General features: G+C 41.9%; 2 protein-coding genes and 1 long non-coding RNA gene across 4 annotated transcripts; 2 read left to right on the top strand and 1 right to left on the bottom strand.

The window, feature by feature from the left end:
* The first annotated feature begins 26,425 nt into the window (after positions 1 to 26,425).
* Positions 26,426 to 27,247, top strand: LOC134209224 (uncharacterized). Its single transcript, XM_062685216.1, has one exon. It carries the CDS (start codon positions 26,426 to 26,428, stop codon positions 27,245 to 27,247), a length of 822 nt encoding a protein of 273 aa, XP_062541200.1.
* An 8,941-nt stretch (positions 27,248 to 36,188) lies between these two features.
* Positions 36,189 to 37,081, top strand: LOC134211292 (uncharacterized). Its single transcript, XR_009978993.1, has 3 exons — positions 36,189 to 36,289; positions 36,950 to 36,980; positions 37,043 to 37,081. It is a non-coding gene; the product is annotated as an uncharacterized LOC134211292 (long non-coding RNA).
* A 2,015-nt stretch (positions 37,082 to 39,096) lies between these two features.
* On the bottom strand, positions 39,097 to 233,752 carry LOC134210799 (bromodomain-containing protein 4-like). Of its 2 annotated transcripts, XM_062687077.1 has the most exons (4): positions 232,725 to 233,749; positions 61,912 to 62,236; positions 58,881 to 61,821; positions 39,097 to 40,389 (listed from the first exon to the last, which is right to left on the bottom strand). In XM_062687077.1, the coding sequence occupies exons 1-4, from the start codon at positions 232,740 to 232,742 to the stop codon at positions 40,035 to 40,037; spliced, it is 3,639 nt and encodes a 1,212-aa protein (XP_062543061.1). In that variant the 5' UTR covers positions 232,743 to 233,749; the 3' UTR covers positions 39,097 to 40,034. The 2 variants fall into 2 exon arrangements, with proteins under 2 accessions (XP_062543061.1, XP_062543060.1); XM_062687076.1 differs by having other exon boundaries at positions 58,881 to 62,236; positions 232,725 to 233,752.
* Between the last annotated feature and the right edge of the window lie 22,438 nt (positions 233,753 to 256,190).

Raw genomic sequence — 256,190 nt, 5'->3', positions numbered from 1 at the left:
TCCGCTGCATTTTCAGCTATACTCTGATGGAATTTTTGGTTTGTTTACATTCTACCGGGATCGCCGCAGCGGTAGCCATCTTTTGTTTCGGTTCACATAATTTCATGTAAACTTGAGGTCTGAGGGTCTGAGCACGTGGTAGCACTCTCTGAGAGAGAGAAAATTGCCCAATTCAGCCCGCCAGAATGACACTGTCAGTTTCGCCAAAATAATTTCATCATTATGCAGTTTACAATTGCTTTAGAATTTGCTGTAAACGGGGAACAAAAGGAATTGGCAACAATGGGGAAGAAATTTACCACTCATGCAGTGGTTCGGCGAGACAACAGCAGCAGCACCGACCAAACGCGCAATGATGAGATCAAAATAAACAAACTCCAGCTGGTTTTGGGAAATGAAAACATGAGCCGTTTCTAGAGCAACATTAGAAAATATCGTGATAGGATTTCTGAACCCCTTGGCCGATTTCAACCAAATTTGAAACACAAATTCTTTATCTTGAGGAGACGAAGATAGGGGGATTAGGGATGATTTTTAAAAGGAGGAGGGTGTAGGGGGAGGGGTATTGCTTAGTTATCGATCAACTCAGTTTAACTTCTGAACCCCTTGGCCGATTTCAACCAAATATGGAACACAAATTCTTTATCTCAAGGAGACGAAGATAGGGGGATTAGGGATGCTCTTTGGAAAAGGGGGAGTGTATAGGGGGAGGGATATTGCTTAGTTATCGATCAAGTCAGTTCAACTTTTGAACCCCTTTGCAGATTTCAACCAAATTTGGAACACAAATTCTCTATCTTAAGGAGACGAAGATAGGGGGTTAGGGATGCTCTTTGGAAAAGGGGGAGGGTGTGGGGGGTGGGGTATTGCTTAGTTTAGTAACATATGAACCCTTTGGCCGATTTCAAACAAATTTAGGGTGGAAGGAGTATTGTTCAGCAATCTTTCAACTCAATGTAAGTCTTGAACCCCTTGACCGATTTGAACCAACTTTGTGTTAAATATTGTCTTTCCTAAGGAATCGATTTTAGTGGATGTGGGTAGGTCATTTTAAAAAGGGAAGGGTGTGAGAGAGGGGTATTGTTTAATTATTGATCTCAGTGAAACTTCTGAACCCATTTACCGATGTTTACCAAATATGGAACCCATATTCTTTGTCTAAGGAAGAATATATCAGACTGGGAGGCTGAATGCTGAATGAGAGAGGGTGTATTTATTACACGAACAGTTTAGTATACCTTTTTATCGCATGAGTAAATTCAAACCAAATTTATAAACACGTATTCTCTACCCGATAGAAACTATATTATGGAGAGTCTGGGAGGGACTTTTGCAATGCGGGAGGTTATTGGGGTTGGGTATTGTTTAGCGAACGACTTAATTTAAAATCCCTCTTATTTAGTTAATCCGAGGTTCTTTGACATTCTACAATGCTCCGAAAACAAATTGCCCATATCTTTGAATCCCAAGTAAAATTTTAAGTTTTATAACGCTCTTGAAGACCATAGTTTACTCTTCAAGAGTTTTTTAAAACCAACCCAAAACCAACATGTTACTGGGGATAACACCATTTGGCCTAAGGTCATTCGACATGAAGGGCATTTCGGATAATTATGAACAGCATCAGAAAAATCTTTCATAGAAATCATGCATTTGCTGGGTATAAAGCAATGTAATTGTTACTCTTCATCGGAATCATGGTTTGCCCAGTGAAAAGCAATTAAGAATTTGTTACCCTCTGTATGGTGGATGTGATTGTTTCTTTCAAAGTAGGCATTTGCCCGGAATAATGCAATGGGGGGGTGTTGTTCCTTTCTTCAAAAAAATAGACGTTTGCCCGGAATAAGGCGAGGATTAAGGCTATTCAAATCTACGATCCCTTCAAAATAAGTCAATGTTCCCAAAAGCCTTATTTTAATCAAATGATGAAGCATCAATAAGTAAACACAATTACCCTGTTGACCAATTGGTTTTATCATTTTCCGATTGTGAAAAAACCGCGAACCAAACTGGCAATTTCGAGCAAGGTCGGGTCCATAAAGCTAGTAAGATAGATAAGACAAAGAAGACAAATAAAGTATGATCCTCCAGGAATTCCTTCGGAAGTTCCACTAGAACTTCCTCTAGGAATTCCTGCGGAAGTTCCTCCAAGAATTCCTGGAAGAACTTCTGGAGGAAGTCCTGGAAGAACTTCCGGAGGAATTCCTGGAGGAACTTCCGGAGGAATTCCTGGAGGAACTTCTGGAGGAATCCCTGAAAGAGCTTCCGGAGGAATACCTGGAAGAACTTCCGGAGGAATACCTGCGGGAACTTCCGGAGAAATTCCCGGATGAACTGCCGGATCTTCTTGTCTTATTTACCATCAATTATTTATCTCGTCCCATTCCTACATTTGATTTCAATTTATTTATTTGGTATCTCCGTGTTAATAAATGGGAATACGCTTTTTTCAAGTGTCACGCTACATACAAAGTTGACGGACTTTTTATCGCTCTCATCGTCTTTTTCAAGACACAATTCCCGTGTCGAAACGTCGGGTAAATAATAAACTCGTTGTGAAAATTGTAAGACTGAGTAGCCGTTCAATAAATAGAAGTAAAAAAGTAGAAAATTATATCACTTGACAACTTTCCCTTAAAACTACTACAGATTTTCATAATTGATGAATTCGTTTGACGATAATTCGAAATACGGACAAACTTGCCCCAAAAGTCTATTCACAGTTGCATATGAGGAGCCAGTGGTAGTTTCGGTTAAAGCAGAACTCGTAATCTTGCAGCCAACACTCTAATTTGTTTCAAAAAAGTCGACTAAGAATCGCTTACACTGATTTACGTACAATTAGTCCTATAAACGGTTTTAAAATTCCACCATCCGAGCTACCGGAATTTGGCTTTTTGTTAATTTGCGATGCCTGGTTATGATTAGAGAGAACAATCGATTGGTTAAATAAACAAAAGACCGGAGTGGCCTGTGCAGTACACAACAATCTTCCCCATTCTGCTTGATCCATGGCTGCAGGCCGCCATCCACGCGGTCTGCGAAGGATACGCAAATATTTTTTTTATTATCTTTATTAGCGAGCTTTCAGCTCAAGGCTGGCTCGTCTCGTATCCGCAATTCGTCCTCCACCTGATCGATCCACCTTGCCCGCTGTGCACCACGCCTTTTTGCTCCCGTCGGATCGTTATCGAGAACCATTTTCACCGGATTACTGTCCGACATTTTGGCTACGTGTCCTACCCACCGCAGTCTACCGATTTTCACGGTGTGAACGATGGATGGTTCTCCCAGCAGCTCATGCAATTCGTGGTTCATTCGCCTCCTCCGCATACCGACCGCCATCTGCACCCCACCATAGATGGTACGCAGCACTTTCCTTTCGAAAACTCCCAGTGCGCGTTGGTCCTCCACGAGCATCGTCCAGGTCTCGTGTACGTAGAGAACTACCGGTTTAATAAGCGTTTTGTAGATAGTCAGTTTGGTACGGCGGCGAACTCTATTCGATCGGAGCGTTTTGCGGAGTCCAAAGTACGTACGATTTCCTGCCACTATGCGTCTCTGAATTTCTCTGCTGGTATCGTTATCGGTGGTCACCAGTGAGTCCTCTTAAACCACCTCGATTTCGTCACCACCAATACAAACTCGTAGTGTGTGGCTTACATTGTTCTCTCTTGAGCCTCTTCCTATCATGTACTTCGTCTTCGACGTGTTGATGCCTAGTCCAATCCGTTTAGCTTCGCTTTTCAGTCTGATGTAGGCTTCCTCCATCCTATCAAAGTTACGTGCCATAATATCAATGTCGTCGGCGAAACCAAATAACTGGACGGACTTCGTGAACCCTGCCACTCGTGTCAATCCCTGCCCTTCGTATTACTCCCACCAAGGCGATGTTGAATAGCACACATGAAAGACCATCACCTTGCCGTAACCCTCTGCGCGTTTCGAAGGGACTTGAGAATGTCCCTGAAACTCAAACTACGCACATCACCCGATCCATCGTCGCCTTGATCAACCGTCTCAGTTTATCCGGAAATCCGTTTTCGTGCATTAGCTGTCATAGCTGGTTCCGATCGATTGTATCATATATGCGGCTTTGAAGTCGATAAATAGATGATGTGTGGGCACGTTGTATTCGCGGCATTTCTGCAATATCTGACGTACGGCGAACACCTGGTCTGTGGTAGAGCGTTCACCCATAAATCCCGCCTGGTTCTGCCCCACGAACTCTTTTGCAATTGGTGTTAGTCAGTGGCATAAAATTTGGGAGAGTACCTTGTAGTCGTTATTCCGCATTGTGATTGCGCGGTAGTTGCTACAATCCTGCTTATCGCCCTTTTTATAGATTTGACACACGACACCTTCCATCCACTCCTGCGGTAGAACCTCATCTTTCGAAATCTTGGTAATTGCCAAGTGCAGTGCTCTAGCCAGTGCCTCACCACCATATTTAAACAGTTCTCCTGGTAGTTGGTCAACTCCAGGGGCTTTGTTGTTTTTCAGCCAGCCGATCTCTCTCTCGATTTCCTGGAGATTCGGAGCCGGAAGCCGTATGTCCGGCGCACGTGCTCCTAGGTTCATTACCATATCGCCACCGTTGTCGGCCACATCGTCATTCAGGTGTTCTTCGTAGTACTGCCACCTTTGGATCACCTCACGCTCGTTCCTAGAAAGTTATGTCCTTACACATATCGGGCTGTGGAACGGTGTATCTTCTCATAGAACTTTCGTGCGTTATTAGCGCGATACAGTTGCTCTGTCACTTCATGGTCTCGATCTTCTTGCTGGCACTTTTTCCTCTGAAAATCAAGTTTTGTCTGTTTCGCACCCGTTTGCACCGTGCCTCGTTCGCCCTCGTGCGGTGTTGCAGCAATCTCGCCCATGCTGCATTCTTCTCCTCAACTAACAACACACATTCACCGTCATACCAGTCGTTTCTTTGATCCGGGGGCACTGTGCTTAGTGCTGCCGTTGCGGTGCTTCACAAGGCGGACCGAATATCTCTCCAGCCATCTTCAAGAGACGCTGCACCTAGCTGCTCTTCCGTTGGGAGTGCCACTTCCATCTGCTGCGCGTAGTCTTGGGCTAGTTTACCGTTTTGATTAGCCACCCAATGTTTAACCGCGGCGGACGACTCCAACGCGTGTTGTACACCGTCGAGAGTTTTGAGCGCAGACATACTGCAACGAGGTAGTGGTCAGATTCAGTATTCGCACTGCGGTAAGTGTGTACGTTCGTGATGTCGGAGAAGAATTTACCGTCGATTAGAAAGTCGTCGATTTGGTTTTCCGTTACTTGATTAGGTGATTTTCTTGTGGCCTCGTGCATATTTTTGCGGGGAAAGAAGGTGCTTCGGACTACCATTCCGCGGGAGGCTGCGAAGTTTATGCATCGTTGGCCGTTGTCATTCGATACGGTGTGCAGACTATCCGGTCCGATGACCGGTCTATACATTTCCTCCCTTCCTACCTGCGCGTTCATGTCACCGATGGCGATTTTGACGTCCCGCAGTGGGCATCCATCGTATGTCTGCTCCAGCTGTGCGTAGAACGCTTCTTTCTCGTCGTCGGGTCCCCGACGGTGTCGGTGTGGACAGTGCACGTTGATGATGCTATAGTTGAAGAAACGGCCTTTTATCCTCAGCTTCCACATCCTTGCGTTGATTGGCTGCCACCCAATCACGCGTTGGCGCATCTTGCCCAGCACTATGAAGCCGATTCCCAGCTCGTTGGTGGTGTCACAATTTTGGTAGAAGGTAGCCGCTCGATGCCCGCTTCTCCACACTTTCTGTCCTGTCCAGCAGATTTCCTGCAGCGCTACGACGTCGAAGTTGCGGGCATGTAATTCATCGCAGCTCCATGTTCCTAGCTTCCAATATTTATTCGTCACCTAGGTCGTTGCCGATTGTATCGAGTCGTATTATCTTCTATGAGCTGGAGCAATATAGAGGTGCGAAGAGAAGTCAAAGCCACGATAGAGCGATCAAAAACCAGAGGAGCCAAAGTCTTAGCCAGTCAACGATACTCGGCTCTTGAGAAGGAAGTAAAACGCTTATGTTGACGGAAATAGCGAGCGTGGACGGACTCTCTGGCCGACGAAGGAGAGAGTCGCAGCAAACGGAGACATCCACCTCCTCTACGATATCTCACAACGCTTAAGCGGGGCGAAGATGAATGCATCGATACCTGTGAAAGACGCGAATGATCAGTTATTGACCTACCCAACTGACCAGCTGAAACGCTGATTCGAGCACTTCGAAGTGCCAGTCAGGCCACCACCACCTCGGCATGATCTGCCTAGGGTCCGACGTATAACACGCGTCAATACCGAAGCTCCATCACTGCAAGAGATTCAAACAGCCATCGCAAAGCTGGCCCCATGAAATCCGCTCAACTACTGCATCGTTTATTTCGTAATATTTGGGACACCGCAACTTTCCTGGTCGACTGGATGCATGGTATCTTAGTGAAGTTGGCTATGGCTTGAGAAATAGCTCTCCAGCTCGTTCAGAAGCCGCTAGGTTGCGAAGGCTGACGGAGGTCCTTCGTAGCTTTGCTGGTTAAAGCACCAGTCTAGCGTACTGTAGGGTCATGGGTTCGAGTCCCATCGAAGGGAAAGTGGTTACCTCCAATACATTTTCCAAATCAATATCTTCCACATAACGTACATATTCACATAAGTTTTCACAACATTGTAAAAAAATATTGTTTTCCCAAAAAAATCAGATTTTATCAATTAGTAAATTTATCATCTCAATTATTCAAAGTTCTTGCCTAAATTCCTTAAAACATCTCCACTAATCCTGTTATTCTTAAGATGGATTGAAAAATAAAAACGTCATTTTATTATTGATTTAATATTGATGCACAAACATGATCTGTCATAATAAATCAACAATTTTATCAACATGTTATGAAAATAATTTATTGCTTGATTGTTTTGGAACAATTTTAACTATTCACCGATATTCACGTTTCATGATTCTATATGACCCGCAGCTCTTCTGCGGGTATTGTTTGATTTGGAATTCCCTCCTCCCACGGAAAAGTGAGTTGCTACCGCTTGCCAAAAATTCAAGCAGGTATGGCTTTGAACCGTGTGATTAACGTCGATGATTTTCTTCTGCGGAGTGTTAACCAGTAGACAACAATAAATTCATGAATTTATTCCGCGAACGACGACAGCCATTTGCTAATTGAAACTGTTGTAAAACCTTTCTAAGCCGTCTTCGTGGGAATGCCTTATTGTTGTTTTCGGGGACTCAATTTGCTTTAAAAGAGCTACGTAAAGAGTCTCATCGACCAACATGTGCGGTGGGTGATAATGGAAAGCAGTTGTTAACAGATCGTTGTTTCCTCCTTCGTAGAACCAAACATTAAGCATTAAAAGCGAAAAGGTGATTATTGTTTGTATCCCATTCGACTAGCTCGATTCAAATTCTATCAGAGCAAAACTATTCCCACTTATCATTTCAGACTACTCCACAAATAACACCTTAAGATGTAGTGTGTTGAATTACATAACCGTGATTGTGCTTCTAGTCCCTCAATAAATCATCTGGTTATTGTTGAGCTTTGAAATTATGTGTCTGACAGCTGTGGGAATCGGATGGTTCGTTACACAGAATTAATAATCCGATTTATCCCGGATCTAATTCAAAATATAGGCACCTAGTGTTTGTTAAAACTCCATTCCATCCTTTTCTAATTGACATTCTTGCTTCTGTTTGTCTATCATGCCTATTATAATGGAGACTAGTAGCACCAGCCGATATTCCCCAGCTCTATTATTTGGCATTATTAAATATTTTAAGCAAGCACGGCAGCCATTTATAAGCATATTCTAACTCTCTGAGTTGAAACTCATTTGGTGGCTGGACTCAATTATCATAATTAAATTTATTTACATTGCTGCCACGATTGTGAAACAGTAATCTATATACTTTATGTGTTAGATCAAGAAAGCGACCAAATTCAGGTGCTAAATTTAGTCAATACTGTTCGATTATTCGTTCCTGTGACCTATTAAGATTCGATGGGGATCAAAAATCTCTACCATGAATACAATTTGTTAATATTTGTTGGTCGTTTTCAACAATCACTTTGATCGTAATGTTCAAATTGTCCATATAAAAACGTCAATAATGTTAACAAGTGTTCCATAATCGCGGGGCAAGTTTAGAGCGCCACTCATTCATGGGCAGAGCTGTTGGAAGTAAACTGCCGAATTAGCCCAAAGTGACCTCCCGTCACTACCGTGGCGACCGTTGCGTGGATGGTCTCAAGATTTGCAACAAGAAGCCGCTGGAAGTTGCACTGTCACTATTCTGTCAGTTGCACCACCCACACTTTTCAAGTTGCCGACCACTCGACGGCCTCTCGTCTGCATCGAACGGGCTGGTATATGTACGTCGCCAAGGTGCAAACTGCTGCACCACACTATTTGTCAAATTAAACAAATTTCAAAGCATTACTATTCGCTCCTCTGCTATGACACCTCCTGGTCTACATGTTCGAGATTAGATCGCATTGTTTAGCATACACAGCGCCGGCCGTCGTCGCGTCCGTTGGATCGAGTTGAGATGTTTGCCGATTGCCTGGACCGACCGGTCGCTTTACATTTTGTTTCAACCAATTGTCAAGAATTTATCATCCAAATCATTCATTGTTTGAGCTATGAGAGTGTGAAGCCGAAGTAGTTTTGCAAGTTTGCTCCCCAAACACTCAATTAGCTTAATTGGGTGGTCTGTTTGAAGAGGTATTCGAATTAGAGTGCATGCTAAAATAAGTGGAGTAATTAAATTATTTTGTTATTTTTATAGTGAAATAAGTAGTGTCCGTTTAACTATCTCGCGTCTTGCTAATGCCTCGTATTTGTTTGAGCGTCACTACTCACTATCATCCAATTTGAACGTTAGTTCCTAACCATATTGCACACTTTGTCAAACTGATGTATTTTAGGACAAGCTTTTTCAAATGTAAGCTTATGCAAAACATAACCAGAACAAATTTTGTATATTGGATGCACGTTCACACGTAATTATTTCTATTGAGAAATCTCACATGCAGTGCAATCTTTACCGCAAACGTCTACATTTTAGCTCCTAAAATTCATGCGCCACTGGTTCTATTCAGATCCAATAAAAATATTACTCAAATTTTCAAACAAATTGCAATAAGCCTTGGTACACTATTATTTTCTAATGTACAATGATCGAAAAAACAAAGAACGAAAAAGACAACCAAATTACTGCCAATTCATATTGTTTTCTTCTTCCATTTGTTTTCCAATTTCGTTTATTTGGTAGGCTCAGGCGTGTATAACACTTTACGGAGCCATGGTTCTTTGTGATATATACAATCACTATCATTTTATTATACAGTTAATAAGAGAGGGGTAGGAGCCAGCGTACTCGTGGTGACTCGAGGTTAGTTTACAATGTTCAAGGATAAACGGGGCTTAGGATTTGGGATAAGGAAATTTCAGCTTCTCATCCGGGCATCCGACGATATGGCGTGTCGTCGTGCTCGAGGAATGGTTCGACTGGGAGCATCTTCCGGATGGCAAGAGCTATGGCGCTCTACGGAACAAAAAGGCAGAGACTAAACAATAACTTTGAAGAAACAGAAAAAAACAAAATATTAAATTTTGATGTCAGAAACACAAAGAAAACTATAAATGGCCTGCATATAGACAACATCAAGATCTCTCAAAACACCTCGAACTTCCCTAAAGGGTTGATTACCTCGGGCCACAAGGGTATCCAATAATTGCTCTCTGGATGCGTCATTTTCCGAGCAGGACCAAACTACGTGATCGATGTCATCATCACCGGCTCCGCACCTACATAAGTTGCTATCGACAAGGTTTATTCTGTACAGATGTGCGTTTAGTGAATAGTGATTAGACATAAGTCTCGACATCACACGAATGAAGCCTCGACTTAAGTCCTCACCTCTGAACCACGCTCTCCCAGAAACTTTTGGAACTATGGAAAATAGCCACCGTCCAAGTTTCATGTGTGTCCAATTTCTTTGCCAACTTTGAAGAGTACTCTGAGTGACTAATGGGAAAAACTCGTTGCTCGAGTATTGTCTATCATAAACTTCACCTTCCTGTGCGCCCACCTTTGCCAGCGAGTCTGCCTTCTCATTGCCGTACATTGAGCAGTGAGATGGGACCCAAACAAAGGTAATCTTGAATGATCTTTCGACCAAAACACGCATCTGCTCTCTTATGTTTGTAAGAAAGTAAGATGCGTGCTTAACAGGTTTCATCGACCGGAGTGCCTCGATTTCTTCTTCCATTTACGAGTTATGATGAATGATGAAACTGCAATACCTTGAAATTTTTGCATGGAATTTTCAAATTTTGACGATTCCATCTATCTTCTATATATAAAACAAATTTGGCATTTGTATGACCATACATCACTCAAGAATAGACAGTCAAATTGTACCAATTTGTATTCGTTTTCTTCTTCTATTCACGAGGAAAATTGAATGCTTTGAAAATCAAAACTCAATCTTTTTGATGAAATTGTGTCAGAATATTGATCAATTTTTGACGAGACAAAGTTCGCCGGGTCAGCTAGTTTATGATATTTTTGGACATTTGAAGTAAATAATGGCCAGATATACGAAAAGTATGTAAAACAGTGATTGAAATGTTAAGGAACAATGTTAAAATACATACAGAATAGTTAAAAAGGATTTTTTCTTCTAATTGCTCTAACGAAATGTGCAAAAACTTTCGACGCTATCTGAAAGGTCTGATGGTACTCTAAAATGTGGCATATGCAAAGTAGTGGGAACGTGCGGCGACAAAAGACTTTTTTTCACTGTCAAAAATGCCAAATTTTCAGAAATTTTCAATCGCGTGGCTAAAAAAATAAACGCAAGGTTATTAATGTAAAATTTGCCTTGGGAAAGTTTAAGGTCACTCCTGACGGAATCCAATTTTCAAAGTACTCGCGTTTTCAAGGGCACACCATTAGATACGGAAGCAACGCACAACTGTCATTTTTATTTTTTTCAGCTTTGCTGCGTCGCAACATGCGTGAAAAAATTAAAATGACAGTTGTGCGCTGCTTCTGTATCGAATGGTGTGCCCTTGAAAACGCGATTACTTTGAAAATTGGATTCCGTCAGGAGTGACCTTAAGTATGAGTATTAAAGTAAGGTACACCGGGGCAAGTTGAAACGGTTTTTTCAAAGTTGAAATTCGAAGTGCTGTAAAAAAACGAGCAATGGGTAATGTTTTTAACATAACCGCGAGTAGACGTAGGACTTGTATAAACGTAACGTATTTACATTTAACTATTAACTTTTGGATTTATGGAATTTGATTAAAAGTATTGATATTGGAAACGACAACTTCCATGCTGTGTAGAATTATTAGCAACTTGTTTATTCAAAACTTCTGGAAATAAAACTAATAATTAAATACATAATTAGAATTGCTTTGTTTTTAACTATTGAGCCCTTATTTACTTAAGCAAATGTAGGGCATTCATAGATTCCTTATTGACGATAGTATTTAAAGTTTAAAAATTCTATTAATAAAATGTTTAGACTTATGCAAAATGTGCTATTTTAAGGGAACTGTCCCGTTTTCCAAACAAAGAAATACAGCACCAATTTCTATGCTTCTTTTTACTAACATACGTGCTTATTGCTGAAAAAATCACAACATTAAGAAACAAGTCAAGGAGCAGTAACCCTATTTAAATATAGGAGGTACTGCTAAAACGGCAACGAAAAATTGTTTGTTTGGCTGGCTTTGTTTTGGCTCCAAACTTTCTAATCTAAAGTGGATATTATCACTATTGCTTATTGTGCATCTTTAATTGTTAATGCCTTCTGCGGATGAATGAAAGTAATTATTTTGATCAAATTTTTATTTTCATCAGTGTAGTTGTTTTTTTTGCTGCAGAATCACCAAACTGTTAAATATGTTTAACCATGTTTAAATGTACGTCCTGTTTAGTACCAAGCACAACTTAACATATGGTCAGTCATATGCCATGACTCGTACCCATCCCGGTATCATGTGGTGTGGAGTATGAAACCAATCAGTTTCCGTGGATGAGCAGACCAAATCTCTCTGTGCTAATTTTATTCTTCTTCATCCGCCACCGCTGCCATCTCTGCCTCAGCCATCATCGGCCTCTAGCCGTGAACTCCGAGCGATGCGATGGGCGATTGCATCCATCGCAACCGATACCACTACATCCGTCTATCATCAAGCACAGCATAACAAGACGCCCTCTTCTTTCATGCATATTCGCAGACCCACCACCCACTGGCAGTTCTCCCGCTAGCGACAACATGCTGTGTAGGTAAACACAGCGAACGAGCCAACGAAACGAAAAATGCCCGTCAGTACATGCTGCTGTCACGAATTGTAATGACTCGCAAACATGGCACGCACTGCTTCTTTTAGACACAAAGAAAATCTTGCGGTGGACCCGAAGGCCCGTGACTCAGCGCATTCTGATGTCCGTGTTAGGAATGCACGAGATGGTTACATATGAAATTTTTACTGGCTTTGACAAGAATTGAAAGTTTCAATAGCTTATCGTTTACAACCTTACACACTTATTTCTTTTTACCGGGATCTCAGCAAAATGCTGAACTTTTACCGAGAATCGCACAGCCGTGCCCCAGTAAACATGTTTTTTGCCGAGATTTCTGTCAAAATTGCTTATAATCAGCAAATAATTTGCCGAAAATCAGCTAACAAACACTATTTTTGCCGGAATATCAGTTATCTATGTTCCTGGCATTGGCGTAAATAAGGGGGGGCCGGGGGGGGGCCTGGCCCCCTCCAGACCTACTTGTGGCCCCCCCCAGAAAATTTTGAAAAGTAATTCCAACTTAGTCAGTTTTTATTTCATTTACATATTTCCTACATATTTCTTAATTTTGATTATGAATTATATAAACTTTTTTTTTGTTGCGTTATCACATCTATGACCATTTGTTTAGCAAAGCATCGAAATATTTAAGTTGGACCCCCGGGAACATTTTCTCGATTTTTAATCTAAAATCAAATTTGTTCTGCATTTGTTTGACTAGTATCCTGGTCGCAGAAACATAAAAACATAATTGTATTAAGATATAAATATTTCTGTTCTATTAAACTACCATCCACTTCAAAAAAGACTACATCAAAATGAGCACATGTACACAAATCCGGTCAATGAAATTTTGAACGACCATTCTTTCGAAAATCTTCGAGTTAATCGCAAGGTATGCCGCAAAACAGTTGATCAAATTCCTATGGAGCTTTTTGCTCTCGCTATATAATTCTGGCACAGAAATATATAAAATTATAAAACTTAAGAATCTTTGTTACAATGACAGAAAAATCAACAACGTATTCCATTGAAAGTATTAGGACAAAACTTAGGCAACCTTCGCACTCACAACAGAGATTGCATTAAAGAAATATTTTTATAATCCTCAAAAGATCTTGTTCCATTTAATTTTTTGGCGATTTCATAAGGATCATCGGAAAACTCTTTTGTGCCTGCTTTAGTTAGAATTTGTTTTTTAGGATAAAAAAAAATAGATTTAGAAACCAGTTCGTATCAGAAAACATTTCTTTTGCAGCACAATTCAGATCGATTTGGTTGCTTCTCAAGTCTCTTTGATTTTTTCAGAGAAATCTCTCACCTATTCAGAAAACCATAATAAAGCCTCTTCCTAACGTCAGTAACTACAAAAACCCTATGTTATTCTGGAATTTGATTTATGACTCATAATTTTATGCCTCATGGAATTTATGACTCATAAAAATCAACTTTAGGATTCCAAATTTGTGTTCATCGGTACTTAACTATTTCAGCACATAGCATACATTTTGGAATTGCATGAATACTTATATTGATTATGACAAAATTTCGTGGAATTTATTCCACATCTAAAAAGTTTCAAAAATTTCAAGTTTCAAAAAAATCGAGATCTTTATGCATTAAGTAATCATGGAAATGCTTGAAAACTTTCAGAAATATACTCATATCGAATTTCATTTATAGATAGTTCGAAGAAGATTCTTGAATCTTAGATTAAACACTTATCCACATTTAGTAACATGGAGAAGACAAGTTGACACAGACACAGCTTTTTGAAGCAATCATAGCATCATTGGAAATCAATTGTATTATTCGCGATTTTTTTATGTTAGTTCTAGGACGAATGAGCGATAAACTTAGTCAAACAATTTCTATTGCAATCCATGCGCACAGTGCTTTAAATCGCCTTTAAAAATTACATCCCACCAGCTGATGCCATGGCCCCCCCTAGACCGAGACTCTAGTTACGCCTATGGTTGCTGGCGCACGGCTGTGCGGATTTTTGCCGAGCTGCAGAAATAAAAACTGAGTGTGTAAGTTTCAATGAAATTGACAAATTGCTGGAGAGTGTCAGAGTCGATTGATATATAAATCTTCAAAATCCATCAAAAGATAAAGGCGCTAGTAACGTTAGAAATCTTCCCTTTCAGCGTAACGCTCTCGATTTCCAAAAATCTAAATGACACCCAGTATAGTAAAGAAAGACGTAAGTCCTACGTCAAAATCACCCTTTGATATATTTTGAATCCGTTTGTGGTGTTTGCTAGTTCGGGCCAAAGATTATACATAAAAAATAAGCAACCTTAACAAACTTTTTTATAAATATTTTGTATAATTAAATTATTTTTTATATGCATTGTTTCAAGTTGCCCCGCGTATCGGGGCAAGTTGAAACACTGCGTTATATTCAGACATAAGCTAATTTTGCCGTATCAATAACAAAATGTATGTACTCAATGAGACTCAAGAAGCAAGAGGTTGTAATGGTGACTATAATACTGCCAGGATTCGCATAAGAGTCCCATGTAAGTTTTTGACGCTTCTGATTTTATTTCAGAAATTAGTTAAAAATTGTCTCCTGTTAAAAAAAACTGATAAAATAGTACTCTGTGTACTAGAAATTTGAAAACAAATCCCACTTCTGTTGTCTCATCTTGATATTTACTTGCATAAAAATCGTATTCCAGATTTTGAAAGGTACTCTTTTACAGAAAAAAAATAAACTTAAGTATAGTACATTTAATTGTATCACAGCATTAAATATAGATAAAGAATATTATGAAATATTTTTGAAAAGATTTTTTTCAATTCATTAGATTTTTTTTTATTTTTTCATATAAAACAAGTTTGATAAATTCAACGGTAAATTAATCACGTCGGAGGAAATGACATGGGACTCTTATGCGTATGAGGGCAGTGTACAACAAAGTCACAAGCGTATTTTCAAAGACCAAATTCTGGAGAACGCACTACGCTGAAAATTTATCGAATCGATTTCCTCCTACTGCTGGTGACCACTCGGATTACTATTCAGGATGGTTCATTATTTGTTTCACTTGTATATTGGGCACTTGATTAATTCGGTTGTGGCTTTTTCACATGAATTAACCAACCATCATATCTGTCATTAACTCTTCGATTGGAGAAATAGTCAGCTGGGTGCAGCTGGGGAAATAAAAGGTGGAGTAAACTAAATGTGTACATACTTTATGTTTTATTTTTCTGAGAGTCAGTGCCCAGTAGATTAAGAATCTCAAACTTGCAGTATCATAAAAATAAAATAATAATCAGGGCATTCGGTCATTTCCTAGCTAAATTACAGCTTCCGTTTCAACTTGCCCCGGTGTACCTTAGCCAATAACATAGTTGTAACGACCCCTTGGTCGGCGCGTCGATAAATACGGTGTACAGGGGTTAGACAAAAAGGTTGAGATAGGCAAAATTTTGGCGAAGTTCAAATAAGCATAAGCATATTAGTTCTAGTTTTTGGACAAAGCATAAAACATGATAAAAGGGAACTTCATATAAAATGACAAGCAGTAGAAAAAATGCATCTTGAACGTACCATCAGAAAACCCGGAACATCTCCGGTGGCCAAGAACCAATCTCAAGTTCCGCATGAGGATAGATACTAGAGGAGTTTCCGCGTCCGATGGTCCCAATTTTATCAAAATTGGATCATTGTACGCAAAGTTATGCTGACTTGAACTTCGGCAAAATTTTGCCTATCTCAACCTTTTTGCCTAACCCCTGTAGATACCGAACGATGTCATGCAGCTACAACCAACTCACGGACGTACGATTTGACAATCAGCTCTTTGGAACAAACACACATCGAAGGCAAGCTAAAACTGTTTGATGGTACATGCGAACAATTGTTTTAATTATTTAACGAGGATTTTTTATAAAATGAACTATTTTGCTAATAAGTATACTAGATATTATACAGCTAGCGTGTAGACTCAGGTTCGATGAAATTGAATAGGGTAAGATAAATGAAAAGTGAATTTATGCCTAAAATTAATTTTCATAATGTTGAGATAGACCAACCAACCCACTGCATAGACTGCATTAGAGGTCTGTTAGGTGCCGGAATATTAAAAGTCAGTTCTCTATATTCACGGTAAGCCGAATTTATCAAATCCATGAATTTCTACTAAAATATATAATTGGGTTGTTTAGGGGTATGTATGTTTTTACATATTCTGAATCTGCATAAAAAACTGAGCCTAACCTCAATTTTTCAGAATTTTTGGAGCCCCGGAACTATTTTTAATTTGCATTTTAAATTTGTATGGGACTAAAAATTTGTTCTTATGCTGCATGGGCCAACTGTCATTCTATGAATGTTAGTGTCATTCTATCGATTGAAATGGCTTATTGTTTGCTGTATAAAAATGTAAATAAAAGGTTTATAAACAAAATAAAAATATGTTGGAGATCAGGAAAGCATGCTCTTTATGTTAAACTATAAAAAACCTCATATTTTTCTTTGCTAAACAACCCAATTGGCAGGCGAGGTCAGCTCGGTACTGGAAGCTAGCTACGAGTCGTGGCTGTAGTGCGTTCTCACGAGTCATAATCCCTCAACTACGGTTTGCAATCACAATAATAATTTGACAAACTAAGAAACAAAAAAAGGAATATAAATACAGTGTCAACCCGATTTTGTCACTCCCCGATTTCGTCTACCTCCGATTTTATCACCTTTTCGACCCGATTTTATCACGTTTTCGACCCGATTTTGTCACCCCAAAAAATTTTGAAATTTTTAGTCGTTCTTTTTATTTCCGCAAATAATACCGCAAACAACATTGATTTTCATGATATAACTTTCACCGCCTGTAGTTTAAAATAAATGACTTCTGGGTACCTGTGAAGAATTCGGTAAGCATTTTCGACAAGAAATAACGGGTACCGTTCACGCATTTGGCCTTTCCAAGGCATAAAATGATTCAAATTTGTGAAATGAATTAAAAAATTGAAAAAAAATTTCCGATTTTGTCACATACCCTTTTTTATCACCCCAAAATTCACCATGGGGGTGATAAAATCGGGATATTACTGTACTACACGTAAGTGTAGGTAAGGTAAGACGCGCGGCTACAAAGCAAGACCATGCTGAGGGTGGCTGGGTTCGATTCCCGGTGTCGGTCTAGGCAATTTTCGGATTGGAAATTGTCTCGACTTCCCTGGGCATAAAAGTATCATCGTGTTAGCCTCATGATATACGAATGCAAAAATGGTAACCTGGCTTAGAAACCTCGCAGTTAATAACTGTGGAAGTGCTTAATGTACACTAAGCTGCGAGGCGGCTCTGTCCCAGTGTGGGGATATAATGCCAATAAGAAGAAGAAGAACGTAAGTGAAAACAATTTATAACTGACAGTTATCTAATGAACTATGTTATTTCCAGAAAGTTTTTAATATACGATCTTTTAATAAACTTGGAATCTCTTATTCCCTGTTGGTGCATGCCAACAATAGCACTTATAATATGGTGTAGATGTGTTGTTTAAAGCATTTTTGGAATATTTTTTTTCACATTTTCTATTAGGGCCTTCCTGTAGAGCCGCTATCATGCAACCACTTTAGCATTTGACGGTTGAAATATCAATCACCTACGGCGACGCTTTAATGTTGTATCACAGAATGCCCCGATGAAATGTAAACGAAAAAAATCGAATGACATTTCATCAATTTAAGAAGGAGAGCGCTTTAGAAGTTCACCCCTGTGAAAGTCGTGTCAAAAAATAGTTTAATCGAAGTTCACCTAAGGACCCACATTTGAGAAATTAAGATTCAAGATATGTACATATTTTATATTAGGGGCAGCAAGGACTATGTCCAAGGGCTTGACGATCCCTCCCCAGGCCATCTGCGAGTTGTGGCGCCTGCCTAGGATGTGGTGGGTTTGACTATAAAAAGCTGCATGTATCCGGAAGTAGGGTCCGCCAAAGCGACCGTGTGCCGCTCAAAGCACACAAGCCCAAGTCCTGGTGTTAGGTGGGACGCTAAACAGCCCTGACACGACGGCCCTCCGACGAGACAGGAGGTTTGCACAGGCCCAATAAGCCGCCTTTAAAAACAACTATTACGAACGACATAGAAGATAATACGACTCGATACAATCGGCAACGACCTAGGCGACGAATAAAGGATCATCTACGATGAATTACATCCCCGCAGCTTCGACGTCGTAGCGCTGCAGGAAATCGGACCGGATAGTCTGCATACCGTATCGAACGACAACGGCGAACGATGCATAAACTTTGCAGCCTCGCGCGGAATGGTAGTCCGAAGCACTTTCTTCCCCCGCAACAATATCCACAAGGCCACATGGAAATCCCCTAATCAAGTAAAGAAAAACCAAATCGACCACGTTATAATCGACGATAAATTCTTCTCCGACATCACGAACGTACGCACTTACCGCAGTACGAATATTGAATCCGACCACTACCTCGTTGCAGTATGTCTACGCTCAAAACTCTCGACGGTGTACAACAAGCGCCGGAGTCGTCCGCCGCGGCTAAACATTGGGGGGCTACAAGACTACATACGACTAGCCCAAGACTATGCGCAGCAGCTGGAAGTGGCACTCCCAACGGAAGAGCAGCTATGCGCAGCATCTCTTAAAGATGGCTGGATAGATATTCGATCCGCCATTGGAAGCACCGCAACCGCTGCACTAGGCACGGTGGCTCCGGATCAGAGAAACGACTGGTATGACGGCGAATGTGAGCAGTTAGTTGAGGAGAAGAATGCAGCATGGGTGAGATTGCTGCAACACCGCACGAGGGTGAACGAGGCACGATACAAACGGGCGCGGAACAGACCGAAGGAAAAAGCGCCAGCAGGAAGATCGAGACCGTGAAGAGACGGAGGAACTGTGCCGCGCTAATAACGCATGAAAGTTCTATGAGAAGTTGAATCGTTCACCTGAGGGCCACGTGCCACAGCCCGATATGTGTAAGGACATAAACGGGAACCTTCTTACAAACGAGCGTGAGGTGATCCAAAAGTGGCGGCAGCACTACGAAGAACACCTGACTGGCGAAATGGCAGACAACGGTGGCGGTATGGTAATGAACCTAGGAGCACGCGCGCAGGACATGCGACTTCCGGCTCCGAATTTCCAGGAAATCCAGGAGGAGATCGGCCGGCTGAAAAACAACAAAGCCCCTGGAGTTGACCAACTACCAGGAGAGCTGTTTAAACTCGGTGGTGAGGCACTGGCTAGAGCGTTGCACTGGGTAATTACCAAGGTTTACCCAGTTACCAATTGCAAGAGAGTTCGTGGGGCAGTACCAGGCGGGATTAATGAGTGAACGCGCTACCACAGACCAGGTGTTCGCCATACGTCAGGTATTGCAGAAATGCCGCAAATACAACGTGCCCACACATCATCTATTTATCGACTTCAAAGCCGCATATGATACAATCGATCGAGACCAGCTATGGCAGCTAATGCACGAAAACGGATTTCCGGATAAACTGATACGGTTGATCAAGGTGACGATGGATCGGGTGATGTGCGTAGTTCGAGTTTCAGGGGCATTCTAGAGTCCCTTCGAAACGCGTAGAGGGTTACGGCAAGGTGATGTTCTTTCGTGTCTGCCATTCAACATCGCTTTGGAGGGAGTAATACGAAGGGCAGGGATTGACACGAGTGGTACGATTTTCACGAAGTCCGTACATTTATTTGGTTTCGCCGACGACATTGATATCATGGCACGTAACTTTGAGAGGATGGAGGAAGCCTACATCAGACTGAAAAGCGAAGCTAAACGGATTGGACTAGTCATCAATACGTCGAAGACGAAGTACATGATAGGAAGAGGCTCAAGAGAGGTCAATGTAAGCCACCCACCACGAGTTTCTATCGGTGGTGACGAAATCGAGGTGGTAGAAGAATTTGTGTACTTGGGCTCACTGGTGACCGCCGATAACGATACCAGCAGAGAAATTCGGAGGCGCATAGTGGCTGGAAATCGTACGTACTTTGGACTCCGTAAGACGCTCCGATCGAATAGAGTTCGCCGCCGTACCAAACGGACTATCTACAAAACGCTTATAAGACCGGTAGTTCTCTACGGACACGAGACCTGGACGATGCTCGTGGAGGACCAACGCGCACTGGGAGTTTTTAAAAGGAAAGTGTTGCGTACCATCTATGGTGGGGTGCAGATGGCGGACGGTACGTGGAGGAGGCGAATGAACCACGAGTTGCATCAGCTGTTGGGAGAACCATCCATCGTTCACGTAGCCAGAATGTCGGACAGTAATCCGGTGGAAATGGTTCGTACATTTTTAAGTAAGTACATTTGGTAAGTACATTTTTATGTTCATTATTATGTTCATTATTATGTTCACAGGTACGTGACTATGTCTATATATTTGCTTAATGGTGTAAACTACTGGAAATCAAATTATTCTCTGTACCAACTATATTTTTTTAAAGAAATTATGTTGAGCTTTTTATTTGAATGTCTTTACTTGTCATAAGACGAGTTTGTACTGTAGTATCATGAACCATTAAGTTACAACAGTGCAATATACGACAACATTTGAATGCTTGAAGAAGATTGTTATCGTAGTAGGCATGAAAATAATAAAAGAATATTGACAATTTAGATTCATTGAAACGAACGTGTTTTTATTTGCGTCCTCCGACACTACAATTTGGCGACGAGGAGCAAAATATTATTAGTGTTATTGCAGGAATAGTGTTTTAGTGAGTGGAGTTTTGTGTTAATTTATTCGTGTATTGTAGTGGTTGAAGCGGAGACATTTCGTTTGGGGGATTGATATAGTTGATAAAATCTGCTTAGAAGGAATATATGCAGGTAGGTGGTTCTTCACAGAGGTTTGTCTTTCAAGGCCTTATAGATGCTTTATTCCACACGAGACCGTATTTTTCATGCTTGTTGTTAAGATAGTCTGATTGACTAAAATCTGGTTGATGTGGTACATTGAAAGTGGTAAATTCAGTAGACGGAACATTGTATTTTTATTATTTTTCGAACTATCGTTGGAAGAAAACGTTTGTTTGGCAGATGGAAGATTTTGAGGTGTTGCTTAGCAATATGTAATTTGGCCGTGGCGTGCTGTGATTGTATGGAAAGTTATCAATGGGAGCACGGTGGTCAAAGTCAAGTAGATTGGTATTAAAATTATAGTTCTGATACGACATGTACACCATACAGATATATTTGCAAAAGCTTTGCAATAGTTCACATAAACTACGGTTTTGGTTGGGTTTGGAACATGAGTACTAAGTAAAATTTTCAATGCTCCTGCATTATTTCATACATAGTATATGCATAGTAGATTTTTGAATTTGAATGGAACAGCGTCGTCAAGTGCAGCATATATGATTGCATCGTTTACAGATATTGGCATTCAAAACTATTGTATATTTCGTGTTGTATTAATTCTAGACATTTTTAATAGCATATTAAAAAAACTGTGCTTCAAGAAGAATAGTTACTGAGTGTAGTGCTATGGTAAGCGAGTGTTTTTACTTGTAACTTCAAACGATGCATTTGACAGCAATGATGACCGGAATATGAGTGCCATTGGATTTTTGACTGGTCATAAAAATTTGCCTTTTGCTGTATGATTTGAAATAATTCTATTTGATTTTGCTACACGTAATGGAAGGAAACTACAAAAATGAGAATGAAATATAGGCTTGACATAATAATTGAATATTGATTGATTGATCGCGTGCTGTAACTGGAGATAAGTGGCAATTGTGTGCCAGTGAATAAATGTGTGCTATCTTTTCTACTTTAATGGTTCTACATTCCAACTGAAACTCGGCCTACATTTTTCCATCACTTTTTTTTTTCAATTACATGTCTTTACTATGAATCTTGTATTCAATCGTACAATAAAAAGTTGGAAGTAAAATAAGAGACAATTAAATACAATAATATAAGTTTAAATATTTTCATAGCGTGTAGTTTTTAGAATGTTAGATCGAGAACCAAACTCGCCATCTCCAGATTGGCAAGGAAAAATGCGAATTCTAATTGTGTGATATAAGAGAATAAAACATTTGCTATGAAGAGCAACTGTATTGTACGGGTCATTCAGAGCAACTGTGTCACATGTGAGAAGTAACTATGTACCATTGAGAGCAGCTGTGTGCTATTGAATGAAAGGCAACTTATGCTATGAATAGCAACTGTGTGCTTCGGTAAAAGCAACTGTTCGCCCTGAAGAGCAACTGTGTGCTATGTGAGAGGCAACTGTGTGCCATGGAGAGCAACTGTGTGCTATGTAAGAGGCAACTGTGTGCCACGGAGAGCAACTGTGTGCTGTGTGAGAGGCAACTGTATGCCATGGAGAGTAACTGTGTGCTCTGTGAAAGGCAACTGAGTGCCATGGAGATCAACTGTGTGCTAAAGAAAGGCAATTTAGTGCTGATGCGAGTAACTATGTAGAGAGTAATTGTGTTAGCTAAAAGGTATGCCATATATTACTTATCATTACTGTGTATTATACATTTAGGTGAATCACGTTGGATTCCAATTTCAAAATACTTGGCTAATTGGCGTTTACAAAAGTAAACGACAGATAATGGCGAAAAGTAGTTTTTACCTTTGCTCACTTGCAGTAAAGGTCTCGGAATGGTTTAAAGATGTGATAATCGCTTACAAATTGACATTAGTGCGAAGAAAAACGCGAGTTTTGGCTACAACAGACATTGTGGTAGCCATTTTTGGACTCTGTCGTGATTGTCTTGAAGAATATGATACATATAACAATCTATTGAGATACTGCATGTTACAAATTTATCAAGCCATATAGAAAAACCCAACTTAATTCACCGAGTGGTGATACTGCCTTTCTCGCATTTAGCCAGGACAACAACCTTATATGGCGCTTATATAGTTCGATTCCATTTTCTTAATTACTTTTAAACGCAATGGTTTATCGTTATCAAATTCAATAGTGATCAACAAGGCTTTATCCCCTGTCGAATGAAACTTATTGCGAGGAAATCGGTCAAGAATTACTATGTGAAAACGTGGCTAATGTTTTTCAGTTTTCGTGTGCACACACACACATACACACGGGCAGACAGACATTTGTTCAGCTCGACGAGCTGAGTCGATTGGTATATAACATCATGGGTCTCCGAGACTTCTATAAAAAGTTCGATTTTGGAGTGAAATGATAGCCTTTCGGTACAACTTTGTTGTACGAGAAAGGCAAAAGGTAAAAAAATCAAACATAAATCACTTGTCTGAATTAAATTATAAGTATAAATAGAAAGAGATGCAAAATTCATTTGGGATATGATGGGAACAAACACTATTTGCATCCCTGGTACTAAATGTAATCTGAGTTTAATATTGTTACAGCAACATATCTGATAACAACGATTCGAACGAGTTTTGGGTTTACGTTGATGTTTATAAAATCAAAGATTTTGAAACTTAAGATTCATAAAAATTCGTAGTCTATAAAATAAATAAAAAGTGATTTTATTTTTTAGAAAATGAACATTTTATAAGTAAATTGTCTTTCATGCGTGCCTACAACACAATATGAATAGTAATACTTATATTTTTGTATCAACATCTTCTCGGCACTTTTTCCGTAAGAAAGAAAACAATAAGAGTGCTTGTATTAGTTTGCTTAAGAGAAGGTGCTATGCACTGCAGCTCACGCATTGCAATGCCGGGCTGGAGTTTTGAATAAACAGAATCTTCGCTAGCGGGGCTAGCGTTTCCATACTTTAGGTTTATGTTATGGTTGATATAATATATTATTATTGCACATTGTTTAGATCTAAAGCAAATATATTCCAAAACTTATTCGAACAACGTATATAGTTTTTTTTGTACATAAGTTGTACATAAGTTCGAAAAACAATGTAAGTGGTATATTTTAAATTTCATCCAGTAGTGTAGTTATTGTATAGTAGCTTAAATGTTACATTTTGAAAGCTTGTTTGAAAATAGGTTTATTCTATACTTCAACCTGATCATGGACGGCAGTTACGACATTTCATAGTGCTAAATGGAAATTGAATGCAATTGAACTCAAATCACTCAATCTATTTTCAAGCTAAAAGGCTCTCGAGTCTTGGAGCAATTGAAACTAGTATAGTGAGACACATTTCAAAATGTTTAAGTCCTTATAAGCAAACTATTGAAAAATATTGACTTCTCCAGATGCATAGCCATGTAAATGTTTATATATCTTAATTCTGATTTAAATGCTCATCAACTTGGAGAACTAATTCTCATCACCAGTGCAGCGTTTATCAAAAAAGGGTAAATTAAAAAAATGCTATGACTTGGGCTCTTGGACGGATTTCAAAAAGTTAGATTCAAGGAGCCATGCTTTTTTTCACCATAGATTTGAATATTTTGAATTTGTGAATTAGTTTAGTATGGCATATGTTCGTCTTGGTTAAGGCGTTACCAATGTGATCGGAAAAAGCAATTGATGGAAATCTAATTAGATGTAAAAAAAGATTTAGATAAGTCTAGTTCAAGGTGTAGGACAGAAATGGAAACGGTGTGGAGGTCCATTCCCAGTTCTAGCTATTGCTAGAACATGAGAAGTGTATGGAGGAGAATGGAGTTGGCCTGGGATTGAGCCCACGACCTCCTGCTTATGAGGCGAAAGCGATAGCCATTTGACTAACAAGCCTGTTATCAAAAAAACTTCGTACATGCTACAGATACAAAATGATTTCGCTTATCAACATACATAAATTGGAAGAATTAATTCTGCATTTGAATACATCGTATCAAGAGAAGAAGTACAGCCAATAGGATGAAAGCTAAGTGTTCGATCACGAACGGCTGGCATCGTCGTAGCTGCTGCTTGATCGAAACAGTGCAGCGTGTGTGCAATTGAATTGTTATTTCTTGTTCTCTGTTTTCGCGCCAACTGCTAGCGTTATGTGCGTAGCAGTTGGCGCGCTGTTGGCGCGCTGCCTCTCGGAGGTAATAAATCAACAGTTGAAGTTCAGTCTGCATTTGTTTTTACTTGATCGCCGCCCGGAATCCCAATAGAAGTGAAACACAACGTAGGGTCGTCCCACCCTGGACGAAACACTAAGTATTTTGTAATAGAGCATAGAACTAATTGTAAATGAAATTCTGATAATTCCAGGAAAATCCAACTTGGAAAGCATAAAAGATTCGATAGCATTACTATGTTTAACGATGTGCACATCCATGGTTCAGCAGTTCAAAATAGAAATAATGAAAAGGAGGAGTTGTAGTATCATGAACCATTAAATTACAACAGAGCAATATACGACAACATTTGAATGCTTGAAGAAGATTGTTATCGTAGTAGGCATGAAAATAATAAAAGAGTTTTGACAATTTAGATTCATTGAAACGAACGTGTTTTTATTTGCGTCCTCCGACACAACATGTACCATCCCTTTAAATTCAACCACTTGATTGTACCTTGACAGATACGTAATTCGACCTCAACAGAAAAATCGTTCTCAGTGTCCCGTACTTGACTCGTACTTGACGTACTTAACGCTCATGTGAAATGCAACAGACGCAGCACTTTGGACTCAAACAATCAAACATATTCCTATTTTCCCTGATTTAAAAGTGTATTTTTCCGTATGAAATTAGGTATTTTTCCGTGGTGAAAAAATCATTTGTTGCCACTAATCGCACAACTATATGTGTTCGTGGATATGCAACTAAATCGATATTTTTCATTACAATTCAAACTATACATTGTAGAATGTAAACCATCAAAAAGTTCAAAAAGAAATTTGCATTCAACCATTCAAATCTATGCCTACCAACGATGTTCCCCAGTTTTGTAGGTGTGATTATTTGTTTCCGTAAAGCTGTGGAGGTTATCAGTTTCGACAGAAACGAACGTGGGCACGCATCGAATTTGGATTTTGCGATGATGCGATCGCCGCAAATATGTGCGTGGTCTTCGTATAAAATCTAACGTTTTGACCTCAAACAGATTTAGTTCGATTCAGTTCTTATTCTTAGTGATGAGCTTTCGGTAGTGTTTTCAAATCGATCAGTATTTGCTTATATTGCCACAATGGAATCATTAATCGTAGTTTTCCTTCTACTCGTGTATCAAATTATGGGTTCACCACTAGAAAATCCATTTGAGGGATATGGTTATCTGCCACCCTCGTGTCCCTTGATGTACCCAACAACGGTAACATCAACAGTTCGCCAAACGAATACGGAAAGAATAACCAAAACTGAGACAATAGTGACAATCCTCAAACCGATAACAGTCACCTCAATAGTTCCAACAACAACCACAGAGATAGAAACCGCTACCAGCTACCGAACCGATTTCCAAACTTTGATCAGCACGCTTGTGAAAACTTTACCAGCGGAAACTGTAACGACTACCGTGTGCACCCTGAACAACGCTTACCTGCCCGCGGAAAATGATCCAACGAGCGTTCCTCCACCAGCCAGTTTATATCTACCAGTGGATGTTCTTCCACCATTCGCGCCTCCACCAACTAATTTAAATCTAGCAGTGGACATTCTACCGCCTCTCGCGCCCTCTACCGTTGATGCAACGTCACCCACCGCTGAGTGCCCACGTCCCAGTACTGTTACAATTACCCACGGTACCCAGGTGCCAACTACAACGAGGACCATCTTCATCCAACCGAGCACAGATGCCATCTTTGCCAGAACCAGCACCAAAACCGCCATACAGAACGTGAAAACGGTGACAAAATCGCTCACCCGAACAAAATCGGTAATTCAGTACGACCAGTTGGTCACCAAAATTGTCTCCGTTACACCCACGCTGACCAGTTATGTCTACTTCGAGCCAATCACGAAAACGATAACCGACCGGAGGAGTCCCACCGCTGCAGTTAGCGGTGGATGAACTTCGAAGGTGAGATGAGTCAAAGTGCTGTTCGGCATGAAAGGAAACGAACGCATTCTGTTGGAGGACACACGCCTAGATGTAGCCTGTGGTGTGATGAATAAACGAATCATGCGTTTGCTACAAGTGGAACGAGACGATCGAATAGTGTATCAATGATTATTTATTAGAATTTAACTTAATTAATTATTAAAAGAATTTAACTGTTGTAAAAAAGAATATAAATAAAAATGAGTTATCGTCTCCTTTGTCACGATTTAACTCACAAACGATTGATCGATGTAACAGATTTTTGTTCAATTCCCCATGGACTTCATACACAAAAACTAACGTTAATCGAATTAAAAAAAATCCGTTGGTTACAGTATTTATATCCCTGAAGCTCTGACGTCGCACAGTGGCGAAAATCCGGACAAAACTCTTTTTTTTAGTTTTTGTTTTTTTTTGGTGCTGTTGTGGCACCACCAACGAGCTTGGAACCGTCTTCATAGTGCTGGGCAAGATGCGCCAATGCGTGATTGGGTGGCGGACAATTAACGCAAAGATTTGCAAACTGATGATAAAAGGCCATTTCTTCAACTGTAGCATCATTGTTAGCGTGCACTGCTCACACAATGAGTAACCGGACGACGAGAAAGAACAATTCCATGCACAATTAGAGCAGACATACGAAGGATGCCCACTACGGGACGTCATCGGCGGCATGAGCGCTTAGGTAAAAAGAAAAAAAAAATACAGATCGGCGAGGCTAGGGTGACCATATGAAATTTTCCCAAAGGAGGACAATTCACCCGAATCGTAGCGAAAAAGGAGGACATTTGATCAAAAAGGAGGACATAAAAAACATCGATCGGTTTTTGTTTTTAATATGATTTGTTAGACTTATGCACATTAAAGTTTATTGGAAGTAGTTTTTGTAAGTCGAGGCAAATACGGCACCTTCTTCTACTTAACATTACATCTCCAGATGGAACATTTCCAACCCTCATTACTCAAGTGCTTTCCAATTATAAACTGCAACCACCATCTTTATAATAGGAAAATGGTAGCTTCAACTAATTTTAAGATCAACAATGAACAAATGTTGAATATCCTTATGCTGGCCTTTTCGGCGATATTACACAGAATTTTAACAGGAAAAGCTCATCGCATTGTGAACATTCAGCAATAGATAACATGTCAACATTAGGTTATAATAGAAACAAACACAAGATGTCTAGTAGACCAGTAAAGATTTTTTTTCAATGCCATTGAGAATCACAATTTAAGGTTTCAATCCCAGGTCCATTCCATTCTCCTACTTTGTATCTTTCTCTATATTTCTCATGTTCTAGCAATCACTAGAACTGGAAATGGACTTCTATACCGTTTCCATTATTATTCCTATACCTTCAACTTGAGTATTCTAACAGTAATCTGCTAGAATTGGAAATGAACTATAGAGCTCGTTCCTACATCCAATTAGAAATTCCATCAGTTGCTTTCTCCTATCTATCACATTGGCAGCTATCACATTGGCAGCTTCTGAGATCACCAGTACTTGTACATTGAAGATGTGTGCTAGTCCCAAGTGTGCAAGAACAGCTGATCTGGTCATAATGGAGTAGCAACTACGAGCAGTCAATCAAGCTCAAGCTCAAGCTCAAGCCATTGAGAATCACAATTGGTCGGGGTTCAGCCAAACCGCACCAAGCGGCTTTTTGACTGACTTGTGATATTTTGTTCGCAAATGGAAAACGGAAAGTACGTCATGTCAATTCATGCGTACATTTTTTGTTCTGGCGTTGAGCGTTGTCCGATGCGGTTCGTGAATAATTGAATCTGTTACGCGCAATCTTTGGCCAAAAAATTGAAAATTTTTCGTTGGCGCTTGGTGCGATTTGGCAGAACCCCGACCAATTTAAGGTATGTGAATGGGTATGATACCGTTAACTGTACGACCATTCCACAAACATCTCAACTAAATAAATTAAAAACTGTTTGCATTTAAACAGAAGAAACCCAAACTGTTTTGATAAGTTCAGATTTCCATTTCATTCTAGGCATAATTTAGTGACTGCCCTTTGCGTCACATATTCAAGAAACATACCGTGCGATGCGTTCAAAGGGAAATTCGATGGGTGAGAAGTATAATATACTATACATATTATGCATTTTTTCCTAATCCTTTTTTTACAATTCCGATTCTTTTCTATATCTGCGATACCTGTATTACAGTAAATCACTGATTTATTTAGGATATTTACATTAAATTTATTCGAAAACTTATGAGGGAAAATATGTCTGATTAGAAACCAAAGAAGCATAAACGTGTGCAACGTTTTTTTGCTCCGGATGGATCTCTGTTGTAGTATTGTTTATTAATTTAATAATATTAAACTAGAATTTCTTCAGAAAAGGTTATTCATGCAACTGTTTTCTCAAAATATCTAAAAAGGAGGACATTTTTGTGCAAAAGGAGGACATCTGATTTTTAATGAAAAAGGAGGACATGTCCTCCTTTAGGATACCATATGGTCACCCTAGGCGAGGCGCTTTCTTCCACCGCAAAAATATACACAAGACTCCATGAAGATCACCTAATCAATATACGAAAATGTCAGCCTACTGAGATTGAATTTCAAATTTCAAGCTTCTCAGTATTCTGACATTTCAAATGCCTACTTCGATTTAATTTCAAATTCGTTATTATTTTTTTTCTATTATTGTCATTTTTAAATATTTTAGTTTATTTCATTATTTTTATCATAAAACGTTCCACTTTATCCACCAATGTAACCAACAAATGCAACTGCTTTTTTCAGACTCACTTTATTCTCCACAATATTCACCGTCTCTACTTTCTTTTTTTCCCTTTTAGCAAATTATTTGGAGCTGTTTATATGAAAACATGACTTTAATTATATTCTTTATTTCATACCGGCGCAGTTGATCAATAATAGAGCTATGAATTTATTATTTGTAGTTCTAAAGAATTTGTGTATCTTGGAACATTAGTGACGTGAGATAATGATGTTATCCGCGAGGTGAAAAGGCGTATTGCATCTGCAAATAGGGCTTATATTGCCTGATTTTCTCAAAATTGCACGCGGCGAACCCTTCATGAAAGGTACCACCGCACTTCCTGCACGCCGTTTACTTGATTCTTATGGGTGAATAGCATTGCGGTGTATCGTTTGGCGCGGCCGTACCTTTCGACAGTCATTCGCCGCGTGAAGTTTTGTGCAAGTACCCATTTGGGAACATTACAAACGCCGCGCAGTGTATCATATCCAGAAAATCTGACAATATTAATATTTAGAAGAGAACCTGGAAGAGGCCGCAGGCTTCGTGGAAGGCCGCGTACACGATGGCTTTTTGCAATTGAAGAGAACCTGAGGGCGCTCAATCCAAATCCAATCCAAATAAAATCCAAATTCAATCCAAATCCAATCTAAATCCAATCCAAATCCAATCCAAATTTAAATCCAAATCCAATCCAATCCAAATCCAACTCAAATCCAATCCAAATTCAGTCCAAATCCAATCCAAATCAAATTCAAATCCACTCCAAATCCAATCAAAATCATATCCAATTCAATTAAAATCCAATCCAATCCGAATCTAATCCAATTCCAATCTAAATCCAATCCAATCCGAAAACAATCCAAATCCAATCCAAATCAAATCCAAATATAATCCAAATCCAATTAAAATCCAATCCTATCCGAATTCAATCCGAATCCAATTTGAATATAATCCAAGTGCAATCTAAATCCAATCCAAATCCAATCCAAATCCAATCCAAATCCAATCCAAATCCAATCCAAATCCAATCCAAATCCAATCCAAATCCAATCCAAATCCAATCCAAATCCAATCCAAATCCAATCCAATCAATCCAAATCCAATCCAATCAATCCAAATCCAATCCAAATCAATCCAAACCAATCCAAATCAATCCAAACCAATCCAAACCAATCCAAACCAATCCAAACCAATCCAAATCAATCCAAACCAATCCAAATCAATCCAAATCAATCCAAACCAATCCAAACCAATCCAAATCAATCCAAATCCAATCCAAACCAATCCAAACCAATCCAAATCAATCCAAACCAATCCAAACCAATCCAAACCAATCCAAATCAATCCAAATCCAATCCAAACCAATCCAAACCAATCCAAACCAATCCAAATCAATCCAAACCAATCCAAACCAATCCAAATCAATCCAAACCAATCCAAATCCAATCCAAACCAATCCAAACCAATCCAAATCAATCCAAACCAATCCAAATCAATCCAAACCAATCCAAATCCAATCCAAACCAATCCAAATCAATCCAAATCCAATCCAAACCAATCCAAATCAATCCAAATCCAATCCAAATCAATCCAAACCAATCCAAATCAATCCAAACCAATCAAATCAATCCAAACCAATCCAAACCAATCCAAACCAATCCAAACCAATCCAAACCAATCCAAACCAATCCAAACCAATCCAAACCAATCCAAACCAATCCAAACCAATCCAATTCAATCCAATCCAACCAATCCAAATCCAATCCAAACCAACCAATCCAAATCAATCCAAATCAATCCAAACCAATCCAAACCAATCCAAACCAATCCAAACCAATCCAAACCAATCCAAATCAATCCAAACCAATCCAAACCAATCCAATCCAAACCAATCCAAATCAATCCAGATCCAATCCAAATCCAATCCAGATCCAATCCAAATCAATCCAAATCAATCCAGATCCAATCCAAACCAATCCAAATCCATTCCAAATCCAATCAATCCAATCCAACCCAAATCCAATCCAAATCAATCCAAATCCAATCCAAACCAATCCAAACCAATCCAAACCAATCCAAATCCAATCCAAACCAATCCAAACCAATCCAAATCAATCCAAATCCAATCCAAACCAATCCAAATCAATCCAAATCAATCCAAACCAATCCAAATCAATCCAAATCAATCCAAATCAATCCAAACCAATCCAATCCAAACCAATCCAAATCAATCCAAATCAATCCAAACCAATCCAAATCCAATCAAATCAATCCAAACCAATCCAAATCAATCCAAACCAATCAAACCAATCCAAACCAATCCAAACCAATCCAAACCAATCCAAACCAATCCAAATCAATCAAATCCAATCCAAATCAATCAAATCAATCCAAATCAATCCAAATCAATCTAAATCCAATCCAAATCCAATCCAAATCCAATCCAAATTCAATCCAAATCCAATCCAAATCCAATCCAAATTCAATCCAAATCAAATCCAATCCAAATCCAATTCAAATCCAATCCAAATCCAATCCAAATCCAATCCAAATCCAATCCAAATCCATTCCAAATCTAATCCAAATCCAATCCAAACCCAATCCAAATCAAATTCAAATCCAATCAAAATCATATCCAAATCCAATTAATATCCAATCCAATCCGAATCCAATCCAAATTCAATTCAAATCTAATCTAAATCCAATCCAAATAAAATCTAATCCAAATAAAATCTAAATCCAATCCAGATCCGAATCCAAGATTTTGAAATACTAAACCGAATTGGCAAACTTATGCAATTTGATGCCTCCAAGCAAATGAATTGCAAACAAAATCATCTTTAATTCTTCTTTTTTTGTTTTTTGATTTTTTTTTCCACAACTTTTTAGATTTCGAAAACTTTCCAAATCTCACCGACGAAAAGCTCCGCCAATCAGATGAATGTAAGGCTTAACAAATATTCTTCGCATTGATTTTGGTTTTCTCAACCACTCTGTAGAAGACAACTTTCCAAATCTCAAAGATGTCAAGATATTCAATCGTACTGCCAATGTAACTGTCAATCTAACGCGCCGCCTAGCGGATGAGTTCCAAACATAACTGATAACTGATCTTGAAATGGTAGACCACCTTTGTTTTATTTTATATTTCTCAATATTGCTTATTTTGCTCATTGAAACACAATCTATTTTTTTTTTCTTGTATCACTATTCTATCAAAATTCTCGTTTTTTTCTCTGGCCTATTGTCACTCCTTTTTTTTATATGTGTGTGTATTTTTTTACATGGCTTTTCTTATTTTTTTGCCATATTATTTTCTCGTGTGCGGCTTACCTTTTTAATTGCCCTTAGCATATGATGGCTTATCTTTATTTTTTTGCCGTTCTCTTTTCCAACTTAGGCTTACTATTTTTTTTGCCTTTCATATAGCATGGCTTACCATTATTGTTTTTGCCATTTTTTCAGACTGAGGCTTACCATTTTTTTTTTGCCATATCTCGTCTGGGGTTTACCTTTTTTTTACCCTTCACCATATTTTTCACATCGGAAGCTTACCATATTTGTTTGCCTCATTCAGCTTTTCTTCTACTGCTGAACTTTCTTATGGGCCAAACACAATTGATACGTTTGCGTGCGTTTTGACAGTTTTCCCATGAGAAAACTGTCAAAACGCACGCAAACGTATCAATTGTGTTTGGCCCATTACCTTGTAGGACTACGTCATTGTCGTAGCCAAGCAAATCCGTCTTCCGATTTGCCTTTTACCAACGAAAACAAGCGCAGAACACCGAAGGATAATTCGCATGTTCACGCCTCAAAAACAGAACACTGAATGATGATCGTTTATTTTCACCGTTCGAATAATCTAGAATTCCCTATCAGCCTACTGATATTGAATTTCAGTATTCTGACATTTCCTGACATTGCCTACTACGATTGAATTTCAAATTCGTTATCATTTTTTCTATTATTGTCATTTTAAAATATTTTTGTTTATTTCATTATTTTTATCATAAAACGTTCCACTATCAATGTAATCAACAAATGCAACTGGTTTTTTCAGACTCACTTTATTCCCCACACAGGTATGAATCGATGGTAACTTCATCCGACATCACGAACGTCCGCACCAACCAATATGGCAAAAGAGCAAATATAGAATCCAACCACTACCTCGGTGTCGTATGCCTGCGTTCAAATCTCTCGACGGTGAACAACAGGCGTGGAAGTCAAACGCCGCAAACTATTGGGCGGCTACAAGACGGTAGACTAGCCCAAAACTGCGCCCAGCAGCTGGAAGTGGCAGTCCTAACGGAAGACCAGCCTGGCGCAGCTTCTTTTGGAAATAGCTCTTGGAAATTCGATCCGCCATTGGTAGCATCGCAACCACTGCACTAGACATGGTTTCCGCGGATCAGAGAAACGATTGGTATGACGGCAGCTAGTGGAGAGGAATGCAGAATTAGCAAGATTGCTGGAACATCGCACGAGGGCGAACAAAGCATGATACAAGCGGGAGCGGAACAAATAAAACTCGACTTTCCGGAAGAAAAGCGCCAGCAGGGAGATTAAGACTGATAAGAGACAAAGCTACAGTACCCCGCAAATAACGCACGAAAGTTCAATGAGAAGGCCACATGCCGCAGGAGTGAATGGAAAGTGTCATGCTTCCTGTCTAGTACACGAACATGGATTTCCGGATAAACTGAGAAGTTTGATCAAGGTGACCATGGCTCGTTCGGATGGAGCATCTTGACGGACGAACGTGTAGTGATCGAAAGGTGGAAGCAGCACTACGAGGAACATTTGAATGGCGCTGAGAGTACAGGCAGCGAAAGTCAAGGCAGCGAAAGTCAAGGCAGCGGAGGAGATGACTACGTCAGTTCAGTGGACAATGGAAGCTAACCAGCCCCCACCTTGAGGGAAGTTAAGGATGCCATCCATAGCTACTGGTGTAAAGCCATAAAGCTACTGGTAAGGATGGTTTCGGAGCTGAGCTCATCAAGATGGGCCCGGAAAAGCTAGCCACTTGCCTGCACACATTGATAGTCAGAATCTGGGAAACTGAACAGCTACCGAAGGAGTGGAAGAAACACACTTATATGCCCCATCTAAAGAAAGGCGACAAGCTGAAGCTTGAGAACTTCGTTGACAACGGACCAGATCTTTACTGTACGGCAAGTCCTTCAAAAATGCCGTGAATACCAGGTCCCAACGCACCATCTGTTCGTTGATTCCAAGGTGGCATTCGACAGTATAGATCGCGTACAGCTATGGAAAATTATAGACAAGAAGAGCTTCCCTGGGAAGCTTACCAGACTGATCAAAGCAACGGTGGATGGTGTGCAAAGCTGTGTTTTCGGGCGAACACTCCAGTTCGTTCGAATCGCGTCGGGGACTATAAGACAAGGTGATGGACTTTCGTGCCTGTTGTTCAACATTGCGCTAGAAGGTGTCATGCGGAGAGCCGGGTGTAACAGCCGGGGTACGATTTTCTACAGATCCATTCAATTTATTTGTTTCGCGGATGGCATGAACATTGTCGGCCGAACATTTGCAAAGGTGGCAGAACTGCACACCCGTCTGAAACGTGAAGCAGCAAAAGTTAGACTGGTTGTAAATGCATCGAAGACAAAGTACATGCTTTTGGACGGAACCGAGCTCAACAGGGCCCACCTGGGAAGCAGTGTTACGATAGACGGGGATACCTCCGAGGTGGTCGAAGAATTCGTCTACCTCGGATCCTTGCTAACGGCTGATAACAATGTTGGTCGTGAAATACGAAGACGCATCATCTGTGGAAGTCGGGCCTACTACGGCCTACAGCAGAAACTGCGGTCAAAAAAGATTCGCCACCGTACCAAATGTGTCATGTACAAGACGCTTATAAGACCGGTTCACAGTGGCTAAAACCGTGTTTTAAGCGCGTTTAATTAATATTACCTTTATTATGTAAGAGACCATTAACTCTTCGAGACATTTGATTAGTAAGTAAATGCGCTTCTTTGAAGGTATTTAGCTTACTGATCAATCCCCCTAAAAGTGAGATAAAAATTTTCTTTTTTCTGCTTTACAATGAACAAGGTTAATGTCCTCACAAAAGTTGTAGTAAAAGTTCTCCTGAAAAACTTTGTCGAAGACACCGAGTTCGTAATTTCATTACTTTTGAAGATTTGTTACGTTTTATTCCGACAACCCCCTAAAAATGGTTTTTCCATCATAGCTTTTTTATTTTCAATTCTACATTTTTTGCATGTTCTAGAAAGTTATAGATAATAACAAAATACGTCGTTTGGTGGTAATTGCACCTTAAGAACTTGAAAAATAAAAAAGTTATAACAGTTTTAATGGATTTTTTAGTCATATTTGATGTAGTTGTAACTAAGTATAGGGCAAATTGTGGCAAACAATCTCATACGCATATCAAAGTACAAGTAATGGACTTTAATTTAATACTTAAATTGTCGAGTTGTAAGCGAATGTAAGACATGTTTGATCAAATAACTTTTATTGCTTTATTAGAAGTGTATTAATGAAAATGCATTCAAGAAGTTGCTTTGCTTTTTTAAGATACTACACAAAATAATTTTAAAGCATTAAATTCGCTAATCGATGTAGCTATTTTCACTGTCACTATTGTCTTTGTTTATGCTGCTATATGAAAAGTTCTCCTTTTCAGAAGAGTTTTTGCGTCCTCTGAAAACGAATATATCGCTTTTTTATGGGCCATCCACGAGTTCTATTTATAAACGGTTAAGATGAAACGAGTAGCATATCCAAAACATCACGGTCCATTGCTTGTCTTGAAATTTTTCTGGTGCTGAGTTCTCGATATCTGCTTACCGGATAAAATATGTAAATAATATGCCATAATCAGCCATTGTTTGGTGCCGATTGGTCAGCTGTCTGAAGAAGTGCAGGAAGCCAGAAACAAAGATTGGAAAAGGTAATTTTCTTACAATTTCTTCGATATGAGCATATTATTTACATAGTTCATCCGGTAAGCAGATATCGAGAACTCAACAAGCAACAGACAAGCAACGAACCATCATGTTTTGAATATGCTACTCGTTTCATCTGATCCGTTAATAAGTAGTATTCGCGGATGGCCCAAAAAAGCGAAATATTCGTTTTCGGAGGACGCAAAAACTCTTCTGAAGAACTTTTCAAATAGCAGCATAAACAGTGACAACAGTGGCAGTGGAAATAGCGACAGCAATTAGCGAATTGAATGCTTTAAAATGATTTTGTGCAGTATCTTAAATAAGCAAAGCAACTTCTTGAATGCATTTTCATTAATACACTTCTAATATTACAATAAAAATTATTTGTTCAAACATGTCTTACATTCGCTTACAACTCGACAATTTAAGTATTAAATTAAAGTCCATTACTTGTACTTTGATATGCGTATGAGATTGTTTGCCACAATTTGCCCTATACTTAGTTACAACTACATCAAATATGACTAAAAAATCCATTAAAACTGTTATAAATTTTTAATTTTCAAGTTTTTAAGGTGCAATTACCACCAAACGACGTATTTTGTTATTATCTATAACTTTCTAGAACATGCAAAAAATGTAGAATTGAAAATAAAAAAGCTATGATGGAAAAACCATTTTTAGGGGGTTGTCGGAATAAAACGTAACAAATCTTCAAAAGTAATGAAATTACGAACTCGGTGTCTTCGACAAAGTTTTTCAGGAGAACTTTTACTACAACTTTTGTGAAAACATTAACCTTGTCCATTGTAAAGAAGAAAAAACAAATTTTTTATCTCACTTATAGGGGGATTGATCAGTAAGCTAAATACCTTCAAAGAAGCGCATTTACTTACTGATCAAATGTCTCAAAGAGACCGTTACGCTAAATTGCATAATAAAGGTGATATTAATTAAACGCGCTTAAAACACGGTTTTAGCCACTGTGCGGTTGTCCTCTACGGACATTAAACATGGACATGGAGGACTTGCAAGCACTTGGAGTATTCGAGAGACGGGTGCTTAGGACCATCTTTGGCGGTATGTAAGAAGACGGTGTGTGGCGGCGAAGAATGAGCCACGAGCTCGCCCAGCTCTAAGGCAAACCCAGTATCCAGAAGGTAACTAAAGCCGAAAGCGTACGATGGGCAGGGCAAGAATGCGGACAGCAACTCTGCAAAAATGGTGTTCGCTTCCGATCCGGCAGGTACGAGACGGCGTAGAGCGCAGCGAGCGAGGTGGGCAGATGCAAAACGACTTGGCGAGCGTAGGGCGCATTCGAAGATGGAGAGATGCGGCCTCGATCCGTGTATTGTGGCGTCAAATTGTTGATTCAGTTTTATCTGTTTAGATGAAAACTAAATAAATGAAATAAACATGAAAGGGACAGCCGACAAACTAGATATTATGGCACGCATCAGCAGACAAAGACGAAGTACATGATAAGCAGATGCTTGAGAGAAGACAAGGTAGGCCACTCACCATAAGTTTGTATAGGTGGTGACGAAATCACGGTGGTTGAAGAATTCGTGTACTTTTGGCTCTCTTGTGACCGCCAAAAACGATGCCAGCAGAGAAATTCGAAGACAGGCCGTACTTTAGACTTCGCCGGACACTCCGATCAAATAGAATTCGCCGCCGTACCAACCTGACTATCTATAAAACGCTCATTAGACCGGGGTAGTCCTCTACGAACACGATAGCTGGACGATGCTCGTGGAGGACCAACGCACACTTGGACTTATCGAAAGAAAAGTCTCCAAAATCGGTCGACTACGGTGTCATAATGTTGTACAATAAATCGGTGAAAACGATTCTAGATAGCGATGGGTACAAGATTCGAGGTGCGCAGCGAGAAAAGTCAATCGATACAGTACAGACGTCAATTTGCTGACCCTTCGTAGACTGCGTGGTTGGCGACGGACAGAGCTGAATAGAGATGACTTTTTTGCACGAAGAAGTTATCATTATAGTGACAAATCTGTGCAAAATCTGTTGTCGAAACAATGATAGTCATTATTCAAAATAGGATCGTTGTGATAGTTCTACAGATTACCTACACCTAATAAAAACATCATATTTGTATTCATATATTTATTAAGAATAGTTTCAGCAGTTACAGGGCATCTTGGTAAAGAGCTTAGAGTATATGTGTCATTTTGTATCTCGTGTAGCATCATTGCAAGCAAGTTTGAACAGCTTGAAACCTTAATGGAATACTGTGGTAACCGAATTCAATTTGAAGTTCTTTCCTAGAATGAAATATGGAATTCCTGTAGATATTTGTGTTAGTACTTTTTACAAAACATGCCATAATTTAATTAAATACGTTCTCTCACTCATAACAATTTTGATTTCATTCCCGAAATTTGTAACTTTACAGCTGAGCTTTTTCTTTGTTGACCAAAAGAAAACTTCACTAATCCTACTGACTGTCAATGTCATTTTGCGGTCCCTAGCTAACAGCTCGAGTTTGAAACTCTCCTTCTATTGCTTCTATGGTGATTGAGGCTTAACAAAGAGTAAAACTACGTCCTAGCCATACACTTTATTGGGCAAAATACCCGGGTTCCCAGATAAGGGCTCTATTTGTCTAATTTTCTATGTGTGGCAACTTTCGAACTGTTTGGCTTCCCTCAAGGAAAACCTGTATCTTATCATAGGCACTATTTACAATAGATGTGCTAACCAACAGAAAAAAAAACAATTTGCTCACTTCAAGCAAAGATGTTTTCTGCGGTTGCAACTTCTTCTAGCGGTGTCGAAATCATTGATTGTATTTCATGTGTTTTTGAAAAATACTACAATATCCTAAACAGCTTTCATACGCTCTAGCATTCAACGGTCAGCGGTATTATGCAACTTGTTTCTCTCTACTTGCTAGCGATTAGCTCTAAAGAAGAAGAAATTTGAACTATTTATAAAGTTTGTTTGGCTCTCGCATTCACTCTCTCACGCATCCATGTTATCCAACGCTTCCACGCATCAACAATCTCATTTGGCACGTGTTGGGCCGCCTAGTTCTTGATACTGCTGTACCCGGAGTTGATCTGTATTCTTCGGTGCTTGCTGTTGATCGGATACACGTAGATGGGCTTATGCTCCGAAGCGTCCGCCTGTTCGTCCGACTCGGCCTCCTGGTCAACGTCCTGGTCTTCGTAGGATGATTCCTCCCCACCCCGTAGGTCCTTCTCGGAGGCTTCCATCTGCTCCACAATTCCACTGTCGACGACGGGCAGCTCTTCCAGGTTTTGCGTTTGGGCGTTTTCTTCGGCTACCTTGACGAAGGCCTGCGACAGTTCACCGTTCAGATGTGTGACACCCTTGGTGGCGATGTCGTACATGAAGATTTCCTGGACGTCGTTCTCGTTGCTGGGGATTGGGAAAGTGAGAACATTATGAATTGGCAAGATGTATTTATTTAGTGTTATGTTTGACTATATAAACTCAATACAGTATATCTAAATCATACGAATGACGTAATATTCATTGTCAACGTAGGAACAGTCGCTGGGCGTTAGCACGTGGATTCTTCCCAACAAATTTTTCGTTCTCGCATTACAGGAAGTTGTGGGCACCACTTAGAAGGACCTCAAGTGTGGAAAACAGGAGTAAACCAGAAACACTGCAAAATCGAAGAATAAGCTATCTATAAGTGCTTACGTATAGGACTACATTCAAAAAAACCCTGATTGATCCACCTAGCAGTGTTTGTGCCTTTCTCGTACATATACTAAAAAAAAAAGTGAGAATTTCTTAGCGTGTTTTTTTTTGTATATAAATCGTATTTTGGCCATAACTTTTGATCCCACAGTCCGATCTGGCCAATTTTCAATGGGAAACAATGGGATGGGATTCCCCGACTTATTGCAAACAAATCGGATCAAGATAAGTTTCTAAAAGATGAGTGAGTTTTATTTTGCGCACATACATACACACACGCACAATGCACATACATACACACAGACAGACATCATCTCAACTCGTCGAGCTCGTTGAACTCGTCGATTTGTATATAACACTATGGGTCTTCGGACCTTCTATCACAAAACCGTCTTGGAAGTGAATATTAGAGTGAGGCGCAGCTGTATGGAAAAACGCAAACTTCATCCAATCAAGTGAGATCAAGGTTTTTCTGAAACGTTTTGGGACCCCAATCAACTGTGCAAAACATGGGCTCGATTGGTTGCGTCCTCGCTTCCCGCATCGCGTTTTAAATTAATATGGAGATTAGTATGGGAAAGCGTAGTTTTTTTTTACATTTTTGCTCTTAGCAGCTTCAATTTATCGTCAATCACGTGACTCAATTCGTTGGCATATGGTCTGAAGGATGCCGAAAGACTTTGCCGAAGGAGGTGCGTAGGTGTAAGGTCTACAAAAAATGTTATTACGCTTCGAAAACTTATTGTTCAAACCATACGCAAGAAATCAATGCTTCTGCCAGGACTACTGGGCAGCCAATAGTTGTTAGAATGCAAAACCCTTCTTCCTTTTTGTCGGAATTTTACTTCGTGAAATGAAAAGCCGTATAAGATAAAAAAATTTGAAATAACACTCAGTTAAATTATTAGTCCACGTAGTTCGGCAGTGCTGGCAGAATGAAAAAATTTTTGCATATGGTTTGAACAATCAATCTTCGAAGCGTTATAACTTTTTTCGTGCACGCTCCAGCAACGTACCTTTTTACAGCAAAGCTTTTCGGCATCCTTAGGGTTACACTTTAACGCATTGTGCCACTTAGTTTAGCGGAAAGCGAAGAAAAAATAAATCGGGCCAAATTTCTGCACAGTTGTTTGGGACCCAACATAGTTTCAAAAAACCATTGATTTGAGAAAAATGACCATGACGCTCCACTCTAATGAATATATTTCCAGAAATTAGTTTTCATTATAAAAAAAAATCACAAAGCTATCTCAAAGATAAATTAGTAAAGGGGATTTTTTAATTTATTCCAAAGCTTTTCGAAAGTTCGCCAAATTGGGTACTTTAGTACTAGAGTTTGGATAATATCATATATTTTTGCGTTCCCTTTCTACTTGGATTCTATTCAAAGAGGAATTTAAACTATTTGTTATTGAAAAAAAATATCAGTTCATTTTTCACAATAAGTCTTCGGCTTGTTATCACGCACCAAGAAACCAGCCACGTTGGCGGTAGTGCGCAAACGTCAAACACAAAACAAAATCGATGGAGGTGCCATCGGCTGCTGATTGACCACCCACAAGCTGTTTCTCTGCTTTAGCTTAGCTTTAGCTTAGCTTTAGCTTAGCTTTAGCTTAGCTTTAGCTTAGCTTTAGCTTAGCTTTAAACAACTTTAAACAAGCTTTAACTAGCTTAGCTTTAAGCAAACAACTGGCAAGCTTTAAAGCTTAGCTGAGCTTAACAAGCTTTAAGCTTTAAACAGCTTTAGCTGAGCAGGCTTTAAACAGGCTTTAGCTTAGCTTTGACAGGCTGAGCAACAGGCAGGCTGAGCAGCAGGCTTTCAGGCAAGCTGAGCAGGCTTTGAGCAGGCTGGGCTGGGCTGAGCAAGGCTTTGACAGGCTGAGCTGCTTTGAGCAGGCTGAGCTGAGCAGGCTGAGACTGAGCCAGGCTGAGCAGGCTTTGGGCGGGCTGGGCAGGCACAGGCAGGCAGGCAGGCTGAGCCCAGGCTGGGCAGGCTGAGCAGGCTGGGCAGGCTGGGGCGGGCTGGGCGGGCTGAGCCAGGCTGGAGCTGGGCGGAGCTGGAGGCTGGGGCAGGCTGGACTGGCAGGCTGAGCTGGGCAGGCTGGCGGCGGGCTGGGCAGGCTGGGACTGAGGGCTGGCACAGGCTGGGGCGGCAGGCTGACGGCGGGCAGGCTGGGGCAGGCTGAGCGGCTGGCTGAGGGGGCAGGGGCTGGGGCTGGGGCAGGCAGGCTGAGCGGGCTGGGGCTTTGAGCAGCTGAGCTGGGCTGGCAGGCTGAGGGGCTTTGAGCAGGCTTGAGCTGCTTTAGCTGAGGCCAGCTGGCTTTGACTTTAAGCGGGCTGAGCTTCATGGGCAGGAACAGCTTTAGGCTGGAGCTGAGCTGAGCAGGCTGAGCCAGGCTTTAACAGCTTTAGCAGGCAACAGGCTTTAAGCAAGGCTTTAGCACTGGGCAACAGCCCAGGCTGACAACAGCTGAACTTTAGCTGGGCTTTAACAACTAGCTTAACTTTAACAGGCTTTAAGCTTACAGCTTTGGGCTTTAACAACTTTAGCTTAACTTTAACAGCTTAGCTTTAAACAGCTGGGGCTTAGCTTAAGCAAGCTTTAACAGCTTTAACAGCTTTAACAACTCTTAAGCTTTAAGCTTAGCTTTAACAAGCTTTAGCTTAGCTTTAGCTTAGCTTTAGCTTAGCTTTAGCTTAGCTTTAGCATACTCTGATTCCAAATTCATAAAAAAAGCGGCCTCGGAAGAAGTAATCATTTTCTTTATAATTTTTAAGAAATATATGACACGTCACTATTCAGCTGCTATCAAACTTTGGCATATAGATTTACTTATTAGTTATTACTCGTACTTATCTTTATTATAAAAGTTCATTGTGCACATACCATGATATCTAAATAACTTAGATGTTTTGGAATGTTGGATGGTACCGATGGGTCAACAATAATTACTTCTTCAATGGAACTCAATCCAACAAAAATGAGGATGCATATTCAAGCTGGGCTTTCCTATAGTTTTAACATTATTTTACTCTCTGGAAAGTGGAGCTGGAGACACATAATTATTATAATTATTCCAATTCCATAAAAAAATCTTATTGAATGTCTCCCATGAAAACCTCTAAGAAATTAAAAGTCTCGTTTTCTTTTTATTTATCAAAAAAAAAAATTCGTCGGAATTTCAAAATAGAAAAAAAACTTACCTACTAACATGGTGAATTAGGTTGGTTGTCTGTTTTCTATGTTCATTTCTTAGAATTTCATCAGTTAACTTAATTTCAATCGCCACGTCAATTAAGCTTGCGAGAAGGCATTTCAAATTCAGTTCATTTCAAATAGTTCTGCTATGGTCCAAATTGGCTTGTAAAATGTCATCTGCATGTCATTTGACTAATTTGTTCATAACTTTCTTTAGAAGCAAAATTTCTTCCATAATTTTGAATGTACTCATAACGTTTGAGTAGGGTTATATTTTTGTCCAAGGGTACATTGCTCTAAGTATAACATCAAAGGCTGGAGAGTGAAAACTCTCCAAAATGTCACGTGTCATTTGACATAATGTCATTTGAATGACATTTTGCCTCCCACGCCCCAGATTACATATTTACAACAAAGTCTCGTTAGACAAAGTTGTAGGCCCATTTAACCGCTATAAGTTCGTCATACAACATGAATTGACAGCTACCTTCTGAAAAAAGTTCTGGGAAAATTATACAAACGAATGCAAATGACATTTTACAACACTGGTCCAATGCACCGAGTTCATCATTGACGTTTGAGCGGTGCGCTGTTTACTAAGAATGAATACTTTTTCATTCATCGAGTTCATGCAAGTGTTCATTTTTAGTAAACATCGCCCGTCTCAAACGTCATTGTGTTCATTCGGTGCATTGGACCATTAGTAGCAGTAAGAGGATACTCTTGGCCAGCGTATCTACGTCAGAACATATGAAGTCCCCATTTGAACGGTTCCTGGGTTAATCACTAGGAAAAACCTGACACGTCTCATAAGCGGTTTGGGCCATGGAATGTATGATTCCCAGAAAAAATCTTTTGGAGAAAGACTGATTACTGTAAACCAGCGGTTCTCAACCTGGGGTACATGTACCCCTGGGGGTACATGTACCCCTGGGGGTACTTTCGATGGCCAGGAAGTACCTCGGACAAAAATGCTTAATGACGGATGTATTACAATTCCAATGAAAATTTCTTTTATAATTTTCTATAACTTTCTTTCTAGGTGATCTTATGCTGGCATTTGTATTGCAATGGAAAGCTAGACGAATGACCCTACTATTAGCCAAGAAATTATATTAATTTCGTCAATTTGGGAAATTTTATTGACAGTTTCGCAAATTCGACATTTTTGGACTTTTCATTTTGTGATTCGGTTGTGGGCACCCTTGAAAACTTGGCTGAAAATAAAGAAGGAGGAATGAAAACCACCTAATTTAAAGAAAAGGAATAATTTGATTATCCTAGTAGAGAGAAGGTACTAAAAAACTCAGATCAATCCACATAGCAGTTATCAAGCCTTTCTCGCGCATTAGGGAGAATATTGAAAACAATCACATAAGAAAAGTTTAACATTGTACTTCAGGTAAATGGATTTCATTTTTTCCATTGATTTGCGTTTATTGCATTAAAAAAAACCCTGAATTATCACCCTAGCGGTAATGGTGCCTTTCTCGTTCAATATTAAAAAAAATATTGAAGTATAAACTAAATTTGAATGACATAGTTTCACGGAATAACATGAATCTCAGACAACTTTTTGGAGAGCTAATATCTTGTTAGTTTTCAGGTCCATTTTGCATATATTTCATGAGTTATTCTTATTTTCATCCACAGCGAAAAAAATAGGGAGTACCTCAATGAATGTTAAACTTTTAAGGGGTAACTTTTATGAAAAAGGTTGGAAACCGCTGCTGTTGACTACGAGTAGCGATTAATGCTTGCAAGATTGCGAGAGCCGATTTGATAAGGAAGAAGCAGCTGATTTGAGGCAGTAGTGCGAAGGAAGGCAGCACATACCGGCTTATTTCGAACCTGTCTTCGAGGTAGAACAAAAATCCCATTAACCTCTACCTGACACTATTCCATTCAGGCCAAGAATGCTGCAGAAAGTATCTGGACATAGTAGTACACGCAGAGTCTCCAGTCTCCACTTTACCCTACCTTTCCGAACAAAGCCGGAGACACCGGAACACGGCATATTATACTGTCCGCCATGGATAGAATAGCACGAGATAGGATTTTATAGGGCAGCGCTCGTAACTTCGTACAGAAAATGTGCAAAAAACAGCATACATGAAAATAGGTGGGCAGAGCGGTAACATAGATCATATTTTCGCTGTAGCGAAAAATGATTCATAGACCAGCGGTCATTACACACTTACTTTACACAGCGACCATAGAAAAAGTATTACGACACGATACGTTATGGAGGAAATTCCGCCACCATAGAATTTTTTGTCGGAGTAGACTAGGTCCTGGGACACGGCAAAGTAGATCGTGTCGTGGAGTAGTACTGGTTTCGGGTTATCGGAGCACCATTGATTCAGTTGATCTGGAAAACACCTAAGAGATGTTAAGAGTGGTAAAGGTTACGTAACAGCATTCCACGAAAGTAAATGGACGGTTACAAGGAAAATTCTACCGCTGCGGAACTTCCTGTCGAAGTCCTGTCCGCTGTCGGGGATCTTCTAAGTATCCCAAGATAAATCCGGGAGATAAATGGCTCAACGATAAAGTGTTTTGTTACGGCATGAGAAGAAAGCGAGAAGACTTGCAATCAAATTGGAAGCTAAGTTTTGGTAGTTTCCGCCGCTCGGATATCTTCTAGGTGGCTAGGTAGGCTAGATCCATCACCGGGCACAAGACCGAGTAGATCGTGAAATCGGATTGGATACTTTGTACCGGCTTCGACACTCAATCGGTTACCTGATTAACCCTTATGTGAGTGACGATTTTTCCCACCGTAAACGGGTGACGGGGTACCCGGGTACCCAACCGCCTTACAATGGGCATTTATGTGTCTGTGGGTGTTTGTATGTGTGTATGTTGGTGTGCATCGCTGTGTCTATGTATGCGCTTGTGTGTGAGTGTGGTTTCAAAAAACAGGTTGAATTCAGAGGCCACCGGGTGGTCCCCTGGAAGATCCGGAACACCCGTAAAAATGGTCAATTCGTAAATTCCATCGTAAAGCGACGGGATTTTTTTAGAACAATTTTCTGCTGAACCCTGAGTATGGAATCGATGCTTTGACCTACATACGGACCATTGTGTCCACTGGGTGGTCTCCTGGAAGATCCGGAACATCCGTAAAAATGGTCAATTCGTAAATTCCATCGTAGAGCGACGGGATTTTTTTAGGATTGTTTTTTTGCCCAACCCTGAGTATGGAATTGATGCCTCGACCTGCATACGGACCATTGTGTCCACTGGGTGGTCTCCTGGAAGATCCGGAACATCCGTAAAAATGGTCAATTCGTAAATTCCATCGTACAGCGACGGGATTTTTTTAGAATTATTTTTTGCTGAACCCTGAGTAGGAAATTGATGCTTTGACCCACTTCCGGCCTTTGTGTCCACTGGGTGGTCCCCTGGAAGATCCGGGACATCCGTAAAAATGGTCAATTCGTAAATTCCATCGTAGAGCGACGGGACTTTTTTAAAAGGTTTTTTTGCTGAACCCTGAGTATGGAATTGATGCTTCGACCTACATACGGACCATTGTGTCCACTGGGTGGTCCCCTGGAAGATCCGGAACATCCGTGAAAATGGTCAATTCGTAAATTCCATCGTAGAGTGACGGGATTTTTTTGCCTTTCTCGTACAACTAAGTTGTACCGAAAGGCTATCATTTCACTCCGAAAACGAACTTTTGATAGAAGCCTCTGAGACCCATAGTATTATATACCAATCGACTCAGTTCGACGAGCTGAGCACATGTCTTTCTGTCCGTGTGTATGTATGTGTGTATGTGTGTGTGTGTGTATGTGTGTGCGTATGTGTGTGCACAAAAGCTATGAAAAACATTAGACAACTTTTCGTATAGTAATCCTTAACCGATTTTCTCGCAACAAGTTTCATTCGACAGGGGACAAAGCCTTGTTGATCACTATTGAATTTGATAACGATCGGTCATTGCGTTTGAAAGTTATGAAGAAAATGGTACATCGGACCATATATACTCCATATAAGGTTGGTGTCTCAACTAAATGCGAGAAAGGCACCACCAACGCTAGGTGGATTAATCTGGGTTTTTGAATTATTTTTTGCCCAACCCTGAGTATGGAATTGATGCTTCAACCTGCATACGGACCATTGTGTCCACTAGGTGGTCCCCTGGAAGATCCAAAACATCCGTAAAAATGGTCAATTCGTAAATTCCATCATACAGCGACGGGATTTTTTTTAGAATTATTTTTTGACGAACTGAGTATGGAATTGATACTTCGACCTTCATACAGACCATTGTGCCCACTGGGTGGTCCCCTGGAAGATTCGGAACATCCGTAAAAATGGTCAATTCGTAAATTCCATCGAACAGTGACGGGATTTTTTTAGAATTATTTTTTGATGAACCCTGAGTATGGAATTGATGCTTTGACCTGCATACGGACCGTTGAGTTCACTGGGTGATCCCCTGGAAGTTCCAGAACATCCGTAAAAATGGTCAATTCGTAAATTCCATCGTAGAGCGACGGGATTTTTTTAGAATTATTTTTTGCCCAACCCTGAGTATGCATACGGACCATTCGACCTGCATACGTTCCATTGTGCCCACTAGGTGGTCCCCTGGAAGATCCGGAACATCCGTAAAAATGGTTAATTCGTAAATGCCATCGTACAGCGGCGGGACTTTCTTAGAACCATTTTGCTGAACCCTGAGTAGGGAAATGATGCTTTGACCCACTTCCGGCCTTTGTGTCCACTTGGTGGTCCCCTGGAAGATCCGAAACATCCGTAAAAATGGTCAATTCGTAAATTCCATCGTATAGCGACGGGACTTTTTTCGAAGGTTTTTTTTTGCTGAACCCTGAGTATGGAATTGATGCTTCGACCTACATACGGACCATTGTGTCCACTGGGTGGTCCCCTGGAAGATCCAAAACATCCGTAAAAATGGTCAATTCGTAAATTCCATCATACAGCGACGGGATTTTTTTTAGAATTATTTTTTGACGAACTGAGTATGGAATTGATACTTCGACCTTCATACAGACCATTGTGCCCACTGGGTGGTCCCCTGGAAGATTCGGAACATCCGTAAAAATGGTCAATTCGTAAATTCCATCGAACAGTGACGGGATTTTTTTAGAATTATTTTTTGATGAACTGAGTATGGAATTGATACTTAGCCCTTCATACAGACCATTGTGCCAACTGGGTGGTCCCTGGAAGATTCGGAACATCCGTAAAATGGTCAATTCGTAAATTCCATCGAACAGTGACGGGATTTTTTTAGAATTATTTTTTGATGAACCCTGAGTATGGAATTGATGCTTTGACCTGCATACGGACCGTTGAGTTCACTGGGTGATCCCCTGGAAGTTCCAGAACATCCGTAAAAATGGTCAATTCGTAAATTCCATCGTAGAGCGACGGGATTTTTTTAGAATTATTTTTTGCCCAACCCTGAGTATGCATACGGACCATTCGACCTGCATACGTTCCATTGTGTCCACTAGGTGGTCCCCTGGAAGATCCGGAACATCCGTAAAAATGGTTAATTCGTGAATTCCATCGTACAGCGACGGGATTTTCTTAGAACCATTTTTTGCTGAACCCTGAGTAGGGAAATGATGCTTTGACCCACTTCCGGCCTTTGTGTCCACTTGGTGGTCCCCTGGAAGATCCGAAACATCCGTAAAAATGGTCAATTCGTAAATTCCATCGTATAGCGACGGGACTTTTTTCGAAGGTTTTTTTTTGCTGAACCCTGAGTATGGAATTGATGCTTCGACCTACATACGGACCATTGTGTCCACTGGGTGGTCCCCTGGAAGATCCAAAACATCCGTAAAAATGGTCAATTCGTAAATTCCATCATACAGCGACGGGATTTTTTTTAGAATTATTTTTTGACGAACTGAGTATGGAATTGATACTTCGACCTTCATACAGACCATTGTGCCCACTGGGTGGTCCCCTGGAAGATTCGGAACATCCGTAAAAATGGTCAATTCGTAAATTCCATCGAACAGTGACGGGATTTTTTTAGAATTATTTTTTGACGAACTGAGTATGGAATTGATACTTCGACCTTCATACAGACCATTGTGCCCACTGGGTGATCCCCTGGAAGTTCCGGAACATCCGTAAAAATGGTCAATTCGTAAATTCCATCGTAGAGCGACGGGATTTTTTTAGAATTATTTTTTGCCCAACCCTGAGTATGCATACGGACCATTCGACCTGCATACGTTCCATTGTGTCCACTAGGTGGTCCCCTGGAAGATCCGGAACATCCGTAAAAATGGTTAATTCGTGAATTCCATCGTACAGCGACGGGATTTTCTTAGAACCATTTTTTGCTGAACCCTGAGTAGGGAAATGATGCTTTGACCCACTTCCGGCCTTTGTGTCCACTGGGTGGTCCCCTGGAAGATCCGAAACATCCGTAAAAATGGTCAATTCGTAAATTCCATCGTAGAGCGACGGGATTTTTATAGAATTATGTTTTGCCCAACCCTGAGTATGGAATTGATGCTTCGACCTGCATACGGACCATTGTGTCCACTGGGTGGTCCCCTGGAAGATCCAAAACATCCGTAAAATGGTCAATTCGTAAATTCCATCATACAGCGACGGGATTTTTTTTAGAATTATTTTTTGATGAACTGAGTATGGAATTGATACTTCGACCTTCATACAGACCATTGTGCCCACTGGGTGGTCCCCTGGAAGATTCGGAACATCCGTAAAAATGGTCAATTCGTAAATTCCATCGAACAGCGACGGGATTTTTTAGAATTATTTTTGATGAACCCTGAGTATGGAATTGATGCTTTGACCTGCATACGGACCGTTGAGTTCACTGGGTGATCCCCTGGAAGTTCCAGAACATCCGTAAAATGGTCAATTCGTAAAATTCCATCGTAGAGCGACAGGATTTTTTAGAATTATTTTGCCCAACCCTGAGTATGCATACGGACCATTCGACCTTTATACGTTCCATTGTGTCCACTAGGTGGTCCCCTGGAAGATCCGGAACATCCGTAAAAATGGTTAATTCGTGAATTCCATCGTACAGCGACGGGATTTTCTTAGAACCATTTTTTGCTGAACCCTGAGTAGGGAAATGATGCTTTGACCCACTTCCGGCCTTTGTGTCCACTGGGTGGTCCCCTGGAAGATCCGAAACATCCGTAAAAATGGTCAATTCGTAAATTCCATCATACAGCGACGGGATTTTTTTTAGAATTATTTTTTGATGAACTGAGTATGGAATTGATGCTTTGACCTGCATACGGACCGTTGAGTCCACTGGGTGATCCCCTGGAAGTTCCGGAACATCCGTAAAAATGGTCAATTCGTAAATTCCATCGTAGAGCGACGGGATTTTTTTAGAATTATGTTATTGATACTTCGACCTTCATACAGACCATTGTGCCCACTGGGTGGTCCCCTGGAAGATTCGGAACATCCGTAAAAATGGTCAATTCGTAAATTCCATCGAACAGCGACGGGATTTTTTTAGAATTATTTTTTGATGAACCCTGAGTATGGAATTGATGCTTTGACCTGCATACGGACCGTTGAGTCCACTGGGTGATCCCCTGGAAGTTCCGGAACATCCGTAAAAATGGTCAATTCGTAAATTCCATCGTAGAGCGACGGGATTTTTTTAGAATTATGTTTTGCCCAACCCTGAGTATGGAATTGATGCTTCGACCTGCATACGGACCATTGTGTCCACTGGGTGGTCCCCTGGAAGATCCGGAACATCCGTAAAAATGGTCAATTCGAAAATTCCATCGTACAGCGACGGGACTTTTTAAGAAGGTTTTTTTTGCTGAACCCTGAGTATGGAATTGATGCTTCGACCTACATACGGACCATTGTGTCTACTAAGTGGTCCCCAGAAAGGTCCGGAACATCCGTAAAAATGGTCAATCATGATGAAATTTACGAATTGACCATTTTACGGATGTTCCGGATCTTCCAGGAGACCACCTAGTGGACACAATGATCCGCATGTGGCTCAAAGCATCAATTCCATACTCAGGTTTTGGCAGAAAATGGTTTTAAAAAAATCGCGTCGATTTACGATGTAATTACGAATTGACCATTTTTACGGATGTTTCGGATCTTCCAGGGGACCACCCAGTGGACACAATGGCCCGTATGAAGGTCGAAGCATCAATTCCATACTCAGGGTTCAGCAAAAAATAATTGAAATATTTTGGCTTTTTCAGTCTGATATATTCAAACGGGTTTATATTTGCATTGCCCGACGTTTCGGCCCGTCGTCACGTCGGGCAATGCAAATATAAACCCGTTTGAATGTATCAGACTGAAAAAGCCAAAATATTTCAATAAACACCCCAGTCGAACTGTAAGCAAAAAATAATTCTAAAAAAAATCCCGTCGCTGTACGATGTAATTACGAATTGACCATTTTTACGGATGTTCCGAATTTTCCAGGGGACCACCCAGTGGACACAATGGTCCGTATGTAGGTCGAAGCATCAATTCCAGACTCAGGGTTGGGCAAAAAATTATTCTAAAAAAGTCCCGTCGCTGTACGATGGAATTTACGAATTGACTATTTTTACGGATGTTCCGGATCTTCCAGGGGACCACCCAGTGGACATAATGGTCCGTGTTTAGGTCAAAGCATTAATTTCATACTCAGGACTCGGCAAAAAATAATTCAAAAAAATCCCGTCGCTGTACGATGGAATTTACGAATTGACCATTTTTACGTATGTTCCGGATCATCCAGGGGACCACCCAGTGGACACAATGGTCCGTATGAAGGTCGAAGTATCAATTCCATACTCAGGGTTCAGCAGAAAATTATTCTAGAAGAAATCCCGTCGCTGTGACCACCCAGTGGACACAATGGTCCGTATGTAGGTCGAAGTATCAATTCCATACTCAGGGTTCAGCAAAAAAACCTTCTAAAAAAGTCCCGTCGCTCTACGATGGAATTTACGAATTGACCATTTTTACGTATGTTCCGGATCTTCCAGAAGACCACCCAGTGGACACAATGGTCCGCATGTGGCTCAAAGCATCAATTCCATACTCAGGTTTTGGCAGAAAATGGTTCTCAAAAAATCCCGTCGCTGTACGATGGAATTTACGAATTGACCATTTTTACGGATGTTCCGGATCTTCCAGGGGACAACCCAGTGGACACAATGGTCCGTATGTAGGTCGAAGCATCAATTCCATACTCAAGGTTCAGCAAAAAAAATAATTCTAAAAAAGTCCCGTCGCTGTACGATGGAATTTACGAATTGACCATTTTTACGGATGTTCCGGATCTTCCAGAGGACCACTCAGTGGACAAAATGGTCCGTATGTAGGTCGAAGCATCAATTCCATACTCAGGGTTGGGCAAAACATAATTCTAAAAAATCCCGTCGCTGTACGATGGAATTTACGAATTGACCATTTTTACGGATGTTCCAGATCTTCCAGGGGACCACCCAGTGGACATGAAGGCCGGAAGTGGGTCAAAGCATCAATTCCATACTCAGGGTTCGGCAGAAAATGGTTCTAAAAAAATCCCGTCGCTGTACGATGGAATTTACGAATTGACCATTTTTACGGATGTTCCGGATCTTCCAGGGGACCACCCAGTGGACATAAAGGCCGGAAGTGGGTCAAAGCATCAATTCCATACTCAGGGTTCGGCAGAAAATGGTTCTAAAAAAATCCCGTCGCTGTACGATGGAATTTACGAATTGACCATTTTTACGGATGTTCCGGATCTTCCAGGGGACCATCCAGTGGACATAAAGGCCGGAAGTGGGTCAAAGCATCAATTACCTACTCAGGTTCGTCAGAAAATGGTTCTAAAAATCCCGTCGCTGTACGATGGAATTTACGAATTGACCATTTTTACGGATGTTCCGGATCTTCCAGGGGACCACCCAGTGGACACAAAGGCCGGAAGTGGGTCAAAGCATCAATTCCATACTCAGGCTTCGGCAGAAAATGGTTCTAAAAAAATCCCGTCGCTGTACGATGGAATTTACGAATTGACCATTTTTACGGATGTTCCGGATCTTCCAGGGGACCACCCAGTGGACACAAAGGCCGGAAGTGGGTCAAAGCATCAATTCCATACTCAGGCTTCGGCAGAAAATGGTTCTACAAAAATCCCGTCGCTGTACGATGGAATTTACGAATTGACCATTTTTACGGATGTTCCGGATATTCCAGGTGGCCACCCGTTGGCCTCTAGAACACACACACCTCCAAAAATATGTACATGCACTTGAGCAGCCTTTGTCCCAGTGACATACGCAATGATTCATATAATCAAACACTCATATAACTATACAGGCCCTCTGTTATATTATTGGGTACCCGGGTACCCCGTCACTCGTTTAAGGGGTATAAATAGTTTTCGACCCCTAATAAGCGCTCTAATCGCAACCTGGACCTCAAACTTTGCCCATCGCTTCGTCTCAACATTCTACGAGATGTCAGAAAGTTTCAAAGTATTTGAACTTATCTACAACAAGTTATTTAACTTTCAATATCAGAATGGGTACCCGGGTACCCCGTCACTCACATAAGGGTTAAGAGTTTGAAAAAGCTTCGGGTTCGCGTTGGTCTATAAATATGACCTTCTTCTTATTGGCATGACATCCCCACACTGGGACAAAGCCGCCTCGCAGCTTAGTGTTCATTAAGCACTTCCACAGTTATTAACTGCGAGGTTTCTAAGCCAAGTTACCATTTTTGCATTCGTATATCATGAGGCTAACACGATGATACTTTTATGCCCAGGGAAGTCGAGACAATTTCCAAGCCGAAAATTGCCTAGACCGGCATCGGGAATCGAACCCAGCCACCCTCAGCATGGTCTTGCTTTGTAGCCGCGCGTCTTACCGCACGGCTAAGGAGGGCCCCCTTATAAATATGACTACCAAGTAAAAGTATTGTGCCGGTTTCTGGAGAGCTTCCGCTGTCGGAAGACTCCTTTTCAATACAGGAGAAATCCGCTGCCGAGGATCATCTGAGTAGGTTGCGACCAGGTCTAGACCTAATGATTCTTTAGTAATGACTCAAAAATGTAGTGGCTCTTGATAGCACGAGAAGAAGAGCCAAAGAGCTCAATGGATTGGTGTTGCTTACTAGCACAAACATGAGATCCTCAGGGCTCAACAGTTCCAAAACTAGGGAGGGCACCCAACAGCTTGTAGGGAATACTTCATTAAGTACAGCCTGTCTCCCTGAAGTAATGCCGTAAAGTAGTTTTTAGTGGATATTAGATTGAAGTCCAAGGAAAATTTAATGGATGGAATCAATCACGACTCTCTAGCACAATGCCGTGTGATAGTTTGGCATCTACCAAAACACTTGTGCTGGGACAGTGCTGGGATTACTGCTTGTAAAATACACATTCACACATGTACATATGAACGGGCAGACATTTGCTCACTTCGTTGGGCTGATTGAAAGTCACTGAGTCCTATAAAAAGTTCGGACCATCATCAATAAATATTTGGAACTCAATGCATACAAAAAACAGGGAGTACGCGAGAGCCATATTGTCCCTGCAAGCATACCTGTTATGAAATCGAATAATAGTTTCTCGAAAAAAAAAACAAATCATTTGTGGCTTATTTTTTGCAGCTTTTCCGCTGGAAATGCTCTGAAGTTTCTAAGAGAAATTGTGTAGTCTTTCCAAAATAAAAATGTTTAGGATCTTATCTGACAATTGTTCGGAATTTTCACGCGTAGTTCAATAAGTATTCTTCGGAATTCCACTGCAAATCCTTCAGAAAATGTTCAAAATTTGGACATCAGTAAAAAAATCAAAATATCAAAATATCTAAGAATAATTTTTCAGAATTTCCATAAGAAAATCTTTAGATTAGGCCCGGGATATTATTTTTTGAAGCCTCGTATTTTAAAAATCAAAAACAAAAACCGAAAAAACGCGTTTGAACCGGCCAATATTCACCCGATGTTCGTTCAAAACCGGTCAAATGTTAGGCCAATCTTGAACAACAGCAATTTTTCGATTTTCTGTTTAAAATTTTGAAAATACTTAGAGGCGTCAAAAAATGTGGATGCTTTGGGAAAGTTGACCTTAAATAAAATAAAGAATCGATTGAGCGAATATTTTTTTTGACGGGAAAGGTCAATTGACCAAATTAACGTTTTTGCCAAAACAGTATTATGCCGAAACGGTTTGGCTGGAAGCGACAAACGACCGAACATGAAATTTCGCCGAAAGACCGTTTGCTTCAATGACCATTCGGCTAAAAATGCCTTTGGTCGAAATGTTCGTGTCATGTCAGAAAGACATTTGACCGAAAAAGTCGTTTGGCCGAATAGGTCATTTGTCCGAAAATACTGTTTGGTTGAAATAATCGTTTGACAAAAAGCGGCATTTGACCGGGTCATATGAATGGGTCACATTGCCAACAATAGTGAATGTTAAAAGTGAGAATTTATTAATGATCATTGAGAAGAGAGAAGTAAGAAACGAGAAGCGTTGAACGATAAGAAGCAAGAAATATGAAGTGAGGCAAATCACTTCTAACTTCTCTCTCCTCTTTTCTTACATCTCTCTGAAATGCGAAAAGCGCGTAGCGAGAAATAACAAATGAGAAGCAAGAAATGAGGAGTAAAAAGTGAATCGACTTACTATTATTATTATACATATACTACACTTATTATACCTCATATCTCACTTCTCATCGTAAAACGTGAGAACTGAGATGTAAGAAATGAGAACCAAGAAATGCGGAGTGAGAAGTGAGACGTTTCTTTTTTCTTGTTTCTTTTCAATTTTCATTTCTCGCTCCTCTCAGATATAAAAAGTGTAAAGTCAGATTATAGTTAGAAGAGAGAAATGATAAGTGAGAAGTGAGAGAAGAAGTATTCACCCCTCATTTCCCGCTTCTGAATTCCCGTTTAACATTTCTTACTTCCCACCTCTTAATTATCAATAATCCCTTCACACTTTTCCCATTCACTGTTGTTCGGTCAAACGTCATTTTCGGTCGTATGACCCGTTGGTCAATTAGCTTTTTCTGCCAAAGGTCATTTTCATAAAAATGATTATTTCGATTAAACGGCATTTTGGCCAGCTCGGACGAACGTGATATGTCGCTAAACAATCCTTCCCCGTTGAATAATTTGATTTCAAAACATTAAGAAATTATTTAGAGTGTGCATAGGAAGTTGTTCGAATTCTGAACAGATTTTGTTTAAAATCTCCATGGAAGATTGTCCGGTATGTCCACTTGAAGATTTCAGACAAATTTTAGCAGAAATTTACTCGGTATCAGTGTTGGTAAAATCTCAAATTTTCAAATCTAATGAGTGATGCAAATCAGGTCCGAGTCAAATCTTATCAGAATCATGGCCCAGTTAAACGCTCATGATTCTACACGCGGTTTGCACTATTGCATGATTTAGACGATTTATGCTTTGTCAAATACTTAAAATTATCATTTTCTGCCTAAGGTGAACTGCGTTCAAATTTAATTCCTAAACTACGTCACGCTTACAGACGCACATACCTTAAAAAGCAAGCGACAGGCAATAGCAAAAATCAGTTGTTCATCGTTAATAAGTTGCAGCACGCATGAAAAACGTTTTTTTTTTATTTTTGATGCTAATCACCTATAAATTGACATTTGTGTCGCAAAAACGCAAAGTGAGAGCTAGGACGGCCATTGTGGCAGCCAATTTTGAGCTCTGACGTGTTTGTCCTTAAAGTAATGGATTATAAGTCCATATGTAAAAACTACGCTCGAGATAGTTTTCGACGCATTTGGAGCGAAATCATTTTTCGGTGAATACTTAAGAGTCATGCTCTCCCTGCAGAAATGCAACCAAGTTTGCTCGTGCATGAAGCTTCGATAATTGAAATATGAGTATGATTCTACCAACACTGCTCGGAATTTCGAAAGGAATATTTTTGTAATTTTCACTGGGATTTTTTTTGGAAAACTCCTCGTAATTTCAAATGAAACGTATTCAGAATTTTCAAGAAAATCATTGGTACATATTTTCACGAAAAATTCTCTGGAGTTTCAACGGAATGTTTTGGGCAAAATTCCACGAAAAAATCTGCAGACTCCCGTAAATAAGAATCATCGTGGTAAATTAAAGATCAGCGTCGCGCCGATACAAAAACTGTCGGCAGCTGTGGCGCACACCTTTACACCTCCCCGACCCCAAAAAGCATACAAATATTCACGCCGATCGGTTCAGTGCACTGGTTTCCGAGTCTATAAGTGTCAGACATTAGTTCATTTTCATGTATATAGCTTTCAAGTGTATCATCTTAGCAGTGTCAGACTGTATTTCGGTAAATTTCTTATGGATTGCCAATGGAAAGGAAAGTTTGTTGGAGTACAAATAAAAAGTTTTAGCGTTATAAATCGGGAATCTCTACGGAATTTTCATACGGAAAATTCTTTGGTATTTCAACTTGATATTCTTCAAACTTGCTTTCCACTTGCATGTCTTCGTAATTTGCATTGAAAATTTACAGATTTCTGCGAATTTGAACTGGCGTGGATAAGGCGCGCCTGTACAAAAATGTCAGCGATAACGCGATGTTAAAAATTGTCGGCAGCAGTGGTGCACAGGAAGAATGGAATCCATCAGCAATTCCACTAGTTGACTTCAAGATCTGGTTTCAGCAGCCGTGGACAGAGTACTATTTTGAAATTTTTTTAAATTGATTTTTGTTTTGTTCGATTTTGATTACCTAATTTGATTTTGTGTTGTTTGGAATTTGATTTTGTTTTGATATTTTCAGAATAAAATGGATTAGAATAACTGAATCACTTTGAACTTGATTGATCTCCACATTATTTCGAAATATGGAAAAGTCTACTCTAGTTCAAGGGGATGGGATTCGGTTAAATATACAAAAGTACTGTGAGGGGAAGGGTCAAGGTATATGTGAAAATTTGGTCCACGTGGTTTATGGACAGCCCCAAAAGAAATTTTCCACCCAAGAAAACCCAACACTCACCGAGTAACAAGAAGAACAACGCTCTGCAGGTCGACATCGGTTTTGCCCTCGCGCTCCAACCACCGCTTGAAGTTCTCCGTCGATGGTTTCTTGATCAGCTGCTTCAACGCTTCGCCGGCAATGAATTTGATTTTCTGCGAGTCCAGTAGCGTATCCCGCTCGAATCGTGACTGTTCGGATTCTTCCTCGTTGGAGGCAAAAGACGACGACTGCTCCGCCTCGGCGTTGATCACGAAGTTCCGATTCGGCATGATGTTGTCCACCGGGGCCAGTACGACCACACTGGAGATACGTCGACCCCGCAGTTCGACCGCATCCGGAATCGGGAATTGGGCTCCGTTAATTTTCAACGGCAGGTACCGGTTGTAGGCTTGTTCGTTCTGCTCGGGATTCGCTGCTCCAGCAGTGATGTCAACCGATGGCAAAATGGTCGAGTCCTGTTTGATGTACCGATCGGTGACGTTCTTCTGGCTGGACGAGTCGAATCGTACGACCTTCAAGTCAACGTTCTGCTTCTCCGGCATCGTAGCTGACAGTTGCTCTTCGTAGTTTGATTTACTGCGCTTGTCCTTGGTGTCGTAATTTTTGGAGATAAACTTTTCGGCTACCTTTTCGCCGTTTGGCTTAACGACGGAGACCACATTGCTGGAACCGGCCAGCTGCGATGCACCTCCCGAGCTGAAGAAGTTGGCCAAATGCTCTGGCGGTAGGTTTTCCAAGGCAGTCTCTCCAAGCTTATCGTAGTCCAGGACGCTGATATCGGCATTGTCGAGAATGCCGGACGAGAGCAAATGTTGACGGATGTCATCAGGGACTTCGTCGGGAAGGTCTAGGATGGCTTTCTGCTTCTTTTCTGAGCTAACTGCGGATGCTGGGGTGGTGGTCGTGGGGCGCTGGGTAGTGGTGGTTGTGGGAAGGAGTGGAGTCGTTTTGGAATAGGTAGCAGATGAGCGAGTGCCAAATGTGGGCTGGGATTGTGGCTGGTATTGTTGTTGGGGTTTGGGGGACGATGAGAAGGTGGGACCTCCGTTCCAAACGAAGTTCGTTTGCTGGGCGGGTTGATGCCGTTGCGGTTGAGGCTGAGGTTGTGGTTGAGATTGCTGCGATTGGAAGTTGCTACGAGGAGAGACGTTGATGAGTTGTGTGACCTGATTGGCCACCCGAAGACTTTGGTTGATTGGTTCGGAGTTCGGGATGATCTGAGGCGTTGGGAGGGGTTTGCTGATGTACTGCTGAGGAGTTGGAAGTGGAGGAGCTGAACTAGATTGTGCATAGTTCTTCGGAAGGGTGTTTTCCAATTGTGGGGCTACTGAGTGACTGATCAGTTCTTGGGAAGGTTGGATGTTGTATGTGTCAGTGGACAAGAAGCTTTGTTTCCGTCCGTCGGGTTTGATGTGTTCGGTGATGTGGGATTCATATTTGGGCACACTTTGGACAAGCTCGCCTCCAGCGGGCAGAATGTTACGAAGGTTGTTTTGGTGATCGGAGCTGGAAGCTTGGTAGTCAGGCGTCCGAGTGGGGCCAAGATTTGGAGCAGCTTGTTGGACGAGTCCTCCTTGGACGGGCCGTGGAATTTCCACAAAGTTTCCGCGATATGCTGGGCGATTGTTTTCTTGGAATCGAGTTTGTTGTGGTGGTTGAGGTGGAGATTGTGGTGCAGGAGGAGGAGGAGGAGGTAGGTTGTGATGGGGAGGCTTGGGTGGTTGAAGAGTTTGTTGATGCTTGTGGAAATTGTTGAAAGGTTGATTGAATTGATTTTGCTGAGGAGCTTGAGTGTATTGGTGCCTTAGCGGAGGTTGGTTATTGATGTTGTGCAGTGGGATTGGAATGGGTTTGGGTTGAGCGGGCTGTTGTTGGAAGTCTTGAGGCTGAGGATGACGAAGCTGCTGAGGCTGTGGGAAAAAATGTGGCTGGGGTTGTGGCTGAGGTTGCGGCTGAGGTTGAGGCTGAGGTTGCTGCTGAGGCTGTGGCACAACTGGGGCGCTGAAATGTACTTGCTGACGAGGTGGCTGTACGTATTGCTGAGGTTGAGAAATTGAACCCCTAAATTGCGGTTGAGGTTGGTGTTGAACGTAATTTCTACCCTGATCAAAGCTTTGGAATCGGTGAGATTGGGGTGGAAACTGCTGGAATTGATATTGTGGTTGAGGACGGAATTGAGGGGCAGGGCTCGAGGGACCGAAGCTCTGTACAAAATTTTGATGAAGCTGAGAAGATTGTTGATGGTATTGGGGTTGGCCAGAAAATGGAGCAGCAGTTGGGAAGGACCTCTGTTGGACGAATTGCTGATGCTGTTGATAGAACTGATCAGCCTTATGTTGACTAGAAAGGTGCTGATGGTAAGGTTGCGGTGCCTGTTGCAGGTGGGCTTGTTGATGAACAGTTTGATGCTGCGGTTGCGTCAGTGCTTGTGGTTGGGGCAAGGCATGACCTTGGGGAAGAGCAACGACTGGTTGAGCAACACTTTCACTCTCAGTTTCTGAAATCTGATGTCCAGCCTGATGCTTGTCCTCAATGCCAAATGAGATACGGATGCCACTGTTGCTGTGATATTTCTCTGAATCTGGATTTATGATGGCTCTCAGGGTAGTCGTCTTCAATGGTGGGCTTGGTGTAACTATAATAGGCTGATCGTGCAGTGAACTTGCGTCACCTTCTTCTTCGCTCTCGTCAGGCAATGGCTTCAAAGCAGGAACCGGGGAATCCAGCACGATTCCATGCTTGTCGTCTTTATGATACTTCACGTAGAATACTTGCACTTCTTCCTTCTTCTTTTTCTGAGAAGGGTAAACTGGCTGAGGTTCGTAAGGGGCCGATTCGTTGCTCTCCTTGATGATAATTTCAATGATCGGCTCTGGAGCTTCTAAGTAGACTGGTTGATGGTGATGTGGTCCCGACGGCTGATAATTGTGAACGGAGTTGGAGATGTCACTCTCGAAACCTGTGGGATGAACATGAGAAGGATAAAGAGGATCGTGTTCGGAGTGCTTCAAGAGCGGTTCCATCTGGACCGCATAAGGAGGAGGTTTACCGTGATATTGGTGGGACGGCGGAGGACCGACTAGCGATTGTGGATGATGGACATAGTTATTGGGATGATAGTAGGGTGGACGGGAGTCTTGGTAGGCATTCGAGATTCGACGATCCGCTCGAAATGGAACAGTCTGGTAGTAGTTGTAGCCATGGTTCCCCAACTCCAAGTTTCGCTTTCCGCGAGCATCTGGGTTGGTGGTCTCTTTTGTCTTCTCTTCGGTGACTTTTTCCTTTTTGTCGGAAGCACTGCTGTCTGCGTCTGTCGCTTTTGAAGTTGCATTTTGCGCCTCAACGCGTTGATACAATGCCAACACGGCTATCAGCTGGAAAAACAAAAGAAAATAAAATCTGATTAGAGAAAGGTGATTAGGCGGAATTCAAAACACAAAGGAGATAAACAAATTAGCCGCTATAATGACAAACAGCAACTATCGCTTCATCTCGTTCCCTGATACGGTCTCAAGTGTGGCCGTGTGCAGGTTTTTATTACCAAACACGTGCTTCTATCTCTCAAACCTGCAGAATAATGGAAAAAGACATAAAACCATATTACTTTTAATTAGAAGAAATTTGAATTTATCTTCCACACACCAGTAGCATGGATGGTGATTAAGCAGACCACCACGTCGGGTGCCAACCAACGATTATTGTCATGATCTAAAAGGTGTGTGATATGAGATTAATGATTATAAATGCGGGAATTTTACATACTGATGACAATGTTCAACACAATGCCGAAACCAAGACAGACAAGGTAAATTTTCACGGCTGAAAAGCTGAGGTTGCAAAATTCAGCTTCGTAGTTGAGTATAATACAACAATTTCAATTATGTATTATGGTCAAATGGAGTTAATTGATTAGCAATGCTAAGCATTTTAGGGAACATATCAACCCAAAGAAGAATAACCACACACAATCAATTTACCAGAAGTTGAACGGAACTCGCAATAGCGCATACTCTTATGATCGTGATCTCCGTCAACCACATTCGTCACAGCTGCCAATTAAACAAGGAAAAGAGCAGATCTTCGCTAGCTGCTCTATTACCGGGCTACCTATTGTCGTCAAATCACTGAGGCAGGGAAGACGAAAGCGAAAAGGTTTGGCCTGTCTTTCAGCGAACAATATTCAGATTTCAGCCGAAAAAGATCCGAAACACCTCAAAAGTTATAAAGTCTGAAGACATTCGACACGGTGCGCTACGCTGCCATCACGGATGCGATAAATCGCAGATGAATGGATCCCATATCGCCCGCGGCATGATCCAACGGACGTGATCGGACTGAAGACCGGACCATGATCATAATGATGGACCATTTTGGGCGGGTTGTGTGGCATAATTGGCTATGCGTGTTAGATGGTTATTTAATTATGAGTACAAGCCTTGACAACATAAATTTACTGCTCTTGGTTTTGAAATAAGAACGTGACTTTGAAGAAGAAAATTGTATTTTGTTGTGTACACATTTTAAATGGATTTATTGATTTAAGGTGACTCGGGAAGGCACTAAACAACGTGTTATTTCTCCTATCTTTCGTCTCTTTCTAGCATTATCACCTCGCAACTTTGGAGCGGCGTATTTCGGTGTTCAGTTGTTTGATATAACTGTAAATGTATCAGCATGTAGATTGCGAGTAAGCACGCGCCGGTGATACTTTTTCAAAATCATATTTGTTGTAGAAAAAAGTTAAGCATTCAATGATGGAAATGATGACGATTTGATGATTGTTAGTGCTTCCCGTGTCACCTTAACCTGTAAAAATTATAAATGCTTTGGGCACGTTTGCAGTCCAGCACTTCTTTTTGTACAAGAAACAATTCACATATTGGCCGAAATATTGAAACATTATTTAAAGGAGAATACCAATTGTTGGCTATCTAAGCATTTCGCCAAATTGGAAATATTCAATAGGTACTAGGTAGTCGAATCTGCTCGATCTTGCTCGGATTCTTTTTGTTTTAGTTTCGACCCTATCGTCAATCGTTTAGTTCAGCGGTTCTCAACCTGGGGTACATGTACCCCTGGGGGTACCTCGGGAAAAATGCGCAATGGCGGATGTAATAAAATTCCTTGATTGATAAAGTTTTGATAATTGTTTAATTTTTTATTCAAAAACTTTGCATTGTACATAAAATACACGCAAATCCAATCAGCAAACTAAATCCTAGTTGATCTTGCCTACCACAACCAGCACAGTACATGAAGGGCTGTAGCACAAAAAGGTTAAAGACCAAACGAAGAAGGAACAAATTTTGAAAATCTGATTGAAACAAAAAATAAGTATATGTTAGAAAAATATTTATATGTCAAGAATATGCTTCTGAACTAAAATCCATCCCCATTTGAGAAGCTTAAAAGACTTTTTTCCTAAAAGCTAATAAGCTTTAAAGCCCCCTCAAAGCGACTCGAAAGCCTCCTTTCAAACGGCTTTTTAAGAGGCTCGGAAGCCTCCTTTTAAGAGCCTCGGTAAACTCCTTTCAAAAGACACGGAAGCCTCATTTCAAGTATTTCAGAAGCCTTCTTTCAAGAGGCTTGAACACCCCTTTCAAAAGGCTCGGAACCCTTCTTTTAAGAGGCTTGATCTCCTTTCAAAAGGTTCGGAAGCCTCTTTCAAAATGGACGGAAGCCTTCTTTCAAGAAGCTCGAAAATCCCATCCAAATGTCTCAGAGGCCTCTTTTTAAGAGACTCGGAAGCCACCTTTCAAAATGCTCAGAAGTCTTCTTTCAAAAGGCTCGGAAATCTTCTTTCAAGAGGCTCGGAAGCCTCCTTTCAAGAGGCTCGGAAGCCTCCTTTCAAGAGGCTCGGAAGCCTCCTTTCAAGAGGCTCGGAAGCCTCCTTTCAAGAGGCTCGGAAGCCTTCTTTCAAGAGGCTCGTAAGCCTCTTTTTAAGAGGCTCGGAAGCCTCCTTTCAAGAGGCTCGGAAGCCTCCTTTCAAAAGACTCGGAAGCCTCCTTTCAAGAGGCTCGGAAGCCTCCTTTCAAGAGGCTCGGAAGCCTCCTTTCAAGAGGCTCAGGCCTCCTTTCAAGAGGCTCAGGCCTCCTTTCAAGAGGCTGGAAGCCTCCTTTCAAGAGGCTCGAAAGCCTCCTTTCAAGAGGCTCAGAAGCCTCCTTTCAAGAGGCTCAGCCTCCTTTCAAGAGGCTCAAGCCTCCTTTCAAGAGGCTCAGAAGCCTCCTTTCAAGAGGCCCAGAAACCTCCTTTCAAGAGGCTCAGAGCCTCCTTTCAAGAGACCTCAGCCACCTTTCAAAATGCTCAGAAGTCTTCTTTCAAAGGCTCCAGAAGCCTCCTTTCAAGAGGCTCAGAGCCTCCTTTCAAGAGGCTCAGAAGCCTCCTTTCAAGAGGCTCAGGCCTCCTTTCAAGAGGCTCAGGCCTCCTTTCAAGAGGCTCAGGAAGCCTCCTTTCAAGAGGCCTCAGAAGCCTCCTTTCAAGAGGCTCAGAAGCCTCCTTTCAAGAGGCTCAGAAGCCTCCTTTCAAGAGGCTCAGGCCCCTTTCAAGAGGCTCAGAAGCCTCCTTTTAAGAGGCTCAGAAGCCTCTTTCAAGAAGCTCAGTAGCCTCCTTCCAAGAGGCTCAGAAGCCTCCTTTCAAGAAGCTCAGAAACCTCCTTTCAAGAGTCTCAGAAGCCTCCTTTCAAGAGGCTCAGGAGCCTCCTCTCAAGAGGCTCAGAAGCCTCCTTTCAACAGGCTCAGAAGCCTCCTTTCAAGAGGCTCAGAAGCCTCATTTCGAGAGGCCCGGAAGCCTCCTTTCAAGAGGCTCGGAAGCCTCCTTTCAAGAGGCTCAGCCTCCTTTCAAGAGGCTCAGCCTCCTTTCAAGAGGCTCAGAGCCTCCTTTCAAGAGGCTCGGAAGCCTCCTTTCAAGAGGCTCAAGCCTCCTTTCAAGAGGCTCAGGCCTCCTTTCAAGAGGCTCAAGCCTCTTTTCAAGAGTCTCAGAAGCCTCCTTTCAAGAGGCTCAGGAGCCTCCTCTCAAGAGGCTCAGAAGCCTCCTTTCAACAGGCTCAGAAGCCTCCTTTCAAGAGGCTCAGAAACTTCCTTTCAAGAAGGTCAGAAGCCTGCTTTCAAGAGGCTCATAAGCCTCCTTTCAAGAGGCCCAGAAGCCTCATTTCGAGAGGCCCAGAAGCCTCCTTTCAAGAGGCTCTAAAGCCTCCTTTCAAGAGGCTCAGAAGCCTCCTTTCAAGAGGCTCGGAAGCCTCCTTTCAAGAGGCTCGGAAGCCTCCTTTCAAGAGGCTCGGAAGCCTCCTTTCAAGAGGCTCGGAAGCCTCCTTTCAAGAGGCTCGGAAGCCTCCTTTCAAGAGGCTCGGAAGCCTCCTTTTAAGAGGCTCGGATCTTTAAAGTCTTGATGTATAAACATTATTTGATTTTGAAAGCTTCACGTTTTAAAAAAATCTTTGGATAGAACTATGTGAATAATAGAGAGTCACATATCCCGTTAGTCAGGACCGTTTATCATATATATTAGTTACGCTTATTTTCATTAGGGCGATAAAAAGAGGGGGTACCTCAATGAACGCAAAAGATCAAAGGGGTACCTCCCAAGAAAAAGGTTGAGAACCGCTGGTTTAGTTGATTGCACCATTGCACCATGGGTTTCTCCCAACTCGTATTTTGACAATTTTTCAAACTTACTCGTCAAATTTTCAAACTTTTTGTTCATATAAACACAGCTGACCTCAAGACGAATCGATTGATGAGAAAATCTTTCACATCGGTCCATGCATTCGTGAGTTCACCTCAATGGAAATGTTAACTCATTTTTATATTGAGAGATATCTCATTGCGCACTTCTCCGTTTTTGTAGTTATCCGTTGTCGTTCCCTGAAGACTGGTTGGACCACGGAAGCAAGGAAATTCCGGTAATATATTGCATCACTATTTCTGATCTTTATGCCACTAAAAATTGTATACATTTTAGTGGAACTGTTCCGATCTCCATCTCATTGAACATATATTCATCTCATCGCGAAACAAAGTAATACGGCTTTACTTTCATTGCTTCTTTTTGTCAACATGCGTGCTCACTGCTGAAAAAAATCGCTAAAATCAGATACAAATCACATTGCTTTCCACTGCAGTGCGCACTGCTTTGTTTTTCATGGAATAAATATCGGAGCCATGCGATAAATTCCAGGAGAAGTTTCCCTATAACATATTTCTCAATAAATAAAGTTATACGAATGAACGGATTTGGCGAAATGTTAGACCAGGCAATGTCCGCATCTTTCAAACCGAAAAGAATAATGAATGAAATCATATGTCGAATTCGTTTTTAAAAAGTTCTAACTGCTGTCAAAACGTTCTTTTATTCACTCAGGTTGGAACTAGATTCGCACTAGTTCAAAAAAATCAAAACAGAAGTTCTTCAAAGAATTCTTACAATTCTTCCAGGTTTTCCTCCTTGAAGTCTTGTATGCATTCCATTGCAAATTCTTCCAGGGATGCATTAGAGCAATATTTCAGGCATTCCTTCATACTTTTTCCCAGAAATTCATCTGGAAATTCCTCCAAGAGATCCTACGAAATTTCTTCCAAGAATTTCTCTGGAAGTTCTTTGAAAGTTCCTCCATAAGTTTATCCGGAAGTCCCTCGAAAGATTTCTCCGGAAATTCCTACAGAAATTCCACCCGAAGTCTATCCAGGAATTCCTCCGGTAGTCCCTTTAAGAATTCCTTCGGAAATGGAAGTTTTCCGAAAGCTCGTCCTAGAATTCCTCTGAAAGTTCTTCCAGAAATTCCTTGGGAAGTACCGGAGTTCCGGAAGTCTCTCAAAAAATTCCTCCGGAAGTCCCTTCAAAACTTCAAAACAAAACAAAAGTTTCTTCAGAAATTCTTCCGAAAGTTTCTCCGGAATTTCCTCCAGAATTCTTCTAGAAGTTCGTCCAGAAATACCTCCGGAAGTCCCTCCAGAAATTCTTCCAAGTTTCGGAAGTTCATCCAGAAATTCGTCCGAAAGTTCTTCAAGAAATTCCTCCGGAAGTTCCTCCAGGAATTCCTCCGGAAGTTCCTACAGAGATTCCTCCGGAAGTTCTTCCAGAAATTCCTCCGGAAGTTCTGCCAGGAATTCCTCCGCAAGTTCCTCCAGGAATTCCTCCGAAAATTCCTACAGGAATTCCTGTGGAAGTTCCTCCAGGAATTTCTGGAGGAACCACAGGAGGAATTCTTGGAGGAACAGCCGGAGGAATTCCTGGAGGAACTTCCGGATAAATTTATGGAAGAACTTCCGGAGATTTCTGGAGGAACTTCCGGACGAGCTCCTGGAGGAGCTTCTAGGCGAATTCCTGGAGGAACTTCCGGACGAATTGTATTAGGGAACAATACTGTAGAAAGACACGAAAGAGTTAGGGATTTAGGAGTGATTTTAGATTCGAAACTAACTCTTGTTGATCACTATAATACAATCATCCACAAAGCTAATAATATGCTAGGCTTTATCAAGCGTTTTTGCTTCAACTTTCAGGATCCCTACACAATCAAAACACTATATATTTCATATGTACGATCTATACTGGAATATTTTAGCATTGTATGGTCGCCTTATACAACCACACATGAAGAAAGAATAGAGTCAGTACAAAAACAATTTCTATTATACGCTCTTCGTAAATTAGGTTGGACGTCATTTCCTCTTCCATCTTATGAAGCACGTTGCATGCTTATAAATATACAAACTTTGAAAGAGCGTCGAGAATGTGCAACGGTTTCATTTGTTAACGATATAGTTTCTCAACGTGTTGATTCAACTGAAATTTTATCGAAATTTAACTTTTACATACCTTCTCGGCTACTTCGACATAGAACATTATTTTTAACCAACCACTACCGAACAAATTACGCCAAATTTGGGCCTCTCAACCGAATGATGGCCGTTTACAATCAACACTGCGAAACTATTGACTTAACAATGTCTCGGCATAACATTAGACAGTATTTCCAAAGAACAAACATTACAAATTCAGCAATATAAATTCAAAATCAAAATTATACATCACTTTACTAAAAAAAACCTATTATTTAATTATACTATAGCATTACAAAAACAAACATGTATATGTATATGTACTAGTCTACGTTGGTTGACGAAATAAAATAAAATAAAATTTTCGGAGGAACTTCCGGACGAATTTCTGGAGGAACATCCGGAAGAATTTCTGGAGGAACTTCCGGAGTAATTTCTGGAGGAACCACCGTAGGAATTCCTGGAGGAATAGCCGGAGGAAATTCTGGAGGAACTTCCTGAGAAATTCCTGGAAGAACTTCCAGAGGAATTTCTGGAGGAACTTCCGGAAGAATTTTTGGAGGAACACCCGGAGGAATTTCTGGAGGAACTTCCGGAGGTATTTCTGGAGGAACTTCCGAAGGAATTTCTGGAGGAACTCCTGGAGGATTTCATGGAGAAACTTCCGGAGGAGTTTTTGGAGGAACTTCCGGAGGAATTCCAGGAGGAACTTCGGGAGGAATTCCTGAAAGAACCACCGGAGGAATTCCTGGAGGAATTCCTGGAGGAACTTCCTGAGAAATTCCTGGAGGAAGTTCTATAGGAATTCCTGGAGAAACTTCCAGAGGAATCTTTGGAGAAACCACCGAAGGAATTCCTGGAGGAACTTTCAGAGGAAATTCTAGAGGAACTTCCGGAGAAATTTCTGACGGTACTTCTGGAGGAATTCCTGAAGGAATATGAGTAGGATTTCGTGAATGAATTTCCAAATGATTTACTGAAGAAACTTCCGGAAGATTTTTTGTTAAATTAATTTTCAAAGGAATTCCTGAAGGAATGTTCCAAGTATTTTCTGAAGGAAGTTCCGAAAGACTTTTTGAAGGAACTTCCGAACTTTTCTAACGAACTCCCGGGCTCCTAACTTAACTTCGGGAAAAAAGAGGAACTTGTGAATGGATTCTTGAAAGAACTTCCAGAGCAATTCCTGAAGAAATTTCCCAAGAAACTTTCGGGAGAATTCCGGAAAGAAACTTTGAGTAAATGCCTGCAAGAACTTGCAAAGGAATTCCACAAGGAAACTTCGAGTAAAAGCCTGAATGAACTAGTGGAGGAATTCCTGAAGGAGCAGAAAGGAATAGAGAATCCGGGGTAGATATATCCATTTCGTAATTCGCGAAAATCCCTCCTTAGCCGTGCGGTAAGATGCGCGGCTACAAAGCAAGACCATGCTGAGGGTGGCTGGGTTCGATTCCCGGTGCCGGTCTAGGCAATTTTCGGATTGGAAATTGTCTCGACTTCCCTGGGCATAAAAGTATCATCGTGTTAGCCTCATATATATGAGGTAAAAGTATCATCGTGTTAGCCTCATGATTAGGGTGGCTCAAATTAGTATGGGGAAAACTTTTTCAATTTTTTTGATGGGCCGCCCGCCCTTTTGTCGGTTCTATTTGATGCCCTGATGCTCTGGACAAAATTTCAGCCAAATCGGTCAACGTTTGGGCAGTGCTAAACTCGTTGGAAGTTTATATGCAAAAATGTATGCAGAAACATCCCAAAACAGTGAATTGCAGTTGGACGGCACAACTTAAGATGAAGAACTATGATACTCAGTCAGATCTTGAAGAATTTAATACAGAATGCTATGCAGAAAACCGCGAGAAGATTAGAGTTTGCCCGGCTAAGTTATTAGCATTTCTCTGAAGTGGGGTTTGAGCAAATTTCGTTTCTTTTACCTTTGAAAAGAAATAAATTCACCCCTACATCACTCCAGTAAAATGCTAATATCTTTTCCTAAAAAACTCTAATCTTCTCGCGGTTTTCAGCATAACATTCTGTATTTAATTCTACAAGAACTGAAAGAGTATCATGGTTCTTGATCGTAAATTGTACCGTCCAACTGCAAATCACTGTTTTTGGATATTTCTGCATACATTTTTCCATATAAACTTCCAACGAGTTTAGCATCGCCCAAACGTCGACCGATTTGGCTGAAATTTTGTCCAGAGCATCAGGGCATCAAATAGAACCGAATAAGAGGGCGGCCCATCAAAAAATTTGAAAAAGTGTTTTTTGAGCCACCCTACTCATGATATACGAATGCAAAAATGGTAACCTGGCTTAGAAAAAAAGATATTTTAGTTACTAGATAAAGATTGTCGCTTCTGTTCCCTTTGTTCTGCTGTCCGAAACATGTGTGGTACATACCTGTCAAATCGTATGGATTTTTCTTCTTTGACATTTAGCTCCCCTATCCTCGCCAGCAAAAGATGTTCCGGACAGCGACGACAGCGACAATCTTTATCTAGTAACTAAAATATCTTTTCTTAGAAACCTCGCAGTTAATAACTGTGGAAGTGCTTAATGAACACTAAGCTTCGAGGCGGCTCTGTCCCAGTGTGGGGATGTAATGCCAATAAGAAGAAGAAGAAGAATTCCAGATAATCATAGCGCGTAGGTACTTGATCGTTTTTATCTTGCTCTGGTTCGTTGTGGCCCACAAACTGCAAGTGCACTGGTAAAGTCCGGTATGGTGATCATTGTTTCGAATCAAAACAAACACGATGCCACGCACACCACCATATCCAATGACAGATGGAACTGAAAACGTTTTTTTATTCAGGGTTCGGGTTGGCACTGATCCAGGTTTAAAAACGAATTCGACAATAGTTTGTGGACTTTTCCCGTTCGATGAAAACGCTGCCGACTTTTCGAAGAGTAAAGCAGGAAAGTCAGATCCGGAAATTGAAATACCTTCAGAATCTAATGAAACTATTTTTTTTCTCGTAATTTGCTCGAGGAAATAATTAAAGAAACTAGTCCAGTGCAAGCTGCTCTTTTTTTCGCGAGGGATTCGAATTATTTTGAAGAAGGGTCGAAACGAATACCTAGTATGTTAACTGTACCCAAACAACCAGAAGTTCAGATTGTACTTATACCGTGGGGCATCGAAATCCGTACACTTAGGCACCTCAGTATATGAAAAAGTATCCAGAAAATAGGAATTGAATGCAAATGAAACGTTGATACAGGAGCACTAAGGCTTCTACTTTTGAAGTGTTACACATTAGAAATTAGAAACTACTAATAACATGATAAAACAATGAATTAAATCAATACTTCTTGAACTGAAAACCGTCCACCGTGTCAAAGGATCAAAATCAAAATCAAAGGATCAAAATCCGTACAGCTAAGGCAGTTCTCAATTCTCTCAATCAACTTGCGCTTAGCGGTGAAACAGGCGAACCTCTAGGTTAATGAGGTTTCTGAAGAACTCGATGAAAACGTATACTCAGCTATCAAGAACTGGATCGAGATACGGTAGCAAAGGAGGATTTCCTTAGTGGTTATGAGCTCACACGCGTGGATCTCGAGCAGGAGCTAACTCAAAATGAATCTAATAATAGGGGAAACTGGACACACATGATGATCCCCATTTTTTGTTTCGGATATTTCTCATTATGTAACATGCATAAAGTAATACTACAGGTAATACGCTTCCCCCTTAGTTACGTTAATATCTGAAAGATGGAAAATTTGGCATTTTCAAAACTTGCGGGAGACTTGATGCCCCTATTGACTTGATCTTCCAAGTCTAATGCGAAAGGCCAAATTGGTTTGTATTCAAATCCTTACAATTATTTATAGTCTATCGTAAAAGAGTTGTGCAAAAATAAAATATTGTTGATATTAGATAAGGCAAGCATTTTGATTCTCGAATAGAGTAACAGTGACATATAGAGTGTATGCTTTATCAACGAAGTTGGCAAGCTGATTTCATTTTTTATTTTCATTTTACAGCGTTTGGTGGGGCAATGAGAGCGCAAGTCAGCCCAAGGCCGATATTAGAGAGGGTAATTGCAGAAATGTCCACTTGAACGCCATGGCGTATGATAAGGATGGGTTAAAGTGAGGTTCGACCCGAAACTAATGCAAAACTATCAAACTCAATGTAAAATATATCATGAATGTGTTAAAGAATTTATTTTAGTTTATTATCAATTCTTTGTCAAGGTTGCCTACAACTTTAAACTGTTCTAACAAGTAAAGTAGCCTTATCATTGTTTAACTACGGTGATTATCTAAAAAATCTAATTATGTATAGGTCAGCTATAGGATTCACTTTTCGGTGGCAAAGTAAAGCTTCATCACGCATATTCCCAATCTATTAGTAAAATTTATCTAGAATGAAGCTGTCATAAGATAGTTCTTATACCATTATTATAATGTGTGGAATTTTTTATTATGGCTCTTCGTAGTGAGACATAACAAGACTGGCGGCACGTTCCCAGTTTTGAAAAAAAAAAGACTTCTACTCGGTGATTCCAGTCGATTCCCTAAGAATATCTTGAATACATCGTTTATCAATAAATGGCCAGCTAGCAAAATATGAGCGTAGCTACGACTCATCGTCACAGGGAACGCATCAGAAAAGTATTGCCAAAAAGAAGTGATCTCACATCATTATCACAGATGAAAAAGGCCTCTGCTTGACTGCACTACCATTCAAGGCTCCAAGACACAATGTCTGTTGTATCACTTGCACATGCGTAAAATCAGTGCGTCAATGCCAGATATGTAACGCGGCACCAAACAAAAATAGTCAACATGTGATACCACCACGACAGGATATGTCTTTGGTTGCCATCTCAGTGCTAATGACGTAAGCCCACCAATCGCATCAAAATCACATATCCGAGCTGTCGGCCCCGGGCCCCCTTCCGGTTAAACCCGGCCCTGATTACACAAATGCGATTGCTATTAAAATACTGAGCCTATTATTTAAAAATCTTCAAGAAAACAGGACAAGACAGTTTAGGATTGAATGGTGTACGAAATCGCCAACGAATCTAATCGTATCAAGGAAAATCCGACTCCGGGGTGGGTCTGACAGGGGTCGACGATAGGAGGAGGAAAAGAAGAAAATTCCGCGATAAACATCCTTTACCCAACAATTCTTACTTACTTATGGATCCTGTACACCTCCGGTGGTGCAAAGGGCCGACTTGAAAGATCTCCATCCTGAGCGATGCCCGGCTATCGCTTTAACCTGTTGCCAGGTTAGATTTCGGTCGACTTCTTTTATTTCTTTATTGAGGCTTCGCCGCCATGAGCCTCTGGGTCTGCCTCTGCTGCGATGTCCCGCTGGGTTCCAGTCTAATGCTTGCTTACAGATTTCGTTTCCGCCCCTACGTAGAGTGTGGCCGACCCAGCCCCACTTCCGATCCCGAATTTCTGTTGCTATCGGCCTCTGGTGACAACGACGATGGAGCTCGTTGTTTGAGATCCAGTTGTGAGGCCACCAGGCCCGAATTATATACCGCAGGCATCTGTTAATGAACACCTGCAGCCGTTGAGTGTTCTCCACTGATACACACCATGTTTCGCTAGCGTATAACAGCACAGATTTCACGTTAGAGTTGAAAATTCGTATTTTGGTGCGTTCGCTTATCTGCCTGTTTTTCCAGATATTTCTTAAACTCGCAAAGGCAGCCCTTGCTTTCTTGATCCGTGCGCCTATGTCGATCTTGGTACCGCCGTCTGACGCCATTTGGTTACCAAGATATTGGAAGCTTTCAACATTCTCCACTGGTTGCCCGGTTACTGTGAAACTGGAAGGAGTCACCGTGTTTACATCCAACGATTTGGTTTTGTTGACGTTGATGACTAAACCTGCCGAGGAGGAGCGATCGGCAAGGTCGTTGAGCTTACTCTGCATATCAGAGCGCCGTTGCGCGAGTAGTGCAACGTCATCCGCCAATTCGAAGTCGTTTAGGTGCTCCATGGTTATAGGCTGCCATAACAGCCCGCGGTTTGGTTCACGGTCAATCGCATCTACCAGAATCTCATCGATTACAATGAGGAACAGTAACGGTGATAGAATACATCCTTGCCTCACACCAGCTACGACCCGGATAGGGTCGGACAGGACCCCATTGTGCAGCACTCTACACGAAAAGGCCTCGTACTGTGCTTCGATGAGGCCGATGATTTTCTCATGAACCTCCTTGCGTTTCGTGATTGAGACGGTCGAAAGCATTTTCGTGGTCGATGAATTCCAAGTAAAGGGACTCTTGGAATTCGTTGACCTGCTCCAAAATGATGCGGAGCGTGACAATATGGTCCACACAGGATCTTCCGGCACGGAATCCGGCTTGCTGCCGCCGGAGAGTCGCATCGATCTTCTCCTGAATCCGGGCTAGGATAATTTTGCACAGAACTTTGAGAACGGTACACAGCAACATAATGCCTCGCCAGTTATCGCATACAGTCAGGTCACCCTTTTTGGGCACCTTCACTAAGATACCTTGCATCCAGTCGACCGGGAAAGTTGCGGTGTCCCAGATATTACGAAATAAACGATGCAGTAGTTGAGCGGATGTCATGGGGTCAGCTTTGAGCATCTCGGCTGATATGCGGTCGACCCCTGGAGCTTTATTCGATTTCATGCTTTGGATGGCTGTTTTAATCTCTAGCAGTGATGGAGCTTCGGTATTGACACGTGTTATACGTCGGATCCTAGGCAGATCATGCCGAGGTGGTGATGGCCTGGTTGGCACTTGAAAAAGTTGTTCGAAGTGCTCGAACCAGCGTTTCAGCTGGTCAGTTGGGTCGGTCAATAACTGATCATTCGCGTCTTTCACAGGCATCGTTGCATTCATCTTCGCCCCGCTTAAGCGTCGTGAGATATCGTAGAGGAGGCGAATGTCCCCGGTTGCGGCGGCTCTCTCTCCTTCGTCGGCCAGAGAGTCTGCCCACGCTCGCTTGTCCCGTCGACATGAGCGTTTTACTTCCTTCTCAAGAGCCGTGTATCGTTGACGGGCTAAGACTTTGGCTCCTCTGGTTTTCGATCGCTCTATCGCGGCTTTGGCTTCTCTTCGCTCCTCTATCTTCCTCCAGGTCTCATCGGTGATCCATTGTTTTCTGGGTGCGTAGTTCACCCAGATTGTTCTCGCTGGTGGCGATGAAGGCATTCTTGATGGCGGTCCATTGGTCTTCCACGCTGCCACCTTCCGGAATATCTGCAGCACGCGTCTCCAGTTCTTCAACGAAGGACCGTTTCACCGTGGCATCTTCCAGTCGGCGTGTGTTGAATCGTCGTCCAACTCTTTCCTCCTGCCGACGAATCCGCGCAATGCGCAGGCGTATTTCGCCGATGAGGAGGTGATGATCAGACGCGATATCGGCACTACGTTTATTCCGTACATCAAGAAGGCTCCGTTTCCATTTTCGGCTGATGCAGATGTGGTCGATTTGATTTTCTGTAAAGCCGTCACGGGAGACCCACGTGACCTTGTGAACCGGTCGATGAGGGAAGAGCGATCCCCGATCACCATGTTGTTATTACCACAAAATTCTGCGAACAGCTCTCCGTTTTCGCTCATTTCTCCGAGACCATGGCGTCCCATAATGCGCTCATGGTTCGAGTTGTCGGATCCGATCTTCGCATTGAAGTCACCCAAACAGATCTTGATATCACCCTTCGGAATTCTATCTACGACGGCATTGAGTTGACTGTAGAAGTTCTCTTTGTCTTGCAGATCGGCAGCATCGGTTGGCGCATAACATTGGATTATAGTAAGGTTTCGGACCCGTGTTCTAAATCTGGCAACGATTATCCTTTCACTTATAGGTTCCCACTTCATAAGCGCAGAGTGTGCCTGAGCGCTTAGTAGGAAGCCAACACCGCGATGCCGGGGAGCGTGTTCACCTCGTAAACCAGAGTATAGCAGAACTTGTTCCGACGGCGTTCTGTGTTCTCCAAAGTTTGGCCAACGGACTTCACTCAGTCCCAGGATCTCAAGTTTCATCCGGCATGCCTCATTGGCAAGTTGTGCCAATTCACCCTACTAGGCTAGGGTTAAAACGTTCCATGTTCCTATTCGTGTCCGTTGTTTCGCGCTAAGAGTCGTCGCCGTAAAATCAGTCCGTATTCTTTCATTATCGGATTCTCGAACAAATTGATGTTTCGGGAACAGTAGGTTGTTGGCCCAAGGTTCCCTATCCACCGGGATGGGGCTGCCATCTTAGGTATAGCTTCCGGGGAATAGCATTTCATACTCAGCCGCTGGATGCCAGAACAGACGCTGTTGGAGCCGCACCTCCTTGGTGGACAGACGCTCGATCAGTCGGGTCAAATTTGTTTAAAGTCCCACCCAACACCAGGACTAGGCTAGTGCGCTTTGAGCGGCACACGGTCGCTTTGATAGGGCCTGCTTGGGGACACATGCAGCTTTTATAGAAGTTCAACAGAGCCCACTGTCGAACCCCACCACATCCTAGGCAGACCCCATAGTACGCACCCTCTCACTCTAGCTGATGTCAGAAGGACAACAGTGCCCAGGCTGCACTACCAGCTAAGTACGCAACCCTTAGCTGGCGGTCAATTGTCATCAGGAGACCCGTGGAAGCGTGAGTATTGGAACTTGTGAGGACCAGAGCTATGTTAGGCGCCCCTTCCCGGATGTCAACTCACCATTTCGCAGCCCAACAATTCATGCCCTATTAACAACTTATACAAATCAAATTTTTAGTAACCGAAATCCCTTGATATAACTCCTCGTAATTCAAGCTACATGAAGTTATTTCGAATTATTTATCTGAAATCTACATAAACCCAAACCACTACCTCCTGGTTTCAGTCATTACAGCAAAAGGCTCTTCGGAGCTAGGTAAATCGGGTGATTATGAATGTACAGGAAAAAGATGTGTTGCTTCTGCGAACAGGTTCTTCTACGGTTTACGTAACCAGCCTTGGTTCCGTAACATGCAAATGAAAACAAAATCAGCCGTGTATAAAACCTTGATTCTTTCGCTGGTTCTTTATGAATATGAACATCAAAAGTCTGGTTTTGGTTTTATAAGAAAGCCAGAAAGGTTAATATTGTGTACGAACGGGAGTTGTTGTAAAGCTCAATTATTACGTGGCTGACATCATTCGTACATCACTTCAAATGACAAACATCATACACGGAAATATGTTTTCTATCTCTGCTACTACTTACCAAACATAACTACTTATCTTGTTGCCTTTCTTCAAAAAAAATCCACGTAAATAATGACCCTTAACATGTAACAAGAAAAGTGTTTTCACACCTTCGCTTTGTGTACATTCATAGTGCAGTAAAAACTAAAAAGGTCATTAATAGAGGAGCAACGAATACGAAAACAATTTTTTTTCATGATGTTACTTGAACATTTGAAAAAAAAAGTATTATTTCCATAACGAACCTTAATGTTGTGATTCGCTGAGTGTTGTGTTGTGTCACGAAAATAAAATGGATGAATAGAATCATACATTTCCGGCCACTTGTTTGAAATTAAAAACAAACCATTCACATCGTTTATCCCAGAGACGTTGTTTATAGATAGAGACCCGCGAAGAGTGAAGCCGAAAGTACCAATCGAACGATACCAAACGAGCAAAGTAAACAAACATTACCAATCGATGCTAAATGCGAGATAAGTATTGTCATCAACATTATATAAATTATGAAAAAGTTTGAAAAGTTAAGTAAATCAAGCTGTTTTCAGAGTTCTCATAGCAAGTTTAAATATTATATTTAATTATATTTGTTGTTGAATATTTGGCAATGGTGCTAAAAAGGCAGGATATGGCGGTGAGGCAAATGAAATAATTCCTCATACTGAGAGTCACTTCAAGTTCTCACAATTTTATATGTTGCCAATCGCACAGGATTGTTTATATCTGCGGGCCGTGAAGCCAGAATTGCTTTTATTCTCTCTGCGTGTCTCTATATAATTACAACGTCTCTGGTTTATCCACACTCGAACGCTCATTTCGACGGTGTCAATGTTTGTTCGAGTCAAATGCGTACACATTTTCAAATGAATCAAAACAAAACAAGCAACCACGCTACATAGAGCTGCATCTTACAGCATCTCTCATCACGATTGAGTGAGGGTTATTTCTTATTTTCAGCTGGGTCTGGCGCATTTCCAAAGCCATCACCTGAAAATCGCGTACACATTATTTACAAACATTGGCTGACTGGCAGACTGACTGACTGGCTGAGATACCAGTTGAGCAAAGTTAAGGGAAAACCACTTGAAAGAAAAGTATACAACGAAAACCAGCAAAAACGCGATCACATTCAATAACTCATAACACAGTTTCACGGGTAGACACCTTGGCGCGAGGTTTTGAATTCAATGTTCGTATGTACATGTACTCACGAACAGTAATGCGTTCAAAAGTGCGTCCATAACATAACTTCAACTGCTTTTCTGAGGAACCACAGATTCAATCTTAGAAACTATCCATTAATTACAATGCTTTCAATAGCTTTTTCCCTTTTTTTAGTTTTACAATATTGTAGCTAAAGGGAACGGCTCTGAAAAAACATTTCATCGAGTTTAGTGCCTATGAATTTTAAATTTAGTAGATTTTTTTTTCTCAATGCCAAATCCTGTGAAACGCGCTCATTTAAAAACTTATATGAACGAATACTTGTAATTTTTTTTTAAATTTGAGACCTCCTCAGGCATTATGCGTACAAGCTTTAGTGAATCCGAACTGTCTAAACGTTATAAATAAAAAAATATTAATGACAGTTCTGGAAAAGCTGGAAAGATGAAAAACCACTTATGTTGAACACTTGCTTTATTCGAGTTTATAGTTTGTCACTTGTCTTCTTTTCCGAAGAAATACCGCTGAGATGACAAATGTATAACACTCGCAGCCACAAATAAAACACGGCTTCAGCGTGGCATCATTTGTACAAAGAAGATCCACATAAATGATCTCCATCACCTATAATGCCGACGTCACGCCGCGCCGCCACCATGGATGATGTAATGTGCGGCCGGGCATGCGGCGTCTGATTGCAGAGCACGCGTTGCTGCTGGCTCCGAACGAACAATTATCCACCGAAGAATGTAAACAAAACAATGCAAATGGTTTGGATGAACTCGGTCGATTTGGGCCCATCATCAGTATGGCAGCGACGGCGGCGGTTTTGCAACGATTACTTTAATTGTGGCGTAGCAAATTGAGATAAGCTTTATGGGGACTTCAATGAGTTGGTAAGCAGAAGCCAAGTCGACAATTACCAGTCAGCATGCCAAGCGATCTAAGCGGGAGCAAACGGTTAGGGTAAAATGCTTGCCGGCTGCAAATATAGAGTTTGTTTGGAAATACAAAGCGATATTAGTTTCATCAAGAATTAAAGCGCCAAATTCTAAAAATATTCAGTAAGAACCTTACCTCATGCATTACACCATCAATTACGATTAATTACCGATCAACATACCCGATAAAACATCGTCAATATGCGCCTCCTTAGCAAATCTCTCAATTTAACTGTGATTTCATCCGAATGTATTTTCGAAGTGTTAATCATAATCTAACATATCAGTCATTATACGTTCCAAGAATTTTCATGAAAAACCAAAAATATTACAAGAAAATGATCTCATTCCAAAATAGTGTAGGTATTTCGGTTTAAAATGAATGACGTTGGGCAATATGCGCCACCCAAAAATAATTATCAAAATATTCCAATATTTTTTACAGATAAGAAATAAGAAATTTAGTTTGAAATAACAAAATTTCGATTTGATTCAAATGCATTTCTAGTTTGAAACAAACATGAATTGTACCTTGACCAGCAATGTTTCTTTCTTGTTTATTTTTTTAATTCGCGATATTTTTTGGGGTAAATTATGTTTTATGTTTATTTCAATTGCTTACAAATTATTGACCAATGGATTCGAAGGTCGGTTCACTTGCCTATTTCAAACGTTCCCTTTTCCAGCAAGGTTTGCCAAACTCAATAAATGTTTGGTAGATTGCCTTGTTTTTTGCTCCTTGTCTATCAAAACAGATGTCAACCCGAATAGAAAATACAATAGATTTACATTAAAATATCATAAAATTACAATAAATTTTATTGATGAACATTCATTTCTATTGTTCTTTTATTGTACCAATTAAATTGCCTTTTATTGTTGTTCCAATAAACGTACAATAAAATCTATTGACAGAAAAATGTTGACAATAGAATAACAATAAATTCTATTGTAATAGCAAAAATTTATTCGAGAAATAAACGATTTTTTTTTATTGTTACGGTAACTAACAACCCCTATTTTCTATTGTAAAACTTCCATTTACAATAGGCTTTATGGTGGAAAACAATATTCTTAATTGTTATTTTATTGTGAACAGCAATAGAGTTTATTGTAATTACAATTAAATTCATCGTATTGTTACAATAATTTCTATTGTAATTCTATTGGACTTTTTTATTCGGGAAAACATCGGAAAAAGAAAGAGAAGTCCGAGGGAAACAGCAAAAAGCACATGGCAGACTTGCCAATTTTGACAGATTTTACTATAAAGATGGGTGTGAAGGTGTAAACGGCGATTTCAACGACCGTTCAAGGAGCGACTATTTCGAACGGTCGGGTCCAATAGGGAAATCCACGTACAATATAATGTAAAATTCTAGCCATATCCATCGCTGTACGGGGTTTTCAAAACCGCAGCTTCGAACAGGATGCGCACAAACTGGGTAATTTGCTAGCGACACAAAAATCTAACAATATTTGAATATGTGGAAATTCCGAAAGAAAGCTATAAATTTATTACCTGTCGAATTCTCGGATAAATCGTAAGAACAGGAAGTCAACACGATTTTCCTAATGTGAAGAGTTTTGAAGACGTGAAGTGTATGAACTATCATTTCAGTTTGTTTTTAAAATTGATTTATGTTACTTCAAAGAAGAATATGGTTGTCGTCAAATCAAATCAACGGATGAAATAACTTAATATTTTGTTTGGAATAATAATAATAATTGTTTCAAACAAACAAATATAGCTTTGAAAGAACTAAATTTCATAGTTTGTTCAAAGCAAAATCTACTGGTTAATATAACCAAAAATACGAACTAGTATCAACAATTTTTTAGTTTGAAACAAACAAAAAATTGGTTTGTATTTCAACCAACGATTTGGATGTTTTAAACTAAAAGCCTTTTTCTCCGTGTAAATATAAAGAATTGTTGACGTAAACACCCAAATTCCACTGGAAAGAGCCAAAAAACATTGTACAGTCAAACCTCCATGAGTTGAAAGGACCGTCGACTCATGGAAATATCGATACAGTCAAACCTCTATGAGTCAATGTTCTATGACTCGATATCGACTCATGGAAGCAAATTATGCCATATTAAAAAATATGTTCTGGGTTACTGTGATGGTCCCTTCAGACAGCTTTCCAAAGGTTTTCTATTCCACATCTGGATATATCCATGAATCGATGGTCTCTTCAATATTGACTCATGGAGGTTTGACCACAGAGAACAGACATGGATGCTCGAACAAAATTTCGTTTAAAAGGTGTCTAAAGATTTAAATCGCACCTCAGCGCCGCCAACGCAGGCTGCCCGACATAAAAACTCAACCTCACTAAGCGATGGCGTTAGCATACACTACATAAACAATGTAGTGCTGCCATCTAGGAGCGAGCCTAGGAGCAATTCGGAATGAACACTAGCGCTAAAAAGCAAAACACGGCAATTTTTAACCATATCCATCAGCACACTAGCACCGCGCAACGGAGGCATAACGACATACTTAAAAAAGACCAGTACAAACTTTTACACAACAACGCGAATGAAGATGAACGTCTGTTCTCTGTGGTTTGACTGTATTTGGAAAAGAAAATCCCTAGGAAGCAATTTGAAGGGACCATCACAGTAACCCAGAAAATATTTTTTGATGTGGAATAATTTTTTTTCCATGAGTCGATATCGAGTCATAAAACATCGACTCATGTAGGTTTGACTGTATTTAAAAAAGATTTAAAAACAGAGTATTTTTTTGTGTAACGGCTTGCAAATGTTTATTGGCTTCAGCCGCTCACGATTTTGGTTGATATTCAAGAAAACGTGTTGACGCTAAAGATGTCGCAAATTAATCGATTACTTCGATTAATCGATTAATCGTTGTGATAATCGATTAATTTTGAATCGATTACTTCCCAACGATTAATCGATTCAATAATCGACAAGAATCGAGAGTAATCGATTAGTTACTAATCGATTAATCGGGATTTTACGAAAACGCTTAGATTCGATTACTTTGATTAATCGATTCATCGTTGTGATAATCGATTACTACTCAACGATGAATCGATTCAATAATCGTCAAGAATCGAGAGTAATCGATTAGTTACTAATCGATTAATCGAGATTTTACGACATCTCTAGTTGGCTCTACATTTGTGATTATCAGCAATGTTCGGTACATGGCGAATGAAAATCTTCAACAGTACCGTCGTCGGGGGTGAGAATGGGTCACTGTTTCAAGTACTTAGAATTCTTGTAGAATAGATTGAATGTATCTGAGGCCAAGAAGACTAAAATATAAAAGACCTTTTTGAACGATTTTGCTATCCGACCTCCAGGCTGCCGGTGAGAGGGATGACCCATACTCACCCCCCAGACCCATTGTCACCCCCGATGGCGGTATTTCATATTATAGTGCAATATTCAGGGTGAGGGGACCCCTTGGGGAACTTCACTTCCATCAGACACATTTCCTGTCAGGCCATGGCTCCCAAGTAGCACGCGCAACATCTTCCGAAAAGCACCTTGTTTCTATTCAGCTTCATTAAAGGCATTGGAAAAACATCAAAGCACGAAAAAGTTGCATCAAGATGTCAAAAACGTTCGAATTGTGATCCATGTTTCAATAACATTGCAATGCAGTACGTGTTTGACATTTGGAAACAAATAATCAAAGAATACTGCACTTTATGTTTCAAACACGAAACAAAATCATCAAGTTGCATATTTTTTACCATGTTACTTCAATGCGTCTTTTAAAATTTATTTGTTCGTTTAAGTTAAGTTGCAGATAAGTTAAGTGTGTCTTCATGTTTAATTTAGCATCGTTCAACGTTTTGACAACTCACAATTTTTTCCGGTGATGGTGCAATCAAGTAACAGAAAACCCGAATACAAAACTTCATAATCGTATGGTTTTATGGTGAGTCAACATGTAGTCCCTTCGAAGTGTTGAATGGTGCTGTGATAGAGTCGAGGACTATCAATCACAAGATCCATACATCGAATCCAGTTTTATATTTTTATTTTATTTTTTTCCGCTGTAGTATTTAGCAATTTTTTTGCAATTCTACTGCAATCGAAGGATGTTTCCGTAGGCTCCACCTCTTGCGCTTTTTAGATTGCAAGAGAGTTATATTTGATGGCACATACGCAAAGATTGTTTCTTTCCGAATAGTTGCAACACAGTGAAATGTTCAGTAGTGAAACAAGTTGTGCTGCTTAGGGCTGCTTCCGACAGTACCTCCACAGGCTTGGGCACGCGTGAATTTCCGTCTGCCCAGACTACCCAGGTGTTGATGAAACTGCAGAGCTCATACTACTGTACTGTACTGTACTGTAGGTACAACATATCCCCCAGAAGTAATCCTGAAAGCATTCTGGATAAAAGTTGTGGGGGAAGTCTAAGGTGAGTTTCGTGGGTAGAGCCCGTCACGACTGGACGAGTTCCACATTTCAGCACAATTCCATGTGGTAGTTTGGCAATTATGAAGCACTTGTGCTGGGCCAGTGCGTAAATGCATTCTCCCTTGTTTGAAAAAGAAGGGGAAGGTGCTTGCATGTATTAAAAAATAAATTAAAACGATCTTATATAGTAGGCTGACGGTGAAAAGATAACATTACTTGAATAGTTCTTATGCATAACTATCTATATATATGTAAAACAAAGTTGGCATTTGTACGACCGCGCATCACTCAAGAATACACAACCCAATTTTTGCTAATTTATATCCCTTTTCTTCTTCTATTTACGAGGAAAAATGTTAAGATGAAATGGAATACTTTAAAGATCAATGCCCAATCTTTTCGTTGAAATGGTTTTTCGTACAAATTTACATGATTTTTTTCAATTTTGATCATCTATATATATATATATAATAAAGATGTCAAAAAAAGAAAAAAATATTTTGAAAAACCGTTTTGTTTTTTAAATAAATTGTATACGAAAAAAAATGTATCAGCAAATTGATCAGTTTTGGGCGAGACAAAGTTCGCCGGGTCAGCTAGTTTAATATAGATCCTTACAGTTCGTGCATAAATTTTTTGATGTGGGTGACCTTTAAACGGCCGGCGGTGACTGGAATATAATACTATTGATGTAAAATGACAAATTTGTGGCTTTGATTTTTTAAACTTTATGAAAAAACCAATAAAACCGTAAAGTTTTGTCCAATACTGTATGATAAAGTACACTCAATCCTCTTTTTACGGCAGCTTTTTATACATCACTTCGTTTTACGGCCTCCTTTTTTATAGCTTCTTCTTCTTATTGGCATTACATCCCCACACTGGGACAGAGCCGCTTCGCAGCTTAGTGTTCATTAAGCACTTCCACAGTTATTAACTGCGAGGTTTCTAAGCCAAGTTACCATTTTTGCATTTGTATATCATGAAGCTAACACGAAGATACTTTCAAGCCCAGGGAAGTCGAGACAATTTCCAATCCGAAAATTACCTAGACCGGCACCGGGAATCGAACCCAGCCACCCTCAGCATGGTTTTGCTTTGTAGCCGCGCATTTTACCGCACGGCTAAGGAGGGCCCCTTTTTTATAGCACGTGACGTAAAAAGAATTTGAAACATTATTGACATCCAAAAGTAAGGAAGGCACTCTTAGAAACCCAAAGAACAAAGTAAATGCTTTGTATATTCATCATTTGCCTTCAACAATTGTTCCATTTCAGGTCACTCAAGAATTTCCTGGAGTCTACACTCGTAATCAAGGACCTGAGGTCTACAAGAGCTGTTATCTCTTTTTAAAAATGGTTTATGCCCTATTCGAGTCTTATTCCTATAAGTCTTGAGGTCTACCCGCGTTACCGAAGGGCTGTTATCTCTTTTCGAAAATGGTTCAAGCCCTATATGATCTGTTAAACCGAACTCAATATGCCTTAAGCAGCCGTTCCTTTCCAAGTCATCCAAGAATTCCTTAGACTCCTCAGCCACAGTTTCATCCCAAATATGTCAGCCGAGTATTTGTCTTTTACTTGCGTCTAAAATATAGCCATATGAGTTGTTCTAAGATCTCCAAATTGTCCTGGAGTTTGAATCAAATGGTCTACCGAATCAACTGAGGCTTGAGTGATGTCCCCAGCCACGGTATCAACCCAATTATGTCCTCCGAGTATTTGTCTGTCACTTGCGTCTCAAATCTAGGCAAATGAGATGTTGCAAGATCTCCAAATGGTTCTGGAGTTTGAATCAAATGGTCTACCGAATCAACCAAGTCTTCCATGATGTCCCCAGCCACGGTATCAACCCTATTATGTTCTCCGAGTATCTGTCTTTCACTTGCGTCTCCAATCCAGGCATATGATGTGTTGTAGGATCTCCAAATTGTCCTAATGTTTGAATCAAATGGTCTGCCAAATCAACCAAGGCCCTCATGATGTCCTCAGCCGCGGTAACAACCCGAGCAGCACAAGTCAGACAAAAATGGTTGTAGCAATTTGATTGTGACCAATTCCGGTCACATATAAATTGGGCCATGCCCTTTTTGATCCATAGAACCAAAGTGAATACGCCTTCAACTATTGATACCGTTGCTAAGGACATCATGCAAGTCGTTGTTCATTTGGTAAGTAATCTAAATACACTTAGTGGACATAATGGCGTTGATATCGTGGCTGGGGACATAATGGAAGCCTTGTTTGATTCGGTAGACAATTTGATTCAAGCTCCAGGACAATTTGGAGATCTTACAATACCTCATATGTCTTGTTTTGAGACGCAAGTGAAAGATATTCGGAGAACATAATTGAGTTGATACCACTGCTTGGGACATCATGAAGGCTTTGGTTGATTCGATAGACCATTTGATTTAAACTCCAGACCAATTAGGAGATCCTAAAGCATCTCATATACCTGGACCTGAGACGCAAGTGAAAGACAGATACTCGGAAGGCATGATTGGGATGATACCGCCGCTGAGGACATCATACAAGCCTCAGTTGATTCGGTAGATCATTTGATTCAAACTCCAGGGCAATTTGGAGATTTTACAACACCTCATATGTCTTGTTTTGAGATGAAAGTGAAAGACAAAGACTCGGAGAACATAATTGAGTTGATCCAACGGCTCAGGACATCATGAAGGCTTTGGTTGATTCGGTAGACCATTTGATTCAAACTCCAGGTCAATTTGGAGATCTTATAACATCTGATATGCCGTGATTTGGAGATATCTTACAATACCTCATGAAAAACGCAAGTGAATGTATTTAAAAGTATCCAACGATCAATAAATTAAGTGAAATGCTAGAAATTTTAGCAAAAATTTTTGTACGTCACATTCGGTTTACGTCCCCCTAATAAGTGTCGTAAAAAGAGAGTTGATATAAGCAAAAATAAGCGTTCATAAATTCGTGAAGTAACACGATGTAATTTTTCCGGGAATAAGAGTGACGGATTCAGGAACAACAGTCACGTTTTCTGGAACGGTCTGGAAAACATGACTGGTGCTCCCGAATCCATGAAATAAATCAGGGTGTATTTTTGCTGGTTCAAGAATTCGAGAACGCTTTTTTTGCGTGTACATAAGAAGCGCCCACATGTAGAAAAATCAAAGGATTTATCTATGGCGTTCATTGATGATACACTAAAAACCAAGATTAATCCACCTAGCGGTGATGGTGCTTTTCTCGTGCATTATAAAAATAGTATTTTGGCCATTACTCTTGAGCCCATAGTCCGATCTGGCCAATTTTCAATAGGAAACAATGGTAGCAGTGACGTAGCCAAAAAATTGGTCTGGGGGTGGTTTTCTGAACATTTTTTTTTTGAGAAAAAAAATCCTTCCAAAAATGTTGACTTTGGGGGGGGTTTTATGTCCAAAACCACCCCCGTGGCTACGCCACTGAATGGTAGAGTATCCTGCGTCGAATGCAACTTGTTGCGGTTAAGAATAAGTGCCTGAAAAATGATACCCGTGATGCTGGGTAGATACCTTTACGTGGTGTGTTACGGGGTAAGATCTACCACGGTTACATTGCCAGCTACAGGCAAATCCTGACCCAACGAATACCTTCCTCATTATCCAACTCCGTGGTACTTAAGAGGGTGTCGCTAAGTCGGTGGCCTCTCGTTGAGTAAGTACTACATCAACACTTCCTTCCTCTAATTAGGAAAGCTTTGATCACCGCGTGACTTTATCGAAATTAATTTATTGGCTTTTTTCGGTGATAATTATACTACTCAAAGCGAAAGGGAGTAGATGAAAGTAATGAAGATACAGATTCGATTGACACCGCAAGCGAGCGGCAAGTGTGAAATGAATAGAAACTGAAGATTAGCAAAGGGCCATATGAGAGAACAAGCATTGTTGAAATCGCTGTTATTCTGCCTAACGTCCACCCAGGAACGGCTTGGATAGTGACGTGGTGATCACTGTACCAAGACAGGCAAAATAACAGCGATTTCAACCTGCTAAAGTGCTGTTCGGCTAGCGTAAACAGTTCTATTGATTCGTGGCATATTTTCAGAGATTCATACAAGAGCGCGCTAAATCTCTTCACGCATAACTCTCGCAAGCTCATACTTCGCCCAAATTGAATCTTATTCGAACTGTATTTCATCAATTTTTTGCCAATTGGATTCTATAATTAGGAAAGCTTTGATCACCGCGTGACTTTATCGAAATTAATTTATTGGCTTTTTTCGGTGATAATTATACTACTCAAAGCGAAAGGGAGTAGATGAAAGTAATGAAGATACAGATTCGATTGATTCGAGCGGCTTGCCGAACAGCACTTTAGCAGGTTGAAATCGCTGTTATTTTGCCTGTCTTGGTACAGTGATCACCACGTCACTATCCAAGCCGTTCCTGGGTGGACGTTAGGCAGAATAACAGCGATTTCAACAATGCTTGTTCTCTCATATGGCCCTTTGCTAATCTTCAGTTTCTATTCATTTCACACTTGTCGCTCGCTTGCGGCGTCAATCGAATCTGTATCTTCATTACTCTTTCGTGTTGAGTAGTATAATTATCACCGGAAAAAGCCAATAAATTAATTTCGATAAAGTCACGCGGTGATCAAAGCTTTCCTAATTATAGAATCCAATTGGCAAAAAATTGATGAAATACAGTTCGAATAAGATTCAATTTGGGCGAAGTATGAGCTTGCGAGAGTTATGCGTGAAGAGATTTAGCGCGCTCTTGTATGAATCTCTGAAAATATGCCACGAATCAATAGAACTGTTTACGCTAGCCGAACAGCACTTTTAGCAGGTTGAAATCGCTGTTATTCTGCCTAACGTCTTGGTGATCACCACGTCACTATCCAAGCCGTTCCTGGGTGGACGTTAGGTAGAATAACAGCGATTTCAACAATGCTTGTTCTCTAATATGGCCCTTCGCTAATCTCAGTTTCTATTCATTTCACAATTGCCGCTCGCTTGCGGTGTCAATCGAATCTGTATCTTCATTATCTACTCCGCTTTGAGTAGTATAATTATCACCGAAAAAAGCCAATAAATTAATTTCGATAAAGTCACGCGGTGATCAAAGCTTTCCTAATTATAGAATCCAATTGGCAAAAAATTGATGAAATACAGTTCGAATAAGATTCAATTTGGGCGAAGTATGAGCTTGCGAGAGTTATGCGTGAAGAGATTTAGCGCGCTCTTGTATGAATCTCTGAAAATATGCCACGAATCAATAGAACTGTTTACGCTAGCCGAACAGCACTTTAGCAGGTTGAAATCGCTGTTATTTTGCCTGTCTTGGTACAGTGATCACCACGTCACTATCCAAGCCGTTCCTGGGTGGACGTTAGGCAGAATAACAGCGATTTCAACAATGCTTGTTCTCTCATATGGCCCTTTGCTAATCTTCAGTTTCTATTCATTTCACACTTGCCGCTCGCTTGCGGTGTCAATCGAATCTGTATCTTCATTACTTTCATCTACTCCCTTTCGCTTTGAGTAGTATAATTATCACCGAAAAAAGCCAATAAATTAATTTCGACTTCCTTCCTCTCCCTAGTTACGGTGAAGATGGGCGTGGCCAGGAATAGTAATCCTCATGCTTTTGTTATTTTTGTTTAAGACTGGAATCAAGGACCACTTCTTGATTTCTGATAGTATTCTAGATAAGGATCTCAAAAGTAAAACATGAGTATCACTAGTGTCCAATCTACGAATTATATCGTAACAATACTAATGCTAAGGATAAGTGCCTGAAAAATGAGTGACATTTTTTTACTCAATTTGTCTATAAAAAAAATTGTATTTTGACCACAACTCTCGAGCCCATAGTCCGATCTAGCCAATTTTCAATAGGTAAGGTACACCGGGGCAAGTTGAAATGCAGGGTAAGTTGAAACAGAAGCTGTGATTCAGAAAGGAAATGACCGAATGTTTTGATCATTTTTTCAACAAACTACTCGCCTAAACGCTCCTTCTGACTGCCATTCCCGAAAGATTGCAGCTTTCAAAAGCAATCCCTGCCATTGTTTATTTTTCGCCCTTTGCAAAATCCAAACCAACTATTTGACGTGCCAATGAAACAGGTCTCAAAACGATGTTTGAAGAGTTTTTCATCAAATTTTCACGGAGGTAATCATTCAATGTTGAATAAGCATAATGATTATGAAAAATCGATGAAAGACCCGTTTTAATTTTTGTATTTTGGTTGTTTGATATTGCTCTGCATGTTCAACTCATCGGGGCAAATAGAAATGCGCGGTGCGGGGCAAATTGAAACAACGATTCAAAACGTCACCCTCGCAATTAAACGTATTTTTTTTTCAAAATTCAACATGGTCCGTAAATACATTCAAAAAACATAAATTTGAAAAAACATGCAAACTTCTGAACATAAATTTAATTAATTTCCGCCCATTCTGTCATGAATGTAACCTTCCCACAATCTCCACTAGAATAAAAAGGGGTCATGTTTAAACTGCAGTTTTGAGATTCTCAATCTTCTGAGCACTGACACTCAGAAAAGAAAACATAGAGTATGTAAACATTTCGTTAACTCCACCTTTCACTTCCCCAGCTGTCTATTTCTGCAATCGAAGAGTTTATGAGAGATATGATGGCTGGATTTAATGTGCATTCATGAAGAAGCCACAACAGAATTAATCAACTGCGTAATATACAAGTGAACCAAATAATGAAGCATCCTGAATAGTAATCCGAGTGGTCTCTGAAAGTGTCTCTGAAAATACGCTTGTTACTATGTTGTACACTGCCCTTATTCGCATAAGAGTCCCATGTCAGTTTCGCCGACTTGAGTAATATGCCGTTGAATTTATCAAACTTGTTTTACATGGAGAAATACAAAAAAAATCTAATAAATTGAAAAAAATAAATGGTATCTTTCCAAAAAATTGACATTATATTTTTTATCCGTATTTATTGCAATGGGACAATGCCCCGATTCGCGGGGCAAGTTGAAATGATGCATATAAAAAAATATTTTAAATATAAAAAATATTTATAAAAAAGTTTGTTGAAGTTGTTTATTTTTTATGTATAATATTTGGCCTGAACTAGCAAACACCGCAAACGGATTCAAAATATATCAAAGGGTGATTTTTTTACAGCACTTCGAATTTCAACTTTGAAAAAACCGTTTCAACTTGCCCCGGTGTACTTTAACAATGGTAGAGTATTCTTCATCGAATGCAACTTGCGAGTAAATCGGTTAAGGATAAGTACCTGATAAATGAGTGACATTTTTCTTGGGTGGGTGCGCACAGACACACACACATACACACAAACACATACACACAGACATCAACTTGGACGCCAAGCTGGAGAGGGCGGTCGGGACGGCCAAGTGTAAACCCGTGAAATCCGTGGAGTCGAGGACACCCAGACTGAGGCCAAAGGATTTGTGGACTCGGGCAAGGTCGAATCGACCGAGGGCGAGCCACCGAAGACGGTGGTGCCAAAGTCTACCCAGACTGAGGCTCAAGTATTCGCGGGCACGTCGGGGGTGACTGCTTCAACGGAGCAGACACAAAAACTGGGAAGACAGTCTCCAGGGGATGAGTTACTACCCGAACAAGGGTAGTGGGGCTGGGAAGCTGAACCCCGGCCAGGTAGCTCCAAAACCGGGGAAGGAAGGACCTGGAAAGGTCCGTCCACCCAGGAAAGACGGTGGTAAGGGGTTACGGCAGGCTGAGAGCTCTCAGCCGCACCAGACCAGGGAAATAGAGGGGGATGACGCCTCCTGGACCCTGGTCAAGAACAAGAGGAAACCGAAGACGTCAAGGGCCGAAAAGAAGGCCCTGGCGAATGAGGGTAGCAAGAAGTCTAGGGTAGACGCCAATCGCTCCAGGAGCGAGGCCCTAGTCATCAAGACGGACGAGTCTAAGTATTCGGACGTCTTGAAGGCGATGAGGAGTGACGTCAAGCTCGTGAACTCGGCGCCGACGTACGTCAAATACGACGTACTCGGATGGGCGAGATGATCCTCGAGCTGAAGCGGGGCGTCTCGCAAAAGGGCGCCGCCTACAAGAAGTTGGCGGAGGAAGTCCTAGGCGAGACGGTCAAGGTGAGGGCACTCACAACGGAGGTGAATCTAAGGGTTAAGGACCTGGACGATATTACCGAGGTCGAAGAGCTCGTCACGGCACTGCGGCGACAGCGTGAAGTGGAGACGCCCACCACAGCCGTTCGGCTACGGAAAGGTCCGGCATGGACTGAGGTAGCGTCGGTTCGACTATTTGCAGCGGACGCCTCCAAGGTAGTCAAGTTAGGGAGCGTCAAGGTGGGATGGTCGGTGTGCCCTGTGGGCATATACGAGCAACCCGAAGTTTGCTTCAAGTCCTGGAACCAATGGGACTGAAAAGGCTCTGACAGAAGCAATCTCTGCCGACGCTGCGAATTGGAGGGACATAAGGCACAATGCTGATGGGAACAACACAAAGCTGTGAACAGTAAGCACCCAATGCGGGGTTCGAAGTGCCCGGCGTTTAAGCGTGCTGCAAAATCACAGTGCAAGTAACGCAGCTGGTTTGCTCGGCCTCGCCCGAGTGTTTGGTGTGCGCATGTTTAGAGGAAACGGCGGAACACGTGTTGTTCGTGTGCCCACGTTTTCGCGCAATGCGTGACCACATGCTTGCCACATGTGGTCTGGACACTACCCCGGCAACCTAGTTCGGAGGATGTGTAAAGATGATGTTGGCTGGAACGCCGTTTTATCGGCTATCGCCCAAATCGTCTCGGAGCTACACAAAAGGTGGCGCGTGGACTCAAGGATGGCTAGTTCAGGGGGTGGTCCAAGGGTTCGGAGTCGGCTTCATGGGTCAGACCGGTAGTCATGTCCTGTGGTCGAACTCGATCCTTTTATCAAACAAGTGGCCGCGCGAAGAACAACATGGTATCGTCGCTATCGCGGCGTCGGTCAACCGGGCGGGTTCCGAGCCCGAGGACGGAAAGGGGTTCTCGTCAAGGATGGGGCAGGCGTAGGCACCGCGTCGGCAAGTCCCTCTGTGTGTTGGCGAATAGACCCTATCGCAGAGAGGTCAATTTGGGGTGCACGCAGCATCATCATTCTTGATACCAGTCGTGCAGAGGGAAGCAGGCGCCAAGTCGACCCTTCCCTACTTCCGAGGACATAGGGAGTGGTAAGGCCACCTGGAAAGCCGGCAATGCGCTGGCACGATACCATGGTGTTCTTCTAAAAAAGCGAGTCACGATGTTCGATGCTGCAAGGACACGCAGCTAACCTCGAGGGTGCGTTGTGCACTGGCCTTACATTACTTTCTGGTGGTACCGAAGGGACGACGGGCTTGGCGGCAATGGAAACGGTTTAGCGGGTCGGAGATGTAGTCCTGCCTCCCTCGTTTGCTGTTGGAGGTGGAGGTGGTGGAGAGGATGAAGACAATGTTGCGTTCCATTTTATTTGCAACAAACATGGAGAGGTAATTGTTGTGAACTTTTCTAACTGCGATAACTTGTATATTTTAGAAGTAAAACACAAATCTCGTTAACAGATGGTTGAGTTTATGTGTAAACATTGATAACTGTTACTTATTTAACCAAAAACATCATCGAAAACCGACTTCTTCTCTAAATGCGCGGCAGGCGATTATTGTCCTATTCTGTTGCAGTTTGTCCCAACATTCACAAGAGAGGACAATGTTGTTGTCATTAGCAGTGTTGTTGTTTTACATTCCCTGTTGCTCACATATTTCTGCGACCAGCATCGCCACAGATTTTGGGCTAAGCATTATATGTCCTGCAAACAGCACCTCATCCATGATGCGATGGAAATGATACTTGAAGTACCTATGTCACACTGATCTTACAAATACCTCAAATATGTAAAGAGTAGGCCGGTATGAAACAGATTGCTTTCTGCCCACTCATTGAGCTGGATCTCCTCCCGCTATTCGCGATCCGCCCGACAAAAATTAAAATAAATAAATCATCGGAAGCATAATTTCATATATCTGCCATGGCAAAATAAAGGCTTTTAACGAAGGCTTCATTCATATGGAAACCCTATGCATAGTGAAACTCGATTCCAATAGTCTCATTAGAACAGGTTCTGATCATAAGCACCGATCGAGATCGAGAACAACGGTGAAAGTTGGGCACCCACCGTTATCCAGATTTAGTTGTCGTTGTCCATCTTATTGACGCTATAAATCATCACCAGCAAAACAACAGAAGTAATCCTGTTCCTCGCCTGCCGCCTGTCGGTAAAACACCGAGATCCCGATTTATGGGTTCACTGGTTGTTGCGCCCGATCGGTCGCTGCTTGCCGAGCAGTGGGAAAGCATCGTGTCACCCTTCAGCTGAACTAACTGACTGACGGGACGGGAGGACCAACGCGCGCATTATTATGTTTTTACGTGGTCGCGGCAGTGTTGACTTCTGACGATCATTAATCACGACATTTGGGACCTCACCTTGCTCGGGGTCCAGTGCCTGCAAAGTCGTGAATGTAGCCGCCGAGCGACGGCAGACAACAGGAAGAAAGAAAAAAAAACCGCTTGTAACGAAAGAGAAAGTTTTCTTGTAGAATGACGAGTTAGCATGCTTGTTTTCGGACCCGGCAACTGATGCGGCGTGGCTGCCCGTTCGTGGTGCTGCGGTAAGTTGAGCCAAAACACGAGGCCGAGTGCTCGTAGCTGCCAAGATTGCCGATAATCGGGCATGACTAAAAGAGATTTCATGATCGATGACCTGCGGTGGCGACTGTGGAATCGCATTTTATCGATCTTTGATATGTTTATGACACTGAAGGATACACCAGGTTATCATATTCGCCACGCTACGTCATTATAGGTGAGAAAAAATTAATTCCATGTTAATTATCTTAACAATATCACAAAATATCCGAATAACTGCATTTGATAAATCAAATCTCATTAATAACCGCAATGTTCTAAATTAAGTGTATCGATTTGAAACTACCAGTTGTCTACCACCAAAATTCGAGTTTTCATCCTGGTATCACGAGAGAACATTTTCGTAAAGTGAAAAAAAAATTATTGGTCCACTAGGTGTTGTGTTACTGTACTGCCCTACGAAGACTACGATCCCAACTTTTTAGATTTTTTGCTAAAATTAAGTAAATTTTGCTGCCCGGTAGGTATGTATGCATTTATCCTATATCAGCAAAAAAAAGCGGCCGAATTTGAAAAAAAAACTGCTGCTAACTAACTGCCTTCAGCAGTGAAAACTACAACATTCTTAAACCACCATTCTCTCCACACGCCGATCAATCGATCTACAATCCTCGGCCTTGAACCGCTCAAGTCCAACACATACGGAAAAGGTCATTTACACTCACTTTTGCTCATTCAGTGAAAACAAAAGCCATTCTGATGGAATGGAAATAGTGCGCTTGAAAGGCAAAACAAACTCAAATTTTGGATTCTCATTCTCGCATCTTAGTGGGCTTACTTCGTAAAGGTTGGACTATGGCCCTGTGCCTCAATCCATCAGTCTTCTTGTGCATATACAAAAGACATAATGATTGAAAGCCGCGATCACATAATTAACGAGCAGTGTACGGTGGGCCAATTTTATTCTTGAATGAAACTAGGTTTGTTAGAATAAGACAAATGATTTGTTTCGAGTGAATAATACATCTAAAGTGCCCAAAATAAGCCAAATTATGCATTTTAACCTAAAAAGTATAAAAAACTAGTTTATTTATGGACGCTGTAGCGCCCGTGGCAAGTGTTTTTTTTTCAATCAAAATTTTCAACGTCTGTTGTCTGTGATTTTTTTTTATCAAATGCTGTGTCTGGTTGTCTAAGGGTGTCACTGGTTTTGTTTTCTGCAGCTGAAAGTAAAAAGAATTGAAGTGTGAAATATTTAATTTTTGTGAGAATTTCCCCGCGTGCTGCGTCTGGTTGGCTAGTCACCGGACAGACAAACAGGGCTATTATATATAGTATGGAAATGCACTAACAATTTAATTTGTCCAGTAAGATTCGATAAATACCTGACGTGGCGGCGATCAACTGTTTTTTTCGTGGAAGGTGCTATTATTGGCCACATAGATTCCACCGCTTTTCTTGTTTTTTACACGTTGCATGTTCAAATAGAATCCAATAATATGTATTCACGGCAGCCAATTATGCTGTTACAAATCAACGGATCCGTTCCCATGATCGCCTCAATCCGATAGTGAACCTGAACCTATCACACCGCACAATGATTGGCAATTTTACCACCGGGTCTGCACAACTCGAGTGGGCCTTGATCTCGGCTTTCCATTGTGCATGCATCAGTACGAGCATAAGAATGGTGGAACTTGCTTTAAGGCGGTTCGGCTGGTTGGTGAGCCTAATTTCACCATTTTTGATTGATCGACATTGACCTATGATACCTCTGGGACGTATCATTTGAATCGACTATGGTATTCATATTGCAATTAACCCTTGTGATGAAGCGCATGGTGCTGCTAGTAAAGAAAAGGAGCTCACCTGAAAGGAGAAATACAGAAAAGAATAATTAGTTACTGGTAAATTGTATTATCGAAGTATGTTATGAAGATAACTTATATAACTCATATAACAACTCATTAGTTTAAAACGAATGATAAAGGATTTTTATACATGTATTAAACCTTACATAACCTGCATTTAGAATATAAAAAATTACCAGATTTTTAGACGAATATTTCACGAAAAACATAAAGAGTTAGAAAGGTTTTATTGCATAAAACATGTAAACCCGATGATGGTTGTGTGATTAAATAATTAATATTAAAGTTCGGAGCTCATATTCCAAAATCGGAGCTCATATTCCAAAATCTTTTCAAAAAGTGCCAGGATTATTTTTGTAACCTCAGAATTCACAGGTTTCTTGAGAAATTAGGAACTTTTTTTTGAAAAATGAAGTGTTTATTCACAATCATGGACTTCTTAAGTTGGCACAAAATGTCAACTTAAGGTGGTTTTACAACAAAGCTACAAATCGGCCATCTTGGTAGCCACGTGCTTTTTCAAGCGATTTTTCAAGAGCACGAATTGAGAGAAAAACAACGCCCATGGGGATGAAACATCCGCAGATCGTTTGCTTACAATCGACTTTAATTTCAGCATTTTACGAAAATGAATTATTGGCAGTGGCTGATTTCCTACTCGCCGCTTCCACATCCAGGCGCTATCATATATGCGCAAATAGCCAGCATGAGTTATCCGCCAGAAATTTGTATGGCGAAAGACATCTAACGCGGGATTTCTCAAAATTACAAACTTTTCATGAAAAACTATTTGGTACCGGTTATGTAGGAAGGTGTCCGCTACTACGCCTACCAAATATTTTTTCGATGAAGGTGCTTAATTTTGAGAAATCGAACCTTAGATGCCTTTCGCCATACTGATTTCAGAAAGTTAACTCCTAGTGTGCCGCTGTAATTACGCTCAAAGCAGGCGATTCATTATTACGCTAGATTTGAACTTTTGATAATAGGAGTAGAAAACCGTATGGTGAATTTCAAAAAAAAGGACGTTGGACAACGTAGGGCCATCGTTGTGATTGTTCTTTCTGCCCTCGCCAAGCGATTGTGTTTTGTACTTCGGGATTGTTCACAAATTATGTAACGCTGTAGGAGGAGGAGGAAGCCAGATCAAATGTTACGACTCATACAAATGGGATAGGGTCTAATACTGTCCAAATTTCACTGACCAGAGCCAAAATCAAAATTTAAAAAACTGACAGAACAAAAATAAAAATTTCCAAAGAAAATTTTACCTGATTGCTACTGACGCCATCCATACGACGCTGAAAAGAACCAATTTATTTTCTTTACTAGACGAACCTGCCCGATCTTGCTCGTATTGTTTTTCTTCGATCTAAATCTAACTGTCAATTGTTTAGTTGATTGCAGCGTCGCACTCTAGATCGATTTTAGTTTGAACTTGATGACTTTCTTCAGAACATATGTAAAGGCAAACGTTGTACTATGGAAAAAAAATCCGGCAAAATCTTCCATTTTCCATAGATATATGACCCCAAGACGAATCGATTAGTGAGGGAATCTTTTAAATTGGTCCATCCGTTCGTGAGTTATATTGCCTCAAAGGAAATGCATACTCATTTTTATATATAGAGATTAGATGCGCATTTCTTATTACGAACTGCAACGAAGCCAGAGTTAGAATCACGCGAAAAAATATCACTGGAGTGCTGCTAATTTATTTACTAAACTAGCAGAACTTAACCATTAGCCTGGTAGTACAACACTGATTAGATTTCACATTTTCGTAGGTACACTACTTTTATAGCCCGCCACAAGAAGTTTTAAACATTCTGGAACGGAAATTCAACAATTCTGTGGTGACCATGACAACGACGCTGATACTTGTTTTGCAAGTGAGGGCATCTTCGTGGATTCTATGTACCATGGCTGATTGTTATGTACAATTTACTCGCTTACTGTGATTACGCCAAATCTTCAAATGGCTGCTTTGATAGTTAACAATGTTAGCATAATTCCACGAGTAAGTGTCCATTGAAGCACTGGAACACTGGAATCTGGATTACAGTTGGCTTCTATATGGAGAGTACATGTATGTGTGTTAATCCAAATTATTTTATCTACAGAAATGATCGTCTTGACAGCGCCTGTGGTGGGGTCGCCATTGTCATTAATAGACGTATCAAACATAAATTATTTTCTTCGTTCGAAACCAAAGTTTTTGAAACCTTGGGAGTTTCTGTTGAAACAAATTTTGGACAATTTTCCTTCATTGCAGCCTACTTGCCTTTCCAATGCAATGGGCAGCAAAAGAATTTGTTGAAAGCTGATCTTCAAATTCTGACTCGCAACAAATCAAAATTCTTCGTAATTGGTGACTTCAATGCCAAACCCCGTTTATGGAATAATGTTCAAAGCAATTCCAACGGCAAAATTTTATTTGAAGATTGTTCTGCGGGATATTATACTATTCAATATCCCAATGGACCAACTTGTTTTTCATCCACTCGAAATCCTTCGACAATTGATTTGGTTCAAAAGGATTCAAGTCAGCTGTGTGGCCAATTGGTAACTCATGCTGACTTTGACTCTGATCACCTTCCCGTGACATTTGAAATCTCACAAGAAGCCATTTATAATCCAATCAGCTCTACTTTTAATTATCGTAGAGCTGATTGGGATTTATATAAAACATATATCGATAGGAATTTTGATGTTAATATTCCTTTGGATACCAAAAATATTGACAATGCGCTCGTATCTTTGACAAATTTAATTGTCGAAGCCAGAGGCATTGCAATTCCTAAATGTGAAATTAAATTCAACTCCATTATTATTGACGACGATCTTTAGCTACTGATCCGTCTTAAAAATGTGAGGCAAAGGCAATACCAAAGAACTCGCGATCCCGCTTTGAAAATTATTTGGCGAGATTTACAAAATGAAATTAAAAAACGTTTCACTATTCTGAGAAATACCAACTTTGAGAATAATGCCTCGAAATTAGATCCCAGTTCGAAACCCTTTTGGAAATTACGAAAATTTTTAAAAAACCTCAAGAGCTAATTCCAGCGCTTAAAGATAGAAATAAAATTTTATTAACAAATGGCGAAAAGGCTCAAAAACTTGCTCAGCAGGTAGAGAGTGCCCATAATTTTAGTCTAGGTCTCACTAGTCCAATTGAGGATCAGATTACACGGAGCTTCGAAGACATTCTCAACCAAGAGAATGTTTTTGACCCTTCGTTGGGAACTAATTTGGATGAAGTGAGATCTATTACTAGAGCTATTCTTCTTCTTCTTCTTATTGGCATTACATCCCCACACTGGGACAGAGCCGCCTCGCAACTTATTGTTCATTAAGCACTTCCACGGTTATTAACTGCGAGGTTTCTAAGCCGGGTTACCATTTTTGCATTCGTATATCATGAGGCTAACACGATGATACTTTTATGCCCAGGGAAGTCGAGACAATTTCCAATCCGAAAATTGCCTAGACCGGCACCGGGAATCGAACACAGCCACCCTCAGCATGGTCTTGCTTTGTAGCCGCGCGTCTTACCGCACGGCTAAGGAGGGCCCCTAGATCTATTACTATCTATTTAAAAATATGAAAGCCCCGGGTGATGATGGTATTTTCTACATACTTATCAAAAAACTTCCTGAGAGCTCTTTATCCTTTTTGGTTAATTTATTAACCAAATGTTTTCAATTGGCATACTTCCCAGATAAATGGAAAAACGCCAAAGTTGTTCCAATTTTGAAGTGCCAATATGGACTAGTTGCTGCAATACCAGAAAGAAGGCACTTCAGAGGATTCAAAATAAAAATTTGAAAATGATTCTGAAGTTGCCTCCGTGGTATAGTACCAATGAACTTCATAGAATTTCTAATATTGAGTCATTGCAACAACCAAGCAGCACCTCCTGTTTCTCAGTGAGTAACAACAACTGTGGTGTGACTTACTAAAGATCTGACTTATGCACAACGCGTCGTATTTGGAACTCCTTTGTGACTCAAAAAGCGCAAGAGGTGGAGCCTATTTGCAACATCTTGCGGCTACAATGAAAATAAAAACACAAAAACCAACCGGGAATCGAACCATGGACCTTGAGATTTGCAACCTTGTATTATAACCATCACCAACAAATCTATTTGGAGATTCTGCTACAAGTGCACTACATAAACAACAAAGTCATTTGTAACTTCATTGTACCTTATACGGAACATACAGGGGACTGTCAAAAATAAGGAACATACAGGGGACTGCTCAGCTGAGCTCAAGTGTTTTGCAACATATCAGAAACATTGTCGTAACAGCAATGAACCGAAGTGTTATTAATTCTGCAACTTATCTGTTTTGTTTCTGATATGAAACACATCGAATTTTAAACCACCCAAGAAGTCAGATGGGTAGAATATTGCGACGCCACTTAAACGGAAATGAAACATTGAGATTTTCTGAAACAGGGAAGTGGCTTTAATGTGACTCGATGTATTGACAGTGTCTTCAATGCAATTTATTAGGAACAAACACCTATTTGAAAGATGTTGCGCGTGTTGCTTGGGAAATGTCCAACAAAATAATTTCGAATTTTAGACAAAAATCGTTGCAATCTTCTATTGCAACGATTAGCTCCTTGTACTCTTAGTATAAATTAGGTTAAGTTTAGTTTAAGTAGAAAACATTGTAATTCCTACATGGTTTAATTCAACCAGAGGAAATATCCTAACTGCGAGAGGCAATTGAAATGTATTAATAATAACTAAAAGCGTAACATAGCAAATAAGGATGATAGTGTTAAGAAAACACGGAACACCTAGTCTAAGAGATAAATGCATGTATTAGATAATTAGCAAATAAAATTAGCTAAAAAAAATAATAATGTATGTTGATACAGTTCGTCGTTAGATGTTCCGACCAATCTTAATGTCCACAGCTCGCACTAGTTTGTCTACTGTACAAAAAAGGTTGACAATTCTCCCCATCTTCCAGCATTCTGAAAGAAGTTCCCTTTCTTCAACCAAAACAATCATTTCTGGACGAATGTTTGGATATGCCTGTTGATTTTTGTTTCGTGGTTGTAGGCTTAACAAATAATCCCTTCTTCATTGTCGCCAGAATTGGTCTCGAAGCTTCTGCAAATACTGTCACCAATTCATTGGTACTTCCTCATATCTGGGTACAGGTGTTGCAATAAGCGGATCATTCGGATATTCTTCATATGTTAGATTGGCATTCTTGAGTGTTCGCTTGAGATAATATTAGGCGCTTTTCACAGGTGGAATAAAATGCCAAAAGATTTCCTTCGGTTGACAATATTCCTCTATGTGTCGAATAGCTTCTCTATTTCTGAACAATAAGTACAACTCGTGCAGTTCGTATTTGACACATTCAAAGTTGCTACCATTACCCGAAAATATTTCCTTGCTTATGCCTCATCTACTGGTGAATCGATGAAACGATGCTAGGAAGGCTTCACTAGACATTTCGGACACCTATTCTAGATGCACAGCTTTCGTTGCCATACAAATAAATAGAGCGGTACAGGACTTGACCAAACGTGGTTTGTACCGGCCCTCTTTAACCAGTACTGGACTGGACCAGCGTAATGTGCTTGAATCACTCTGCAAGACGATAGGTTTCCAATAAACTAATAGACCAGATGGACCATGCAAGACCTCTGAAAAAATCCATTTCAACTTTGTTAGAATAGTTTATCTTATTATGAAACAAACAATAATGCATACAAATTAAAACGACGAGCTCTTCCCAACAAACAACGACAAGCTACAAATAAGCATCTAAGTTGAATTATTGTTTATTTGTGATCTTTGTAGCTGAATAAAATGGATGCTGAATAATTTGCTAGACAGATTTCATTTCAGCATTTAATCTAACTAATATTCGACATGGCCTTTTATTTGTTTACTACCTTTATTTGAAGTTGAACATACGTTTTCGTTTTATCACATTTCAGCACATTGGGGAAGTTTAACAATGTACTGAACTAATGATTTTTAAAGTTCTCTGTGGTCGAATTGAGTTTGAATAGTAAATTAATAAGCAGGCATTAGACATCCTTCTTAACCTTTGTCCTTCTTAACCATTGGATTTCACGTTTATCAGATCTATCACACAGTGGGAAAAAACATGCTTTTTCAAGAAAATTATTTTGAGCTTTTTAGTGGAATGTCTTCACTTGTCATAAGACGAGTTTGTACAATCCCATTGAATTACTTAAGTGGTGGAATTCATTGGGATTGTACAAACTCGTCTTATGACAAGTGATGCTTTTTCAGTTTGAGAGAAAATCTGGATTCTAGATCTGGGAAATTTGATTTATAGAAAAATAATGATTTATTTTCAAGACATGCTTTTTATTTTCGTGATTTATTAAACTGTCGGAGATTATAACGAACAAAACTGCTGGATCAATAAAAAAAATCATGCATTCATGCGGAACTAAATTTACTAAAAGCCGGACATAACGCCGTTGAATAACATCGGAAAATTATTGAATCTCTCATGTGTGGAATCCCAATATTATCGCACGGATGTTGATCTTTATTGCGGCGAAATTGGAATAATCTTAGCATTTGACAATCATATCGCAACCGATTATCAAGAGATTCTGAGGAAGGCCGAATATACATTGATTTTATTTTCATAAATTCATAAATAGCATTGGGGACGGATTTTATTTTATCGCTTATCGCAGCGGTTCTCAACCTGGGGTACATGTACCCCTGAGGGTACCTTCGCTGGCCCAAGGGGGCACCTCGGACAACAATGCGTAATGGCGGACGTATTACAATTCCAATCAAAAATGATTAATAACGTTTTGACAATTGTGTATTTTTAAATCAAAAATTTATTTTGTATTTTCATTTTTTTCTTAATAATCTTTTTTTTTTTAATTTTGAATTAAGCTCAACACCGAATTTATATTGTACATAATATGCAAAGGAATCAATGAATGCCAATTGAATCCTGCCTTCCACAACCAGCACAATGTATTAAGGGCTGCGGAACAAAAGATCAAACGAACAAAACGTCAAATGAACAAAATGATTTTTTTCCACTAAAGCTCGTTCGCTTCGTTGCAAGAGGGTTACAAGGATTCTTCTACGCTTCTCGGAAGCCTGTTTCAAGCCTGCTTCAAGAGGCTCGGAAGCCTCCTTTCAAGAGGCTCGGAAGCCTCCTTTCAAGAGGCTCGGAAGCCTCCTTTCAAGAGGCTCGGAAGCCTCCTTTCAAGAGGCTCGGAAGCCTCCTTTCAAGAGGCTCAAGCCTCCTTTCAAGAGGCCTCAAGCCTCCTTTCAAGAGGCTCGGAAGCCTCCTTTCAAGAGGCTCGGAAGCCTCCTTTCAAGAGGCTCGGAAGCCTCCTTTCAAGAGGCTCGGAAGCCTCCTTTCAAGAGGCTACGAAGCCTTCTTTCAAGAGGCTAAGAAGCCTCCTTTTAAGAGGCTCGAAAGTCTACTTTCAAGTGGTTCGAAAGCCTCCTTTCAAAAGGCTCGGAAGCCTCGCTTCAAGAAGCTTGAAATTTTTATTTCAAGAGGCTTGGAAGCGTCCTTTCAAGATGCAAAGGAAGTTTTCTTTTAAGTGGCTTGAAACCGCCTTCAAGAGTCTCTACTGAAGCCTACTGTAAAGGGATTCAAAAGCTGAAAGGAGCTTCCCTTCAAAGAGCTCGGAATTATTTTTTCAAGAGGATTGGAAGCCTACTTTCGAGAGGGGGTACCTCAATTAATGAAAAGTTCGAAGGGGTACCTCTCCAAAAAAAGGTTGAGAACCGCTGGCTTATCGACATTATTTTTACGTATTTTTCCTAGTGTGCGATGGTTATGACTGGCTGAACAGCAATGGTTGAAATAAAAATCTTGAACAGTTATTAACAAACTGTAGTTTGACAGATCGACTTATTGAATAAGAGTCCAATTATGATTCATATTCAGCTATAAGATTATTTATGTTATGCATTGAATGAGCCATATCTAACCAATCAAGGATGGCGCGGATGACAACGTTACCGGCGGATGATCAAATGACAGCAGTTCGAGACCCGATTTAGGAAAATTTTAAAATGATTATATGAAAATTGCAGTTGCTTCAAAATGCGTTCATTGGATATCTTACTGATGTTACCTTCTATGCGTTATTATTTTCGAAGAATTCACATGTAGCTGAATTGAGGCTTAGTAAAATGCTTATTAAAGATTTAACGAATCAGTTAATAAAGTTGTTTTTCAAAATGGGATGTTGTAGTTGTATAACTTCGCCAAAATTGTGTGAATAAAGCTTGAACAGAAGTTGTGATAAGAAATAGTTCGGACATAATTCAACACAGCGCTGAATTAAATCATCCCACTGATGTTAGTTCAACTAGTAAATGTTTGTTGGGTTATTCAATCAAGTTCTATTGTTTCGATAAAATCGTCGAATATGCTCTTCAACCAAAGAACGATGTTGTTGTTGTCGATGTTGAGTGACTCCTAGAACTTAGAAATTATTCGAGCCAGAAGATATGGTCCAAGTAGCTCCAGACGAGGAATGGTTACTTATTTCGTAGGGGCTTATGTACCTTTGATTTGCTACATAGCAAATGAAGACTTGCAGTACCATCGGGGAAAATGAGACGAAGGTACACCACTGCTACGGGTTAGGGACAAAAGGTCGAAAGGACAAAAGGACGAAGGGACAAATGGTTGAAAGATCTAAAGGATACAACATCAAACAGGACAAAAGGTCGAAAGGACAAAAAGTCCAATGGGACAAAATGTAGAAAGAGAAAAAAGGCCGAAAAGAACAAAAGGTCGAAATACACAAGAAACTAAAACGGAGAGAATCAACCTCGCACAATACAATTTTTATAAATTTCATAAATCAACAATAATTTTTATCTCAAACAGAACTATCTAGATATTCATAATATTGTTTCATAGTAATTACTCTTTGAAAATTGCTTATTATTCACCTTTGACTGATCAAATAAGTGTATTACTTCCGCTTGAAGTTAAATGCATTTCACAAATACCTTTGAAATACACTCAACTTGTTTTTAACTAGTTCATGATTGCACTTTTGTCCCTTTCGACCTTTTGTCCTTGTCTGTCCCTTTCGACGTTTTGTCTTTTCGAGCTCTTGTCCTTTTGATATTTTGTTTTTTTTTTCGAACTCTTGTCTTTTCTACATTTTGCTCTTTCAACCTTTTGTCTTTCGACTTTTTGTCGTAGATTCACTGTTCCATAAGCTGATTTTGATGCGTCGTGATTTTGATTAAAAAATCCATGCACATCTGCAGCGATGTACGTACACCGAGGAATCTTGATTCTGCTGACATGTCGCAGGGCAGTTCAAAACTGTTGCCACTCCTGAAGCATAGCATGCCTTCCGTGAAAACGACTATATTGGCAATAGAGTATATTTCAGACAGGACGGATCGCTTGGTTGGTGGTTTTCTTGGCATCGGTTAGGTTCACAACAAAGGATAGTTCGTCTCGTTGATGTCTCCAAGTTAAACCCAAAGTTTTCATCACTCCTTCATCGTCGTTGCTTAGGCTTATTAGCTTCAACACCTTAGGAATAACACCTTTGGAACCACGAGGCACTCAACCATTGGAATAGTCCGAGTATCTGGATTCGACGGCTACTAAAATTTACTCGCGTACACAGTTCTTAGCTGCTCCAACTTCTGTAACAGGAACAAGGGTAGGAATTCTTCGCACGGAGAGACGCTCAGCCATGGGCTTTAAAATAAAGCTTACCTGAGAACCGGAATCTAGCCCTAGGCAAGGTACCTTTCGGTTGCACATATCCTTCAGAATCACTATGGCTGTCATGAGCACAGCGGTTTTGTTTTCCATGACATGATTGCTAGGAACAGCGGTATTCGAAAATTGTCTTATTGATGGTTGCATTTACTTGACGAACATGGTGCTTTCTTTCTGCAAAAGTTGATCCGGTTTCTCTGGTGTTGCTTCGGTTCTTCATGTAGAAGAGTGTGGTGCTTTCGCTGACATCTCGAGCAGGTCTTCTTTGATGAACAATCGACGGCAATTGAAACACAAATTCAACTCCTTTACCTTTGCACTGGGTTCTATTGGGGATCACTTGTTGAAACGTGGGCACTCGAAATGACGGTGTGTTCTTTTAAGAATTTAGAAGCGGGGGTCGCAGCGTGTGCCTTTTAACTTCCTTCACGGCCGTTTGGAGCCTTTCCAGAACCTGACAACCACGATGCTTTGATATTCCAGGCCAACTACGTTGCGATTGCATCTCCAACAAATCCTTGTGTTGTGTTTCGAATGATTCACTGCGCGATGAATTAGGTATTGTCCAATGTTCGAAACGCAACGAACGGCACGTGTGCACTGTTTTGGTAATGTACATTTTTCACTTTTGCACAACGTACGAGTTCTTGATTTTCGCGACAACGAATCAAAACATTGCAATGTTCAAAGGTTTCACGGCTTATAATTCCACGCACTTCCACTTTTGGTGGTGGTCATCTTGTTCACCAGTAGAGAAGGAATCTGGTGTCCACTGATCGATTGGTGTCGCACTGACCAGCAGAAACACTTCGACGATGAACCTGGTACTGTGGGCCGGTTTCACTCCACAGGATGGTATCCGGTTCGGGTTGCGCAAGTTAACTTTCTTCGTCTACGTCTTCGTCTTCTACATCTTCGCTAAGTCTCTCAGTCCTTAACTCGCACAAATGTTGAGGCGCTTGGTTGCCTCAGGTTAGGGGTTGGTTTTTTTTTTCAGTACTGGCAAGTATCAAATTAAAATCGGTCGGTATGTCCATTTATCATTGATCAACCACATCAAGCCTGCAACCACAAATTCTGCAAAGATGGAATTGAAGGACTAGACCGTGTAGCAAGCTCTGCTTCGTAACAAGACAAGAACAGCCACCCTATCAGCCGGTCACTGAGTTGGAAACCGAAGTAGCTTTGCTGTCGCTCCTGGTCGACATACAATTGATAAGATCATTCGTTCCTTAAGGGCCGATGCCCACGTTGCGTTTTTTCAAGCTGCTTGCACGCCGCGTCCACGCAAGGTACCCAGCATTAGGGCCGATGCCCACTTAGCGTTTTTTCAAGCTGCGTGCACGCCGCGTCCACGCAAGGTACCCAGCATTAAATGTAGTCGTGCACACGTTTACGTGTGCATTACTCCATTTGATACTGGGTACGCGTGAACGCAGCGGAAAAAAAACCGCTACGTGGACATCGGCCCTAAAGGTTAATTTTCACAATGAAACCCACATGGATTGACAAGAATCGGCTAAGCTGTTATTGGACATGGAATGTCTCACAGTTCGACTCAGAGCTCTTAACGAACACAATCCACTAAAAATGTGTGGTGGCGGCTTTCGGGAGTACGGACACGCGCGTCTAGCACGACCATGACCACGCAAAAAAGCATATAGAGTTGCGAGCTAATTCCCGTCGTAGTAGGTAGTGCTTGATTTTCAAATCTAATTTATACGCTATCCCAACTACTTACTCTATCTAAGTTGTATGTATCACGTATTTTGGAGTTCCTAGTTTTCATTGTGTACTATTAGCGCATTGAACAAATCATAGTTTATTGAGAATCGGCAATCCAAAACACCCTTCAAATTTTTTAAATTTCTTTTATGAAAATCTGTTTCCGTCCATGAGAATTTTCATTCGTCCAGTCTAAAATTCGATGGATTGCTGTCAAATAAATCTGTTGGTATTGGTGTGCGATTTCTACAAGTACACCAAATTAGTTTTTTATGCGGTATCATACCGTGGTAAATAAAAATAACATAAATTCAATTAATATTGGCCTGTTGTGAATATGATATGTGTACATTGTGAAACATAGAATAGAATATGTGTATGAAGCATGTTCGCGGTTATCCAAGAAACACCTGAAGTGGAGGCATTCAGATATTTACGCGCAACCAATGATCAACCATTGTGGTACATATGATAGAATCTGCATATGAAAGATCTTCACGATTATCCAAGAAACCCCTGAAGTGAAGGCCATCAGGTCTACAGGTATAACCAATGATCTACACGTTACACGATCTAGTTACGTGTGTAGATCGAAAGGCCTTACTCCAGGGATTTCTTGGATGACCATGAACATATGTTGTGAACGCATTCTGTTCTTTGTACTTCAGAGAGCATGTACCATATTTGAAACCGGAAAATTGATCTTTAGTTACGCGCGTAGATCAAAATGCCTTACTCCAGGGATTTCTTGGGTGACCAAGAACATTTGCCTTAGAACACATTCTGTTCTTTGTACTACAGAGAGCATGTACCATATTTGAAACCGGAAAACTGATCTTCAGTTACGCATGTAGATCGAAAGGCCTTACTCCAGGGATTTCTTGGATGACCATGAACATATGCTGTGAACGCATTCTGTTCTTTGTACTACGAAGAGCATGTACCATATTTGAAACCGGAAAACTAATTCTTAGTTACGCGTGTAGATCAAAAGGCCTTACTCCAAGGATTTCTTAGATGACCAAGAACATATGCTGTGAACGCATTCTGTTCTTTGTACTACAGAGAGCATGTACCATATTTGAAACTGGAAAACTGATCTTCAGTTACGCGTGTAGATCAAAAGGCCTTACTCCAGGGATTTCTTGGATGACTTAGAACATATGTTTTGAACGCATTCTGCTCTTTATACTACACAGAGCATGTACCATATTTGAAACCGGAAAACTGATTTTCAGTTACGCATGTAGCTCGAAAGGCCTTACTCCAGGGATTTCTTGGATGACCAAGAACATATGCTGTGAACGCATTCTGTTCTTTGTACTATAGAGAGCATGTACCATATTTGAAACGGGAAAACTGATCGTCAGTTACGCGTGTAGATCGAAAGCCCTTACTCCAGAGATTTCTTGGATGACCAAGAACATATGCTGTGAACGCATTCTGCTCTTTATACTACACAGAGCATGTACCATATTTGAAACGGGAAAACTGATCTTCAGTTACGCGTGTAGATCGAAAGGCCTTACTCCAGAGATTTCTTGGATGACCAAGAACATATGCTGTGAACACATTCTATTCTTTGTACTACAGAGAGCATGTTCCATATTTGAAACCGGAAATTTATCATCTATGTATCCTTTCTCTGTACCACAAGGAGCATGTACCATACTTAAAACAGGACTGCAAATCTTTGTTCCTGAGCTCAAGCCTTGGATAACTGGATGACGTATCTGTGACTTCATGCAGAATAAATATCATTTCGGTCAATTTTAAAGTCAAATTTAAAAGTTTATTTCGGTTCCAGTTAACAAAAATTTCCTAGTGCAATCCCATTTCGACCGCATAAAAATGGTTTTGATTGTGCTGTCATTCAGTTAAATGCCTTAGTCTGTCGAACAACTAACACACATGCTTAACATGTACGTGGGTAGTGCTGCCAACAAATTTCTATCATGAAATTATTTCTCCTGTTTCAAACTTTTGGAATAGTAGAAAATTTTAGTATGAATGACGAGTGTGCATGAAAAATATTTATTTGGAAGACTTTACTTTTATTACGCTAGCGGAAAAGAATTGAAAAACCTACTTTTATTGACTGCATGATATATTATCAGATGTGTAACATAAGATTATTTCAGTTCAAACCGCCAGTTTGGCAACGCGTTTTTCGACTATAAACAAGGCGACGAAGAAAATAAATTTCAAACGCTCTAAAGTTTGAAAAAACAGATCATTTGAACGCCTTCCGGTAGTTATTTTTCAATTAGTTTTCACTTCAGCAATAAACATTGCTTTTATTTAGTGCGCAGTGAGAAATTTATGTGAAAAAGTGCGGTGAAAATCAGTGAATTACGTTGATTTTGGTGAAGGTGTTGCGCGTCTTCTACAGCAGTGAACGAACTGGATTTTCCTTCGTCGCACGGATAACGTAGGAAATTGTGCAAAAAATCACAGTCGCAAAGTAAAATTTAACTGTATTTCAAGTAAGTAACACCGGAATGTAATTTAAATGAATGCAGATCGTAGTGTACACTTTTTTCTATCTCGCCAGATGATTAGTTTATTATGCTAGTTTACGATTCGCGAGTATTTAGTGATTTAGAATTTGATATGACGAATACTAGCGCCATGGACGAATTAGCGCATAACCCTACCGTTCAAATAAAACGATTATGGTTTTTCATAGAACTTGCCTAGAAGTAAGAAGAAAGCTGCAACAAACTAGAGCAAATGAAATCAAACGACCGGAGACAGAGGTCTGCTGAAATACTACATACTAGGACAGTGAAAGCATTGTTCTCAAGGTAAGATCCTACTTGTTATCCAATCACATCAAAGTAGTACATCTATGTGATTAATGACAAGCTTCTTCTTCTTCTTCTTCTTCTTATTGGCATTACATCCCCACACTGGGACAGAGCCGCCTCACAGCTTAGTGTTCATTAAGCACTTCCACAGTTATTAACTGCGAGGTTTCTAAGCCAAGTTACCATTTTTGCATTTGTATATCATGAGGCTAGCACGATGATACCTTTATGCCCAGGGAAGTCGAGACAATTTCCAATCCGAAAATTGCCTAGACCGGCACCGGGAATCGAACCCAGCCACCCTCAGCATGGTCTTGCTTTGTAGCCGCGCATTTTACCGCACGGCTAAGGAGGGCCCAAGCTTATTGAAACTTAAAAGAACCTCAAACAGGATAAGTGCTAGGGCTCCTTCATAGCAAACATAATGTATAAGGTATATGTGGTTCGTAAATAAAAACATCAGATGTTTCCCAATAAACTCAATTAAACCTATTCCGAATTATATTATTATGGAATTACTGGAAAGTATTACGAACAAAAATCGAAAAAGAAGGGTCCCCTTCAATTATTTTATGATGACAAAAAAAGATGAACCAGCCGCATGTTACCCGTCGATCTGGTTTTGATCCCATCCGATGCCTACCCGAGATCCCATCAGCTATGTACCATGACGTAAAGATGATGATGATGATTGTCATTAAGCTATCAAAGTGGCGCTGCTGAGTTGAGTGATGGCTACAATTAGTTGATTGAAGTATTCAATTTCAGAGAATTTCACTTTCACCCTTTATTGAACCTTCCTCCGAGCGAGTGGCTTGTTCTTCCACCAAAGTGCCATATAACAGAACCGATTGAACGAGATCGCTTCGTTTATCCAATTGAAGCTTCGCTCCCTCCACAGTCATTGTTCAATTCAACCGGCGCGCGGCGGCTTATTGGAGATTCACGATCCCATGCCGCTGAACAAATACTGAAGCGCTTTAAATCAGGTGGAATTGCTGCAGTCGCACCTGTCTTTATAGCTTCAGAGCTTCATCCATTGGCCATTGCAATGATGAGGCGATGAATGTTAAGGAGAATAGAAAAAAAATGGTTCTCAGAAAAACTCTCCCATGCACAGAAGCTGAGCGCGGTCTGAATCAATCGAGGAACTATTCAAATACAAAATCACATTGGGGGCACTGCTTATTAGGTCTTCTATCATTTGTTTGTTCTTCGAGCCATTTGAAGAATACCGGCTGCTCGTAGATAGGGTAAATCACTACTTGGGCCTAAGGACCCGGTTCCCGGCTCACTACACAGAAAACTAATGATTTATACTGTTTGGAAGCCGTAGGTTTATGATTGATAATTTTTAAAAAGTCTCCCATTTATTTTTCACAATATTCAATATCTTTCAATCAATTGTTTTACTCCTAATTGATCCAATTGTAGAAAATAAAAATGTAGATTTCAAAATCTCACTCTCCGATGCCACACCACTGAGCCGGAGTGATTCTTTCCACTTTTACAAAACGGTATCATCAAATAAACACCTACCTGAAAATCATCCTAGTGCTCGTTACAATCATTGCTTCAAGCTTTTAATCACCACACCATAATGCTCCACACACGCACTTCAATCTAATCACTAGAACGTATCACTAGAACTTATATAAACATAATTAGAATACATTTAAAAATGTATTCTCAAACCGAACAAAAAATCACCTCGGCCCAAAAACTTCTAGCCGCACCGTGCTGCCAAAAGGCCAGGAGAATGAAAATGAACCTTCATCGTTGATAGAAAAACTGTTTATTACGTTGACGCTATCATGTTATTTATAATTTTCTCGATTTCAAAAGTGAAAAAAATATTGTTTTTAAGTATTTGGAAAAAATTTGGATGAGTAAATATATCTTCTCAACCAAATAAAAATGATTATGAATGATACCATCTGGCATCTTGTTGTCGTGGAACGTGCATATTTTTGTTTACGTCGCATTTTCTACCGTCCCGAGAGAGAATAAGAGAGAAATGTTGAGAGATTGAGTGAAATTTTGCTTAGGCCGGGAACTGGTTTTATGATATGCCGAATGGAAATCACTATGACTGAAATGAGTGCTGCACCTCGTTAATTTAAATCAAATAAAAGCTTTCTTGAACGATATTTAGCACGAATAGCTATTTTTTAAGCAGAAGTGAACCCCAATGCAGTATTATACAGCCCACAAAATTCAGGAAAAGTTGCTTCCTGTCATAAATATCAATTGAATAATGCAGTCGTACGCATGTTAGGCCAGGAATGGGGTAAGAAACCCTATGGGAGACGATGAGATGGTATAGAAGGAAGAATTAAACTTTCTAAGAAGCTTGATGTGAATGAATCATTAAAGAGTCTTAGAAAGTTAAATAACCCTATTTAACAATTAAATTTATTATTTTGACTTTTCTAATATTAGGAGCTATGGAGCCCTAATTAGTGATTCATAAACCTTTAACCTTCATAAAGGCATAACACACTCAGATATTTTTATATCAAACGAATAATAAAATGTTATGCGTTTGGCATTGTAATAATAGAGCATTCTTGAAATATTTTATATAGCATAATGATTCTTGGAATTCTTCTTTGGTACTTTATCTGTTATGAACAACAAGTTAATAACAGCGTAGTATTATTGAGTTATTCTTTTCTGATCGGGCCGTCATCCTGCAAAAAAAAACAAAACAGCTCAGAATCTTCAAGTAAAGCTTCATGACCAATATGACTTTACCAAAACTCTAGAAGTTAGAGGTCGAATGATTCCAAAGGAAATCCAGAAGAAATTCCGATGCTTATCCGGGAGGAATTGCGTTTGGAAGCCTGTAGAATACTAAAAAATTTCCGGAAGGAATGCCAGTCAGGACTCCGAAGAATATCCGGACGGGATTCCAAAGGGAACCGGAATAGGATTCCGAAGGGAATCCGAACAGGAGTAGTAGTAGTAGTAAAATTTTTCTTTATTTAATCATTTTCTGTTCTACAATTATTATTTTTCTACATGTACAGTGCTCGGCCGGCTTGGCCCTCCAACTTCAATTTTAAATTTTTATGTTTACATTGTTATTTAAGTGTTAATATGATATATCATGACGGCCTTTAGGAGGCGCTGGTGTATTTTTTTAAATTTGATAACCTAACTACTATGTACACTAATATTTACAATAAAAAATTTGATAACCTAGATTGGAACTAGCGCCCTAATTGGAGCCTGATCCGAATGCAAGCAACGGACCCTAAACTTTTCTTTACACTCACCAAAGCGTTCATGTAAGGTTTTTATTCCGGCCAGACGGTGGACCTCGGATGTTCTTGTCCTGGGAGGGGTGTTGAGGATCATCCTCAGGAATTTGTTTTGGACCCGTTGAAGTTTGAGGTGGTGGGTTTTAGCGCAGCTCTCCCAGACCGGCATGCCATATTCGATCACAGGGAGGATGATTTGCTTGTAGACGGCAAGCTTACTTTTCAGGGACAATGACGACCGGCGGTTGATCAAAGGGTACAGTAGTTTCAACAAGACGTTACACTTTGTCACCGTTTTGTCAACCTGTTGCCTGAAAATAAGCTTGCTGTCGAGGGTCAAGCCAAGGTAGCCGGCCTCATTGGCCCATTCCACAGTCGTGCCATTGAGGATGATTTTACAGTCCCCAGGCGGAACAAGTTTAGGGGATTTGGAGTGGGGGAAAATGATGACCTGGGTCTTCGCCGCGTTGATACAGATCTTCCAGCTGGTAAGGTACTCTGTCAGGGCATCCAGGCCTCGTTGGAGTTTTGCCACTAGCGCTCTGATCACTCTACCGTTGTAGACGATGGATGTGTCATCTGCGAACAGAGACAGAATGCCGCCTTCTGGAGGTTCTGGCATGTCGGAGGTGAACAGATTGAAAAGCAGGGGCCCAAGGATACTGCCCTGGGGAACGCCTGCGACGATGTTGTGCGCATTGGAACTCGCTCCGCTGATTGAGACCCGGAATGTCCTTGCCGACATGTAATTGTTGATGATTTTCAACAGGTAGCTGGGAAGATTGTAGCGTTGTAGTTTGTACACCAGGCCATCATGCCATACATTGTCAAATGCCTTCTCGACATCGAGTAAGGCCATGGCGGATGTTTTCGAGACAAACTTGTTCCGTCTGAGGACGTTGGTAACTCGGGTCAGTTGGTGTACAGTTGACCGACCGCGTCGGAAACCAAACTGTTCCTCGAGCAAGATGTTGAGATTTTCGGCAGACTCAAGTAACCGATGATGAATAGCTTTTTCGAATAGCTTGGATAACCCTGAGAGAAGGCTGATGGGTCGATAACTTTTAGGGGAGGAAGGATCCTTCCCAGGCTTCCGGATGGGGATGACTTTCGCTGACTTCCAGGACGATGGGAAGTAGCTAAGCCGGAGACACTGATTAAAGATCAGCGAGGGGTGCTCAAAGAACGGAGCACTCATGTGTTTGAGCTCGAGATTCAGGATGCTGTCGAAGCCTGGGGCCTTCATGTTCTTCGACGATTTGATATAGGCCGTCAATTCGTCAGCTGAGATCTCCAACTCCTCCGAGAAGTCGTTGAGAATCAAATGGATGTTGTTAGCATGCTCGTTGACGGCTGCTTCGTGTGGACTGACGATGTTCTGCCCAAGATTGTGTGAGCTGACGAAGTGACGAACTATTTCAGCGACCTTCTCTACAGGAGTTATCAAGCGATCCTTAGAGCCATTATTGTCTAGTGGGATCAAAGGTGGAATGGGCCGAGACTTGGATTTTAGAATTTTTGTCATTTTCCAGAACGGCTTAGCATAATCTGGGAGAGTGCGGATCTTATTCGAGAAGTGGTTATTTTGAGGTCCACCATTCTGGCCTTGATAATTTTGTGATTCGATTGCAGCGTGCCTTAAGCTCAGAGCAGTCCAGTACGCTGAAACTGCCTGCGAGTGACATTCCGCAATCGAATCAAATCTTTGGTGAGTGTATCGATGTTTAAGGAGTTGCTTACCTGCCGAGCCGTCGGTACGTGTTGCTCTCGGGCCGCCGTGATCGCCTCCTCGATAGCGCACAGCTGGCGGTCGATACTTTCCGGCGTCTCCGGACGCACCTCGTAGTCGACGGTGTTATCGACGCACTGCTGGAAACGCTGCCAGTTCACTCGGTGGTAGTTCCGCCGTAACTGCTGGTGCCGATTGACCGAGGAGCCCAGTTCCGCCACCACCGGATAGTGATCCGAACTGAGCTCCTGGTATACAACCGGCTGCGAGACGTGGTCACTCAGGTTTGTTACGTAGAGGTCGAGCGTTGCGTGGGCACCGGACCGACTCAGCCGAGTGGGGGAATCCGGGCTCAGGATCGTGTAGTGGCCTTCCTCCATGTCGTTGCTCCAGATGGTGCCGTTTCGATTGCCGCGACTGTTGCCCCAGGCTTGATGTTTGGCATTCAAGTCGCCGGCAATGACATACTGGCCTTGCCTCCGCGTCAGCTTGACGATGACACCGATGGCCTCGATGACACTGAGCTGGAAGCTTGGAAGCAGACGACAGTTGATGTTGTAGCGAAGAGCGATGGCCACACCACCTCCCCTGGTCGGTCGGTCGAGTCGCACGATGCGGAAGTCCGGGATGTTGATGTTCACCTCCGGTTTTAGGTGCGTTTCGGTGATGAACGCCACGTCTATTTCCTTCTCCTCAAGGAAATCCTTCAGCTCGATTGTTTTGCTCTTTAGCGAGCAAGCGTTCCAGTTGACCAGGCCCACCCTAGCAGCCATTTTCAATGATGAACATGCCAAGTGTGAAGACCTGGTCGAATCGGGTTTGCAGCCGCGCAGTCGAGTGGCGAGCTGCGCGAAGATCGGCATCAGTTGCTCCGGAGTGTACAGCGGGGCAGATTCTTCCGGTGGGACGGCTTCGTTCTCCGACTGCCGACGGAACCTAGGCCATTCGCTGGTGGATGGTGCCGACGATGCTGGAGCTTGGACCGATGCAGCTGCCGCTGCCAGTCGCTTGTGCGGCTGTAGCGGTGGGAGTATTGGAATCACACGACGGGGAGCCGGGATAGCTGGAAAGTTCACCTCGTTGATTACAGGAACACGGTTCTTCTTCGGAATGGTCCTGGTGGAAGCCTTCTTCCGGATTTCCAGGAACTCGGCTCGCTTTGGGCAGCCCTTTGTGGTGGCCCGATGTTTGTCGCCACAGTTGGCGCACTTGGGATCGGCCACCTCCATTTTGTCGCACTCGTCAGTCGGATGGGGTTCGCCACACTTGTTGCAGCGCGGCTTCATGCGGCAGTTCCTGGTGCCGTGCCCGTAATTGAAGCAGTTGGTGCATTGCGTGACATCGCGGTGCACTGGCCGATATCGCTCCCAGTCAACGACGGTGTAATTTATAACGCCAACCAGCTTCAGGTCCTTCCAGGTAGTGGAGCCGTGCTCCAGATGGATCAGGTAAAGCTGGTCGCGATATTTCCTCGCCTTGTCGTGACGAGCGATCTTGTGGACGGCTACTGGCTTCAGTCCGCAACTTTCAAGCTCTGCTTGGAGCTCTTCCTCCTTCATGTCGTGAAGTCCTCGCAGCAAAGCCTTGAGCGGCTCCGTGCCGGGATGGTCATGAGTGTAGTACTCATACTTGTGGACCTCGAGGAACTCCACGACGGATTGATGATGGTCCCTGTTGGCCGGCATCACTTTCACGCCCTCGCTGCAGAGCCGAAAAGTACATTTCAGCCCCTTAGCGATCAGCTGGCGAATTTTTGGGCGTAAATCCGGCGGTCGCCCTTCACAAACACGGGCGGGCACTTCTCCTTCCGCTCCGGTTGCACCTGCGGCAGCTGCGATTGCTGCTTCTTCTTTTTCGGCGGATCGCCGGCGTCATGAAGCAGCAACGGCGAGAACACGTTGCTCTGCAAAAGCTGCTTGGAGGGGTTACCCGCGCCTCCAAGAGCAGTGCGCTTAGGCACTTTTCCAGCGACCGAATCGGCCACCGAGTCTCCCATGACGGGTCCGGGAGAAAATAACGCCAACGCGACAAGCGAAAACGTAAGCAGCGAACGAACGAGAAAAAACACTTCGAAAAAATGCGCGAGCAAAAAACACGTCCGTACGTGTTGCTGTCTCGAACTGGAATTTTTGATCCGAACAGGATTCCCAAGGGAATCCGAACAGCACGCTAAGCCTCAGCTACTCAAAATTGAGTCGAATTCGACTCATTTTAGTTAAAAACGGGACAACCCAAAAATTGAGTAAACACAATTTTACTCAATTTTGAGTAAAGCGTTATGAACGCCATAATGAGTAAATGATGCTCATGAGATTGTGGAATGAATTTGCTTACATTTGACTCAGTGGTTGAAACGATTTTATTAATAACCTCTCGTAACATCCTGTACGGAATAATTGTTTACGGCGATTTATTAGGCATTTCAGTCTCGCTTTGGATGAAACCATACAATTATGTTATCTTCTGCTGACTTTTGACCCTTATTGGATCTTTGCTCAAATAGAAGCACACCGTTGTCCAAGATGTGACTGAAATGCTAAATAATCACCGTAAAACATTCTTTCGCACGAAAATCACTTTTTATTTATTACCGGGGAACTCATGTTTTTATTTTTTCTAAAACGCTCATTTGCAAAATATAAATCGCTCGCGTCTGATGAACTGTTCCCACGTAAACAAAATGGAAAATGCTTCAAATTTGTGATTTTTCAGATCTTCGAAATTTAAATTCGAACAACACGATTTTACTCAAAATCGAGTCATCTTATTATTACAAAATATACTGAGTAAAATAACCTCAAACGCCCAAAACAGATTTACTCAATGTTTGTCTACTCTACACGCTAAAAATGAACTACTCAAAATTGAGTCGAATCCGACTCATTTTCATTAAAAACGGGACAACTCAAAATTTGAGTAAAAGATACTACTACAATAAAATGATAATTGCACTTAAACTAGGAGCCTGTTTGTCGTAAAATGCACTTAGATAGATAGATGAACTTGATTCGCATCTGTCGTATTAAAAATTGATGGAAGGCCAAGCTTAACTTTCGTGAAATCATCATTTTATTGAAGTAGTATCTTTTACTCAAATTTTGAGTTGTCCCGTTTTTAATGAAAATGAGTCGGATTCGACTCAATTTTGAGTAGTTCATTTTTAGCGTGTATGGAGACGGCAAAAATGAGTCAATATTAGCCAGGCACTGAGTAGTTGATTTTTAGCGTGAGGATCCGAACAGGATTCCGAAGGGAATCCGAACAGGATTCCGAAGGGAATCCGAACAGGATTCCGAAGGGAATCCGAACAGGATTCCGAAGGGAATCCGAACAGGATTCCGAAGGGAATCCGAACAGGATTCCGAAGGGAATCCGAACAGGATTCCGAAGGGAATCCGAACAGGATTCCGAAGGGAACCCGAACAGGATTCCGAAGGGAATCCGAACAGGATTCCGAAGGGAATCCGAACAGGAATCCGAACAGGATTCCGAAGGGAACCCGCACAGGATTCCGAAGGGAATCCGCACAGGATTCCGAAGGGAATCCGCACAGGATTCCGAAGGGAATCCGAACAGGATTCCGAAGGAAGTCCGAACAGGATTCCGAAGGAAGTCCGAACAGGATTCCGAAGGAAGTCCGAACAGGATTCCGAAGGAAGTCCGAAGGGAATCCGAAAGGAATCCGAACAGGATTCCGAAGGGAATCCGAACAGGATTCCGAAGGGAATCCGAACAGGATTCCGAAGGGAATCCGAACAGGATTCCGAAGGGAATCCGAACAGGATTCCGAAGGGAATCCGAACAGGATTCCGAAGGGAATCCGAACAGGATTCCGAAGGGAATCCGAACAGGATTCCGAAGGGAATCCGAACAGGATTCCGAAGGGAATCCGAACAGGATTCCGAAGGGAATCCGAACAGGATTCCGAAGGGAATCCGAACAGGATTCCGAAGGGAATCCGAACAGGATTCCGAAGGGAATCCGAAGGGAATCCGAACAGGATTCCGAAGGGAATCCGAACAGGATTCCGAAGGGAATCCGAACAGGATTCCGAAGGGAATCCGAACAGGATTCCGAAGGGAATCCGAACAGGATTCCGAAGGGAATCCGAACAGGATTCCGAAGGGAAGGGAAGGGAGCGTGGGGCCCTCCTTAGTCGTGCGGTAAGATGCGCGGCTGCGAAGCAAGACCATGCTGAGGGTGGCTGGGTTCGATTCCCGGTGCCGGTCTAGGCAATTTTCGGATTGGAAATTGTCTCGACTTCTCTGGGCATAAAAGTATCATCGTGTTAGCCTCATGATATACGAATGCAGAAATGGTAACTTGGCTTAGAAACCTCGCAGTTAATAACTGTGGAAGTGCTTAATGAACACTAAGCTGCGAGGCGGCAATGTCCCAGTGGGGGATGTAATGCCAATAAAGAAGAAGAAGAAGAAGAAGTTTCGAGTGTATTTCGAGTTTCCAAACGTTATCATTCCTTCAATACCCTTTTTTTTTCAACCTACAGTTTGCATCAATGGTGACGAAATCTAGGTGGTAGAAGAATGGGTGTACTAGTGACTGCCGAAAATGAGGAATTCGGAGACGCATAGTGGCTGGAAATCGTACGTACTTTGGACTCCGCAAGAATAGAGTTCGCTGACTAACTGACAATCCACGTAGCCAGAAAGTCGAACAGTAACTCGGTGAAAATGGTTCTCGATAACGATCCTACGGGCACAAGAAAGCGAAGTGCGCAGCAGGCATAGTGGATCGACCAGGTGACTTGCGGACCCTCCGCAGACTGCGTGGTTGGCGACGTGTAGCCATGCACCAAGCCGAATGGAGAAGACTCTTATGTGCCGCATAGGCCACTTCGGCCTTAGTCTGAATAAATAAATAATGTTCTTAATTCACATTTTGTTAGAGAATTACTTATCATGAGTCAACCTCCAGTTTCACGTATAGAGCTGTTCCGTTGTGCATCTCCCTGAACCTATATTCATCTCATTACGAAACAAAGAAATACAGCACCAATTTCGTCGCTTGTTTTTGCTAACATGCGGGCTTTCTGCTGAAAAAACACAAAAATGATAAACAAACCAAATTTCTTTTCATTGCTTTGTTTTTTCATGGGATGAATATCGGAGCTATGAGATGAAACCCAGGAGCAGTAACCCTTATGATACGAATAAGGGTAACAGGTTGATTACAAGCATTATTATTGCGTTTTGAGTACAAACAGGGCTGTCAAAAATATTACAATTAGGCACGTAAGGACAGTATTCTACAAGTTATAAAAAAACGAATGACATGCAACTTCTTAAACCTTTCTTCAACACACAATTAGCTTAAATTGCACTGTGTATGAAAATGAAAGATTAAGTGCGTCACTCCTCTGTTGTATAATATTGTTGGGAAGAAATATCATAACAATGGAATTCCATGCGTTTCACCGACAGAATTAAATTCGTTCAATTTGTTACTCGGTCCACCCTTTTATCCCCCTGGTATTATAAAAAAAAACTGATCCCCTTTCAACATTCACCAGACGTAATCGGCACTTACGTGTATCCCGGTTACATAGCCATCGGCGCGTCAAGCCTCTAAAACCTGTTGGACCAGAAACCCGTCAGGAACCAGTCGGAACGCGCAAAGCATCAGGAAGACACACCACTTGCACTTTCGTTCGACGATTCGTTCACGTTTGAAAGTGCTTGCTTGGCTTGGCATTTCTCCAGTCTTGCTCCCCTTCTTGTTCCTTTTCAATCCGCTCATTCCATTCGTCCGATTTGGGAGGAGAATGTGCTAACCATAAGCAGCAGCTTCACAAGAGTTGTTTCGGTTTCGGATCTACCCCGCCCGATAAGCGACGACGAGTTTGCCCCTTGTTCGCCAATAATGCCTTAACTTTGCTGGTGGGAACTGTCAGATCGCCGGCCGTGGACGCCATTCAACAAGGTATTTTCCTTTCTTTCTTTCTTGTGCAATTTACATAATATGGTCATGATATTCCTATAATGAATTACCCGGCGGCTATTACCATACAAATGACCATGCATAGGGAAGAAACATAACCGCGTGATGACTGCTCGATGCTGTTAAGGCCGAGTGTGAAGATCATCTTTCCTCTCAAAACTGGACGGAGCATGATCAGCACGAATCGTTTTCCACTCTTTCGTTTCATTTATTGTCTTTGTTAATTTATGGGTCTCAGATCGGGATCTGGTGTAGCTGGTCCCGGTCGTTCATCGTTTTATTTCACTTTTAATTGCACACGATATCAATGGAATTTTATGGCTGAAGAAACGGAATCTTTCGTTTTCGTAGGTGGAATTTCTTCTCTCTTTAACACTTCAATACGATGTGTGAGAAGCTAAGGGCCTCAGATTTTAATCAGAGATGAGAAGCTGTACCACCTGCTGATACGGAAACAGAAGATTTATGGCCATTTAATAGGTTCAAATAACCAGTCAGCGGTTCACTTTGGGTTAGAGTTGGATTAGTTTGAAACATCTCGTGGAGCATTCGTGAGGTAACACTAACGACCAAAGGTCTGATTAAATCTAATATGTAACGCTTTAAAACATTGAAAGCATAGAAGATCCCTACTCTATAAAGTATTGCACAATTCACATGTCGATCGTAAAAGCAGAAGTACTAGAATGCTAGGGGAGTAGAAGCATAAGTAGAATCAACTGCTAGAGGCGCTGTTATCCCATACAACTATTTGATCTACATCATTCAATCATAGTTACCCAGATTTCGCATAAAGAGTTTGGTCGGTACTTTGAATGTCAAATTTATTGTTTTGGATTGTTCGTTCTCAAGAAATTCGGGCTACTGTGATGAAACGCAAAGGCATTTGGCACATCGAGTACCAACTTGAACAAAATATGTTTTACAACGCCATTGCTACTGGGAATTGCAAGTCAGTCCCATCTGTTGGATGCTGCCTATGACGCCTGCGCATTGCGCGGATTCGTCGGCAGGAGGAGATATTTGGAAGACGGTTCAACACGCGCCGGCTGGAAGATGCCACGGTGAAACGGTCCTTCGTTGAAGAACTGGAGACGCCAGCGAGAATAATCTGGGCGAACTGCACACCCAGAGAAAACAATGGACCACCGATGAGACCTGGAGCAAGATAGAGGAGCGAAGAGAAGCCAAAGCTGCGATCAAAAACCAGAGGAGCTAAAGTCTTAGCCCGTTAACGATACTCGGCTCTTGAGAAGGAAGTAAAACGCTCATGTCGACGGGACAAGCGAGCGTGGGCAGACTCAGAAGGAGAGAGAGCCGCAGCAGCCGCACGCTTAAAATCAATAACACAGAGATGTGTTTGCTTTACACAAAACGGACCTAATGCAGAACAACACCTAGATGAGCGACAGTTACACAGGCACAAAAATGCCTCGTATGGTCGTGATAACGGTCCTTTTTAACATGTAAACGTTTGTACAGATTCCTTGTTTCATGAGGAACTCAAGTCGAGTCAAGTACGAGACACTGAAGACGACCTTACTGTTGAGGTCGAAATACGTATCTGTCAAGGTACAATTAAGTGGTGGAATTAAATGGGATTGTACAAACTCGTCTTATGACAAGTGAACCCAATACTGTTGAAAATATTGAAATCCAAGCTTCAATAAAACCACACAAGCTATTTTTGTGGCTGTGTAACTGTCGCTCATCTAGGTGTTGTTCTGCATTAGATCCGTTTTGTGTGAAGCAAACATATAACATATCCTTGATTTTAATCGTGCGGGTACATTCGCCTCCTCTACGATATCTCACAACGCGTAAGTTGGGCGAAGATGAATGCAACGATGCCTGTGAAAGACGCGAATGATCAGTTATTGACCGACCCAACTGACCAGCTGAAGCGCTGGTTCGAGCACTTCGAACAACCTTTTCAAGTGCCAGTCAAGCCACCACCACCTTGGCATGATCTGCCCAGGATCCGACGTATAACACGCGTCAATACCGGAGCTCCTTCACTGCTAGAGATTCAAACAGCCATCCAAAGCATGAAATCGAATAAAGCCCCAGGGGTTGTTCGCACATCAGCTGAGATGCTCAAAGCTGACCCCATGACTTCCGCTCAACTACTGCATCGTTTATTTCGTAATATCTGGGACACCGCAATTTTCCCGGTCGACTGGATGCAAGGCATCTTAGTGAAGGTACCCAAAATGGGTGACCTGACTGTATGCGATAACTTGCGAGGCATTATGTTGCTGTGTACCGTTCTCAAAGTTCTATGCAAAGTTATCCTAGCCCGGATTCAGAAAAAGATCGATGTTACTCTCTGGCGGCAGCAAGCCGGATTCCGTGCCGGAAAATCCTGTGTGGACCATATTATCACGCTCCGTACTTTTATGCCCAGGGATGTCGAGACAATTTCCAATCCGAAAATTGCCTAGACCAGCATCGGGAAACGAACCCAGCCACCCTCGCATTTTACCGCACGGCTAAGGAGGGCTCCTCGTTACTACTAGAGACCGTATATCTCTGCATCTCCACGGTTGTATTGGGATAGGATATCGTTTTATATTACAAAGGATAATTTATCTGGTGGATTCACTTCGGTAAGTGATGTGATCTATGGGATGGGAAATAACACTAATTCGCTGTCTTGCCACATGAAAAAAGTTAAACCATGCATATAGCTTGGCATATGAAAACTGAGAAGAATCGCGTTTTGGACGACCGAACGGACGCGCAGCATTCTGTACTTACTTGCCGATAGCTACTGTAAACTATAGAAGATCGCACTTGTCTCGACCGAAGCAAAGCGCAATACATGCGCATAAGCCACCGAGCACCAAATGTATATTTTATTATTTTCCCGACGACTAAAACACGCACTGCACTTACTTGCTCGATGGCAACTGTTTCAGAATTCGTGAATTAGTTCTATAGGAAATTTCTATAGATTTTTTTTTTTTGCAATTTGAATTTTAGTTTAGTTTTCATTTCAGAATTTTATTTAAACTCAATTTCTTTCGGCGTTCCATCACGATTCTTAGCAGGTAGATGAATTCTAGATAGGTCATTTAACTTTTCAGAATAAATTCCAGGAGGAACTTCCAGGAGAATTTCAGTATAAATATTCAAAGGAATTCTAGATCAGGAATTCATGAAATTATTGAAGATATTCCTAAAGAAAATTCAGAATTATTGCCGGGATTTTTTTTGGAAAGAATTCATTCATAAATTTCTGTTTTTTTCGAATTTGTCTTATTTCTTGCTTTATTATTGTGAATTTTGCGTTCTATCATAAACAGTGGCTCCTCTGAAAAAATCTTTCCATAATCCTGAAGAAATTCCGTAGGAATTTCTGAAGGAATTCGTTAAGGTGCTCCTCGGAAAGGAATTCACGGGAAAGCACCCTCTAGGAATTTCCAAAAATAAATCCATGTTAATGAAATGTCATTACCGCGAGAAACATATTGATTCGTTTTTCATTGGTTTTTATCGGTGAGACGAACTACCAAAGCTCAACTTAAGTGAAAAGAACAAAACGTACGATGAAGCAAAGAATCGAAAGTTATCGTAAGTGAGCGACAAGTATGAAATCGTATAGAAGTTGAAAAGTAAGCAGAGAGCCATTGAAGAACAACACGAAATTGAAATTGCTGTTATTTAGCCTAACGTCCTCCCAGGAATGGCTTGGCTGATAGCGTGGGAACTATCTTACAAAGACAGGTAATTCATCTCACCGCCAATGAAAAATCAATCAAAAATAATACCAATGGATTTATCCGAAGGATTTTCCGAATAAAAATTCTCCAGAACATTGCTAAGAGGTTTATCATGGTGTTTCCGAAAGAATTCCTCAATGAATTTCAGAAATTTCCCAAGAAATTCTTTACGGAATTGTCAAAAAAAATTCTCAAGAAGTTTCCAGATTTTTTTATGAACTTGCGAGAAAAGCAAAGTCTCAAGGAATTTCCGAAGAATTACCTCAAGGAAGGAGGCTTCCGAGCCTCTTGAAAGGAGCCTTCCGAGCCTCTTGAAAGGAGGCTTCCGAGCCTCTTGAAAGGAGGCTTCCAACCTCTTGGAAGGAGGCTTCCGAGCCTCTTGGAAGGAGGCTTCCGAGCCTCTTGGAAGGAGGCTTCCGAGCCTCTTGGAAGGAGGCTTCGGGGCCTCTTGGAAGGGGGGTTCGGAGCCTCTGGGGAGGAGGCGTCCGAGACTCTTGGAAGGAGGCTTCCGAGCTTCTTGGATGGAGGCTTCCGAGCCTCTTGGAAGGAGGCTTCCGAGCCTCTTGGAAGGAGGCTTCCAGGCCTCTTGGAAGGAGGCTTCCAGGCCTCTTGGAAGGAGGCTTCCAGGCCTCTTGGAAGGAGGCTTCCGAGCCTCTTGGAAGGAGGCTTCTGAGCCTCTTGGAAGGAGGCTTCTGAGCCTCTTGGAAGGAGGCTTCCAGGCCTCTTGGAAGGAGGCTTCCTGAGCCTCTTGGAAGGAGGCTTCCAGGCCTCTTGGAAGGAGGCTTCCGAGCCTCTTGGAAGGAGGCTTCGAGCCTCTTGGAAGGAGGCTTCCAGGCCTCTTGGAAGGAGGCTTCCGAGCCTCTTGGAAGGAGGGCTTCTGAGCCTCTTGGAAGGAGGCTTCCAGAGCCTCTTGGAAGGAGGCTTCCGAGCCTCTTGGAAGGAGGCTTCTGAGCCTCTTGGAAGGAGGCTTCTGAGCCTCTTGGAGGAGGCTTCCGAGGCCTCTTGGAAGGAGGCTCTGAGCCTCTTGGAAGGAGGCTTCTGAGCCTCTTGGAAGGAGGCTTCCGAGGCCTCTTGGAAGGAGGCTTCCGAGCCTCTTGGAAGGAGGCTCTGAGGCCTCTTGGAAGGAGGCTTCCGAGCCTCTTGGAAGGAGGCTTCCGAGCCTCTTGGAGGAGGGCTGGAGCCTCTTGGAAGGAGGCTTCCGAGCTCTTGGAAGGAGGCTCTGAGGCCTCTTGGAAGGAGGCTTCCGAGCCTCTTGGAAGGAGGCATTCGGGCCTCTTGGAAGGAGGCTTCCGAGCCTCTTGGAAGGAGGCTTCCTGAGCCTCTTGGAAGGAGGCTTCCGAGCCTCTTGGAAGGAGGCTTCCTGAGCCTCTTGGAAGGAGGCTTCTGAGCCTCTTGGAAGGAGGCTCTGAGCCTCTTGGAAGGAGGCTTCCGAGCCTCTTGGAAGGAGGCTCCGAGCTTCTTGGAAGGAGGCTTCCAAACCTCTTGGAAGGAGGCTTCCGGAGCTTCTTGGAAGGAGGCTTTCGGAGCCACTTGGAAGGAGGCTTTCGGAGCCACTTGGAAGGAGGCTTCCGGAGACTCTTGGAAGGAGGCTTCCATGCCTCTTGGAATGAGGCTTCCAAGCCTCTTGGAATGAGGCTTCCAAGCCTCTTGAAATGAGGCTTCCAAGCCTCTTGGAAGGAGGCTTCCGAGCCTCTTGAAAGGAGGCTTCTGAGCCTCTTGAAGGGAGGCTTCCTGAGCCTCTTGAAAGGAGGCCTGAGCCTCTTGAAAGGAGGCTTCCTGAGCCTCTTGAAAGGAGGCTTCTGAGCCTCTTGAAAGGAGGCTTCCTGAGCCTCTTGAAAGGAGGCTTCCGAGCCTCTTGAAAGGAGGCTTCTGAGCCTCTTGAAAGGAGGCTTCCGAGCCTCTTGAAAGGAGGCTCTGAGCCTCTTGAAAGGAGGCTTCCTGAGCCTCTTGAAAGGAGGCTTCCGAGCCTCTTGAAAGGAGGCCTGAGCCTCTTGAAAGGAGGCCTGAGCCTCTTGAAAGGAGGCTGCCGAGCCTCTTGAAAGGAGGCTTCCGAGCCTCTTGAAAAAGGCTTCCGAGCCTCTTGAAAGGAGGCTTCCGAGCCTCTTGAAAGGAGGCTTCCGAGCCTCTGGGAAGGAGGGTTCCGAGGCTTCCGAGGCTTCCGAGCCTCCTGAAAGGAGGCTTCCGAGCCTCTTGAAAGTAGGCTTCCGAGCCTCTTGAAAGGAGGCTTCTGAACCTCTTGAAAGGAGGCTTTCGAGCTTCTTGAAAGGAGGCTTCCGAGCCTCTTGAAAGGAGGCTTCCGAGCCTCTTGAAAGGAGGCTCTGAGCCTCTTGGAAAGGAGGCTTCCTGAGCCTCTTGAAAGGAGGCTTCCGAGGCCTCTTGAAAGGAGGCTCTGAGCCTCTTGAAAGGAGGCTTCCTGAGCCTCTTGAAAGGAGGCTTCTGAGCCTCTTGAAAGAGGCTTCCGAACCTCTTGAAAGGAGGCCTGGAGCCTCTTGAAAGGAGGCTCTGAGCCTCTTGAAAGGAGGCTTCCGAGCCTCTTGAAAGGAGGCCTGAGCCTCTTGAAAGGAGGCTTCTGAGCCTCTTGAAAGGAGGCTTTGAGCCTCTTGAAAGGAGGCTTCCTGAGCCTCTTGAAAGGAGGCTTCTGAGCTCTTGAAAGGAGGCTTCTGAGCCTCTTGAAAGGAGGCTTGAGCCTCTTGAAAGGAGGCTTCCGAGCCTCTTGAAAGGAGGCTTCCGAGCCTCTTGAAAGGAGGCTTCCGAGCCTCTTGAAGGGGGGCTCCGGGCCGCCTGAAAGGAGGCTTCCGAGCCTCTTGAAAGGAGGCTCTGAGCCTCTTGAAAAAGGCTTCTGAGCCTCTTGAAAGGAGGCTTCTGAGCCTCTTGAAAGGAGGCTTCCGAGCCTCTTGAAGGAGGCTTCCTGAGCCTCTTGAAAGGAGGCTTGAGCCTCTTGAAAGGAGGCTTCCGAGCCTCTTGAAAGGAGGCTTGAGCCTCTTGAAAGGAGGCTTCCAGGCCTCTTGAAAGGAGGCTTCTGAGCCTCTTGAAAGGAGGCTTGAGCCTCTTGAAAGGAGGCTTCCTGAGCCTCTTGAAAGGAGGCTTCCGAGCCTCTTGAAAGGAGGCTTGAGGCCTCTTGAAAGGAGGCTTCCTGAGCCTCTTGAAAGGAGGCTTCCGAGCCTCTTGAAAGGAGGCTTCCGGGCCTCTTGAAAGGAGGCTCTGAGCCTCTTGAAAGGAGGCTTCCTGAGCCTCTTGAAAGGAGGCTTCTGAGCCTCTTGAAAGGAGGCTTCCTGAGCCTCTTGAAAGGAGGCTTCTGAGCCTCTTGAAAGGAGGCCTGAGCCTCTTGAAAGGAGGCTTCCGAGGCCTCTTGGAAGGAGGCTTCTGAGCCTCTTGAAGGAGGCCTGAGCCTCTTGGAAGGAGGCTTCCTGAGCCTCTTGGAAGGAGGCTCTGAGCCTCTTGAAGGAGGCTTCCGGGCCTCTTGGAAGGAGGCTTCTGAGCCTCTTGAAAGGAGGCTTCTGAGCCTCTTGAAAGGAGGCTTCCGGGCCCCTTGAACCTCTTGAAAGGAGGCTTCCGGGCCTCTTGAAAAAAGGCTTCCTGGCCTCTTGTAAGGGGCTTCCGGGCCTCTTGAAAAAAGGCTTCCGGGCCTCTTGTAAGGAGGCTTCCGGGCCTCTTGAAAGGAGGCTTCCGGGCCTCTTGAAAGGAGGCTTCAGGGCCTCTTGAAAGGAGGCTTCCGGGCCTCTTGAAGTAGGCTTCGGGCCTCTTGAAGTAGGCTTCAGGCCTCTTGAAAGGAGGCTTCTGAGCCTCTTGAAAGGAGGCTTCCTGAGCCTCTTGAAAGGAGGCTTCCAGGCCTCTTGAAAGGAGGCTTCCAGGCCTCTTGAAAGGAGGCTCTGAGCCTCTTGAAAGGAGGCTTCTGAGCCTCTTGAAAGGAGGCTCTGAGCCTCTTGAAAGGAGGCTTCGAGCCTCTTGAGGAGGCTTCCGAGCCTCTTGAAAGGAGGCTTCTGAGCCTCTTGAAAGGAGGCTTGAGCCTCTTGAAAGGAGGCTTCCAGGCCTCTTGAAAGGAGGCTTCTGAGCCTCTTGAAAGGAGGCTTGAGCCTCTTGAAAGGAGGCTCTGAGGCCTCTTGAAAGGAGGCTTCCTGAGCCTCTTGAAAGGAGGCTTCCTGAGCCTCTTGAAAGGAGGCTTCCAGGCCTCTTGAAAGGAGGCTTCCGGGCCTCTTGAAAGGAGGCTTCCTGAGCCTCTTGAAAGGAGGCTTCTGAGCCTCTTGAAAGGAGGCTCTGAGCCTCTTGAAAGGAGGCTCTGAGCCTCTTGAAAGGAGGCTTCCGAGCCTCTTGAAAGGAGGCTTCCTGAGCCTCTTGAAAGGAGGCTTCCGAGCCTCTTGAAAGGAGGCCTGAGCCTCTTGAAAGGAGGCTTCTGGAGCCTCTTGAAAGGAGGCTCTGAGCCTCTTGAAAGGAGGCTTCAGGCCTCTTGAAAGGAGGCTTCCGAGCCTCTTGAAAGGAGGCTTCCTGAGCCTCTTGAAAGGAGGCTTCCGAGCCTCTTGAAAGGAGGCTTGGAGCCTCTTGAAAGGAGGCTTCTGAGCCTCTTGAAAGGAGGCTTCTGGAGCCTCTTGAAAGGAGGCTTCCTGAGCCTCTTGAAAGGAGGCTTCCGGGCCTCTTGAAAGGAGGCTTCTGAGCCTCTTGAAAGGAGGCTCTGAGCCTCTTGAAAGGAGGCTTCCGAGCCTCTTGAAAGGAGGCCTGAGCCTCTTGAAAGGAGGCTTCCTGAGCCTCTTGAAAGGAGGCTTCCGGGCCTCTTGAAAGGAGGCTTCCGGGCCTCTTGAAAGGAGGCTTCTGAGCCTCTTGAAAGGAGGCTTCTGGCCTCTTGAAAGGAGGCTTCCGGGCCTCTTGAAAGGAGGCTTCCGGGCCTCTTGAAAGGAGGCTTCCTGGCCTCTTGAAAGGAGGCTTCCGGGCCTCTTGAAAGGAGGGCTTCCGGGCCTCTTGAAAGGAGGCTTCCGGGCCTCTTGAAAGGAGGCTTCTGGCCTCTTGAAAGGAGGCTTCGGGCCTCTTGAAAGGAGGCTTCCAGGCCTCTTGAAAGGAGGCTTCCAGGCCTCTTGAAAGGAGGCTTCCAGAGCCTCTTGAAAGGAGGCTTCGAGCCTCTTGAAAGGAGGCTTCAGGCCTCTTGAAAGGAGGCTTCCGAGGCCTCTTGAAAGGAGGCTTCTGAGCCTCTTGAAAGGAGGCTTCCTGAGCCTCTTGAAAGGAGGCTTCTGAGCCTCTTGAAAGGAGGCTTCTGAGCCTCTTGAAAGGAGGCTTGAGCCTCTTGAAAGGAGGCTTCCTGAGCCTCTTGAAAGGAGGCTTCCGGGCCTCTTGAAGGAGGCTTCCAGGCCTCTTGAAAGGAGGCTTCCAGAGCCTCTTGGAGGAGGCTTCCTGAGCCTCTTGGAGGAGGCTTGAGCCTCTTGAAGGAGGGCTTCCGAGCCTCTTGGAAGGAGGCCTGAGCCTCTTGGAAGGAGGCTTCCGAGCCTCTTGGAGGAGGCTTCTGAGCCTCTTGGAAGGAGGCTTCCGAGCCTCTTGGAAGGAGGCTTCCGAGCCTCTTGGAAGGAGGCTTCCGCGCCTCTTGGAAGGAGGCTTCCGAGCCTCTTGGAAGGAGGCTTCCGAGCCTCTTGGAAAGAGGCTTCCAAGCCTGTTGGAAGAAGGCTTCCGAGCCTCTTGGAAGGAGGCTTCCGAGCCTCTTGGAAAGAGGCTTCCGAGCCTGTTGGAAGGAGGCTTCCGAGCCTCTTGAAAGGAGGCTTCCGAGCCTCTATTTAAAAAGCCTAAAAGTTAGTCCATTTTAATTATTAGTCTAAAATACAAAACACGTTATATTCGTTCTAATTTAGCAGCATTTTATAAACACTTTACAAAAATATCGCAACGATAGGCAACGTCATCCTATTATTGCGGTAGGGGGAAAGACGGCTTTGGCAGGTTTTGTTCTATTATTGTCAGGGGGGTTTTCGTCGATCAAATTTTATGAAATTTGGCCACAATATTCTTTGATATGCAAAGAATGTTTAGGCCAAATTTGAGCATAGTCCGTTATAAAAAACCCCCCTGCCAATAAAACACTGAGGAAAATGGGCGTATGATTTTCAATCAAATGCCTTATGAAAATTTGCCACAAGGAATCGGTATGAATTTCAATATGTTGCCTTATGAATGATGATTTTCATTTAAAGAAAAGTCAAGTTCGGCAGACTGGGTTCGAACCATGGACGTCGGGGTCGGGAGGCCGGTATGTAGACAACACGCCCATCGACGCTTGAATACTCGGGAAGGCAACTGCGTATAAGAAGCACTGTTGGTGGAATAATCAGTCGAAGATTCATAAGGCGCCAGTTATGAATTTCGATAGTCCAGTTAGCTGAGTGTAGAACAAAACCTGCCAAAGCCGTCATTCTCCCTAGTTTGTTTTTATTGTGATAAAAACAAAGCAATATAAGTTCAGCACAATCGACGAAATATTTACGATACTATAGTTCACGAGCATCCTATTCGACTACAGCAATGTGCAAAAAGACCAACAGGTAATTTTTAAAGAATTTTTGAATTCAATTTTGTTTTGACACGGTGCTAACCCCTCCGTAATAGGTTGTATTACCCTAACATTGATAAGCTATGAGTCATGTACATAGATATGTGGCCCTGACCAACGAAGTATAGCAGCTTTATTTCAGCATTCAAACTGAAAACCCAAAGAAAAATCGTCGCTCCGCATTTTCGTCAAAACTGTTGACTCATTTGTTGGATATCAAGTCCTCATTGTCAAGTTCTTTAAGCCTCCGATGCTAAAACAAGGCAAACACTTTGTTACACGACACGCTGATTGTGCAATGACATAACATGTTACAGAGGCTTATTTTTATAAATACAAATAAATATTGTTTCGACAAAAAAGATCGACACATTCGTAAGCAGGGTCATCCGAATAAGCCAAATTCCACAAAACTTTCACACTGGAGTAAATTACAGGTCAGTTGACATTCCTCAAAAGCCTACGGCGCTTACCACATATATCTAGCTATGCGTAAAATGTTGATTGTTGAATTGTTTTGTACGCAGTCACAACACGGATGCGTTTCTGTCAACTCTCTGCCCCGCGTTGCGATGTAACCTTTGGAGCAAAAACTGTTTACAAAATAAAAAAATGCGTTTGTTGACAACCGTTGTAGCAACAAAACACCTCCATAGCCATCCGTAGATCACCCCCAAGAATGAAAAATGAATTCACTGGGTTTGCTTTGGATACCCGTAAATGTTCGACCAAATAAGGGGATCGGGTTACCTCCGAAGAATTTACATTCATGGTACACGTGTGAACCAGCCGGCTTACCTGTAAATACAGAAAAAGAGAAAACAAACATTAGCGGTTGATTTATGGCTTCAGCGTTGAAAGGTGCTTCAAGATCATATGAGACTTGTTATGTAAGCCACAGTTGGCTCTCTTCTGACGAGATAATTTGAACCTCTATTATTTGCAAGCCGCACTGATCCCAAAGGGTCTATTTGATTTATGATGCCTCATTTATGTATTTATTTTTGGAAAGGATCAGAAACACAATTTAAATTTAAAAGAAATTCTAATACATGTGCCTATTGAGCCTATACACTTAACTAATAGTTCTCACATTTCTGTATAAAATCTTGCCGTGTCTGTCTTGAGAATCTAGTAAGATGTTATACAAATTTTATAGGTTTTTATCAGGTGGGTGTCATCCATATCTCGCAACATTACATAATATCTGTTGTCATAGACAGAGTCGTCGTAAAGGTCCTCCGAAAGACCAATTACATAAAATGTTATAAGGCAAAGTAAGATGAGTTTGGTAAAAAAACGTTATGTGTAACTTTAAAAAACTTCGCAAACTACTGGAGATGGAAACAAATTTCCCTACTAATCAAATCAACATTAATCTAATACAGACAACAAAACTCAACCATTGAAATACTTTTTTTGAGGGGCACATGATCGGAAAACGTGACCGCGGACCATCGAATGAATAATAACATTCATCACTTTTTTCCGCATCCAATGCTGTTCATAAATCGTTCCTTCAACCGATTATGTATTTCAGCAATGTACCAAAAATTCGCCAACGAGGCACTCCAAGGAAAACATCGTGAAATGGCAATTCGGTGAGCACAAAGCCATCGAAAATACCAAATGAAGCTACGTCCGGTGGGATTTGCTCTGCTTAAAATGATCAGCCTTCGGAATAAATCATGCTGATGTAAGCAAAAGAAGCGCAACGTAACTGATGATGGTCTGCTGCTCAGTAACGTACAACCCGAAATGATACGCACGTATTTAGGCTTCGTCATGGTAATCACTTTCCTGGCCGATTGACCCATAGAAGGAGCGATCGCCATCTTCCTTAACGGCTATGTGCCTAGCTCTAACGTGCCAACCAGCGCAGCGGCATTAATAGAGCAACCTTCTGCCAGACCAACCAACGCAATATCCGAGGCCAAGCAGGGTATCGTGCGCGTCCAAACGGACCACTCTACATGACTAACGATCGTGCAGTCGCGTGCCAAACCTTCAAGACCTCTTTGGCATTAGTCGTTTTCAGTCGATCAAACGATACCGCGCTTTTTTTGCGACCTAACCACGATTTGCAACTCATCATCGCATTGCCGGCGGAGCAAAGCTAGCTTGGGAAAAGGCGCCCGTTCACAAGCTTTTTCTTCATCAATATCAACTTGCTTAGCTTCGCATTACCTGTCGCATGATGATAGCCGATGTTGATAGACAAAGTAATAGTTGAATGTAGAGTATAAAAGCATAGCGCTGCAATCACTTATTTCACTTTAAAAATCTTAATCCACCATTTAATCCATTAAGATTATTTCTTTTCTGTAATACGAAGTTATAAAATATTACATGGATATAGAACAGGAAGTTCACGACACGGCGTTCATTATAAGTTGCGGTTTTCAAATGACCTTACCTCAATGCTTTCACGAATTGATTATTGAAGAATTCACTGAACGACAGTAAATTTGTATTCGCGATGCTCGTGTGTTGCATTTGTAGTTCTCGATCTCTAAAATCGACTGGTTACTGGCGTTTGTTGTTTGATTGGGAAAATTTCGAGATTATTTGGTCACAAAGTAGGAAAGGGATCATCGCTTTAACGGCGTTGAAGTCACTTGCATGTTTGCATGATTGCATGTTCAGATAAGTTAAAATACTAAGTCGTTTCGATAATTTAAGTTATTACGATGTCCCCATGAGTGTTTTTCAGGCAAAACTGGGCCTCCCAGGGGAAACGATAGGTAGGGATTTTGAAACGCATATAAGCATAAAAACATATGGAGGCGCATGGTACATTTGTGCGATGATTCATCTTGTGACTAAACTTTTTATGCAAATTTCTCCACTTCCTGTTTATTAAATAAGTGAACAAGTGTGCAAGAATTTTTAATGGAACTTGTATTATGGAAAACCTAAAGTTAATTGCATGTCGAGAAGCAAAGCATAAAATGTTCACCTTCACGAAGCAACTTCGGGCCGAATATTGGCAAACGTCGCATGACTATACAAAACATAGAATGGCTTACACAGTTTTCTTCTTCACATATTCATTCATTTGATTGATACTGCGTTTAAAGAAAACATAATTTGTTTTGATTATGTTGACTTTTGGCACTGAAATTGTTCATCAGTTTAACGTCGGGGTCAGATCTATGGGAGTGATTGTTGAAATCATCATTTAGGTGTTCAGTTTTACGGTAGTTTATTAGTTCACGAAATCTAAATAAATAGTCACTGACTGATATTTAATCGGAAATTGTCAATGTTCAGCCGAATATGACTATGTACAAAAGTTTTGGTGACAAGACAAATAAGGCCGATGGGCTTCACCAAAAATATTCGATAATTTAAAGTTCTGTTGAGAAGCACATGTTCTTGATAAACATGTCGAATACTGCGATCAAGAAATCATTAGAACCATGATTTCAAACAGCAGGCTCCCGGACGCCTTCTAAGCTGTTTTCACAATTCAATTTAAAATGCAGAAAATTTCCAAGTTCAATATAAGTAAAATTTACCGATTTAGAAGAACTTCATAACGAACATCAACCCATCATGTCTCTGACGGCTCCAAAACCTTTGTGTATTATGTGCAGTCCACAACCACAGAACCGCAGAGAGCAGGTGGTCTTTTTCCGGCTCAGAATGCGCAAATTCGAGTTTTCGTGAATCAAAATATATTTTTCAAGGATCATTTTCCAAAGAAATATGGATCATTTACTATACGTTCTTAGGGAAAAAAATCAGAAGGGTTGTGTACAAGACACGACCGCAAGGTAATATTGTTGGTAGAATCATACTCAAATTTCAATCATCGAGGCTTCATACACGAGCCAACTCGCTTACGATTCTGTAGGGAAAGCATCGTGCTCACTCGCCGAAAAATGATTTAGCTCTAAAAAGCGCCAAAACGCAATCGAGGCGTATATTTTGGTGTTTAGTACTGCAAAAATTTCTTCTAGGATCAGCTTTCTTTTGTATAGACCAGCGGTTCTCAGCCTTTTTCTTGAGAGTTACCCCTTGGATTTTTTTTTACATTCATTCAGGTACCGTAATCCGGGGGTAACATTGATCAGTTTCACCACTTTCAAGAAATTAATAAAATATTATTTCCTGTTATCACAAATACTTATTGTGAGTTAGCTATCTTGTTCTTGACTAAATTTGCTGCTGAATGATGTAGCCTTCAGATGAATTTGCGGAAAAAGCTTTCCAGCCATTTGAAAGGAAGCTTACAAGACTCTTGGGAGGAGGCTTCCGAGCCTCTTGGAAGGAGGCTACCAAGCCTCTTGGAAGGAGGCTTCCGAGCCTCTTGGAAGGAGGCTTCCGAGCCTCTTGGAAGGAGGCTTCCGAGCCTCTTGGAAGGAGGCTTCCGAGCCTCTTGGAAGGAGGCTTCCGAGCCTCTTGGAGGGAGGCTTCCGAGCCTCTTGGAAGGAGGCTTCCGAGCCTCTTGGAAGGAGGCTTCCGAGCCTCTTGGAAGGAGGCTTCCGGGCCGCTTGGAAGGAGGCTTCCGAGCCTCTTGGAAGGAGGCTTCCGAGCCTCTTGGAAGGAGGCTTCCGAGCCTCTTGGAAGGAGGCTTCCGAGCCTCTTGGAAGGAGGCTTCCGAGCCTCTTGGCAGGAGGCTTCCGAGCCTCTTGAAAGGAGGCTTCCGAGCCTCTTGGCAGGAGGCTTCCGAGCCTCTTGGCAGGAGGCTTCCGAGCCTCTTGGCAGGAGGCTTCCGAGCCTCTTGGCAGGAGGCTTCCGAGCCTCTTGGCAGGAGGCTTCCGAGCCTCTTGGCAGGAGGCTTCCGAGCCTCTTGGCAGGAGGCTTCCGAGCCTCTTGGCAGGAGGCTTCCGAGCCTCTTGGCAGGAGGCTTCCGAGCCTCTTGGCAGGAGGCTTCCGAGCGGCTTGGCAGGAGGCTTCCAGGCCTTGGCCGGAGGCTTCTGTCCCTTTGGCAGGAGGCTTCCGGGCCTCTTGGCAGGAGGCTTCCGAGCCTCTTGGCAGGAGGCTTCCGAGCCTCTTGGCAGGAGGCTTCCGAGCCTCTTGGCAGGAGGCTTCCGAGCCTCTTGGCAGGAGGCTTCCAGGCCTCTTTGCACGAGGCTCTGAGCCTCTTGGCAGGAGGCCTGAGCCTCTTGGCAGGAGGCTTCTGAGCCTCTTGGCAGGAGGCTTCCAGGCCTCTTGGCAGGAGGCTTCTGAGCCTCTTGGCAGGAGGCTTCTGAGCCTCTTGGCAGGAGGCTTCCGAGCCTCTTGGCAGGAGGCTTCCGAGCCTCTTGGCAGGAGGCTTCCAGGCCTCTTGGCAGGAGGCTTCCAGAGCCTCTTGGCAGGAGGCTTCCAGCCTCTTGGCAGGAGGCTTGAGCCTCTTGGCAGGAGGCTTCCGAGCCTTGGCAGGAGGCCTGAGCCTCTTGGCAGGAGGCTTCCAGGCCTCTTGGCAGGAGGCTTCTGAGCCTCTTGGCAGGAGGCTGAGCCTCTTGGCAGGAGGCTTCCAGGCCTCTTGGCAGGAGGCTTCCTGAGCCTCTTGGCAGGAGGCTCTGAGCCTCTTGGCAGGAGGCTTCCGGGCCTCTTGGCAGGAGGCTTCCGGGCCTCTTGGCAGGAGGCTTCCGGGCCTCTTGGCAGGAGGCTTCCAGCCTCTTGGCAGGAGGCTTCCAGAGCCTCTTGGCAGGAGGCTTCTGAGCCTCTTGGCAGGAGGCTTCTGAGCCTCTTGGCAGGAGGCTTCCGGCCCTCTTGGCAGGAGGCTTCCGGGCCTCTTGGCAGGAGGCTTCCGGGCCTCTTGGCAGGAGGCTCTGAGCCTCTTGGCAGGAGGCTGGAGCCTCTTGGAAGGAGGCTTCCGGGCCTCTTGGAAGGAGGCTTCCGAGCCTCTTGGAAGGAGGCTTCCAGGCCTCTTGGAAGGAGGCTTCCTGAGCCTCTTGGAAGGAGGCTTCCGAGCCTCTTGGAAGGAGGCTTCGAGCCTCTTGGAAGGAGGCTTCTGAGCCTCTTGGAAGGAGGCCTGAGCCTCTTGGAAGGAGGCTTCCGAGGCCTCTTGGAAGGAGGCTTCCAGGCCTCTTGGAAGGAGGCTTCCAGGCCTCTTGGAAGGAGGCTTCCAGGCCTCTTGGAAGGAGGCTTCCGAGCCTCTTGGAAGGAGGCTTCTGAGCCTCTTGGAAGGAGGCTTGAGCCTCTTGGAAGGAGGCTTCCGAGGCCTCTTGGAAGGAGGCTTGCAGGCCTCTTGGAAGGAGGCTTCCAGGCCTCTTGGAAGGAGGCTTGCAGGCCTCTTGGAAGGAGGCTTCTGAGCCTCTTGGAAGGAGGCTTCCAGAGCCTCTTGGAAGGAGGCTTCCGAGCCTCTTGGAAGGAGGCTTCCGAGCCTCTTGGAAGGAGGCTTCCAGGCCTCTTGGAAGGAGGCTTCCGGGCCTCTTGGAAGGAGGCTTCCGGGCCTCTTGGAAGGAGGCTTCCGAGCCTCTTGGAAGGAGGCTTCTGAGCCTCTTGGAAGGAGGCTTCCGAGGCCTCTTGGAGGAGGCTTCCGAGGCCTCTTGGAAGGAGGCTTCCAGGCCTCTTGGAAGGAGGCTTCCGGGCCTCTTGGAAGGAGGCTTCCAGGCCTCTTGGAAGGAGGCTTCCGGAGCCTCTTGGAAGGAGGCTTCTGAGCCTCTTGGAAGGAGGCTTGAGCCTCTTGGAAGGAGGCTTCCGAGCCTCTTGGAAGGAGGCTTGAGGCCTCTTGGAAGGAGGCTTCCGAGCCTCTTGGAAGGAGGCTTCTGAGCCTCTTGGAAGGAGGGCTTCCAGGCCTCTTGGAAGGAGGCTTCTGAGCCTCTTGGAAGGAGGCTTCTGAGCCTCTTGGAAGGAGGCTTCCAGGCCTCTTGGAAGGAGGCTTCCGGGCCTCTTGGAAGGAGGCCTGAGGCCTCTTGGAAGGAGGCTTCCAGGCCTCTTGGAAGGAGGCTTCCGAGCCTCTTGGAGGAGGCTCTGAGCCTCTTGGAAGGCTTCCTGAGCCTCTTGGAAGGAGGCTTGAGGCCTCTTGGAAGGAGGCTTCCGAGGCCTCTTGGAAGGAGGCTTCCGAGGCCTCTTGGAAGGAGGCTTCCAGGCCTCTTGGAAGGAGGCTTCTGAGCCTCTTGGAAGGAGGGCTTCCTGAGCCTCTTGGAAGGAGGCTTCCGAGGCCTCTTGGAAGGAGGCTTCCAGAGCCTCTTGAAGGAGGCTTCGAGCCTCTTGGAAGGAGGCTTCCGAGCCTCTTGGAAGGAGGCCTGAGGCCTCTTGGAAGGAGGCTTCCAGAGCCTCTTGGAAGGAGGCTTCCAGGCCTCTTGGAAGGAGGCTTCCTGAGCCTCTTGGAAGGAGGCTTCTGAGCCTCTTGGAAGGAGGCTTCCGAGCCTCTTGGAAGGAGGCTTCTGAGCCCTCTTGGAAGGAGGCTTCCTGAGCCTCTTGGAAGGAGGCTTCCGGGCCTCTTGGAAGGAGGCTTCCTGAGCCTCTTGGAAGGAGGCTTCCAGGAGCCTCTTGGAGGAGGCTTCTGAGCCTCTTGGAAGGAGGCTTCCGAGCTCTTGGAAGGAGGCTTCCAGGCCTCTTGAAGGAGGCTTCTGAGCCTCTTGAAAGGAGGCTTCCGAGCCTCTTGAAAGGAGGCTTCTGAGGCCTCTTGAAGGAGGCTTCCGGGCCTCTTGAAAGGAGGCTTCCGAGCCTCTTGAAAGGAGGCTTCCGAGCCTCTTGAAAGGAGGCTTCCTGAGCCTCTTGAAAGGAGGCTTCCAGGCCTCTTGAAAGGAGGCTTCCTGAGCCTCTTGAAAGGAGGCTTCCAGGCCTCTTGAAAGGAGGCTTCCTGAGCCTCTTGAAAGGAGGCTTCTGAGGCCTCTTGAAAGGAGGCTTCTGAGCTCTCTTGAAAGGAGGCTTCCAGGCCTCTTGAAAGGAGGCTTCCAGGCCTCTTGAAAGGAGGCTTCTGAGCCTCTTGAAAGGGAGGCTTCCGAGCCTCTTGAAAGGAGGCTTCCAAGCCTCTTGAAAGGAGGCTTGAGCCTCTTGAAGGAGGCTTCCAAGCCTCTTGAAAGGAGGCTTCCAAGCTGCCTCTTGAAGGAGGCTTCAGGCCTCTTGAAAGGAGGCTTCCAGGCCTCTTGAAAGGAGGGCTTCCAGGCCTCTTGAAAGGAGGCTTCCAGGCCTCTTGAAGGAGGCTTCCAGGCCTCTTGAAAGGAGGCTTCCTGGCCTCTTGAAGGAGGCTCTGAGCCTCTTGAAAGGAGGCTTCCAGGCCTCTTGAAAGGAGGCTTCCTGAGCCTCTTGAAAGGAGGCTTCCAGGCCTCTTGAAAGGAGGCTTCCTGAGCCTCTTGAAAGGAGGCCTGAGGCCTCTTGAAGGAGGCTTCCAGGCCTCTTGAAGGAGGCTTCCGAGCCTCTTGAAAGGAGGGCTTCCTGGAGCCTCTTGAAGGAGGCTTCCGGGCCTCTTGAAAGGAGGCTCTGAGCCTCTTGAAAGGAGGCTTCCAGCCTCTTGAAAGGAGGCTTCCTGAGCCTCTTGAAAGGAGGGCTGAGGCCTCTTGAAAGGAGGCTTCTGAGCCTCTTGAAGGAGGCTTCGAGCCTCTTGAAGGAGGCTTCCAGGCCTCTTGAAGGAGGCTTCCGGGCCTCTTGAAAGGAGGCTCTGAGCCTCTTGAAAGGAGGCTGGAGCCTCTTGAAGGAGGCTTCCGAGCCTCTTGAAAGGAGGCTTCCAGGCCTCTTGAAGGAGGCTTCCGAGCCTCTTGAAAGGAGGCTTCCGGGCCTCTTGAAAGGAGGCTTCAGGCCTCTTGAAAGGAGGCTCTGAGCCTCTTGAAAGGAGGCTTCCAGGCCTCTTGAAAGGAGGCTTCCAGGCCTCTTGAAAGGAGGCTGGGCCTCTTGAAGGGAGGCTTCCGAGCCTCTTGAAAGGAGGCTTCCGGGCCTCTTGAAAGGAGGCTTCCGAGCCTCTTGAAAGGAGGCTCTGAGCCTCTTGAAGGAGGCTTCCAGGCCTCTTCTGAAAGGGAGGCTTCCAGGCCTCTTGAAGGAGGGATTCTGGCCTCTTGAAAGAAGGCTTTCGAGCCTCTCGAAAAAGGCTTCCGAGGCTTTTGAAAGGAGGATTTCAAGTCTCTTGGAAGGAGGATTCCGAAGCTCTTGAAGGATGGCTTCAGAGCCACTAGAAAGGAGGCTTCCGAGCCTCTAAAAAGGAGGCTTCCGAGCCTCTTGAAAGGAGGCTTCCGAGCCTCTTGAAAGGAAGGCGACAGCGACAGCCACTCTTTATTTTGCCGCCGAAACACTACAGATGCAGGAACCACCGTCATCGGGGCTGGGCTCGCTACCAACGCCATGGTATTGTCCACTCTCCGTATCCAGTCACCGTGGATTCTCGAACAGGAATGACGCACGAGCGCAAAACACGGGACTTTTTATACCCAGAGCAAATGAAGCGATGAGCCAAAAGGCCTGCAACTTACATCATTCTGATGTTCGTGTTAGGAATGTATGAACGGAATTGGTTGGATCTGAATTTTTTATTGGGTTCGACAAGAATTGGAATTTTTAATGATTATCGTAAATAATCTTGACTTTCAATGAAAATGCAAATTGATGGAAAGCTTCCTAGTCGATCCATCCAAAGATAAAGGCGTTCCAAATCTTACATGATTTCATGACGGTCCCCAATTTTAGATTCTAATTTGACAACAACGTAAAAAGTGCGATAAGTTGATTTGTAGCAACTACCATGCAATTACATTGCTGACAAGATATTTCCCAAAATTTTGATGCCGTCCAGTCGACTAGCACCAGTTGTAAGAGAGTTCGTGAGTCAGTACCAGGCTGAAATCATGGGTGAACCGACTTGAAGAGCATAACAAAAACTGAACACAATTTTAACACATTGTGATATTTATGGCTTATTTTGATGAAAAATTATCTTTCAAATGTTGTAACGAGATTTTATCATAATATGATTTAAAAAATTCTTAACACCTAAATTCCAATAGTAGTATATATAATGGTTGTAGCAAAGTTTGAAAAAACAATCTTTTTCAGACAAAAACGAAAAAAAAATTATTGCTTACGATCAGGAGACCTACCACGGCCCTGTCTGTAAGAGTCTGTAAATCCAACTGCACTGTAAACAATATATTTTGTTTCTCACTCAGTTATAAATTTCTAACAAAATATGTAGTTTTTTTCAAGTTCGTTTATTTGGTAGGCTCAGGCGTGTATAACACTTTACGGAGCCATGGTTCTTTGCGATATATACAATCAATATCATTTATTTCTTCAGTTAGTAATAGAGGGGTAGAAGCCAGCGTACTCGTGGCGACTCGAGGTTAGATTACAATGTTTAAGGATGGACGGGGCTAAGGATTTTGGATCAGGGAATTTCAGCTTCTCATCCGGGTATTTGGCGTCAGGGACGATGTGGCGTGTCGTCGTGCTCGAGGAATGGTTCGACTGGGAGCATCTTCCGGATGGCAAGAGCTATGGTGCTCTATGGAACAGAAAGCAGAGACTAAACAAAAAAAACTTTGAAGAAAGAAAAAAAAAAACTATTAGATTTTGATATCAGAAGCACAAAGGAAACTATAAATGGCTTGCCACATCACGATCTCCCAAAACACCTCGAACTTCCCTGAAGGGTTGTTTACCTCGGGTCACTAGGGTATCCAATAATTGCTCTCTGGAGGCGTCATTTTCCGAGCAGGACCAAACTACGTGATCGATGTCATCATAACCGGCTCCGCACCTACATAAGTTGCTATCGACAAGGTTTATTCTGTACAGATGTGCGTTTAGTGAATAGTAATTAGACATAAGTCTCGACTTCACGCGAATGAAGCCTCGACTTAAGTCCTCACCTCTGAACCACGCTCGCCCAGAAACTTTTGGAACTATGGAAAATAGCCACCGTCCAAGTTCGTTATGTGTCCAATTTCTTTGCCAACTTTGAAGAGTACTCTGACGGACTAATGGGAAAAACTCGTTGCTCGAGTATTGTCTATCATAAACTTCACCTTCCTGTGCGCCCACCTTTGCCAGCGAGTCTGCCTTCTCATTGCCGTACATTGAGCAGTGAGATGGGACCCAAACAAAGGTAATCTTGAATGATCTTTCGACCAAAACACGCATCTGCTCTCTTATGTTTGTAAGAAAGTAAGATGCGTGCTTAACAGGTTTCATCGACCGGAGTGCCTCGATAGAACTAAGACTATCCGAGAAGATGAAATAATGGTCTACGGGCTGATTGGAAATTATCCCCAAAGCGAAGTTAATTGCTGCCAGCTCAGCAACATAAACCGAACACGGTTCCTGAAGTTTTTGGAAGGTGGTTGAAGTTACATTGAAAACACCGAAGCCAGTGGATCCGTTGATGCGAGAACCATCAGTGAAATATCTGTTGTTGCAATTGACATGTTCATATTTTTCAGAAAAAAGTAAGGGAATAGATATTTGTCGAAGATGATCTGGTATTCCTTGAATAGCGTGTTTCATGGACAGATCGTATACAATTGAGGAACTGTCGTTGGTGAAGTGTACTCGGGGGGGATTATAACACGGAAGACAAAGATCTGATGATATGTAGTTGAGATAGACTCTCAGGAATCTTGAACGGCAAGTTAGTTCAAGCATATTATCGAAGTTATCTAGAACAAGTGTGTTACTTGTTCCACATTTGATCAGTATTCTAAGTGAGAGCTCCCAGTAACGGTGCTTTAAAGGAGTGACTCCAGCAAGCACCTCCAGGCTCATGTTATGCGTTGAATGCATACAGCCAAGGGCAATACGCAAACAACGATACTGAATTCGTTCTAATTTGATCAGGTGGCAATCAGCTGCTGAGAGGAAGCAGAAAGAGCCATACTCTAAAACAGAGAGAATAGTCGTTTTATAGAGTTTGATGAGGTCTTCCGGGTGAGCACCCCACCATGTTCCGGAGATAGAACGTAGAAAATGGATCCTTTTCCGGCATTTTTGTATCAAATACTCAAAATAGAGTTTCCAAGTACATTTAGAATCAAACACGACCCCAAGGTATTTAGAAGATAAAGATTGGTTGATGTCATCATTCAACAGCTTTAGTTTCAGTTGAGCTGGGTACCGCTTCCTAGTAAACACAACCAACTCAGTTTTTGCGGTGAAAACTCGATCCCTAGATGTCTGGCCCAAACAGTCAGATTATCTAGGGTACTTTGCAATGGTCCTTGTAAGACAGCTGCACATGGACCTCTTAGAGATACCACGACATCAACTGCAAGTTGTCTGAGCGTGCATTGTCCTTCCAAACAATTGTCAATATCTTTAACATAGAAATTATAAAGCAAGGGACTTAAACATAAACCTTGGGGAAGGCCTATGTAGCTATTTCTGGAAGTTGTCAGAGTGCCGAGTGTGAAGTTCATTTGTTTTTCTGACAATGAATTGTACAAGAAATTATTTGAAATTACGGGTAGTCCATTACTATGCAGATTGTCTGACAGTACTTCAATGGAAACTGAATCAAAAGCGCCCTTAATATCCAAGAATACTGAAGCCAATTGCTCCTTGTGCGCAAAGGCCAGTTGTATATCTGAAGAGAGCAACGCTAGACAATCGTTTGTTCCTTTACCTTTTCGAAATCCAAACTGAGTATTTGATAGTAATGCATTTTGCTCGACCCAATGGTCGATTTTTGAGAGGATCATTTTCTCCAATAATTTTCTCATGCATGATAGCATGGCGATCGGTCGATATGAATTGTGATTAGACGCTGGTTTCCCAGGCTTTTGAATAGCTATTACTTTGACCTGTCGCCATTCAGGTGGCACAATGTTGTACTCCATGAAACAGTTGTACAGGTCAAGTAATCGTCTTTTTGCGATATCTGGGAGGTTTTTCAGAAGATTGAATTTGATGTTATCGCATCCCGGCGCAGAGTTATTCGATGAAAGAAGAGACATAGAAAGTTCCAGCATTGAGAATGGTCCACCCAAAGAACCGGGATCATTGAATGATTCTCGAAATAGCGGTTCTGCTGGTACGGAATCTGGACAGACCTTTTTTGCGAAGTTGAATATCCATCGATTGGAGTATTCTTCACTCTCGTTGGTGGAAGTGCGGTTCCGCATGTTGCGGGCCGTTTTCCAAAGTGTTGTCATTGAGGTTTCTCGCGATAGTTCCTCGACAAAACGTCGCCAGTAGCTACGTTTTTTAGCCTTGAGAAGATTTTTGAGCTTTCTTTCAAGCCTCAAATACTCTTCGAAAACCTCAGACCTTCCGTGTTTAGGGAAGGCCTTGAAGGCATCAGATTTCTCAGAATACAACTTAGTACATTCATCATCCCATCCAGGAGTGGCTGGTCTTCTTATGACAGATGTACTTGGAACGCGTCGTTTCTGGGCTTCCAGTGCGCTTTTTTTAATTAATTCGGTAAGGAATCGATATTCATCCAGCGGTGGAAGAACATCAGTTGATTCAATACCAATATTTGCCGCCGATGCAAATTTTTGCCAGTCAATGTTCTTCGTGAGGTCGAAAGGAACATGAACAGGCTCAGATTGTTGATAGCTACTTTTAATTGTAGTAACTATCGGCATATGGTCACTACCGTGGGGATCTTGGATAACCTTCCACGTGCAATCTAACGATAATGAATTTGAACATAAAGACAGATCAATACGGCTTTGTTGACCATTTTGTCCTATTCGAGTTACTTCACCAGTGTTCAAAATATTCAAATTGAAATCGTCACACAAATCATAGAAAATTGGCGCTCTATAATCGTCATAGTTTTCGCACGATCCAATACCATGTACGCTCATATCTCCCAATATCAACACTGGGGATGATAAAAGGGAGACTGCGCTCCAAAGATGTCGACGATTAAGAGAGGCATTTGGAGGAATGTACACTGAAGCTATGCAAAGATCTTTATTCTTCACATTTACTTGGCATGCGACGATTTCTAAACCGGGAACAGTCGGAATGGGAATTCTGTAGAAGGAGTAGCATTTTTGGATCCCCAAAAGAACGCCACCATAATGATCATTCCGATCTTGGCGAATAATATTAAAATCGTGGAAGTTGATTTCGTCTTCGGAAGAAAGCCATGTTTCACAGAGTGCAAATATGTCGCAATCGGAATTGCGAATCAAAAACTTGAACACGTCTAATTTATTTTTAAGACTATGACAGTTCCTCTGCGGCACAGTGATTGTATCGTTTTGGGGGCAGCAGGGACAGCAGGGACAGCATGGACCATGTCCAAGGGCTTGACGACCCCTACCCAGCTGTCTGTGAGTCAGGGAGAACTGCCTAGGGCGTGGTGGGATTTAGCAGTGGGCTCTGCTAAAATCCCTCCCAAAAAACCACAAGTGCCCGTAATCAGACTCTATCAAAGCGACTGTGTGCCGCTTCAAAAGCACAAGCCCAGGGGGTGCCAATTGGCTGGGGAGTGTCCCTACTTCGGTAGGGTAGCGCGTGAGCTTCTTCGGCAGGGAGTGAGTGATCTGGTTGTGCTGAGGCAGGAGTGTCATAGCGTGTCACCGCTATTGTCACCTCGAAGCGCAACAGAAGTCTGAGTATGGACTGCACATGCTGAGGTAGGAGTCGAGGTAGCTATCGACACCTCGAGGCATGGCAGTGGAGTGTTAGAGTGAGCACCCGAAAAAGGGTCACATGGAGCGAATGGTCTTTGGAGAAGCTGCTTCGGCGGCAGGGTAGCAGTGGGTTGTACCCACACACCTACAGTTGTGCACATGTGGTGCATGGGGAGTGTCCCTGCTTCGGCAGGGTAGCGTGTGGTCTGCTTCGGCAGTGGTGTGATTGATCTGCTCGTGCTGAGGCGTAATATCTGTAGGCCCAGGCAGTTATCGCTATTGACACCTCGAGGCATGGCAGCGGAGCGCCCGGGAGAGCATCCAAGTAAGACTCAAATGGAGTGAATGGTGTGCGAGCACCCGAGTCAGTCTCGCATGGGACGGGTGCCTGTGTGAGCGATAATGAGCGAGTACGTTTAGTACTGCCATCCCCCAGAAATAGTACTGGGAGGTAGTTCCTGGGGGAAACGATGGTGGAGCCCAAGGGAGTTTAGTCGGTATTACCGGTATGGTCGAGTCCGACACTCCAGTACACTTCCGTGTGGTAGTTTGGCAACTACAATGCACGTGTACTGGGTTAGTGTGTAAATGCATTCTCCCTTGTAAAAAAAAAAAAAAAAAAAACTGTGATTGTATCTTGTATGGCCGTATTATCCATCGAAAGATACAAGTCCTGCAAGAAGGGGCCATAAAACAATCAACTGCTTCAGATAACTTTCAACTGTTGGAATAAAGAGGTCAATTATTGGCCTCAATGAATTCGGAATATTGAATAAGTTCAAAAAACGGTCCACAAGGTCCTTAAAGGAGATCAATTTTCGCTTGGACGGAGTACTTTTTTGGGAAGAACGAATTGTAGTTTTTCTTTCATTGATTCTCCTAGCCGGATGTTTCTTGGAAACATCGGTTTTGGGCAATGGCGGGAATGTCTTGCTGCAAGATGGATCCAAAGGAGCAGTGAAGACAGGTTGCTTCGGGATTTTAAATAATCCCCCATTGCCTTCAGATTTGGGCAAGCTTTTATGGATGACTTTTGATTTCTTACGGCGCAATCCCGGGGAAGACGGTTGCTTCCTCTTTTCGGGCACGTGTACCTCCGTAGAATCATTCATATCAGCTGCGTCAGAGTCCAATTCGTCAATGCATATGGAATCATAATAATCACTTACTTGAACGGTAGCTGAAATAGCAGCCTTTGCAGTGGTATCGGATTCCTCCCGATGTCTTTCGAAACATTTACCACAACGTGGTTTGTTGTCACAAAACTTGGCAGTGTGACCAAGTTGTTTGCAATTGGTACAATTAAATACCCTTGGTACAAAAAGACGCACCGGAAACAACATATTCTCTATATCGACATATTTTGGGAGAACCGGCAAGCGTAACCGGAAGCGAGCCTGACTTAGAATATACTTTTTGTCATCTACCATGGTTGCTGAATGCAATTCCTTGCAATCCAGAATATCCACGGTAGACTCCATTGCGTTCTTTAAGCGGCCTTTTCCCGCAAGTACATCGTTGAAAGTCAGGCTCGCTGCGTTGATCACACCTTCGATTTCGACCTCCCGCGAGGGGACATAAACTAAATATTCTACATTGTAGGCCTTGTCTTTAGCAATTTCGTTCGCCACCTGATATGTAAGTGCGGTGATTCGTAGCTTGTTCCTGTTGATCTGATTAAAATCAAGCTTCGTAAAACGACGCGTCAAATATCGCTTAATTCCGAGAAAGTCTAGACTTTTCACTTTCTGCCGAAAGTAAACAACCCAAGGCCCAGGCGAAGCCGCATGGTACAATCGTGTACGGACATCTTTTGGAGGACTATCGCCCCCCATAGTCTCTGCCTCGATTCTCACCTCGCAAGGTGGAAGGACAATTAATTCTTTTGCTAACTTAGAACTAATATCAAATTATAAAAAAAATATAAAAAAAACTAATTTAATTTATTATAATTAATTCCACTCTGTATCAGAGAGAGATGGGAGAATAATAAAAGAATGCCTTCCACTTATCTGCGCTGCTGCTGTAGGTGGCAGCAGAAACAATAGCCTGCTTCACTGGCATCGCCAGAAGCAGCTACTTCGCTCGCCGACAGTGATCGCCTTGGATCCGTAGGTAGGCACCACACAATAGACTCGCACTACCGAACAAAACTAGCAACCCTATAACCAGAGACCGGCGGAGTGAAAAACTGTCGAAATGGCAACGTATGAAAATGCATGAAATCGTGACAATGATATCGGCAGCACTTGAACAAGTCGAAATGGAACCGCTTTTGACGGTTCGATTGGAAACAAGATGGCGTCTTCGCCGATCTCTTATTCTAGTATTTCTAACCAAAACCCGCGATGAGACACAGCACACACGTCTGGCTCGTTCGAACTATCGGCACGGAATGAAGAATTCTGTGTTATGTGCAAATATGTTGGTATCTTTGAGGCCACACTTATAGACAGTTTGGCTACACGGTTTTCTAACAAAAAAAAACTCATCGGATTTCAATCGTCGCCTATGGGTCAAAACCCGCGATTTGCTCTGCTTTGTTATTATGGTAAAGGGAACTCTCAAAGTGCCAAAACAATCACCGTCGGAGTTCCATTTAGAAGTATACGCTGTCAATTATTCAACATTATGTGCAATTGTATCACAACTGTGGTAAATTGAAAATCAAAGATTTTTTCGTCATTTTTTGAAATTCAATACAAAATCCGCCATTATGCATTTTTGTCTCGAGTACCCCCTTAGACCAGCGAAGGTACCTCCAGGAAAAAAATTACCCCAGGTTGAGAACCGCTGAGTTAGAGGAAAACTGGGGTTCTGCTGCTAAGAAAGTTACCACGGAGGCTACAGCAAACTCGATGAAACGAGTTGAACCAAAGCATAGCAATTTCCCGCGGATACTTAAAAGAATCTCACACAACTATTCGGTAACATTTTCCCTGGAAATTCGAAAGAACTTTTCCCATATATTGATAGGAATAGTTCCCGAAAATTCAGCAGCTCCAAAATTCTGTTTTTTTCTGCTTCTTCATATAGGGCAACTGTTCCGATCTCTTACTGTACATATATCCATCTCATCGCGAAACAAACATTACGGCACCAAATTCGTCGCTTTTTTTTGCAACATGTGTGCTCACTGCTCAAAAAATCACAACAATGATAAACAAATCAAATATCTACCTTTCCATTACATACTTTGTTTTTGATGGGATGAACATCGGAGCCATGAGATAAGTCCAGGAGCAGTTCCCCTACATGGAAAAATCCAATGAATTCAACACCTCCCAAATCGGAGACGAGCCAGCCTCGGGCTGAAAGTATAAAGACAAAAAAAAAGAAGAAAACACCTCCCAAATGTTGACCGATTGAACTGAAAATTTGTCCAGAGCTACATGACATCAAATAAAATGGAACAAGCGGGAGACCCATCCAAAAATTGAAATAGGTTTTTGTCCATACTAATTTAAAACACCACATACTACAACGGTTGGCTTGAAGATCTTGTTTCAAGTTTGTGCCGCAATCGAATTTGAACCGCAAAATACAAACTGGTAATCCAAAGCAAGATCGCATACTTTCAGCTAGTTTACAATAATTAATCAACATCTTCATTTAAGCAAGAAAAAATATTAAACAAGTATCCATGAATTGCACGTGCGGCTATAATGCATTTATTGATAGACTTTAAAAGAGCGTAACTTATTAGGATGACGAGGCACAATAGACCAATCACGAAGCATAAACTGCCAATGCAGACACTTCCAATCCAAGCGTGCAGCTCGGATGACTTTGAAGTCATACCTTTGCAGCAGCACAACCTTATAAAGAAATCGAAAATCAGTGTAATCTCCATGTGAGCCACCAATTGATTCGTAACGACAACCACCGCACACTGATTTCGACCGCCAGCATTTAGTTCTACTTACGAGATACGAGGTTCAACTAAGCCATTTGTAGATGAACGCCACACCGCTGCAGTTATCTATCAAGCGAAAAATGGAACAAATTTGTTTCAATTACAGAATGCTCAACTTCGCAACTTTACAATGAAAAAAACAAAAATCAACATGTTTGCAAACACGCGAATTGCATAACCGCGGTCAGCATTATCCCCCTGTCAGCCAGTCGCTCTGCGCGGTGTGTGGGGAAACCCACCGGGCCACCTTCTGGCACGAGCTCTGTTCCATTGTATAAATATGAAAGTCGCATCCCATGCAATCCGCCGCAGCATCATGGCGAAGACAGAAGTACAGAGGGCAACCATTTAATATTCATTTTGCTCGATCAACTTATAGCCAACTTGTAGTCAGTGACTGTTTTTTTGTCTGAAAAGGTATAATTTTTTTTTTTTTGAGACTAGTTATATTTTAGACCACTAAAATTTTAAAAATTAATAAGAAGTACTTGATATTGTGAAAAACTTGGAATATTGGATTAAACGACGGCGTTGAATATTAGGTATTATAACCTCACAGTTCGCACTTTTAAGTTTGAGAAATGTTCAGTCAGAACAGATGGGAAAAACATTCCTATTTCAAACTATTTAGCGGTGTGCTGCAAGAATAAATAATGCAAGAATCCCAAATTTTATAGGAAATACATGTCATCGAGCCAGAATCCGTTAGTCTTGTACAGGAGGACACAACTATTGTACGCCTTATTCAATGTTTTGATAAGTTCAACATGCAAATCACAGGTCATCTGTCTCATGTCAGTAATTGCCAGTTGGGAGGAGACAGACCGACAAAAATAAAGCAGCGTGGAAACGTCTTGAAAGTTGATAAGGATACTCCAAAAATTAATCAACAATATTCCAGCTAAGTAATTAGAAAAAAGATTCATAAATATACAAACCAATTAGTTGCATAACCACTGACGACTAGAGCAAGTATCCAATTAGCAATTGAATCAGGCTCAAACTCACACCTACAGTTCAGCGAGTAACCGTAACTGGTTGGTGATCGAAACCTTAGCCCATGCAGTCATCATGAACTCCCTCTTAGCATCTGAAGGAGCTTTGCCTTGTGACCAAAATGCAGTCACCAGCTCTAGGAACAATAGCCTAAAATGCACTAATAATATCAATAGCAAGAAATAATTTTTAATATTAAATGCATTTCATGCGCATGCTTCCTACATACAAATTTATGTCTAATTATGCTTTTCTACATGTTGTTAAATTTTCAATGCTTTGCCATGTGAATTGTTGAGTTGATTTCAAGATAGATAGATAGATTACAAATATATGAGATAAAATAAATAAATAACAGATAAAACACCGAACACGCTTTAGAGATACGTTTCGAACCATCCTCCCCTTCCTACGCACTCCCTTTGGTTCCGCGAGCCTATTGATGGTCTGTTTCAATAATTTTACATCCCCTCATGCGTCGCCCCAATCTAATCGTGGCGTTGCGTCGTGACACCCCCTTTTGGTGCACTTCGATAGGCGGAAGAGAGCTTTCCGTAGCGATTAAGTGCCACACCACCGCACCACCACGACCACGATCGAACGACAAGCGACAGCAGAGCGGTCTCGGATTGATGATGGGGTGCTAACCGGTTTGCGTGGTTTGATAGTTTTTGCTTCTCGCTCGATTCAAAACTGCGGCAATTGCCAGGCTGCAAACGTTTGATTGATTGTGTCTGTTTAGGCACCTGTAGCATTGCAAAAAAGGGGATCCTAAAAAGAGTGTGACGATTATAATCTCTAAGCAGTAGTTAGACAATGTGACAGGTTAGGAATTACTATAAATCCGAATAATATGCAATTTACATTCAAAATCTTAATGTCACGAATTGACGCACGATGCCTGCGCAAGAATGTTGAAAAGCACTCACTTGAGTGAATTTCATCAAGGATTTTGTATAAAAAAAATTGTTGAAACAAAAATTATATGTTACTCATCATCTACCTGCACTGGTTCATCATATTAAGGCACCATCAGAGTGTGTTACATAATCCCACATGTCAAATTTCAACAATATGTTTCTGGCATAACTCTTTGACCTAGGCCAGTGCAGAGCTGTGGTGAATCCAATTACACAAGAGAGGCAAAAAAATATTCGTCACCGCAGCGCAGCAGATGCTTGAACAACCCCAACGGACAAGCCTGAACTAAATTATTTCCGGAGCGAATCTGATTCTACGGTTAATTAAAAAACTTGTGACGAGATAGTTTTCTTTTTCTCCTTCCTCACCTGCGATACAATCAGTGTTTAGACTGGAAAAGAAACAAGTGGACGGTCATAATGGACCTCAATATGACGAGGCGGTCCGTGAAGAGATTTCAATTAGATGTGTCGGTCACTTTTTATCTTATTTTTTTAGATGCATGGCAAAGATTTGCCTCGGTTCGAGACGCATGCGATCTGTGTTTTTCTTTTTACTGCGGATCATGATTATGACTCATATCAAATATATTATATTAACAATATGATTCACTTCGAGTTTTTCCATACAACGAAATGGCGAACAATTTGCCGGTGATAACAACATCATCTAGCGAGCAAAGAGGAATCTCAATATGTTTTTTTCTAGCTTGTGCTGGAAAACCCTCCTGCCATCTTCCGGTGAGTAGTCATACAGTTGTTCGATGACAATTTAACAGTGTGGGGATGTCCATACATTTTTCAATAAATCGATTACCGGAATATCGACTTTGATAAATGCAAACAGTACTGTAAATATTTCGATGAAGCAGTGCAAAGCAGACAAACTACACCTTTGCTTCAATCGTTCAAACTGCGAAAGGCGTTCCGCAAACATTAAAGGTTCCCCCAAACACACGCGATGCGACAGTCGCCACGCGATTCTATCGCTTGGCGACAGCGATTCTGTCGCCGTTGGTATGGAAGCGTAAATAGAATATTGCCGGCAGCGACCGAACGATAGAATCGCGGCGACTAGTTGTCGCCGTCGCGGCGATGAAATCACTTAGGTCTGGGGGAGCCTTAAAATGATTGTTCCACTGTAAACATTTTTATCATTTTCTTCAGCAAGAAATTTGATTATTTCTTTCTGAATATTATCGATATTATTCCAATGCATCATTCTTCCTCCTCTTCGGTGTCCTAAATTCCTACTGGAACTTAACACCTGCGTTTCAACTTATTATGAATTGAAAACTTTTTGCTGTCCACCATTGATTGAATGAATATGTATCTTTAGTGGAAAGCCATGAAGATGACACTCATCCGATTGCGTTTTGTTATGTTGCGCTTATCATAATGGGTATGATTATTTTTTTACATTTAGACATGGAAAATGAATTGAACAAGTCGCTTGGATTAAACGCGTCCAAACACCTTCGCTCAACTCACTTGAACGGACAGTAAGTTGAACATGTTCAACTCTTGGCAAGTAAATTGCATTCAACTAAGCTGTTCAATTCACTTGCCCTTTCAAAACGTAGCATTACGGTGAGATATTTCGGCTAAACTTAATCACGCCTATTTTATTGAGCTTTCTCGATTTCCAATATCAGATATTTTTGGGATTTAATAGATTATTTTTCGATACTTTCGCAAGAAAAACTAGTTGAACGTACCCGACCTTGCTCGGGATTATACTACAGTCGCTCTCCACATCTCGATATTGAAGGGACCATCGAGATAGGGAGAGATCGAGGAATGGAAGGAAAATTTAAATGGGTACTAGATCCAAAACAGCTTGTTGCTATGAAAAACGACAACAAAACAAATATCATTGCTTATTGTTGATCTGTATTGTTATCGTCCAAATATGGTCTAGTAGCCTAAAATTTGAACATATCGACATAAGGAGAGTGAATCCAGAACAAAATACGATTACAACACATCGGGATAGAAAGATTTCAAGATAGGGAAGTTATCGAGATGTAGAAAGCCAAAATGTATGTAGATTGAAGGGACCGAGGAAACCATCGACATAGGGAGAGATATCGAGATATAGAACATCGAGATTTACAGAGTCAACTATATTTTGCATTCTTACTGTCAATTGTTGAGTTAATTCAGCGCCGCATTCTAGATCATTCTTAGCGCGATCGTATTGGGTTTCCTTACAACTCGCATCAAAGTTGTATTTTCACAATTTCTCAACTTTCTCCTCAAAATTTAGTGATATTTTATAACACAGCAGTCCTCAAGACGAATCGATTAATGAGAAACCCGTACAAATCGGTCAACCCGTTTGTGAGTTATATGGCCTCAAAGGAAATGCAAACTCATTTTTATATAGAGAGATTGTACCACAAACGTAATTATGTTTGAATTGTATTTATATCAGACTCTCAGTTTGTTCACAAAAGTTCTTTTCTCTCTGTCAAATCATATTCACAAATTGATAACAATTTGAGAATTCTCAAAAATGGGATTATGCATGCGAGTTAATTTGAAAAGAAATCATCATTGATTTTATAAAATCAAGATAATTCAACGCGGTGTGTGACAAAAAAATGAGCATCGTTAATACTTTCACTACGTGAAAATATAGCTCCCATGGGAAAACTGTCAAAACGCACGCAAACGTGTCCATTGTATTTGACCCTTTAAGCTTTCATTTCATGACTAATTGAAAAAAATCTACCAAGGGGTCCCAAACAACTTTTTTTCCTCCCTTAAACGGAACCTTTTAGTTGTAAAACAGTTAATTGTTTACCGCGTCACTACTAAATGAGTTTCCTCGATTTTTTTCTTCCAATCATCATATAAAAAATTAAGGAGGAATCGATTATTACCAAGTTATAGTCTAAATAACTTGTTTATTGAAGCTCAAGCGTCAAAGAGCATAACGAAGCCAAACTCGATAAATGTATGTAATCCTCTGAAAATAGCTGAGAAACGCTTGGATGGAGATTATGCACTGGTTTGATATCTTTTTTACATATATACCCAATTCTTTCTCTTCACCTGCCAAAATTGAAACTTGTTATACAAATGAATAAGTTTAACTGGTGTCATAAAATTATTCAAAACGATTGATCATGCTAAACAATAATCTACCATAGTAATATAAAAGCCTTCCTTAGCCATGCGGTGATATCCCAAGCAACATTACAAGTTTTATTCCGTTCTAGGGATGGTTTTCAAATATCAATTTAAAATAATTGTAACAGCAATATCCCTGATCTCCCTTGAATATATTGATATTTCTCCCTAATATATTTATAATGCAAATCAACTACCAAAAAAGTGTTTTACGTGGTGAAAACATTGTCTAATCATGAATTATTGGAACGATTGATTGAGATGCGGTTTACACTTAGTGAAAGCTGTTGAGTATTCCTTTTAGTTATGTAGGTTTTCTTTTAACCTGCGCTTGATGAGGAAACGTCATTAACAGTACAACGAAAAAATCGGCTTGAAACGGCTTGTGCTAAATCAGTTTTAATCCAAATGAGCTCAAATTTTCAGAGGACACTCAGAACATGGTAAAGAATCAGATGAGCACTGTGGAGCAAAATCAATTTTTTGAACCACCCTAATGCTCATCTCACAAGTAGGTAAAATATTTTGATCATATCATCCTTGAAAATGTGATAAAAATCGCCACGTTTTCAAAAATCCTCAAGTCTTGAATGTCGGAATTCCATCGTTTTTAGAGCTCAAAAAATCATTTTGTGAACTCTTATGCATCTATATACTGCCGCTAACCGCAATTGATCAACACAATTGATCAAGGTCACTTCCTTGCTGTTAAAAAATACCAGTGAGTTTAACCATTGCCTAGCGGTAATGTTTGCTAGCCAAATGTTGAATTCAATAAATTCGGCTCCGTAAGTGTGTGTGTATAACGATCGTCATATGTTGGGTAGTTTAATTATAACGTGTATCGAACTTTTTGAACGCGAGTTGGCGCCACAATTTCGTGAGAGTGAATCATATTGTTAATATATTATGCATCTCGAGATTAAATAGAATACTGCGGCTTCCTGCTGGTTGCTTCTCAGGTAATCGCAACGGTCACTAAACACAACAGTGTCAATGAAAATCTCACCCACTGTATGCACTTGCCATGATAAACACTCTCCATGTACCTAGTGACTCCGGTTGCCTCTCACTAATACAATCGAACACTGTAGTCATTTCGCGAAAAGCACGTGGTTTTGTTTTGAGCGGGAAAATTCTGCCTATCTTTTAACACGGCGGCTATCTTGACGTTTACCTTCACAGTCGAGCCTGCGAGTGTGTAAGACCGGCGCAACATTCTAGAAAAAGATTAGCGCGACAATAGTATATTTGATAAAAGTGTTGCAGTCAAATGAGCAAACAGCAACATGGTGTGCGAAACAGAGGGCGAGTAGGTACAATGCTAGAAGAATGTAAACTTCCATAGCAACCTCGTATAGCTCTCCAACTGCTTCAGCGTGCGTCAATTTCGATATGGTGCACCGGCATGGTCCCACCGGAAACAGTTCCAAGATTTTTTATGTACAGGTTATCCGACTTGTTAATATCCCCAACTCAGCCATCTTGGATTTTTGTATGGAATTTATGCTCGTTTGTTTACGTTTTGCACTGAAAATGTATGTTTCCCCCCGCGCTGGTTATTCCCATCTACTGACGAAGTTGGATAACCTGTACATAAACAAATCTTGTACAGTTCAACGAGCTATATCAAATTTATTATACATTTCCACAAAAATATGCCTACCACACTTCTGCTACAACATTTGATTTTCCGTTTGCATTCGATTAAAAATAATCGATTAAGTTTGCAAAAAAACATCAAGCATCCCTATTTTTTTTTCATGATGACATCTTGAAGTGTGTGTAAAACGATCGTCATATTTTGGGTAGTTCGATTTACGTGTGTATCGATCCTTTCGGACGCGAGTTGGCGCCACATGTGGTGTCGCCAAAATTTCGTGAGAGTGAATCATATTGTTAATATAGTATATTTGCTCATATATAAAAGTGGGCATTGCTCCTCTGCGCGGTGCCATCGTCGACAAATTTATTTCGAAGGCTTCGCCACCAACAACGATTTCATACCGGCGGATACCTTCAACCTCGTGCTTTATTTTGTTCACTAAAAACTACTTCTCCAAAGGATTTTTCTACACTGAAATTGAATCTTCGGCAGAATCCGCACAACCGCGTGCTTAGCAGATTACAACTAAAAGGGGGGGTGCAAGTTCAGTACAGTTATTAGGTTGAAAACATATACGTAACTAGTTTACCAGCAATTTCACATATACTTACTTACTTACTTATGGATCCTGTACACCTCCGGTGGTGCAAAGGGCCGACTTGAAAGATCTCCATCCTGAGCGATGCCCGGCTATCGCTTTAACCTGTTGCCAGGTTAGATTTCGGTCGACTTCTTTTATTTCTTTATTGAGGCTTCTCCGCCATGAGCCTCTGGGTCTGCCTCTGCTGCGATGTCCCGCTGGGTTCCAGTCTAATGCTTGCTTACAGATTTCGTTTCCGCCCCTACGTAGAGTGTGGCCGACCCAGCCCCACTTCCGATCCCGAATTTCTGTTGTTATCGGCCTTTGGTGACAACGACGATGGAGCTCGTTGTTTGAGATCCAGTTGTGAGGCCACCAGGCCCGAATTATATACCGCAGGCATCTGTTAATGAACACCTGCAGCCGTTGAGTGTTCTCCACTGATACACACCATGTTTCGCTAGCGTATAACAGCACAGATTTCACGTTAGAGTTGAAAATTCGTATTTTGGTGCGTTCACTTATCTGCCTGTTTTTCCAGATATTTCTTAAACTCGCAAAGGCAGCCCTTGCTTTCTTGATCCGTGCGCCTATGTCGATCTTGGTACCGCCGTCTGACGCCATTTGGCTACCAAGATATTGGAAGCTTTCAACATTCTCCACTGGTTGCCCGGCTACTGTGAAACTGGAAGGAGTCACCGTGTTTACATCCAACGATTTGGTTTTGTTGACGTTGATGACTAAACCTGCTGAGGAGGAGCGATCAGCAAGGTCGTTGAGCTTACTCTGCATATCAGAGCGCCGTTGCGCGAGTAGTGCAACGTCATCCGCCAATTCGAAGTCGTTTAGGTGCTCCATGGTTATAGGCTGCCATAACAGCCCGCGGTTTTGGTTCACGGTCAATCGCATCTACCAGAATCTCATCGATTACGATGAGGAACAGTAACGGTGATAGAATACATCCTTGCCTCACACCAGCTACGACCCGGATAGGGTCGGACAGGACCCCATTGTGCAGCACTCTACACGAAAAGGCCTCGTACTGTGCTTCGATGAGGCCGATGATTTTCTCAGGAACACCCTTGCGTCTCAGGGCGCCCCACATATTCTCGTGATTGAGACGGTCGAAAGCTTTTTCGTAGTCAATGAATACCAAGTAAAGGGACTCTTGGAATTCGTTGACCTGCTCCAAAATGATGCGGAGCGTGACAATATGGTCCACACAGGATCTTCCGGCACGGAATCCGGCTTGCTGCCGCCGGAGAGTCGCATCGATCTTCTCCTGAATCCGGGCTAGGATAATTTTGCACAGAACTTTGAGAACGGTACACAGCAACATAATGCCTCGCCAGTTATCGCATACAGTCAGGTCACCCTTTGTGGGCACCTTTACTAAGATACCTTGCATCCAGTCGACCGGGAAAGTTGCGGTGTCCCAGATATTATGAAATAAACGATGCAGTAGTTGAGCGGATGTCATGGGGTCAGCTTTGAGCATCTCGGCTGATATGCGGTCGACCCCTGGGGCTTTATTCGATTTCATGCTTTGGATGGCTGTTTGAATCTCTAGCAGTGATGGAGCTTCGGTATTGACGCGTGTTATACGTCGGATCCTAGGCAGATCATGCCGAGGTGGTGATGGCCTGGCTGGCACTTGAAAAAAGTTGTTCGAAGTGCTCGAACCAGCGTTTCAGCTGGTCAGTTGGGTCGGTCAATAACTGATCATTCGCGTCTTTCACAGGCATCGTTGCATTCATCTGCATTTCACATATACCCAGTTCATATACAGATTTTGGTAGGTTTTAAAACAGAATTGTAAGCAAATCTAACAAACGCTGGGTTTTACTTCATGTACAGTCCACTGTTAGCCGCTATATTTTGTTAGCTTGCGATGTAAACAGCTCGAAATCAACACCATTCGGACTGCCTCGTTCTTTGCCAGCCACCAGATACATGGTTCCAACAAAGCTTATGATCAGACCTGACCAAGTAACACCTAAGCACTTATGGATGCACAATTCTAGCCATTTATTCAGATATATAACATCCTTTTCAATGCAGTACCGGACTATACACACTTAAAATAAATCGCCGAATTCGGTAAAATTTTACCGAAATCTCAACAACAGAACTGTTCGGTAAATAATTTAACTGATTTTCGGTGATTTTGACAGTTGAGCAATGGAAAAAATTACAAAATATCTGTAAAATAAATTACCGAACAGTTCTGCTGTTGAGATTTCGGTAAAAATTACCGAATACGGTGAAATGAGGTAAGTGTGTAGTAGCTTTAAATGTTATCTAAAAACCACATTTGGCGAGACGCATCATGGCTGGAAATTGTACGTACTTTGGACTCCGCAAAACGCTTCGATCGAATAGAGTTCGCCGCCGTACCAAACTGACTATCTACAAAACGCTTATCAAACTGGTAGGTCTCTACGGACACGAGACCTGGCCGATACTCGTGGAGGACCAACGCGCACTGGGAGTTTTTGGACCGAGCTGAATGGAGAAAATTTTTATGTACTGCACACCGGCCGGCACACCGGAGTACCGGCCGTAGTCTGGTAATAAATAAAAAATAAATTGCAATTGTGATGCTCATACCATCCATCCTTGGTGTCAAAAACTGTTTTGCCGCGGTTTTATCAAAGGATCTATATGAGCAGCGAGAATACGACCGGATTCTCGCCTTCTTTATCCAATCATTTTATACAATCTGGAATGAAGTTAGCTCAACGGTTTGGAACATCGACTGTCATCGAAATATTTGTCAAATTATGAATTATGAATTATGAATTATGCATATTACGGTAGGGCTGCTAAAAAGACTAGTGAACGGCCAATGCCTTATTTCACCCTACTTAGTCCTATTTTAACGGTAAGTTCTCAAAGCTCAAGACTTCCACATTTCAATATGATAAATATTAATGAACTAAACAGTGCGTTGAAATCTGTATGAATTGAACAAAAAAACTTGAAAAAATGTGATAAACTTTCTTAACTACTCGTGTGGGTTGATGTACTGCAGCTGTAGTTGAACACAGGTGATTGCTTGTTAATTGATCTCAAATTTTTAAAACGCATTTTCAAACATATGTTTGCAGTTATATGTATGCTTTGAAACTACAAAAAATATCACAGGTAAAAGTGTACGCCGCAACCGACGATTTTTAGCACGCCGCCGTCGCCGCCATTTTTGCATCGGCACGCCGCTGCTTAAAATTTGTCACTGATCTACAATTTTTTACGCCGATTCAAATGTATTATTCAAATCAAATTTCCCGTGGGAATTCCGAAGATTCAATGAATTTCCGAAGAATTTTTTAATTTATATCCCCACATCACGTTGAAACTCCAGAGAATTTTTCGTAAAAATACCAATGATTTCCTTAAAAATTCCATACAATTTTCCGTTGAAATTTCGGAAAGCTCTTCTTAAAAACTGAGACGAACTTCCAGTGGAAATTCCGAAGCATGTCCCGTTGAAAACCCAAGAATTTCTGATTGGAATAAATTTTTAGAACGGAGAAATGTCGTTTGGCAGAAAGCCATTTGGCCGAGGGTCACAAGGCTGAAAGCTGTTTGGCCGAATATAATATTTGACCGTACAAACCATTTGGCCGATATAGTAATTTGGCCAAATGCCTCTTTCGAATGTACGTCGCTTGCGGTCAAATGACATTTTGGGCCAAACCTTTTTCGATATAATAACTGTTTCGGATAAACCCTCAATTCAGCCAAAAGAAATTCGGCAGGATGACTTTCGGATTAACTAACGACGGGAAGGGCCACTTGGGCGGAGGCCACAAAGCCGAAAGTTGTTTCGAATTTATCATTTGGCCGAAACCCATCTGGCTAAAAATGTTGTTTAACCGAACTGGTCATTTGGTTCAAAAAAATCGTTAGGCCAAATTGGTCATTTGACCGAAAAATGCCATTTGCCGAGGAGGACAAAATGATTGATTGTCAGAAAAGTAATTTCCCCGAAAATGTAGTTTGGCCAAACGGTCGACATTTTCAATCATTTTATCCGTTTCGCAAATTAAATGTTCGGCCGTAGGAACCGTTCGGACAAATGACATTGGCCTTTTCTGTCAATCGATTATTTCTGCTGAACGGCATGCTTCTTCGGCCAAACGATCTGCTAGGACAAACGCTTTGGCCACAAGTCATTTTCATCCAAACCGCTTCTATCTAATAACAGTTTCGTTCGTTCGGCCAAGTGAATTTCGGCTATATGACTTTCGACTTAACATGTTATCTGGCCGAATGCTTTTTGGCCACACAACCATTTCCCTTTTTTAATAATTTCTCATAGAAATGCCGAATAGTTTATCGTGCACAATTTAAGATTTTTTTTTAAGTTCTGAAGAATTTCAGTGGAACTTCATAATAAAATTTAAAAATTCACGTGAAAATTCCGAATACTTTCCTATGGAATTTTAAAACCGTTTTCCGTGGATGTTTTTAAAATCCATACTTTGAAGAATCACCCGTAGGAACTGTGAAGAAAATTCCGGAGAATTTCTCGTGATAATTCCAGAGAGTTTGCCGTGAAAACTGCTTAGGATTTCCCATGGATATTTTGAAGAATTTTCTATGTAAATTTCCAACAATATTGAAAAGAAAATTATTTTGAGCTTTTTAGTGGAATGTGGGATTGTACAAACTCGTCTTATGACAATTGAAAAGAAATTCCGAGGGTTTTGGAACGATTGCCGGTGAAAATTATGAAAAATTTCTCATGTAAATTCTGAAGATTTTTCCATGGAAATTCCAAACAATTTCGCTTGGAAATTTAAAATAGCTTCCGAGAACAATTTCCAAATTAATATTTTGGAAAAACTTTTGGGGAAATTCAGCAGATTTTTTCTGTCGAAACTCAAAATATTCTCCCAATTATGACTTGAAAATGTACCGAAGAAATTGCCACGCCGACTCACGCCGCCGCCGATGATTTTCCGACCGGCGCACACCTATAGTCGTAGGTACATGTGCCTATGAAAATGAGAATGAGTGCTTTTGAAATACTATCATATTCGTATATTCAGCGTTTGCATGAATAAAGAATGAAGTCGAGAAAAAAGTTCTCCAATTTTGCTAAAAAGGGGAATGAATGATCTCTACCGAAAATAATTAGATCCGTGTTTCTTTATTTCGCTCTTTTTTTTTTTTTTTTTTTAATCTTTCGTTTATTTTGGAGGCTCAATTGCCGTGAAGCGTTACGGAGCCGAAATCAAGTTTAACAATTCATTACTTAAATCTTATACATAATGTTAGTTTTGGGGAACCGAAAGACTCGCGGTTTGGTCGAGGTTAGGGAATACAATAATATAGTAGGAAAGGAAGGAAATTTAGGGTGCTTAATAATTACGATGCTGATGTTCACATAGTTGACTTTCTTGGCGATGTTTCACATCTGTAACAGGACAAACATTTTTTGGGAGACAACAATGAGAGGAAGTCATACGAAAGGGTTAACGACAGACATTGAAATGGACAAAAGAGGAAGACATTCGATATGGGGTACGACAGAGAAGGAGGTGGGCAGACTAAGATCACAATCTCACATCAGCAACTTTCACAAATTGGTGGACGAGGGACATGTATTCGAGATCAAGGCCGGCCAACACTTCCCTAATAGGCTTTGGTTGTTTTCCTCGGACCCGGAGATGTTCAGTTAAAGCAGATCTGGGGCCACGATTCTCCTCGCACGCCCACACGACATGATCAATGTCCTGATAATCCTCGCCGCAAACACAGAGATTGCTTTCCGAAAGTCCCACTCTGAAAAGATGTGCGTTTAAAGTGTAGTGATTGGACATTAGATGACACAGGGTTCGAATGAAGTCTCGTCCTATATTAAATTTTTTGAACCATGAACGCTTCGACACCTGCCGGCAAATTTAATACAACCATCTACCCAGCTCCCCATTTGTCCATTTCTGCTGCCAGCTGATCAAGGTTTCCGGACGAACTAATGAGAAAAAAATATCGAAGGTGATTTGCCGATCGCAAATATCACCTACCACAACGCCCACTTTAACCAAAAAGTCCGCTTTCTCATTTCCCGGGATCAAGCAATGAGAAGGGACCCAAGCCATGGTGATTGTGAATGACCGTTTTGATAGAGCACTCAAAGCTTTCCTTATCCCGGTTAGGAGATACGCTGAGTGCTTCACCGGTTTCATTGACCGATTAGCTTCCAATGAGCTTAGACTGTCGGTGAAGATGAAGAAGTGGTCAGGAGGTAGGGATGCGATTTTCTCGAGTGAATAAAGTTTAGCTGCTAGCTCAGCAGTATATGTACACGGAACTATGCTCTTTGAGCTTAAGTCGACGCTATGAAAAACGTTGAAAACACCGAAACCAGTGGAATAATCCATTTTTGTCCCGTCAGTGAAAAAGCTTCTCTCCTCGCTACCGTTCCCATACTTGCTTGCAAATAATGGAGGTATAACCTCCGCACGGAGGAAGTCTGGTATTCCATGAACCTCCTGCTTCATGGACAGATCAAAAGTAACAGAGGAACTGTAAGAATCTAAGAAGTTAGCACGATTGGTGTCAACCGAAGATGGGCTTACCTCCAGCGTCATATACCAGTGGTAAATACTCATGAAACGAGATTGAGGGTTTTGTTCAAGCAGATTCTCGAAGTTGATAATGACCAATGGATTAAGAACCTCACAACGGAGGAGGAACCGGAGCGATAATTCCGCGAAACGATCTGTCAGAGGCAGTACTCCCGCAAGTACTTCCAGACTCATCGTATGAGTCGAGTTCATACAACCCAACGCTATACGGAGACAGCGGTACTGAATCCGTTGAAGCTAAAGCATGTGTGTTTTAGCCGCGGACTGCAAGCAGAAACTACCGTATTCGAGATCTTCAGGATGCGCTCCCCACCAAGTTCCCGTTATCGTTCGCATGAAGTTGATTCTTTTCTGGCATTTTTGTGTCAGATACACAATGTGCCTCCCGAAGGTACATTTAGAGTCGAACCAGACCCCGAGGTATTTAGAAGACATACTATGAGTGATTGCCTTACCCATCAGTTGGAGCGGAAACTTTGCCGGCTTATGTTTTTTTGAAAAGACAACCATCTCAGTTTTCTCCGGAGAGAATGTGATACCCAGCTTCAAAGCCCAAGTAGACAAATTGTCCAAAGTATCTTGCAATGGTCCTTGCAGATCAACCGCTGTTGGCCCCGAAACGGATACAACACAATCATCTGCAAGCTGTCTTAACGAGCAATTTGGCATGAGACATTCATCAATGTCTCTGACTTAAACATGAGCCCTGAGGGAGACCCATGTAGCTAATTCGTGAAGTTGCCGAGTCACCATGAGAAAAACTCATACGCTTCTCTGACAACAAATTATACAAATAGTTGTTCAAAATTGGTGAAAGTCCACACTCGTGGAGTTTGTCGGATAAGACATCGACGCAAACTGAATCAAAAGCCCCCTTAATGTCCAAAAACACTGAGCCCATTTGCTCTTTTTAGCAAAGGTAAGCTGAATTTCTGAAGAAAGCAACGCAAGACAGTCGTTCGTTCCTTACCCTGCGGAAACCAAACTGTGTATCTGACAACAAACCATTCGATTCAATCCATTCGTCTAGCCGTAAGAGAATCATCTTCTCCAACAACTTCCGAAAACAGGACAACATCGCGATAGGGCGATACGAATTACAATCCGACGCGGGTTTTCCAGGCTTTTGGATGGCTATCACCCTCACTTGCCTCCAATCATCCGGAACAATGTTGCACTCCAGTAACTGGTTGAACAAGCTCAATAGGCGCCTCTTCGCGACGTCTGGGAGGTTTTTGAGCATATTGAACCTTATTCTATCCATCCCTGGAGCAGAATTGTTACATGAAAGGAGAGCAAGCAAGAATTCAATCATCGAAAAGGGCCGATCTATATCATCCCTGTCAGCAAAAGCATCACGTGACACTTGCTTCACCGGCACCGAATCCGGACAAACTTTCTTCGCAAAATCGAGTATCCACCGCGACGAGCTTTCACGATCTTCGTTTACGGACGACGCGTTGCGCATTCTTCTCCCGACGGTCCACAGAATTTTCATTGAGGTCTCGCGCGATAAACCTTCAACAAAAGTGCGCCAATATCCACGTTTCTTCACTTTGACCAGCTTCTTGAACTGGATCTCGAGCGCGATGTACCGTTTGTGAAGAACGATCGATCCGTGTTTCCGAAATTCCTTAAACGCGTTAGATTTCTCACGATAAAGCTGTGTGCACGCAGTGTCCCACCACGGACTATGTGGTTTCCTACGAACCGGAGCTCCTGGCACCGGCCGGCGTTGTACATGGAGAGCGCTGTCCATAACCAACTGAGATAGAAACTGGTACTCTTCCCGCGGTGGAAGTGTTTCTATCGACTGTATGCCATCCATGATGGCCTCCCCATATTTCCCAATCGATGTGCTTTGTGAGGTCATATGAGAGGTCAATAGAAGTGGATTGATTATGTCCATTGGAAATTAAAACTTCGATCGGCAAATGATCACTACCATGGGGATCTTGGACCACCTTCCAAATACAGTCCAACGATAATGAGCTCGAACAAATGGAAAGATCTAGACGGCTATCTCTTGCTGGAGGTGCCACTCGTGTAACTTCTCCTGTATTCAAAATTGACATATTGAAGTCGTCGCAGAGGTCGTATATCATTGTTGAACGGTTGTCGTCGTACAGTTCCCCCCAGCCTGTTCCGTGGGAGTTAAAATCTCCCAAGAGCAACCGTGGCTCGAGCATAACCGAGCAGATGTGCGAGAGATCTCTACGAGATATCGCGGTGTTTGGAGGAAGATATATCGAGGCGATACTGAGGTCTTTTCCTCGAATAGTCACCTGACATGCGACAGCTTCGGTGCCTGACATCGGAGCAAAATCGACCCTATAGAAGGAGTGCTGTTTTTTGATCCCTAAAAGCACCCCTCCATATGGATTTACCCGATCGCAGCGAATGATGTTAAAATCTGGAAAATGAAGGTTTACATCTGATGTTAGCCATGTTTCACATAAAGCAAAAACATCGCATTGTAATTTGTTAACTAAAAATTTGAAAATATCTAATTTTGGAAGAATACTTCGACAGTTCCACTGTAGAATCGAAATCATATGAGCCTTATTGACGAAATTAGTCATCGAAGGATACGAATGACTCGAGGAGGGGCATTTTTGAAGCCAGCTGCTTCAGGAGAGGAGTCAGAATAGGAAGAACAGTTTTGACCATGTTCTTCACGGGGTCGGAAGCATCGAAGAAGTTGAGGATGAGCTCCACGATGCCAGAAAGTGTGAACATTGGAGCGCTCGGAGGTTGTTGTGCTCGCTCTCTATGCTCTCTTTCTGGCTGAGAAATCGCAAAAATGGGGCATCTGGGATTTTAGATGTTCCCGGAAGCGGTGGAAACTCTCGTTCATCCTGATGTGAAACCACAAAAGAACGTTTGTGAGTTCCACCTGCGTTTGATTTCGCCATGTTGAAATGGGGCTCACTTTGAGGCTGTTTTCTAGGCTTTTTCGAGGGACGCTGGCTTTGTTTTACTTGTTTCCTCGTTGAGCCTTTGAAAACAAAGGCCCCAGTTCCAACTTCGGAGTCAGAGCTACCTTGATCGTCCAAAGGAAGAGACGAGTAGATGGTGTCAGAAACAACTGGTGAAGCGGCCTTCCTCAGCATTTCGGCGTAGCTACGTCGAGAACGCTGCTGAAGAGAACGCTTCTGGTCGATTCGGCACTGTATGTACGTCGGGCAAGCTTGAAGAGCATGTGGAGGGCCTTCGTTGCAATAGACACATTTCGGTGGCGTCTTGCACGCGCCATCCATATGCTTCTCTCCGCACGATGTACAGCGAGGTTTATTACAGCAGTACTGATCGGTGTGGCCCAGCTGCTTGCAATTAACACAATTTATCACCTTTGGTGCATACAGCACAACAGTTAGACGAAGTTTGCCAATCACTACGTAGTCAGGCAGTGCAGACCCGGAGAAGGTGACGCAGAAAGAATCAGACGGCAAATAAATCCGCTTCTCTCCCTCCTGCGACACCGAATACATTTGCTTGCAATCTAGTATCGCAACAGGAGGCAAAGAAGCGTTCTTGAAACGACCGAAACCTTGTTTCAAATCGTCGCATGTCATACTTCCCTCCGTCACCACCCTCGCGATCTCACACACTGCTGACGGTAAATAGACCTTATATTCGAGAGTGAAAAGCTCACAGGTGGCAATCTCGTTGGCCTGTTTGCGATCACTGACCGTGACGCGAAGCTTACTGGACCCAACCAGGTCAATGGTCGTGACAGACGAGAATCGCTTTTCCAGATCTTTGCTGATCTGACTTATATTCAACCGCTTGCCTTTGGGTCGGAAGAAAACAACATACGGCCCACTAGAATCGGGAGGGTAGGCCTTGAGGCGGGGGTCGTTTGGGAAAGATTGGTGTTGCCAGTGTCCATTTTGGCGCAAGGCATTATTTGACGAGGAATTCCCGCGCCATCATCGCCTTCGCGCATAGCAGACTTTAAATGTCTCGCAGTAGCGAGGCACACACAATTAAACACTTATCACAGAGGAAAAATAACGCAAAACTAATTAACAAACACACAGGGAAAACGGATTATCAAAAACAGACGTGGTTCAAATCATCAAGAAGGGGGAAGAAAGGAGTTACAACGAGCGAGAGAGATCAAAAATATACTTAGCTTAGCCTTCACACTACAGTGTCACCGGCTGGGGCTTGTAGCAGCACACACCGAACAGACGGCCTCTCGCCCGTGCCGCGATCGAGGCTACAGCTGCGGGTGTCGGGACAACAGCGCCTGTGTTGGTGGAGGCGCACGATCAGTGATGATGGTGGTGGAACTGTCGGCTTTGGGCGATGATGACTTCGCCTGCGTGACGATGGACGCCGATGAGTTTGCAAAAGGTCTGTTTTTGCAAAAAACGATGGTGACTTTCCAAATGTTTGCTTCAAATAAGCACACTTTCACTCAAGCACTTCAGCTACGGTAAAAAAAAACCTGGCTTCGAGGAAAAAACCGGAAGAATATTCGACCGTACGCGGACTATGGACTGTCTCGCACGGATGCTCGACGTGGAATGATTATTTCGCTCTTAGAGTGGCTATTTTCAGAATAGGGAGGTCCAAAAAAAAAAGCGTTTCCCAAAAACAATTCGAACCTTCATAACTTTTGAACCAATGTAACGATTTTCAATCTTTTGGCACGAATGCAAAGATTTTCAATTATAGATTTTAGAAAAATATCGTTCAAGGAAAATGGTAAACTTTGATAAATTTAAATAATTAAAATATCTGGTTTTTTATTCTTAACTTTCTGAACCACAACGACTGTACTTTTTTATTTTCCAAATGAAAATTCAAACTTTTTTTTTACAAAAGGTCCACCAAGCCGTTTTTGAGCTACTTTTTTCAGTTTTTTGCCTATATACGCATGGAATGCCATGCGTCTCCTTTACTTCAATATGCCAAACAGTTGAATAAAGTATTTCAATAATGATAATGTGTCCAACGTAAATACGTTGAGGAGATGGAATTTTAATCTCTACTCTAAGTAAAACTTTTACAAGTTCAGATTTTTACCATAAAATTTATTTAACCGAAATATTGATTTTTTGTCGAATATCGGAACGAAAGAAACTTGAATCGTGGACAATCAAATTTCAGAGTATTCGAGTATTCTGAGTCATTCTCCACTAACTGTTAACGATAACATTATATACATTGTGAACAAATATCATACTTAGGAATTGCGGCAATGTGTCACACACGACTGAAACTGCCAAGTAAATGAAATGGTTAAAAAAAATGTTTGGGCGGCCACTTCATTTTGTATGGGAGATAACCTTGAATAGTTCATTGAAATATTTCATCAAGCGGCATCTAATGGACTCATAAGCACCGACCGACAGCCCATAAAACATTCCATGCAATTTGATAAAATCAAAAATAAACTCATTAAACATTACACTGCGTACTAAACAGCATTACCTTAAAATTCAAAACAACGATTGCTATTGCGGTTCAACCACCGCTTATGGATTAGTATCTACGAATTCACTGTAAATCAGAGCACCGAAAACGAAACATTTCAATCAATGAAAGTGGCACATGCAAAAAACAATACTTCCCAGAAACGAGGACTCGCACATTTAATTAAAGTTGAATGCCAGCAACAAAAAAGATACCGCTGAGATGCATAACGCAAATGACAGTAACCCAGCACCATGCGAGCCACGAAAGGTAGAGATCTCATAGTAGAGTAGATTTATTTCGATACAAAATGACGGCAAAAAAACAGCTGATCATAGGAACTGGTTCCTAACTAAATTTGTGCCTCACACCGGACTCGAATGAAGTAGGATCTGATAATAACCAGTGATGCAATCGAGACCGTGACTGTCTACTGCAAGAGAGCAAAAATAAGACATCGTCATCTAATTGCTGATCTATCGTGTTTTTCTCTTTTTTGTTAAATTCACTAAATATCTATCATTTGCCGTCCCCGTTTCATTCGATGATGTATTTTTATTGTTCGCCTAAACTAAAGAAACGTGGTTGATTCGGCTCTTTCTTCTTGGTAGTTTGTACACCTGTTCACCATTTTCAAAAGTATTCCAGATTCAAAATGTCACCCCTCCATTTCAATGAGTATCTTAAATGGAGTCTCCTGACCCTTTTTTAGACAAATCCAAGAAGATTTGAAGATGCATCAAACGAGATTTGTCATTTTTCAGACTTTTTCATAGAAATGTCGTCTGAATGCAGTTAACTCCACAGCTTCTTGAGACTATTATCTACCACTTTGTCATTGATATTATGATGTTTAGAGAGTTTATTCTATGTATGCATAATGTAATTATCGAAAACGAGTCAAACACAAGACACTGAAGATGGCCCTAATGTTGAGGTCAAGATACTTGTCTAAGCAGTCAACTGTTTGAAACGAAACACCTTTGCCAACATCTCACCATCGTAAAACATCCGACTGAAGCAGGTTGTTAATTTTTCGTTTAGCAAGTAATTCATATGCCCTGTACCCCCAGCTTGAGCTCACTCCCTGCTTCTTCGTTGGGTGAATAACTTAATGCAATTAAGTTGCAATCAGCGTCGTCTTTTTCGTCGCCACCGCTCGCATTATACTGTGTACTGGATGTTATGCCATAAGCGGTTCAACCAACTATTCAACGCGTTTTTTTTTTTTGCAAAGCTGTTTTAAATACCGTACCTATCCAGCTCAGCGCTAGTCAGCTGTGCTCTTCTCCCATTACACTATCACGGTTTAGAGGATGATAGTCAGCAGTGCGACAATGTCCACTTAAACTTTCAGTTAGAACTAAAAGAACTTTTGAAGAATTTCGAATCCGAGCAATCTATAGCATACAATAATTTTTGATATCCTAGAACAAATTTATGAACGATGGATAATAATATCAGAAATATCGGTAAATACGTAAACATATTTAAAGGTTTGTGTACCGCCATTGGGGGTGAGAATGGGTCATCGCTCTCACCGGCAGCCTGGAGGTCCTAGTATATTTTAGTCTTATATTTTAGTCTTCTTGCCCTCAGATACAATCAATCTATTCTACAAGCATTCTAAGTAGTTGAAAAAGTGACCCATTCTCACCCCCATTTGACCCATTGTCACCCCGACGACGGTAGATTTATGTTTTCATGGTATGATAAACAACTCAACCTTACCTTGTTTTCCACGATAGCTGTGTAAATTGGTGTCAGGCCAATTCTTCCACATTTCTCAGCATTTATCATAAATTTCTGTTAAACTTCGGTAAAAAAGGGTCGCTCTCGCAAAACTAAATCTCAAAAGCGTAATGCTAAAAAGGTAAACGTTGAAAATGTACAAGATTGATCCTGAAGAAATTGTGTCAGAATCTAAAATTGTGTTTTAGGGATTTAGCAAAAAAACAATTCCTGGCTAAGAAGCTATACCAGTAAATTGATAAAACATTTAGCAAAATTCGTTTGTATAAAAAAAATGGATATGAAACGTATATGTGACATAAAGAATAATGAATCATCAAAGGCCAAGCAAATCGCCAATCCAAAAAGTGTTAATCCGCCGAAAAATACAAATCTTTGGTTCTACCAATTGTAATCGTCCTTCGGAAGCAAACAAAGCTTATGTCCATGGTGGTCCATAGTGACTATGTTTTCATAATGAATGTGGAAGCCATGACCCAAGAACAGTCTAACAATATTTTGATAAGAAAATTATTTTGAGCTTTTTAGTGGAATGTTTTCACCTGTCATAAGACGAGTTTAAACAATCCCATATTTTGAATCAAACCATTCGGAACTGTATCAGGAAGACTCCGCGAAACTCCGCATACTTAATATGCTGCTTGACGAGTCTTCGGTGCAAGAAGGGCAGCAAAAAACTTTCCCCGATTTTCCACCAGGTTACTAAGTGGTTGTTGAGTATTTATCAAAATTCGGAGAAGAGTGACTAGTTATTTACACAAAAAGCTGAACAAACGTGTAGCTACTGTAATAGTCCGGTGTCGTGTACCGTTCACAGATAGTATAAGGCGAACTTGTTAAAAAAGATCCCTGTCCGCCATGAATAGTGACTTTTTGACGTAGGACTACGTCTGTGTTTTCTATATTGGGGTACACTTTACGATTGCGAAAATCGGGGACCGTCACGAAAATATGATAGACTTTAAACTTTAATATCTAAGCCGTTTCTCGATGGATTTTCAATTTTTTTGGACCTATCGATCAAGGATGAGTCAACGCTTCTTTGTATTTATTTGAAAATACTGATTTTTAACTATTTATTATCGATAATTGATAAAAAGTTTAGAAATAGGTAAACTAACCAATCACGTACATGCATCACTAGCACAGACATCAAAAATCAATCACTTGCGGGTTTGGATCTAATCCTCAGTTTGAACAAAATTTTATGCATAGCAGACGCATCAAAGCGATAGTAGCGGAGCGGACACAGCATCACGGAGGCGCTAATAACATTTTCAAAGGAAATCCATCACATTGGTCGTGGTGCTCGATGTGTTGCTGCAGATCATTCAACCTCAACGAACCAGAATTTCATATGAAGAAAATGTTGACCATAAAAATAGCACTGTGGCGATCCCGCACCGCCAGTGCCGATGCTGAAAATTTATTACAAATTGTGGTGTCAGTTAGTTGAAAAGGAACATTGGGAAAAGAAAATTGGTTCTTCTCAGGACCAACATTTTATGAAAAGAAAGAGTTAATTGCGAAAATGGACTGTTTCGGTGGCATCGGGTTTGGCGTGGTAGCTTGGTTGCTGTTAGTGATCCCATCCATTAAAATTCACTACATCATCTCCCTCCGACGCGCTATCAAATTCGCTATTTACAATTGAGCAAATATACTCTATTACCAATATAGCCCACTCTGGCTGATTTGAAGAGACAATGCTGTAGCGCCGCGGTGTCACAAAAGGCAAGCAATGTAGCGAGGAGACATTCATAGGGGTGTTTAAACGTATAATTTAATATGCAATATGCAGTCGAAATAATATGCTAGAAATCATCCCATAATCCCATTTTGATATCTGTGTATAAAAATAAAATTAAAAAAAATGTAATTCAAAATTTCAAAAATTGTAAAATTAGTGTAATTTTCGCAATTAACGCACCCCTTGGCTATCGTTTTTAGGCGTTAGTTGCCTTTTGTGACGCAATATGGGGTTAATATGCTGTCTGTTGCCTAATATATGGGGATTTACGAAGTGGACTATATTGTTAATATACTATATTTGAATTGAGTTTTGCACTTTGAAGAAAGTTTATTTCGGATAGTCGGATCAACTTTCTTTTGAATAAAATCAATGAAGACGCCACCTCAGTGGAAACTTTCTACAGCAACCACCCATCGGTGAACGTCGCTCGGACAGACAGATGCCAAGAGATCATGTTTTGTTAAATGAATAAACTTCGTCTTGAATGAAATTTCTGCTGTTGTTCCTCGTCACAATACGCATCTAAGATAAACAACATCTCATAACCAAATTCAGAATCGAGAAAATTTCATAGGATTTTTAGAATTTGTCATTCTGCGTTGTCGGGTCCGTTGTCTGCGGAATCCCGATCGAAATGGCTCGCGCGCGTAGTAGTAGTAGTAAAATTCTTCTTTATTTAAAACATTTTTTGTTCTACAATTAATTTTAACATGTACAGTGTTCGGCCGGTTGGCCCTCCAACTTCAATTTCAATTATTGTTATTATTATAATTATAATGTTTGACTTAATTTTTAAAAAATAATGTATCATGACGGCCTTCAGGAGGCGCTAGTGTTTTTTTTTTTTAAATTTGATAACCTAACTACTATGTACACTAATATTTACAATATGGCTCGCGCGCGCTGGAAAACAGCTTTCTTATATCTAATGAAGTAATTTCATTAGCCCCGCCCCTTCATTAATCGTTATGAGTGCACATTATATTTACATCCATATCAGATCACAAAGGGGCGGGGCTTACGGGTTTAATTTATTAAATACAAGAAAGCTGCTGTTCGGCGCGCGCGAGCCATTTTGATCGGGATTCCACAGAAGGCGGTTCGAAAATCGATGCAGCGGAGCGGACACAGCAGCACGAAGTGGATGGCAGTGTGGCAATGCTGCAAATTTATTTCAACCTTTGAAGGCTTAAGGAAAAATCATCAAGTGGCGGTCGGACAGTTGCAACGCAAGGTGTCGACAAGCGATTGGATGCAGTTAGTTATTGGAATGGGAATTGGGAAAAGAAAATTGGTTCTTCTCAGGACCAACATTTTATGAAAAGAAAGAGGTAATTGCAAAAATGGACTGTTTCGGTGGCATCGGCGTTTGGCGTGGAAGCTTGGTTTCTGTTAGTGATTGCATCCATTCAAATTTACGGGCTTAATTTATTGAATACAAGAAAGCTGCTTTCCAGCGCTCGACCCATTTTGATCTGGATTCCGCAAAGAGCGGTTTAACCATTAATATTATATTGCCACCAACAAATTATATGTTTTTCTGTTTATTAACAAGAGCTCTACTTATTATTTCCCATGTAGTGACTATATTTACTACCTAGTAATCCCCCAGATTATTTTGAGCCATAAAAATTGAAATGTCAATTTGAGAACGGCTTTTTACGAACAGATCGTAAGTTTCGAGTGGAAGATGGATTTTCAGTTATAATTCGTTGAAAAATGACGGCAAAGATATACTTTTTCCCATTAGTAATAATTATTTTGAATCTCATGTGTTAGATTACGGCGTGATTAGCGTAAAAAATACTTCGCCTCTCTTATATATTTGGGTTTTGGATTTTTGACAAAATTGCTTGGGAAAAAAAGTGCAAAACAATTTTTTTTTTCATTTGTGATACATTTTCCAACTAGGACTCTTCGCTAAAAATGTTTTGATTTGTTTTACGTAAAACCTATTTTTTTTAAATCTCTTATTAAATTTTTCATTCCAATACCAAATTTTCAAAACTTATCTGCTTTTGTGATCAAAAATTCAAACCACGCAAACCAATACCATCATTACGTAAGTGGAGGCTTCTGCTACCTGATTGTGATGCTGGTTCGCGAAGGAGTGCTCTCAGATTCGTCAAATCAGCGTTTGAATCTTTGTTTACAAAAGCAGATAAGTCGTTTTGAAAATTTGGTATTGATTTTTTTCCGCTTGCAAGGCAGTGGCAAATAACATTCTCCGACATTGTCTGCAGAATTTCCATCAAAATCGCTCGCGCGCGCCGAAAACCAGCTTTCTTATATCTAATGAAGTCATTCCATTAGCCCCGCCCCTTTATTAATCGTTATGAGTGCACATTTTATTTGCAGCCATATCATTCACAAAGGGGCGGGGCTAACGGGCTTAATTTATTAAATACAAGAAAGCTGCTGTTCTGCGCGCGCGAGCCGTTTTGATCGAGATTCCACAAAGAGCGGTTCGACATTCGATGCAGCGGAGCGGACACAGCAGCATGAAGGCGTGGGTGGCAGTGGCTATGCGGAAAATTTATTCCAAATTTTGGAGGCTTAGCGAAAAATCATGAAGTGGCGGTCGGACAGTTTCATCGCAAGGTGCCTTCAAGCGTTTTGGATGCAATTAGTTATTGAAAAGTCGCATTGGGAAATGAAAAATGGTTCTTCTCAGGACCAACAGTTTATGGAAAGAGTTAATTGCGAAAATGGATTGCTTCGGTGGCATCGGGTTTGGCGTGGTAGCTTGGTGGCTGTTAGTGATTCCATCTATTCAAATTTACTGCATCTTCTCCTTTCGAGGCGCAATCAAATTCGCTATTTACGATTGAGTTTTGTACTTTGAAGAAAGATTATTTCGGATAGTCGGATCAACCTTCTTTTGTATAAAATGTTGGATTTTGTATAAAATCAATGAAGACGCCACCTCAGTGGAAACTATCTACAGCAACCACCCATCGGTGAACGTCGCTCGGACAGACAGGTGCCAAGAGATAATGTTTTGTAATATGAAGAAACTTCGTCTTGAGTAAAATTTCTGTTGTTATTCCTCGCAACAAAAGGCATCTTGGATAAACAACATCTCATGCCCAATTCAGAATCTTGCGAGAAAATTTCATGGAATTCTTAGAACTTGTCATTCTCCAAACCGTATGTTGTCTGCGGAATCCCGAACAAAATGGCTCGCGCGTGCCGGAAAGCAGCTTTCTTATATCTAATAAAGTAATTCCATTAGCCCCACCCCTTCATTAATCGTTATGAGTGCATATTTTATGTACACCCATATCAGCCCACAAAGGGGCGGAGCTAACGGGCTTAATCTATTGAATACAAGAAAGCTGCTGTCCGGCGCGCGCGAGCCATTTCGATTCGAGCGGTTTGACATTCGAGTAGTGGAACGGACACAGCAGCACGAAGGAGTGGGTGGCAGTGTGGCAATGCTGAAAATTTATTTCAAATTTTAGAGGCTGAACGAAAAATCATTAAGTGGCGGTTGGACAGTTGCAAGGCAAGGGTTCGACAAGCGATTAGATGCATATAGTTATTGGAAAGGCGCATTGGGAAAAGAAAATTGGTTCTTCTCAGGAACAACATTTTATGGAAAGAAAGAGTTAATTGCGTTAATGGACTGTTTCGGTGGTAGCTTGGTTGCTGATAGTGATCCCATCCATTCAAATTTATTGCATCATCTCCCTCCGACGCGCTATCAAATTCGATATTTACGATTGAGTTTTGTACTTTGAAGAAAGATTATTTCGGATAGTCGGATCAACCTTTTGTATAATGAGCGGTTGGACAAAATGTGATGCAGCGGAGCGGACACAGCAGCACGAAGGCGTCGGTAGCGGTGGCAATGCTGAAAATTTATTACAAATGGTGAAGGCTTGGCGAAAAATCATAAAGTGGCGGTTGAATAATTTCAACGCAGGGTGCTGACAAACGTTTGGATCCAGTTAGTTATTGGAAAGACGCATTGGGAAATGAAAATTGGTTCTTCTCAGGACCAGCATTTTATGGAAATAAAGAGTTAATTGCGAAAATGGATTGTTTCGGCGGCATCGGGTTAAACGTGGTAGCTTGGTTGCTGTTAGTGATTCCATCCGTTCAAATTAAGTGCATCATCTCCCTCCGCCGCGCTATCAAATTTGCTAATTACGATTGAGTTTTGCACTTTGAAGAAAGTTCATATCGGATTGTCGGATCAACCTTCTTTTGTATAAAGACCTTTTTGGTGGACACCATCCTCAAAAATGGCTGAAATAAAGGAGAAATTAGCAGAATCAGAAGTGGCGTGAAACCAAACGCAAATATATTTATTTGCAACGTTTGGTTTTCGCCCGCGATGTAAGCGTACGTGGCAAAGTAAGGATTGTGATGTTCTCGACTGAAAGCCAGTCGAGTGGCTTCAGCGGCCGATGAGTCATGTTAATTTCACGGTTAGAGACTCAAAGTCCATCCAACTGGGAACAACTATTCAACTTCTTGATTCAGTTTGCCTCCGAGCAGTTTGCTCAATGTTAATAAAAACGACACAAATTATTATGGCAAATACCATCAATTTTGAATAGCTACGTAGTCCTACGTCACCTTTGCGTACAACCCGATTGGGCTGCACCTTTGAGTTTTTCTTTTTTGCGTTGATTTTTCATCACAATACTTTTCTTTGTTGATATTTGGTTTACCTGTGAGGGGAGAAAACACTGCATTGTGTAGTTCTTAGCCTCTTGCCAATCAACTCTAATCTTCACTTGTCTGTAGAATCAGCCAGGGTAAGAACAACTTTAAGGAAGATCGTGTAACTAACCTTGGTCGTACGACGTACACAGATACAAATCTACACGAAAACCCAAAATTGGGAATTCCAAACCAGCGTAAATTAAAACAGTTTGTAGCCTAGATGTATGTAATTTTTATTGCGTTTTCAAACAAAATCATATTATTGTCAGATGTAGAGAAACTCCTCCATTTTCCAGCCCACTGAACATGTATTGATCTCATCGCGAAACAAGGAAATACAGGAGAAATTTTATTCCTCTTTTTGCAATCCGATTAGCGGTCGAACTTACGTGTTGAGAATAAAGAGCAAAGGTTTCAACTACACCCTAATCAGCATCGCAGATAGAGAGAACATTTCACTCACCTTGTCATTGATGCGAAAAGCCGTCATTCAGCTACCATCGATAACGGTGACCTTCGCTGTTCCTTGAAAGATGACAATCTATTTCTCACCTAAGAACATCCCCAAGTACATTTAGCAACAGTTACCCTCAAACAGAACCTCGTGCTGATCGGCGGACGACATTTTTCATGACATGGTTTTCCGGCGCAACTGTCCAGCATGATACGTTCAACGCTTGTTGGCTCGAGATCGATTATTCGGGTTACAAACGAAGTGGCCATTTAGTTTTGAATCTGTCGTAATCTGAGAAAGTGACGTAAGCCCCAAATTACAACATGCACGTTTTTCATTTTTCTGTTAAAGAGCTCGATGAGTACTACTCGTTAAACTCATTTTTGAAAAATAGCGTATACGTCACTTCTTTCAGATTACGGCAGTAACCCATATCGGACTGATAGAAAAAACAATCCAATAGATATGTAGCTTGGTCCACGTATCCGGATTTATTCTGGTGGGATAATGGGTTCTACTCTTCTGTATTTACCTCCTACAGCTTCTACCACTACCATTCTACCTTCTTTCTACTACCAAAACTGCGCGTGAGCTGTCATGTTCCCGTTATGCTTCGCTACCAGGGCCAGTCTTCCAGGATTTACACAATCGATCGAGTCGTAAGGCGGTCAGCCGCAATTGCTCATTGAAGCGAACAATATCCAATCGTTTGTTTCAATGGAGGCAAAGGTGGCCACACCAATGGCATCGATGGTTGCAGCAGGCAACTAGAGTGGCAACTACAGCAACAGCACATCATTAAGGACAACCCACACGAGCTGCTGAAAAGCCACTATGCGTTTGGAAGAATCGGTGGTTGTGATACCGCAGTAAACGGCAGTGGAGAAATGTGGTCGGGAAATATTGGAGCGAACAATGAAACGAGTCGACGATCGCCTCGATTCACAACGAAAAAATGACATTTCCCAGCTGGATAAGAGACTTGAAAGATATCTAAATCTGCATAAAAACTTATGCCGGCAGCTAGAGGTATACCAGCAGAAAGAGTACGCACATGTCGCAAACGTCAAACAACTGGCAGGTTGCCCTTCCGATCAGGCTTGGTATCTTCCACTCAACATTGTCAATAACCCGAAGTATCCGTGCGAGGTGTTAGTCACAACTTTCAATTGCTATTTGGCCCAGATATGCTTGTGCTACTAGCCAAGGTCCTATCCGAGCTCCGCGATCGGCGGATAGCCGGTGGTCAAAACTATCCCGATTCCCAGCTGATATCTTGAAAATGACAAGTTCGCCAATGTTGATTCGCTTGAAGTATACATCTTTAGCGATACCAGCGAACATTGACACGTCTGTGAACCATATTTGCGCGCGGTTATCAAAGGGAAGGTCCACTGCAGCCTACTAATGTCCCAGCCGGTGGGTGCCGTTCTGGGGGCACGAATGAGTCAGACGATTCTGAGCACTCTTACCAGATTGTCCGCACGGTTTTCTGGACGAATTTACGCACCATTTTTAGTTGGGTCAATTCGGAGCGACACCGCTCAAGTAGTTCGTTGTATTTCGAGTCAGCCAGCTTCAGGAGATGAATTTCGTCGAAATTCGACACAGATGTGCTGACAAAGATTTGCTAACAAAAGTTCACCATTGCAAGGTGAAGGAGAACCCTCGTTCCTGTACATGTACCTGCAGGCCTCAAGTACTACGGCCAACGAAAGAAGTTATGTTTGGAGAGTCAAATGAAGAAGCTCGATGAGTCGCCCTGTTTCACGGGCAACTACGAGTGATTGTGACCGTGCACAGTGTTTTATTTCGTCATTTTCACGATCGAAATTCAAAAACTCGAAAAGTATTTATTTTGGATATAGGGTTTGTTCACAGAAGTTTCAAGATATTTAGGAGCGCATCTTTTGATAAAAACAGTTTGATGATTAATCCCCCTAAAAGTGAGTTGAGAAAATTATGTTTCCATTAGAATGAGATAGGCACGTAGTTTCTTCCGAAAAGTTGTAGCAAATGTTAATACGAGCAACTTTGCTGAACATCCCAAGTTTCTATCTCTTATATATAACAAACTTAAGTCGTTTTATGTAAAAACCCCATTAAAATCTTATTTTTCATTCTAACTCTTTCCAATGATTTTTCCCATTTTCCGTCTCTTCTACAAAGTTGTTAAACAATTAGAATTACATATTTTTGCTGAACATTGTAACATTCCATCTCACATACAACAAAAGTTATCGTTAAATTATACGTGTTTTTAGAGGTATCTCCACTTGTGATTACTCCCTTAATTACAAAAAGTCGCAAATTTCTTCACGATATGCTGAAAATCGCAAGAGTCTTCTCGAATGCTGTGTTAAAAACTTGTAAACCTATGAAAAATCATAATATTTGAATAACTTTTGTTTTATAAGAGATAGAAAGTTACAATGTTCAGCAAAAACATGTAATTTTACTGGTTTGACAACTTTGTAGAAGAGACGAAAAAATGTGAAAAATCATTAGAGTTAGTTTAAGTTAAGAGATTTTTTTTTTTTTTTTTTGTCTTTATTTAGGAGACTTTCAGCCCGAGGCTGGCTCATCTCCGGAGGGAAAGAAAGTTAAGAGAATGATTTTAAGGGGATTTCCACATAAATCGTAATAATAAGCGTTTCAATTTGATTAAAACAGCAGAAACATCTGCTGCAGGTAATTTGTAGGACAAACGAGGAACTGACGAATTGATCACTGATATCGTTGGATCCCGTTGTATCAAAAGCCAAGAAGTCGAAGGAGGTTGCTTCCAGAAGATACTAAACTGTTTTAGTGAGAGTATGAAAGTGATGACAAAGAGAACAACGAATACAAATCCTGTTGAATTTGGAAACAACTTTTCCTTTGGTATATTTAGAAAAACTTTGCATTTCACGTTATAACAAATGCGGCGATGAAGCTGAGTTTCTAAATTATTGATGTAACAAACTTAACATGGTTTATGTGGAAATCCCCATAAAATCATTCTCTTAACTTAAACTAACTCTAATGATTTTTCACATTTTCCGTCTCTTCTACAAAGTTGTCAAACTAGTAAAATTACATGTTTTTGCTGAACATTGTAACTTTCTATCTCTTATAAAACAAAAGTTATTCAAATATTAGGATTTTTCATAGGATTACAAGTTTTTAACACAGCATTCGTGAAGACTCTTGTCGACAAAAGTTTTCAATGTCAGTATAAAAATGAAATAAGCGATTTTCAGCATATCGTGAAGAAATTTGCGACTTTTTGCAATTAAGGGAGTAATCACAAGTGGAAATACCTCTAAAAATATGTATAATTCAAAGATAACTTTTGTTGTATGTGAGATGGAATGTTACAATGTTCAGTAAAAACATGTAATTTTGCTTGTTTAACAACTTTGTAGAAGAGACGGAAAATGGGAAAAATCATTGGAAAGAGTTAGAATGAAAAATAAGATTTTAATGGTATTTTTACATAAAACGACTTAAGTTTGTTATATATAAAAGATAGAAACTTGGGATGTTCAGCAAAGTTGCTTGTATTAACATTTGCTACAACTTTTCGGAAGACACTACGTGTCTATCTCATTCTGGTGGAAAATAATTTTCTCAACTCACTTTTAGGGAGATTAATTATCAAACTGTTTTTATCAAAAGATGCGCTCCTAAATATCTTGAATCTTCTGTCAGCAAATCCTATATCCAAAATCAACACTTTTCGAGTTTTGAATTTTGATCGTGAAAATAACGAAATAAAACACTGTGCCGTGGTACACTTTAACGCCACCTGTAGTGGCATTATTCTTCCCGAGATTATTCTTCCCGAGCAACTCGTGGGACCAAAATGGAAAACCAAGTCAATTCTTCAATTAGTGGTAGTAGTGTAGGCGACAACCCCTTCGCAAGAGGTGGGTTGTTCAGGTCTCCGCCTAGGAGGTTATTGACGGCCCATGACTTGTGGAGGCGATGAACCGCAAACGCGATGGGCTTTCGGCCTTCGAGGTGGCGACGAAACAGCTGGACGCCATCATCGACTTTGCGTCATCGAAGAATAATATCAGTAAGGACCTCAAGAGGAGCTTGCTGAAACTTCGAAAGTCGATGCTGGACGCCAAGCTGGAGAGGGCGGTCGGGACGGCCAAGTGTAAACCCGTGAAATCGGTGGAGTCGAGGTCTACCCTGACTGAGGCCCAAGGATTCGCGGACTCGGGCAAGGTCGAATCGACCGAAGGCGTGCCAGCGAAGACGGTGGTACCAAAGTCTACCCAGACTGAGGCTCAAGTATTTACGGGTACGTGGGGTGACTGCTCCAACGGAGCAGACACAAAAACGGGGGAGACAGTCTCCAGGGGATGAGCTCCCTGGGGCCGCTCCAAAACGCGGAGGGTTACTACCCCGAACAAGGGTAATGGGGCTGGAATCTGAACCCCGGCCAGGTACCTCCAAAACCAGGAGAGGAAGGACCTGGAAAGGTCCGTCCACCCAGGAAAGACGGTGGTGGGGGTTACGGCAGGCTGAGAGCTCTCAGCCGCACCAGACCAGGGAGATAAAGGGGGTGACGCCTCCTGGACCTTGGTCAAGAACAAGAGGAAACCGAAGACGTCAAGGGCCGAAAAGAAGGCCCATGCGAATGAGGGTAGCAAGAAGTCTAGGGTAGGCGCCAATCGCTCCAGGGGCGATGCCCTAGTCATCACGGCGAACGAGGCTAAGTACTCGGACGTGTTGAAGGCGATGAGGAGTGACGTCAAGCTCGGTGAACTCGGCGCCGACGTACGTCGAATAAGACGTACCCGGATGGGCGAGATGATCCTCGAGCTGAAGCGGGGCGTCTCGCAAAAGGGCGCCGCCTACAAGAAGTTGGGCGAGACGGTCAAGGTGAGGGCAATCACAACGGAGGTGAATCTAAGGGTTAAAAACCTGGACGAGATCACAGAAGTCGAAGAGCTCGTCACGACACTGCGGCGACAGTGTGATGTGGAGACGCCCACCGCAGCCGTTCGGCTACGGAAAGGTCCGGCAGGGACGCAGGTAGCATTGGTTCGGCTAACTGCAGCGGACGCCTCCAAGGTAGTCAAGTTAGGGAGCGTCAAGGCCTGGAACCGGGGAACAAGTAATGGGACTGCAAAGGCCCTGACAGAAGCAATCTCTGCCGACGCTGCGGATTGGAGGGACATAAGGCACAATGCTGCACGAACCCTCCCAATTGTTTGATTTGTTCCAGCAAAGCTGTGAACAGCAAGCACCCCATGGGGGGTTTGATGAGCCCAGCGTTTAAACGTGCTGCAAAATCACAGTGCAGGTAACGCAGCTGGCTTGCTCGGCCTCGCCCGAGTGTTTGGTGTGCGCAGGTTTAGAGGAAACGGCGGAACACGTGTTGTTCGTGTGCTCACGTTTTCGCGCAATGCGTGACCACATGCTTGCCACATGTGGTCTAGACACTACCCCGGACAACCTAGTTCGGAGGATGTGTAAAGATGAAGTTGGCTGGAACGCCGTTTTATCGGCTATCGCCCAAATCGTCTCGGAGCTACACAGAAGGTGGCGCGTGGACTCAAGGATGGCTAGTTCAGGCGCAAATAAAAGGTGGTCCAAGGGATCGGAGTCGGCTTTATGGGTCATACCGGTGGTCATGCTTTGTGGTCGAACTCGATCCTTTTATCGAACAAGTGGCCGCGCGAAGAACACCATGGTATCGTCGCTTTCGCGGCGTCGGTCAACCGGGCGGGTTCCGAGCCCGAGGACATAAAGGGGAACTCGTAGGCGTAGGCACCGCGTTGGCAAGTCCCTCTGTGTGCCGGCGAATAGGCCATATCGCAGAAAGGTCAATTTGGGGTGCACGCGGCATCATCATTCTTGATACCAGTCGTGCAGAGGGAAGCAGGCGCGAAGTCGACTCTTCCCACCTTCCGAGGACATAGTGCGTATTAAGGCCACCTGGAAACACGGCAAAGCGCTGGCACGATACCATGCCCAAGCAGCACACATGTTGTACATAGATCACAGTAGCTTATGTGTGACCCGATTTAGTCACAATTAGGTTGCTGTAACCAGTTTCATTAGACTTGTGCTGCTTGGGTGGTGTTCTTCTAAAAAAGCGAGTTACGATGTTCGGTGCTGCAAGGATGAAGAAATAGGTAGAAGAAAAGGGAAGAAGAAAGAGGGAAGAAAGAAAAAGGAAGAAGGAAAAAGAAAGAAGGAAGCAGAAATAAGAAAAAAGGAAGAAGGAAGAAGGACGTATAGAAGGAAGAAAGAAGGAGGAAGAAGGAAGAAAAAAAGAATGTAGAAAGAAGAAGGAAGCAGAAAGGAGGAAGAAAGAAGAAGGAAAAGGAAGAAGGAAGCACGAAGAAGAAAGAAGGAAGATGGAAGAAGGAAGAAAGAAGAAGGAAGTATAAAAGGAATAAGGAAGACAGAAGGAGGAAGAAGGAAGAAGAAAGAATAAGGGAGAAAGAAGGAAGAAAACGGAAGAAAGAAGAATGAAGAAGAAAGAAGGAAGAAATAAGAAGGAGGAGGAAGGAAGAAAGAAGGAAGAAGGAAGAAGAAAGAAGGAAGAAGGAAGAAGAAAGGAGGAAGACGGAATAAGGAAGAAGGAAGAAAGAAGAAGGAAGAAGGAAGAATAAAGAAGGAAGAAAAAGGAAGGAAAAAAAGAAGGATGACATAATACGGGAGAAAGCAGGAAGAAAGAAAAAAGAAGAAGGAAGAAAAAAAGAATGTAGAAAGACGAGGGAAGCAGAAAGAAGGAAGAAAGAAGAAGGAAGAAGGAAGGAAGGAAAAAGGAAGAAGGAATAAGGAAGAAGAAACAAGGGAAAAAAAGAAAGAAGAAGGAAGAATGAAGGAGGAAGAAGGAAGAAGGAAGAAAAAAGAAGGAAGAAGAAAGAAGGAAGAGGGAAAAGGGAAAAATGAAGAAGGAAGCTTGAAGAAGGAGGAAGGAAGAAGGAAGAAAGAAGAAGGAAGAAGAAGAAGGAAGAAAGAAGAAGGAAGAAGAAAGCAGAAAGAATGAGGAAAGCAGGAAGAATGAGGAGGCAGGAAGAATGAGGAAGCAGGAAGAATGAGGAAAGAAGAAGGAAGAAGAAAGCAGGAAGAATGAGGAAGGAAGAAGACAGATAGAAGAAGACAGATAGAAGAAGGAAGATGCAAGAAGGAAGAAGGGGATGGTGAAGAAAGAACTTCCCATTTTTCAATTTTTGCTTCTTTTTTCTAATTCGGCCTAACGGCCTAATGGCCTGACACCGTTTTGAACATGGAAACTCCACCCATGAAAGCATAATCAAAATCGGTAGCTGATGGTTGTCGAGAGTTAGAAAATGTAAATCTATGTAAAACAGGATTGTTTTTTTATACAGAAAGAATTTTATTAGCCTGGAAGCCCCGACCTATGGAAGCATGGCCAAAAACAGCACCTGTTAGTTTACTCGAGTTGCGTAGTTTTAAAAACATAGAGATTAAAAAGTGTATAATTATTTCCCACTCATTTGACAGTAAGAGTAGAGGAGAAGGTAAATTTAGTGAATGTAATATATGATATGAAACAAAAAGGTGGCTGTTTTTGAATGTTACTTTAATTGGACCGAATTGGTTATTTCAATTTGAGCGTGTATGTAATATGCAGGAGTATGATTGAGTCAGTTTTGAAATGATGTTGTAGGCGACGGATGTGTCACGACAGTAAACCTTTCATCTTAACTCGGAACAAATAAAAAAAATCTTTTTCATTTATGTTAATTTTTTTCAATTCCATCCATTTGAAAATTACAAATATAGTGTATGGTGTCTTATCGTTTACCAGTTTCCTCTATGAGTAGGTATAAAACATTGTCACCCACCATCACCTCATTGGTATGCATCGTGCTCCCTAAAACACAAAAAAAATTTAAACGACTGCCAACGTAATCGAACCGTTGTGGGTGATCGGTTTACTAGTCTGCTTGGGGCTGTGAAACATTCATCTAAGTGGGTCACATACTCCAATACGATAAGAATCTGGCCCCTGATAGGGGGCGTTTTATATCACGTGATGTTAAGATTGTACAAGTAGTAGGCCAGAACGTATTAACAATTTTACCTCCTGTAAACAAGCAAGGTCGGACTACGCTTCGGCTCAGGAACTTTCACTAGACTGCTCAAGGAAGGTAACGAACAGCGGCGGTGATGGTCGCGCACGATTATCTCAATTGCTATGAAGACCTTGTTGATCGAAGTGAAGTCAAACGGTAGCGATGGTTAATTATATACGTGCTTACCTGAAAGAAGAACAAAATAGACGGAGAATAATTAGTCAAGATGGAAATTAATTTGAAAGTGGTTAGAGGCGAAAATTCCAACCAGTAATTATCAATCTATGTTACTTATTGCTATTTTAAGATTTTAAGGCATCTAAAAATAAAAACAATTCAAAAGTTTTAAAATCATTCAAAATTATATTTAACATTTCTTATAAGGGTATAGATTTTGACTGTGACACATTTTCCGACAAGCCTCCCAGAAATGTTGCCTTTTTGCCACGTTCGGTTGTTCCTTCTCAACAAAATTCCTTTGATCGATGAGCGGAGCTTGTTCCGATTCGGACTGTTGTCGTTCATCCTCGTTCTGCTGAGACAGCACTCTGCACTGGTGAATTGCCTTATTCGATGCGCCTTGCAACCAAACTAGTGCGAATGTTCGATTCATTGTTCAATTCTGGAGTTGATGTATTTGAAAGCCACGTTGTGTATCCAATGAGTTCAATTTACAAGTTGATTGAACCGAACTCAAATTGGCTATTTATCTACAAAAAAAACAAGAAATAAACAATAAAAAGTACCCACAGTGCATACATACCCAATTGCAGGTATATAATGATTTGAGACTAAGGTAGATTGCTCTCAGGTACATACTTATTCACAATACAAGAAAAAACGGAAATATACTAAATTAGCCTTGAAATAATTCTTACCTACAATCCACGAAACGTTTCAGTTTTAATGTAGATTGATTTCAAAGAAATAATTTCTTTTTTCTTTTTATTAATTAATGCCAGTGAGTATGCTTCAATGTCATGTTCTCGCCTCCGTACCACACCCCATATGTTATGCTATTTCAAACGGCCATGAACATCGACCCGGTCTACTGTCATTTCTATGATTCAAGTAATGTAAAATTAGCTTAGATTAAGTGCACACATGATCGCTACACCGTATTGGGCTAGAATTAGTAAAATTACCTAATGAATTTACTGAACTGATTGCAATTGACTACAACGGATCTCAGATTCAGCCACGACAGACTAATAATTCAACATTCAAAGCTTGTTTCCGACTTGCGAAGCAAGTGGCCACTCGTTCCACCTTTCGACGATCTTCACATCGTCTGCAAAATCAACTGAAAAGGCGAGAAGAAGCTGCTCAGTAACCCACCAATCCATCCCATCATGCCGTAAGACAAATAATCTGCACCGCACTACTGCAGAAAATACCCGCAAACCAAAGAAAAACAAAGATTACGTAAAACCCGGCTACGAAAGAGAGCCCCCATCGCTGGGGCTTTGAAAGAGTTTCCACCATCTCTGGGGCAGCAGCACTTTCTTGGAGTGGTTGCATCTTTCGTGACTATTCTTTTTTTCTAGGTCTTTTCCCGTGGCTGAGGGTATGCCTTTCATTTCGTATTGAAGTAGTTTTACCACGTTTATAGAACACAAGTTATTGTGAAACACTATTAGAGTGCAATAAAAACTAAATGTGATCAATTCAATTAATATCTAATGTTCATATAAATGCAGAATTGCAAACAATTATTTAATTCTGAACAGGTAGTGATTAAAATTTAAAATCTACGGAAATTTGAGCAGCATTCGTTCGTTTAGGAATTTCTTCGCATACGTTCTAATATAATGACAAGCCGCCGAAAAAATAATATCCGTAGAATTCCATCACGGATACCCCTATTCGTGGCGATGAATCTTTCCGTGAGCACGCGGTGGCTGGGCTAGGAAATTCGCAATCTAAGCCACTGTTACTTTCCTTCGAGTGTGGGTCGCTCACGGTAGGGCACTAACGCCTTGAGCAAACATGATTTCGAGAGTTCTTCGCAGCGCCGCGCGGTACTGGAGTTGTATGTTTTGCTCTTGAGATGATCTTCGTGGATCGTAGGAGTTATTCGGAGGTTGTCCAAGTGGGTAGTGGTGTGTAGATCGGCGCGGCGCAGGATGGTGTTATGGCATTTTGGTCGACCTCCGAAAAGGTTGCAGATGAAAGTGGCGAACGAGTCCTCTAGGGCGATGGCTTGTTCAGTGCGGTATGTAATTTTTGCCTAGGGTCATTTTGCAACAAAAACAGTTGGATAGTATGAAATGGGGTGAGTGTGTTGATGAATGCCTCTTCGTAATGGATGAACTCATGCTCAATTTGTTTGTTTTCTTAAATTGGTTGAGATTTTTATAGACGATCTTTTTCTGTGTTGGTATTTCATCATCAACTTGGAAATTGCTGCTTCACAGCTGATCATTAAGCACTTCCACAGTTATTAACTGCGAGATTTTTGAGTCAAGCTACCATGGCATTTGTATATCATGAAGACCATTTTAGGACTAGTAAATGTAGGGGAACTGTTCCACTTTCCATCCCACTGAACATATAATCATCTCATCGCAAAGCAAAGAAATACAGCACCAATCTCGTCGCTTTTTTTTGCTAACACGCGTACCCACTGGTGAAAAAAAATCATAAACATAAAAAACACAAAATTCCATTTCATTGCTTTGTTTTTGATGGGATGGAAATGGGAGCTATGGGATGAAGTGCCGAACCGTTCCCCTATGCATGGGGAGATCCCCCAGTGCCGGACACCTCCCAATACCGAACACTTCTCAAAACAACACTAGCAGGGGTACAAGGTACAAAAGAAAGCTATTGAAAACTCCTTTATCTGCATAGAATGTCAGGTCCTCATGTTGTAAACTTTGTACACAATTTTTAATTAACATTAAGCATTTCGCACAAATTCGCAGGTGGTACAATCCAAAACTATTGTATGAGAGTAGCATCACTTTCATCCGTTACCACAGATATAGATTTGGGACTAATCACTATCTCTTAGATGGAAGCAATGCACTCTCCAATAGTCAAGATCTGCCCTGGCCACGTCCTTGCGAATGCTGAGGAAGGGGAAGGATGATTAGTTGGACACCTACTTAAGAAAGATGCAGAGAACTCTACGACCGCTCATAGGTGCCACGGGAGGTTTTGGGATTGTTTGGGAGTTTATAACAGTACGAATCGTTTTGGTAGAACGTGAAAAACAGAAAGAACTAAGATATAAATACAAAGTAGGAAAGGGACGAGCTTGGAATTGAACCCACGACCTCCTGCTTATAAGACAGAAACGGTAGTCATTAGACCACCGAGCTCGTCACTTTGTACACAATTTTTAATTGAACAAAAATGTGAAAAAATCATGTTTCGCCAATATTAAAATAAATCAAATGCATTCTGATTATGTGTAGATGGTCAATTTTAGCCGTACTTTAAATTACTATCATGATTTGTTAGGTAGAATGTAACAGTGGTTCAAAATCAATTTCTGAATCCGGTAGCTGTCCCCCGGGTCCGGACAGTGAGATTTTTCATGTGATCAAATAGCCATTCTTTACGCCTGTTTTGATAAACTTACTTCAATTCATTTTTTCAGAAAACTACAGAAATAAATAGAACCAAAAATTGAAGACATAATTGAAAAATGTGAAAATTTGGAGTAGGAAGCATGAAATTTAGCTGGAGAGTCAAATAATCTCTGCTAATACAGTTTAATATCTACAGCTTAAAGCAAGTGCAAAATATTACTATTCTAAATGATGTCTTTACTCATGTAACAGGAACTTGTCATAGCATGATGCAATAGTGTCCGGTAGGGACACTTTTCTGAATCGTAAAGTTTCAAACCAAAGCTCATCATCAAAATACATCGTCGAAAAACGTGTTCTAATGATCAAATATAGTTTGTTTGAATCATAATAATAGATTCTGTGTATGTTATTTATTGATTTATTTATTACTAAGCTAAGGCCGGAGTGGCCTGTGCTATACATTAGGGTGGCTCAAATTAGCATGGGAAAAACTTTTTTCAATTTTTTTGATGGGCCGCCCTCTTATTCGGCCCTATTTGATGCCCTGATGCTCTGGACAAAATTTCAGCCAAATCGGTCAACGTTTGGGCGGTGCTAAACTCGTTGGAAGTTTATGTGCAAAAATGTATGCAAAAACATCCAAAAACAGTGAATTGCAGTTGGACGGCACAACTTACGATGAAGAACTATGATACTCATTCAGATCTTCAAGAATTTACAATGAATGTTATGCAGGAAACCGCGAGAAGATTAGAGTTTGCCCGGCTAAGTTATTAGCATTTCTCTGAAGTGGGCAAATTTCGTTTCTTTTACCTTTGAAAAGAAATAAATTCACCCCTACAGCACTCCAGTAAAATGCTAATATCTTTGTCTAATAAACTCTAATCTTCTCACGGTTTTCAGCATAACATTCTGTATTTAATTCTACAAGAACTGAATGAGTATCATGATTCTTTATCGTAAATTGTGCCGTCCAACTGCAAATCACTGTTTTGGGATGTTTCTGCATACATTTTTGCATATAAACTTCCAACGAGTTTAGCACCGCCCAAACGTTGACCGATTTGGCTGAAATTTTGTCCAGAGCATCAGGGCATCAAATAGAACCGAATAAGAGGGCGGCCCATCAAAAAATTTGAAAAAGTGTTTTTTGAGCCACCCTACTATACATAGACGTCTTCTCCATTCAGCTCGGTCCATGGCTACAACGATTGTATGACAATTCCCCGAATGCAATTTCCTCGAATGAAATTTCCCCGAATGTAACGATTCCCCGAAAGAAACAATTCCCCGAATGCAACATTTTCCAGAATTGTTTTCACAGTTCAGATAAAACTAAAACTGAAAAATAAATCTGCGTCATTTAACATAAAGTCGCATAATTGGCCTTTGACAAAATTTTGAGCTGCAACAAAAGTGGAGGTCGCGGGACAATTCGCTTACAAATTGTAAAAAAATAAGATGCTGGGCAGAGCATTAGTGATTAATCATAGATTTAATCATGATTAATGAATAATGGGTTATTTAATCATTATTCATTAATCACAATCATACAAAAAATATGATTCAATCCTTAGTCACTAATCGTTAATCATAGAATTTTACATTTAATCATTAATAACTAATCATATTCATAATTGTTTTGAATTTATTCATTAATCATCAGTTTTAATCATTGCATACATCGCTTTTATTCATTAATCTTTAATCATAATCATATAATTTGTATACCTTTTAAGAATCTTATTTGGTTGGTATGTTACTTGATTATTGTTCAATTTGATAATCATTCAATTTGATTATTGATTATCATTAATCATTTATCATATCGATCGTTAACAATTAATCATACACATATTGTGTCAACATTTAATCACGATCGGTAATTGTTAAACATACTCCAAACGTTTTATTCATTAATCAAAATCGTTAATCATTGTCAAAAATTAATTTAATCGTTTATCATAATCATAATTCATTGTCAAAAATAATTAATATTTAATCATAGAAATGAGTGATTTAATCATATCAAATTTAATCATTCATTGAAAGCTTTATTCATTAACGCTCTGATGCTGGGTCATTGGGCCGGAGACCATTATACCGAACCGTCATTAGGCCGAGTGAGAAATAAGAAATGAGTAGTAAGTAGTGAAAATTGTGACGTGAGAAGTGAGAAGAGCGTAATGAGAAGTGAGAAATGAGAAGTGAGAAATGAGAAGTGAGAAATGAGAAATGAGAAGTGATCAATGAGAAGTGAGAAATGAGAAGTGAGAAGTGAAAAGTGAAATGAGAAAAGTGGAATGTTGGAAGTGAGAAGTGAGAAGTGAGAAGCGAGAAGTGAGAAGTGAGTAGTGAGCAGTGAGTAGTGAGTAGTGAGCAGTGAGTAGTGAGTAGTGGGTAGTGGTAAGTGAGAAGCGAGAAGTGAAAAGTAAGAAATGAGAAGGAAGTAATAGTAAGAAGTGAAAAGTGTGGAGTAAGAAGTGAGAAGGGAAAAATTAGATGCGAGAAGTGTTGTGGAGCGAGAAAGGGCAAAATACGAAGTGAGATGTAGGAAGAGAGAATGGAAAAATAAGAAAGGAGGATAGATATAAAGGAAGAAAATATATGCGTTTTCCGGTATAAGGCGAAGGAAAAGGATAATGTTTTTTTTATAATCACTTCACCCGGTATTAGGGGAAGACGAGTTATAATACCTTCTTAAAATGAACACGTTTGCCTGATATAAGACAAAGAGGGTAGATAGACCATTCTTTAATTGAATACGTTTGCCTAGAGTAAAGCCAAGGATGGAGATGCCTTTTTTAAATAATCGCGTCTACGCAGTATAAGGACAATGGAGGAGATATTGCCTTCTTTAAATGAACACGTCTATGAATTCGATATTTTTTTGGTCTGTATAATTGATATTAATTGCTAGATGCGATCTCATATATTATATCTATTCCGGCCAAACTCGTCTACATCAAAAGAAGAGCCTACATGTATCATTAAGGTGATTATAGAATGAAGCCAGAAATCGTCCATTTTGTAAACCACGTGCTTTTCCAATATTTTCTTCAAGCGCACGAGATATAAAAACAATAACGCGTATGGGGCTGAAATAATGGTAGATCGATTGCTCAGATATGCTGAACAATCATAATTTGAGTATCGGCACTGTAGGAAAACTATTCCGCCAGATTTAAGCTTTTTGAAATGTATGTAGATAAACGTGTGGTGAATTTGAAATTCACCACGGGCTTCATTCTATAATCACCTTAACTTATTGCAGACAAATTCCTACTTCTCAAAAGGTTATTATTATTATTATTGGCTTTATCAGGGAGACTTTCAGCCGGAGGCTGGCTCGTCTCCATCTCAAAAGGTAATTCCATTCAACTTTCGAGCTAACGCTTAACTCTAATGAATAATTTGCTCTGCCTGACTTCCTTTATAACAAATAGTATGGTACAACGTGCGCAAACCGATGTGATTTACACGGACCTGGCCGCTGCTTTCGATAAAGTGAATCACGACATTGCGATTGCAAAAATGAACAAGTTCGGCATTAACGGTAGCTTCCTAAATTGGTTCCGTTCATACCTCACAGACCGCAAGACCGCGGTTATCATTGGAGATAACCAGGCTCCCAGCTTTATTTCAACATCAGGGATACCTCAAGGTAGTCACTTGGGTCCATTCCTTTTTCTATTGTACTTTAATGACGTGCATCTAGCTTTGAAGGCACCACGATTGCCATTCGCTGACGACCTCAAGATGTTTTGTCTAATTCGCTCAACAGAAGATTGTTGCTTTCTCCAACAGCAGCTTGAATTGTTCGCTGATTGGTGCAGACTCAACCGTATGATGGTACACCCGAAGAAATGTTCAGTAATTTCCTTTTCGCGGAAAAAAATCCGATTCACTTCAGCTACCGTTTGTTGAACGCAGATATCGTACGCGTGGACAATATTAAGGATCTGGGAGTTATCTTGGATTCCCAACTCATATTTAAACAGCATGTATCGTATGTTGTAGCTAAAGCTTCTCGATCTCTCGGATGCATCTTCAGAATCGCCAAAAACTTCAGCGACATCTACTGCCTGAAAGCGTTATACTGCTCTTTATCGCGTTCCATCTTAGAGTACTGTTCTGAAGTCTGGAGCCCAAACTACAACAATGGCGTTGAGGGAATCGAGTCGGTACAACGCAGGTTTTTGCGCTACGCACTACGCAAATTACCATGGAGAAACCCTGTTCATCTGCCGAGTTACCACGATCGTTACCAACTAATACATCTGGAGCCCCTGTATGTGCGTATGAATACAGCGAGGGCTTTGTTCATCGCTGACGCTCTTCAAGGTCGCTTAGACTGTCCAACGATTCTTGGGCATGTGAACATTAACGTTGCCCCTCGGTCTTTGAGAAATAACCTCATGCTCCGTTTACCTTTCCAACGCACCAACTACAGCATGCACGGTGCGATTACTGGATTGCAAAGGATCTTCAACAGAAGGGCTTCAGTGTTCGACTTTAGTGTTAGTCGTCCTAATCTTAGACGAAGGTTTTCCAATTTGTTTGCTCTTCGTACATAGTTCTACTTTTCGTTTATTTTGTAACTTGTTGAACCATTAAGAGCCTGTACGCTTTAGTATTAGTTTGAATAGCATTATATAAAATCATTTGGGCTGTAAGATGCCTGTTGATAAACACATTAAATAAATAAATAGATCACATCTACCGTTTTCTTATACCAGGTAGAAACAAATTTTCGAAGAAGGAATAACATTCATTCATTCATTATTCTGGGGAAACACCTTCATCCAAAGTAGAGATCAAATTAATCCATTGCGTCATTCCGAGTAGATGCATTATGTTTAAAGAAGGGATCACATTCACCATTGCCTTATTCCGAGCATACGCATTATTTTTTTAAAGGTTTCTTATCCACGATTACAGTAATTTCTTAAAAAGGGATAGACCTTATAAAGGACAGGAGTTAGATTTCACAAGTTTTTACCATGATGCTTTCAATCAGAATTTCGGATCGCGATTCTACTCCACCAAACACTTAATTCGAATATCTATATAATTTAACAATAAGGAAGATCAAGGGCATACAAACCTATCGAAAGATTTGATCATGTTCGGATTTGTTACATTCGGGGAAATGTTACATTCGGGGAAATTGCATTCGGGAAAATTGCATTCGGGAAAATTGCATTCGGGGAATTGTCGTACGACAAACCATGCAGTCTGCGGAGGGTCCGCAAATCGTCCTGCACCTGATCGATCCACCTTGCCCGCTATGCACATCGCCTTCTTGTTCCCGTCGGATCATTGTCGAGAACCATTTTCACCGGACTACTGTCCGATATACTGGCTACGTGCCCGGCCCACCGCAGTCTTCCGATTTTTGCGGTGTGAACGATGGATGGTTCTCCCAACAGCTTATGCAACTCGTGGTTCATTTGCCTCCTCCACGTACCGTCCGCCATCTGCACCCCATCATAGATGGTACGCAGCACTTTCCTTTCGAAAACTCGCAATGCGCGTTGGTCCTTCACGAGCATCGTCCAGGTCTCGTGTCCGTAGAGAACTACCGGTCTAATAAGCGTTTTGTAGATAGTCAGTTTGGTATTGCGGCGAACTCTATTCGACCGGAGCGTTTTGCGGAGTCCACAGTACGTACGATTTCCTGCCATGATGCGTCTCCGAATTTCTCTGCTTACATCGTTATCGGAGGTCACCAGTGAGCTCAAGTACACGAATTCTTCAACCACCGTGATTTCGTCACCACCACACAAAATCGTGGTGGGTGGCTTACATTGTCCTCTCTTGAGCCTCTTCCTATCATGTACTTCGTCTTCTACGTGTTGATGACTAGTCCAATCCGGTTATCTTCGCTTTTTAGTCTGATGTAGGCTTCCTCCATCCTTCTAAAGTTACGTGCCATAATATCGATGTCGTCGGCGAAACCCAATAGCTGGACGGACTTTGTAAAAATCGTACCACTCGTGTCGATCCCTGCCCTTCGTATCACCCCTTTCAAAGCGATGTCGAATAGCAGACACGAAAGACCATCACCTTACCGTAACCCTTTGCGCGTTTCGAAGGAACTCGAGAATGCCCCTGAAACTCGAACTACGCAAATCACCCGATCCATCGTCGCCTTGATCAACCGTATCAGTTTATCCGGAAATCCGCTTTTGTGCATTAGCTGCCATAGCTGGTCCCGATCGATTGTATCATATGCAGCTTTGAAATCGATAAATAGATGGTGTGTGGGCACGTTGTATTCACGGCATTTCTGCAATACCTGACGTACGGCGAACACCTGATCTGTGGTAGAGCGTTCACCCATAAATCCCGCCTGGTACTGCCCCTCTTGTAATTGATGCTAGTCGGCGGCAATGTGATTGCGCGGTAGTTGCTACAATCCAGCCTATTGACCTGTTTATGGATGGGACACACGACACCTTCCATACACTCCTGCGGCAGAACCTTATCCTCCCAAGCCTTGGTAATCACCCAGTGCAGCGCTTTAGCCAGTGCCTCACCACCGTGTTTAAACAGCTCTCCTGGTAGTTGGTCAACTCCAGGGGCTTTGTTGTTTTCCAGCCGGCCGATCTCCTCCTGGATTTCCTGGAGATGTCGGAGATGAATTTACCGTCGATTAGAACGTGGTCAATTTGGTTTTCCGTTTCTTGATCAGGTGATCTCCATGTGGCCTTGTGGATATTTCGGCGAGGGAAGAAAGTGCTTCGGACTACCATTTCGCGTGAGGCTGCAAAGTTTATGCATCGTTGGCCGTTGTCTTTCGATAGGTATGCAGACTATCTGGTACGATCGACGGTCTTGTACTTTCTTAAAACCTGAGCATTCATGTCGCCGATGACGATTTTGACGTCCCGCAGTGGGCATTCATCGTATGTCTGCTCCAGCTGTGCAAAGAACGCTTCTTTATTATCGTCGGGTCTCCCTTCGTGTGTGCAGTGCACGTTGATGATTCAATAGATGAAGAGAGGCCTTTTATCCTCAACTTGCACATCCTTGCGCTTATTGGCTGTCACCCAATCACGCGTTGGCGCATCTTACCCAGCACTATGAAGCCGGTTTCCAGCTCTTTGGTGATGCCATAGCTCTGGTAGAAGGTAGCCGCTCGATGCCCGCTTTTCCAGATTTTCTGTCCTGTCCAGCAGATTTCCTACAGCGCCACGACGTCGAAGTTGCGGGGATGTAATAATTCATCGTAGATGATCCTGTCCCAACCTTCGAAGCCTAGCGACTTGCAGTTCCATGTTCCAAGCTTCCAATCGTGATGCTTTATTCGTCGCCTAGGTCGTTGCCGCTTATATCGAGTCGTGTTATCTTCATTGTCGTTCATAATGGTTGTTTTTAAAGGTGGCTTATCAGGCCTGCGCAAACCTCCTGTCTCGTCGGAGGACCGTCGTGTCAGGTCTGTTTAGCGTCCCACCTTAAACCAAGACTTGAGCTTGTGCACTTTGAGCAGCACACCGTCGCTTTGGCGGAGCCTACTTGTGGGTACATGCAGCTTTTTTTAGAAGTTTACCAGGTCCCACTGTCAAGCCCCACCACATTCTAGGCAGGCACAACAACTCGCAGATGGCCTGGGGAGGGATCGTCAAGCCCTTGGACATAGCCCCTACTGCTCATACTGCAACAAATCGTTGATAAATTCCGGGCAAAAATATCCTTTCTATACTTTGAGGCAGAGTGCGCTTATTGGAACAGAGCGAACATGGCTTCCGTCAAAGCTTATTAGACTGATTTGTGCGATACTGAATGGGTCCAAATCGAGCATAAGAATATCTGGTGAGACATTCAATTCGTTCATGACGTTAGATGGACTGAAGTAGGGAGATGCGTTCTCTAATCTGCTATTCAACATGACTCTGGAAGATGCAATTTGAATATCTGGTGTGCAAAGAAACCGAGCCACCGTCAACAAGACTTATTTGCTCCTTGGTTTTGTGGATGACATCAACATCATTGGTGTAGATCACAGAGCAGTGGAAGTGGAATATTCGTGCCTTCTAAACGGGAGACAGAAAAGAACAGGGCTTTCCTCAAACTCTATCAAAACTAAACATCTGGTGGCTGGCAGAGAACGAGGCAGTCCAAACCGGGTTGGTCCCGAGGTGGATATAGATGAGATGCGTTTTGAGTTTGTTGACGAATACATATACATATCTTGGAACATGATAATTATATTAGCCGTGAGGTGAAATAGGTAGGAAAATACTGCGTTCCAGAATTGGTGGCGTGGTAGAATGGCGCAGATACATGAATATGGCTGTATGCAATCAAGAAGCGCGTGCTGCCAGTTTACTGGAAGACTGTCGATTGGCTTCTTAAGGCTAAGGCAGACCTAACCGATTTCATCGCCGCGACGACAACCAGTCGGCGCGATTCTATCGTTGGGTCGCTTCAGGGAATTTCCATTTACGCTTCCATACCAAAGGCGACAGAATCGCAATCTCCAAGCAATAGAATCGCGTAGCATGTGTTTAGGGGAACCATCTCGATTATAAATATGTAATATTGAATTGTAATAATACTAATCACTCAGAAATGTACTACAAACGATTATACAAGTGATTTTATGGCACTGGTTCTTCCAGAAGAATCGGACACCCATGGTTGAATTTTATAACCTTTTTACGAAAAAAAAATCACTAATCTAATAAGGACAATAAAAATAATTTAATCTTATTCAATAGTAGTTCATCTATAATCTCCACTTCATTCATAAATGGAAATTGTACATGAGCGTCTGATGAATTTGATTAGTAGGTTCTTTTCTTCTCAGACCTTCTTACGCTTTCTGTAGCATCTCATAATCAGGGCAGAATTATTTCAATTTCGGACGCTATCAAATAACTCAGTAACCCAATCGAACCCATTCACCCTTTTACATAACCAATAACCATTTCACCCGATGACTGGCAGCCACGATTCGCGATTACAGGTGAATTATTTCGTCATCAACCGGCCCAACCCGAATCCAAATGCTGCTGTTGTTTTTTGTTTTGTTTTCATTCAAATTCAAGCCTCGTTCATCAACGAAATGCTAAACGAGGAAAGAAACGCAAACCGTGTCTTATCTCGGAGCAATCTCCACAATGTTGGTAGCGCACGCTTCTGTAGCAGGTGTGATCACAAGTGGGCATAGGCATAGCTACTCAATGGCTTCCATTAGCAAACCTGCCTGTGTCTATTTGTGCGGTTAGTCGAAATGCGTAAATCTAATTGTCCCGACTAAAGGTCGAGTGCGGAAAAAGTTCACACGGCACTGTGACATTTTCCTCGATGGTTGGCTAAATTGAATTTGGTTAACAGACTAAATTGGACGGTTACGTTGTTGCCTAAGCACTCCGGTACCAGACTTGGATGGCGGAACTTGGGTGAACGCAATGATGCGGATAATATGATAATCAGTAGACATAAATACGTTAATGAAGTGATTAGCAGTCGGTGGATTGGTGTGGTCTAGTGGGCTGAAGATCGGCATATAAGGAGCGACAGTTTGCGACTATTTGCTTACCCATTTCTCTGTTGCCCTCGTATGAAAGTTATGTTTGAGCCTTTACCTATTATACAATCGTGATTATAAGTTTCGTGGAGTCTGTTTAGAGGTATCTCAGTGTTAAGCTGGAAATACAATTCAAGTTCCTACTGCGCATTACAACCAGCTTGCCCATATTATCATTTTTTCTGTAAAATAACAATTTGTATTTTGCCGAGGATTATCATATATCATATCAGAAACAAATAGGTACATCATTTTATCCATTGCGTTCTAACGTACTAAAATGTATAGCTTATCGCCATCTACGAAATGAGTTAACGAACGAAAGTTGCATTGAATTCAAAAGTATTAAGATCAGTTTATATCGTTATATTTTTTTAGAATCTAGAAAACGAATCAGTTCTATATGAGTCATTGAAATTCTTTTCACATAGAGGCTAGCATGCCAATCATTAAGTGAGTTCATTCCTTTACAAATCATTTAATCTGTTCAGCCAAACAAATCATTTGGTTAAAAATGTCATGTGGTCGGAAAGGCATACAGCCGATAATGTATTTCATCGAAATGGTCATTTGACAGAACGATTTGGTCATTTGGTCGAAAAATACATACGTCCGAAAATGTCATTTGTCCAAGATGGTCGTTTGACAGAAGGTGCCATTTGCCTGAAAATATAATTTGGCCGAAAGACCCATAGGGCCGAAAATGTCATTCGGCCGAACGTGTGTCAACCACTAGTCAATTCTCACTTCTCATTATTCATTTATCACATCTTATTTCTCATTTTAAATTTTCACTTTAAAAGCGAAATGTGAGAAGCGAATGGTAAAAAATGAGGATAACAAGTGAGAAATGAAAATTCAGAATTAAAATGTGAGGCGTCTCAATTCTCACTTCACACTGCTCATTTCTCTTTTCTCAAATCAAACTTTGCATAATAGGAAGTAAAAAGCGAGAAGTGAGATGATACCTCTTCTCACAACCCACTAGTCATTCTTCATGTTCGGCAAACCGACGTACACGTCGATTACACCGTACACCGATTCACACAAAAAAAACTTCTTCGGCGAGGCAAGGGCGAGATCGTGGGTTCAATCTCAGGCACGTTTCATTCTACTAATTTGTATCTTTCTCTATAATATCAATATTCCAGCAATCGCTAGAACTGGAAATGTTCTTCCATACCATTCCAATTATTTCCGATACAACACTTTTTGTAGGATGCGATTTTACGATTACATATATGTATCCATTTGACAAAAAATCGGTAAACAAAACTTTGGCCCTTTTCAAAAGATAGTCTTGGTCAATTTTGAAGAAACTAAGTATGCAAAGTGGTTTTTTGTAACAAAATTCACTTGTCCAGAAAGTTACATTCAAAACTGAGAGGATGTTGTCAGCCCTATGTTCGAGTTGGCGCGAAATCTCTCTATATGAAAAATTACAATAATAAATGTGCTCAACCACAACACAATAGGCTAAGGTTTGAGCCATATACCCTATTATTCGGCGATTGGGCCGACCGAACTATCATTTTGACAAAGTATCTCAGCTGTGAACAGCGATGCCAGATTTGAAGACATGTCTTCAATTTGAAGACATTTGAATCTCTGTGAGAGAATCATTTCGTGAAGATATTTTGAAGACCTTTCAAAATATTTCAAGATACTTGAAAACAATCAATAAGCCAGCGAAAAGAAAATACAATTTTATTACTTACTTATAAAGAGATCTATGACATCTATGACAAAAGGTCGAAAGACAAAAGGTCAAAATCACAAAAGGACAAAACGTCGAAAGGACAATGCTTCAAAAGAAGCAAAAGGTCGAAAAGGACAAAAGATCGAATGGGACAAAAGGTCAATCAAGATCAAGTTGATAACATGTTTGGCGTATTCCAAAGGAGTTCTTCAAATGCATTCAATTTAAATCAGAAGCAGCGTTTGAATCCAAAGGAGAATGGAAAAAAAACTCTCACTTATCATGTCCATATACACTCTCGATAGCTAACATACCATGAGAGCCGATTTTCGGAAGCTAGTACGATAATAAACTGATTCGGGGGGCTATACCCCATGATAAATTTATTTCAAATTGCGGCATCGATTATGATGTTGCGTTTCTACTTGTTTGCACAGCTGGGCGACAAATATGCTCCCGAAAAAAAATTAGCGAGAACAAAACGTTTTATCAAACTCCCTCGGTAGGGGTCGCCTATTCAAATCAGTTTTTTTCCAACTTGTATATAAGTGCGACAGACTTACTTTCATGGCTTGCTATGATTCGAAGAGGTTTTTGTTTCTCTTTTATCGTTGTGCGTTATCTATTGAGAGCGATTTCTGCAAACCCTGATCAGAAGTAATACACTCATCACATCAATCATAATTGAAGAATAAGGAATTTTCAAAGAAGGAGTAATTACCACTATGAAACAATATTATAAATATCTAGATGGTTTTGTTAGTGATAAAAAAAATATTTGATTTAAGAAATGAATAAAACTTGTATTGTGCGATATTGATTCCCTCCGTTTCAATTACTTGTCTTTTTCGACCTTTTGTCCTCATAGACCTTTTGTTTCTTTCTATCTTTTGTCCAATTCGAATTTTTGTCATTTCGACCTTTTGTCCCTTCGACCGACAATTACCGTCAGATCGACAATTTTCGACAACGAAGATTTTAGTCAAGTGAGTTTGTAGTTAAACTTCAATTTCAATTACGTAAACTATGCTTAAATCGTCATTCCCTTAAATAAATAGGCCCTGAAGAAGGTGTGAACCAAACACCGAAACGTCGGCGATGATTACATAAGAATCATTCAGTGCATCTAAAAGACTGCAAGATTTGCAGTCGACTGAGATTTGCAGCAAGACTGCAGACTGAGATTTCTATATGAATTTCTCCAAACAATCGTTCTGAAATTCTTTCTGAAATTCCTCCTGAAGTTCCTTCAGGAATTTTCCGGAAGTTTGAAGGGTTTTTCCGAAAAATCCTCCAAGAATTTCTTTGAAACTTTCTCTAGAAGCTCCTCCGTAAGTTTACCCAGAAATCCCTGCGAAAGTTTATTCAAAAATTTCTTCGGAATTTCCCGAAGAAGTTCCTCCAGAAATTCCTCCGATAGTTTTCTCACGAATTCCTCCTGAAGTTCTTCCAGGAATTCTTCCGGAAGCTCCCCCAGGAGTTCCTCCGGAAGATTATCCAAGAATGTTGCCGAAAGATTCTCCTGAAATTCCTCCGGAAGTGTACTCTGGAATTTCTCTGATATTTCCTCCATAATTTGTTTCGGACATTTCTGCAGCAATACTTCAAGAAGTAGACTAGCCCAAGGAAGCGCACAGCAGCTGGAAGTGGTACTCCCAACGGAAGAGCAGCTAGGCGCAGCGTCTCTTGAAGATGGCTGGAGAGATATTCGATCCGCCATTGGTAACACCGCAACCGGCACGGTGCTACCGGATCAGAGAACGACTGATATGACGGCGAATGTGAGTAGTTAGAGGAAGAGAAGAATGCAGCATGGGCAAAATTGCTGCAATACCGCACGAGGGCGAACGAGGCACGATATAAACGGGCGCGGAACAGGCAAAACTCGATTTTCCGGTAGCAGGAAAATCGAGACCATGAAGAGACGGAGCAACTGTATCGCGCAAATAACACACGAAAGTTCTATGAGAAGTTTAACCGTTGTCGTAGTACAGTTCTCCCAAAAACCTTGTTTCAACATTTCTTGACCCGCATGATGATACAATTCATTTTTACCGTCATAAATTAAAGACTTTCTCAGCGTGACACACAAACCTACAACCAAATCCCTTACTTATGAAAACATGCAGTCAGCATCGAAACCTTTTCCTTATTTCCAAAACCTTCTTAAAGTGCGTAAGGGCCACGTGCCACAGCCTGATATGTGTAAGGACATAAACGGGAACTTTCTTACGAACGAGCGTGAGGTGATCCGCGCAATCACAATGCTGAACGCCGCCTACAAGCTGCAGAAATGCCCCGAATACAACGTGCCCACACATCTATTCATCGACTTCAAAGCCCCATATGATACAATGGATCGGGACCAGCTATGGCAGCAAATGCACGAACACGGATTTCCGGATAAACTGATACGGTTGATCAAGGCGACGATGGATCGGGTGATGTGCGTAGTTCGAGTTTCAGTGGCATTCTCGAGTCCCTTCGAAACGCGCAGAGGGTTACGGCAAGGTGATATTCTTTCGTGTCTGCTATTCAACATCGCTTTGGAAGGAGTACTACGAAGAGCAGGGATTAACACAAGTTGTACAATTTTCAATAAGTCCGTCCAGCTATTTGACTTTGCCGATGACATATATATTATGGCACGTAACTTTAAAAAGATGGGGGAAGCCTACATCAGACTGAAGAGGTATGCTAAGCGGATCGGAATAGTCATCAACACGTCGAAGACGAAGTACATGATAGGAAGAGGTTCAAGAGAAGAAAATGTGAGCCACCCACCTCGAGTTTGCATCGGTGGTGACTAAATCGAGGTGGTAGAAGAATTTGTGTATTTGGGCTCACTAGTGACTGCCGAAAATGATATCAGCAGAGAAATTCGGAGACGCATAGTGGCTGGAAATCGTACATACTTTGGACTCCACAAGACGCTCAGATCGAATAGAGTTCGCCGCCGTACCAAACTGACAATCTACAAAACGCTCATTGGACTGGTGGTCCTCTACGGACACGAGACCTGGACGATGCTCGTGGAGAACACGAGCACGTAGCCAGAATGTCGAACCGTAACCCGGTGAAAATGATTCTCGACAACGCAGCGGGCAAGGTAGATCGACCAGGTGGAAGATGCCTTGCGGACCCACCGTAGTTGGCGACGTGTAGCCATGGATCGAGCCGAATGGAGAAGACTCTTATATACCGCACAGGCCACTTCGGCCATTGTCTGAATAAATAAATAATGATACCTCAAGAAGTTCCTCCAAGAATTCATCCCAGAACTTCCTCGATGAATTTCTTCGGAAGTTTTTTCAGATTTTTTTTTCAGGAATTCCACCGAAAATTTCCATAAACTCAGGAATACCTCCAGAAAATCCCTCCGAAATTCATTTTAAAGTTTCTACAGGGATTCCTTTTTAAGTTCCTTCAGGATTTTTTTCGAAAGCTCCATCAGGAATTAATCCGGAAATTGCTCTAAAAATCCCTCCGAAAGTTCCGTCAGAAAATCCTTTGGAAGTTTTTTCAAGCATTTTCGGTAAATTTTGAATCCCTACAAAAAAATCTTCTTAAAGGAAATTTGGAGGAATTCCACGTGGGATTTCAGTTTAAAAAAAACAGAGGAAACTAGTAACACTACCTCGTTGAAATTTTACAGATTATTCCCTTGAATTCTATGAATATGAATGTTAAAAATAAAGAAAAAACAAAACAAAGAATAAATAAAAAAATGAAGGCAGAACTATGCCTAACGTCCATTATGTTGGTGATTCAGATCTAGATCTATAAAATTCATTCCTAGTTTGTCTCTCTTCAAGTTCAGACGTTTTCCTTTTCACGAAAGAAGTAGTGTTCCGGTCTACGGCCATTTACCATCCAAAAGGTTATGGGCCCAGGAGAAGTCAAGATGGAAAGATCTGGAATCGCGAAGCTGACCAACGAAAACTACGAAACCTGGAAGCTAGAGGTGGAGTTCCTATTGGTGCGAGAAGGCCATCGTGCCCGGCGTGAAGCCAGCAGCTACGGACGACGGTGCGAACGCGGCGGCGCTGGAAGCCTGGGACGAAGGTGATCAAAAAGCACGTGCGACCATCGGGTTGCTTCTAACCAGGAGTCAACATGGCCATATTCGAGGAACGCAGACCGCCAAAGAAGTATGGGATAACCTACGGAAGCAACACGAGAAAAAGTCGCTGACGTCGAAGGTTCATATTCTAAAGCGGATTTGCGATCTCAAGTTCCAGGGCGGAGACGTCATCGAAGACCGCCTGGCCGAGTTCGAAAGCTTGTTCGAGAAATTGGCCTCGGTATCCAAGTCACCCGTTCCGAGAAACACATTGCGCTCAGCCAGAGAGCCTATATCCAGAAGCTTCTGACCAGGTTCGGTCTGCAAAATGCGAAGCTTTCTACCATTCCACTGGATCTCGGCCACCTACATCCAAAGGAGGAGATCCCGCTGCCCAATAACCACCGGTATGCCAGCTTGATTGGTGGGTTGTTGTACATGGCCATGTGCACTGGTCCTGAAAAAGTACTATCGATCATGAACTGATCCTGGGAGCCGATTCCACGCAACTGGAGGTGTTCGTAGACGCGGACTGGGCTGGCGACACCAAAGATCGCAAGTCAACCACCGGTTTTTTGATTCGGTATGCAGGTGGAATGATTGGATGGTGTTCCAGGAAACAGGAGTGCGTCACGCTGAGCAGTTCGGAAGCCGAGTACGTTGCATTAACGGAAAGCTGCAAGGAATTATCCTGGTTGTTACGCCTTTTCGACGATCTGGGGATCAACACGCAGCTTCCAGTGACTCTTCACGAGGACAACCAGAGCGCCATCAAAAAAAACTGGAATGCAACTCCAGCGAGCGGCGTTCGAAGCACGTAGATACCAGATTCCATTATGCTCGTCAGTTAAAGCAGCAGGGAATCATCAATCCACAATATCTACCGTCAAACGAAATGATTGCAGACATGATGACGAAGCCTCTTCCACGTTTCAAGCAGTCAAGATTCCGAGCTGCAGCTATGATTCTTCCGTCGAGGAGGAGTGTTGGTGATGCAGATCTAGTTGGCGACAACGAATCAAACCACCAAAGATAAGTATTTTAAATTTGAATAAAATTCATTCCTAGTTTGTCTCTCTTCAAGTTCAGACGTTTTCCTTTTCACAAAAGAAGTAGTGTTCCGGTCTACGGCCATTTACCATCCAAAACATTATGCCTAACATACATTATGCCTAACGTCCGTTATTCATAACGTTCATTATGTATAACGTACTTATGCCTAACGTCCCCCTCAGTATTTGGTACGAGGAAAATTTTTAAAATCACAGACAAACAGACCTAATACTTCTCATATCAACATCATTTATGTGTTCATCGGTTGATTTGAATGTACATTTGTGCTACGCGATTGTGCCAAGTGAGGCGCTGGCGTTTCAATCGCTTTGACTTTTGATTAGAGTGCATGCTGCTGAATGTTTTTTGCATTGATGATAATGATGATGATGATTCGTAAAGAAGAATGCGTTAAGGCTTCATGACATGTCATTCAGAATGGCTGCCTTGCGGCTTACCAACACAGTCAAACAATCACCCACCCCACCCACCCCGATATGCACCGATAAATTTAATTCATATATTGACTACACTCTAGACCATCTTCTCACTAAAAAAGTGAATCTGGACTTAGTTCGAAGTTCAATCTATGCGGCGGTATGATGATATTATCACATAGCGCTAATTTGGAGAAGATATATAAGCAAGTGAACAAAGTGAAAAAATCCTCCAGTAGCGCACTATGCCAACGACATCGCCGGTTTCAACACTCTGCACGTCGTCGGTAGTGTCGTATGCAAGCAATCATTGATCAGCAGCAGATAGTGATGTCGATATGAACTATTGTGAAATCATAGCGGAAACATGTAAAATATCGATTTAATTAATCAATATTTTCCTAACGCATTATGTATTGATGCAATAATAATACCTTATTGATTCTGTTTTGGGGTGCATAGTTAAAAATTTAAAAATCGGGGCAAAAAATGATCTTGTTATTGGCGCAATTTGAGTGTCACAACGCTTCACCTTAAGAGTAAACGTCAAATGGAAATCAATCATGATTGACGATTCGGATAACAGATAGCATTAGTGTTTTCTGTGAAACGAGATTTATTGATTGTATACTTCTTAACATGGAATAAAAAGGATTACTCATAATACGGAATCATTCACATTGATAATATCACTGCAGTAAATATATAAAAAAAAAAGTTGCAAACATAAATTGTCAAATAAATAATTTTGGTTACGACCGTTTGAAGTTACATCGCTGTACATATTTACTTTTTCGGTTCGCAGTGACTGGTTCGCGGTGACATTAGGATGAACGTAAATAAAGCGAGCTGTCTTCTCACTCTCTCTCAGGTATAAACTAGAGTTTGCCGTTTTTCACATAGGGAGGGCTTCTCGTAATCCTACAATTGTAATACATAAAAACATAATACGACCATAACATAATTCACATGAAAATTGTCTTACAGTTTAAACATTTAGTGTGAGCGTAGGGACTTTGGCAAACACTGCTATTGCACACGACTTGCACTACAATAATAGACAGGACTAGACAATGTTCAATGGTTGGTTTGGAGATGGCGGTGTCGGATGCTATAAAATTCTCATCTGTTCAGACTCATTTACACTTTCTGATTTCTCTTTCTGATCATCTGATCTGATGGGGAGGGTCTGAATATAACATACGAAGGAATACTCCACACCGTTAAAGCCAATTCCTCTCGCAGACGAATTGCTCACCACCACACTAGATCAGAAAGTGTAAATGAGTCTCAACAGATTAGAATTTTATAGCATCCGACATCGCCATCTCCAAACCAACCATTGACCATTGTCTAGTCCTCGTTCTAAAAGGTTTGGCCAACGGACTTCACTCAGTCCCAGGATCTCAAGCTTCATGCGGCGTGCCTCATTGGCAGCATATCACCATTACAATTCATAATAAGTTATAATTATATTAATAAGTTATAATTATATTAATATATATTAATAAGCTCCATTGGAAAAAAAATAAGCAAAATCCCTTCATATTCACTCATTTCACGATTTACGATTTTTCCACCTCACCCGTAAGTTTGTAGTTCAATCCATTAGGGAAAAACAAACAAACAACCATTATTTTACATGCAATTGAGTTATTTTACACCACCATTCGGGTGTTTTGCCCAGGCCTATTTTTGAAACATTTTTTAAATTCGTTAGAAAGTCATGAAAATCTTATTGTTTTGAATAGAAGATCATTATGAAATGTAGCTGAGTTTGTAAATTTTGCATCTACACTTAAAATGCAGAGCATTAGTGATTAATCATAGATTTAATCATGATTAATGAATAATGGGTTATTTATTCATTATTCATTAATCATGATCATACCAAAAACATGATTTAATCATTAATCATTAATCTTTAATCATAGAATTTTACATTTAATCCTTAAACACTAATCATATTCATAACTGTTTTGAGTTTATTCATTAATCATCAATTTTAATCATTGCATACATCGCTTTTATTCATTAATCTTCAATCATAATCATATAATTTTTACACCTTTCAATAAACCAATTGGGTAGAAAGGTTGCTTGATTATAGATCTGTATTAGGGTGGCTCAAAAAACACTTTTTCAAATTGTTTGATGGGCCGCCCTCTTATTCGGTTCTATTTGATGCCCTGATGCTCTGGACAAAATTTCAGCCAAATCGGTTAACGTTTGGGCGGTGCTAAACTCGTTGAATGCATATGGAAAAATGTATGCAGAAACATCCAAAGTTCTTGTAGAATTAAATACAGAATGTTATGCTGAAAACCGCGAGAAGATTAGAGTTTTTTAAGCAAAGATATTAGCATTTCACTGGAGTGTTGTAGGGGTGAATTTATTTCTTTTCAAAGGTAAAAGAAACGAAATTTGCTCAAACCCCACTTCAAAGAAATGCAAGTAACTTATAACAATAACTTATAAAATAACAAATAAGCCGGGCAAACTCTAATCTTCTCGCGGTTTTGTGCATAACATTCTGTATTAAATTCTTCAAAATGTGAATGAGTATCATAGTTCTTCATCGTAAGTTGTGCCGTCCAACTGCAATTCACTGTTTTTGGATGTTGCTGCATACATTTTTGCATATAAACTTCCAACGAGTTTAGCATCGCCCAAACGTTGACCGATTTGGCTGAAATTTTGTCCAGAGCATCAAGGCATCAAATAGAACAGAATAAGAGAGCGGCCCATCAAAAAATTGAAAAAAGTTTTTCTCATACTAATTTGAGCCACCCTAATCTGTATGCTAATCTTTCAATTTGATTATTCATAATCATTAATCATTAATCATATCGATCGTTAATCATTAATCATACAAATATTGTGTCAACATTTAATCACGAGCGTTAATCGTTAATCATACTCCAAACGTTTTATTCATTAATCATAATTGTTATTCATTGTGAAAAAGAAAAACTATTTTAATCGTTAATCATAATCATTAATCATTGTCAAAAATGAATAAATCATTAATCATAATCTTTAATCATAGAGTTGAATGAACTTATCATAACCAATTAAATCACTCATTGGAACCGTCTAAGACGAATTAAGTACTGTCCATTTAATTCCACCAGTTAATTTTCGTTATCTTTGCAGATACGTATTTCGACCACAATCTTCAGTGTCTTGTACTTGACTCGACTAAGTCGAGTCAAGTACAAGACACTGAAGACGACCACACAGTTGTGGTCGAAATACGTATCTGCAAAGATAACGAAAATTAACTGGTGGAATTAAATGGACAGTACTTAATTCGTCTTAGACGGTTTAATACATTCCACTAAACGAGCTTAATATATTTTTCTGACTCATTGGAAGCTTTATTCATTAACGCTCTGTTAAAATGGTTCGGTATTCTTGTTCATATTGCTGAAAACATCGAAAAAGCAGTATTTTGGACCGTTCTCCCCTATATTGTTCATGATTTTTAAGCAAGAAGTAAAATTATTGAAGAGAAAACAGCTTGTTTACAACAGTTTGATGCGCTTTCATGAAATAAAAATCCGTGAAAATTTGGTATAATTCCTTTCATTGTTTATGTTTTCTATGAAAGCGGGAGAGAGTAAAATGTAAATATCGCGTGACTTCTCTCAATGAAAATTAAAATCTCAGGACATCCATTTACATCTGTCAAGCCTTTGATATTGAAACGCTTCATTCCGTTGTATCAGAAATTCTTACTAAAAATAGTGACTTCTCAATGCTGACGCGACGCTACATTATCCAGAGGACCATGCACAGCCTCTGGTACTCGGACGATGATCAGCCACTTCTAGCATTGAGAAGCAAATCTCTCTTCACTGTCACTATGTGACCAAAAATTCTCACCGGAGCTGTTTACTCGGTCTTCCCTGAGTTGCTTGTAACCCGACCGATATCACTGGATTTATTTCATTCCTTTAACTACAAGAAGTACGCCATTTACCGTGCAAAATCAATCAAATCATACTAAACTGTAAGGTCGTCTCCAGTGCCTCGATTATTTCGATTCCGTAACACATTCAAATTCCAATTCCTTCAGCATTAAGCAATCCAAATTAGTATTCAAAGCAGAACAACTAACCGTAGACAAGGCGTTGAAAACCAGTTGATTAATTTCACATAACATCAATTCCAACCTCTGCTTTGCGCTCATCCGCTGCCCTCAACCAACATTGGTTAGTTGTGTATAATTTTCAGTCATAATACCATTAAAAAATCACAATAACTGTACTCTGCGTAGACCCATCGTCCTCCACATGGAAAGACCCGGATAGCTATTAAACGATTCAACAAAACTCCCTTGACTGTGCGTGGCCGGCACGGACGGTGTGCGATGGTGACTAATAAGCCGGAGCCCCTCTGTGCACATTTTTGTCTCCATAATAGCGCGACACAATCGGCAATCAAATAGCGTGCCATTTCACGCGCCTTGGATCAGACATGTGAATAAAGGGTGGTTTTATATTCCAAAAAGCGTCGGCGATCGACGGTGTGTGAAAGAGTTCAACGATTCCATCGAATATGCTTATGAATCGTTTCGAGGGGAATGTGGTTTAAAGCGTACCGGTGGAGCAAGGGGTTTCAACGCATACAGAATTATCACATAGGCATATGAATGCGGAAAAATATTTAAGAGTTTGTTGGACCTTCCTCCCCTGTCTTAACTGAAGGAAGTGACAATCGACCCAACGTCGAGGAAATTCCGGAGGTGCCGTGCATAGCTCAAGACCGATCCGATCGTTGGTTCCAACTGGTTCAGTAAGTTTGAGTGGTTGCGTGAAGTGGATGATCAGCAGCCAGACAGCCAGCATCATCTGCGACTGCGATCAACTTGCTCTCTATTCGTGATCGTGGATCGGATCAATCGACTCTGATCTTAGCGTTCGTCGCCGCCGCCAACGTCATCTTCGATGGGAACTAATTTCACTCTACGAGCCGCGCACCATAGTAATTGAATTAGTTCCGGAAATGATCAAAGACTGCACTTGACTGTGTGGTATGGGTTGATTTAGTTGGGGTTTGAGTCTTAACGAAGAAAATAAAACTAAAAAAAAAGCCATCGTTAAGACTGAGGAAAGGAATGATGAGGTGCATAAGAGAACTGGCGACAACGATGAGTGCGTCGCTTTTAATGGTGATGCTGATGCAACGGGCGCGGGTGTGATGCACTTCAAATCTGTTGGTTCAGCAAAGAATGACGGTTCAACAATATCGTGGAATGATCTAATTAACAGCTAATCAACAGAGGCAGCTCTTTAACTAGCAGACTTTTACACCGGAAAGGACGGTCGTCAACTGTCCATTCTAAAACATTTTATGTACGTACATAAATACAAGAAGGCACCAAAGCTGTTGTTTTTGAGCGGTGTTTTTGATGAGCATCTAACATTTAGTTTATTCTAACATAGTAATACTACGTACTTAATGTTGATTTATAACGGAAGTGGAATTACTCGATTTGATTGCCACTTTTCTCTCCAAACATGTTCAAAATTGAAAAATATTCACCTTCTGTCATACTCGAAATGTTTCACTCATAGTTCTTCACGCCCATTTAAAATAGTCTCGATAAACTTTTTGATTCCAATTTGAACCTTTTCTTCTCTAATGATGTTTGTTATTCGTTATTATCACCATCATGACTAGCAATCTAACAATCTCGATATATATTACACAATTCGAATCTCATTTGCATAAATATCTCTCGAGGCCCCAAAGCAGCTGCTCAACAATAAACCCTTTCATTGACTACCACTTGACGGCGACTTGGTCACGCAACATTCCATCGAAGCATCGCACTTTCCGTACGCATAGACCAAATCATCTCGCAGCCAGATCGCCCTCAGAGTCCCACCATGGTGACCACTTTCTTCTCTCAGCCACTCGAACCAATCGTCACCTTCCTTGTTCGAAGTCCCGCCCGATGTGGGAACCCGAAATCTTATTGACAGAAAGTGAAACCGAATGAAATGCATATATTAATAACCCCATTGATTTGTTAGGCAAATATTTGTGCGAGACGAAAGATGAGAGCAGCAGCAGCAGCAAGCGCCTTATCTAACTCTATCTGCCAACAACTCCAACGACATCGCATATCTGTGTGAAAAGTTGACTGGCAACCTACCCACTTACTGTCCACTCGGCATGACACTGACTGTCGAGGAAGGAGTAGGATTCCGGGCAGTTTCTCCGATTTCCATACTATGGAGACCTATCCATTGGAAGTACATAAATGTACGCATTAGTATACCACACCTTCTCAAACTGATATTCAGCTGAAAGGTGTTAGTGCAAGTGCAATTAACGGCATCAACAATCTGAATTTGATTAAATTTATAGTAGAAATGTACACCCTTTTAAGTATATGCCTGGCCTAATATTTATTCCTAAGAATTGCGTTATTGAAACTCGTTTTGATGTATTGTTTGCTTTGCGTACCCTTACAAGAGCAAAAATATTCAAAGTTGGTACAGCTTGCCAATTATTAAAACTAAACTGGGAAGTTATCCACTCAGTTACAGGAAATATCAAGATACGAGAGAGAAACGCAAGGTCTTTGCCTTGAACGCCTTGATTTAAACATCCACCGATCACGACATAAAAGGGCGTCGCTGACTTGTCTTGTTTGCCTGCATCCGCACATCAAATCAATTTCAAATATCACCAACCTATAGAGCATGGTAATCAATACCAAGACATCATAATTTACCTTCGAAATACTGCCTTCAACTTGTCTCATTATCGACTGCTCTCCCATACAGACCTTTGCTCACCAATAGAGGAAATATTTAGCGTGCACGTGAAAATTTTCTCCGTTCCCGTGTCGTGCGTGCGGTGGGCGATGACGGGGCCGGATCTGGGGTTTTGTGCCATCCGGTCTCATGTCATCTAGAGTGCCGCCGTAATTGATGTGACCAGTCGGCCAGCCACCCAGTCGGCCAGAGTGGATCGAATAGGATAAGGTGACGGAGCCCCTGACCCCCGCGAGCTAATGAGCCGACGACGTCGATTTGCTTATTCCGATACCTACCTTGATTGAATTTTAGTGCCTTTATTGAAGTGCGAGGTGAAGTGGGAGCCACACGGTGTGCGACTTTTCGCATTTTGTTTGCCCCCCTGGGCCTCGGCCCAGTCGTGTACTGATTGGGAGTGACGCGACGTTATCTAACAAAACTAACAGCCAGTCAGCTGCAGTGGGGAAGCGATGGATGTTAACTTTCTCACATCTTGATATTGAAATAAGACGTCATCGTCGCGTACTTCAGAGAATAATTATGTGTGTGAATGTGCGTAGGATAATGTCGATTGTGATTATGATTTTCTGTATGCTTTTTTGATACTTTCGTAACTGAGTTGGTGTTTACTCATTCATTATATTTCAAACAAATAGCCGTTAGAGGCGCGGTCACGTTCCGAGACGTGGGTAGGACATAAAGTGAATTTCAGGGACTTTCCGGAGGTCCTCTCGGATTTCAAGAGATTTTTACGGACATCTTCGGATAAGTTATAAAACTCGCTATGACTACCGTGGACCTCCGATAGTTTGAAGGGTACCATCGTTTCACGATGCTCCATTCTTCTTTTCTCGATTCCACGTGCTAAATGAAGTTTGAACCATTTTTAATTTGAACGATGTTCAAACGAACGGGGTTCAAATTTGAAAGTGTTCAGTTGAAAAACGGTCATATTACCGGGGGTCCACAATTATGGATTTCTGTAACTTTTTAAAATATTTAATAGTTTCAATCAATTATCACTAGCTTCTAGGAATTCGAACCTTCAGCAATCTTCAGAAACAACGCTATAGTCAGTAAAGCTTATGATCGTTTACGAATCTTTCAGGGTATTCAGTACTATTTACGGGTTTTCAGAGATCTCAAGAATATTGATACTCGGAATTATTTTTTTTTAATCTTCATTAAAGAGACTTGCAGCCCTAAGCTGGCTCGTCTCTGGGTGGTAATAAGTTGTGGTAATTAAGGATTCATCGTATTTAGTCCCCGCTACCAACAGCAGTCTCAGAAATAAAACATAATTAATGTTACGTTGCAGGCAGTTGAAAGACTCGAGTTTCTCTTGTTTGAGGCTAAACTGCATGCAGCGGAAACAACTTTTCAAGCAATTAGTTAAAAAAAACCTCGGTGCCCGGTCCAAGGCTGAACTGACTGCTGAAAAAATCGAGTTAGGGGTTTAAATACGTACTAACTCTTCTTGAACTGGCGAACAATGGTAGTGAGAGGAACATACGGAAGTTCTTATTACTGAACAAATTCTCTTGCTTGAAATGGTCTTGTAGACAGAGCTATATCCCGGGTATTAAAAGTTTCACTGGTGATATTCTAGAAGCAAGACAAGGATGTGGCCAAAAACAGTATTACTGTTCTGTTTTCTCAAGAAAGGATTGATTTCCTATTGATAAGGGGCGCGTCTTCAATGGGATTGCTCTCTATGAAGGGTCTAAATAGCGGTACCTTGTCATGGTGGTCTTGAGAAAACAAAACAACAACTGTATCCAAACCGATACTGCATTGCTTCTCAATAGCACTGGAGTAATTCGACATGCACTTAAACACTAAGGATACGGATAACGCTACAATAGATCTAATAATTGGTCGCAGTGGCACACCCGAACAGGAAAAAAAAGGGTTGGGTACTTAGCTGGTAGTGTAGGCTGGGCACTATTGTCCTTCTGACATCAGCTAGAGTGAGAGGGTGCGTGGGGTCTGCCTAGGATGTGGTGGGGTTCGACAGTGGGCTCTGTTGAACTTCTATAAAAAGCTGCATGTGTCCCCTAGCAGGCCCTATCAAAGCGACCGTGTGCCGCTCAAAGCGCACAAGCCTAGTCCTGGTGTTGGGTGGGACTTTAAACAAATTTGACCCGACTGATCGAGCGTCTGTCCACCAAGGAGGTGCGGCTCCAACAGCGTCTGTTCTGACATCCAGCGGCTGAGTATGAAATGAAATTCTCCGGAAGCTATACCTAAGATGGCAGCCCCATCCCGGTGGATAGGGAACCTTGGGCCAACATCCTACTGTTCCCGAAACATCAATTTGTTCGAGAATCCGATAATGAAAGAATACGGACAGATTTTACGGCGACGACTCTTAGCGCGAAACAACGGACACGAATAGGAACATGGAACGTTTTAACTCTAGCCCAGCAGGGTAAATTGGCACAACTTGCCAATGAGGCACGCCGCATGAAGCTTGAGATCCAGGGACTGGGTGAAGTCCGTTGGCCAAACTTTGGAGAACACAGAACGCCGTCGGGACAAGTTCTGCTATACTCTGGTTTACGAGGTGAACACGCTCGGCTTCGCGGAGTTGGTGTCCTACTAAGCGCTCAGGCACACTCTGCGCTTATCAAGTAGGAACCTATAAGTGAAAGGATAATCGTTGCCAGATTTAGAACACGGGTCCGAAACCTTACTATAATCCAATGTTATGCACCAACCGATGCTGCCGATCTGCAAGACAAAGAGAACTTCTACACTCTACTCAATGCCGTCGTAGATAGAATTCCGAAGAGTGATATCAAGATCTGTTTGGGCAACTTCAATGCGAAGATCGGATCCGACAACTCGAACCATGAGCGCATTATGGGACGCCATGACCTCGGAGAAATGAGCGAAAACGGAGAGCTATTCGCAGAATTTTGTAGTAATAACGACATGGTGATCGGGGGATCGCTCTTCCCTCATCGACCGGTTTACAAGGTCACGTGGGTCTTCCGTGACGGTTTTACAGAAAATCAAATCGACCACATCTGCATCAGCCGAAAATGGAAACGGAGCCTTCTTGATGTACGGAATAAACGTAGTGCCGATATCGCGTCTGATCATCACCTCCTCATCGGCGAAATCGGCCTGCGCATTGCGCGGATTCGTCGGCAGGAGGAAAGAGTTGGACGACGATTCAACACACGCCGACTGGAAGATGCCACGGTGAAACGGTCCTTCGTTGAAGAACTGGAGACGCGTGCTGCTGATATTTTTATTTATTTATTTATTTATTTATTTTATTGATTCAACTTCATCTGCTTGATGCTTAATGAAGTGTGACAAGGAAAAGCCAGTTTGTGTAGACTAACATCTTACTCAAATTGGCATAAAATCCTCATATCTTTTCAAAACAGTACAGTACATAAACAAGCTTTTACGATCATTCAAACAAAATGGGTCAAAGTGATATTAAAATTAACTTATAAATATTTGAGGTTATCCTGCCTTATCAAACGTCGTTGGGGTTCTCCGGAATCCGTGGAAATATGCTCAGCGATGGTAATTATCGAGAAAAGAAATGGCATCAAGTAGAACGATTCTTCTTCTTAATTAGCATTGGACTGGAACTCACCTATTCAATAGTGATGGTCCGCTTTCCTGAAGTTTGCGTTGAAATGTGGATGCAGAACAGTTGAAGTCAAAAAGATTAAATACTACGTTGAACCTTGCAGACATGAATCGGATAGGGTCGTGAAGACCATACACAGCGCGACGCTGAAGAAAATCACGCTGACCTAATATTTCCATCGAATCTATATCTCCCAGCAAGATTTTCCCAACGAAGCTCACTTGACTGATAAATCTTCTGTATTCCAACGTTTGCAATCCTAAGAGGCGACATCGATCTTCATACGGTGGTAGGTTTGTCGGGTCACGCCATGGAAGTCTGCGTAGGGCTTTTCTCACGAATTTTCTTTGTATGGCTTCGATTCTGGCAATCCAGTTGGTGTGATATGGGCACCAAACAACTGAACTAGTCTCCAAAATTGAACGGACTAGTGCACAAAACAATGACCGTAGACATAGAGGATCACGAAATTCGTCGCAAATTTCGAAGATGAACCCCAGCTGTCTATTTGCTTTACTTATCATGTGTTCATAATGTAGACGGAATGATAAAGCTGAGTCTAGAATGACTAATAGGTCACGAATGTGATCTACGCGCTCCAATCGTTGGTTCAAAATTGTGTAGTCACATTCCGTAAGGTGGCAGCGTGGAAGACCAATGGACCGCCATCAAGAATGCCTTCATCGCCACCAGCGAGAACAATCTGGGCGAACTACGCACCCAGAGAAAACAATGGATCACCGATGAGACCAAGAGGAAGAAAGAGGAGCGAAGAGGAGCCAACGCCGCGATAGAGCGATCGAAAACCAGTGGAGCCAAAGTCTTAGCCCGTCAACGATACGCGGCTCTTGAGAAAGAAGTAAAACGCTCATGTCGACGGGACAAGCGAGCATGGCCAGACTTTCTGGCCGACGAAGGAGAGAGAGCCGCCGCAACCGGGGACATTTGCCTCCTCTACGATATCTCACGACGCTTAAGCGGGGCGATGATGAATGCAACGATGCCTGTGAAAGACGCGAATGATCAGTTATTGACCGACCCAACTGACCAGCTGAAACGCTGGTTCGAGCACTTCGAACAACTTTTTCAAGTGCCAGCCAGGCCATCACCACCTCGGCATGATCTGCCTAGGATCCGACGTATAACACGCGTCAATACCGAAGCTCCATCACTGCTAGAGATTCAAACAGCCATCCAAAGCATGAAATCGAATAAAGCCCCAGGGGTCAACCGCCTATCAGCCGAGTTGCTCAAAGCTGACCCCATGACATCCGCTCAACTACTGCATCGTTTATTTCGTAATATCTGGGACACCGCAACTTTCCCGGTCGACTGGATGCAAGGTATCTTAGTGAAGGTGCCCAAAAAGGGTGACCTGACTGTATGCGATAACTGGCGAGGCATTATGTTGCTGTGTACCGTTCTCAAAGTTCTGTGCAAAATTATCCTAGCCCGGATTCAGGAAAAGATCGATGCGACTCTCCGGTGCGACTCTCAATATTTCGTGCCGGAAGATCCTGTGTGGACCATATTGTCACGCTCCGCATCATTCTGGAGCAGGTCAACGAATTCCAAGAGTCCCTTTACTTGGTATTTATTGACTACGAAAAAAGTTTCGACCGTCTCAATCACGAGAATATGTGGGGTGCCCTGAGACGCAAGGGGGTTCCTGAGAAAATCATCGGCCTCATCGAAGCACAGTACGAGGCCTTTTCGTGTAGAGTGCTGCACAATGAGGTCCTGTCCGACCCTATCCGGGTCGTAGCTGGTGTGAGGCAAGGATGTATTCTATCACCGTTACTGTTCCTCATCGTAATCGATGAGATTCTGGTAGATGCGATTGACCGTGAACCAAACCGCGGGCTGTTATGGCAGCCTATAACCATGGAGCACCTAAACGACTTCGAATTGGCGGATGACGTTGCACTCCTCGCACAACGGCGTTCTGATATGCAGAGTAAGCTCAACGACCTTGCCGAGCGCTCCTCCTCGGCAGGTTTAGTCATCAACGTCAACAAAACCAAATCGTTGGATGTAAACACGGTGACTCCTTCCAGTTTCACAGTAGCCGGGCAACCAGTGGAGAATGTTGAAAGCTTCCAATATCTTGGTAGCCAAATGGCGTCAGACGGCGGTACCAAGATCGACATAGGCGCACGGATTAAAAAAGCAAGGGCTGCCTTTGCTTTAAGTTTAAGAAATATCTGGAAAAACAGGCAGATAAGTGAACGCACTAAAATACGAATTTTCAACTCTAACGTGAAATCTGTGCTGTTATACGCTAGCGAAACATGGTGTGTATCAGTGGAGAACACTCAACGGCTGCAGGTGTTCATTAACAGATGCTTGCGGTATATAATTCGGGCCTGGTGGCCTCACAACTGGATCTCAAATTACGAGCTCCATCGTCGTTGTCATCAGAGGCCGATAGCAACAGAAATTCGGGATCGGAAGTGGGGCTGGGTCGGCCACACTCTACGTAGGGGCGGAAACGAAATCTGTAAACAAGCATTAGACTGGAACCCAGCAGGACATCGCAGCAGAGGCAGACCCAGAGGCTCATGGCGGCGAAGCCTCAATAAAGAAATAAAAGAAGTCGACCGAAATCTAACCTGGCAACAGGTTAAAGCGATAGCCGGGCAACGCTCAGGATGGAGATCTTTCAAGTCGGCCCTTTTCACCACCGGAGGTGTACAGGATCCATAAGTAAGTAAGTAAGGGTGGTCCAAAATACATCCTTTACCCTAGTTGTTGTCTGCTGGAGTACAGTCGAAGCAGTCATTAAAGCTCTGTCCAGTTAGAATCCGGAATCATTTATTGTATTGCAGCGGCACGGAAAGTGACCGCTGCAAGAATTTTTTTACAGTGGTATGACTACCTAGACGCCCACTTTCTGTGGTATAAATTTCATGGTGTTTCGTGCAGCGAGTCGAAAATTATTCCAGATGGAAGCCGAGAGCAGAGAAAAAAATCTGCACACCCCCGTTGATAATCCTGCTCATCGACGGTGGAACCTACGTCAAAATGGATTTAGGACAGCTTCCTGGCCAAAAATTCTGCATGACGACGGCACGAGGAGTTATTCTTGCGAGATTAAGTTTGCTTTTATGGACAAATTTGCCAAAAAACTGATGATTTGGCAAGAGATATGCAGCTGCAGAGCAAAGACCAAAGTGTTCGTGACGAATAAGACTATGGACTCTAAGCAGTAAAAGTAACAATGTCTCAAAAACCGCGTACTAAGTTTCATGAAAGCCCATGAAGGTGAAGTTTTGGCCAGATTTGGCGAGTAGCCACTACAGCCGGAAAGTCATCCAGTTGTAACGCGATAATAAGGTAGATTTCAGCAATAAAAACATAATCCACCCAACTGCCCGCAGTTCCAGCCCATCGAGACATTTTGGGCAATAATGAAGCGGAAGTTTAATAGAAGTGGATAAACAGCTCGGGACGCGACTCAAAATGTCCAAAATGTCCAATGACCAAAATGTGAAACAAATGTACCAAGGAAGTTGTTTCCGGAGGTGTGCAGCGTTTGATGAGTGGAATAAAGAAGAAAGTGCGAATTGTCACTAGAAAACTAGAAATGATTTGAATTTACATTTTTTCCTTAAAGTACAGTAAATAACTTTTGTTTTGATGTATTAACCTTATTTGTATGTCAATCCGTTACCTAGATACAGATGTTTTATTATTCCGGATTCTAAATGGACATCGCTTTAACAGAGCGACGTTCGATATGCTGGATGAGGTCGACGAGAAGTGCAGACAGATCATTTTGTAAAAGGACGTAGATCAGGCGAGCAGTCACATTATATCAAGTGAGCCGGCTGAACATGGAACGCTATAGGTGGAAATTAAGACAGTAGATTTGCCTTTTTTTGTGAAGAGAAGCGCCCCGTCTGGAGTAGGGTGCGAAGAGAAGAAGCCAATGTGTCGCGTTCTAAAAATACAGTTGCGAAATGCAAGTGCGAGGTGGTCACCGCAATAGACTTGTTGAGAAACTGGATGAAAGAAAGAATGCTGGCGATAGCCCATCACAAGATCGAGGTGTTGCTGATTTTCAAATGCAATAGAGCAGGTAGAAATCATGGATAATGATTGGACAATCAGCTTAAACTGTGCAGTGAGGCACCTGGAAATGATAATTCATGACCAGCTCAACTTTAACAATCACGTCAAATACGCATGTGGAAATACTGCTAAGATGATTGTAATTATAACAATGTTAAACAACTCTGCTTTTGCAAACTGAAAATTTAGCAAAACCAGGCACTTCCGAGTATCACGTAATGTTGATGAGTATAAGAGTCGTGAACCTGCATCCGAGCATCAAAAGCACTAAGCGTGATTACAGGAATGTTCCCCACCAGAATCTACAAAACCTCAAAAACCGAGTCGCTGGGAAGTTGTCAACAAAATGGTATATGTACTACTGTTAACGGCAGATGGACTCAGTTTATCTCAAAAGTGGCCAAGTGGATTGAAAAAAGCATGTTGAAATGAAATTCTATCCGATTCAGTTTCTATCAGGACATGGATGCTTCCGGAAGTATCTCTAAAGAAATGAATAGGCAGGCTCCTTTCTCTGCTCGGAAGACACTGAACAAATACCGGAGCCCGTGATTTTGGTCTATCAAAGATTCAATGAGATACTCGCCATAAACGCAGATAATATTGTCCAGAGAATGTGCTGCTGTGAAAATTTCAGTATCGCAGTGAACAGTGACATAACACAATTATATACAGCCGAGGACTTGATTATTTATACCAAACAGGCTTGAAGAACGCATGTCTGGTTTGGATCATCAGAGCGCTGGTAAACCGTTCGGTCCACTTGAAATATCCGGACCATTCCACGATGTGGGTTTTCAAAAGAAAAAGGATCGAAATTCTACTTATTACAACAGCAGCTGAAAAATTTCCAAAAAAAAAGTGATTTCCGAAGGGATAAAGTGCGATGAATCGATTGTGCGGGGCTTCACGCTGGTCAGAATACTATAAAGTGCTCATTTTTCCCCAATTTTAGTTCAAATCGCATTATTTTAGACATACCTCGAACTGATGCTGAAATTTCTTCAATAAATATGTTTCCTGAAGAGAAAAAGAAAGATGAATTGATTGCGCCAGACTTTTTGCTGGTTACACTACGTTAAGGTGCTCATTTTGCCCCGATTTCTCTAATTCTCGATGAAATATCAGCAGTAGTGAAGGGAGACGTAGAAGTTCGAGGGGTCTCAAATCATCGTAAGAACCTTCCCCTGCCCCAAAAACCTCTGCATACAAATTTCCACGCCGATCGGTTCATTAGTTTCGGAGTCTATAAGGTTCAGACATACCGAAATTCATTTTTATGTATATTGAAGAAAAGAGTGTATATCTACTTATGATATGAACGAGTTATGATAGTTTGTGGTGGCATTTTTATTTAACAAAATGCCACCACAAACTATCATAACTTATCACAAGACGAGTTAGTACCACAGTCACCTGTCCTTATCTCGATATTGAAGGGATCATCGAGATAAAGAGATCTCGGAATGGAAGGAAAATTAAAATGGATAGTAGATCGAAAAAAATGGATAGTAAATCAAGAAGCCGAATCTTCTTCTTCTTATTGGCATTACATCCCCACACTGGGACAGAGCCGCCTCGCAGCTTAGAGTTCATTAAGCACTTCCACAGTTATTGACTGCGAGGTTTCTAAGCCAGGTTACCATTTTTGCATTCGTATATCATGTGGCTAACATGATGATACTTTCATGCCCAGGGAAGTCGAGACAATTTCCAATCCGTAAATTGCCTAGTCCAGCACCGGGAATCGAACCCAGCCACCCTCAGCATGGTCTTGGTTTGTAGCCGCGCGTCTTACCGCACGGCCAAGGAGGGCCCCAACGCAAGAAGCCGAATAGTAGCTCCTAATTGGTAGAATATGTTCTCCAACCGTAGAAAAGGGATTAATACGACTTATCAGCCGTATCCCTCCACTTGTCTGGCTTTCAGTGGAGGACAACACAATCCTAGATGACACCATCCTCTAAAGTGCCCGAAATAAAAGAAAAATTAGCAGAATCCCGATCAAAATGGATATTAGGTGCCGGGAAACAGCTTTCTTGTATTCAATAAAGTAAGCCCTTTAGCCCCGTTAGTCTTTGTAATCTGTTACGAGTGTAAATATGAAGTGCACTCATAATGATTAACGAAGGGGCGGGGCTAATGGGAATAATTCATTAGACATAAGAAAGCTACTTACCGGCGCGCACGAGCCATTTTGATCGGGATTTTACAGAGAGCGGTTCCGAAGCATGGGAAAGTCTGCAAATTCAGAGCATCTTGTAAAATTTTCTCGCAAGAATCTGAAATTGGTTATGAGCTGTTAATGATTCAAAATACGTTTTATTGAAAAGACAAATTTGACCCAAGTCGAAATTTTTCATAATACAAAACATAATAGCTTGACGTCTGTCGATCTGAGCGACGGTCACGGTGGGTGGTTGCTGTAGAAATCTTCCTCTAAATTAGCGTCTTTATCGATTTGGGTGTCGTCGGCAGAAAGTGAACCTTTCTGGTAAGATTCTTTGGCTTTGTTTCTGTTGGTCGTTGGGAATGAAATTGATTTTTTCCGGTCTATCATTTTATACAAAAGAAGAGATCAGTGATTAATTTTCTTCAAAGTGCAAAACTTAATCGTTTGGCGACGACAGAAGGTTGCCCTTCGGTAGCAGAATCACAAGCCGGCAAAGGAGGGAGATGGATGGAATCCCTAACAGCAAGTAAGCATCCATGGAGATGCCACCGAAATAGTCCATTTTTGCTGATATTGTGAGATATTGCGAAAAAAGATTCGGCTGCCGATGGGACTTGAACCCACACTATTCCATTAAGTACATGGACGTATTACCAATTATAGAACAGCTGCCCTTGCGAGAAGTTGTTCCATAACCAGCTAATAACGATTAAGCATATGCGGTATTTCGAAAAATTTCGTTTCAGGTGGTTCGAAACGAAATTCCGCGGAATTTCGCGGAATTTGAGCATGGCGAAATCTGATTTCTTAATTTCGTTTCGTTTCGTAAAATTTCAAAAATTTCGCTAGAAAAAACTAGCTTCTAACGAAATTTAACGGAATTCCGCGGAATTTCGAAACAAATTTAAACTTAAACCATACTTTATATTATCAAAAACTTTGGCTGCGCCGCTGAACATAATCGTAAAGTTGTTTTCAAAACTTTAGGTTATACAATATTCCTATTAACACTTACTACACAACCTCATTCTTAGTCGATAAATTCGTATGTAGTTTTCTTCTATATGAATGCGGAAACGATCATGTGGATGCTGGTCATGGGACGGCAGTTAGTCCGGGAGATCACGAAGTGAAAAAAATCCACCTCGCGTAGCAGAAATTTTTTAAACCAGTTTGCAATCGATCATGTTGATGCTGATCACACCAACTAGTGTGGAAGAACGTGTAGTGATAAAACTAATGTCTGCATCGAAGAGCACAAAATTATTTAGTGCGGGATCGATCGTGTTGTAGAAGATTATTAAACGAAACACATTGATCTTGCATTGGATTGATTTGAAACACAGTTTTCGTCTTCTTGTTTTCAAAATAACTTCGCAATACATATTTTGTCGCTTACCAAGGGGCTTCACACGAATTTCCTTCTCAACTAACCAACGATTCCTTTCCCGTAGCGCTCACGTAGATGCAGAGCATTCTTTGGTCTCTTATAACAATAAGTGTTAAACTAATTTTCCTCTCCTAATCCTAAATTGACTTTAAGCACGTTACCAGCATCATTATTGGTCATGAATTGGAAACACCGAAGCAAATGGTGGAAATAAGTATAAAGCCAAGCTCGGTTTCCATACAAAATGGCCATATTGGGAGGGCAATATCTCGATTCTTAGCGATTCTAATGGGCTGATTTTTTGCCAACAAGCCTAAAATGACTTGAATTTTTAGTCAACGATAGTTACATTTATGCATATATACTGCTTATACACGTTTATGTTGGAAATAATTATAAAGACAGTTCCGTTATATGGAGCTCTATATAAAAAAGTGGTGTCTTTATAATTATTTCCAGATTTTGAGGTCAAAATCAACAAAGATGTATAGAATTTACTCAAAGATCGAAAGCTCAAGTTAAAAACAGGTGCCTAGTGAAATTTCAGCCAAATCGAATCGCTACGAATCGAGATATCGATCCTCAATCATGATGAAAATGTATGAAAATCATGCTTGTCTTTATACTTATTTCCGGCGGTATACAATAAGAATAACTTTTTTGTATCCCAAGAATATTATTTAATTGGTGAGCTGTGGATATTTGCTTTTTCTCGGCCAATCATGATTAGCAACTACGATGTGTACAGTTAATCAAGCTAATAAGCTCTTCTTTGACTATTTGCACAATATGTAAGCAAAGCCGTAGCGTGGACTGCTAGCGCCCTTGGCGAAACCATGATTTGGTGCCCCTCTTTTTATTATAAAAATCGGAAAATTTAACAACAATTTGACAATTTGAAATGCATCAACAGTAAAATTAGAAGGTTTAGTGGTTTAAACATCATTCAATACTGTGAAGAGAACAAGAACTTTTGTTCCTGAAGTTCATTTGAATTGCAGAATGTCGATATTTTTTTTGATTATTTCACAAGTTATTTAAGCGACCTTCCAGCCGTGCTGGAAGTTCATTAAAAATGTTAAGGTTTTTTTTTTCAGAGCCTTCGCATTGCTGGGTCTAGTCGGTTCAATAAAATCCAGCACTGAAATGCGTCGGTTTTATATCGAAATCGTTATCGGACCTATTCTGACGGTGTTTTGAAACCACTTCTGGACCTAACAGTTAATAAAATTTCACTCTGGGGTGAGATGGTTGAAGGTCAGTGTTTCTACCGGATCTAGTCGAATCAGGGAAAACCATTTTTTGGAGTGGGTTTGTTGGTGGCCGGGAGTTGCCATTGAACGTATTTGGATCAAGTAAAATGTAACTTTGGACCACTGAACCCAGTTAGGACAAATTAAATCAAAAATAATGGTATGGTGTGTAGATTGGTTGGTGGTCGAAATCGCCAACGGATCTGTTTGGATCAAGCAAAACTTAACTCAGGACTGTGTCTGTCGATAGTTTGAAGCCACTTCCTGTACATATTTGTGTTGAAAAAATTCAACTATGCTGTGGGTTGTTTAATGGTCGGAATTGCCGTCCACCTCAGGACCAATATACATTTGATTATAATAAGAAGAAATTAAAAAAACCCCTAAAAACGGGAAATTTACCTGAACTATAAATTACACAAAAATCCATACCACTACTTCCGGATATAAGAACAAAAGGCACTTCTAGATTTTGTCAATCGGTTTATTATGAATGTAACCTTTTAAAGATGTCCACTTAAAAAAGCTGAATAAATTCAAACCAATGAATTTGAGTGTGAATTGTGCTTTTTTAGTTAAATAAGTTATTTATTTATCTCATATATTATTCATTGTATAGTGTCCTACAGGGTTACCCAATAATCGGACCACAATACAATAAAGTTTTAAAGCTTAGCAAAGCTGCTAGTTTCGGACAATCCTTTTGAATTGTGAAAGCTCCATAAAAATGTCCACTTTGTTGTAGCCCTCGTTGTAAGTCTGGCATAAACGAGAAAGAGGTGCAGCTTTTCCCAGGGTTGTCCTTGATCTAGGGATGAAGAATAGATCCAACTGACGTAGACCATGGGTGGGAAACCAAAGCTGGAGGTCACTAGTAATGCTGCATTGAATAGAACCATGTACAAGTCGATGAAGCGTAGACACATCAAGGACGCGCCGACGATCAGTTAATGATGTGATCTGCATGCGACTTATTGTTCTCTGATATGGTTCATAAGGGTAATAGAATTTTCTATACAAAAAACGCTTGAATGAATGCTGCACTGCTTCAATAAGTTCTACATTTCGCGAATAGTCACTGCTATCAAACATTATGGCTCCGGAAATCCCTCGGTGGCCCTAAATGTAATAGCTAAAATTTTAAATAATCCGATTCACTCAATGTTGATAACCAAAATCCATGATTGTCAAATAACTTGTTAAATATTATATCTTTTTCTAATCTTTTTTCTACTGACCTCTTGTAACCGGTTTTTAGAAGTCCTTGAGAAATCGGATTAGCAGTCAAAACTAAACCAAATCCATATAACATGTTGATGTAGAAAAAAGGCAATATTTTTGGCTTGCTCTAGATTATTCCACATATCTCTCACTTGTCATAAGACGTATCTCTACCATTGTACCAACCCTAAACTAAATAAATTTGTCTTTTGCTTATAGCGTAATCCTTGATTTCGGCGCCCCCTAAAGAATGGCGCCCTTGGCGGAGGCCAACCTGGCCAACCGCACGCTACGGTGCTGTATGTAAGGAACATTGCAGATTTGTGGACATTTCTAGATCTTCGCATGGAATTTGCAAAAATAAAATCCATAACGGGTTGAAAGATCATTAAAATATCTGGAAGTTCTTTGAAGATTGCTTTCAGCTTATACTAACCATAACAGCTATTCTCATATGTCAAGGACACACAGACAATAGCTCAGTTTGTCGAGCTGATTGTATATAAGACTATGCTGCCGTGAATCGCATATTTGTCCCATATGAATAGGAAACCCAGCAAAGATGGGACAGATATGCGATTCACGGCAGTATGGGTCTGTTAAATTCAATCGGAAATACATATCTTCGTACATTTTAGAAAGGTGCACAGGATTCTTCTTAGTGAGCAAATGTATGCTATATATGTAGACGAAGAATAAGAAGGAATACCTTTTGGTTCTATCTGCGTATACGCCTGGCAGATATGGAAACGTAATTGAGTATCCCACTGAATAAAAAATAAATCTAAGCATTCATTTTCTAATTTTGACTAAGTCAGTACTTAGTCCACGCTGACAAGACAATATGAAGTATGCTTTAGCATAATTACATAATTCTTAAGTGAACTAAGGTTATAAACGAAATTTGAATCCGTAGGTATGTGAAAAATCCCACATTTTCTTTATTTTTATATACTTACTGATATAAAACTGATATAAAATTGATCAGATTCGGGAGCACACGCTTCACGAAGAATTTCTTTGAAAGCGGCACAAATGCTGGGGTATTGTCTTATCGCTAATGGTATATGCGGCGAGAATGTGGCGATTTATCATAGACTGCCTTTTCTGTTATTGTAACTTATTTGGTCGCAAAACAGTTATTCGACTTCGAAAAAGTGAAATCAGAATAGCGTACATAATGTAAAAACAATTTAATAAAAATTCCGCGGAAAAAAAAAATTAAAATTTCGTTTCGTTTCGAAAAATTTCGAATTTAATGAACCTTGATTTCGTATCGTTTCGAAGTATCGAAAGGAATCTTTATTTCGTTTCGTTTCGATCCGAATCAACAAAGACATTTTAAATTTCGTTTCGTTTCGTTTCGTTAGGAAAAAGTGTGTTATCGCATACCCTTAATAACGATGGGATATCAGTCAACTCCAAGATTTTTTTATGTACAGGTTATCCGACTTCGTCAGTAGATGGGAATAACCAGCGCGGGGGGGAAACATAAATTTTCAGTGCAAAACGTAAACAAAGGAGCATAAATTCCATACACAAATCCAAGATGGCTGAGTTGGGGATATTGACAAGTCGGATAACCTGTACATAAACAAATCTTGGTCAACTCCCCGTATCCATCGAATCTGCTTTGGCAACAGAGAGTGCTGTCCCTTCGTAATCTAAAAATCCACTATTTGTCCCGTTTTTTCATTGGTTCTTCCAAAGAGCTCCAAAATCTAAAACCAAACACATTGTTAGTGTTCCTTTCAAAATAATGCCATCTATGCCGTTATGTATTTTCCATGGATCGGCTTTTCTTAAGGTTTTTATCAGTTAATGACAACAGGTGTTTCTCTGTGTGATTTGTTCATACAATTTTATTTTAATGACTTTTTTCTGCTTATTCCGAAGGCATTAAAATCTGGTCAGTTTAATCAGTGGATTGAACGGAACCGGTAATTTGGCGATCCTTTTGTATAACGTTTATCTTACTTTATGATTCACAGGTTGAAATTAAAACACAGTTACATTTGGTGGGTGACGATTTGATTATTATTAACGTTGTTATTATTTTATAATTATTGTTATATTTATGGAAAATTATAATTAGGCCGTTGTAGAAAATTATAAATTCAGCCCGATTTAAAATACAATACGGCGGAAATGGGAACAGAATCAATGGACAAGATTTCTGAGGTGTGAGGTTACTTTTAGATTGAATTCGACAAAACAGGACTGTGAACTGATTAGATTTGACATTAATTCACATGCCCCAAATATGGAATAATTTAAATTACATTTTACCTATTAATGTTCTTTCCTTGTTAAGATTCTTGTTATTCTTATCCGCAGATTGTCCCTCACCTCGTGTTTCTCCAGTAAGCAGAGCGATCGGCCGGTCGTCGAAATTTGTGCGGCAGAGAAAGTTAATCAGAAAGTGGAAATTTAGTTCGCATCCAGTTGTGTGATTAGCATCCGTTCGATTTTTTTTATGATTTAATTCAAACTACACGCTATACACGGCAGACCGTTTACCAAAACGAACCTTGTCATCAAAGCGAGTATCATGTCAACAATTTCCTACCTATGCCTTAAGGTGATTATACAATAAAGCCAGAAATCGGCCATTTTGTAAACCACGTGCTTTTCCAATATTTTTTTCAAGGACACGAGATGAAAGAACCATTACGCGTATAGGGCTGAAATAATGGGAGATCGTTTGCTTAGTAATGCTGAACAATCGTAATTTGATTTTCTGCACTGTACGAAAACTATTACGCTAGATTTGGGCTTTTGGAAATGTATGTAGATAAACATGTGGTGAATTTCAAAGATTTTGTGATAGTGCATATACTTGGTATATTAAGAAAGCCTGTCAGAGAGGGGAGAGGGGGTCTAGAAATCACACATGTTTTGATATGGAAATGCTAATATCATCTTCCAAACTTGGACGTACATGTTCATGATAGCATTAGAGGCGAAAGTATAGAATTGATAGTTCCGTTAAGATACGGCAGGCATGAAGAATGTTTTTTTTTTTTTTTCATGCCTGCCGTATCCTAACGGAACTATCAATTCTATACTTTCGCCTCTAATGCTATCATGAACATGTACGTCCAAGTTTGGAAGATGATATTGGCATTTCCATATCATTGTAAATCGTTTAACTTCACGTAGAAGTAACACACACGAAATCATTAATTTAGCACACATGTTTTATTAACACATTTTGTTTAAGGTATAGTATTTTCAAATGAATCGCCTACTTTGAGCGGCACACTAGGAGTTAACTTTCGGAAATCAGTATGGCGAAAGGCATCTAAAATAATCATCTTAATCGAAAAAATATTTGGTTGGCGTAGTAGCAGACACCTTCCTACATAACTGGTACCAAATAGATTTTTGTGTTCCTCCTGTTGTGAAAATCTGCCTTAGATGTCTTTCGCCATACAAACTTCAGGTGGTTAACTCATGCTGGCTATTTTATTTATGCGTTAGCGCCTGGTACGGCAGTGGCGGATAGGAAACCAACCACTGTATGTGATTCATTGAAATTAAATTTAACAATATGGCCAATGAAAGGCCTGAAGGCGCTGGCTTTTTGTATTTGACAACCTAGTTGGGAACGAGATCCCGAATCGGTAACACACTTCGCACAAACAAATTCTTTTCGCCATTTCGGCTCAGTTGACAGAAAATATTTTAAGCTTTTTTCACTGTTTTCCAAATTGTTAACCAATTTTATGATTTTGATTTTATGCTTTGCGTTTTGATGCTGTTTTCTGGACTATTTACCGTGTTTGTATGCCTTCCGGTCAATTGAATTTACTGAAACCTTTTCTGCATCAACTTAATCAACAGCATGAAAAAATTGATAAGATTGTTGATAGTTAACGTATTTTGTTTAGTTACGAATCCAGATATTTTTTTAGTTGAATTTGGCATTTAATCCTTTCAATTAAAAACTGTGGAAATGTTACTACATGATGAGAAGCAGGCCATGTTCCAGTTTGAAATATGAAGCCGCAGAAGAAAAAGAAGCCACTTTTTTAAAGCAACAAATTTTACCAAGAATTCGAAATTCAGTTCAGCCTGCGGGACACGACTATAACTTTAAACCCCTTGATCGATTTCAACCACATTTTAAACACATATACTTTATTTTGAGAAGATACTAGAGGGAGAGGTTGGTCATTGGGAACAGGAAGAAGGTGAGCGACGTTAGTTATAAAATCGTTAGGCATAATACACTTTTCTATGGGTCATAGGCAGGTCTTTGGCACATTTTATGACTAACGTCTTTTATGCCTAACGCACACTAGGCAAATCGTCAGTTATGCCTGGCGCTGGCATCCATTATATCTTATGCAGAATCTTTGAAAAAAATCAAAAAGTATTTTTAGCCTAGATTTTATACAGAATTTTTAGATTATATTTGTTTAGTATAGATAACAAGAACTCTAAATGAATGGGTGGAGTTCAACAGGAACCAAAAAATAGGTCGCAATATGGAGCAATTCTCGCTTAACTTTTCAAAACGACCTAAGTAACATTTTCATCAATTAATTTGAGTACTGCAATCAACAGACCAATATGAAAGCTTTTGTTTGCAGTACTCAAATTAATTATTAAAAAAAATGTTACTTAAGTCCTTTTGAAAAGTTAAGCGAGAATTGTCGAACCAATAAGCGATAGTTTATGCTCATATAGTTGGTGCATATTTAACAGCATTTATCTACACTTTCTTGTTATTAATCACCAGTGAATTTATTCACCTGAATACGACATCAAAAACAAAATCTTCATTCTTTTGCTGGATTTATTAATATAAAGCAAGAAAACTTATGGCGATAAAATTTAATAGAAAAGTGGTTAATAACTGTGGTTTTAAACAGTAATTTTGCTTAGATTGTCCACTATTGGCGAGGGGACTATACTATTAATCCACTGTTGGTCATTAAACCTTATATACAACTTATATTCCATCTACTGTCGAAGGCTAAATCAAATGTATTTACGATAATGTAATTCTTTCCGATTTTTTGTGCCAGATAAAATTGCAATTCTCAAGGATCACGTCCTTGATCACATAAATTAAGCGCTTTTTTGCAGTTGGCATTCACAATTTTCTTGCATGCCGCATAGTATAGTAGGTACTATGTTGTACCACCAAAGCCGCCACTCACCACCCATCATACTTCGAATCTGACGAACGGCAAAAACACGCAGAATTAATTACCCAGCTGCACTTACCACAATGAACAGCTTCATCCTGCAATCCGTCTTGTCGTTAGTCCACAGGAAAGTCTTCCGTTCGTCGGTTGGTCTGGTTAATGGCTACTTCCTACACTCGGTCTGCACTATCTATTTTTCTTTTTTTGCTTGGTCTACCGTAATTGCAACTAACTCCACGCACCACTTGACGACACTCCCTTCGCAACACAAAAGATAATCCAACTGGTCGAGACTCGAATTTCTTTCCTTATGTCACAGGCGATAATGGTTCCGGTCACTCCGCTCCAGGGGTGGTTCAACTTTCCTCTGAATGTGCGATTGTCGTTTTGAGTTGTCACTTTTACTCTCACTTTTCGCCAGGAATGATCACACAAAAAAAGACACAGGGAGATGTCACTAATTGCTTACTTCTTCTTGTCTTTCCTTATTTTTTTCCTGCAAACTTCTCAATCACTCAGGTTTTGCAAATTTCACCGCGCCTTGTTTCGCGACTCTTTTGTTCGCCAACCGAGAGAAAGAGGGCGCCGAATTTAACACAAAAGACTTGATTTCAACTTTTAATGATTTATCACCTCTTATGACGGGACACAGTTGGGTACTTATTGTGTCGGTATTTCTCCCACTGCTTTGTTCACAACGCAAGTCGGTTTTTGAATTGCTACCACTTAGGGTGCAACCAGATACGGCACTTTATCTTCCCAGCGGCGTGAAACCTCCCAAATTGGGTTCAGATGAAAATGGAGGCCTCAACGACCTGTCCAGTCGTTGTAGGAAAACTTTCTCACAAGATCGACAATATTTTACCACCAGTCTGCAAAATATCACTTGCGATTCATTTCCGGTTCGTTATTTTCACGCATTAGAATCGATTCTGTTAGATCTAGCACTTGCCGTTTTATTCTTATGCAACGGCAATGTTCTAGGCGAACTTAGTACGCGTCCGCCCCAGCAGGAATGTCCATAGGAGATTCACGTCCAGATGTCGCGCCAGAGAGTTCACGTCTACCTTGTCGGACCGTTCGTGGCCTACTGAATTTCTGCCACATTAGTTAAACAAATTTTTATAAACTTCCAACTCGACAACGGCCTTGCGCCTGATATCCTCCGCGTAGAAACCACCAGCGCAGATGCAAGACCGGCGTAGCACCGCCGAGAAGAACTCTCACTCTCACGTGGCTGAGGGCGCGCGTATGCAGTGGACCTACCCGACGACGACAACGATGGGGACCCCGTTCACTCTCACTCTCGTTGCTTGCGCATCGCGTCGTCGCCAGCGCGGCAGCACATCATCATCGCGGGCCAACCACATTCACTTTCAACTCATGCAGTCAAAGAGTTGTGCGCGCGCGTTCGGAGGTCTCTTGCGTCATCGACCGAGTCGTTAGGGACCCGTTAAGTGCACAGCGAGACACGGCTTGCGGTCAGCCAGAGACCTCCTCTGGTGTTTTGAGAATTGAGATGGTCTGCTTCGAAGAGAGTTGCGCGAGCGTAAGACGACACCGTGCTCAGCGCTAGGGGAGAGCAAATCTCGCGAATCGGCTGTGAAGGGGTAAGAAGCTGAAAGAAATGAAGATCGCTCACCCAGAGCAAGGCCAATGCAAAATGCTAATCAAATCCAGTAGAGATGGGGTCCCGTTTGACATTTATGTTCCAATGATAAAGTGAATAACCGTAGCCAATTTCGGTGACATTATTTTGTTAGGAGACGTAGTAAAGTTTCGCAAAACTATAGCCGAAGGTCGTGCTGTCGATTTGTCATTTCGAAGGGGACAAGTCAATTTAAACTAAATCAAATTCGTATTTATTTTTTGTTAAGTCGATATTTATAACCAGCTGTGCTATATGTTAATTAAGATTAATTGATTTGAAGTTCAGATTTTGAACAATCTGTGAATGATTAATCCGTTCGCTACCACCGGCATGACATTTATTTGCTAATAATTCTTATAGAAAAATACAATGTTGTAGACCTGTGTCAATATTTCACCAATCATGAATCATAATAAGATAATAATCAGAGACTCTAACCATGACTGCGGCCGTAGTTGAGCGGAAAGACACGCGTGTGGAATAATTTAATAATTAGATGCTGTTTAAAAATAGGAGCTACTGCACAATCGCATTTCATCTCACTGACTCCGTTCTTCTTTATATAGCGTCACGTTATTTGGGAACACTCCTAAGCTGAAGGCAACAATGTTCTGGTTAAGAGATGCGATGTCAATAAAGAAGAATGGATGAAATTCTAAAAAAACAATGCCTAAGGAATGCTGAAGAATTTCTTATGGAAATTCCGAATAAATTCCCGATGAAATACCAACAGATTGTCCGAAGGAATTCGATAAAAATCCCAAAGAAATTCCATAGAATTTCCCGAGAAATTTCAAAGAATTGATTATAGTTAACTACTGAGAAATCGACTGTATATTTTTAATTCGATTTTAAAAACGGCTACGCACTCTTGAAGATTGAAACAAGATGTATATTTGTCTGAAGTTTCAACACGGGGATGATAATCAAGACACCATCCCCGTGATGAAACGTCGGACAAATGTACATCTTGTTTCAATCTTCAAGACAGCGTAGCCGTTCTTAAAATCGAATTGATTATAGTTTGATTGAGATATTTGTTCTTGTCTTCTGGCTTTTCCAGTCTAAAAATTATGCCAACGGGTTCACATTTGCATTTGCCGACGCCGAAACGAAAGAATTTCCTCTGGATGTTCCAAATAATTTCCCGAAGAAATTCCAAAAAAGCCAAAAGAAATTCTAAATATTTTGACGTAAACTACGTCTAAGGGGAAGGTTTGGATGCAGGGTGTAAAACGAAAAATTTCAAATTCGAAATAGACACGAAATTGGGAGAGATTTCAAACGTTAATAGTGTCTTTATCTTTCGATGGATTTTTGAGATATTCTTATCAATCCACTCGATCCAGCAATTTTACAAACCCATTGAAACTATTGATTATCAACGTTAAACTTTTGAAAATTAATAACTAATTAATTCCGTTCATGCATCCCCAACACGGATTGTAAGTTTTCCGGACCATCATTATATTTGCAAAGAAGGTAAAGTTCCCAGTCAACACAATACAATATGTACGTATGTCGTTTCCACGTCAGCATCTTATGATATACTTATTATTTATTTATCATCAGACTAAGGCCGGAGTGGCCTGTGCTGCACATAAAAGACTTCTCCATTCAGCTCGGTTCATGGCTGCACTTCGCCAACCACGCAGTCTGCGGAGGGTCCGCAAGTCGTCCTCCACCTGATCGATCCACCTTGCCCGCTGTGCACCTCGCCTTCTTGTTCCCGTCGGATCGTTGTCGAGAACCATTTTCACCGGATTACTGCCCGACATTCTGGCTACGTGCCCGGCCCACCGCAGTCTTCCGATTTTCGCGGTGTGAACGATGGATGGTTGTCCCAACAGCTGATGCAACTCGTGGTTCATTCGCCTCCTCCACGTACCGTCCGCCATCTGCAACCCACCATAGATGGTACGCAACACTTTCCTTTCGAAAACTCCCAGTGCGCGTTGGTCCTCCACGAGCATCGTCCAGGTCTCGTGTCCGTAAAGAACTACCGGTCTTATAAGCGTTTTGTAGATAGTCAGTTTGGTACGGCGGCGAACTCTATTCGATCGAAGCGTCTTGCGGAGTCCAAAGTACGTACGATTTCCAGCCACTATGCGTCTCCGAATTTCTCTGCTGGTATCGTTATCGGCGGTCACCAGTGAGCCCAAGTACACGAATTCTTCAACCACCTCGATTTCGTCACCACCGATAGAAACTCGTGGTGGGTGGCTCACATTGACCTCTCTTGAGCCTCTTCCTATCATGTACTTCGTCTTCGACGTGTTGATGACTAGTCCAATCCGTTTAGCTTCGCTTTTCAGTCTGATGTAGGCTTCCTCCATCCTCTCAAAGTTACGTGCCATGATATCAATGTCGTCGGCGAAACCAAATAACTGGACGGACTTCGTGAAAATCGTACCACTCGTGTCAATCCCTGCCCTTCGTATTACTCCCTCCAAAGCGATGTTGAATAGCAGACACGAAAGACCATCACCTTGCCGTAACCCTCTACGGGTTTCGAAGGGACTCGAGAATGCCCCTGAAACTCGAACTACGCACATCACCCGATCCATCGTCGCCTTGATCAACCGTATCAGTTTATCCGGAAATCCGTTTTCGTGCATTAGCTGCCATAGCTGGTCCCGATCGATTGTATCATATGCGGCTTTGAAGTCGATAAATAGATGATGTGTGGGCACGTTGTATTCGCGGCATTTCTGCAATACCTGACGTATGGCGAACACCTGGTCTGTGGTAGAGCGTTCACCCATAAATCCCGCCTGGTACTGCCCCACGAACTCTCTTGCAATTGTGTTAGTCGACGGCATAAAATTTGGGAGAGTACCTTGTAGGCGGCGTTCAGCAATGTGATTGCGCGGTAGTTGCTACAATCCAGCTTATCGCCCTTTTTGTAGATGGGACACACGACACCTTCCATCCACTCCTGCGGCAGAACCTCATCCTCCCAAACCTTGGTAATCACCCAATGCAGCGCTCTAGCCAGTGCTTCACCACCGTGTTTAAACAGCTCTCCTGGTAGTTGGCCAACTCCAGGGGCTTTGTTGTTTTTCAGCCGGCCGATCTCCTCCTGGATTTCCTGGAGATTCGGAGCCGGAAGTCGCATGTCCTGCGCGCGTGCTCCTAGGTTCATTACCATACCGCCACCGTTGTCTGCCATATCGCCATTCAGGTGCTCTTCGTAGTGCTGCTGCCACCTTTGGATCACCTCACGCTCGTTCGTAAGAAGGTTCCCGTTTATGTCCTTACACATATCGGGCTGTGGCACGTGGCCCTTACGTGAACGGTTCAACTTCTCATAGAACTTTCGTGCGTTATTAGCGCGGTACAGTTCCTCCGTCTCTTCACGGTCTCGATCTTCCTGCTGGTCTTCCTGCGATCGAGTTTTGTCTGTTCCGCGCCCGTTTGTATCGTGCCTCGTTCGCCCTCGTGCGGTGTTGCAGCAATCTCGCCCATGCTGCATTCTTCTCCTCAACTAACTGCTCACATTCGCCGTCATACCAGTCGTTTCTCTGTTCCGGAGCCACCGTGCCTAGTGCAGCGGTTGCGGTGCTTCCAATGGCGGATCGAATATCTCTCCAGCCATCTTCAAGAGATGCTGCGCCTAGCTGCTCTTCCGTTGGGAGTGCCACTTCCAGCTGCTGCGCGTAGTCTTGGGCTAGTCTACCGTCTTGTAGCCGCCCAATGTTAAGCCGCGGCGGACGACTCCGACGCGTGTTGATCACCGTCGAGAGTTTTGAGCGCAGACATACTGCGACGAGGTAGTGGTCGGATTCAATATTCGCACTGCGGTAAGTGCGTACGTTCGTGATGTCGGAGAAGAATTTACCGTCGATTAGAACGTGGTCGATTTGGTTTTCCGTTACTTGATTAGGTGATTTCCATGTGGCCTTGTGGATATTCTTACGGGGGAAGAAAGTGCTTCGGACTACCATTCCGCGGGAGGCTGCAAAGTTTATGCATCGTTGGCCGTTGTCGTTCGATACGGTATGCAGACTATCCGGTCCGATGACCGGTCTATACATTTCCTCCCTTCCTACCTGAGCGTTCATGTCACCGATGACGATTTTGACGTCCCGCAGTGGGCATCCATCGTATGTCTGCTCCAGCTGCGCATAAAACGCTTCTTTCTCGTCGTCGGATCTCCCTTCGTGTGGGCAGTGCACGTTGATGATGCTATAGTTGAAGAAACGGCCTTTTATCCTCAGCTTGCACATCCTTGCGTTGATTGGCTGCCACCCAATCACGCGTTGGCGCATCTTTCCCAGCACTATGAAGCCGGTTCCCAGCTCGTTGGTGGTGCCACAGCTTTGGTAGAAGGTAGCCGCTCGATGCCCGCTTTTCCACACTTTCTGTCCTGTCCAGCAGATTTCCTGCAGCGCTACGACATCGAAGTTGCGGGATCTAATTCATCGTAGATTATCCTATCGCAACCGGCGAAGCCCTAGCGACTTGCAGTTCCATGTTCCAAGCTTCCAATCGTGATCCTTTATTCGTCGCCCAGGTCGTTGCCGATTGTATCGAGTCGTATTATCTTCTATGTCGTTCGTAATAGTTGTTTTTAAAGGCGGCTTATTGGGCCTGCGCAAACCTCCTGTCTCGTCGGAGGGCCGTCGTGTCAGGGCTGTTTAGCGTCCCACCTAACACCAGGACTTGGGCTTGTGCGCTTTGAGCGGCACACGGTCGCTTTGGCGGAGCCTACTTGCGGATACATGCAGCTTTTTATAGAGGTTTAACAGGGCCCACTGTCAAACCCCACCACATCCTAGGCAGGCGCCACAACTCGCAGATGGCCTGGGGAGGGATCGTCAAGCCCTTGGACATAGTCCCTGCTTATGATATACAGTGAGTCCAAAAAGTATTCGTCTAGCTGTGCATTTTCTAGAAAATGTCAAAAATAGAATCTAATAAGCTCAAAAAAATAAAACTATCGATTACATTGTGTAGCAAAATAATCAATTCATCTTTATCGTTAAAAATCAAACAGAAAAATAAAACAATAACAAAAACAAAGGTAACAAAACACAACCATTCATTAAATACGGGCTCAAAAAGTATTCGTCTATTCAGGTTTTGCTCGCTTTTGAAACGAAAACAGGAGTTGTAGAATGAAATTCAATATGTCGTTGGATTCCCCTGTGTATCTATGACGGGCTGTAGTTCTTGTGGCATGGAACTGACCAAATTAGCCGTAACGGGGGACGGAATATTCTTCCATTCTTCTTTCAACACTAATTTCAATTCGTTGTTGTTGGAAAAATGACTTTCACGAATTTCACGAAAAGTTTGTCGTCCAGAACCTTCAAATGGAGTTAAATTGGATTCATATTTTGGCTCTGAAGAGGCGTTTTGAGTTGATTGGGGTATTATAGAGTAGCTACAGCTTAGTACTTTGGGCTGTGTGCTCGAGGTAATTATCACCCCGTAAGATGTATGTTCCCTGTAAGCCTAATTTCTCAGCAATGGAGTTCAAATTTTCTTTCAAAATGCGAATGAACATTTTGTGATACATAATTCCTTCAATAATGTGAAATTTTCCCACACCGGTTGCGCTCAAGCACCTCAGAGACCATGACGGAGCCCCCACCATGCTTTACTGCTCAAAAGAGATTCTGCGGCTGTATTTCAATATTCTTTTTCCGCCATACCATACATCGGCCATTTAATTCAAATATGCTGTACTTGCTTTCGTCAGATAACATGACTTGATTCCGAAAGTCATTCTTCTTCCAGCGATATTTTTAGCTGAAATCGAGCTGTTTTTGATAATTTGATGGCTCACTTGAATTTTCTTCCGTGATACTCGCCCATTATACCCATACTTTTCACAAGTATTTCTGTTCGTATTGGTTCATATCTGAGCACTTCTTCTCTCCAACTCACTTGCCTATATGGGTGAACTCGTTTTTAAGGATTTTTTTATTTTCCGCACAATAAATCGCTCATCGTTATCAGTTTACCATCGCTGATGAGCACTCTGTTATTTGTTTTGATAGATTTTTGTGGCGCTGAAGCGGCCAATCCCCAATAAAATGGTTGAATTCTTGCTACCCTTGGTCTACCCACATTTCATGCAAAATCATAAGTCAACTTGCACTAATTATGCAGGCGTAGAATAAGTTTTTTTTTCATTGGGACTCATCTTTTTACTTTTCCCACCTATGGTGCTTCTGTTTTCCGCGCCAAGTTCAAACAAACAAACAAAAGCATTATTTAATCTGTCATTGAGTATTGACAAAATGTTGCTAGACATCACTAGAGTGTGCTAGTGTAATTACATGCGAATAAAAATATTATATTCGTGTTTCGCTCGATTATTTTCTGAATAGACGAATACTTTTTGAGCAAGCGAAATTGACGAAATTTAGATATTCTCTACATACCAGAAAAAGTAATTGAAATTTCTATTTGTTTTTGAATAATAATCATGTGTTGATAAGTTTTCTACCAAATTTAGAAGAAAGTTTTTTGATATCACTTCTATCACGCCTAAGTTTTACATCTTAATAAAAAATATGCAGCTAGACGAATACTTTTTCGACACACTGTACGACTTTGTGTTGACTGGGTTGAGATGATTTCACCAAAGTGCAACCGCTGATGTCTTGCTAATTTTCCAATGATTTTTTTTTTCGCGTGATTCTATGTTCATTATTCGGTTATGTGCTGTCAGTGATTCAAAATGCGTATTGTTGAGGAGAGTAACAAGTAAGAGTTAATTCTAGACGAACTTTCTTCACAGAACAAAACATAATTGCTTGGCGCCGGTAGCGGAATCATGGCGTCAGTGTCGGTCCGAGCAGCGGCCGTTGGCGGGTAGTTGCTGCAGTGATTGGAAATGAAATCGGCTGCGAAATGATTTTTTTTTTTTCAAAGTGTAAAGCATAATCGCATGGTAACGGCACAAAGTTGCCATCGGTAGCAGAATCTCAAGCACATGACGGAATAAGACGTTCAATATATACATTTCCAGATTGAAGAAAAATCGATGGTGTCAGTATCGGTCCTAACGACGGCCGTTGTCGGGTGTTTGTCCCCGAAAATGTATTTACTATGGAGCATGCCTCCAAAAAGGTATTCATGAAAGAAGGTTGTTTCGAGCAGTGTTGTGCTAAATCATCATCAAACGATAAAGATTGCAAGTTTCATGTGAAAACTTTTCACGTGAAAACAGTAGGCGAGTTGTCGCCGGCGACAACTTCTCAAATGTTGCACTCAAACGATAGTAAACACAGAATTTTCATTCAAACATTAATCTTTACTAATATCAGCTAATTGTCAACAGTCCCGTTATATCTTCTATTTGGCGTTATGGTTTGATGGTAGTAAGGAAAAATAGTTCAAAATGTAACGGTAAATGCTTCAAATCAAGATACGATTTTCAAACGATTCTTAATCGCTGGCGAGTTTTTATCACTTGATAATTTAAAAGTAGATCGCGGGTGAGTTTGATCATCCTCGATTTTTTGAAAATTTGATTTTTCCCATCCCTGGTTTCGAGATTAATTTCCCTCAAAGTACAAAATATAATCGCTTGAAAATGGCAGAACGTTGCCTTCCATAGCAATATCTCAAGTACGTGTCGGAAAAGATGCTTCGATGAACTTAATGAAAACTCGATGTCGTCAGTATTGGTGGTGATCGCCGCAGATTTGTTTTCACTACAGTGGCGTCTTTACCGATTTGACTGTCATCTGTGAAAAGCGGGAATTTCCTCGCAAGATTGTGACTGGTTTTGTTGCTATTAGTGATTTGTTTCAAATTATGTTTGACCTAGTGGGCATTGTCAAGTCAGAACTTTGCGAGCAAATTTGCTTTTTTCTCGGAGGACATTCAAAATTTTGCTCAGTCACCATGCGAATGAATTTATTGCAGCGCTTCTCTCCAACACACTTGTGATTCCACTACCGACGGCTTTGCTACGATTGAACTTTCTGCCTCTACTTGTCAAGCGATTGTGCTTTGAAATAAATATGAAGAAACATTGACTCAGATCAACTTTGTATTGTACAAATGGTCCTGGAAAATCGAATTATTATCATTAATACACATTTTCAATCACTAATAGCAATAAATAGCATGTGGGTCTCCAGCTAGCCTTACGTGCGAAGGCGTACAATTGCCAATCCGGAGATGGCGAGTTCGATTCTCGGTCCGGTTTAGGATGTTTTAGGGTGGGACACATTCTCGATTTCCTGGGCATAGTGTTTCCATTGTACACAAGATACATACTCATACAATGGCGGGCATAGAAAGCTTTCAATTAAAAACTGAGGAAATGCTAACAAAATACTAAGTTGAAGAGCCAGCCAAGTCCCAGTTGGAATGTACAGCCATAAAGAAGAAGAAGAATAGCAATAAAACTAAACTTAGAATCTCGCGAGAAAATTTCAGTTTTCACCGACAACAGCCAAAACGATGTCCAGTAAAGAAATTTTCAGCCGTCGGTTGCGAATAAAATTATTGCAGCATCGCACTATTTGCCATCGCCATGCGATTGTGTTTCTAATTGTGATGATTATTACTTACTTACTTACTCATGGGTCCTCTACACCTCCGGTGGTGCAAAGGGCCGACTTGAAAGATCTCCATCCTGAGCGTTGCCCGGCTATCGCTTTAACCTGTTGCCAGGTTAGATTTCGGTCGACTTCTTTTATTTCTTTATTGAGGCTTCGCCGCCATGAGCCTCTGGGTCTGCCTCTGCTGCGATGTCCCGCTGGGTTGCAGTCTAATGCTTGTTCACAGATTTCGTTTCCGCCCCTACGTAGAGTGTGGCCGACCCAGCCCCACTTCCGATCCCGAATTTCTGTTGCTATCGGCCTCTGGTGACTACGACGATGGAGCTCGTTGTTTGAGATCCAGTTGTGAGGCCACCAGGCCCGAATTATATACCGCAGGCATTTGTTGATGAACGCCTGCAGCCGTTGAGTGTTTTCCACTGATACACACCATGTTTCGCTAGCGTATAACAGCACAGATTTCACGTTAGAGTTGAAAATTCGTATTTTGGTGCGTTCACTTATCTGCCTGTTTTTCCAGATATTTCTTAAACTCGCAAAGGCAGCCCTTGCTTTCTTGATCCGTGCGCCTATGTCGATCTTGGTACCGCCGTCTGACGCCATTTGGCTACCAAGATATTGGAAGCTTTCAACATTCTCCACTAGTTGCCCTGCTACTGTGAAACTGGAAGGAGTCACCGTGTTTACGATTTGGTTTTGTTGACGTTGATGACTAAACCTGCCGAAGAAGAGCGCTCGGCAAGGTCGTTGAGCTTACTCTGCATATCAGAGCGCCATTGCGCAAGGAGTGCAACGTCATCAGCCAATTCTAAGTCGTTTAGGTGGTCCATGGTTATAGGCTGCCATAACAGCCCGCGGTTTGGTTCACGGTCAATCGCATCTACCAGAATCTCGTCGATTACGATGAGGAACAGTAACGGTGATAGAATACATTCTTGCCTCACACCAGCTACGACCCGGATAGGGTCAGACAGGACCCCATTGTGCAGCACTCTACACGAAAAGGCCTCGTACTGTGCTTCGATGATCTACTCAGGAACCCCTTTGCGTTTCAGGGCGCCCCACATATTCTCGTGATTGAGACGGTCGAAAGCTTTTTCGTAGTCAGTGAATACCAAGTAAAAGGACTCTTGGAATTCGATGACCTGCTCCAGAATGATGCGGAGCGTGACAATATGTCCCACACAGGATCTTCCGGTACGGAATCTGGCCTGCTGCCGCCGGAGAGTCGCATCGATCTTCTCCTGAATCCGGGCTAGGATAATTTTGTATAGAACTTTGAGAACGGTAGACAGCAACATGATGCCTCTCCACCCAGACAACCACACATCGCATAAGAATGCACGATCAAAATCGTTTACCGATCCAAGTTTCATCAGATTCGTATTGTTGTGCAAAGCTCATCAGTTTATTTATAAATTTTCCCGCACAGTAGGCTATTTTACGAGTTTATTCCAGCTTCATTTGTTGACATCGCATATTCCTGCAATCAAACTCACATGAAATCGGATTATCTGTCAAACAGAGTTTGTTAGCGTTAGCGTTAGCGTTAGCGTTAGCGTTAGCGTTAGCGTTGTTACGGTATACTTCGTAGATTGGACACTAGTGATACTCATGTTTCTTATGGAATCCTTATCCAGATTGCTATCGGAAATCAAGGTGGGGAGTTACCCTTGATTCCAATCTAAGATAACAATGGCATAAGTATGAGGATTACTACTCCCGGCCACGCCCATCTTTACCGTAACTAGGGATAGGAAAGGAAATGTTGATGTAGAACTTACTTAACGAGAGGCCCCCGACTTGGCGACGCCCTCATAAGTTCTACGGAGTTGGTGGTTTGGTAGGGTAAGGTAGGTTATGGAGGTTTGCCTCAAGCTGGCAATTCGACCCACAGACTATGTTGTTTACCTGTTTTTATTTAAACTCTTGCCAGCCGGCTGTCGAAAGAGTATGCTAATATCAATTTTATTTACAGTTTATTCTTTAAATAATTTACAGACGATTTCTTAACCTCAATCTATCAACAAATATTCGTTGAACAAATCTAAATTTACCAAATTTGTACTTTCTGCTCAGTGAGCAAAACGATTCTTCTAGGTTCATCGAATACAAAAATCAAACCATGCCTTTTAAAGATAATTATACTAAACTTTTTACAAAGTTTTATTTCAAGTATTTTCGCGATTTCTGATATAAAATTCAATAGCAAACAATCAAACAAAATTAAAATATTCTAGCTAAATTTTACTATTTTGGTCGAGCATGGGTCAGCCGCCTGATACCCGCATTGAAAAATATGTTCCATGCTTGCCCCCACCATAAAATAATAACGTGTGCTAATCACTAATGATACTAAAAGATTTAAATGAAATTAGGCATTGTTCCCGCTTATCATTTTAGCACCGCCAGGGGGAACTTGGCCAGTACCCACTGCACTTTTCTTTCCCTTTCCACAAACAATTACCATCATTTGTGATATTTCAACGGAATTTTATTGGGAATTCTGAAAAGGCAGACAATCAATGCAGTTAGATTGCCAGGTAATACGTGCACATCGTAGCACTGGTGATGCATCACAATCGTATATATACAGGAGTATATGCACTATATGATGACATTGACCGGAAGATTAGATAAGCATTTCCCCCCGATTATCTGTCAAACAGAGTTTGTTATCACAAACTACATCGCAATGCATAACGAACAAACTCGCATAAAAAAAATCGTGGACATCGCATACACTTCCGTGCAACGTCGGATAAGAAATACACTTATATCGCCTCCACTTTTGTACGTAAAAAGTGTTTTCGCGACTGGTAAGCGATGAAATTTGTGCGCATAGGCATCGCATAACAGAAAAACAATTCTATTATGCATGCATTCTGGTTGTCTGGGCAGTTATCACATACAGTCAGGTCACCCTTTTTCGGCACCTTCATTAAGCTACCTTGCATCCAGTCGACCGGGAAAGTTGCGGTGTCCCAAATATTACGAAATAAACGATGCAGCAGTTGAGCGGATGTCATGGGGTCAGCTTTGAGCATATCGGCTGATATGCGATCGATCCCTGTGGCTTTATTCGATTTCATGCTTTGGATGGCTGTTTGAATCTCTAGCAGTGATGGAGCTTCGGTATTGACGCGTGTTATACGTCGGATCCTAGGCAGATCATGCCGAGGTGGTGATGGCCTGGCTGGCACTTGAAAAAGTTGTTCGAAGTGCTCAAACCAGCGTTTCAGCTGGTCAGTTGGGTCGGTCAATAACTGATCATTCGTGTCTTTCACAGGCATCGTTGTATTCATCTTCGCTCCGCTTAAGCGTCGTGAGATATCGTAGAGCAGGCGAATGTCCCCGGTTGCGGCGGCTCTCTCCTTCGTCGGCCAGAGAGTCTGCTCACGCTCTCTTGTCCCGTCGACATGAGCGTTCTACTTCCTTCTCAAGAGCCGAGTATCGTTGACGGGCTAAGACTTTGGCTCCTCTGGTTTTTGATCGCTCTATCGCGGCTTTGGCTTCTCTTCGCTCCTCTATCTTCCTCTAGGTATCATCGGTGATCCATTGTTTTCTCGGGTGCGTAGTTCGCCCAGATTGTTCTCGCTGGTAGCGACGAAGGCATTCTTGATGGCGGTCCATTGGTCTTCCACGCTGCCACCTTCCGGAATATCTTCCGAGTAGCACACTTGTCCTAGACAAGTATCTGTGACTCGTTTGTGACCAAATCGAGTCACATTAGAGTTGCTGCAACCAAATCAGCCTGAATTGTGTTACTAGGGCTGCAGCACGCGTCTCCAGTTCTTCAACGAAAGGACCTTTTCACCGTGTCATCTTCCAGTCGGCGTGTGTTGAATCGTCGTCCAACTCTTTCCTCCTGCCGACGAATCCGCGCAACGCGCAGGCGTATTTCGCCGATGAGGAGGTGATGATCAGACGCAATATCGGCACTACGTTTATTCCGTACATCAAGAAGGCTCCGTTTCCATTTTCGACTGATGCAGATGTGGTCGATTTGATTTTCTGTAAAGCCGTCACGGGAGACCCACGTGACCTTGTGAACCGGTCGACGAGGGAAGAGCTATCCCCCGATCACCATGTCGTTATTACCACAAAATTCTGCGAACAGATCTCCGTTTTTGCTCATTTCTCCGAGACCATGGCGTCCCATAATGCGCTCATGGTTCGAGTTGTCGGATCCGATCTTCGCATTGAAGTCGCCCAAACAGATCTTGATATCACCCTTCGGGATTCTATCTACGACGGCATTGAGTTGACTGTAGAAGTTCTCTTTGTCTTCCAGATCGGCAGCATCGGTTGGCGCATATCATTGGATTATAGTAAGGTTTCGGACCCGTGTTCTAAATCTGGCATCGATTGTCCTTTCACTTATAGGTTCCCACTTCATAAGCGCAGAGTGTGCCTGAGCGCTTAGTAGGAAGCCAACTCCGCGATGCCGGGGAGCGTCTTCACCTCGTAAACCAGAGTATAGCAGAACTTGTCCTGAAGGCGTTCTGTGTTCTCCAAAATTTGGCCAACGGATTTCACTCAGTCCCAGGATCTCAAGCTTCATGCGGCGTGCCACATTGGCAAGTTGTGCCAATTTACCCTGCTGGGTAACGTTCCATGTTTCTATTCGTGTCGGGTGCAAGATACTAAACCAAATACAATTCGTTTTGAAGGTTAAAAAGAAGATCATTTTTTGATTTACACAGTTCATTCAAAGCTTATTGCTGAAAAGTTCAATGTCTACCATAATTAATTTGTTCATCAATTCTATGGAATGCAGTTTATTATGCGCGTGTTGCATAAATCAGTTCATGTTATATAAATCATACCGCTAAGCCGCGAATTTATCGTTTCAAATGTTTTATTTTAACCGCATTACTGCTAACACCGACATAAAACCTCTTTCTATGGCCTTATCAAACTAACGATGGAACATTTGTCCGCCCTCTAATGCCTTTGATATTCTAATACACAGCCTGTGACACCAATCTACCATCTCAATCGCCGCCGTTGGATATTTTACCACCTGACAAACGATGTCGATGTTGCGCTACCATCCGAAAAAATGGGTTCCCATGGATCGTTTAGCATTAAAATAATATTCAAATTAGATCTCGTTCCTCACCGGTGCGAAAGCCTATCAATTAAGTTGAACGAAAGTTTACAAAATGATATCCACTTTCCTGCTGTTTTCGTTCGAACAAAAACGATGACATAAGCCCGTGATATCGATCGAATCGGACCAAGGAGATGCATTGTTTCGACCGTAGCAGCTAGGCCAGTTCGTGGAAACCGTTTGCGAACGTTACATCGCGTAATCAGCGGGATCTTAAAGTGCTAGGTAGCTACTTTTAACGAACCACCCACACCTAAGGGATATTTACGGCTTATTTTACGACCCCTCGGGCTAATTGGTAATTTTCGAGCGGATTTTTCTTTCGCCTTCAAGTGGGTCATTAAATATTCAATCGATTGGCGCCTAAGCAATGCCGGCTACGAATACAAACTGTAAAAGTGCGCTCTTGATTGATGAACAGATCATGGATGTATTGAATTCAAATTTTTATTCCAGGTTCGTCGCTTGCCTCAAACACATTGTAGGAAATCTATTAAATGGGAGATTTTTTGGGGGTGTAGAGTGCACGTAGCCGCTTAAGTGAGTCACTTCCATTTCAATCCGTAATAAATCGATGAAGTGTAGTTCGTCACCTTTGACTTAGTTCATGCTCTTACAATGATAATCTCCGATCTCCTAAGCGAGTGGGTAAATTTATTCAAATGGTGCTCCGCATTTTTTGGCCCACGGTCTTTTGAGTGGACACCACCTACCACTTAGCTGGGGGGACAAGTCGGAAGTATCTACCGGAAAGTTCGCCGTAGGACCAAGAGACACACTCCGCACTGGTTTGCTTGCGGTACTCAGACACAGCCTGAGGGCGACTCGCTCACTCAGCATCACTCCGTGATGGCTCCTCTAATCGATTCCCACGGTTTGTTATCGGCTTGGTTACATATTCTGTTACGCGCTATGGTGCATCAGCAAATTAGGGTTTCTTTTCTGTGTGCCCGCTGCTTATGTGGGATGGGTGCGGAAATCATGGAAAGCCTATTATTAGTAACCGTCGCGTCGTGATGATATAATGGGGTATCAATTGATTTTGGGAGATGTGATGAATTAGGAAGGTGGACAGGTCCATGAAATGCCTACCGTAGCTAGACTGGGGTCGCTTTTTACTCAGATAGATTTTATTAATTTCTCGGTCTACCTCAATTCGCACATCTTTTTTATTTACCACCTGATTGTTCTTCGATTTTTTGTTGATTTTTTCATGGAGTCAACTCAATGTTTTGACAAATCCAAAGGCAAGAAATAGCTAAAAACAAACCGCGTTAAAAGCGACCCCAGTGTTTCTCGTCGATTATTTCTCGTTGATTATAAAAAAAAATATTGTGGCCATAAATTTTGATCCCATAATCCAGCGGTTTTCAATCTGGGGTGCATGTACCTTCGCTGGCCCCAAGGGGTACCTCGAACAAACATGCGTAATGGCGGACGTATTACAATTTCAATCAAAACTTATTGATAATGCTTTGATAATCGTGTATTTTGTTATTTCGAAACTTTGTCTTGTACATAATATGCATAGGGATTAGTAAATCTTAAACCAAAGTTCGGACGAATGAACAAATCAAACAAAAGGTCCATGCAATCTTCCTAATCGAAACAAAATGTTAGAGAATATGTTAAGAATATGCTTCTAAATTAAAATCTAGCATTTAATTTTTTCGGAATTCGGATTCGGATTCGGAAGCCTTTGTTTAAGAGGTATGAAGGATTTTTTTCCTGAAAGCTCAGTTGTTTCGTTGCAAGAGGATTAGAAGCATCCTTATACGCTTCTCAGAAGCCTACTTCCACGCAGCTCGAAGGCCTCCTTTCAAGAGGCTTGGAAGTCTAATTTCAAGAGGAGCGGAGGACTTCTTTCAAGGGACCTGAAAGTCTTATTTTAAAAAGTCCGGAATCCTCCTTTCAAGAGACTCGGAAGTCGAAAGCCTCCTTTTAAAAGGTTCGGAAGCCTACTTCCAAGAGGCTCAGAAGCGTCATTTCCAGAAGTTCGGAAACCTTAATTCAAATGGTTCGGAAGCCTCATTCCAAGACGCTAGGAAGCGTACTTTAAAGAGGCTTAGAAGCGTCCTTTCAAAAAGCTCAGAAACCTCCCATTAAGAGGCGCAGAAGCCTACTTTCAAGTGGTTCGGGGCTTAGAAGTCTCCAATAGTGATAAAAGCCGTAGGAAGCTTGGTGGTTAAACTTATTATGAATTGGAAAGCTGCACAGAATAATAAAAGTTTCATCAGCCTACTTTATAGAGAACAATATATCCCGTTAGTTTTCATTTCCATTTTTCATATGTCTTATGAGTTACGCCTATTTTCGAGAAAGTAAAAATGTGTCGAGTCCGGTAGTCTGCTACAAAACCACATCCCATATATCCAACATACCAGTGCTTTCTCGTGGAAGTGCAGATGACTCGTCGGCTTCTATCAAAGCGAGTATCATGTCTACATTCACCTACCTAATTGACCTTAATTGACCTGCATTCGGACACTCCCGGCGCTGGTATTATCTTTGAGTCACCAGTTCTTACACATTGAATATGATGTTAGTCCCAAACTTCATCTGTTGGTTCTACAGCTGACCTGGCAATAACGGAGTAGCAACCATGGGCGGTCAATCATGCTCATGCTCTTATAAATTACAACAGGGGTACCTCAATTAATGCAAAAGTTCGAAGAGGTACCTCTCAAGGAAAAGGTTGAGAACCGATGCCAATAAAATGAGAGTGCCCACAACCGAAGCCAATAAGGATGCCCAAAACTGATTTATTTATTACCAGACTAAGGCCGGAGTGGCCTATGTGCAATACATAAAAGTCTTCTCCATTCAGCTCGGTCCATGGCTGCACTTCGCCAACCACGCAGTCTACGGAGGGTCCGCAAGTCATCTTCCACCTGATCGATCCACCTTGCCCGCTGCACACCTCGCCTTCTTGTACCCGTCGGATCGTTGTCGAGAACCATTTTCACCGGGTTACTGTCCGACATTTTTGCTACGTGCACGACCCACCGCAGACATCCGATTTTCGCGGTGTGAACGATGGTTCTCCCAGCAGCTCATGCAACTCGTGGTTCATTCGTCTCCTCCACGTACCGTCCGCCATCTGCGCCCCACCATAGATGGTACACAGCACTTTCCTTTCAAAAACTCCGAGTACTTACAAGTTGGTCCTCCACGAGCATCGTCCAGGTCTCGTGTCCGTAGAGGACTACCGGTCTAATGAGCGTTTTGTAGATTGTCAGTTTGGTACGGCGGCGAACTCTATTCGATCGGAGCGTCTTGCGGAGTTCAAAGTAGGTACGATTTCCAGCCACTATGCGTCTCCGAATTTCTCTGCTGGTATCATTTTCAGCAGTCACCAGTGAGCCCAAGTACACAAATTCTTCTACCACCTCGATTTCGTCACCACCGATGCAAACTCGCGGTGGATGGCTCACATTTTCTTCTCTTGAACCTCTTCCTATCATGTACTTCGTCTTCGACGTGTTGATGACTAGTCCGATCCGCTTAGCTTCCCTCTTCAGTCTGATATAGGCTTCCTCCATCTTCTCAAAGTTACGTGCCATAATATCTATGTCGTCGGCGAAACCAAATAGCTGGACGGACTTATTAAAAATTGTACCGCTTGTGTCAATTCCTGCTCTTCGTATTAGGTACCTCCAAAACGATGTTGAATAGCAGACACGAAAGACCATCACCTTGCCTTAACCCTCTGCGTGTTTCGAAGGGACTCGAGAATGCCCCTGAGACTCGAACTACGCACATCACCCGATGCATCGTCGCCTTGATCAACCGTGTCAGTTTTTCCGGGAATCCGTTTTCGTGCATTAGCTGCCATAGCTGGTCCCGATCGATTGTATCATATGCGGCTTTGAAGTCGATAAATAGATGATGTGGGCACGTCGTATTCGTGGCATTTCTGCAATACCTGACGTACGGCGAACACCTGATCTGTGGTAGAGCGTTCGCCCACAAAACCCGCCTAGTACTGCCTCACGAACTCCCTTGCAATTCGTGCTAGTCGACGGCATAACATTTGGGAGAGTACCTTGTAGGCGGCGTTCAGCAATGTGATTGCGCGGTAGTTGCCACAATCCAGCTTATCGCCCTTTTTGTAGATGGGACACACGACACCTTCCAACCACTCCTGTGGCAAAACTTCCTCCTCCCAAATTTTGGTAATGACCCAGTGCAGCGCTCTTGCCAGTGCCTCGCCACCGTGTTTAAATAGCTCTACTGGTAGATGGTCAACACCAGGGGTTTTGTTGTTCTTCAACCGACCAATCTCCTGGATTTCCTGGAGATCCGGAGCCGGTAAAATTATGTCTTGCACACGTTCTCCCAAGTCCATCACCATACCGCCATCTTAGTCTGCCACATCGCCAGGTGTTCTTCGTAGTGCTGCCTCCACCTTTGGATCACCTCACGCTCGTTCGTAAGAAGTTTATGTCCTTACAATTATCAGTCTATGGCACGTGACCCTTACGTGATCCGGGGGCACCGTGCTAAGTGCAGCGTTTGCGGTGCTACTAATGGCAGATCGAATATCTCTCCAGCCATCTTCAAGATGGCTTATTGGGTCGGAGGGCCGTCGTGTCAGGGCTGTTTAGCGTCCCACCTAGCACCAGGACTTGGCCTTGTGCGCTTGGAGCGGCACACGGTCGCTTTGGTGGGGCCTACTTGCGGATACATGCAGCTTTTTGTAGGAATTTAACAGGGCCCACTGTCAAACCCCACCACATCTTAGGCAAACCCCACAACTCGCAGATGGCCTAGGCAGGGATCGTCAAGCCCTTGGACATAGTCCCTGCTGCCCGTAGCTAGTGCACCTAGAGACTTCAAATTTAGGATTTCTCTTAATTAGAGTATTGACAATAGAGAGAAAATGTTTAAAAATGATTTGGAAGACATGACATTTTCGATTAATGACCGCCCGAAATCCTATAGTGCCCTGCTGAGTCAACTAGTGGCTCATTCCAGGCAGTCGGAAGTCAGTGGGAAGATAGCTGCTGTCGAGGCCAACATTCCAACAGTTCCACCGCTACCCGTCCGTGTCCGGACATATACCGTTTTGATTCAAATTCCGAACATGACGCTTATTTCAAATACTGGCATTTTAGCGCCCAAAAACTGAAACATCCATTGGTTTTTCACTCTGAGTATAAATATTAGAAACAAATTCTTATGGAGAAAATTACACGAATAAAGCCAAAACCGGATCATTTAGAAATGGGGCATTTTCAAATGCGTTTTTTTTTCTTTTAGTTTTCTCGAAAAACGTTCTAAGAATGGAACAAAAGTTATATTATTTTATTTCATATGAATGACTGGAACGGGGCCCTCCTTAGCCGTGCGGTAAGACGCGCGGCTACAAAGCAAGACCATGCTGAGGGTGGCTGGGTTCGATTCCCGGTGCCGGTCTAGGCAATTTTCAGATTGGAAATTGTATTGACTTCCCTGGGCATAAAAGTATCATCGTGTATCACGAATGCAAAAATGGTAACCTGGCTTAGAAACTTCGCAGTTAATAACTGTGGAAGTGCTTAATGAACACTAAGCTGCGAGGCGGCTCTGTCCCAGTGTGGGGATATAATGCCAATAAGAAGAAGAAGACTGGAACGAATCATGCATCCCTATTTCGAAGAAATTCTCGCAGTTTCCTGTTGATGCCGCTTTTGAGTCGGCGCACACATTCTCCAGTCATGATTTTGTTTAACTGATTCCACCAATTTTTCATACGGCCAAGGTCAGTGGTGTCTGCTCCCTTCAGCTTCAGTTTCTGGTTAATAATCACCCAAAATTACTCTATTGTATGGAACTGAGGACAATTTTATGGGTTCAGATTTGTTTGGGATGAACTGGACTCCATTATTGTAGTACCATTGTAGCATTGTAGCACTTATTTGCTACAGTGACAACTGGCTAAATTTAGCCAAAACGTATGGACCACCATAGGACTGAATAAAGAATTATTTATCGTTTCTCTTCCTGCATTGTAAATATTTTGAAACCACGTTAGTTTAAAACTGTGAAAAAAATAGACCGAAAAGAATGGTTTACTAATTAAGAAACGAGGTAAAAGCTTGCATATCCGACCACTAGGAACGCCCCTATCTCTAAAATGGAGTGCCCCATTTCCAAATGATCCAGGCTTTACAACGCCGATTTTTTTTAATCAAATTAGTTGATGTGAGAGATTCGGACATATTATGTATCTTTAAAGGCATGGACAAGTCAAGTCCTACGTCCACTTCGCGATTATGTCACAGACATTACCTTGTGTTCGATTTTTGCACTTGTATACAAGCTTGATAAATTTGTTATCATGGCTTGTTATTATTCGGAACAGTTTTTGTCTTTTTTTTCATTGTTTGTTATCTATTGAGAGCAATTTCTGCAAACCCTATTATTGATATATCCACTTTTATCCACTATCCAAGAATAGAAAAAAATTGTTTTCGCTAAAACCTTTTCCTATTTCATCCTCCACTACGCTGTATAAACAATAACCACTTAAATAACCCTATCATACTGGTTCTAACACCTGCTAAAGCCGCAAAGGACGCGAAACCGTTTGCATAGCCTTTTAATCATTTCTCAAGCTTATCCTTAATTCAATGCTCATAAGCGGCAATCCGTTAACCAAGGCTATTACTTTGCCATAAAATGCCCATTTCTCAAACCCATGAAAATACGCACGAGTCCGCACAAGTGTAAAGGTATATATATTCTGCTAGTGATCGCTGGCAGATGATGCATCATCAAACAGGCGCCCCTCTGGCCAATGGTTTATCGCCGACAAATGCACAACTAATTTAAATCAAAATTCACATAAATATTGAATAAGAAACCTCTCTAGAAATTTCGAAGAAGTTCTGAGCAAAATCGATTTCCCGTGGAATGGCTTTACCATGGGAATTCAAAAAATAGGTAAAAATTCTAAAAAATGTATGGGAAGTTCAAAAAAAATTCTCGTGGAGGTTTCAAAAAATATTCCGAAAAAAACGTCTAAGACCGTCGAGTCAAGTACGAGACACTGAAGACGACATCACAATTGAGGTCGAAATACGTATCTACAAATATAACAAAACTTAGTGGAATTAAATGGAAAGTACTAAACTCGTCTTAGACGGTTCGATTTTATTACAATCTCTACAAAACAACAAAATAACACCGTTACATCGCCAGACTGGTGATATCAAACATTCCTGAACCATTAGCTCATACCTTAGGACTTTCCAGCCCTTCCCGACGATCCGGCGATTACGCGATGTTCAATAATCACAGAAATTGATTAACTCTTCATTGTAAACCAGCAAGAGCTGCGCGCCGCCAGTAACTCGTGTCTGAAGTACCTTACCTCATTATTTCGCATCTCAGCTGCATTCATACTTTCTCGCGCTTATCTATATTGGGAGTGCCAAAACGAAATTCATCTTCGTCGTAATGACAGTCCGCGAATCCGTGCAACATGAAGACGACGATGGCGATGATGATGGTGGTCGCTTCGCCGTTTTGTTTGGAGAGAGCGACACGGTCCCCGCGGGCTATGCAGGTTCTACCCAGCCAAGTGCAGACGGTCGGTGGTGGAAGGAAGACATTCGCTCCCGCCTGGTCTAAGTGAAGTCACGATTCGTCCATGTCAGAGCCAGATACGAAGATGGTTGGTCATTTTGCGCACTTCTCTTCACTTGCTGCGTGCTTCACGATCGATCGCGGAACCGATCGTCGCTGACGAGGCCGGTGTGTATATTTGGTTAGCAGTAATCACCGGGGAAGCGATCATCGTCGCCGGTGTAGGTCCAATGGAGATCTCAACGAACAGGATCTGACGTTTGAGCTGTGGTTGGCCAGATTCGGTGCTTGGTTGATCTTTTGGGAGCTGCAAGAGACGACAATGATTGATGAAGTTTTGTGTGTACCAATCGGAGATGGTGCGGTGCCTACGTCTGTCTCGTTTCCATTCACAAATATTACCTGACGATTTATCGCATTTGGCGTAGTGCAAAAACTTTCGAGGATTCGTCTTTTAACCTTCCGTCTGGTAACCTTTTTCGGATTGTGCTCTCAAATTGGACATAAGTTGATCGCATCAAGTGATTATTTATTTCATCGAACGATTTTCATTCATTTGAATAGCGGAGAATGTCTATGATTGCGGTAGGTCAAGCTACCGAAAATTTTCCCATTGAACCTTGAATTAACTAAATCCTCAATTTTCCGCACCGCGTTAGTTAAAATAAGAAATTA

This window comes from Armigeres subalbatus, chromosome 2 (assembly GCF_024139115.2).
Source record: "Armigeres subalbatus isolate Guangzhou_Male chromosome 2, GZ_Asu_2, whole genome shotgun sequence".
NCBI lineage: Eukaryota > Metazoa > Arthropoda > Insecta > Diptera > Culicidae > Armigeres > Armigeres subalbatus.
Note: the sequence above shows the minus strand (reverse complement) of the source record. Positions and strands in the feature narration are given on the sequence as shown.

Bases quoted from the DNA above. Each gene is read 5' to 3' on its own strand.
- LOC134210799 (XM_062687076.1), bottom strand. The intron at 40,390-58,880 runs GTGAGTGTTGGG...CCCAATCCCCAG, and splicing joins GTTGTTCTTCTTGTTACTCG to CAACGAGAACGACGTCCAGG.
- LOC134209224 (XM_062685216.1), top strand. From the start codon at position 26,426: ATGGAATCATTAATCGTAGTTTTCCTTCTACTCGTGTATCAAATTATG.